At 38.3% G+C, this 242,001-nt stretch overlaps 3 protein-coding genes, 1 long non-coding RNA gene and 1 other non-coding gene across 9 annotated transcripts; 2 read left to right on the top strand and 3 right to left on the bottom strand.

Moving 5' to 3' along the window:
* Positions 1-27,675: 27,675 nt before the first annotated feature.
* On the bottom strand, positions 27,676-56,569 carry GFI1 (growth factor independent 1 transcriptional repressor). The gene is made up of 8 exons (XM_058176829.1): positions 56,497-56,569; positions 53,338-53,469; positions 48,548-48,833; positions 47,886-48,077; positions 41,845-42,239; positions 40,891-41,028; positions 35,153-35,318; positions 27,676-30,424 (listed from the first exon to the last, which is right to left on the bottom strand). Exons 3-8 carry the CDS (start codon positions 48,660-48,662, stop codon positions 30,246-30,248), a joined length of 1,185 nt encoding a protein of 394 aa, XP_058032812.1. The 5' UTR covers positions 48,663-48,833; positions 53,338-53,469; positions 56,497-56,569; the 3' UTR covers positions 27,676-30,245.
* Positions 56,570-91,839: 35,270 nt separating this feature from the next.
* On the bottom strand, positions 91,840-224,335 carry LOC131196055 (divergent protein kinase domain 1A). 4 transcript variants are annotated; one of them, XM_058178474.1, is made up of 21 exons: positions 224,020-224,312; positions 209,438-209,572; positions 162,609-162,826; positions 148,739-148,928; positions 148,192-148,416; positions 145,539-145,613; positions 144,490-144,615; positions 143,927-144,070; positions 143,621-143,710; positions 143,428-143,525; positions 143,000-143,060; positions 142,045-142,098; positions 137,739-137,771; positions 137,067-137,213; positions 131,153-131,287; positions 129,472-129,612; positions 128,875-129,033; positions 118,639-118,785; positions 116,714-116,809; positions 110,246-110,341; positions 91,840-93,101 (listed from the first exon to the last, which is right to left on the bottom strand). In XM_058178474.1, the coding sequence occupies exons 1-21, from the start codon at positions 224,071-224,073 to the stop codon at positions 92,799-92,801; spliced, it is 2,727 nt and encodes a 908-aa protein (XP_058034457.1). In that variant the 5' UTR covers positions 224,074-224,312; the 3' UTR covers positions 91,840-92,798. The 4 variants fall into 4 exon arrangements, with proteins under 4 accessions (XP_058034457.1, XP_058034455.1, XP_058034454.1 ...); XM_058178471.1 differs by lacking the exons at positions 209,438-209,572; positions 224,020-224,312 and adding an exon at positions 175,631-175,936 and having other exon boundaries at positions 91,841-93,101; XM_058178472.1 differs by lacking the exons at positions 137,067-137,213; positions 137,739-137,771; positions 209,438-209,572; positions 224,020-224,312 and adding an exon at positions 175,631-175,937.
* On the top strand, positions 185,113-195,931 carry RPL5 (ribosomal protein L5). Of its 2 annotated transcripts, XM_058178475.1 has the most exons (8): positions 185,124-185,247; positions 186,865-186,934; positions 187,032-187,147; positions 188,319-188,453; positions 189,506-189,708; positions 190,770-190,947; positions 191,632-191,720; positions 194,419-194,577. In XM_058178475.1, exons 1-8 carry the CDS (start codon positions 185,245-185,247, stop codon positions 194,516-194,518), a joined length of 894 nt encoding a protein of 297 aa, XP_058034458.1. In that variant the 5' UTR covers positions 185,124-185,244; the 3' UTR covers positions 194,519-194,577. The 2 variants fall into 2 exon arrangements, with proteins under 2 accessions (XP_058034459.1, XP_058034458.1); XM_058178476.1 differs by lacking the exon at positions 190,770-190,947 and having other exon boundaries at positions 185,113-185,247; positions 194,419-195,931.
* Positions 190,553-190,648, top strand: LOC131196459 (small nucleolar RNA SNORD21). Its single transcript, XR_009154740.1, has one exon. It is a non-coding gene; the product is annotated as a small nucleolar RNA SNORD21 (small nucleolar RNA).
* A 1,830-nt stretch (positions 224,336-226,165) lies between the features above and the next one.
* On the bottom strand, positions 226,166-234,220 carry LOC131195120 (uncharacterized). Its single transcript, XR_009154369.1, has 3 exons — positions 234,099-234,220; positions 233,236-233,356; positions 226,166-228,013 (listed from the first exon to the last, which is right to left on the bottom strand). It is a non-coding gene; the product is annotated as an uncharacterized LOC131195120 (long non-coding RNA).
* Positions 234,221-242,001: the final 7,781 nt, after the last annotated feature.

The raw sequence follows: 242,001 nt of genomic DNA, 5'->3' as shown, positions 1-242,001 counted from the left end.
GAAGCACTAGCCATTGTGTCAGGGGTCAAAAAATTCCACGAGTATGTCTTTGGGCGGAATTTTGAAATCGTGACTGACCACAGACCGCTACTAGGGATACTGGCTGGCGACCGCCCAACGCCTGTGGCACTTTCGCCACGCTTGACCCGATGGACTATATTCTTAGCCGCTTATTCGTACAAGCTGCAGCATCGACCAGGAAAAGAAGTGGGGCATGCAGACGCGTTAAGCCGATGCCCACTACCAGGGGCGACCGAAGACCCCACTCCGGGGACGCCCATCCTACTTATTGACTCGTTGGACTCTGGCCCAGTCACATCAAAGGAAGTGGCTCGGGCATCATACCGGGACATTGTGTTAAGGACTGTACTCGGTTGGGTACAGAGGGTGGCCCGCTGCGCCGGGCGAGCAGTTCAAGAATTTGTTAAAAAGCGAGATGAGCTCTCGGCTCAAGGGGTGCCTGTTATGGGGTGATCGTGTAATAATTCCTGTTAAGTTAAGGGAAAGGTATTGGACCTCCTCCACGAGGTCACCCAGGCATCGTAAGGATGAAGGGGTTAGCTAGAAGCTATGTATGGTGGCCACTCATGGACGCAGAGATTGCTGAGAGGGTAGGGAAATGCCAAGCTTGCCAAGAGTCCAGACCTCTACCCCCAACGGCCCCAGTCAGAGAATGGGAAAAGCCCCAAGGGCCTTGGTCAAGAATCCACATTGACTTTGCTGGCCCTTTTCACGGCCAAACATTCCTAGTGGTTGTGGATGCATTTTCTAAATGGTTGGAGATCATAATCATGAAATCCACTACGGCCGAAGCAGTAATCGCAACTCTCGCCACCTATTCGCAACTCACGGGTTGCGGACACTCTGGTGTCCGACAATGAGCCCAATTCACGGCAGCCCAGTTTGAAGAATACCTGGCAGAGGAAGGCATCCGACATGCCTCTCTGCGCCTTTCCACCCTGCGTCGAATGGCCTTGCAGGCGTTCCGTCCGGGCGCTAAGGAGGCGTGTCAGGCTCAAGCCAGGTGACTGGCAAACAAAATAGACTTTCCTAGCCGTCAGCACAGAACCCCAAGCACGGCCACGGAAAAGCCCAGCGAATTGCTAATGGGGCGGAAACTCCGGTGCCCACTTGACCGTTTGAACCCCATTACACACCGAGGGTTACAAGGGGAACTAGAAAAGACAAGGAAATGAGCATAGGCGACCGGGTGTGGGCCGAAACTATGGGGCGGCCCTAGTTGGTTCGCAGGACAAATAATAAAGATAACCGGCCCAAAATCGTGCGTGGTAGAGCTACCCGACAACCGAGTGTGGGCGCCACATAGATCAGTTAAGGAAGCGAATAACTGACCAAACCGAACCAAATGAAACAGATCATGACCAATACCAATTTGAATCCACAGCTGACAATGACCGGGGGCGCAAGACTTAGCTGAGGTCCCAGAGTTCCAGCGGCGCCATCAGGTTCCCGAGGAAGCAGCAGGAAAGTTCAAAATTAATCCAAGGCGGATGGCCAAGAAAAAGTCGGCCAATAATCCGGGCCCGTTGGCCCAGAGAAAGAGCTGGGAGGAAAACAGCCCCTCCGACCAGCTCAAAACACCACCAGAACTGAACCGCGCAGGTCAGAAAGAACTAGGAGACGCCCAGGTTATTTGCGTGACTACGTCGAAAAATAACATGTAAATAATATGTAAATAGTGGCAAAGTGTTTTCTGGGAGGGGAGGAGTGTTATGTATTCATGTTTGTACCTTTAAATATTTGAGCGGGAAATCAGCACGTTGCTGATTGGTGAAACCTCAGCAGAACTGTATAAAAGGAGAGGTTTTTCCTCCAGCCTGTCGCTGGGTTCACCCTATATTAAAGAGCTGTTGTCACTACCCTGGTCTCCAGCCTCGTTACTTCCAGAACTTAACAGCGAACTTGGCCAGATTTTTGCCAGTGGTTCTTAAGAACTGGTCAGAAGCGGTAGCAACCCACCACTGTGCATAGAACATGTATGATAGTAGCATTGGACATACTGCAAGTTTAATAGCCTGGAAGGTTCACAACCACTCCTAATCTCAAGGAACAAAGGGTTCACTCAATCTAAAAATCTTGTGTTAGAATAGCTGAAGCTCATGAAGCATTCCTGGAATGTTGAAAACCATTTTAATGGCATGAATCTGGAAGGTACTATAGCAAGAGTTTATATACCTGTACCAGCCCCCCCCCAAGGCTGTGTGGTCTCCCCACTTCTCTCTGTATACCAAGGATTGCATCTCTAATGTTCCATCTGTTAAACTACTGAAGTTCACAGATAACACAACAGTGATTGGTCTCATTCGAGACAATGATGAATCAGCATACAGATGGGAGATTGAACAACTAGCCTCGTGGTGCGACCAGAACAATCTGGAACTGAACACACTCAAAACCGTAGAAATGGTGGTAGACTTTAGGAGAAACCCTCCCATACTACCACCTCTTACAATACTAGACAACACAGTATCAACAGTAGAGACCTTCAAATTTCTAGGTTCTACCATATCACAAGATCTAAAATGGACAGCTAACATCAAAAACGTCATTAAAAAAGCACAACAAAGAATGTTCTTTCTGCATCAACTCAGAAACCTCAAACTGCCCAAGAAGCTGCTGATCCAGTTCTACAGAGGAATTATTGAGTCTGTCATTTGCACTTCTATAATTGTCTGGTTTGGTTCTGCAACCCAACAAGACAGACACAGACTTCAGAGGATAATTAGAACTGCAGAAAAAACAAGGAAATGAGCATAGGCGACCGGGTGTGGGCCGAAACTATGGGGACGGCCCTAGTTGGTTCGCAGGACAAATAATAAAGATAACGGCCCAAAATCGTCGTGGTAGAGCTACCCGACAACCGAGTGTGGGCGCCACATAGATCAGTTAAGAAGCGAATAACTGACCAAACCGAACCAAATGAAACAGATCATGACCAATACCAATTTGAATCCACAGCTGACAATGACCGGGAGGCGCAAGACTTAGCTGAGGTCCCAGAGTTCCAGCGACGCCATCAGGTCCCGAGGAAGCAGCAGGAAAGTTCAAAATTAATCAAGGCGGATGGCCAAGAAAAAGTCGGCCAATAATCCGAGCCCGTTGGCCCAGAGAAAGAGCTGGGAGGAAAACAGCCCCTCCGACCAGCTCAAAACCTCACCAGAACTGAACCGCAGGTCAGAAAGAACTAGGAGGCGCCCAGGTTATTTGCGTGACTACGTCGAAAAATAACATGTAAATAAATATGTAAATAGAGGCAAAGTGTTTTCTGGGAGGGAGGTGTTATGTATTCATGTTGTACCTTTAAATATTTGAGCGGAAATCAGCACGTTGCTGATTGGTGAAACCTCAACAGAACTGTATAAAGGAGGTTTTCCCCAGCCTGTTGCTGGGTTCACCCTATATTAAGAGCTGTTGTCACTACCCTGGTCTCCAGCCTCGTTACTTCCAGAACTTAACACTCTTATTTAAATTTATTTATTTATTTATTTATTTATTTATTTATTTATTTATTTATTTATTTATTTATTTATTTATTTATTTATTTATTTATTTATTTATTTATTTATTTATTTATTTATTTATTTATTTATTTATTTATTTATTTATTTATTTGCCTCGTGGTGCAACCAAAACAATCTGGAACTGAACACACTCAAAACCGTAGAAATGGTGGTAGACTTTAGGAGAAACCCTCCCATACTACCACCTCTTACAATACTAGACAACACAGTATCAACAGTAGAGACCTTCAAATTTCTAGGTTCTACCATATCACAAGATCTAAAATGGACAGCTAACATCAAAAACGTCATTAAAAAAGCACAACAAAGAATGTTCTTTCTGCATCAACTCAGAAACCTCAAACTGCCCAAGGAGCTGCTGATCCAGTTCTACAGAGGAATTATTGAGTCTGTCATTTGCACTTCTATAATTGTCTGGTTTGGTTCTGCAACCCAACAAGACAGACACAGACTTCAGAGGATAATTAGAACTGCAGAAAAAAAAAAAAAAAAAAAAAAAAAAAGAAAAAAAAAAAAAAAAGAAAGAAAAAAAAAAAAAAAAAAAAAAAAAAAAAAAAAAAAAAAAAAAAAAAAAAAAAAAAAAAAAAAAAAAAAAAAAAAAAAAAAAAAAAAAAAAAAAAAAAAAAAAAAAAAAAAAAAAAAAAAAAAAAAAAAAAAAAAAAAAAAAAAAAAAAAAAAAAAAAAAAAAAAAAAAAAAAAAAAAAAAAAAAAAAAAAAAAAAAAAAAAAAAAAAAAAAAAAAAAAAAAAAAAAAAAAAAAAAAAAAAAAAAAAAAAAAAAAAAAAAAAAAAAAAAAAAAAAAAAAAAAAAAAAAAAAAAAAAAAAAAAAAAAAAAAAAAAAAAAAAAAAAAAAAAAAAAAAAAAAAAAAAAAAAAAAAAAAAAAAAAAAAAAAAAAAAAAAAAAAAAAAAAAAAAAAAAAAAAAAAAAAAAAAAAAAAAAAAAAAAAAAAAAAAAAAAAAAAAAAAAAAAAAAAAAAAAAAAAAAAAAAAAAAAAAAAAAAAAAAAAAAAAAAAAAAAAAAAAAAAAAAAAAAAAAAAAAAAAAAAAAAAAAAAAAAAAAAAAAAAAAAAAAAAAAAAAAAAAAAAAAAAAAAAAAAAAAAAAAAAAAAAAAAAAAAAAAAAAAAAAAAAAAAAAAAAAAAAAAAAAAAAAAAAAAAAAAAAAAAAAAAAAAAAAAAAAAAAAAAAAAAAAAAAAAAAAAAAAAAAAAAAAAAAAAAAAAAAAAAAAAAAAAAAAAAAAAAAAAAAAAAAAAAAAAAAAAAAAAAAAAAAAAAAAAAAAAAAAAAAAAAAAAAAAAAAAAAAAAAAAAAAAAAAAAAAAAAAAAAAAAAAAAAAAAAAAAAAAAAAAAAAAAAAAAAAAAAAAAAAAAAAAAAAAAAAAAAAAAAAAAAAAAAAAAAAAAAAAAAAAAAAAAAAAAAAAAAAAAAAAAAAAAAAAAAAAAAAAAAAAAAAAAAAAAAAAAAAAAAAAAAAAAAAAAACTACAGGGATTAGGAGTTGCCAGGAATCAAAAGCTGACCCACGAGCCGGGGGGAGGGAAGTATTATTAACTTTTTGCTGGGTTTCCTTCAGATTTTTGTACCTTTAAGATTGTGATGCAGTTGCTATGATCAACAGATACAATCTGTAATAAATAAATAAATAAATAAATAAATAAATAAATAAATAAATAAATAAATAAATAAATAAATAAATAAATAAATAAATAAATAAATAAATAAATAAATAAATAAATAAATAAATAAATAAATAAATAAATAAATAAATAAATAAATAAATAAATAAATAAATAAATAAATAAATAAATAAATAAATAAATAAATAAATAAATAAATAAATAAATAAATAAATAAATAAATAAATAAATAAATAAATAAATAAATAAATAAATAAATAAATAAATAAATAAATAAATAAATAAATAAATAAATAAATAAATAAATAAATAAATAAATAAATAAATAAATAAATAAATAAATAAATAAATAAATAAATAAATAAATAAATAAATAAATAAATAAATAAATAAATAAATAAATAAATAAATAAATAAATAAATAAATAAATAAATAAATAAATAAATAAATAAATAAATAAATAAATAAATAAATAAATAAATAAATAAATAAATAAATAAATAAATAAATAAATAAATAAATAAATAAATAAATAAATAAATAAATAAATAAATAAATAAATAAATAAATAAATAAATAAATAAATAAATAAATAAATAAATAAATAAATAAATAAATAAATAAATAAATAAATAAATAAATAAATAAATAAATAAATAAATAAATAAATAAATAAATAAATAAATAAATAAATAAATAAATAAATAAATAAATAAATAAATAAATAAATAAATAAATAAATAAATAAATAAATAAATAAATAAATAAATAAATAAATAAATAAATAAATAAATAAATAAATAAATAAATAAATAAATAAATAAATAAATAAATAAATAAATAAATAAATAAATAAATAAATAAATAAATAAATAAATAAATAAATAAATAAATAAATAAATAAATAAATAAATAAATAAATAAATAAATAAATAAATAAATAAATAAATAAATAAATAAATAAATAAATAAATAAATAAATAAATAAATAAATAAATAAATAAATAAATAAATAAATAAATAAATAAATAAATAAATAAATAAATAAATAAATAAATAAATAAATAAATAAATAAATAAATAAATAAATAAATAAATAAATAAATAAATAAATAAATAAATAAATAAATAAATAAATAAATAAATAAATAAATAAATAAATAAATAAATAAATAAATAAATAAATAAATAAATAAATAAATAAATAAATAAATAAATAAATAAATAAATAAATAAATAAATAAATAAATAAATAAATAAATAAATAAATAAATAAATAAATAAATAAATAAATAAATAAATAAATAAATAAATAAATAAATAAATAAATAAATAAATAAATAAATAAATAAATAAATAAATAAATAAATAAATAAATAAATAAATAAATAAATAAATAAATAAATAAATAAATAAATAAATAAATAAATAAATAAATAAATAAATAAATAAATAAATAAATAAATAAATAAATAAATAAATAAATAAATAAATAAATAAATAAATAAATAAATAAATAAATAAATAAATAAATAAATAAATAAATAAATAAATAAATAAATAAATAAATAAATAAATAAATAAATAAATAAATAAATAAATAAATAAATAAATAAATAAATAAATAAATAAATAAATAAATAAATAAATAAATAAATAAATAAATAAATAAATAAATAAATAAATAAATAAATAAATAAATAAATAAATAAATAAATAAATAAATAAATAAATAAATAAATAAATAAATAAATAAATAAATAAATAAATAAATAAATAAATAAATAAATAAATAAATAAATAAATAAATAAATAAATAAATAAATAAATAAATAAATAAATAAATAAATAAATAAATAAATAAATAAATAAATAAATAAATAAATAAATAAATAAATAAATAAATAAATAAATAAATAAATAAATAAATAAATAAATAAATAAATAAATAAATAAATAAATAAATAAATAAATAAATAGTCCATGGTGGGATTCAGCCGGTTCTCTCTGAATCGCGCAAACCTGTAGCAGCGACTATGGGAGGCTCTGCCCACCCGCCCAGACATAATGCGTGACTACTGCGCATACGCAGAAGGCTGTGCGCATGCACAGACATGCTGTGTGCGCTCACATTTGCGAACCGGTAGGGAAGGTAAGTAAATCCCACTCTGATACAGGTGAAAAGAAATGCAGCTTCTATTGTGCAGCCAACCAGCCATCTTGACTTATTATTTATTTATTTATTTATTTATTTATTTATTTATTTATTTATTTATTTATTTATTTATTTATTTATTTATTTATTTATTTATTTATTTATTTATTTATTTATTTATTTATTTATTTATTTATTTATTTATTTATTTATTTATTTATTTATTTATTTATTTATTTATTTATTTATTTATTTATTTATTTATTTATTTATTTATTTATTTATTTATTTATTTATTTATTTATTTATTTATTTATTTATTTATTTATTTATTTATTTATTTATTTATTTATTTATTTATTTATTTATTTATTTATTTATTTATTTATTTATTTATTTATTTATTTATTTATTTATTTATTTATTTATTTATTTATTTATTTATTTATTTATTTATTTATTTATTTATTTATTTATTTATTTATTTATTTATTTATTTATTTATTTATTTATTTATTTATTTATTTATTTATTTATTTATTTATTTATTTATTTATTTATTTATTTATTTATTTATTTATTTATTTATTTATTTATTTATTTATTTATTTATTTATTTATTTATTTATTTATTTATTTATTTATTTATTTATTTATTTATTTATTTATTTATTTATTTATTTATTTATTTATTTATTTATTTATTTATTTATTTATTTATTTATTTATTTATTTATTTATTTATTTATTTATTTATTTATTTATTTATTTATTTATTTATTTATTTATTTATTTATTTATTTATTTATTTATTTATTTATTTATTTATTTATTTATTTATTTATTTATTTATTTATTTATTTATTTATTTATTTATTTATTTATTTATTTATTTATTTATTTATTTATTTATTTATTTATTTATTTATTTATTTATTTATTTATTTATTTATTTATTTATTTATTTATTTATTTATTTATTTATTTATTTATTTATTTATTTATTTATTTATTTATTTATTTATTTATTTATTTATTTATTTATTTATTTATTTATTTATTTATTTATTTATTTATTTATTTATTTATTTATTTATTTATTTATTTATTTATTTATTTATTTATTTATTTATTTATTTATTTATTTATTTATTTATTTATTTATTTATTTATTTATTTATTTATTTATTTATTTATTTATTTATTTATTTATTTATTTATTTATTTATTTATTTATTTATTTATTTATTTATTTATTTATTTATTTATTTATTTATTTATTTATTTATTTATTTATTTATTTATTTATTTATTTATTTATTTATTTATTTATTTATTTATTTATTTATTTATTTATTTATTTATTTATTTATTTATTTATTTATTTATTTATTTATTTATTTATTTATTTATTTATTTATTTATTTATTTATTTATTTATTTATTTATTTATTTATTTATTTATTTATTTATTTATTTATTTATTTATTTATTTATTTATTTATTTATTTATTTATTTATTTATTTATTTATTTATTTATTTATTTATTTATTTATTTATTTATTTATTTATTTATTTATTTATTTATTTATTTATTTATTTATTTATTTATTTATTTATTTATTTATTTATTTATTTATTTATTTATTTATTTATTTATTTATTTATTTATTTATTTATTTATTTATTTATTTATTTATTTATTTATTTATTTATTTATTTATTTATTTATTTATTTATTTATTTATTTATTTATTTATTTATTTATTTATTTATTTATTTATTTATTTATTTATTTATTTATTTATTTATTTATTTATTTATTTATTTATTTATTTATTTATTTATTTATTTATTTATTTATTTATTTATTTATTTATTTATTTATTTATTTATTTATTTATTTATTTATTTATTTATTTATTTATTTATTTATTTATTTATTTATTTATTTATTTATTTATTTATTTATTTATTTATTTATTTATTTATTTATTTATTTATTTATTTATTTATTTATTTATTTATAAATAAATAAATAAATAAATAAATAAATAAATAAATAAATAAATAAATAAATAAATAAATAAATAAATAAATAAATAAATAAATAAATAAATAAATAAATAAATAAATAAATAAATAAATAAATAAATAAATAAATAAATAAATAAATAAATAAATAAATAAATAAATAAATAAATAAATAAATAAATAAATAAATAAATAAATAAATAAATAAATAAATAAATAAATAAATAAATAAATAAATAAATAAATAAATAAATAAATAAATAAATAAATAAATAAATAAATAAATAAATAAATAAATAAATAAATAAATAAATAAATAAATAAATAAATAAATAAATAAATAAATAAATAAATAAATAAATAAATAAATAAATAAATAAATAAATAAATAAATAAATAAATAAATAAATAAATAAATAAATAAATAAATAAATAAATAAATAAATAAATAAATAAATAAATAAATAAATAAATAAATAAATAAATAAATAAATAAATAAATAAATAAATAAATAAATAAATAAATAAATAAATAAATAAATAAATAAATAAATAAATAAATAAATAAATAAATAAATAAATAAATAAATAAATAAATAAATAAATAAATAAATAAATAAATAAATAAATAAATAAATAAATAAATAAATAAATAAATAAATAAATAAATAAATAAATAAATAAATAAATAAATAAATAAATAAATAAATAAATAAATAAATAAATAAATAAATAAATAAATAAATAAATAAATAAATAAATAAATAAATAAATAAATAAATAAATAAATAAATAAATAAATAAATAAATAAATAAATAAATAAATAAATAAATAAATAAATAAATAAATAAATAAATAAATAAATAAATAAATAAATAAATAAATAAATAAATAAATAAATAAATAAATAAATAAATAAATAAATAAATAAATAAATAAATAAATAAATAAATAAATAAATAAATAAATAAATAAATAAATAAATAAATAAATAAATAAATAAATAAATAAATAAATAAATAAATAAATAAATAAATAAATAAATAAATAAATAAATAAATAAATAAATAAATAAATAAATAAATAAATAAATAAATAAATAAATAAATAAATAAATAAATAAATAAATAAATAAATAAATAAATAAATAAATAAATAAATAAATAAATAAATAAATAAATAAATAAATAAATAAATAAATAAATAAATAAATAAATAAATAAATAAATAAATAAATAAATAAATAAATAAATAAATAAATAAATAAATAAATAAATAAATAAATAAATAAATAAATAAATAAATAAATAAATAAATAAATAAATAAATAAATAAATAAATAAATAAATAAATAAATAAATAAATAAATAAATAAATAAATAAATAAATAAATAAATAAATAAATAAATAAATAAATAAATAAATAAATAAATAAATAAATAAATAAATAAATAAATAAATAAATAAATAAATAAATAAATAAATAAATAAATAAATAAATAAATAAATAAATAAATAAATAAATAAATAAATAAATAAATAAATAAATAAATAAATAAATAAATAAATAAATAAATAAATAAATAAATAAATAAATAAATAAATAAATAAATAAATAAATAAATAAATAAATAAATAAATAAATAAATAAATAAATAAATAAATAAATAAATAAATAAATAAATAAATAAATAAATAAATAAATAAATAAATAAATAAATAAATAAATAAATAAATAAATAAATAAATAAATAAATAAATAAATAAATAAATAAATAAATAAATAAATAAATAAATAAATAAATAAATAAATAAATAAATAAATAAATAAATAAATAAATAAATAAATAAATAAATAAATAAATAAATAAATAAATAAATAAATAAATAAATAAATAAATAAATAAATAAATAAATAAATAAATAAATAAATAAATAAATAAATAAATAAATAAATAAATAAATAAATAAATAAATAAATAAATAAATAAATAAATAAATAAATAAATAAATAAATAAATAAATAAATAAATAAATAAATAAATAAATAAATAAATAAATAAATAAATAAATAAATAAATAAATAAATAAATAAATAAATAAATAAATAAATAAATAAATAAATAAATAAATAAATAAATAAATAAATAAATAAATAAATAAATAAATAAATAAATAAATAAATAAATAAATAAATAAATAAATAAATAAATAAATAAATAAATAAATAAATGTGATTAAGTGAGTTTTTGCCCCATTTTACCACTTTTTATGCCACAGCCAGAGGTGGGTTTCAGCAGGTTCTGACCAGTTCTGGAAAACCGGTAGCAGAAATTTTGAGTAGTTCTGAAAATCGGTAAATACCACCTCTGACTGGCCCCGTCCCCATCTATTCTCTGCCTTCTGAGTCTCAGCTGATCAGGAGGAAATGGGGATTTTGCAGTAATCTGTTCCCTTCCCATTTTCCGTTCCCTTCCCCTGGAGTGGGGAGGGAATGGAAATTTTACAGTATCCTTTCCCTGCCACCCCACCAAGCCAAGCTAAGCCACGCCCACCAAGCCACACCCACAGAACCAGTAGTAAAATATTTTGAAACCCACCACTGGCCACAGCTGTTAAGTGAATCATGCTTCCTCATTGTCTTTGCTTGTCAGAAGGTCATAAAAGGGGATCACATGACCCTGGGGCACTACAACCTTCATAAATATGAGTCAGCACCTGAATTTTGATCACATGACCATGGGGATGCTGCAATGGGTGTAAGTGTGGAAAAGGTCACGTTTTTAGTCACTGAACAAACTGTTGAATGTCGAGGACTACCTATGTTACTAAATCCAGATAACATCCTTTTGAGAGGGGAAACTTAGCTTCAAAAAGTTTGGAAACGCTGACTTCAGAACGGGGGTCTCCAACCTTGGCAACTTTAAGCCTAGCGGACTTCAACTCCCAAAATTTCCCAGCCAGCAAAGCAAAACTGGCTGGGCAACTCTGGGAGTTGAAATCAACCAGGCTTAAAGTTGCCAAGGTTGGAGACCCCTGTTTTAGAATACATGTATGTTCCGTATTGTCTCTGTCCAAGTCACTCTTTTGCATTTTTCAAGTGGTTAGACCTAATGAAGCATTCATACGGATGGTTTGGAAATGTTCCATTATCTGCTAAATAAAAGCAGAGATGCAAGAACTCTCTGATCAGATATGAACACCACAAAGCCAGAATTTCCCCGGCTGCCTGCAAAATCTGCTTCAGTCAGAAGTTGCCTTTTCAGGACTGCAGGAAGCAGCTTCCCTTCCACCCACTGGTCAGATCACCAGCTATGATATCCTTCAGAAACAACCAGCCCCAACACTCTCAGGCTGTCTGGCACAATTTTCATAACATAAATAACAAAAACGCCATCTTGTCATTCCAGACCAGATTCCGGCTTCTACCTGTCTAAAACAGAGGTCTCCAACCTTGGCAACTGTAAGCCTGGTGGACTTAGCTGAAGTCCTCCAGGCTTACAGTTGCCAAGGTTGGAGACACCTGGTCTAAAGGTAGGTATGGAAAAATGTTCTTCATTCCCCTCGCCACAGAAACCTGAAAACCATTCTCCTTGCTTTGGTGCAGTGCAGAATAGGGTTATCACATCCGGGTTTGCAAACATCTGGAAGGACACTAAAACTAAGCAAAGCATTAATGGGTTTTGTAACTCCATACCATCATCTAGCGATCACCATATTTCTGCAGCCCATCTCCAGTTGACCTAGGGCAGAAATCTAGCCAAAGGATTGCGGAGAAGATAGAAGGTAGAATATTTCTAAATACCTATTTATTTTTCATTTGCAATGCTCAGTGTGCCTGTGCTTTGTCCAGAATGGTCTGTTATTGTGGATGTTTCCTGCATTTTCCTCCTGCTGTTTCTCATCCTCTTCTTTCTCATGTTCTCTACTTTAAAAAAAAAAAAAAAATTCCATAATTTAAGGCCCAATTTTTAAAATTTCACTGCCCTTCGGAGTCACTGGAAAGCCTTGTTAAACCTAAGGACAACATTCAAAATAGCGTTTAGACCAGGGGTCTCCAACCTTAGTAACTTTAAGCCGGGAGGACTTCAACTCCCAGAATGCCCCAGCTAGCTTTGCTGGCTGGGGCTTTCTGGGAGTTGAAGTCCGCCAGGCTTAAAGTTGCCAAGGTTGAAGACCCCTGGTTTAGACTGTTTTGCTTACAATTCACCATTAACAGGAATAATGTTATTTGATCATTTGATCTTCTCTTTATTTTGTCACAATTAGGAGTTGCATGGATTCTTTTCCTTTTCTTTTCCTTGACCATGAGCCTTCCTTCCTTGTTTAATATAGAGAAAGAGGTGCTTTTTAAAAAAAAAGTATCTTGTGTGATTTTCCATCCTATGCAACTTCTCTCTGTTGTGAGCCAATTTGTGGTAGCAAAACAGTTTGGCTTCTTCATTGTCAGGTGCCTCTAGAAAGGGCCTGTATTAACACACCATTTCCTAGAAGTTTAGCAATCTCTAGATTGATTTTGTGGCCAGTTAAGATAACGTGATTGCTTTGTTGTCCGTTTGCCACCTCTTCTTTGATTCCAGTGAACCGGTGATATGTTCTAACATGTATTTCCTTCACCGTTTCTTCCCCAATCTAGGTTGCATCAGAGTGGATGGAAAGACACGGCCGTTTTTGTCTTTCCGTTTGCTTCCCTTTTACCCCTTTTATTCACATAAATTGTGAATTTCTGCACATAATCTTCACCGCTAATTTCTTTTCTAGCTATAGTCCATTTTAATGCACCAGCAAATATTTCAGTTGTGAACCGTACCTTGTACGTTCATTCGTTTTTGGGTGGGTTTTTTTTTCTTTTGTCTTTATGAATGTCTGTTAAAAAAAAAAGAAAGAAACAGGTTTGAGAGATTGGTTTGTGGAAGGGATATTTGAAATAGCAAGTGAAAAGATAGATACAAAAACTATGCTTATTATTATTCCATCTGCAACCCAAAAGTATGCAAAGAAAATTTGATATATATATAATAGAAGCTTATATTCAGCATACCAAGTCCTGTCCAGGTGAAAAAGAACAGTCCTAGGAATCCAAGTTAAGTTAGAAAATGTCTAGAGGGAGACAGAAAAAAGTGAATGCAAAGTTCCCATCTTGCACAGAACTAGAAGAACTGAGTAATCTCTCGTTGATCACAGGAGGCATATCTCACTGGATCCAGGAGATCTTTCTTTACCTGTTTTCCATGGTGGCTGTTGCATTTCCTTGCCTCTTCCAATTCAAGTGAAAGTTTCGTCATGTGGAGATGCCAATTCCTCAGACTGGGGATTTGTTCTTTGAGGGTGCCAATTTACCACAAATCATTTTGTCAACACTTTCGGTATCATCCACAAATCACATAATCTAGTATGTTAAAAATCCTGCTTGTTTCTATATAAAGTGAAAGGGCTAATACGGGTCAAGTGTTATCATCTTGAAGTTCCTGGAATATGACTTCCTTGAATGAAGAACCCAAGTCAACACGTCTTTATGACTAATCCGAGTTAGTTCTTGATAGCAATTATCACACCTACTAAATTAGGTTTTTTTTAATACATTGCAAAATCATTCTAATCCAATCAGTTAGTTCATGCTCCCCCCCCCATTTAGATTAGGGGGAGCTTTTCTCCATTTTCCATCTTTCATCTCCATCTTCCATTTTAGCTAATTCACCCATTTGGTTTCAATGAATCTTGATCATGCTTAGTTAAATTGGAGTTGACATGCCCTATCAAATAATAGTTCAAGTTGCACAAAATTTTCACAAACATTAATATTTCCAATGATTTAGGAAACACGATGTGCTATCAGTAGTTGCACATCAACGAATTAGATGAAAGAAAAATAGTTCTCTAGGTAAGAAAAAGAATGTGGCTCATGGGCTGCAAATAAAATCAAAGTCCTTTGTATTCATCAATGCGTAAAACTAAAATTTTCCAATGTGATCCATAGATCCGAACTGCAACTTCCAAAATCAAATTCCCAAACTAGTTGCGAATTCTGGGGGTGATTGACAATTTACAGATGCCAAGTTGCAGAAGGCTGAAATAAATCAGAATAATTAATCAGTGGAACAACTTGCCTCCAGAGATTGTGAATGCTCCAACACTGGAAGTTTTTTTTAATGTTTTATTTATTTTATTTATATAACCTATAAATTCAATTTCCATCAAACAATGTGTTGTCTGGGTACAATTGTTTTTAGGCAGTCATAGTCCAAATGTTTACAATAGTATTCATCACAATAATATTAATAATATAATAACAATAATGTTTAACATTATCTACTATAGCGAGTCTCCATTTTAACATTTCCTCTTTTTATGTCATCCCCTTTCTAATTTCTGTTTCTATTGCCTAACCATTGATAAATAGGTCCCATATCAAAAAATATTCAGTTTCTTCTTTGTTCTTAATAGTAAGCGTTAGCTTATCCATTTCTGCACATTCTAATATTTTCTTCATTACGCTGTCATCTGTCGGGATCGCATCGTTCTTCCATTGTTGTGTAAATACAATTCTAGCTGCAGTTAGTACATGTAAAACCAAATATATAGTCATTTTATCATATTTTTCCAGTAAAATGCCCAATAAAAATATCTCTGGTTTCAAGTCTATGACCTGCTTTATCATTGTCCAAGTTAAAAAATATTGGACAAAAATACCAGGGATGGGTTTCACTTACCTTTGCTACCGGTTTGCTTGTGCGCGCGCCACATCTGCGCATGCATAGAAGCTTCTGCGCATGCGCAGAGCATATTTGATGACCTCCAGGCGGGTGGCCGGAACTTTCCACCATCGCCTCTATCGGTTTGCCTGAACCAGGGCGAACCAGTAGCAATCCACCACTGAAAAATACATGGCTGGAAAACACTGGAAGTTTTGAAGAAGAGATTGAACAACCATTTGTCTCAAATGGTATAGGCCTGAGCGTGTTGGGCAGGGGGGTTGGACTAGAAGACCTCCAAGCTCCCTTCCAACTCCGTTATTCTGTTATGTGCTGAAAGGAATAACAGATACCCACTCTGTTGAGATTCAGCCCATTGATGTTTCATTGCGTTCAGCTTTGATGGCCACAGGCAAGCAGGCTGCGAAGTTAGAATAGAATAGAACAGAATTTTTTATTGGCCAAGTGTGATTGGACACACAAGGAATTTGTCTTGGTGCACATGCTCTCAGTGTACATAAAAGAAAAGATACCTTCATACAAGGTACAACATTTACAACACAAATGATGGTCAATATATCAATATAAATCACAAGGATTGCCAGCAACAAAGTTATAGTCATACAGTTATAAGTGGAAAGAGATTGGTGATGGGAACCATGAGAAGATTAATAGTAGTGCAGATTTAGTAAATAGTTTGACAGTGTTGAGGGAAATATTTGTTTAGCAGACTGATGGCCTTCGGGGAAAAACTGTTCTTGTGTCTAGTTGTTCTGGTGTGCAGTGCTCTATAGCATCGTTTTGAGGGTAGGAGTTGAAACAAACAATTTTGTCCTGGATGCGAGGGATCTGTAAATATTTTCACGGCCCTCTTCTTGATTCGTGCAGTATACAGGTCCTCAATGGAAGGCAGGTTGGTAGCAATTATTTTTTCTGCAGTTACCTCCAGGCTCATACCATTTCCAGGCAAACGAGAGTTCAACAAGTGTATGCACTGAGGGGGCGGTGGGGGGGTCACGCTTCCCTTCTACCCAACTAATACCCAGCTCTTGATATTTTCCTGGAACTGCAAAAACAAGACTGTCAAAGCTGGGTACCGAGTGAGTCATAAATGGTACAGACATGCATTGGAAGGTTAAGAAGTGTCAAACCAGCACGCTGTCACTTCTATTTAGAGAGGGGGGAAAAGAAGCCAGAACAAAAGACAAGGCTGTCCAATTTGTTTTTGTGCATTGCAAGTATCGTGCAATAGAAAGCTGCGCCTCCAAACTTTAGAACCATTCAGTATGACCCAGCCAGCCTGCTGGTCCTTTCTCTGCAAACAAAGAGACCAGATGACAGGTTGTATTATTTAAGAAGAGGGTTATCAACGTGCCATATGCACAACTGAACAGGTAAACATCGAATGCACTAGGATAGGAAGGAGGAGATGCCTTACCTAGAAGCACCTCCAGATCCTTCATTGGAAGGAATTAGCTCAAGTTGCAATCTTATTTCTGTTTATTTGGAACCAAGTAGCCTCATAAAATTCTGGAGTATGCCAGAAAAAAAAGCTGATGATTCATAGGCTAATGTAAAAGCTACCAATCCCTTTTCAGTGTTGACTTTATTAGATTCAAAAGAAGACATAGATAAGGTTAATATAGATGGGCTGCAAAAATCCAAAGCATGGGATGGCAGCAAAGTTCTACGGAAAGCTCTAAATCACTGCTGCCCTCTAGTGGACATGGGGGGTTTGGCAGCTCAGATATGGCAACTTCGGTATTGTATAATACAGGTGGTCTTAGACTTACGACCATAACTGAGCTCAAAATTTCTGTTGTTAAGTGAAATATTGGTGAGTTTCGCCCTATTTTCCGACCTTTCTTGCCACAGTTGTTAAGTGAATCACTGCAGTTGATAAGTTATTAACCCAGTTGTTAAACGAACTTGGCTTCCCCATTGACTTTGCTTGCCAGAAGGTCACAAAAGGTGATCACATGACCCTGGGATACTACTATGGTCGCAAATATGAACCAGTTGCCAAGCATCCGGATTTTGATCACATGACTGTGGGCATGCTGCAAAGGTCGTAACTCTGAAAAATGGTCATAAGTCACTTTTTTCAGCGCTGTTGTAACTTTGAATGGTCACTAAATGAACTTTTGTATGGCAAGCACTACCTGTAATCCCAAATGAGGTTTGGGAAGAGCAAAGGGTTCCTAATTTTGGGAAAAACTGAGTATACATCACGTCCACAGGTTTTTCACGTTGTCAGGGTAGGAGTCTTTGCTCAAGAGGGAAGTTAGTGTAAATTCTGAATCTGTGTTGGTCCCTTGCTGGAAAAATGGGCCAGATATGCCCCAAATCACAATTCTGACTCACAATTATTCCATTCTTTCAGGAAGCCCCCAATGTGACTCCAGCTTTTACATTAGTTCTCCTGTTTTATATTTGTGATTTCTGAGAGCAGAACCACCAGTTACATTTTTATTAAATGACTTTTATTACAGGTACATTATTAATACCATCAGAATCATCTCACCTTGCACACTTCAGTTTAGAAGAGCGATGAGGCTCATTTTACATTCGTATTGATGAACATTGAAGTTTCTTCCACTGTCGATAAACTGACCCCTGATGCCAGTACATTCAAGGCATGCATTTCTCCATTTCAAAAGCACTTTTCTTCATCTTCTCTGCCATTGCTGTCCTTGCCCTCATTCTCCTCTGCTGCTTCTACTCAAAATTGTGTGGTCATGCCAGATAATGGGACCAAGCTGCAATGAATTGTGAGAAACTTAACTAAAAGTGGGGGTGAAGAAGCCCTGATTAGAGCAGTCCATCCCAGCCCAATTCATGTCACAGGTATATTGTGGTGGGGAAAACAGAAGGCCAGAACATTGGGAATGTATTCTGCTTTGAGTTGACAAAAAACATAGGTAGGATAAAAAATGAATGAATGAATGAATGAATGAATGAATGAATGAATGAATGAATGAATGAATGAATGAATGAATGAAATAACACTTTTGCTTTGCTTAGGCTCAAGTTAAGTTCCTTTCTTCCCATCCATGTCTTTACAGATTCCAGGCACCAGGACAAAACTTCAACCACATTGTTAGTGTGATCTGGGATGATTATGTAGAATTAGGTATCATCCGTGTATTGAAAATACTGCACCTGAGTCAATAAATGCCTTCTCCCATTTATTCCATGTAGATCAGTGTTCTTCAATTTTGGCAGCCTTATCAACCTTAAGATGTATGGACTTTAATTCCCAGAATTCTCCAGCCAGCATGGGAATTCTAGGAATTGAAGTCCATACCTCATAAAGTTGCTGAGTAGACAGTAAAAAATAGACGGGAGAAAATTGAAGAAGAGATCAGCCTTGTAGCCAGTGTATGCCACAGGTCACTGGCTACAAGGCTGATCTCTTCTTCTTCACAGTAACCAAGAGGTACCATCCATCAAAGAAGGTGGAACAATGCATTCTAAGAAAATGTCCTCAATCCCCGTAGGCAGTCCAGGAGGACACCATACTCATGAATGGTGAGGAAAGGTTTTCTGCATTTGACTAGGTAAAAAAAGATGACTCTTATATGGAAAGAAAAAAGGTCAAATGCCACGAATTATTGAATACTTTAATACAGGTATATCCAAGCTTGACAACTTTAAGACCTGTGGACTTCAACTTCTAAAATTCCCCAGCCAGCCATGCTGGGGAATTCTGGAGTTGAAATCCACAAGTCTTCAAGTTGCCAAGGTTGAAGACCCCTGCTTTAATGTCTTTAATGATATTCTTTTTTTTCACAGGGAAGAAGAAACTAAAAATCAGGATATTAGAGCAACCACCTCTCCTTCTGACTTTTTCTGAATGATTTTATGACCTGTATTGATTTAATCTTTGTTAGGGCAGTAAATATTCCCACAGGAGGTGTGCCAGACATGTTTATAGCTACAGGCGCTTTCCTCCAGCCTGGTATCTGCTCTGCTTATATTTTATGCTTTCCTAAGGAGCAGCTGGGATGAAGAATTCAGAGAAGCTGCCTGAGATCCTGAGGAGTACAAGGAGATTCCTGAGGCCATTAAACAAAATGTGACACTCGTGGCTCTTCCGTCTTTCCTGGCTAGGGAAGTGGGTTTGAAGAAGTCTTTAAGAGGCTTAAAGGGAGCCTCTTAATGGGAGAGGTCAACACTCAACTCATTCCCCTCACTAATAATTTTCACTCCAGTCAGTTGACCAGCCCGACAAGTATAACTGTTGGGAGACTGAGCACCTGTCTCCAGGTGTCTCTTCCAGTTTCACCCTGAGATTTATCCGTTATTAACGACATCTCTCACATTACAATCTCATTTTATCAAAATAGCATTCTCTTTTATTATGGAGGAACTGGTGGCCTAGGAGTGTGGGAAGCAGAGCAGGTGAGGGTGGGGACAAGACCATCACCTGGATGCAAAGCAAAGGTGAGCAAACCGTTGGAGCAGAGGACAGCAGTGAGTTTTTTAATACCAGGCCACATTCCAAAACTCTAGAACAAAATATAGATTTAGACTTCATTTCCACTTAATTAAAATCAAATATTGTTCACATGTTTACTCTCTAGGCGTGTATTTCAGAAATTCCTTCCGTCTATCACATTTAAAAATTACACGCATACCCACAGTAGTGTGGAATAAGAGTTAAGGTACTGGACTACAAGAAGGAAGTCCCAGGTTCTAGTCCTACCTTAGATCCAGAATTTTTGACTGGGTGACTTTGGGTGACTGGAAACGTGAACATCTTTCTACTAACCTTCAGAAAAGCAGTAAAATACCAGGCGTAACCTTAATTGAAAATCTTTCTCCTACAATGAATTGATCTGCACTGATTAATATGTCTCAGTGTGAATGTGTATATGGAGTGGGCTGACTGTGTGTGTGTGTGTGTGTGTGTGTGTGTGTGTGTGTGTGCGCGCGCGCATATGTTTGTATTCCATTATGTCATTCATTTTGGGCATCAGGCCAGAAATGGGAAACTGGTGAGTTCTAGTCCTACCTTAAAGATGAAAGCCAGCTGGGTGTCTTTGGGCCAGTCATTCTTTCTCAGCCCAAACCACATCAGAAGGTTGTTGTTGGGGGGAAAATAGGAGAAAGTAGGAGCATTAGTTATGTTCACCACCTTGAGTTGTTTATAAAAATAATAAAGGTGGGATAGAAATAAATGAATAAAATAAAATAAGCAGTATAAAGTGATGTGCCCAGAAAGACTAAGAAAGAAGCCAAAGAAATAGAAAACACGAGCCAAAAGAACCCTAAAAAGGAAATATAGCTAAACTAATCGCAGCATTCATCATACCACTTCATTCCATGCTTGTAAACCTACCTTCCTTCCACCTCAACATACAGGACTTCGTACAGTCCCTATTGTTCTTTAAACTACTGTTTTTGAGAATGTTGTTTCTTCTCTTTTCTTCCAACCCATCCACTCTTCTCTTAGTTCACTTTGTAATTAGATCCTCCTTTACCCACTCTATAGCGGGGGTCTCCAACCTTGGCAACTTTAAGCCTGGCGGACTTCAACTCCCAGAATTCCCCAGCCAGTTTTGGCTGGCGGAGTTGAAGTCCGCCAGGCTTAAAGCTGCCAAAGTTGGAGACCCCTGCTCTATAGGATCCGATCACTTCAATATCCTTTTTTCATATTGTTCACTCGCTTTTGTATTTAATCCTCTACCCAAGTTTACCCTGTGAATAAATCCAATGTGCTGTAGGTGAAAGCAGATTCTAATATACAACCAGTTTCACTTCTTTCAACAGTATTCCTCACATCTATTACCCAGTGCTTTTCTACAGGTATTTGCACATCTTAAATATTTTTCATTCAGCTTCCCATCTTCAGCAAACATTCTCACAAAATGCACAAATCCATCTATTTGCACTAACTTCTCTCTATTTACATATAGTCCAAATATTTCCATATAAATCTTGAAAATATCCTTTCAGGCACTTCCCCACTTCACTTTCACCCCATATTATTTCATCACGTTTATTTTATTTTTAACGTAATTGGTTTTTTGGAATTCCCTGGCTTACCTTTCTTTCCCTGCTTCCAAAACAAGTTTTTTTTAAAAAAAATCCATCAATCTCATTCTATTCCATTCCTTCTCTCCATCTCTCTCTCTCCCCCACCCCCCCAACACACACACACACACACACACACACACACACACACACACACACAAAATCTTTTTCTCATTTCCCATTTTGCAGCACTTGTCTTTTGTATGGTTTTTCAACTCATTTGTAACTCCTTTTGCTTCAATTTTTCATCCCGTATCCTTTTGGATATCTCCAGCTGGAAAACTCCACATGCTTTTGTGGCACAAAATTGTTTTCATTATGTTCCAAACAACTACCTTTCCTCTGTTCTCTTTATGCCTACTTTCCATGAATTCAGTTGAGAGATTAATGTTTTTAATACTTTTTCATACAATGTTTAAAGCGCTCCATAGCATAGGACCGGGTTATTTACAGGACCGCCTGCTGCCAACAATAGCCTCCCATCGACCTGTGTGCTCCCATAGGGAGGGCCTCCTCAGGGTGCCGTCAGTCAAACAATGTTGACTGGCGATCCCCAGGGGGAGGGCCTTCTCTGTGGGGGCACCTGCCCTCTGGAATGAGCTGCCTCCAGGGATACTACAACTCCCTGACCTCCGGACCTTCCGCGCGAGTTGAAGACTTTTTTGTTTTACCACGCAGGGCTGGCTTAAAGTAATAGTAATTTTAACAGGGGTTTATTATAGCTTTATTATTGATTTTAAGTTTTTATTTCGGCCTAATTTGAATCAGATTTTTAAAAGGTTTTTAAGTTTTGTGCTATGTGTATAATTGTGTTTTTATCTGGCTGTAAACCGCCCTGAGTCCTTTGGGAGAAGGGCGGTACAGAAATTAAATAAATAAATAAATAAATAAATAAATAAATAAATAAATAAATAAATAAATAAATAAATAAATAAATAAATAAATAAATGTTTTCCCATAAAATTTGTAATTCTGCAAAATCCTGGATTCCTCTGAGAATGTGTGCTCTTTGAGAATGTGCTGTTTTACTTGGATCAGCTGAAGTATGAATTTATTCTCAAGCAATACACTTTAATGAACTAGTTACCTTACCTGGCCTGCAAAAATCCATATGGGCACTAGATGGCAGTGAAGAGACCCAGATAATTCACTTTGCTAATTTTTGAGTTGGCCTGAATATCTGCCTTCTTTAAAAGTTTATTCTCAGTATATTTCTGAGGGGTTCTTCTAAAAGTGCTCTTCAGTGATTTTTCTAGAGAAAAATCAACTGATACATTATTGTCACCTTTCCTTTGGGTTTAAAAATAATGAATAGGAGGTAATTTTTAAATACCATTGAAGTATAATTGCCCAGCATAACAATGGCGCTTCTAGATAAAGAGTGCTACTAAGAAAGCAAGGCCACCTTTGTAGTGATCTTTAGAAAATAATTTCATTTAGATCCTAATCTGGTTTCTTCATTAATCTCAAATCTCACAGTTAAAATAAATAGTAATAATAAATATTAATGCCATTCTTGGATTTGTACATTTTGTGAGAATGTTGACAGAAAATGGGAAACTGAAAAACAGTTAAGATATGCAAATATCCGTAGAAAAGGACTGGGTAATAGGGTGTCTGGCTCAGAACACTCAAAGAAATTACAATAAAAAGTTAAAATTGAAACATTCCAAAGTCAGTGAAGTGAAGGGTCTCCTTCTCCCTCACCAAAGGCCTGGGTGAGGAGCTGGGGCCTCACAGATCTTTTAAACAGCAGCAGAGAAGAGACCGAACTCAAGAGATAACAGTCAACAAGAGGGAAATAGAGAATAGCTACCAAAGGAGTCTCCTTTTTTTGTCAAAACACACTGAATCGCAAGCCAGTCATCCAGATGTGTTGTGTGTTGTGTTGTGTGTTGTGATATTAGAAATGTGGTTCAGTTAATCTGAGCTAGCATACAGGCAGTTCCCAGGTTTAAGAGTGTATTTTTTTATTTTTTATTTTTTTTTTGTTTACATTTATACCCCGCCCTTCTCCGAAGACTCAGGGCGGCTTACAATGTATAGGGCAATAGTCTCCTTCTATTTATATATATTTACAAAGTCAACTTATTGCCCCCCCAACAATCTGGGTCCTCATTTTACCTACCTTATAAAGGATGGAAGGCTGAGTCAACCTTGGGCCGGGCTCGAACCTGCAGTAATTGCAGGCTTTGTGTTCTTAATAACAGGCCTTACCAGGCAGAGCTAAACCGGCCCTTACTTACAAACGGGCTGCCCCTTCCTAAAAATGGCAGATTTATTTATTTTATTTTATTTATTTATTTTCATCAAGCATGCATTTTATGACAGATACAAGTGTAAACATAATTATAAACACATGTAAAGGGTATGAATAAAAGAAAACATTAGGACAGGGGCGGTAGGCACGCTGGTGCACTTATGCGCGCCCCTTACAAATCTCTTAGGAATGGGGTGAGGTCAACAGTAGACAGTCTAAGGTAAAAGTTTTGGAGATTTGGGGAAGAAACCACAGAGATGGCACATTTGTTCCTGGAACCATCAGACTGCTGAACCATTGAAGCTGCATGTTTGTTTGTTTTTAATGTACTGCCTGTTTTTAATGTTTTTCAGTGGTTCATGAAAAAACATTGTGCAACTTCAGAGATTTGTCAGCCAAGCAAAAGCCCAGCCACGGTTTTTAGGAAAAAGGAGCCTGTTCGGAAGTATGACTTCTGACTTACATAAAAATTTGAGTGAAGAGAAAGAGTCAGATATAGAACGCATTCTTAACATGGTGACTGCCTATTCTGTGTGATCAAACACCCTAATTATGTCTTGCTTTTTGGTTTCCTACAGATAAACTCGACTATAACACCCGTCGTGCTCATCCACTTAGTTGCAAAGGGCCATGTTTTCTTATTTATATTTTCTGGGTTCTGATGTGATATGCATACCGTAAAATTCACACTCTTAAGAACAGCAGTCTTGTGATTTTGATTAAAGAAGAGCTGGCACTTTCCATGGCTCAGACTGGATTTGAACTGGGTCCCTCTAGTCCTATCTAACACTTCAAGCATTGTACCTCATCAGCTCTTAACACATTTGGAAAGCACTGAGTTGAGAGCAATGCTAATCTTTTAAAGTAAACGCAGGCTATATATGTTCTGCTGCAGGCAATCATTGAAACACACTCAGAGACCTTGGATTTCTTACTTAAAGCAATTAATTTAACGCAAATTACCTTGCTGCGTTTTATGAGAGTGGAATAGGGTAGGGAGTGGGATATGTTTATCATCCCTGTACAACTTGGAAGAAACTTTGGGGGGGGGGGGAGAAAGATTTTGATCCTTGTAAAATCTTAAAACGAAGCCATTTTTCTGCTAAGAATAATATTAGCAAAGAAGAGCATACTTTTTTAAAACTGTGGTGAGTTTTCTTCTTGTTGTTTTTTTTTTCTCATTTCAGTCCCTCACCCCCTCAAATTTTAAGATGAAATTCAGCTTGTTTTTCAGAGCTGTGAATCATGATAGCTGGGCACACTTGATAGGTAATTTAATCAAGACTGGATGAAGGCAAGGCTCAAATGAGAACCACAAAGGGTTAGTCTTTCTAGATAGCTCTGTCCTTTCACTCTTCGGCAGACACCGAGCTTCACCAACTGGCTCGCTGGAGGTGTTATTAAAAATTCAGCAAGAGAAACAAAGGTGTATGTGCCAGATCTCCTCTTACTCTTTCCTTCAGATACTTTGACAGACAAAAGGTAGGAAACCTGCTTCATGAATAATGAGTCACATAATATACACCATGCATTTTTAATGCAACTAAGCAATAACATTAGGGAAGCTATTTGCAGTCTTCAAATGTTGTACTGTAACAGACTCAATAATCTGTTGTGATTGTTAAACTCTTTCCCTCTTATTTTACTGGGGTAAATTTATTCTGCAGCTTCATTTTTTAACTCAAATAAAGGTTCTTGGAAACCTGAAGCTGAATCTGAAGGCCAGTCTTCTCTAAAGAGCTTCGTTCTAAATATGATGGATTATTTTCTAAAAATTCCAGGCTTGGCTAGAGTTATGAGAATTATATTCTAACACATCTAAAGAGCAGCAGGTTGGGAAGGCTTCCGTAGATTCTGGTGATACAGTAAGCTGAGTCATCACCCAAAGAGTTTTGAAAAGGAACTTCCTATGTTGATCTTCAGGGATCAAAAGTAAAACATAATTTGAAGTACAGAAATAAACTGAGATGGAAACATGGTGGTGATGTGAATAGAATTTTGAAACAGTGTTTTTTCTATCGATTACAAATTCTATTGTCCTATGCAGTAGTGGGATTCAAATAATTTAGCAACCGGTTCTCTGCCCTAATGATTTCTTCCAACAACCAGTTCACCAAACTGCTCAGAAAGTTAACAACCGGTTCTCCTGAAGTGGGGCGAACTGGCTGAATCCCACCACTGGTCCTATGGCTATGGATGGACAGCTATAAAAGCACTAGGTTTGCTAAATAAAACATTCCAAGGCTTGTGGCAAAACCTGAAATACAATCTACATCTTCAGAGCAATCATAAACTATAGTCTTCATGGAACTGTACAACAGCGGAAAGCGTGACTTAGCACTTCCACGCCCTTGACAGTTCAATTGCCATCACCAATTTAAGGCTATAGGATATGTCAGGCTATAACTCTTACAATTTACAATAGCTCCAAACTGCAGGAGTGTTCTAGGTTAGTGAAAAAGATTGCACCAGTATTTTGTGGAAGAAGATTAGTTATGTTGCTAAGTGGCATATAGCAAGAGCATTCAAATATTCCGTTTTTATTGGGGAACTCAGTGCCCTACCCAAATGTAAGTTCTACTGAATTCCATAGTTTATTTTCCTTCCTCAATGGGCATAGGATTGCAGATTATGTGTGAAATCTCCTGAATATATACAACACAGAGCATTTCAAATACTTGAACATGAATTAAGGCTCATTTTCTTACAATATTTGTAGTGGACTCTCACAAACATTATGCGAATATCTGCAAATTTGTCTCAAAAACTTTCTTGTTTTTTCTTTTGAAGACATTTCGCTTCCAGTCAGAGCTGAAGCAGCTTCTTGGATGAGAAGTGAAATGACTTCAAAAGAAAAAACAAGAAAGTCCAGTTGCCTCCTGAAAAAAAAGCACCTTTGGGACATGACCTGGATGACTGAGAATCTCTACCGACATCTCCAAATTTGGTTCAGAATCTTATACTCCCACTTGCAGTCTACAGAGCACACTTTGATTCTATGTGTAAAGCAATATATTCTATGTGCACTTATTATATTGTCTTACCAAAAGAAAAGAAAAAAACCATTAGAAATGTACATACCATAGTAAAACTAATACATTGTTCTTCCTGTGTTCTTGGATGTTACTCCATTGGAAGTCCATTTAAGATGCAGAACACTTGGTTAACTCTTTGTGTTGAAATAAATACAACTCTTGAGAATCCTCAGAACTTTATTAACTTAAGTTTTACTTGAATAAATATGAATTGATGAACATAAGACACATTGTAGAATCTACACACACCAAAAAAAACCCCTTTACATTCCTATCTATAAAGTAAAACGATTTCCCCTCCCCCCACTTTCTTCCCTTCTCATAGTGAGGTATGGTCAGGATTAGTTAAGGCAACTCATTTTTTTTTTGACCCAGAACTACTTCAAGACAAACTGTCCCATACATAGGTAAGGAAGGCTGGGGGCAAATGAGGAATTGTGTACATGCATTTTGATGTTGTGACACAAACGCCGCCCTTTGTTTCTTCTGTGCGATGTCACAGCATGATGGAAGCAAGGCAGAACTCGCACCATGCTGTCACGAGATACGTCTTGTCCTTCTGGTGTCGTCATGATTAGGGATGGTCAGCTATGAACTATCTAGCTACGCAGATCTGATTTGGAGGCTGTTTCTTGCCTACGTGATACTTAACTGCAAAGTTCCAGTGCTGTTTTAGGAAGGGAAATTTGTCACTCTCCCTACCTGTTCCTTTCCCCTTGAGGACAAATCTCTAAAACATCTAGCATTAAGACCCTGATTGCTTTATGTTTAAGTTCTCTCTTTGCAGTTCCTCATAAACGGTGTTCTTTCCAATGCCCGAAAAACATAGACTATTTTCATGCACATATGTGTACAGAGTGTACGCAGCATGTGTATAGAGAATGACTGTCAGTCTTCATTGGGTAGATTCAAACTTTTGAAGGACACCACTGAGACATCATGTTCCCTCAAATTCCCGCCTTGATAGTCATTACTGAAGAGTCAATGCATGGCATAGGGATAAATAAATAAATAGAACTCATCCGAGATAAGATTGTGGGACAGAGCATTAGGGTAGTACTGCAGGCTAGCAGCACCCCTATTTTACATTGGTGCCCAGCTGAGGACCAAAGGATATATGATCTTGCCTGCTTTGAGTGCCTATTTCTTTCCACATAATTTAAGGCATTCAGTATCTTAATCTGTAAAGGGTGTCATGGGTCTTTCAACTTTGATTCCAGGGCAACCCCATTGAAAAACCAAACAGGAGACTCACTTACAATGGACAGTGCAAAAAAAAAAAAAGACCAGTTGTTTCAAGAGATCTTCTTGTAGGTGCAAATTGGAAGTACCAGAAAACTGCAGCAGAAAATAAGAGATTATAGGTTACTAATCCCAGGCTCCTATACCAGCAAGTGATTGTGAGGGGGGGAAAATGCATTTTCTAATAAAGACCCATGGTGTAAATCACACATATCGTGACATCATCATATAAATGTCACAAATTACATAATTGCCTCATGAGGCACCCAATATTAATTTCCCCCTTGCAGACACCATAAAACTGAGGCTGAAGTGGTGGGGAAACTCTATCTTCTTCCAGGGGAAAAAAACATTGCCTCAGGCCCTCACTAGTGTTCAATAGTCTAACAAAATGGCCAGGAACAACCCACAGAAATGGCCTAATAGGATCTTCCATTGTAATTTTGAGGAGGCGGACAGTACAAAGGTATTAACACTTTACTTGTGGTTGGTTGGTGAGCTATGTAGAAAAACATATAAACTTTTTCCTCTCACTCCCACTGATGTTTTTGAACTTCCTTTACTCACTTCAATAGGCCCACTGTATTACTTTAATAATGAGTGATAAAAGAAACATTCACGGAGTTCTTCTCTTTTTTTAAAAAAACACATATTTGAATATTTATGTGGCTGGGATGGAACTGACTCAATGGCTACAACATTGATGGCGCAAGGCTTCACATCAGTGGTGGGTTGCCCCCGGTTCGGACCAGTTCACAAGAACGGGTAGTAAAACCGGCGGGAGGCTCCACCCACTGACCCGGATGTCATCATAGGTGATCTGCGCATGCGCAGAAGCTTCTGCACATGTGCAGAAGAGCATGTGGAGGCACGAGTGAAGCAAGCAATTGCACTTGGGTGCAATGCAAACCAGTAGTAAAGGTAAGTAGAACCCACCCCTGCTTCACATCTCTCATCACTGTAGCACTGGACAGGACCTTCTTTTCAATTATGGGTTTTACCATCCCTTGAGGTACTTTCTGCCTGACAGAGTGGGAAATACAGTTCCCCCCTCCACTTAAAATTCCCAGGCAAAATAATAATAATAATTTAATGAAAACATAAAGTTTTAACTCTTAAGCGGTACAAAACAAAAATCACACTCTCCTTTATTGTTCCCCTTTGTGGGATTATATACCATGTGAAGTTTGAGCAACCCAGAAAATTAACTTCCAGGAAACCAACGCGGTATGTGTGATTCTATGGGAAAAATAATTTCCTGGTTCACGGATGCCAGTAGCTTATCCAAATAGGGCCTTCTGTGCCACAAGGTGTGAGTGAAAGGGGAACAGATACTGTACATATGTTATTCGTCCAAGATTTAATTCTGAAAAGGTGCTTCTTCCCACCTCTTTAGGCTTGGCATTTCATATTCATTCCAAGGCCTTTTGAGTTAATTTCTGTAAACCTCTCACCAAGTTCCTCCCAACTTCCTATTTAGTGAGAAAAGGGCAGGAAGTGAACTCAAGGATCAGACCAGAGAGACAAAGGCAGGACGCAGGCAGCCCACAAGGAGAAAAGGGAAGTTCGCAGACATAGTGTTTGTGCTGTTATTCCAGAGTCCACCAGGTTCTCATTTCAGGCCGTGCTGTGTCTCTCGGTGTCGCCGCAAATCCACCTTCCTCTGAAAACCTTTGCCGCACAGATCACAGCCAAAGGGCTTGAAGCCAGTGTGTTTCCGACTATGAGTGATCAGGTTTGAGCTCTGGCTGAAAGCTTTGCCGCACACCTGGCACTTGTGGGGTTTCTCACCTGAAAAGGATGAGAAGATGGACCCAAGGTTAAAAATAAAAATAACAGCAGCCCTATCAAACTACCATATTTTTCGGAGTATAAGACGCACCTTAATTTTTGGGGAGGAAAATACGAAAAAAACTGATTGGCAGGTGAATTGGCCTCCCGGAATACCCCCAATCAGCTGTTCCCAGAGGTGAATTTTAGCAACAGGTTGGCTGTTAGCTCTGTGCCTTGCTTTTTTTTTTTTGCTTTTTTTTCTGCCTCTGAAACTTCTGAAACTCTGTTTCAGAAAAAACTTTTTTTCCTGCCTCTGCAAGCCTCTGAAACAGAGCTTCAGAAAAAAAGCCTCTGAAGCTCTGTTTGGGGGCTTCTTTTCTGAAGCTTCGTTTCTGATGCTTTTTTCAGTCTCTGAAACCTCCGTTTGAGAAGCTGGGCAGGGCTACATTCGGAGTATAAAACGCACCCAGATTTTCACCCTCTTTTTTGGGGAAAGAAGGTGCGTTTTATACTCTGAAAAATACAGTAATTTAAAAAGGAAATGCAGATATTCTACAGTCCTGTGTTCTGGGTGTTCATCCTAGATATTCTGGCCAGAAATACGACGGATAAATTTCTTCTAGAAAGGAAGATATTGTTAATGGAATCAATTAAATCAGGAATCCCCAACCCTCGGTCCGTGAACCGGCACTGGGCCGCGGCATGCCAAAAACTGGGTCGTGCAAACAAACAAAGCCCCATCTGTGGGATGCGGGCAGTATGCGAAACCACGCCCCCTCCAGTCCGTGGAAAAACTTCTCTCCACAGAACTTAAATTTTTTGCTGCCATTTCATGGACATCTGGATGTTTGAAGTCCAGATCTGATAACTCCAACACTGATCTTTCCAATAACTATGGCTGAAGTGTCATAGACAAAAAGAATAGAATTCCTCAACAGTTTGTTCATCAAGACTTTCAACCCTCCTCAAAAAATGTATGTCTTCATGAGATTTTATATAAGCCTGCTCAAATAATCTCATGATTTAGTGATTTCATGCAATTTCAGTCCAAATAAATGTTTCTTTTTTTTAATGATGCCATTTTAGGGAGCAGCAGGTGCTATGTGGCTCAAATAATACTGACAACCTATTTGGTAATCTTTTCCTGAAAGTGTCTTAACGACTATAGATACTCTAGCTATATCTATAGGCATTCACAGGGACAAGCCAGAGTGTGCAAGTAGCAAAATATATGTTGTGACATCACAATGCAAACCCTATGACTTCCAAACTTGTGTCCAACCTCAGTGCCTGAGAACAAAAACGTGGAGGCTATGTTGTGACATAATTGCGTGTCATTTTTTTCATCATCAAGGTTATCTGCACAGACCCATGGCAAGGACTCCCAAATATAAAAAAGATCAGGTTGTACTTATAGCGGCTATAAGTGCTGATTAAATTAGCCAGAAAGAAATACCTGTGAAAAACATTCATTTAAATCTCAATATCTTTTTTATTTTTCATCTGTCTACATTATTCATTGCCTTAGCTTCTGTGTTTATCAAAAGTGAAAATGTTTTTTTTTTTTAGTTTATGTTGCTTTGTCCATCATCACACACAGTTCTAAAGTTATTTCATTGGGGGAGGGAAACTAAATAAATAACTTCAGAACAAACAATGAGACAGAAAAAAGCCAGTTTGATGTAGTGGTTACAGCATTAGGCTAGAAACTGGGAGACTGTGAGTTCTAGTTCCTTCTTGGATAGTCAGCTGGGTAACCTTGGGCCAGCCACACTTTCTCAGTCCTAGGAAGAAGGTAATGGCAAACCACTTCTGAAAAACCTTACCAAGAAAATTACACACATACACACACACACACACACACACACACACACACACACACACACACTGAAAGTTACAACCTGCTCATATTTCACCTAGTAGAAGAGGTTACTCTTGTGGTTGTTGACTACTGCTACGTGTTTTAGAACCTTAGAGGGGCAGCCAAGGTGTTATTATTACCCTCACAAGCCACATATCAGCATCACCTTTTTTCAAATTAACACCACTGATATATAAGTATGCCCCAAACAGTCACGCAAAGCTGTTTTCAATAAACACAGGATGATTGGATTTTAAAGCTTTTAGTTATTAAACAGATGTGGTTTCATGATCATTTCTTAAGAGATTTATATCTGTGATGCCTATTATTATTATTATTACTATTACTATTATTATCATTGTTTTATTTTATTGATTTATATGTGATTTTCTTTAATCTGAGGTTAATCAATTATTAAAATAAAGTCATTTCATTTCACATAGATGCTGCCTGTGCAGCTAAATTTGGATCTAGCTCTTTTAGTGCCAGATAGCACAATGTAACAGAACCCATCTAAACAGACAATGGTTTGCCTGGTATTTGGAGCAGGAAAACCTCCCATTTTACAAAGTCTCAAAGAGACTGGTATTATTAGCAGCTTACATAACAAGAAATATTTCTAAGGAAGATAAATCTAATACTTCTAATCATCATTCTTAGCATTTTCTGAAAGTAACATTTTTCACTCTAGGAAAATGATATCCTCAATAATTTTTATACCCTTTTCATAGAAATAGGATGTGTCCCCTTTTCCCCCCAGACTAAGAATATGGAAGAAATGACTCATTTGTTTATTTGGTTGGTTGGTTGGTTTTATAATTTAATTATGAATTAGCCTTTATGATGATACAAACTTATAATACTGAATATGTATATGGCCCAGTCTAGAGAATGACATGACGATATTCATGATTACTGGAGCCATGAAAAGCAATATTAAATGGTAGTATAGAATAGTTGCTATTATCATATGAAGATGCATTTATGTGGAATAGCTCATCATACAAAGAACAAATGCAAATGTTCTTCATGCCTGAAAAATGCATGAGAACAAATCTTCATGCTAACACAAGAAAAAATGTCTCCAGTTTTATAAGGGCTCCTATGGATATACTGTGGCTTCAATATATTCCATTTATCGGTCTATAGCAGGGGTGTCAAACTCATGGCCTGCGGTCTGGATGCGTCAGGTGCTGGCCATCCCCACCCCCATTTTAGCGAAGGGGAGAAAAGTTGCAATACGTCAGGTGAAGACAAGGTGATACGGCAAGTTTGACACCCCTGGTTTCTGGCATACCTTATTTTTTACATTATTGAAATGGCTTCCTTTGCTTTTTTGGTAGCCCTTATCTCCTGCTATTTTAGGACAATGGACAGTGGTATCCAGAACTGAAGGTAGATGCCTCACTTTTCACAGCAGAACAAAGGGTGATTGTCTGAGACATGAAGGCTAGATAGACAAAGCTGAAGCGGGGACTTCTCCAAGGTCACCTGGTGAATTTTATATCTGATCAGGAATTATTTCCTTAATTATGGAGCCTACACTTTTGCAAGAATTTTGGCGTGCAAAAATCGATTACTTTTCATTGAATAGAAATATAGGAGATGCAGTGATACATTTCTCCTGCATTTAAAATGTAGCCCTTCTCTCTAGCTACTGAAAACCATAACTTCCTAAAATTAAGGTGAAGAGAGGATCAATTAGCAGATATTTTATATTCCATTAACTTCTCCCATATTTTGATTAGTGCTAAGAACAATGGAAAAGTTATGATGATTAACATAGTGCCTAAAAACAACACACACCAAATTGCTTTGTTCTGACAAAGAACAAATTATACCTATTTTACAGGGGTGAAATGCTCCTGGTTCGGACCGGATTAGCCGATCTGGTAGCGATGGTGGCAGGTGGTTCAAAGAACCGGTAGCAAAAATCCCTGCCCCCCACCCCCCACCCATGCCCAGCTGAGCCACGCAATCGTCAGAGCCTTTTTTTTTTACTTTTAAAAGCATTCCTTTACAACCTATTCGGCCGAATAGGTTGTAAAAATTGCTTTTAAAAGGTAAAAAAAAGAGTCTTACAATCACAGCTGAGCCACGCGATCATCCGAACCCTTTTTTTTACTTTTAAAAGCATTTTTTCTACAACCTCTTTGGCTGAAGAGGTTGTAAAAAAAATGCTTTTAAAAGGCTCTGACGATCCCAGCTGAGCCGCATGATCAGAGGCTTTTTTTTTTACTTTTAAAAGCATTTTTTACAACCTATTTGGCCGAATGCTTTTAAAAGTAAAAAAAAAATTGTGCATCACAGCTGATCACCCTCCCATGCACCTTTCTACTTAACGCATGCCTCCTTTTGCCGTGCACTGCACGCACACACATCGCATTTGGTGCGTGGTGCACACTGTGTATGCGCACTGTGCGCATATGCGCAGCCAGTGAACCAGTAGTAAACTGGTTCAGATTTCACCGCTGCTATTTTATATATTTTCATGTGCATGGCTAAAGTCTTATCAACCTCTAGTATAAGATTTCTTCCATTTCAATCAACAACAACCCTATTCATCACTCTGAAATGAATTAATACTAGCAGATATACTGGTTCTAAAATTTTCTCCATCCTGATTTACTAAGAAAATTGTTACAATGGAGGGAGGGAGGGAAAGAGAGATGAGATAGATTAATGATAGATGGAGAGAGGGGGAGGGAGGGAGGGAGGGAGGGAGGGCAGGAGAGAGAAATGATGATCATGAAGAGAAAGAGACAAAAACCCTAAAAGGAACTAGTGGGGTACATCAGTGACCATATATTTATCCTGCCACTAAGAAAAAACTTTATCCCACCACTAAGAAAATCTATGAAGCTAGATGAAAATGCAGACTTCACCTGTATGGATGAAAGTGTGTTTCTTCATGTCAGATTTCTGGTGGAATCTCTTTCCACAGTATTGACATGGGTAAGGCCGGGTATCTGAGTGGATGAGAAGGTGTGTGGACAAAGTGGAAGATCTCTTGAAGCTTTTCCCACAGATCTTACAGTCAAAGCTGCGTTCCTGCAAAATGAAAACAGACTTTACTGAACTATACAGACACAGCAATATAGCTAAAATATTAACTGTCTTACTCTCGTTAATTGATTCATAAGATAACAAAAGTGGATGAAAAAGTCTATTTTGTAAAACAAATTCCTACAGTTTATAGTTTTAAAGAACTAGGGAAGAAGAATCTTAGTGGAAGAAGGAATTAAGAAATATTATTAATGATTCGGCATACTTTTGGAAAAAAGAGAATTAAACTAGATGATAATTAATCTCTCTCTTTATCTCACTATAACTCTCTCTCTGATCCAGATACAAATACATTTATAAATTATCTACAAATAATTAAACTTTGGAAAAATAAATTAAACTAAGCAGAGCTAGTACAATGTTCCTCAAACCTGGCAATTTTAAGATATATATACTTTAATTTCCAAAATCAGCTTAGCTACCAACTAATGGAACACAATCTGAACCTGGATATATTTCAGAATATTCAGGAAATTCTCCCACCAGGAGACTTCTGTAGGAGAAATCCTACAGAAAGCAATGAATACCAACAAACTTCTAAAATAAACTACATAAACCGGAAGCCTTTTTATAAAATTAATTGCCATAAGACATTTTTATTTCACAGAACGATCCCCTGTGTGCAGGGAAACCCCTGCTTTGGCCTACACCTCACTGCCTGAAATTTAGCTGGGGTTGCATTGGGAAAAGAAAAAATAAATCCAATAAATAGCAGAAATGTGATTTTTAAAACTTAAAATGCTTCTGCTTTGGAAGAAATGTGCCTTTGCACAGATGTCTCACTCTTCTGAGTTGCCGTTTGGAAAGTTTGACTTGCAGCCCAAGGAAACTGCCTTCGTGTGAACAGCATGAAGGAACAATGCGATGAGTTTGGGGTTTTTTGGTGGGAATAACTGACTCACCCAACAAATGGAGGTATATTGAGGCTCAGACTCTTTTTATACATAAAATTCTCCAAACAGATCAGAATTACCAAATGATTGTTTGACGGGTTACTTATTAATTCTAGAAATTCATAGATCATACTTTCATCCCAAAGAAATCTTAGGACAGGCTACCCAGACATAAAAACTAAATATCTCTGTGCATTAAGAGCTACAAAGACAATTTCCCACAAGTGCAGCTTGCGTGGAAAGCCAAGAAGGAAGGTGAGACTGCTGTAACCAGATGTTAAAAGAAACAAAACACTTATGAAAGATGTAAGGGAAATATATTACTTTCCAGTATGACTTATGCTGTACATCCCTTTTACAAAATCTGATATTAATCACAGGATTGGCTTGACCAGTGCAAGACTTTCTTTCATAAATGAACAGTGCACCCCACCTATAATGTCCTAATCTAGGTCAAGCTACCCAAATCTGTAATTTGAAAGGCCTACAAGCCCCCATTGAAGCAAATGGGTAGTAACAGGCATGAAAACTCAATTCAGATTGCTTTAAGGCAAACCATACCTTCCACCCACAGCCTATCTTCAAGTCTAAATTGGATGTTCATTGAGAAAGCAAGATTCAGTTACAATACTTGTGATTAGGCCTATGTCTACCAGTCCCTAATGGAAATCAATCTAATCTAGATCTTCCTCTCCAAGAGCAGTCATCTAGATCACAACCAGGCTCCAGCCATTCTCATGGGCTACAACTCTCAATTTCCAGTTAGTATCGTGAAAATAGTAGATCCAACACCAAAGGCAACTAATTGTGGAAAACTGTTTATCACCTTGGAGCAAATTTGAAGAAGCTGAACCACAAGGATGTATCAAATTAAACTAGAAGGTCTATTATTACACTGGTGATGAAAAGCACCTTTAAGTCTCCTCCATGTGACTTAGGCCTTATGCAAATATCTGAACAGAATCCAGAATGTAGGAAAAACCAAGTTTATATTAAATATGCTGGTCAGCAGTGATGGGTTTCAAAAATGTTTTCTACCGGTTCTGTGGGTGTGGCATGGCTTGGTGGGCGTGCTTGGTGGGCGTGGCAGGGGAAGGATACTGCAAAAATCCCCATTTCCTCCCAATCAGCTGGATCTTGGGAGGCAGAGAATAGATGGGGGTGGGGCCAGTCAGAATTTTTTCTACCGGTTCTCCGAACTACTCAAAATTTCCGCTACCGATTCTCCAGAACAGGTCAGAACCTGTTGAAACCCACCTCTGCTGCTCAGGCAATATAAATGCAGAGTATAAAAAAATGAAACTGTATGAGTTTACAAGGCTGACTGTCCAGCCTTGTAATGCAGTTAAAAATCATCTATAAACTATTAAATAAACTAAATAAAAATGCAGTTTTCCCTGAAATGGATTTCCTTTCTTCATACTTTCTTAAATACCCTTATAAAGAAGAATTGAACCTCTCAAAGGTCCTTATGGAAATGATGGGAAACAGTAGTGATAAAATCAAGGAAGAAACAAGGAAATACCATTTTCCACATTTAGATGGAAATTTCTTCCATTCCCCTTCAGCCGTGAAACTTCACTTTTCACTTTCAGGTTCCGTGATATTTTAAGAAGGCACCCTGGGGCTCAGATGCCACTAAGATAGTCCTTAACTTACAGCTGTTTGTTTAGGGATAGTTCAAAGTCACAAAGGCATTGAAAAAAGTGAAATGTCCAATTTTCACACTTATGACCATTGCAGCATCCCCATGGTCACGTGGTCAAAATTCAAATGCATGACAACTGACTCATATAGAATATAGAATAGAAGAATAGAATAGAATTTTATTGGCCAAGTGTGATTGGACACACAAGGAATTTGTCTTGGTGCATATGCTCTCAGTGTACATAAAAGAAAAGACACGTTCATCAAGGTACAACATTTACAACACAATTGATGATCAATATATCAATATAAATCATAAGGATTGCCAGCAACAAGTTATAGTCATACAGTCATAAGTGGAAAGAGATTGGTGATGGGAACTATGAAACGATTAATAGTGGTGCAGATTCAGTAAATAGTCTGACAGTGTTGAGGGAATTATTTGTTTAGCAGAGTGATGGCCTTCGGGAAAAAACTGTTCTTGTGTCTAGTTGTTCTGGTGTGCAGTGCTCTATAGCGTTGTTTTGAGGGTAGGAGTTGAAACAGTTTCTGTCCAGGATGGGAAGGATCTGCAAATATTTTCACGGCCCTCTTCTTGATTCGTGCAGTATACAGGTCCTCAATGGAAGGCAGGTTGGTAGCAATTATTTTTTCTGCAGTTCTAATTATCCTCTGAAGTCTGTGTTTTTCTTGTTGGGTTGCAGAACCGAACCAGACAGTTATAGAGGTGCAAATGACAGACTCAATAATTCCTCTGTAGAATTGGATCAGCAGCTCCTTGGGCAGTTTGAGCTTACTGAGTTGGCGCAGAAAGAACATTCTTTGTTGTCCTTTTTTAATGATGTTTTTGATGTTAGCTGTCCATTTGAGATCTTGCGATATGATAGAACCCAGAAATTTGAAGGTTTCTACTGTTGATACTGTGTTGTCAAGTATTGTGAGAGGTGGAAGTATGGAAGGGTTTTTCCTAAAGTCTACCACCATTTCTACGGTTTTGAGTGTGTTCAGTTCTAGATTGTTTTGGTTGCACTACAAGGCTAGTCGTTCGACCTCTCGTCTATATGCGGACAAGCAAAGTCAATGGGGAAGCCAGGTTCATTTAACAACCGTTGTCACTAACTTAACAACTGCGCTGATTCATTTAACAACTCTGGCAAGAAAGGTCATAAAATGGGGCAAAATTAACTGAACAGATATCTCACTTAGCAACAGAAATTTCGGGCTCAGTTGGGCTAATAAATCAAGGACTACCTCTTTAATTCCTTTGATCTTCTCCCCTTACTGGCCTGCATCATCATGTATAGCTGTTTTCCCTTAATTATTGAAGTAGCTAAGTTTAAAAAAAAGCTGTATGTTGTTCTTCCTCCAAAAAAAAAAAAAAAAAAAAGAATCCTATTTAATGTATTAAATAATTGCAACCAAATTTGAATTTGGGTTAATTGATCATTTATCTTTAATCACCATCCTGATCCTAAAAAGTTTTTTTCCCCAACAACTCCGATTTTCGTACAATAGATTGCAACGGGGTCTGATGGATGGCAGTTGTTGCACTCAGACCAGCTCCATGTGGCAGCCCAAACTATCATATTAGCCCATCTAAAAGCTTTTCACATCTTCTTTCTATATACAAGCAACAGTGTGTGTATATTGATATATTGACCATCAATTGTGTTGTAAATGTTGTACCTTGATGAACGTATCTTTTCTTTTATGTACGCTGAGAGCATATGCACCAAGACAAATTCCTTGTGTGTCCAATCACACTTGGCCAATAAAAATTCTATTCTATTCTATTCTACATACAGAACTCATCCACATCACTTCCCAGCCCCATACCTCGCTTAACTTTTGCAAAGAACAAGTTCTCACAAAGGGCCACCATTCAATAGCTTGCCCATTGCTGATGCAGACTGAAGCCTTTCTAAGTGTTGGAAAGTATAGTAACGTGGGTTGGGTTTTGGGGAAAAAGAAGGAAACCTTCCGTGTAAGAATCATCATTCTCTTTTCCACTACGAGCTCTGGCTTCTGCTATAGTAAATTCTGCTGTGCCTCTTAGAGCAGGGGTTTCAAACTCAAGGCCTTTGTGCCAGAAGTGGGTTTCAGCAGGTTCTGACCAGTTCTGGAGAACCAGTAGCGGAAATTTTGAGTAGTTCGGAGAACCGGTAGTAAAAATTCTGACTGGCCTCGCCCCCATCTATTCTCTGCCTCCCAAGTCCCAGCTGATTGGGAGGAAATGGGGATTTTTGCAATAACCTTCCCCTGGAGTGGGGTGGGAATGGAGATTTTACAATATCCTTCCCCTGCCACGCCCACCAAGCCATACCACACCCACCAAACGACACCCACAGAACTGGTAGTAAAAGAACTGGTAGCAAAGCTGGCTGAGGAACTCTGGGAGTTGACGTCCACAAGTCTTAAAGTTGCCAAGGTTGGAGACCCCTGTCTTAGAGAACGAACATGTAGGAAAGATCTCTTAAAAAGGTAAAAGTTCCCCTCGCACATACATGCTAGTCGTTGCCGACTCTAGGGGGCGGTGCTCATCTCCGTTTCAAAGCCGAAGAGCCAGCGCTGTCCGAAGACGTCTCCGTGGTCATGTGGCCGGCATGACTCAACGCCAAAGGCGCACGGAACACTGTTACCTTCCCACCAAAGGTGGTCCCTATTTTTTCTACTTGCATTTTTACATGCTTTTGAAACTGTTAGGTTGGCAGAAGCTGGGACAAGTAACAGGAGCTCACCCCGTTACCCGGCAGCACTAGGGATTCGAACCGCTGAGCTGCCGACCTTTCAATCGACAAGCTCAACGTCCTAGCCCCTGAGCCACCGCGTCCCCCCCCCCAAAAAAGATCTCTTATATGACTCTTTAATAGATCTTTTTCCGGATGAGCTACAACTGGAACACAACTGGAGGAATCATTCAAAATGAATGCCCATCTGACCACCCCATACTCTCTGATATCTGGAGACCCCATCATCTCCCCCTCCCCCCCCGGAGTCGTCTCCTCCTGCACACTCACCTGGGAGTGCACAGCTTTATGCTGCTCCAAGCTAACGGCATGTCCAAATGTCTTGCCACACATTTCGCAAGCGAAGGGCCTGGTGCCACTGTGTGAGCGACGAACATGCACCTCTAGGCCATGCGGAGTAGAGAAGTCCTGAGAAACAAAGAATGAAGGAAAACATCAGTGTTCAGGGCTAAAGCTCACAGCAGATTCTGACTCTAGGCCCTTGAAGTTGTCCAACCAAGGGTTTCCCTTGGTGACACCACTGAGCAATAACCAAAGGACAACATGACTGTAGAAAGGATTCTTAAAAAGTGGGTTGCTGTTGACAAATTAATGCTGTTCTCCCAGGAATTGTATTATAGCAGATTTCTAAGGCTGGTTTCATTCAAGGATTTCCAGTTTAAGCTATTCTATATATCCAAGTGGCAGGTTGTTGTTTTTTTATATTACCTGTGATTCATAACACAAGTCAATCAACTCATTAGTTCAGCTGAAAACTGGATTGCTTTATGTAAAGGATACTAGACCTTTTGTGATACATAGTATGTGATGAACACATTTATGAAGAATCCATTCAGATAAGGAAAATATAAGTCATTAATGGTGACTTAGCTATAGCTATATATACTATCCCACAATCAGAATCACAGTACTAGTTTTTGGAGGGTTTTCTTTAATAGATATTGGAGAATGTGAGTTGGATTTCATGTCCTGCTGTGGGTTTCTCATAGGCATCTGACCAATCACTGAGCAAAAAGAAATAAAAGAATAAACGTTGGAGCTGATAACATCAGACCAGTTTGAATCATGTGATCAATAAAAGGTCGGGGGGGAGTCATGTGACCCTCTGACCCCACCACTCCCATCACGTCTTCAGATCATTGCTCTACCTCTCTTTTGACCACCCTTGCCTTTTGGTTTGCCCATCCTTGGCCCGGCCCCTCCAAATTAGAATTTAATTCCTACCTTGCTGCATTTGACGCATTTGTAGGAGCCACTGCTGAGCAACAGAGGGCGGCAAAGGAGTTCCGATTCCAGTTTGATGCTATTTGCACTCTTCTCGGGTTGCAGCCCAGGTGGGGTCTCCACAAAGATCCCAGGGGCTGCCGCTGGCCGCTCAAAGAGTCCAGGAGAGCCAAAGTCACCATAGAGTCCAAGGGCTGAGTTACGCTCTGAGGCATAGAGAGCAGGCTCAGATCCTCGCTCACAGAAGAGACCACGTTCCAGAGTTGAGCAAGGCCTGCAGTTCTGTACCAAATGTCTCAGTTCGGTGTTTCCAAGGCTGCTCCATGTGTAGGGTTTCAGGGGCAGGGAGAAGTGGGAAGGTTCATCTAAGGATGGACAGATGGACCGCTCAGAAGCTGGTAAGATACAAATAGAGTAGAGACAATTACTAGGAAGCTCATGCACTCCCAAGCCGAAGGGAAGGGGAGGGGAGGCGAGAGGAGATGAAGGGAGGGAGGGAAGGAGAGGAAAGGGGAGGCAAGGGGAGAGAAGAGGAGGTGAGGAAAGGGGAGAGGAGGGAAGGGGAGGAGAGGGAGGAGGATGGAAGTGGAGGAAGGAAGGAAGGGAGGAAAGGAAGGGAGGCGAGGGAGGGAGGAGGGAAGGAGGCGAGGAGAGGGAGGGAGGAAGGAAGGAAGGAAGGAGATGAGGGAAGGGAAGGGAGGGAAGGGAGGGAAGGAAGGAAGGGAAGGGAAGGAGAGGCAAGGGAAGGAAGAGGAGGTGAGGAAAGGGGAGACGAGGGAGGGAAGGGAGGAGGGAGGGAAGGGAGGGAGGGAGGCGAGGCAAGGAGAGGCAAGGAGAGGAGGAGAGGGAAGGAGGGAAGGAAGGAAGGAAGGGAGGGAGGAGGGAGGGAGGGAGGGAGGGAGGAGGAACGGAAAGAGAGGGGAGGGGAGGGGAAGGGAAGAGAAATTTACTTTACCAATGTTACCTTGCAATTTCATTTCATTTTACTCTCATTTATCTAGGGTTTCAAATAAACACAAAACATTCTATCAGAAAGAACATGCAGTGAAGAAATTAAACACTCCTGTAGGCAATGAATAATAATTCTGAACAATCTCTCCTCACATATTTAAATGAGCTTCATAATAACAACTCATCTACAGATGAATTCAATGTTTTTCATGACCTGAGTGTGGTTTCTGTTTGAAATAATGTTATAGTTTCCATATGTATTTTGTTCTAAGTCAGAAAAAAAAGGCTGCTTTCGAAAGTGTAAACTCTGTCCTGCTTTTTTCTGTAGAATCTTGAGATGAAAGGGAAATTAATTCTCCACTTCTTTTTTTCCTGGCACAAAACCACTGAGATTAATTCTATCATTCTTGATAGAACGAATCTCTCAATCAGAAATGATTGCCTGCGTGAGCCTTCTTGAGCAATGCATTTTGCCCGTCTTCTAGATAGATGAGCCATATAAATATGATGTTTTGAAGAGATGAGAGCAAAAGCACGTCTCATTTTGGGATTGGACTAGAAGCAGCCTGAGAATGTAACCAATTGCAGTTGTCTTGAGCATCATCAGAAACTTTAGGGATTTGAAATTTCCGGGAGGAAGTGGAATAGGGCTTTCCAAAGCAACGCTCCACAAACAACTGACAATATTAATAATATTGAAAACATTAACACACAATCTTCAAGTGAGAACGTTTAGAAGCAAATCCAAACAACCCACAATCGAGGTTGCCTTTGTAATAAACAAACAATCTGTCCACAGCAAAATAAAAAGACGTGGGCCATAAAGATTCTAAGCCAGGGGTCCTCAAACTTGACAGCTTTAAGACTTGTGGACTTCAACTCCCAGAATTCTCCAGCTATGCTGGCTGGAGAATTCTGGGAGTTGAAGTCCACAAGTCTTAAAGCTGTCAAGTTTGAGGACCTCTGTTCTAGGCTGTAACTTTTTTTATTTGGGTTTTTTGTTTTGTTTTTCTGCACATAGAAATAAAGGATGGTTGCTGATATTTGCTTCGATGGTTCCTCTGAAAACAATCAACTTTTGCAAACCCAAACCAAGGATATTTGACTATCCACACTGCTGGTTTTGTAAATTCAGATGTTTGCCCCTTTTTTGTGTCTAAATTGACACTTCCAATATATGAGTCAAACTTAATTTGTGGATAAATCATGGGGATGTCTGTGTAATTTTTTTGGCAACAGTACAGAGGGGAGCTGCCATTATTTTGCTCCAGTATTTCTAACTGGTGTGGGTTTAATTCTGTTTTGTTTTCACTTATAGGTTTAATGTACAGAATTCCCTGAGAATTCTTCTGGCCCCCCATCCACATATTAATCTGGTCCGACCCTGCTTAGCTTTTTCAGGTCAGGCTGTATTGACTTTAGAAATATTGGATACATTATTATATTTCCACCTGAAAACTGCAAGGAGTGTCTTTACATTGAATTAGGCATTTTAAATGCAATTATTAATTAACTGAATCAATTAAACTGCTTTGTGGTGGGGCTTTTAAAAATCTTCACATTGTATATGTTTTTTTTTTAAATTTGAGAATTGTTATTTAAAAAGTATAGGTTCAGTTAAATTTCGGTTAAAAGGAAACAAAAAATGAAAACAAGTATCAAGACTTGAGAGGGCAAATCTATCTGCTCACAAGTCTTCCTTCCTTCCTGCCTTTCTTTCTTCAGTCAATTAAATGATGCAAAACCAAAGGACCAATATCTAGTATGATTTGTATTTCCCACAATAAGGTATTATCAGAAAATAAAGATGCAGGTGGATGGACTGGCGGAGTCCGGAGCTTCATCTTTCGATCTGTATGCTTTGAGATTGTTCACATCCATCCTGACAACTATTTTAATGGTCATTAACCTCACACACAGTCACACACCCAAGGTTAAGGACCTCTGAAACAGACATCCCAAATGAAAAGAAATGCAGCAAATATTCACACCCCCTTCTTTAATTTTAAATAAGTATTATTATTGTACTAGCTAACCAATGAAGATGCAACTAAAGACTATTCCCTCTCATAATGTACCAATAAAGCATCTTTTGCAAGTGTGGGGAGGAGATAAAAGAAGTTTATAAAGAAATTAAAGGATGCACTGTATTTCAGCAAAGGAATAAAAAATACCGTAGGCGTGGGAGACAAGGGAATTTAATTGCCCTTTAAGTCATTTGTATTGTCTTCTGACAATTATGCCACTTTTCAATGATGGGCTTTCATTCATACCACAGGCAAAGAAATAATAACTTCTGTAGGCTCATTAGATATTCCCAAATTATTCTGTTCCCCTTCTGATAATTTCAGTTGGTAAAAGGCTGGTGACTAACTGAACCCACCAGAAAGTCTTTGAGACTTTCTGGCAGATCTTCCACAAAATACATACTTATAAAATCCAAGGGCAGTCCTAACGAACGCCTAAGTACTGTAAATCTGAAGCTGTCTAAATCAGCTTCAGCTTTGGATTTCAGGATTTAATTGTTGTCAATGATTTCATTACTTGTTACTAGATGGCTGAACCTTTGGTAGCTGTCTTATACTTTATACTGTCTTTGAAATAATGTAACCAAAGTGTGGACACGCTGGTAAAATAGCAAGAGGGCAGGAGTTTGCTCATTCCCCAAAATTACTCCCATGAGTCACATCATCAATTTCAAGCCAAGGTTTTGCTAGAATGCTACCTGCTCCTCCCACTAACCAGCCTACAAGCCCTTCAGGGTGTTTTCTGCTATTCCTGCTAGCTGCTTACTTTGGGTTTGTTTTTTTTCTAAACAGGTTTGGGAGTTTTTTTTGGTGTTTTTTTTAGTGAAATATGTTTTTTACGTCACCAAAGGGTGAAAAAGACTGGTCAGGAAAAATTCAACAGGAAAAATTTAGCCCCAATGATATTTACTTCCAGTTGACACAACCTGGAGGAACTGCCTCGCAAAACAACTACAACTACACCTTGGGGCGGTTTTGAATAAATTCTTCCCTATATGCGCACCGGCTCCGTTTCTCATTTTATTGGCCACTTTTACAACATCCAGTTCGGTCAAAGTTTTGATCGAACTGGGTTGGAGGGGAGGAAAAAGCAGCCGTTTGCACTTTTCCTCATGCTACATCTTCATAATTAATGGAAATTATCTCTTAATGAAACTAAACGGAGGGCTTTCTCTCCTATTAAGATAGAGCCGTTTTCAGAATTTTGAAATAGAGTTTTTATTATGATGACAGTATACACAGCAAACGAGATAACTATGCTGGATTTCTATCAAAGATCACTTCCCAAGTGTTTAGGACTGCTAAATAATAATAATAATAATAATAATAATAATAATAATAATAATAATAATAATAATAATAATAATTATTATTATTATTATTATTATTGTGTGTGTGTGTGTGTGTGTCTTCCCATTTTCAGTTGCTAGAGAGCTTCTTTTTTTTTTTTTACGCTTTTCTTATTCCCGCCGTAAAACTTCTCAACCGGCTCTTGAAAAAGAGGAAGTTTGTTTTTTGTAGTTAAACCAAGAAAAAGGAGGGGAGGGGAAAACAGAAGGAAAACGGCTGCTACGAGATCGGCCTCGCCAAGCGGCGTGCCGCGCGGCTTCCACCCGCGTCTCGCCACATCAAAGGCCGAAGGAGCCACCCGAGGTGGCGCTTCTCTGGAACGGTCGCCAGAAAGAGCCGCGGTCGCCGTCGATGCGAAAGGAAGGGCGCCTGTCAATCAGAGGCGCCTTTTTCTGTCTCCCCTCCCGTCACTTTCCCCCCCAAAGGAAAGTTGGGCTGTTCAGCGCCTTCCTGGTAGGGAACGCCAGCCCGTCGCCTAACACACACACACCCTACACGCGTCCACCACCACCACCCTTCCGCGGCTCTGCTTCTCTCCCCCAACCGAAAATTTCGCCAGGAGAGTCCGGTCCGATTTAATGTGGCGCAGTGGATTCCAAGCCAGGACTAGCACTTAGACTTATAACCTCTTCATAGTGCTTTTTACAGCCCTCTCTAAGCGGTTTAGAGAGTCAGCATATCTCCACCCCACACCCCACCCCCACAATCTGGGTCCTTTATCGACCTGGGAAGGGTGGAAGGCTGAGTCAACCTTGTGCCGGTCAGGCTCGAACTGCTGGCAGTGAGCAGAGTCAGCTTGCAATACTGTATGCAGGTGCTTCCCTCATTTTTCGCCCCAATGTGCCTCGTCCTCTTTCACTATCCCCACCCTATTCTTTTCTTCGAGGGGACGGGTTCACACCTTACATCAAAACTTACACCATAAGTTGACTTTGTATATAAATATACAAATAGAATGAGACTATTGCCTTACACAATGTAAGCCGCCCTGAGTCTTCGGAGAAGGGCGGGATATAAATGTAAATTAAAAAAAAAAACTTAAGCAAACAGGTTGAGGGTTCTTTGAAGAAAGCAACGCTCTTGGGAACCGTTTGGGGAACAACAAGGGAAAGCCTCGTTCCCTTCCTCGCGGAATCCAGGCACCTGAGATTCAATCCCCAACTCCTGGCAGGCTTCTCTGGCAAGGTAGCCTCGCTGAACTCAAAACGACTTGCTCCTCTCGGCAGGAAACCCAAGACCACCCTTTAACGTAGACCTTTAAGGGGTTTTGGCCCTTAAGACGGAAGCACCGCTCATTCCGTATTTCAAACGATGAAATGAATCGACGCTGAAGCGATCAAACTTAACCCGCTTAACGGCGCCCGCAAGACTTGAGTTACTGACTTCCACCAATTCAAGAACAACAGAGAAAAGGACTACCTTGCCATAGGACACAGCGAAAAGTCGAGATAAACTCTGAAAAGCTCCCTCTCTCCTTCTCCCCCCCCACCCTTTAAAAAGACCAATCTATTATTATTTTCTCAAAACAGCCCTCCTCATGGCTTTGTTATTATTACGATAGGATGGCCAGCTTTAATCACGGTTTTCTGAATTAACTCAATCGCCTCAGGTACGCGGATCACAAGCGACTGGCTACTCCGGGGTTCATCCACCGGGAACGCGCCCTCGTTCAAAGCGCCCGTCTCCCCCTCCGCCGCCTCTTTTCATCCCTACCTGGGGAAGCCGAGGGGGAGGGCGGTCTCCAAAAATCCTCCATCTCGGCGGCCGGATCACAAACGCTGCTGCTTTCGCAGCTGGGGGCCGAATCGGAGCTCCTGTCCGCCCCATCGGGCACCTGAGAATCCGGGGAGAGGCGATCTGGGGGGAGATTCCGTTCGGGGAGAGCCAGGTGCGAAACCGTACTATCTGTCCAGGAACGAGAAAAGAAGAAACGACAGTTGCTGTTGTTGTTTTTTCCGAGGATGCTGTTGAGCCCTGATTTTGGATTTTGGATTGGGCGGGGGGGGGGCTGAATCAAAGAAGGGAATCGAGGCAGTTGAACTCGGGTTCTCACGACCACTTGTAACGCCACGAGTCTACTACGCTAATCCTTAAAGAGATCGGGTCGGCAGGACGCGAGTGATTAAAACATGACCGGCCGGTTTGTGGGTCAGCGCGTCTTGGCAATTCAGCCAGCACAAGTGGATCGGGGTGTGTGTGTGTGGGGGGGAGAGAGGTAGGTTCGCGGCTCTTCCGTCAGCCGCACCTGTCAAAACCCGGACCTTCTCCGGGATGTCAGCCTGCGGGAAGCAGATGCCCAGAGGTGATCGCCTTGCGCCTTCCCAGGCAGGCGGGCCGGAGGGAAGAATCGTCCCCGGAGGGCTTTTGGCTCTTACCTGCGCAGATCTGAGCCAAGACGCTCTCCAGGGTGCCGCCGTAGTCGCCATCGGGGGCTCGGGGCTGGTGGTAGCTATGAGCCTTCTTGCTCTTCACCAGGAACGACCGAGGCATGGCGAGGGGCCTGAGGCTGGCCGCTCCCTCTCTCTCTCCTCTCCCCCCGGCTGGCTCTTTTCACGCCTTCGGACCTCTTCAACTGAATAGTCGCAGCGGCCGCCGCGATCGTCCCTCTGCGCGCCGCTAGCAGCAAAGCTCTCCAACGCCCCCGGTCACGCTGCCAGGGACCTAGGCGGAGGGGGAAGGAGCCATTGGTCACCGATCTCGGGGGAAGGCAGAAGGGAGGAGCGCCGGCCCGGGAAGCCGCCTTACCATCCACCAGGTGGCATTCACACAGGTGGCCCCAGCCGCAGGGGAGCGCGGCTGCAACCGCCTCGCTCTTTCTCAACCTCTCCCCCCTACCACCACCACCCGTTTCGCTGGCGCGCCCTTTCGGCCGGTGGGCGGGGTGGGGGTGGGAGTAATTCAAGCCTAACAGAGGAATAGACGGTTCTTTTAAAAAGGAAAAAAAACATGGCCCTCCCTCCAGAAAACTCGCCTCTCCCGCATCTCCCGCCCGGAGTATTTTTTTTAAGCAGCCTAGCAGTGGGGACCGCATCCGGTCTTCTGATCCGCTTGTCGTATTCCGTCCAATGCTGGACTCACTCTCTCTCTCTCTTTGTGTGTGTGTGTGTGTGTGTGTGAGAGAGAGAGAGAGAGAGAGAGATTTCTAATGTCAAGGACTTTTTGCAGGTGAGCGAGATTTTCGACCACGTCCAACGTCTGTCCATCCGTCTGTCTCTCTCCCCTCCCCTCCCTTGTCTCCCCCTCATACATAAAAAACGCACACCTATAACGCAAGGAAAACTGGTGCAGAATAACTTGCGCTTTTGCATTTAGCAGTGCGTCGCGCCCATTCTTGGACAGCGGGGATACTCCTCGAAGTAGCCTCCGTCCGCAGCCCTAGCCGTTTACCTGAGAGGTGCAGGTATACTGAGTATACGGGGCTTGGATTCCCTCGGCCACCTCTCATCAGCTAAAAACCAGCTTCAGTTCCTGGACTTTGGCAGGCGAGTTGGAACTGACTGCCAGTCTCTGGCAGCCTTCTCAAGCCCTCGCCGCTTCCGCCCTTCTCTCTCGGTTAAGCAAAGGGATTTCTCTACCATTGATGGATATTTCTAGGAAAACGCGGACCGGGCGAGCTTCTAAACACCGCGCAGGGCTCGCTGTTCCCTTAAGAATCGTGGGCTCTTTTACATCACCGAACTGGAAAGAGAAGGACACGTAGCTTCTAGACAGCTTGCTTGAGGCTTTATTTCGGGGATATCCAAAAATGCCGCGTCTTTCAAACCCTCATCCTTCTAAAGTGGTTTAAATCCTTACAATCCGAGGCGGGGATGTAAAGAAATTTAAGACTAGAGGGAAGGCGATTTAAGTCGGCCAAACGCCATCCTTGGCGACAGGATTCGCTCTACCCCTTTTTTTTTAAGGGAGAAGGTTAAACTACGAGTCAATCTGAACAGCTGTGGGTAATTCCAATATTTTCACTTCCTGATCTTAAAACCAGTTTCACTAATCACGGCCTTCGCAGGACAAATAGGGTTTTAACTGTAAGCAATAGCAACAGTGATTAAGGGAATCCGGAGAAGGCGAAGATGGAAAACGTCTAATGTCCTGTTTCACCTCAAAGACCATCAAACGATCGCACCACCCGCCCGAGTTTATCCATGTTTAACTAAAACATGGTTTACGCAATTCACCCGATCTTCTGACTTTACAGGGAACTTCTAAACCAGTTTGTTTCAAAAAACGGCTGCATTTCTTTAACATTGTTAAGTCTTTAATCACGGCTACTATCGTTTGTGATTTAGAGGTTTGGAGTAATTTATGGTGCGATGTATTGTGCCAAGACAGAAATGGGTTAATACCGTAACCAGGTTAGCTGTGTTTTGCTAAGGCATCCCTAGAAGCATAAATAAAGCACAAGAATTGAACAGGTTAGTTTAAAGTTTGATTTGTGGTTTAATATGTCCTTTAAATGCACCAATTTGTCATGATGAATTGATAGGAATGATAGCAACCCTAACAAGGGGTGGGTGGGTAGAATTGATGATCAAAATAATGACATGCTAGATCAATTAATTATATGTGTATGCAACTAAAATTAATTTCACCACTGACCTGGAAGGAAGTCCATCCGGTCCTTTGGGGTATACATAAAGGAGAATATTTATAGCTCAGGATTGAAATGAATCCTTAGTGCTCTCTGAGCTTGGTGGTTTTCTTGCAGACGTTTTATTACCAAACTAGGTAACATCATCAGTTTACTTAGTTTGGTAACCCTAAGCCTAACCATAGCTCAGAGAACACCAAGGACCCACATACCCAAGTACACATAGATAGAGTTGCAGTCCTAGTATTGAATGATATTTCACACAACCTATTAGTTTATCCTGTGGATATTAGTGAGATGAACTTCTCAAAAAAAAAAAATCAATTCAGGGCTGAGAGATGGATTGTTAAACTGATTTAGGGACCAGCCAATCTTTAGCTCCTTTGCATACGCCTCTTCTCTCCTGTGTAGGAAATGGTGGTCGGTGCTTTGGGCAACCAGAATTCTCCAGGGAGAAAAGAAAAACGGATAATTTAAAATGGCATATTTATTCAGTGGGGAGTGGGATGGGGCCAAAAAAACAAGAGCCTCATAGAACTCTTGTGGTCTCCTCGCTGTCTTTAGGGTTGCTGGATTTTAGACACCAATCTATGCCACAAAGCGTTGGTGTTTATTCAACTTTGGTTTCTGACATTTTAGTGAAAATTGTCCTTCATTGGAGGGAGGGATAAAAACTTGCACTCTAATAATTAATACACCGCAGTAGCATTTTATCCTAATAGAGGAGAATCGAAGGAAACGTTCACCTTCGCTTCTGAAAGCAGCTATTAGTCATGCTTGCGCCCACGTTTTACCTGTCTTTTTTTCTCCTCACAAGAAGCAAAATTCAGGAGCATTTCGAACAGGCTGTTTTTTGGGTTTTTTTTCCTTTTGGAGTACTGCATAGGGTGTGAGAGGGGTGGAATATTCATCCAGGACCGACCGGGTTTAAACTTGGAAAGTCGCTGCAAAGGATCAGATGCTATCTAAGCTTGAGAAAGTTGCTGTGAATTCGGAAGGGTGGGGCTACTCAGAGAAAAGAATGAATCATTACCTCTCTTTTTCCTGTACTGCCCAGTCCTCTGCCAAAAACTCTCCAATTCTAGAGGTAGAAAATATTTTGGAAAAGCTCCACATCCCGCCACATCACCCCCCCCAAAAAAACTAGGGTGGAATGATTCGGGTCCGTCTTGGCTTTGCAACAGCCCAAAGTGTGTTGAAAGCACTTAAGAACACCTAGGATTTGCAAGCTAAGAGGTCGAGGTATTGATATTTACTTAGCTATCATTCCAACAGTATTCAGAGGGTTAGATTCAGATTTGAGTCCAATCGTTTTCAGGCAGTTTTTGTTTGGTTAGCCTTCAGATCAATACGGAATATCGTTTCTTTCTGGTCCCTCCCCCCAATTTTCTCCTTGCCCATCCAGAGTACATGAAGAGCGATTAAAATGCCCTTTGAAGATAGTAAAGGACAACTCGCATGCGTTCACCCAACAAAGTCAACCCACTTGCTGAATTATGGGTTCACACACATTACATCAACAACGAACTAAATGGGCTGAGCATTTTCCCACAACCTGAGCCATCTGTCTATGGAGATTCTCAGTCATCCAGGTCAAGTTTGTCTGGACTTTCAACTGGACTTTCTGGTTTTTTTTTGAAGACATTTCGCTTCTCATCTAAGAAGCTTCTTCTGACCTTTGGGACTGAGCCATCAAGGTTAAAACCAATGAAGTGATAAGCACATATCTACTAAGACTCACCTGATGGAGCGGGTTGTATGGGGACCACCACGGCAAGTGAAAGGAATATGTTACATAAATGTTCCGGGTGTGATTTAAAGGGAGGGGCTAAAATGTTGTTGGATGAAGTCACTTAACCAGAACTGAAAGGTCTTGAGAATTACACCTATAGAATTCCATTTTGAAATGTGTTTTTGACTGTGTGCGTGTTTCCGGCTGGTGAGTTGAATTTTACATCGCTGAACTCTTAAGCCAACAACAGCTTTTATCCATTAATGAAATAAATATGTGTTTGAGACCGATGTATAAGCAGAAAGAAGACTATTTCCTATTCCATTTACAACAAGAACTGAAATTATTGTGGAGAAAATGCCTACAAAAATACCAATCAGTTGCACACCCAGCATACTACACACCTATATATCCTCTGCACTTGCTTTCAACACATACACACACACTGTAAAGTGACTGAGTAAGTACCTCTATAATTTAAGTACTCGTTGAATGATTTGTGGTGTCTACCCTCCCCCCCATCTTATTTCTTTATTTTATACCCTGCTCTTGGTTCAAAAGTTCAAGGCAGTACCTATAGTGCTGGCTCCCCCTATTTTCCACACAGCACCTCTGCAACATAAGGTGGACAGTGAAAGAGTTTCAGGCCCGAGAGCGCTTTCAGGACTGAAGGTGGGCTCTTCGTGGGTTTCTACAGAAATGAAATACACCAAGTGACTTCTATTTCTGAAATTAAAAGGAGAAAAGAAGCTGGCGGTTTGACTAGATTTTATAGCTTACTACTTGGGAATTAGCCTTTCTTCTATAGAACTAGAGATGGGAATCAAGATTCACTTAGTAAAATTTACATTTGGAGAATTCCAACATTTTTCGGCGGGACATTCGCCTGTCCAGACCTCAAGAACTAAGGAAGGCGTTGCCTGAGACGAATCTTGACAGTCGGGGTGTCCAACCGTCTGGTTTTCCGTAAATCTTTAAAACTGATAAGGAGAATGGCAAAGAGACAAGGGCGATTGATTAGGATACCAGTGCGTTGGGATCTTTCCATATTTTCACTCTGCGCGCTTTTATTCCACGCCCCCACCCTTTTTTAAAAAAGAGATTAGCACCGCAGAGATGATTGGCAGATATAAGAGGAACAGGACAGAAAGAGTGATACCCATAGCATTACCATTAAGAACACAGAAGCTAATAACACCCTATTCACCGACCGGTGACTGCTCTCGTAAGTCTAAGGGGGAAACGCGAGGGGGCCGCCATACAACAACAATCCGCGGAAGGAAAAAGCGGAGCCATCGCGTCCCACTTCAGGCTGCTTAAAGCGAAAGTCCCCCGGGATGGTTCTTGGAGGAGGCCTAGGTTTAATCAAAAGTCCCAAGAGACGTGACACAAGAGAGAAAGAGTGCAGAATGCCTACGAGTGATCTGCGGATCTGGAATGCTCTGGCTTGGCCCCAGCGTGGAAATCGGCCGCGTTCGCCACCGCTTTGGATGGCGGTGGGAGAAAACCGCCCGCCCCCCACCTGCCGTCTCTTTCATCCTTGAGAAGGAGACGGCGTGGCGGAAAATGGGGAAGGGAAATCAAAGCGCCTTGATAGATTGGCTGCCTTATCTGGGCCAGCCACCCAGTCTCTCTCTCTCTCTCTCTCTCTCTCTCACACACACACACACACACACAGCGGAGGAAGAAACGCGGAGGCGGGCGGGGCATTCCAGAGGAGCGCCCAGCTCCGCCTCTTCTCTACCGCCCCCCCTCCTGCCTGATTTTCCCCAGATGTCTCCGGGACTGTGTTGCAGGCCCCCCCGCCCCCACGCTCGCCCAAGGTTCAAAAAGTGAGAGGCCCGTAGGCAGCCTAATAAGAGATGCTTCTCTACTGACGCTGGCCCAGTTCACAGTTGGAAAGCGAGTCTCTTTTTGGGGTTGCTTCTACTTCCCTTTTGCGATTGTGCCGGTTCGTCACGGAGAAGCTCGGGCTGAAAAAGTCTCAGGTGGTTCCTTAGGCTGATTCCGATCTCTGTTTCAGCTCGGAGCTTTGGTGACTATTTGTCTATATTTCTCCATTACTAAACAGAAATCGTGTACGATATACTTTCAACCAAGAGCTCGATTTGAGATAAGGGAGATGTGTATCTGCTGGAGAGACATTCACACGCGATTCTTAAAAACCCACATTCGCGCACAAAATAAGCCTCGCTGAAAAAAACAAAAACCCTAAAAGCTACAAGACCTAACGGGCAAAGTGCAAACGTTAGTCTTAACTGCTCCTCCCTCCCCTCCTCCCCCTGTGTACCAAATCTGTCCCATCGACTTCAGGCTAGCCTAAAAATATTGGGGGGGGAGGAAGGAAGTGAATTTATATTGCCTAAATTAAAACTTAAACATTTGGATTAGGATAGAAATATAGAAAATTGGGTATTTTAGGAGGCGCCCACCGCCCCGTTGCCCTCTTCTTGTTGAAGGCGTCTAAGGATGAATTCACACAACCTCTGGGTGACAACTATCTTCCGAAATCAGGCAGCTTCCTGGCTAAAGCTGTTTACGGCTGAGGACGTCGAGATCTTTTCCAACAGCTGTATTTAGGGTGAAGGAAAGAGACCCTCACATCACATTTTCCCCAGCCAATAAGAAAGGAACCGAGTGGGGTGGGGGGGGAAACCCCGCGGTTGCCTTTCGGGATTAATCACAATAACACTCTGCCGGGGCCCGGCCTTGGCTCGCCCGCCCTGAAACGCGGGCGAAACCAAGGCTTTGATTTGGAGAGAGAGAGAGAGAGAGAGTTAGAAGAGTCGTCCGGACGCGCGCTTGAGGGAAAAACGGCGGGCTTATCCAGCAGGCGCCGCAGTTCCACACGCGCTCGCGCGCGCGAATCCCAAGGACGGCTTTAACAGGGATTTTGTGGGGAGGGGAAAAAAAAAACCCCGCCTCCTCTTTTCTCGTTTCATTCCGTAAATCCGACCGTCTAACCCCGCGGGGGAGGCGAGTTCCTGGCAAAGGCCGACGAGGTCTGAAAACGCCCGGGAGTTATTCAACTTCCACTAGATTAACAGGGGTCGCCAATCTCGGCAACTTTAAGCCCGGTGGACTTCAACTCCCAGAATTCCCCAGCCAGTTTTGCTTTGCTGGCTGGGGAACTTGCTGGCTGGGGAATTCTGGGAGTTGAAGTCCGCCGGGATTAAAGTTGCCGAGAAGTTTCCTACCCAAACTTTCCTCAGCTCCACAAGGTTTCTCCGTAGAGAATGCCGCCTTTCTTACTCACGACGGCGTTCCCCAAAAGAATCCTGCCTGTAAGGGCTGCTCGGATCTCGGGAGGTGCCCTACTGGCGTCCCAGATCGCCCGGAGACCCGGCTTCCCGAACTTCTCTGAACTTTGGGAAGCCGCTCGGAAGCGCGGGAAACGAGCACGGGGAGAATGGTGGGGGCGGGAGGCGGCACACCCAGAGCCCTTTTTTGCCTGCTGTCAATCTGATCCGTTTCCAGGGGGGGGGGAAGCTCGTCCCGGTCCGCCAGTTTCACGGCGCTCGTTGGTTCTCTCTTATTTGCCCCAATTGAGAGATTTAGAAAGGCGAGGGGTGGGGGGTGGGGGGAAAGAAGCCGGCGGAGGGAAACCGGTGGCAGCACGACGGCGCTTCTACCTCCGCGCCACCTTCCTGTAATCTAAGAGGGGTGTGTGTATGTGGCGGTGAAGTCTCCCGGAAAACGCGATTGCCCTGCTGCAAGTGTAAGCTCGTATCCCAGCTAGTTTAATCAATGAGGAGGGGGAGGGGCGTGTCCGTGGGATGCGGGGGGAGGGGAAGGGCTCTGGACGACATCAGGGACGCGGTGTGGGAAGAGGGTCCCAAGTGCGTCACGGACATCTCAAAGGGCCGGAGTGGAGTCCCGCTGCCCTCGAGGCAGGACGTCTTGGGTGTAAAAAAAGACCAATTTTTGCTCACCGAGTCAGACAAACAAGCCCGAGACAGCATCGGAGGGGAGGGGGGGGAAAAAAGAGAGAAGGTGGTTTCATTTACCGTGGGGAAGGACGGTGGAAGGACGACGGTTTTCTCCCACGGGGACTTAACTACATAAAGCGCTCTCTCCGTTTCCTCCGCCGACTCCTCCAGACTGAAGAATGGCAGTATCTGGGCTAGCCTCTTTTTAGTTCTTTCTCTTTCTTTCTACACACAACTTTCTGAGCTCAGTCCCTCAAACCACAAACCTCATTTCCTGAGCGTTAAGGGTGCTTTTGTGCTGAAACACCAGTGACATTTGCTTTAGCTTCCCCTCCCCCTAAAAAAAAAAATAGCCTGGCGTTCTTCTTCAGTTTTATTCTATCCTTAGCCTAAGGATTTTTTTTTTAAAGGTATAAAGTTAACTGAGACTTAGGGACAAGGTACTGCAATGGCACAGGGAAACCCATTTCTAAATCTCTCTGGCTGAAGTCTAGCAGAAAGGGCTAAAAAATGGAAAATATGTGCACATTCAAAAGCATCTCAACACATATTTCAAATATTAAGACAACAGGTTGATGTTTATTTCTTAATTTAGGCCAATTTCCCTTACTTTGGATTTCTACTGCCATCCTCTCCAATTCAAAAATCTGGAGAGTTTTGAAAGCCAGCTGAATTAAGAATTGGTCAGGGAGAATTTATATTTAGATCCAGTGCCAGTATTGAGTATTATCCAGCATACTTCTGATGACAAATATAGCAGCAGGTATGAAATGCTTTCCTTCCCTTTCAGAGTTGCTCCAAAACTGCCTCCTCAGAAGACTAATTTTGCTTATCCAGATAAGGTTGTGCATTTTTATTATAGATTTCTAAATAGGTTGGTGTTGTTAAGAAGTATTCCTTTTATAACTCGCTTCTGTGTATGTTTTATTCCATCTAGTCCCATGAATGTAAAGTCCAGATGCAACCATGGTTTGGGAGAGTAGGCATGCTCTTGATTGGAACCCAAAGATGTAACCCGGTGAACATAAGAAAAAAATTAGGTAGAATCATGTTTTGAAGCTGTCTAGATTTTATAAAATTTGGTAGAGTTAATCAGAAGCAGATGAAAAGATAAATGACATTTTGGACCAAGAATTGGTACCTTCTAAAGAAAATTTTGTTCCCCATAAATTAGAATTGTGTGATTCTTCTCAGTGGATACCACTTCTCTGTCCCTAACATTCTTTATGGATAAGGAAAAGTTAGATAGTGGGAGAGATATGGATGGAATGTGCACAAATAAATTGTTGTGAAAGTTTTAAAAAATCTTGCATCCTTGAATATACAAGTCTTCAGAGTATAAAGCATTTTTCCAATACACACTCTTCTGAACTAGTTTGCCTAGTGAACACACTCTTCTGAACTAGTTTGCCTAGTGAAGAATAGAATGTAATTCTGAAGATAATCTCTCTAAATGGATTTCAGTCTTCCAGTCCTATAAGAACCCTGTTTCGGAAAATGAAGCATTTGCAGTAAAGCCTTCCAAAATTACAGTATATTTGTTCAAAATATTAGATTGCTTGACCCAGTATATGAAAAAGCCTATTTTGGGTTACATTAAAATGACAGTAATTTGTAATGGATAATGAATTATTTTCAGTTACAATAGTTTAACTTGGAGGGATGGAACTGTACTCCTGAAGCATACTATTTTGAGGATGCAACCAAACAGATGACCACCAGATGGTAGCAAAGAGTTTTCTATGTCTCTTCGCTATAATCTAGTGGTCCTATGAATTTTTGCAGCCCAGATATGTCTATTCAAATGGAATCACCCAAAATTGTATTACTATAATGTTTTTTACTATTTAGAATAGTAAAAAGTTATTGTTAATTGTTTAAACTTTAAATAACAGAATTGCTTGGAAATTCTTTTTCAAGACTAATAAGCATAAGCATGAAATATATTTTTTCCTGTGGAGGTGACACTAAAAAGTGTTACAGTCACAGATTGATCTATGTCCATTAATGTTATCACTTTTGTACTTGTACTTTTAAAAGATGACAAGCAACAGGGAGAAAGCAGATCTACTTAACTCATATTTTGCATCTGTCTTTACACAAAAGGAAAAAACAATCCAACCTATCAAAAACAGCACTACAAAAAACAGATTAGAAACACAAGTTAAAATAGGGAAGAAAATGGTAAGTGAACACCTGTTTATCCTAGATGAGTTCAAATCACCAGGACTGGATGGATTACACCCCAAGTTTCTGAAGGAACTGGCAGACGTGATTTCAGAACCACTGAACTATATCTTTCAAAGATCCTGGAGCACAGGGGAGCTGCCAGAGGACCGGAAAAGAGCTGATGTAGTTCCCATCTTCAAAAAAGAAAAAAAAACAGATCCAGGAAACTACAGACCTATCAGCCTGACCTCAATACCGGGGAAGATTCTGGAAAAGATAATCAAGCAACGAATCAGTGAACACCTAGAAGCAAACAAAGTAATAACCAAAAGCCAACATGGGTTTGTCAAAAACAGATCATGCCAGACTAATCTTATCGCATTCTTTGACAAAATGACAAAATTAGTAGACCAGAGGAATGCTGTCGATATAATTTACTTGGACTTCAGTAAAGCATTTGATAAAGTAGACCATAACCTACTACTAGATAAAGTAGAAAAATGTGGGTTAGACAGCACCACCACCAGATGGATTCGTAACTGGCTGACCAACCGCACTCAACGTGTAGTCCTCAACGGAACTACATCCACATGGAGGGAAGTATGCAGTGGAGTACCCCAAGGCTCTGTTTTAGGCCCAGTACTCTTCAACATCTTCATCAATGACTTGGACAAGGGGATAGATGGGGAACTCATCAAATTTGCAGATGACACCAAGCTGGCAGGAATAGCCAACACTCCAGAAGATAGGCTCAAGTTACAGAAAGATCTTGACAGACTTGAACATTGGGCGCTATCTAACAAAATGAAATTCAACAGTGAAAAATGTAAGGTTCTACATTTAGGCAAAAAAAACAAAATGCACCAGTACTGTATATGTGGCACCTTGCTCAATAGTAGTATCTGTGAGAGGGATCTTGGAGTCCTAGTGGACAACCATTTAGATATGAGCCAGCAGTGTGCAGCAGCTGCTAAAAAAGCCAACACAGTTCTGGGCTGCATAAACGGAGGGATAGAATCAAGATCACGTGAAGTGTTAGTGCCACTTTATAATGCCTTGGTAAGGCCACACTTGGAATATTGCATCCAGTTTTGGTTGCCACAATGTAAAAAAGATGTTGAGACTCTAGAAAGAGTGCAGAGAAGAGCAACAAAGATGATTAGGGGACTGGAGGCTAAAACATATGAAGAACGGTTGCAGGAACTGGGTATGTCTAGTTTAATAAAAAGAAGGACTAGGGGAGACATGATAGCAGTGTTCCAATATCTCAGGGGTTGCCACAAAGAAGAGGGAGTCGGGCTGTTCTCCAAAGCACCTGAGGGTAGAACAAGAAGCAATGGGTGGAAACTGATCAAAGAAAGAAGCAACTTAGAACTAAGGAGAAATTTCCTGACAGTTAGAACAATTAATAAGTGGAACGACTTGCCTGCAGAAGTTGTGAATGCTCCAACACTGGAAATTTTTAAGAAAATGTTGGATAACCATCTGACTGAGATGGTGTAGGGTTTCCTGCCTGGGCAGGGGGTTGGACTAGAAGGCCTCCAAGGTCCCTTCCAACTCTGTTATTATGTTATGTTCTGTTAATAATTCTATTCAAACACTCCATCTCTACATGATTCACAGCAAAGGTGCACAGAGATCGTGATAGCTATAGCAATAGCACTTATACTTATATACCACTTCACAGTACAGCCCGCTCTAAGCAGTTTAGAGTCAACATATTGATCCCAAGAATCTGACTCCTCATTTTACCCACCTCGGAAGGATGGAAGGCTGAGTCAACCTTGAGCCTGGTGAGATTCGATCTGCCCAATTGCAGGCAGCCGGCAGGCAGCAGAAGTAGCCTGCAGTACTGCATTCTAACCACTGCGCCACCTCGGCTCTTATGATAATAGTAGTAGCAATATCAGTTGCTAGTAGAACTTGATAGCTGCCACTTTATACATGTCACAAATAACTACCTCCACACAAAAGTATTCATATGCATGAAGGCAAGGCTTCAGCTCTCCAGGGAAAGGTAGGTGTGTCAGAAAATGCTATTAAAATTCTAAATAATAGTACTATGCCTCCCTTGCCCAAGAAAGATAAATCACTTTATTGATCACTAGTAAAATGTTCCTAATTGTGTGCTAGACAGCAAACAATCCTAGCAAATTGTGGTTAAAAGCACAAATGACTGAAACTCATCTTGTCAATGCAGCAGGAGTTATAAGCAGAGAGAATGGAATGGGACCCCTAATTTATATGGTGTTTTTTTTTGAAATTGACAGGCAGGGTCAGGCCTGCAGCCTTTCTGAAATAATAGATGCTGCCCTGGAAATCTTTCCTTCATGAAAGTGGCTGCTCAGTGATGCACTTTGGGCACCCTAAATTTCCCATTTTATTCCTTCAAATATGTCAGTACACCAAACACAAATTGTGTTTTGAGACCAAGCCTTTGTGAGTCTTGCTTTAAATCAAGCCTTGTCTAGTATTTCCATAACTGACTGATATGTCCTAGAACCCTTGCCCAAGCTTGCTACATGCAGATAATGCCATATTTGGTTCTGTCCCCAAAAAGAGCAGTGAGGGATAAAATAGGGAACAAACTGCCTTAAAAATGTCTCTGGGCCTGCGCGTTAGGAAGCTTGCAGGCAGCAATGCTGGACACAACCTTGAAGATAACTTCCCTTCTGCTGCTAAATATAGGTTGTCCTTAATTTATGACCACAATTGAGCCCAAAATTTATGTTACTGAGAAATTTGTCAAGTGAGTTTTGTTCCATTTTACAACTTTTCTTGCCACATTTGTTAAGGGAATCATTGCAGTTGTTAAATTATTAACATGGTTGTTAAGTGAATCTGGTTTTCCCATTGACTTTGCTTGTCAGAAGGTCGCAAAAACCCTGGGACAGTTCAGCTGTCATAAATATGTTGTCAAGCATCCAAATTTTATTCACGTGATCGTAGGGATGCTGCAACAGTCATAAGTGTGAAAAATGATCATAAATAACTTTTTTCAGTGCCGTTATAACTGCAAGTGGTCATTAAACAAATTGTTTAAGTTGAGGACTAACCTGTACAGACAAGGAATCAGCCAGGTTATCATGTCTCTTCTCTTAAAAGCTCTGCTTTACATCTCGCAGATCCCATTCAATATTTGCGACTAATTATTTTTTTTAACAGTAACAGAGTTGGAAGGGACCTTGAAAGTCATCTAGTCCAACCCCCTGCTCACACAGGAGACCTGTATTAGGGATTCGAACCACCGAACTACCGACTTTTCTGATCGACGAGCTCAGTGTCTTAGCCACTGAGCCACCTAGTCAGGCTAATTATTATATAAAAATTATCATTTTTAACATTTCAGAAGGGGGAAATTAATCATTTAACTACATGAGCAATATTTAATCCTAGTTATTTTTATTATATTTAAATTAAATGAAACCAATGATTATTATTTCCCCCCACCCCATCTGATCTCTCATGGAAAGGCCATGTTTGCACCCTCAACCAAAACAAATTGCACATTCTTATTTTACAGGCCAAGGCTTTCGATACTGACCCAAATTAAGATCAGCCTGTGATATTTTACAATTAGGCACAAAGGCCAAGATGGCTGTTATCTCCATTTGATATACAGAAACCAACTCTGAAACAACCTTATTCATCATTGGCAACCAGTTAGCATCCTCTTCCATCTATTTGTACAGCAAGATGACATACAACAGGGCTATCCAACCTTTTAGCAATAGCAATAGCACTTAGACTTATATACCACTTCATAGTGATTTTTACAGCCCTCTCTAAGTAGTTTACAAAGTCAGCATATCGCCTCCAACAATCTGGGTCCTCATTTTACCGACCTTGGAAAGATGGAAGGCTGAGTCAACCTTGAGCCTGGTGAGATTCGAACTGCCAAACTGATGGCAACTGGTGAACAGGAGAAGTAGCCTGCAAGTACTGCACTCTAACCACTGCGCCACCATGGCTCTTCTTTTTGGGGCCAAACTTACGATTTTGGGGGCATGCTGCAAGGGAATACCTCAAAGGAGTTAAATTGCCAGATTGATTTATTATACCGTAGTTTATTTGGGTTTCCTCCTATGGAGGCAGGCAGGTTTTTGTTTGGAAACAGTGTCGCAAAGCCCCTGTTAAGGCTTAAGCTATTTCAATACAGTAGTTCCAACCTCAGGATGGAAAAAAACTGATTTTCAACAATTTTGACTGACGGAGGGTGCAAGGGGCCTCTAAAAGAGAGAGAGAGAGAGAGAGAGAGAAGACCGGATTCAGCTAAAATGTGATGTTGCCAACCCATGCTTTAGAAAGTCAAAGCTAATATTGTAGCATTTTCTTTCAAGATGGGAGGGGGGAATCTTCCACCTGTAGGGTGGAAAGTTGAATTAACCAAGAAGCAAAGTGAAGTCACTCAGCTGAGATCATCTCTGTGCTATTTTATTAAGTTAAGACAACTATGGAAAACTTCCATTTGGATCCTCTACCTCAAGCAAGCCATCCTATCCACATTTCCCATCTTAGGTCCTCTGTCTACCTCAAGCACTAAACTTGTGACTTTTCAGACCCACTGACATTTAGAAAATCTTTCATCTCCTTGTCATTATTGCCCATTACAAATGGGCTTCTGTAATCCAAGAAAGATGTGTTGGGGGGGGGGCGGGCTGGTGAGAGGGAAGGGGTGGGGAGAGAGAGACTTGTTTCTTGAGGAGAGCCTCTATCCCCGGGGTCTCCATCTTGGCAACTTTAAGACTTGTGGACTTCAAGTCCCAGAATTCCTCAGCCAGCAAAGCTTAAAGTTGCCAAGGTTGGAGACCCCTGCTCTGTCCCTCTATGGTATAGCCCCATGAAGTTCTTTTTAAAGTAGCTTTTGAGGAGATAGGAGCCAAAAAATAATGATTCTAACAACTTATTTCATTCCTGCAATATTTCACCTTATTTGGTGCACTGTCACCATAATTTTCTATGTCTGAACTCTTGATACTGTATGTATAAAATATATGGGGTGGGGGGGAATTAAAGGAGAAAGGGAGTGAAAAGGTTGATTAGGATTCAAATGAAATCAAAAAAGATAAGATCCACCATGTGATAAAAAAGGTAAACAGATCTCCTTCTGTCATCTTACTTGCTTCAAGCTTGACGTGGTTCCTCAGTGAGGATTCAAAACAAAACAAAAATGAACACCTGTCTTAGAGACCTATGTAGGCTTCCTATCATACCCAAATCTAGAAAAGAATAGAATAACTTTGTCACTTTGAATGTACACTAATCGGCATACATTAAAATGAAATTTCGTGGCATACAGCTCTCAAAAGGTCACCACCACTATCTTAGCTAGTTTGTGTGAACCCTCCAATAAAAATGGCTAACAGCCGAGTGTGTTGGATTCATTTAACAAACCATGGTTAAGTTACTAACCAACTAACTTGATTGCAACTTTTGATATCACTCCCTCCAGCTTTCAAACATGGCTTATACTCTAAGCACAGGTTCTGTACCTTCCCCTGTAGCACAGCAGACAGGAGTTCTAGAGAGGAACAGCTCAACTCAGGGGCTCAATGGTGTGGAAAAATTTCATCAGTTGATTTTCTTATATGAGCCATGGCAGCCCAGTGGTTAGACTGCAGCGCTGCAGGCTACTTCTGCTGATTGCCGCTTGCCTGCAATCGGGCAGTTCGATTCTCACCAGGTTCAAGGTTGACTCAACCTTCCATGGTCAATAAAATGAGAACCCAGATCGTTGGGAGCAATATGCTGACTCTGTAAACCATTTAGTGCAGGGGTCTCCAACCTTGGCAACTTTAAGCCTGGTGGACTTCAACTCCCAGAATCCCCCAGCCAGCCAAGCTGCGTGGGCTAGGAAACCGGGGAACTGGGGAATTCTGGGAGTTGAAGTCCTCCAGGCTTAAAATTGCCAAGGTTGGAGACCCCTGACTTAGTGGTTGTAAAGCACTGTGAAGCGGTATGTAAGTCTCAGTGCTATAGCTATTGCTGTAAAGGGATTCTTTTTCTGGGCAGCCTTATTGCAGGAGACCAAGCAGGGCAGTGATGGGTTTCAATTTTTTTTACTACCGGTTCTTTGGGTGCAGCTCTTGGTGGGCGTGGCAGGGGAAGGATACTGTAAAATCTCCATTCCCTCCCCACTCCAGGGGAAGGATATTGCAACATCTCCATTATCTCCCAATCACCTGAGAATTGGGAGGCAGAGAATAGATGGGGGCGGGGCCAGTCAGAATTTTTACTACTGGTTCTCCGAACTACTCAAAATTTCCATTACCGCTTCTTCAGAACTGGTCAGAACCTGCTGAAACCCACGTCTGAAGCTGGGCGAAGCCAAGGGAGCGACAGAGAGAGGGGCTTTGGAAGACCCGGATGTTCGTGTGCAGGAGGGGACTTTACCCGCGGGCCTATTCTGGTGTGGGAAAGTTTGTTCGAGCCACGCCCACCACAGAACTCTGGCACAGTGATTGACGCGGAGTGGTTCCCCCCCCCCACCCCAGCCATCGCAGCTTTAAAACAATAAGCAAATAAAATCCTCCAGGGCTGGAATTAACCGGAGGATGACCATGACCTCTCCCGATCTCCTAATAGCCTGTTGTGGAAAACTCTTCTGGGGATAAACACGTCCACCGGCGCGGCTGAAAATACCTTGAGCCCCCCTCCCTCCCTCCTTCCCCTCCCCGCCGGTCTCCCAGCTTGCTCATTTCCCTCGGGAACTTAGGTCAGGATTAAATTTGGAAGAAGTGGGAGGCTTTCTCCGCCGGCCTTCCTCGGAGATCGATGCCTCCAGGGAGGGATTTTTTTTTTTTTGGTCTGCTAAGAAAATAAAGGGTGCTGGGAGGAGGAGGGGGGGGGAGACCCACCAACCCCCACTATAGGAGAAACCACGGCCTATAAAAACCCGGGTCTCCTTTTTGTTTTTTTCTCCCCCTTCGCCTTTCCGGGGCTTGCAAAGGACACGCTCTCCAAAAGGTGCCTGCGGTTTTTGCAAGCCGGCCAAAATCAGCAAGGCACTGGAGACAGAAGTGTGTGTGTGTGTGTGTGTAGCGTTGTGACTGCCTCCCCACACACACACACACACACACCTGCCTTTAGCCCAGCTTTGGTTAAAAACTCTGCATGAAATCACACCGCCTGTAAAATTAGCAGAAGGCTCAAAACCGCAGAGTTCACAAGAAGGAAAAAAAAATACACAAGATTTCCCCCCCCCCCATTAGCAGCAGTCGGTTGCTTTCCCCCACCCCTTTAGCCAAGCTGAACGAAGGATGGAGGGATGGGAAACCTGGCCTCTCCCCCTCCCAGCACCTCCTCTCTCTCCCCCCCTCCAATTATAAGAGCCCTCCAGGCACCTTTCAGCAGCAACCGGTCCTCACTAGTGATTTATTTATTTCCTTGCTGCGGTTTCCTAGCTCATGCAGCCATAGAGAAGCTAAAACTAAGCATGCCCTCATTCTGTGGCAGGCAGGAAGCCAACAGGTAAAGCCTGTGCCTCCCTGCATCTCCTGAGCCAATGTGATCAAAGGATTGGCTAATCCTTGGTGTTTAATCCTGGCTTAACTACACAACCCATCCGGCCACTTTGAGGCAATCGCTGTCTCTTACCCCAATCCATTTTACAGGGGACCTTGGAGGCTTCTATATTAAGCATGATGTCTACCTTGAGCACTCGGGCAAAGGGTGGATTAGAGTGCAATGGAACTGGTCCACAGCGCTTGGAAATTCTTGGCTGGGAGCAATTCAGGGATGAAATCCAGCAGGTTCTGACAGGTTCTGGAGAACCGGTAGCAGAAATTTTGAGTAGTTCAGAGAACCGGTAATGCCACCTCTGGCTGGCCCCAGAGTGGAGTGGGAATGGAGATTTTGTGATATCCTTCACCTGGAGTGGGCAGGGAATGGAGATTTTGCAGTATCCTTCCCCTGGTGTGGGGTGGGAATGGAAAATTTGCAATATCCTTCCCCTGGAGTGGGGTAGGAATGGAGATTTTGCAATTTCTTTCCCCCAGGAGTGGGGTAGGAATGGAGAATTTGCCATATCCTTCCCCCAGGAGTGAGGTGGGAATGGAGATTTTGCAGTATCCTTCCTCTGCCACGCCCACCAAGCCACGCCCACCAAGCCACACCATGCCCACCAAGCCACGCCCACAGAACCGGTAGTAAAAAAAATTGGATTTCACCACTGAAGCAGTTGTCCTGATCCAAGCAATGATATTGGTAGATAAATAACAAGATTCAGGTTTAATCTACATGTGAACGTAGCAGAGAACTTTTGATCTTTTGTCACTAGATCTACCTGAAAATTTCAGGATTTAAACAGGACAGGCTCTATGTGCCAAATATATGCCATGCTACAAGTTATTCCTCATGGGCTTTTATTCCGCACTGCTTGTGCTAGTCACCATCCATTCCATCCTTGAGTCAGTGTAAAACTACCGTTTCCCCGAAAATAAGCCCTCCCCTTAAATTATTTAAACACATACGTGGCCGGTCCCGACCATTTCCTTGGTTAGGGTTAGGGAGAAAGAGCTGGAAATCAGGTAAGATGGCAAAAGGATCTCCGTCTTGCTCCACGCGCCCCAAAATAATAAGACCTCCCCGAAAATAAGGCCAAGCGCTTATTTCGGGGTTTAAAAAAATATAAGACGGGGTCTTATTTTCAGGGAAACACGGTACCCTCAGTGTGACATTTCCATTCTCCATGACCAATCCTATCCTTAATTCTTGAAGTCATCTCTCAAATAACGTGACTTAATAGTATCACACTTCATTTTATAAATGTATCATGGGTGATGCTGATCATGATATACATATCATTTTGAAGAGACTGTGGCTTGTCATGGACTCTGATGTTCTGTTCCCAGGCCTTCTGATTTCCCTGTAAAGCAGGGATGTCCAGCCTTGAGAACTTTAAGACCTGAGGACTTCAATCCCCAGAATTCCCCAGCCGGCTGTGCTGGTTGGAGAATTCTGGGAGTTGTAGTACACAAGTTACCAAGGTTGGATACCCCTGCTCTAAAGGAACCTTAACAAATTTGACTCAGCTTCAGTTCACCCTCATATGCTGTCAGCATAAGTGAGAAAATACAGGTAGTCCTTGACTTACAACAGTTGATTTGGTGACTGTTCAACGTTACAATGGTCCTGAAAAAAGTGACTTTTTCACACTTTTAAGAACAGTGGCAGCATCCCCATGGTCATATGATCAAAATTCAGATGCTTGGCAAGTGGTTCACATTTATGATGCTAGGAGTGTCCTGGGGTCACGTGATCGGCTTTTGCAGCCTTCCGACAGGCAAAGTCAATGGGGAATCCAGATTCACTTAACAACCACGTTATTAACTTAACAAATGCAATGATTCACTTAACAACTGTGGCAAGAAAAGTCATAAAATAGGGCAAACTCACTTTAAAAATTTCTCACTTAGCAATATACGTTTTGGGCTCAAGTGGTCATAACTCAAGGACTACCTATATTAATTTGTCAATACAGAAACATGGCGCCTGTCTCACCTGGGTTGGGGGTGCAATGAAGGGAACATTGTAGGAAAAGGAGGGTGTAAGGACATGTTTGTGCCATAAATATGTTGAGGACAGTAAAAAAAAAAAAGTTGGCTGTGCCACAAAACATTGATTTGCAGGATTTATAATAAACACTGTAGATGTTAAAAGCATTAGAGCTCTGCCCCCAGAAGGTGGCAGAGCCTAAGCAAATTTTTCACACAATATTTTGCTACCTCTAAATTTATTCACAGGGAGGGGGGAGTTATAGGGAGTGAAAATAGAAAAGACTTGCCCAGCAGGTCCCTTTCAGATGTTTCAGAGGCTACAACTCTCATTACCCCCTAATCATGCTGATGGGATGACCATAACAATCAAGGGCTGACAGGAATTTTAATGTGCCACATCTGGAGGGCACCAGATGCAAATGATGATGTAGTAAATATTTTTCCTCAGGAATTTCATGTCAGAGCTCCCCCCATGAAGCAGGAGTGCATGCATCTTCCTGTGGATTGTTGGCTGAGAATTAAGAATACTTGTTTCTTTCCAAAGAGAGAGAGAGAGAGAGAGAGAGAGAGAGACTTTAGGGACAGAATTCTGAAATAGGATAGAAAATATTCTGGTGAGTACCAGCGTATTTATAGAGCCTTCCTCTGGTGCTCCTTGAACTATCTTTTTTTTTTAAGAAAACAAAACCTTTAAAATTAAATGAAAAGTAGAGTTGGGGGGGATGGTGAGTCGCCTCAGGCTATTGTTTTGATTGGAAGTGTTGTCTCTTGTGCATAAATGAAAGACACGAAAATAAACCTGGGTTTGAGATAACTTCCTGGAGGACAAGTTCAAGTCTTAAGAAGTCATAGCCAATCTCCCCAGTGGCAGCTATTTTCATTTTAAGTTCTACGTGTAATTGCTTACCTTTTTTTCCTCCAAAAGTTGATAGAAAAATTACTTTGTCTGAATGACCTTTAAGAAAAAAAATAAGACACGTATGATTCCATATACTAAAAAATCAGAAAGTCAAGGAGCAGCTTATACTTTAGCAAATTGTGAACATATTTTATACTCAAGAACAAACAAACAAACAACAACAACAACAAAACAAGACTCCTGAGGTTCTCTATATATCCTGCTAACCATTGCTTGGAGATGTTTCACATTTTAGATGACAATGACTACTTCAGCTTCAACCACAACAATACATGAGCACACAATAGATACAAATTTAAGGTAAACCACTCCAAACTCAGTTTGCAGAAAATACGACTTCAGCAACAGAGTGGTCAATGCCTGGAATGCTCTACCTGACTCTGTAGTTTCTTCCCCAAACCCCCAAAACTTTAACCTTAGACTGTCTACCGTTGACCTCACCCCATTCCTAAGAGGTCTGTAAGGGGCGTGCATAAAAGCACCAGTGTGCCTATTGTCCCTATCCTACCGTTCCTTTTTGTTCCTATCCATTTCATGTATTCATAATCATGTTTATACTTTTATCTGTAATCTTATATATGCTTGACAAAAATAAATAAATAAAAATAAATAAAATAAAAAATAAATAAAATCTTTTGTCTCATTCCCCAGTTCACTGTAGTGACACCTGAAGTTCATTTAGTTTTAAAATTGTGTGTTTTGTTTTCTCCTGACACAAATCTTGATGTACGAATTACCTGGGGCACCTAATTCACAATCTTGGTGGTTACAAAGTTGGAGATGGCAACTGATGAGCTTCTGTTGGATCGGTAGAGGCTGCTTCAGATATGCCTTTTTTGCTAGACACTAATCACTGTCCCCATGGCCTGCTTTTCACAGAGGCATCTGCCTACAGGTAGTCCTCGACTTATGACCACAATTGAGCCCAACATTTCCATTGCTAAGCCAGACAGTTGTTAAGTGAGTTTTGCCCCATTTTACGACCTTTCTTGCCACCCTTGTTAAGTGAATCAGTGCAGCTTGTTCAGTTACTAACATGGCTGTTAAGTCAATCTGTCTCCCCCATTGACTTTGCTCGCCAGAAGGTCACAAAAGCGGATCACATGATCCCAGATACTGCAACCATCATAAATACGTGCTGGTTGCCAAGTGTCCGAATTTTGATCACGTGACCACAGGGAAGCTGCAATGGTCGTAAGTGTGAGAAATGGTCATAAGTCACTTTTTTCAGTGCTGTTGAAACAGTCACTAAATAAATTGTTGTAAATCTGTACAGGTAGTCCTCAACTTATGACCACAACTGAGCCCCAAATTTATGTTGCTAAATGAGAAATTTGTTAAGTGAGTTTTCCCCCATTTTACGACTTTTCTTGCCACATTTGTCAACTTGCCGCTGCAGTTTTTAAATGAATAACACTGTTGTTAAGTGAATCTAGCTTCCACATTTACTTTGCTTGCCAAAAGGTCATAAACCGTCATAAATATGAACCAGTTGACAAGCATCTGAATGTAAATATCATGAACATGGGGATGCTGCAGCGGTCATGAGTGTGAAAAATGGTCATAAGTCACTTTTTTCAGTGCCGTTATAACTTCAGACAGTCACTAAATGAACTGTTGTAAGTCGAGGACTACCTGTATAGAAAATATAAAGCTCTGTGCTTTACAAAATACCATTCAGAGATTATGTGGGCTCTTTATACACAATTCAAATGCATTTATATACTTATACAAAATTTCTTGCTTAGTAACATAGCTAAAAGATATTACAAGCTAAAAATACATAATACATAGAATAGAATTCTTTATTGGCCAAGGGTGATTGGACACACAAGGAATTTGTCCTTGGTGCATATGCTCTCAGTGTACATAAAAAGACAAGATACGTTCTTCAAGAATCATAAGGTACAACACTTGATGATAGTCATAGGGTACATATAAGCAATCTGGAAATAATATAAATCATAAGGATACAAGCAAGAAAGTTACAGTCATGCCGTCATAAGAGGAAGGAGATGGGTGATAGGAACGGTGAGAAGACTAATAGTAATGCAGCCTTCGTGAATAGTTTGACAGTTTGAGAGAATTATTTGTTTAGCATAGTTAAATGATAGTAAGTACTCCTCGACTTATGACCATTTAGCAACTGTTCAAAGTTAACGACGGAGCTGCAAAAAAGCAACTTATGACCAGTCCTTTCACTTACAATCATTGTAGCATTTCCACAGTCGCAGGCTCACCATTTGCAACCTTCCCAGATAGCTTCTGGACAAACAAAGCCAATGGAGGAAGTTGTACTTGCTTAATGATGATATGATTCACATAACAACCATGACCATTTGTTTAAGAACCATGGCACAATAGGTCATAAAATTGGGCATGATTCATTTAATGACTGGTTCAGTTAGAAATAGACGTTTTGGTCCCAACTGTAGTCATAAGTTGAGGGCTACTCAACTATCTAGAGGCAGCTTGGAGATGTTTGGACTAAACTTTCCAGAATTCCCCAGCCAGAATGCAAGGGAATACTAAACTAGGATCAACTCTTGGCAGCTTCCTATGTCCACTTCGCATTTTATACCATGGTCAAATTTTGGTCTATACATTATAACTGGGGTTGACAAGATACAGAAAAAGGCAATTATAAATAAAATTATGAAACTACAGCTTTTGAAGTTTGTTCTGGACAAAAAGGCATGTGAGGGTGGTATACAGGTAGTCCTCGACTTATAACAGTTCATTTAGTGATCATTCAAAGTTACAAGGCCACTAAAAAAAGTGACGACCTTTTTTCACACTTATGACTGATGCAGTATCCCCCTGATCAAAATTCAGATGCTTGGCAACTGGTTCATATTTATGACTGTGGTGTTTTGGGGTCATGTGATCACATTTTGGGACCTTCTGATAAGCCAGATTCATTTAACAACTATGTTACTAACTTAACAAATGCAATGATTCACTTAACCATGGCAAGAAAAGTCGTAAAATGGGGAAAACTCACTTAGCAACCTAAATTTTGGACTCAATTGTGGTAATAACTTGAGGACTACCTGTATAAAATTGTATGTGACCTGTATAAAATGAATGAGATTTTTTTTCTTTTTCTCCTGTAACACTGGAAGTCTAGTGTGGGGAAACTGAATAATAGGAACTCAAGACAAAAGAAATTTCTTTCCTGAAAGTGTGTACAATGCAGAATATTCTGTGGCAAAAGTTTGAAATGGCTATCAATTTAGGTAACTTAAATGGAGAATTAGCCAAATGATGAGCTTATTGGTTGGTATTGACCATAATGGTTATATATTAGGGCGTGCATTATTTTAGCTCAATGTCTCTCCACCTGGCAACTTTTAAGATGTGTGGATTTATTTTCCAATAATTCCCCAGCCACCATCATCATCAGTCAACAATTCAGTGTTTTAAATATTGTACCTTGCCAGAATCTCAAATCCGTGCGCTTTTGCTGAGACAAATCTGGGATTTCTGCTTGTGGAGTTACAGTAGTTTGTTGAAGACAGAACAAGGCCATAATCTAGAGTTCTAAGAATAGACAGAAACCCATAGGTTTATTGTGACAATGCTAGAAATAAGAGTGTTTGTGGATACAAAGAATTCTAGAATAATTAGATGTCAGAGAGATCAGACTAAATGCTATTAGGATTTAGAATAGCAGCTACACATCATGTCTTTGGATAATATTTGTAGCCAATTACAAACCTAGTAGCATTCATCTGCATCTCCACTTTCTTGGCACTACAATATTCAGCAGGCCCAGCCATTTGCAACTAATAATGAAGACTGGTAGAAGTTGTCCAACAACGTTTGAACAAACGTAGATGTCCCATCTCTGGACCACATTATTAATGTTTCTAGATTCTGTGGACAGATTCTGTAGACTGATTCTGTGGAAAAGAAGGAGACAACAGAGCAGCTGTCTCCTTCTTTAATTAGCAAACTATCATTAAAAAAAATATTCAAAACAAGACCAAGCCAACTATGCCAGAAACACTCAAGAGGAGATTTTAGGCCTATGGCTTTTGAACTCTGCAAAATGATGGCTAGAATTTTGTAGAATGGATCACCTATCTTAACTGAAGTCATGTGCTTGTTCAGTACACATTTCTTGCGAATAGGGCCCTAATTATGGAAGGACTTTTCAAAGATTTTTCAGAGATTTTCAGAGATTCACTGTTATAGCAGAACCCCTAAGCATAATCTTTGAAAAATCTTTCAGCACCAGCTCCCTTCCCAAACTATGGTCACTAGCCACGGCCATCCCTGTCTTCAAAAAAGGAGACCCCAGCCTAGTTGAAAATTACAGACCAATTTCTTTATGTGCGTCATCTGCAAAGTAATGGAATCAATCATCAACCAATCCATCACCCTCCACCTTGAAACAAACAACCTACTCTCTAATAAACAATTTGGTTTCAGAAAAAAATTATCCTGTAATTTACAACTTCTTCACTGCAAAAACATATGGACTATTCTTGATCAGGGCAAAGCAATAGATGCAATTTACATAGACTTCTGTAAAGCTTTTAACTCAGTGGTACATGACAAACTTCTTCTAAAACTAAAATCCTACGGCATCTCCGGACCCCTTCATAATTGGATAACTGCATTCCTGTCAAACAGGCAAGAAGTGGTCAAAATAGGCAGTGCCCTATCAAATCCTGCTCCCATCAATAGCGGTGTCCCTCAAGGCAGCGTTCTAGGACCAACACTCTTCATATTATACATTAAAGACCTCTGTGACCATATTATGTGTTCTCTTCACCGATGATGTTAAACTATTTAACACTACCAACAATGAGGCTACCCTTCAAAAAGACCTTGACTTTGTGTCAGAATGGTCAAAAATTTGGCAACTCCAAATCTCAACCAACAAATGCTCTGTCTTACACATTGGAAAAAAAAATCAGAACACTAAATACAAGCTTGATGGACATTACCTTGTAGATGAACCTCATTCCGTCAGACCTTGGAGTTTTCATATCAAACGATCTAAGTGCCAAAGCCCACTGCAACTACATCGCCAAAAAGGCTTTAAGAGTTGTAAACCTAACCTTGCGTAGCTTCTTCTCCAGAAAGATTACACTACTAACCAGAGTATACAAAACAATTGCTAGACCAATTCTCAATTACAGCTCGCCTGTCTGGAATCCACACCTTATTTCGGACATTAATACAATTGAGCGAGTCCAGAAATATTTTACAAGAAGAGTTCTCCATTCCTCTGATCACAACAAAATACCTTATGCCACCAGACTTGAAATCCTGGATTTAGAAAATTTAGAACTCCGCCGCCAGTGGCATGACCTGAGTATAACTCATAAAATCATCTGCTACAATGTCCTTCCTGTCGAAGACTATTTCAGCTTCAACCACAACAATACACGAGCACACAGTAGATTTAAACTTAAAGTGAACCGCTCCAATCTTGATTGTAGAAAATATGACTTCAGTAACAGAGTTGTTAATGCTTGGAATGCACTACCTGACTCCATGGTCTCTTCCCAAAATCCCCAAAGCTTTAACCAAAGACTGTCTACTGTTGATCTCAGCCCATTCCTAATAGGTCTGTCAGGGGTGTGCATAAGAGCACCAGCGTACCTACCATTCCTGTCCTAATGTTCCCTTTGGTTGTATCCAATTCAAATGGTTATTTCATGCTTATATTTATATATATATTGCTGTGTTTGATAAATAAATAAATAAATAAATAAAAAATAAAAAAAGATTAACCTGGCCCACAGTTTGGAGTTATGCAAACTAACACTAAATTTTTCTGTAATGTGTTCGTTGTTAGTTTTTTTTCATAGTTTATTTGAAGAAACATTCAGAGTATTGTTATGGATTATCTAAAACAGGGGTGTCCAAACTACGGCCCGCGGGCCAACTGCGGCCCGCGGGTCAGTTTTTATTGGCCCGCAGCAAATTCTGAAAGTATAATTTAATATGGCCCTTTTCGCGCTGCGAGGCTCGCGGCTCCTCCCCATGGGCGGGGAATAATGAAGGGAGGGGGCGGAGGAGGCGGTGAGCGGGAAAGAGGCTGCTGGCCGTGCCTGACCCCAGCAGTTCTACCCTCGCCTTCCTCGGGCCGCCTGGCGAGGCTCCTCGCGCCTCCCCATGTCGGACACGCGTGGCGGCAGTGACAGCCATCGAGAAACAGGTGAGGCGGCGGCAAGCGGGAAAGTGGCTGCTGGCCGTGCCCGACCCCAGCAGTTCTATCCTCGCCTTCCTCGGGCCGCCTGGTGAGGCTCCTCGCGCCTCCACCCCTTGGGCATGGAATAACGAAGGGGGGGGTAGAGGAGGCGGCGGCAAGCGAGAAAGTGGCTGCTGGCCGTGCCCGACCCCAGCAGTTCTATCCTCGCCTTCCTTGGGCCGCCTGGTGAGGCTCCTCGCGCCTCCACCCCTTGGGCATGGAATAACGGCGAGGGGGGGAGGAGGCGGCGGCAAGCGGGAAAGTGGCTGCTGGCCGTGCCCGACCCCAGCAGTTCTATCCTCGCCTTCCTCGGGCCGCCTGGTGAGGCTCCTCGCGCCTCCACCCCTTGGGCATGGAATAACGAAGGGAGGGGGCGGAGGAGGCGGCGGCAAGCGGGAAAGAGGCTGCTGGCCGTGCCCGACCCCAGCAGTTCTATCCTCGCCTTCCTCGGGCCGCCTGGTGAGGCTCCTCGCGCCTCCACCCCTTGGGCATGGAATAACGAAGGAGGGGCGGAGGAGGCGGCAAGCGGGAAAGTGGCTGCTGGCCGTGCCCGACCCCAGCAGTTCTAGCCTCGCCTTCCTCGGGCCGCCTGGTGAGGCTCCTCGCGCCTCCACCCCTTGGGCATGGAATAACGAAGGGAGGGGGCGGAGGAGGCGGCGGCAAGCGGGAAAGTGGCTGCTGGCCGTGCCCGACCCCAGCAGTTCTATCCTCGCCTTCCTCGGGCCGCCTGGTGAGGCTCCTCGCGCCTCCACCCCTTGGGCATGGAATAACGGCGAGGGGCGGAGGAGGCGGCGGCGGGAAAGTGGCTGCTGGCCGTGCCCGACCCCAGCAGTTCTATCTCGCCTTCCTGGGGCCGCCTGGTGAGGCTCCTCGCGCCCCCACCCCTTGGGCATGGAATAACCAAGGGAGGGGGCGGAGGAGGCGGCGACAAGCGGGAAAGTGGCTGCTGGCCGTGCCCGACCCCAGCAGTTCTATCCTCGCCTTCCTCGGGCCGCCTGGTGAGGCTCCTCGTGCCTCCACCCCTTGGGCATGGAATAACGAGGGAGGCGGAGGAGGCGGCGGCGGGAAAGTGGCTGCTGGCCGTGCCCGACCCCAGCAGTTCTATCTCGCCTTCCTCGGGCCGCCTGGTGAGGCTCCTCGCGCCTCCACCCCTTGGGCAGGGAATAACGAGGGGCGGAGGAGGCGGCGGCAAGCGGAAAGTGGCTGCTGGCCGTGCCCGACCCCAGCAGTTCTATCCTCGCCTTCCTCGGGCCGCCTGGTGAGGCTCCTCGCGCCCACCCCTTGGGCATGGAATAACGAAGGAGGGGCGGAGGCGGCGGCAAGCGGGAAAGAGGCTGCTGGCCGTGCCCGACCCCAGCAGTTCTAATGTTCCCTTTGGTTGTATCCAATTCGTATGGTTATTTCATGCTTATATTTATATATATTGTTGTGTTTGACAAATAAATAAATAAATCAATAAAAAATAAAAAAAGATTAACCTGGCCCACAGTTTGGAGTTATGCAAACTAACACTAAACTTTTCTGTAATGTGTTAGTTGTTAATTTTTTTTTCATAGTTTATTTGAAGAAACATTCAGAGCATTGTTATGGACTATCTAAAACAGGGTGTCCAAACTTGGTCTCTTTAAGACTTGTGGACTTCAATTCCCAGAGTTCCTCAGCCAGCTTTGACCACAAGTCTTAAGGGACCAAGTTTGGACACCCCTGGCCAAGATGAATGAATATGAAACATATTCATAAACTGTGCATAGGGACTACCCAGACGGCTGAAAAAAGTGATTTCTGACAGGTTCTCACACTTTGACTGGTCCTCACACCTACAACTATCTTTACATTTTGCACCCTATCTTGTAACCGTGGTGAAGAGAAGCAGTTGTGAAATGAGTGATATGGTTGTTAAAAATGCTGCAATGGGCATAAATGTGAGGATGGTCATAAGTGTGAGGACTGGTCAAAAATTACTTTTTTTAGCCCTCTGAGTAGTTTCTATGCCCATAGCCACATCCACTCAGTCACATGAGCAGTTAGCCACGCCCACCAGTCACATGAGCAGTTAGCCACGCCCACCAGTCACATGAGCAGTTAGCCACGCCCACCAGTCACATGAGCAGTTAGCCACGCCCACCAGTCACATGAGCAGTTAGCCACGCCCACCAGTCACATGAGCAGTTAGCCACGCCCACCAGTCACATGAGCAGTTAGCCACGCCCACCAGTCACATGAGCAGTTAGCCACGCCCACCAGTCACATGAGCAGTTAGCCACGCCCAAATAAGCCACGCCCACCAGTCACATGAGCAGTTAGCCACGCCCACCAGTCACATGAGCAGTTAGCCACGCCCACCAGTCACATGAGCAGTTAGCCACGCCCACCAGTCACATGAGCAGTTAGCCACGCCCACCAGTCACATGAGCAGTTAGCCACGCCCACCAGTCACATGAGCAGTTAGCCACGCCCACCAGTCACATGAGCAGTTAGCCACGCCCACCAGTCACATGAGCAGTTAGCCACGCCCACCAGTCACATGAGCAGTTAGCCACGCCCACCAGTCACATGAGCAGTTAGCCACGCCCACCAGTCACATGAGCAGTTAGCCACGCCCACCAGTCACATGAGCAGTTAGCCACGCCCAAATAAGCCACGCCCACCAGTCACATGAGCAGTTAGCCACGCCCACCAGTCACATGAGCAGTTAGCCACGCCCAAATAAGCCACGCCCACCAGTCACATGAGCAGTTAGCCACGCCCACCAGTCACATGAGCAGTTAGCCACGCCCACCAGTCACATGAGCAGTTAGCCACGCCCACCAGTCACATGAGCAGTTAGCCACGCCCACCAGTCACATGAGCAGTTAGCCACGCCCACCAGTCACATGAGCAGTTAGCCACGCCCAAATAAGCCACGCCCACCAGTCACATGAGCAGTTAGCCACGCCCACCAGTCACATGAGCAGTTAGCCACGCCCAAATAAGCCACGCCCACCAGTCACATGAGCAGTTAGCCACGCCCACCAGTCACATGAGCAGTTAGCCACGCCCACCAGTCACATGAGCAGTTAGCCACGCCCACCAGTCACATGAGCAGTTAGCCACGCCCACCAGTCACATGAGCAGTTAGCCACGCCCACCAGTCACATGAGCAGTTAGCCACGCCCACCAGTCACATGAGCAGTTAGCCACGCCCACCAGTCACATGAGCAGTTAGCCACGCCCACCAGTCACATGAGCAGTTAGCCACGCCCACCAGTCACATGAGCAGTTAGCCACGCCCACCAGTCACATGAGCAGTTAGCCACGCCCACCAGTCACATGAGCAGTTAGCCACGCCCACCAGTCACATGAGCAGTTAGCCACGCCCACCAGTCACATGAGCAGTTAGCCACGCCCACCAGTCACATGAGCAGTTAGCCACGCCCACCAGTCACATGAGCAGTTAGCCACGCCCACCAGTCACATGAGCAGTTAGCCACGCCCACCAGTCACATGAGCAGTTAGCCACGCCCAAATAAGCCACGCCCACCAGTCACATGAGCAGTTAGCCACGCCCACCAGTCACATGAGCAGTTAGCCACGCCCACCAGTCACATGAGCAGTTAGCCACGCCCACCAGTCACATGAGCAGTTAGCCACGCCCACCAGTCACATGAGCAGTTAGCCACGCCCACCAGTCACATGAGCAGTTAGCCACGCCCACCAGTCACATGAGCAGTTAGCCACGCCCACCAGTCACATGAGCAGTTAGCCACGCCCACCAGTCACATGAGCAGTTAGCCACGCCCACCAGTCACATGAGCAGTTAGCCACGCCCAAATAAGCCACGCCCACCAGTCACATGAGCAGTTAGCCACGCCCACCAGTCACATGAGCAGTTAGCCACGCCCACCAGTCACATGAGCAGTTAGCCACGCCCACCAGTCACATGAGCAGTTAGCCACGCCCACCAGTCACATGAGCAGTTAGCCACGCCCACCAGTCACATGAGCAGTTAGCCACGCCCACCAGTCACATGAGCAGTTAGCCACGCCCACCAGTCACATGACCACCAAGCCACACGCCCAAATAAGCCACGCCCACCAGTCACATGAGCAGTTAGCCACGCCCACCAGTCACATGAGCAGTTAGCCACGCCCACCAGTCACATGAGCAGTTAGCCACGCCCACCAGTCACATGAGCAGTTAGCCACGCCCACCAGTCACATGACCACCAAGCCACACGCCCAAATAAGCCACGCCCACCAGTCACATGAGCAGTTAGCCACGCCCACCAGTCACATGACCACCAAGCCACACGCCCAAATAAGCCACGCCCACCAGTCACATGACCACCAAGCCACACGCCCAAATAAGCCACGCCCACCAGTCACATGAGCAGTTAGCCACGCCCACCAGTCACATGAGCAGTTAGCCACGCCCACCAGTCACATGAGCAGTTAGCCACGCCCACCAGTCACATGAGCAGTTAGCCACGCCCACCAGTCACATGAGCAGTTAGCCACGCCCACCAGTCACATGAGCAGTTAGCCACGCCCACCAGTCACATGAGCAGTTAGCCACGCCCACCAGTCACATGAGCAGTTAGCCACGCCCACCAGTCACATGAGCAGTTAGCCACGCCCACCAGTCACATGAGCAGTTAGCCACGCCCACCAGTCACATGAGCAGTTAGCCACGCCCAAATAAGCCACGCCCACCAGTCACATGAGCAGCTAGCCACGCCCACCAGTCACATGACCACCAAGCCACACGCCCAAATAAGCCACGCCCAAAGAATCCCCCCCCCCCCCCGTGGCCCGGGCCTTTGCTTATTTTTCTGTATTTGGCCCTCACTCAAAAAACTTTGGACACCCCTGATCTAAAATGTTACTACGAAACATGCACTGTTTCCTTCAGCAAAAACTCACAAGCAGGGATGATAGACCTGTAGGTTCCATCTGGTCCCACAGATAGAAAGATTTTAGAACTGTAGGTCTTCATCTAAATATTATCCTTAAGACTAATGTATAGATTATGTATCCATGTGATATCTACTGTAGGCGAACAAAAAGTTTAGGAATATTATTTGACAGCATGTGTCAGTGTTGACTCTTGGAGATGGCATGGATATATCCCTGTAGTTTTCTTATTTATTTATTTATTTATTTTATTTATTTATTGTTTATATTTATATACCGCCCTATCTCCCAAAGGACTCAGGGCGGTTTACAGGCATTTAAAAGCAGATAAATATAATCTAAAAACAATTAAAAAACTTATTCAAGAAGCCTAACAATTAAAAATATAAAAAATAAAAACCCACGTTAAAACCCATAAATTAAAATCTAGCTCAGTCCTGCGCAATTAAATAAGTATGTTTTAAGCTCGCGGCGGAAGGTCCGAAGGTCCGGAAGCTGACGAAGTCCTGGGGGCAGTTCATTCCAGAGGGTGGGAGCCCCCACAGAGAAGGCCCTTCCCCTGGGCGTCGCCAGACGACATTGCCTCGCTGACGGCACCCTGAGGAGTCCCTCTCTATGAGAGCACACGGGTCGGTGAGAGGTATTCGGTAGCAGTAGCAGTAGGTGGTCCCGTAGATAACCCGGCCCTATGCCATGGAGCGCTTTAAAGGTGGCAAGATGTCTTGGCAAGATGTCAAAGGGGATTGTCATTGTCCGCTTTCTAGGGCTGAAAAAGAGTGAGTGGCCCAGGATCAACTAGCTGACTTCATTCCGAAGGCAGAACCAGAACGCACAGTCTCCTAGTTTCTACGCTGAAGCCCTTCATCATCCTTGGATTCAGTATTGTCAGAAAGTCGTAAAAGGTGATCACATGACCCTGGGAGACTGCAATCATCAAAAATACATGCCAGTTGCCGGCTTCTGAATCTTGATCACATGGCCACAGTGATGCTACAATGGTTGCAAGTGTGAAAAATGGTCAGTGCCATTGTAACTTCAGTCATCACTAAATGAATGGTTGTAAGTCAAGCACTCCCTGTACTCAACGTAATTGTTCCTGTCCTGATATTCTTTTATTTCCGCAAAGATGTAACCCATGAGGCTCAGTCATAAGAATGCCATCCCTCCTTCCCCAACTTGTTAATTTTTTTACCAAATGCGATTGTGGGAAAATACAATTTAGAGTAGAAAAGTTCAAGGTGAGCAAGTTTTATATTCCTGTTTTCTGCTAGTGGTACCTTTTGGTGAACAGAAACTAATATACAATCTTTCCTCTGGTGGATGAAAAGTAGTGGGGGAGAGTGAAGAAGAAGGAAGAGCAGGAAGGGAAGATTGGAGAAAATGGTTCAAAGGCAATGTCATGCTGTTTCTCACACTTTGGTTTATTTCTGCTCCAGATTGCAGTTTAAAACCGAAATCAGATAGGATCATATAGTAGTGTGACCCTGACTGGTTCTTGCAGCGAAAACAACTTCAGCTTCCTATTCATAGCACCTGGGCCATATGTCGGTTGCTGCAAGATCATTACACTTCACTGTTCAATGTGTTTTATGGCCAACTTCCAACTGAATTTCTCATGCCAGGGACTGAAGAGCTTTGCTTGTGCAAAAACCTGCACCTGGTACCACCAACGACAGATACAGTATACAGATCCTTTCTTGAGAAGCTCAGCTGCCCAAACCCAGGTGCCGAGAGTCACAGCTGCTTATAGTTGGATTCCCACCGGGGGGGAAATAAAACAGATGCAATCTACAAAGAAAAGTGAGCGACAGGGTGTGTTATGTGTGTAAATATACGTGCACATGGCCCTGGTTTTACAAACTGCATTTTACTTTTGAAGACCAAGTGCAATGTTCATCCCGCAGTCCAGGGAAATATCTTTTGTTAGAGAAATGAAACTTAGATTTCTGGAGGCTGCTAAAAATAGTGTGCCCAGGAAAAACTGAAAGTTAGAGAAGCTCAAAAGGCTGTTTAAGAATTTCCTGGAGACCATCTATTTATGTGGACAAATCTATTTCTTCTCCTGCAATTTTCAGCTAACAAGGTTTCATTGTTTAGTGTACTAAAATACTGTTGTGGCTTTTTAAACTTGAAGCAATCAAAGATGCAGTTTAAAAGTTGAATTCGCACGCAGCACAAAGCTCTGCTTTTTAACTTATAGCTCACTGAATTTATTGCAAAGAATTGTATGATGTTAGATATTTACTAAGATATTTTTAAAATGATATAACTCTTAAGATGCAGGCTACTTGAAACCTCTGTACAGCTTCCATTTCTATTATAATTTTCCAGAATGTGTGGAACTAATATTATTGGACTCTGGTTGGTTGTTTCTAAGGATAAACCGGGTGATTTAAGAAATTCAGTGTGTAAAATAGTATTTGACTTTAAAACTTGCAGACACTTGTTTAAGAAGCTGAAAAACTCATTCTGGTGATGTCATATTACTGGCTGTGCCATTTGTGACCATCAAGCACAGCGTAAAGAATCCTGGACTGAAAAAAGTATTTATTTACATATTGGAGATAATTCTGGTCAAAAAGGTGACCAGAGCTCCATATCATATATCCTATCAAATCTTTATTATGGTCATAGACCAGCATAAGGATAGTGTGCATAAATCATACATAAAAATAAGCACATGAAAAACTAGAAAACAGTACAGATATATAAATTAAAAACTAAACCTATATATAAAAAGAATAATCTAAAAGAAGGGGTAGGTAAGAACATTAGATGAGTGTAAGGGAACATTAAAAGATTAGTATATGGAAGCCTATATATGAAGATACAAAGTATTGCAATACAGCAAACTAGGTGCTCATGAAATCTAGTTTATAGTAAAGTTATTGCCCAATGGATTCTGTGCACTGCTGCATAGCTCCATAAAATTCGTTCAGATTTCACCTTGCCATAGTCCTATATTGCTTAGTTTAAGGGACAGAACATTGGGGTGGGGGGGTTTATGGCTTGAAAATACTGGAACGTGGGTAGGGCTGTCACAAGTGAGGAAACTACCTGCATAGCTATGGATATGGCTAGTTACAGAGCAGAGATAGTTTGGTGCAGTGGTTAAGGCATCAAGGTAGAAACTTGGAAACTGTGGGTTCTAATAATGCCTTGGGCATGAAACCATATGGATAACCATGAGCCAGTCGCACTCTCTCGGCCCTAGAAAGGAGGCAATGGCAAACCACTTCTGAAAAATCATGCTAAGAAAACGGCAAGGATTTGCCCAGGCAGTCTCCAAAAATCAGACATGGCTGAATGGAAGAAATAAAAAAAAAAATATAGAGCATCATTTACTATCAAGCAGAGCTGATGTTGCTTTCAAATGCCTTCTGTAGTACGCCAGGATGTTCTCTACTACCCCTTAAATTATAGTTAATTAGTTTTCTTGCCAGACTTAACTTAGATTCTGAGGAAAGCTGTAGTTATATGATTACGTGCAAATGGGGCAGAAACCTTGAGATGAATGAGAAGTGAGATCCATATGGGTGCATATTTTTTCCACTGGCTTAATAACTAACAGTTCAGTGTTTCCAGAATCAGGATAAGTTATTCCACTGCATGACAATAATACAAACTAAAAAGTCTCACCACTGTAGACCATCCTCAAGCATTTGCACGAATCTGCAGAAGATGTTGTGTAAAAGTACGGTTTCTTTTTTCTTTTTGGTGCTAATTCAGCTGGAAAAGATTGTTCAGTGAGGCTTGTTCCCAGGTCAGCCTGCAGAATTGCCATCTTAATTTTAGAACCCATACCGCAGAACCCAAGTATATAATTATAGACACAGTCTGAATTCCCCTGATGAATTGGTCTGTCAGCTTATGCAGGAAAGATCATTTTTGAAAGGTGAAACAAAAAAGAGAAGAAGCTAATAAAATAGCAACTGCGACATTTGCAACTGTTCCTCTTGGAATCAGCCTTTTAAATCTATTTTGTAATCCTGGAGGGAGCAGCCTTTCTCAACCTGTTTGAAACCATATAACCTGATCAAGAGACCTAGAGTGCTCTAAGATGTGACAAATCACTCAGTGACTTTAGCCATTTACCGACAAGTGATTTAGTGTCTTCATATAATCATCCAGCCATTGTTCAAATGATACAAACCTGGGGTCCATTACTGTTATTTTGGCATAGCCATACTGAATGACTGACAGGCTGTGATTTGCTAGTAGGCCATATGACTGTGTTAACTAGTTCTTCTATGGTCTTGCAATTCAGTTTCTCTCAAATCTTTATTATGGTCATAGACCAGAATAAGGATAGTGTGCATAAATCATACATAAAAATAAGCACATGAAAAACTAGAAAACAGTACAGATATATAAATTAAAAATTAAACCTATATATAAAAAGAATAATCTAAAAGAAGGGGTAGGCAGGAACATTAGATGAGTGTAAGGGAACATTAAAAGATTAGTATATGGAAGGCTATATATGAAGATACAAAATATTGCAATACAGCAAACTAGGTGCTCATGAAATCTAGTTTATAGTAAAGTTATTGCCCAATGGATTCTGTGCATTGCTGCATAGCTCCATAAAATTCGTTCAGATTTCACCTTGCCATAGTCCTATATTGCTTAGTTTAAGGGACAGAACATTGGGGTGGGGGGGTTTATGGCTTGAAAATACTGGAACGTGGGTAGGGCTGTCACAAGTGAGGAAACTACCTGCATAGCTATGGATATGGCTAGTTACAGAGCAGAGATAGTTTGGTGCAGTGGTTAAGGCATCAAGGTAGAAACTTGGAAACTGTGGGTTCTAATAATGCCTTGGGCATGAAACCATATGGATAACCATGAGCCAGTCGCACTCTCTCGGCCCTAGAAAGGAGGCAATGGCAAACCACTTCTGAAAAATCATGCTAAGAAAACGGCAAGGATTTGCCCAGGCAGTCTCCAAAAATCAGACATGGCTGAATGGAAGAAATAAAAAAAAAAATATAGAGCATCATTTACTATCAAGCAGAGCTGATGTTGCTTTCAAATGCCTTCTGTAGTACGCCAGGATGTTCTCTACTACCCCTTAAATTATAGTTAATTAGTTTTCTTGCCAGACTTAACTTAGATTCTGAGGAAAGCTGTAGTTATATGATTACGTGCAAATGGGGCAGAAACCTTGAGATGAATGAGAAGTGAGATCCATATGGGTGCATATTTTTTCCACTGGCTTAATAACTAACAGTTCAGTGTTTCCAGAATCAGGATAAGTTATTCCACTGCATGACAATAATACAAACTAAAAAGTCTCACCACTGTAGACCATCCTCAAGCATTTGCACGAATCTGCAGAAGATGTTGTGTAAAAGTACGGTTTCTTTTTTCTTTTTGGTGCTAATTCAGCTGGAAAAGATTGTTCAGTGAGGCTTGTTCCCAGGTCAGCCTGCAGAATTGCCATCTTAATTTTAGAACCCATACCGCAGAACCCAAGTATATAATTATAGACACAGTCTGAATTCCCCTGATGAATTGGTCTGTCAGCTTATGCAGGAAAGATCATTTTTGAAAGGTGAAACAAAAAAGAGAAGAAGCTAATAAAATAGCAACTGCGACATTTGCAACTGTTCCTCTTGGAATCAGCCTTTTAAATCTATTTTGTAATCCTGGAGGGAGCAGCCTTTCTCAACCTGTTTCGGAAACCATATAACCTGATCAAGAGACCTAGAGTGCTCTAAGATGTGACAAATCACTCAGTGACTTTAGCCATTTACCGACAAGTGATTTAGTGTCTTCATATAATCATCCAGCCATTGTTCAAATGATACAAACCTGGGGTCCATTACTGTTATTTTGGCATAGCCATACTGAATGACTGACAGGCTGTGATTTGCTAGTAGGCCATATGACTGTGTTAACTAGTTCTTCTATGGTCTTGCAATTCAGTTTCTCTCAAATCTCTATTTTTCCTGAGATTTTCTTTTTGTTATGTGATCTTCATGCCTTGCCACACTGTTGTTCTAAAGCTAATTATATCTTTCTTCTCTTTATATCCTGCAGTAGTCTTGCATTAAGAGTTTGGCTTTCCTCCAGGAGTTCAAGGTGTATATCGTAATTTTCCTTTCTAGTTTGTGAGGCAGGTCAGGTCTTTCAGATCAAAGTCTTTCAGTGAAATTTATAGGGCTGGATCTGAATCTGGGTTTGGCAATCCTAAATACAATCAACGCTAATAGTTTATAATATAATCCAGATCTGTAGTGGTGATAGAAAAGTAATAATGGCTAAGTGATATATCAGTTCTATACAGGCAGTGGTGGGATTCAGCTGCTTCAGGCTGGTTCGGGAAAATCCGTAGTTAAATTGCTGGCTGGCCCCTCCCTTCCCCACCCTGCCCCTTCCAGGAGTCCCCAGGCGCCCCATTTTGGCTCCCAGGTAAATGTAGAGAGGCCTATTAGGCTCCCCCTGCGGCCCGTTTTTTCACTCAATGGGGTGCAGGAGGCCAAGTGCTGCCTGTCATACCCCCTAGCCACACCCACCATGGCCACACCCACCCAGTCATTAGGGCAGAGAACCGGTTGTTAAATTATTTGAATCCCATCACTGTATACAGGTAGTCCTGTATGACTTACAACCAGCATTTAATGATGGTGCAGAGTTATGATGGCCTTGGAAAAAGTGGCTTATTGTGAACCCTGTACCATCCCTGAGGTTAAATGATTGCAATTTGGGCGCCTGGCAACAGGTTGCAGCATCCTGGGGTCACGGGATCACGATTTGTGACCTTTTTTGTCGATTCCTGGGGGAAAAAAATTCCCCTGGGGGAAGCTGGGTTTGCTTAACGACCCCAATGATGTTTACTAACTGCATGATTTGCTTAATGAACATGGTGATTTGCTGAACAAACTCCATAAAAATTTGTCATAAACTTTTAACAGAATGAAAAAGTGTCACATTTTTACAAGCCTTTTACAGCAATACTACTTGAACAGATCCTTAACAATTGATATATATTAAATATTAATTGTTTAGAGTTCTCTTGCTTTTTCAAGTAATGCTTTCAATCATATAATTATTTTAGAGTATTTTTTTTACTGGCTCAGCAGTCTCCCCTTTTTTCTTTCTGTTTTCAGGGTTATTATTATAGTCTTCCTCTTTCTTCTTTAGCAAATCATTTGCATATATACTGAAATGTTTTCAGTTTCATTCCTTGAATGAGTGAGCTATTTGGTGAAAATTATTTCATTAAAGCAGAATTTTTCTCCCATCTATAATATAACATTTTCATTCTTTTTACCCAACTTTTTTTTATATCTGTATACAAGCAATATCTGAAGTAAACAAATTGAGAATCTTATTAATTCACCAAAATTTCTTCATTCTATTGTTTTCTGCAGTTTTATCACTTTCCTTATTAATAATGAGTCCTCAAAACTTGTCTCTGAGTGTTTTTGCTATTTGCTTTTTTCAGTCATATAATTCCTTTGTATTTCTGTCAGCTTCCTCATTTATACTCTTCACTGATAGTTTTCTATATTTATTCAAGTGCCCCAATTCTCTTGTTTCTCTTTTTTTATTTATGTGCTTCCTCCTGTTGACTTTCTCTTGTACAACTTGCTCAGCATCCTTATGCCTTTTCTCTACTCTTTTTAAATCACTGAATCAAACTTACAACACATATCTGATTTTCTTCTGCCAGTGGCTGATCACGGCTGGTTTTATATTTTAAATTTTGCTCATATTACAAACATGACTGAGTTCATATTTGACGGCTAGCATATCTTATATCAAGGAAAGATACAAATATTTTAATTGGGGAACGGAGAAAAAACATCTGCTCATAATTCAAGGACTTTTCTGAATGATTTACAGGAGGCATTTATTGCAATCCACTCTAAACATAAAGGTAAAGGTAAAGGTTCCCCTCGCACATACGTGCTAGTGGTTCCTGACTCTAGGGGGCGGTGCTCATCTCCGTTTCAAAGCCGAAGAGCCAGCGCTGTCCGAAGATGTCTCCGTGGTCATGTGGCCGGCATGACTCAACGCCAAAGGCGCACGGAACGCTGTTACCTTCCCACCAAAGGTGATCCCTATTTTTTCTACTTGCATTTTTTACCTGCTTTCGAACTGCTATGTTGGCAGAAGCTGGGACAAGTAACAGGAGCTCACCCCGTTACACGGCAGCACTAGGGATTCGAACCGCTAATCTGCTGACCTTTTGATTGATAAGCTCAGCTTCCTAGCCCCTGAGCCACTGCGTCCGTCTTACAATCCACCCTACCTTATCTGAGTATTTTTTAAGCAGATGTATCTAGAAATTATTAGCATTTATTTGTTTGTTCGTTTATATGAAATCAACATATAGCCACCCATCTCAAAAACAAGCAACACTGGTGGCATTCCACAGAGCTAAATAACATTAAAAACATAAAAACTAAACTAAAACAAACAACAGACAAAGGATGTTAAACCATTGTAGTCCCAGTTCTTGGTTTATCACTCTTTGGCCTTGTACCAGTGGTGGGTTTCAAATTTTTTTACTACCTGCTCTGTGGGTGTGGCTTGGTGGGAGTGGCATGGCTTGGTGGGCGTGCCTTGGCATGGCAGGGGAAGGATACTGTAAAATCTCCATTCCCACCCCAATCCAGGGGAAGATTACTGCGAAATCCCCATTTCCTCCCAATCAGCTGGGACTTGGAAAGTAGAGAATAGATGGGGGCGAAGCCAGTCAGAATTTTTACTACCAGTTCTTCAAACTACTCAAAATTTCCACTACCAGTTCTCGAGAACTGGTCAGAACCTGCTGAAACCCACCTCTGCCTTTTCTACTTAACATAGAGAAGCAATTAAAGAAAAGAAGAAGAGCAGGCAGAGTCTTGGCCATGCCCAATTTAGCAAAGGGGAAAAAAGTCCTTATACATCACATGATACCGCTGTGACAACATGAATTTGATACCCTTGGTCTAAAGCAGTGGGGGGCGCGAGGCTCCGTAAAGGGGGGCACGTTTGACCTCGGCAAACAGTCATAACAAGCTAAGCCCCGTGTTTATGTCTCTGTATCCAATCAGAGAACAACGGGAGCATCTGATTGGCTGTCCAAAACCCTTGTGACACGAGCCTGTCGGAGCCATCTTTAGTGTGGGACGTCCGTCCACACTTCCTTTGTTGCCCGACGGATGTGCGCCCAATTGATGCAGGTTAAAGTTTTTTTTAATAATGATACTATTTACAGTCGCGCGGGGGGCGCGAAAAATGTTTTCTTCTTCCTAGGGGGGCATGACAGAAAATAATTGAGAAGCACTGGTCTAAAGTCATTGCATTGTTACAAACTATCCAGGTTGCATCCCCCTTGAATTCCTTCGACTCTTATCTAGGGCCAATTTAGTGCTGATCATCAGTTGACTGTTTCTTGGGTGTAGGCACGAGCAATAAATCATCTTAAGTAACAATGTGTGGTCCTGATTGTTCACAAATGGTCAACGCTTTGAACATTTTATCTAGGGTCCTGGGCAGGGATTTCAAATGATCCAATTACAAGGAGATGAGATAGGTAGGGCAAATTTGCATTTGAAGGAATCAAATATATTAATTAAACTCATTATTTATAATACCTTCTCTTAATTATATTGATGCTAACCAAGTTCAAAGCTTAGTATTGATATGTAGATTTTGACTAGAAAATAAGTTTCTAATGATGCTTTACATTATTTTTGTCAGATTTCTTGCTAATCCACCCTATTCTGGTAACTCTGCCTGATTTTTTTGTGTGTTACTTGTTTTTTTTCAAAAAACAAAGAAATGGGGGAAAGGGCTCAAGGTATAATGAGAAGCAGGAAAAAATGGATTACCAACCAACCTGAGAAATTGTAACACTGCCCTATCTGCTTATTATTGTGTGTTAATACATACAGTGCATTCAGAAAATATTCAGACTTCTTCACTTTTGTCGATTTTGTTATGCTGCAGCCTGATTCTACAGTTATTGAAAGTCATTTTTTCCTCATTAATCTACACCCATAATGACAAAATGAAAATGGAATTTTAGAAATGTCTGTAAATTTATTTAAAAGAAAAAACTGAAATATCACATTGGCATAAGTATTCAGACCCTTTGCAACAGCACTTGAAGTTTAGCTCTGGTGCCTCCTATTTCTCTTGATCGTTGCTGATGTGTTTCTACACCATGATTGGAGTCCACCTGTGGTAAATTAAAATGATTAGATATTATTTGCAAAGGCAGACACGTCCCTATAGAAAGTCTTACAACTGACAATGTATACTGTAGCACAGGGGTGTCAAACTCGTTTCACGATGGTGTCACGTGATGTATTGGGACTTTTTCCCCCTTCCCTAAACCAGGCATGGGCATGGCCAGCGCGTGATGCATCTGGCCCACGGGCCGTGAGTTTGACAGCCCTGCTGTAGCAGAACAAAAGCCAGGAGGCCAAAGGAACTGCCTGAAGAGCTCAGAGACAGGATTATTGCAAGGTTGAAGAATGCTACAATAAAATTTCTGCTGTGTTGAAAGTTCCCGATAGCACAGTGGCCTCCATAATTGTCAAATGGAAAATGTTTGGCACAACTAGGACTCTTCCAAGAGCTAGTCACCCAGTCAAACTGAGCAAGGGGGACAAGGGCCTTAGTAAGAGAGGTGATGAAGAACCTGATGGTTATTCTGAGCTCCAGAGATCCTGTGTGGAGATGGGACAGAATTCCAAAAGGACAACCATCACTGCAGCCCTCCACCGATCTGGGCTTTAGAGCAGAGTACATAATACATGAAAGGCTGCTATAAATTTGCAAAAAAGCACCTGAAGGACTCTCAGACTGTGAGGAACGAGATCCTCTGATCTGATGAAATCAAGATTGAATTGTTTGGCCTCAATTCTAAGCATTATGTCTGGAGGAAACCAGGCACTGCTCATCACCTGCCTAATACCATCCCAACACAAAAGCATGGTAGTGGCAGCATCATACGGTGGGAGTGTTTTTCAGCAGCAGGGACTAGGAGACTGGTCAGGGTTGAGGGAAAGCTGAATACAGGGAAAATACAGGGAAACCCTTAATGAAAACCTGTTCAACAGCGCTCAGGACCTCAGACTGGGCCAAAGGTTCACTTTCAAGCATGACAATGGCCTAAGCACATAGCCAAGACAACACAGGCTGAGAGACAACTCTGTGAATGTCCTAGAGTGGCCCAGCCAGAGCCATGACGAACTCTATTGGAACATCTCTGGAGGAACCTGAAAATGGCTGTCCACTGATGGTGCCATCCAACCTGATTGAGCTTGAGAAGATTTGCAAGGAAGAATGGCAGAAAATCCCCAATCCAGATGTGCAAAGCTTGTTGCGTCATAACCAAAAAGACTTGAGGCTGTAATTGCTGTCAAAGGTGCTTCAACAAAGTACTGAGTTAAGGGTCTGAAAACTTATGCCAATGTGATATTTCAGTATTTTTAAAATAAATTTACAGGCATTTCTAAAATTCTGTTTTCACTTTGTCATTATGGGGTATTGAGTGTAGATTAATGAGAAAAAAAAAAGGAATTTCAACAACTGTAGAATCAGGCTGCAGCATTGTAAAATCAACAAAAGTGAAGGGAGTCTGAATATTTTCTGAATGCTATATTATCTTCGCATGATAGGCATATCACTGGCTGTATTTTTTATATTTTTTATTTACTATAAAAAGTTATTTACCACACTTGAGCAAGCTTATGATCAACACTTTTGAGGAAGAGTTAAACTTAACTGTTTAGCATTTGTTAAATCATGAAAAAGGTTTTATTATATAGTTACATATACACAAAGTTAAAATTTCAGTGAATAGCATCATTTCAAACATAATTAAATGGGACATCAACTGTAGATCATCTGATACACAGAAGTCTCAGAATGAGAATTAGTGTTTTTCTTATTTTTTCCCATACATCGCTCCCAATTTTACTTGCTTACACATAATTTCATTTTTCTTTTAAAATGCTATGACATTTTAAACATATAACATTTACACATCTCATACAAAATTCAATATACATTTTAGGTAGGAGTAGTTATACAAATATATACAAAATAGATATTATTTGTAGTTAACGTATTTGATCAAATTCATTAGCAACATGTCAAAAACAAATGCACATAAATGTTGACAAAAGTTTTCAATCCTTTAGAATGAAGTATGACCATTAATTATATAAAATAGCACAAATAGAGGCTTTAGATTGGAAACTCGTTAGTCTCCAGTAGTTGAAGTTAATTAAAAATAAGACACTCAAAATAATCAGATATTCCATATCTGATATTTCTAACGTGCACACATCCATCTTGATTGCAAATTGCTTATGGAACATAGTTGTTCACAGAGCGTTAAACTATTGCACGAGATAGTTCCTTCTGAAGAGTAATGATTTTCCATATTTATGAACAGCAGCTATGGTTCTTGAGAAGGCAACAATTATGAATGCACATCTTCTAGCATGAGGAACGTACAAGGAATAGTAATTAATACTGTTAGAGTTGTCAACCACCCTATATCTTCTCAGTCTACTGTATGGCAATAATGTCAAAGAGAAAGATTTGGCAAACACAGATGGAGATAGGCTGTGGCATCAGATAAGATGCGAGGACCAAGTCAACTTGAGTGCTCAATGCTAATTTTCTTAATTATGGAAGAAGCTCTTTGAGAATGAAAGCCATTTTTTTCACAGTGATCACACCATAGTAGAATAAGACTCCATTCTTTTTTTATTGTTTTCCTTCTCAGTATTTGTGCTCAGTGATTCAGTGTTTTCAGTATCACTGTCACTACTGTCTGCCACTGTTGGATTCCGCTCCATGTGACCAGTTCTGCTGTGCAAATGAAAATGGATCCCGTGTTCCTGAATGTGATTGGATATAAAATCTTCATCTGAAGAATGCAGTGATTCATCATCTCCTATCAAATGGTTCACGATATGAATCCCATCAAAAGTGTTTGTGCCTGGAAAAGTTTTCTTACTTTTTAAGCATGTGATCTGTTAAAAGAAAAAAAAAAAAGAATTAGAGAACAGGTCTTTTGTCCTCTTTGTTTCTAGCTGTGGACCAATCGCTGTTGGACTATGGGCTGCAATTAACAAGAGTAGATTTTCATTATATGCAAGTCATTGCTCACTCTGTTTTAGAAGAATTTGAAAGAGGTGAAAATATTATATGACTGTAAACTGGTCCTGAATAGCTTTACATAATGACAGCTTTGAAGAAAACATTCCAGTGATAAACATGATTAATTAGATATTTGGGCATTGAACTTTCTGAAATTGTTCATTACTGAGATGAGTTTCAATCTCATCATTCAAGTTACACGTGAATCATTTATAGTACTGGAAAACATGAACATCAACAGACTTGAGCTATACAGAAAAATTACAGAAAAGAGCACAAAATTTTGTGGATGTAGGGTTGCGTTTTGGCTTTGGTGCATCATAGCCTAATTCTCAAAAGCATCTGGGAGATTCAGGGCAAAAACCAGTTGTAATTTCATTTACGTTTAAATTGAGTTAAAAATGAATTTAGTTACATTAAGGATTATCATTTGACAATAATTTTGGTGACCTCTGAGGACGTCAGGCTGTGTATTTTATACAACTGTTTTGTTATGTTTTATTTATTTATTTATTTATTTATTTATTTATTTATTTATTTATTTATTTATTTATTTATTTATTTATTTATTTTTTCAATTTCTATACCGCCCTTCTCCCGAAGGACTCAGGGCGGTTTACAGCCAACTAAGAACAACAAATATAAAAATTAAAAACAAATTTAAAAGATTAATTTAAATAGGCTGAAAATTCTAAAAACTATTAAAAACCGCCATTAAAAAACTATTAGGCCAGTCCTGCACGATGAAATAAAAGAGTCTTCAACTCACGCCGGAAGGCCCGGAGGTCAGGGAGTTGTCGTATCCCTGGGGGTAGCTCGTTCCTGCAAATATTTCCTCCTCACACCTTTATAAAACCTATTATTTTTATTTCATTCTTATGCTTGATCATCTGAGACCATGACAGTACATACATAATATTGATGTTAGAATATTGTAAGGAATTCTGTTGACATTATTTAGAATAAAAAAGTACTTTGTCCTTTCCACTATGCAAAATTAAACTCTGCACTTGAAAAACACTATTAAAAATCCAGACATGTCAATTAATATAACATTAATATTATTAATTAATGAGTAGGTTTAAAATATTTACAGCTTGTAGGTGATAGAGCTAATATTCCAAATGAAATGCCTGTTGAGGAAGAGAATAAGTTGTGTTCTAGAAATTTTTAAAGCCCATTTTGGTAGCTTGATTCTAACAAGTATTTCAGTGCAAGTGCCTTTAGGAAACAAACTATGCCAACTGCTTATTAGATCTAAAATGAAAAGTGTACACATTCAATACTTCATGCACAGGGTCTTAAATAAGATGTTGAACCATAAATGGTGAGGAAACACTGAAAACATGCTTCAGATGTTAAAATCATAGCATGAAATTACAACAGACTTTGTATGTAAAAGCCCAAAATTACACAATGCTCAGAATAAAATATTAGCAAGATGTCCCATTTTAAGACTCTTTGTCTCAGTAAGACGCCCCATTATAGTGAGAAATAATTTTTGGAAAACACCAGGAGCCTTGCCAAATTAGATATTCCACAAACAAGATTGCAGCATTTTCAAATTCAAATTAGAATTTGGTAGACTATGCCAGAGTTTAGGAACTTCACACTATGGGACTGAAATTTTAACAGCTCCAAAGCCAATAGGAAATTGCAATTTAGTAAGATCTGAAAAGTCATCTGTTGTCCACCTCTACTTTAAGCACTATCAAATTGACTTGGACCAGTGGTGGGTTGCTACCGGTTCTCCCCGGATCGGGAGAGCTGGTAGCGGAAATGTTGATGTGAGAGCGAACCGGTTCACTCCGACAGTCAGCTGGGCCCTCCCGCCTGGCCCTGTGCTATACCTACCTTTATTCCTTCATTTTTAGCCCAGCCGAAAAGCGCGGCAGAGCAGATTGCCATGCCTCAGTTGATCAGCAATTCAATACGCTTGCACAACATGCAAGTTTGGCATGCAAGTGAAGCCAACACCTGGATGCCAATTGTGCACAAAGCGCATGTGTGAAGCAACAGGTGGTAACCTGTTAGAACCCACCATTGACTTGGACACTAATATCCATTAAACTTTGTGAAGTTTTTTCCCCTAAACATTAAAATGGAAACACCCACCCGCATGCAAATTATCCTTAAGTAACTACCGCTGTGTCATGTAATATTGAAAAGAAATTGAAAATAATTTCAGAAAGGCTTTAGACTTTTTCTCCTGCTGATATTCTTCTTAAATCCAAATTAAATTATCAAATTTTGGCAGAATTAAATACTGATCTTTCTGCATTCAAGGTACAGTACAGCGGAGAAGCTGAAACGAACAGCAATATCAGCCAAATCCCTGTTACTGAACCCCTGGTTTCAGTTACTGCACTGCAGACTGGAAATTATCCTGAAACAAGAAATAAAGCAGGAAGTGTGAGACACATTCTTAAGCTGATGGGATTCTAAGTATTAAGATGTTCTTTAAAAACATGTCCTATTGGCTTTGGGTTTTTAAAATGTTAACTGTGCCTCAACAGTTGGACATGGAAGTCGTCCTTTCCAGGGCAGTACAGTACACAAGGAGATAACCTTAAAGTAACGGTAGGCAGGAAAACTTATCCCATTCCGGAGAAAGCAGGCCAAAAGAATGGAAATGTTTTCTGCACCAACAGCTGAAGAAATACATAGTATATAGAAAAGTAAAGAGAACCAGAATTGGAAGAAGGCCATGCTTTTAAAAAATTCTTTGGGAGAAATGTGGGCTGTGGAATAAGTTAGGACGATTATTTGGAAATTTAAAAAATCTATTGGAGAGAACTCTTGTTCTTTGCAGTTCTAGCATAAATCTGAGTTTCACATCTAAAGTGACGGGCAGATAGATTACAAGTATGACAGAACATGTGCTTTTGTACGTTTGGAATAAAAGGGATGATCTAGATGGTGTGGATAAAGAAATAGAAAGATTAACCAGTCAAATTAACCAGTCTCTTTCTTATCAAGCTTAATTCCGGATGAACTTCATAAATATGTCCATGTAGTTTTCCTCACAATATATGCAACTGGTTTGCCACTGTTTCTTTCCAGATTTTTTTTTAAGCTTCCCAATTTAGCCTCCAGCACTGGGATTCCATGGTGGTCTCCGACCTACGTAGTAACTAAGTCTGATCCCACAATACTTTTTAAGATCAGCTAAAGTTAACTAGATGCTGCCACTTAGCTGGATTGAGTGCCTTAACTTAAGCATCAGAAAGGTTGCTGGCCAAAACCACAGGCTACTATTATTACCCCAACTACCTGTAACTTAAATAATGTTAGCAGTAATGACAACTGATTTCCCTACCAATGTCTCCAGTCACTTTGGAAAATGCAGAATTAAGAAGTGAACCAAGGGACCAACAAACCCGCATCTACCACACTGAATCAGGTTATCTTCTTGAGAACACAACATAGCCATGCTCCAAAAAGGCAGAAATTCATACTGCTTGAACTTTTTCACAACATGCTCTGCTTACCTGTAGTTGACTGTTACACCCAAACATAAGCAAGAAGAAAAAGATAGCAGAGAAAAAAAAATTAGAAGTATTAAATCATTTTAATCTAAATTTTAAATGCAACAAACCAAGCCAGCCATTAAGAGTCAACTGCTCTAAAAAATATTATCAATGGTCAATGTGTTACTTTGGGGGGTGGGGGATACAGTATAATTACAAAAATTCCTTAGTTCAAAGTTTTATTTCACTTAAACAACAACAGAAAGAATATATTGCCATAAAGAAATTTCCAAGAATATACACTGAAGAACTGTTACCCCTATTATAATTGGAACTGCACCTTAGTGATGGTGCTAAGAATTATCAAAAATATGTGATTTTATAGGTTTAGAATTTAACCCACTGTCTGAAATATTTCCACCAACTTCTCTTACCTCCAAAAATAGAAAATATGCACTCAGGAATTATTTACAGTTTCTGTTGCTCTGATGCACACTGGTTACTCCAAAATTAAAATGTAGGCAATGCAAATCCCTCTTAGAGATCCATTGCATCATATATCTTTTGGTTCTCTATTTCTGAAACATTGATATTTCTCTTCCACAGTTTGAAAGTTTTGAGCACAGATGATATAACTCAAAATATACTTTTATTATTGCCGAGAGATAAAAAAGCAGCCCTACCTCAGCCAGCATCAGTAAAAAAAGAAAATACCTGATTAAATCAGAAGGAGCCTGTTAGCACCTTTTAGATTGACAAACTTTATTAAAAGGTAATCTGTGTTTGTGAACTGTGATTCACCTCAACAGGTGCTCATGTCTTTTAATAAGTTGTTAATTTCAAATAATCAAACTTTTATTAGGGGCAAATAATCTGAAATTGTGAATCTGAAAAGGTTGCTAGTTGACTCTTCTGTTAGCTGTTGGCTACCATAATTAGCCTAACACAGTCTCCTCCTACAATATCTACTCTGATTATCTCAATAATCCTTGTCCAGGTGTGTATCAAAAGAACCAAAATGCTGAATTGGGCCTTTGGTGGAAGTTGCACCAAATAGTAAAATAGTCATAAGTGTAATATCTTGTGGTGAGCCTTCTTGCTGTTGGTCTATACTAGGAGTCCCCAACCCCTGGACCATGGTTCACAACTGGATGGTGGGAGAGATGGGTGCGCGCATGAAGATCCACTCACACAAGGGGTGGTAAGCGTGCATGCATGAAGCTCCACTCGCGCAAGTGAGTTGTAACTTCAAAAAGTCACTAAATGAATTGTAAGTCGAGGACTACCTGTATAGGTAATGTGACTGGATAACTGGATTGTGTAATAGTCAGTTTAATTTCCTTTAGCCCATGCCATATCTCAAAAGGAAAACTATTATACCCCATGATCTAAGAAGAGGTAACAAATATGTTTAGTAATGATTAATTCTCACGGCATATGTCATAGAAATGAGATCCAGAATCAATTCACACATATTATTTCAGGCAAAAGCTACTATTAATGTGAGCCATTCATAATTACTGCATTTATCTGAAATAAAGAACATTTTTCTTCCTAAATAATTCACCTTTGAAAGGGAATTCAGTAGTCAACTTAGATTTCCTGACAATACGACAATATATATATATAAGATGTGGGTAAGGATGGGGTGAGAGGGAGGATTCTATTAATTTTTGGGGTGGTGGAAAATGCTTGCCTTTCAGGTAAGTGCTATAAACATAAACCTGAATATTTGTAAATGGTTCAAATGTCCACATATTATGATGATGCAGTTTTGAGCATGAGCTCAAGCATGTTATGACACTTCACTTTTACAGACGTACCAAAAGTATAATTAGACTGAAAATTAAAGTTATGCATATCTTAATTCGGAGTGTATATTTATGTTCTAAACATCTGGATGATGTTTTTTTTAAAGTCATGGGAGTAGGTTTTTGCAGCTTTATCACTTATCTAAAGCTAAACAGCAAACCGGAAAAAAAGATTTTTAACACTAAGATATTGTAGTGCTAGCTTGACAAAGATTAAAACTTGTGATACATTGAGAGCAAAAGATTTCAAGTAAGTCAGAACAGGAAACCAATAACTTGATCAGGCAGGGTCATGACTTTTTGATCACTGTGCTAATACCATATAATCAAAAGTTTTGAAATCTTAATAGAAAGTATGTGATTGAAACGATAGTGTGCAATCAGAAGAACATTTTTCAAACTCAATTCTATAAGCAACTTTGCTTATTGCAAAACAGATCCTAGCGCCGTATTATTTAGCAGAGAGTCTCCAACCCCTGGGCCACGACCTACTACTGAGGCTGTGGCTTATTTGCAACTGGGCTGCATGAGCAGCAGGCTGGGTGCATGTGCACAGCTTAATTTGCACATTAAGTTGAGCTGCGTATGCAGTTCATCATGCCACTCACACAGCCCGGTTCCCCTCTCCCCCCGCCTCAGCCAGACCACCAAACTGCAAAGATTGGGGACCACTGATTTAGTAGGTTTGAAAGATTTATGCTGCTAGTAGCAAGTATAGGATTCAACATAGAATGATAATCCTCAGCAGCCATCATAAATTTTAAAGAAAATAAAGACATAGTGATAAATAACCTAATAAAGAGTTGTAACATGAAAGATTGCTTAAGATGATCAATTATGGTCTCATTAAGTCAGACTGAAAAAGGAAATTTTGTTTCTTATACAATCGAGCTGAATTATAAAATCCCCATTCACCTATGATTCTTATCCGCATTATTTTTTCTATTAAATTTTTCTATGAAAATGTATATTTATTTATTTATTTTATTTATTTATTTTATTTGATTTTTATACCGCCCTTCTCCCGAAGGACTCAGGGCGGTGTACAGGCATAATAAAACCGACAATACAATATACAAGTTTAAAATACGATTTAAAAAACTTATTTTAAATTAGCCCAATGATTAAAATTTACCATACTAAGAAAACCCCGTTTAAAATTAATAAATTTAAACATTAAAATCCCAATTTAAGCCAGCCCTCTTGTGGATAAAAGATGAGTCTTGAGTTCGCGACGAAATGTCCGAAGGTCGGGTATTTGGCGTAAACCAACATATATTGATGTATATGTTTCACAAGCTCATTCCTCTGTTCCTTGTCTCAGTTTCCAAGAAATATAGCCCTCTGCATTTCACATTGTGTAACAACATTAACAACAACAGCAAAAGAGATATGTTTGTTTATTTAAATTCAATTTATATGATCTCCCCCTGTACACCATGGAACTGGGGTGGATAATAATCAGTAAAACTACCCTAAAATTACAAACAAAATGAAAACACACCATACTGGAAACAGCTTCCATTAGACCAGGGGTGTCCAAACTTGGTCTCTTTAAGACTTGTGGACTTCAACTCCCAGAGTCCCTCAGCCAGCAAAGCTGGCTGAGGAACTCTGGGAATTGAAGTCCACAAGTCTTAAAGAGACCAAGTTTGGACACCCCTGCATTAGACTAATCAACCAGGCAGTTTAACTATAGGAAAGCAATGAAAATACAGGTAGTCCCTGGTCACATGACATCTTACTTGATGACCACTTTGCTCAACAACTGAAGATCCCAGGCCCAATTGTGGTCCTAAGTTGAGGACTACCTGTAGCCTGAAGTTTCTACTGTGATGGTGTCAGCGGGTGGGAAAGGGAAAGGAACTATCCAGCTGGATATGAATTACATTAAACGTTTTGCCAATTATCTTAAACAGAGAGAGCAACATGTAAATATTAAATGTGTAGGTTACACCTTCTTTCAGACAATTCTGGGGTAAATTAGAAAGCAACATGGTTTTTGGATTCAATTTGGAAGGAGTGCTTCAAAATGCACAATACCACAAACTCAGTTCCTGTCTGTGATTTATTAAAGGAGCTACATCTGTTTCCAGTTTCATCCTGTTACAATGGAAGTCTCTCTTTGTAGCAATCATGCAATCCTAGAAAAAAAAGGATGTGGCTGTTACAAGTCGCAAATCGGATTCTGTGTTCTCATTCCCTTCTCTCCTGAAATGCGTCTTTTGAACGGAACCTGAGCTCCTAAAAATGGCTCAAGAAGGGAGACTCTCTCTCTCTCTCTCACACACACACACACAAAATGCTATTAAGGCCCTCAACTTTAATAGCTATCTAGCATGAACAGCAGCTCTGTTTTTCAAAAATACACACCCCCTTCAACATATCAGAGTGAATAAAGTTACTTTAAAACCGAGGGTCCATAAAGCTGCTATGTTAGATGAAAGATTGCTTAAGATGATCAATTATGGTCTCATTAAGTCAGACTGAAAAAGGAAATTTTGTTTCTTATACAATCGAGCTGAATTATAAAATCCCCATTCACCTATGATTCTTATCCGCATTATTTTTTCTATTAAATTTTTCTATGAAAATGTATATTTATTTATTTATTTTATTTATTTATTTTATTTGATTTTTATACCGCCCTTCTCCCGAAGGACTCAGGGCGGTGTACAGGCATAATAAAACCGACAATACAATATACAAGTTTAAAATACGATTTAAAAAACTTATTTTAAATTAGCCCAATGATTAAAATTTACCATACTAAGAAAACCCCGTTTAAAATTAATAAATTTAAACATTAAAATCCCAATTTAAGCCAGCCCTGCGCGGATAAAAAGATGAGTCTTGAGTTCGCGACGAAATGTCCGAAGGTCGGGTATTTGGCGTAAACCAACATATATTGATGTATATGTTTCACAAGCTCATTCCTCTGTTCCTTGTCTCAGTTTCCAAGAAATATAGCCCTCTGCATTTCACATTGTGTAACAACATTAACAACAACAGCAAAAGAGATATGTTTGTTTATTTAAATTCAATTTATATGATCTCCCCCTGTACACCATGGAACTGGGGTGGATAATAATCAGTAAAAACTACCCTAAAATTACAAACAAAAATGAAAAGACACCATACTGGAAACAGCTTCCATTAGACCAGGGGTGTCCAAACTTGGTCTCTTTAAGACTTGTGGACTTCAACTCCCAGAGTCCCTCAGCCAGCAAAGCTGGCTGAGGAACTCTGGGAATTGAAGTCCACAAGTCTTAAAGAGACCAAGTTTGGACACCCCTGCATTAGACTAATCAACCAGGCAGTTTAACTATAGGAAAGCAATGAAAATACAGGTAGTCCCTGGTCACATGACATCTTACTTGATGACCACTTTGCTCAACAACTGAAGATCCCAGGCCCAATTGTGGTCCTAAGTTGAGGACTACCTGTAGCCTGAAGTTTCTACTGTGATGGTGTCAGCGGGTGGGAAAGGGAAAGGAACTATCCAGCTGGATATGAATTACATTAAACGTTTTGCCAATTATCTTAAACAGAGAGAGCAACATGTAAATATTAAATGTGTAGGTTACACCTTCTTTCAGACAATTCTGGGGTAAATTAGAAAGCAACATGGTTTTGGATTCAATTTGGAAGGAGTGCTACTAAATGCACAATACCACAAACTCAGTTCCTGTCTGTGATTTATTAAAGGAGCTACATCTGTTTCCAGTTTCATCCTGTTACAATGGAAGTCTCTCTTTGTAGCAATCATGCAATCCTAGAAAAAAAAGGATGTGGCTGTTACAAGTCGCAAATCGGATTCTGTGTTCTCATTCCCTTCTCTCCTGAAATGCGTCTTTTGAACGGAACCTGAGCTCCTAAAAATGGCTCAAGAAGGGAGACTCTCTCTCTCTCTCTCACACACACACACACAAAATGCTATTAAGGCCCTCAACTTTAATAGCTATCTAGCATGAACAGCAGCTCTGTTTTTCAAAAATACACACCCCCTTCAACATATCAGAGTGAATAAAGTTACTTTAAAACCGAGGGTCCATAAAGCTGCTATGTTAGATTGGGTATTTGCTAACCACATGACCTCACAAATGCTATCTTATCGCATCACAGTTTCCTCAGACTGACCACAATCACTGAAAATCTAGACTCCACCAGCATAGATGCTCAGAATCTGACACGTAATAACAAAAACAGCAACTTTTAGTTGTCCAATAACTTTGCTGTTGTGGGAGGACAAATCTGGTGGTGTGGTCTTGTCTTACTGCATCTGCAAGATACCGTACAAGGAAAGCACATGATTTATTGTTCTGAAAGTTTTCGCCACAAGTTGGAACACTCACATTTTAAATCTGAAAACATTTTTTCTCTCTTTTTGATGTCAGAAGATCATGGAGCAGAAGAAGTTTACGTAGTATTATGTGTTATCATCATTACAACCGTACGCATAAATGTCAAAAGTTTGTATGATTTATTTAGGCTTATATGATCGTCTATCTCAATTTCACAACTTTGGGCGATGAACAGCAGCTAAAAACTTAAAATTAACTTAAAATAAATCCATCCAAGCCATCAACACAATCATCCCAAGGGCTCTGTCACATCTCCAATGGCATAACGAGGTCTTCAATGATGGTTGAAGGCCACCAGGTTGGGGCTAATCTAATCTTTCATATGGTGATACTCCAAAGAATAGGCGCCTCAGAGGAAATGGGTCCTGTCAGATAGCAATTTTTAACAGAGGGGATCCATGATGTGACTCTTGCAGGATCTGATGTGGAGAAATTCTTAGAAAACAGCAGGCTCAGATACCAAATTATATTAACAACCAGGTTCTAAACCATTTCTTCAAAGATTACCCACATTACTTTGTACTGAGACTAAGTAAAGGATGAAAGCTAACGGTGCACTTGGTGTAATAATTGAGTCAATCTCCTATTAACAACTTGGTTATTTTATTTCTGGATCAACAATTGGTTTTTGGATCTTTTCCTAGGAAGTCATACTATGTTATTCAGTTGTTATGGAACTAAAACATATATAAAAACAACTGGGTTTTGTAGTTTTAAGGAAGTAAATTTCATATATTCCTATACGCTGGCCACTCTCACCCGTTTAGCAAAGGAGGAGAAAGTCATGATACATCACGTGACAATGTGACACCCCGAATTTGACACCCCTGATTTAGCACTACCTGAGAATCCCTTTTTTTCTAGGTCTGAATAATTTATCAAAGTAATTATTTAGTATTTACAATTGTCTAAAAGTAGAACATTTCATCTGTATTGAGCCCATTTTGTTTCAATAGAAACATGATCTGAACAAGAGATAACAGATCTATCAGAATCTTTTACTAACTACATTAGGAAAGAAACATCAGAAGAGTGATAGTACAAGGTTCACTGGGGATAGGAAGAAAGAATGTTTAGCTTTCAAGTTTAAGAAAGGAAGTGAGATAGTTTCAGAAAAGAGATCCCCTATCTAAATAATCTCTGCAGGTATTTATCTGAAATGATTAAAAGCCTTCCATTAAAGAGATTCTAGATATCAATCAAATGTTTTTCATTTAAACATTTCCTTATCAGAAGGATAACCTGTATCTGAGCAATTCTGGCTCTAGATTTTGTTTACTTGCAGATCCACAATCAAAAGAATAGTTAAAGTTATAATAAGCTATTTTTTTAAAAAAAATATTGTTTGCAGAGGTGAAATATAAAAAGGTCATAGAAGATTAATATCCTTCAACTACTTTTCACAACAATTAAGTGTAACATATTTAGAGATATGAATTTACTTTAAAAATAGGGTATCACTCGGTAGTTCTCAACTTATAGCTGGTTGTTTAGTGACTATTCAAAGTTCCAACAGACACTCCAAAAGGTACTTATGACCCAGTTCTGAAGTATGCCACTTCCCATAGTCACATGACAGCATTCTGGATGTCCGCCAACTAGCCTGCATTTATAGCTACTTGCAGTATTCTGTGGTTATGTGACCGTGGCTTTACTATCTTTTTGCTGGAAAACATTTATTTTTGTTTTCAGCAAAAATAACAAGTGTGGAGTTTGCTTAACAACCAAGGATTCAATTAACAAATATGGTGAATCATTTAACGACTGTTGCAAAAAAAGGTCATAAAATCAGGTCAGACACATGGTAACCTACTTTATGACTGTCACGACTTACAACCGTAATAGGAAGTCTCCGTTATGGTCTTAAGTGGAAAACTACCTGTATATCAATTTCGTATTTTTATAGAAAATAGTTCTTTTAAAAAGAGGCTACCAATACTTCAAATCGAGGAACATGTAAAACAGAAGACATAAATAAGTTACACAAAACAAAACCTTGGAACAAAAATGTCAGTTCTAATAGAGGAGATGATCGGCATTACAAATCAGATATGGTATTGCTACTGGATTTACTGCATAGAAGCCAGCTGCTTTTATTATACAGAGAAATTACTGTCTAAGAATAAAAAAAAAAAAAGAGAGGATCTAAAAACACTTCACAATGCAACAGCCACAACCTGCAAATCCAGGATTTTTCTTCATTCTATAACTAGAAACCACTATTCCTTCCTTCTACTTCCCAAGAAACTTTGTGGTTTGCCAATGTAGCCTGTGGGCAATCTTATCAATTCTAATCTTATGTACCACTCCTCTAATCTATACAACACATTTGTTCCTTGGAGTATCCAACAGGAAGCCAAAACAACTGTTCAGGAATGCAGAACATATGTAAGTAACTCCAATTAAGGCAGTTGATAAAATTGAGAAATAGTACAAATGAAAGAATAATAATACACCTATTTTTAATTTGGACTCAATCTTTTCAAGAGCCAATTGAATCAATATATCTCCCTGAAGAGGCCTGTTTTTGTATCTGGCTCATGTTAACATTTATGATAGTTAGCAGCACACAAAAAGGTAAAGGTTCCCCTCGCATATATCTGCTAGTCGTTCCCGACTCTAGAGGGCGGTGCTCAAACCAGTGCTGTCCAAAGACGTCTCTGTGGTCATGTGGCCGGCATGACTAAACGCCAAAGGCACACGGAACGCTTTTACCTTCCCATCAAAGGTAGTCCCTATTTTTCTACTTGCGTTTTTTACATGCTTTCGAACTGCTAGGTTGGCAGAAGCTGGGACAAGTAACAGGCGTTCACTCCATTATGCGACATTAGGGATTCAAACTGCTGACCTTTCGATCTACAAGCTCAGTGTTTTAGCCACTGAGCCACCGAGTCCCCATAGCAGCATATACTTACAGTCAAAAAATGACAGTCCAGATATGGATGCAGGTCACTAAACTGATCCTTTCTGAAAGCTGCTTTGCAAAGGTTCCCAACCAATGAAATGCAGGCACTGTGGTTTATGTTATAGTACGCTACATAGTTTTGGTGTATTGTGGCATTTACTGAATGCTGGAAAAGCAAGCAAGGTTTGTTTCGATAGTTTCATGTCCATAGATATTTCAGTTATTTTATACATCCCTGCTGCCTCCATGCCTCAGCAGGTGATAACACTTTGCAGGCCTTGGCTGGATTCAACATACCAGTAAGATGAGGCCTGGCAGTACTTATAGATGGGAGATGAGTGATAGTTGTTTTAATTCTGGCTACTATTGTCTTGTAATGCAGTCCTAAAATATTCCTCCTTCAGGGATACTGATTTGAAAAGATGCAATTTTCTGAAATGGATAATATACTGTTTAAGCATTTGCTTGTTTCTTCCCAGAATTTTGGCAAACTTTATTGCTACCTAACATTATTCTGTACCTGTTCACACCCAATTTGCTATATTAGTTCATATAACAACGACTTTTAATATGAATAATATGTTTCCACTCCCTTTCTCGAGGAAAAACATTTGAGGTGCACACATACCGACACACTAGAGGAGCTCATATTTATTTCCCATATGATTACATAATCATATATGAATACCAACCTGGTTCCTATATCTACAAAAAACTGTACCCATTTTTATGTATCTTAAAAGAAGATGATCTTAAATTAGTTATCCATGAACATTTTGAAAAACATGGCCAAGTTGGGGAAAGGAAGGAAATAATTGTTTCCTTTTTACTGTACAGTGGTACCTCAGTAGTCATTGTTAATTGGTTCTGGGAGATGTGATGAGTACTAAAAACAATGAGTACCAAGCAAACCATGTGACTTATGTGACCCTGTGTTTTGTCTGGGAAGAACTTTCTGTCTGTCCCTTTTCCTATATCAGCGACCTTCCCAGCATGGCTGACTTCCTGTTCACCCTCTGCAGTTGTTCCTCACTCCTTTTGCAGCAACCTTCCCAGAATGGCTGACTTTCTGTCCATTCTCCCCCTCTTCCTACTGCCGCACGTCGAGTACCAAACAAATGACAAGTACTGGGACAACATTTTCATTTCAAAATGTACTGAGTACCAAATTCGGCAAGTTTTGAAGCAGTCAAGTGCTGAGGCACAACAATATTTATTACTCAGAAATTTATATGCCTCATTCTACCAATAAGACCTCTGTATTGATAAAATCCTGTATTTACTTAAGTTAAGTCTATTAAATCTGGTTTTTACTGAACTAAAATTTTGTGAAGATTTATGATTAGAGGAATTAAATCCAGATGAAAGAAAATGTTGTGTCAAACTGCAAGATTTCCTCATAGTACATCTCATCAAGCTCAAGGTTGACTCAGCCTTCCATCCTTGCGAGGTCGGTAAAACAAAGACCCAGATTGTTGGGGGGGAAATGGTGACTCTGTAAACCACTTAGAGAGGGCTGTAAAGCACTGTGAAGCAGTATATAAGTCTAAGTGCTATTGCTATTATAATTCTTCTGTAATTTCCAAAGACAATCTATACATGTCTATCTCTTCAGAAAAGGTAGGGTTGCTACACAAACAATATGCTAGATTAATAATATGCTTTATGCAATAAACTTTTCAAACTTCTTTTTAAAGAGGGGGAAATGATTTCAAGGTCAAATTTTTAGACTATGCTATCATCCTTCCAAGTACTTAAAGAAGGAAAACTCAATTGGTAAAAACAATACTTTTTGCCCAAATATAACTTTCACAAATTATCCCATAGGATAGCATCTCATTATTACTGTGTGTCACAGAAGCAGAACTTTAATGACACAAACAGATAATCACTGCTAAAATGCAGGCATACATGCCAAACAGTGAAACCCACTAAACAATGGAATTATGTCCAAGAACAAAGACACAAAACTAGTTAATTATACAATTATTTCCAAGCATAAATAACCAAAACAGACTGATATTAAAACAAGAAACAAAAAAAGACTACCCCCAGCCCCTTTTTTATTTTGTAGCTTTCTCCCAAAGAATATTAATAAAAGGTTCTAATTAATATTGATAAAAATCACTTTTCTAACCACAAGCTGACATACTATTTTGCCTGGATACATGTTGCAATGCATATTCTGCTCAATGTAAGAACATGTAAAGAGACTGCAGATGTAGAACGATGAAACTTCTTTTCAGACACGCATCTGAATCTACACCATGACCACTGTTTCCAGTCTGACCAATTATACATATACTTGTAAGCCAAGATATTAGTTATGGGAGTTCCTGTATGGGAGAATATGCATGGTGTCTGATCCGAGATTTGGGGGTGGTGGTTTCTCAACTTGACTGGGAAGGGGGGAATTTTATGGATTATGGTTTTATTCTATTTGCTGTCCAAAATTTCATTGTACACAGGGGGCTGTCACATAATTTTGATTAATAAATAGTAAAAAAAAATGTTTGTAGCTGGGCTACTGATTATTTATTTATTTATTTATTTATTATTCAAATTTGTATACCGCTCTATCTCCCGAAGGACTCAGGGCGGTTCACAGGCACATAAAACATTATATATACAATTAAAATAACTATTAAAAAACTTATTCTAATGCCAAATGTTAAAAATATAAATACAAATCTTAAAACCAATTTAAACCCCTATAAATTTAAAATCTAAGCCAGTCCTGCACAGATGAATAAATGTGTCTTAAGCTCGCGACGGAAGGTTCGGAGGTCCGGAAGTTGACGGAGTCCTGGGGGGAGTTCGTTCCAGAGGGTGGGAGCCCCCACAGAGAAGGCCCTTCCCCTGGGCGTCGCCAGACGACACTGCCTAGCTGACGGCACCCTGAGGAGTCCCTCTCTGTGAGAGCGCACGGGTCGGTGAGAGGTATTTGGTAGCAGTAGGCGGTCCCGTAGATAACCCGGCCCTATGCCATGGAGCGCTTTAAAGGTGGTTACCAACACCTTGAAGCGCACCCGGAAGGCCACAGGTAGCCAGTGCAGTCTGCGCAGGATAGGTGTCATACGGGAGCCACGAGGGGCTCCCTCTATAACCCGCGCAGCCGCATTCTGAACTAACTGTAGCCTCCGGATGCCCTTCAAGGGGAGCCCCATGTAGAGAGCATTGCAGTAATCCAGGCGAGACGTCACGAGGGCGTGAGTGACCGTGCATAGGGCATCCCGGTCTAGAAAGGGGTGCAACTGGCGCACCAGGCGAACCTGGTAAAAAGCTCTCCTGGAGACGGCCGTCAAATGATCTTCAAAAGACAGCCGTTCATCCAGGAGGACGCCCAAGTTGCACACCCCTTCCATCGGGGCCAATGACTCGCCCCCAACAGTCAGCCGAGGACTCAGCTGACTGTACCGGGATGCCGGCATCCACAGCCACTCTGTCTTGGAGGGATTGAGCTTGAGCCTGTTTCTCCCCATCCAGACCCGTACGGCCTCCAAGCACCGGGACAACACTTCGATAGCTTCGTTGGGGTGGCCCGGTGTGGAAAAGTACAGCTGGGTGTCATCAGCGTATAGCTGGTACCTCACACCGAAGCCACTGATGATCTCGCCCAGCGGCTTCATATAGATGTTGAACAAAAGGGGCGAGAGGATCGACCCCTGCGGCACCCCACAAGTGAGGCGCCTCGGAGCCGACCTCTGCCCCCCTGTCAACACCGTCTGCGACCGATCGGAGAGATAGGAGGAGAACCACCGATAAACGGTGCCTCCCACTCCCAATCCCCCCAACCGGCGCAGCAGGATACCATGGTCGATGGTATCGAAAGCCGCTGAGAGGTCTAATAGGACCAGGGCAGAGGAACATCCCCTATCCCTGGCCCTCCAGAGATTAATATAAGATGGTTCCATACCAATTTCTCCCGAATGAATTTAGCGATCATAAAAAGTAGTAAAATGATTATGTGTCATATTATGGCTAAAGTCAAAATAAGCTTTCTACTACTGGGCAACTTATAAAATGTCTAGGTATTTTATATTCTTAGCTGCATTAGTTAAATATTTCCAATTGACTAAAATGATCCTATCAATTAAGCTCAAAGTAGCACTTATTATAAGGGCCCATACTTCTACAAATTTTGCTCTCAAAAAGAGGACAAGTTTTAAAAACAAGTTTTAAAAGTCAGCTGCCACAGTGTTGATGAAAAAAATATCAAAAGTCTAAAGAGGCTGTACAGAAATTTTACAAATAAGTGCAAGCATAATCAAGTTAGGTTTTATCAAAAAGACATTTCCTCATCTGTTACAGAGCAAAATTATCCATGTTTAATATTTTCTTCTGACTAAATTAAAAATGTAAAAATTCTGAAAAAAAAAAACAAGTTACATGGAATCAGCAAATAGAAGAAAAACCAAAGTACAAGTTACAGAAAAGGAATTTAAGCGAGCAAAAATGATAGCTTACCTCATGATTCAACTCTGCTATCTGATCTTTCAATTCTCTAATATACTGAGTAGAATCGGAATTATTAAGTTGCCCTTGAATTTTCCCTTCTTCTTTCTGTTCAGGAAAAGGAAATAAGTATATCACATCAGATCCAAAACTTTTACTGGCAAGTTTGATTTAATACAATATTTTCCAAAATGGATTCAGAGCTTTCCACAGATACATTACAGAGATTTGTTACAGTTCTAATGATTAATTCCTTAATTCATAGTGCATTTCAGTAGCTGATAAAATGTCAAATGGAATTGACTGTAAGGAATGAACAGTTTTAATTCTTATATGTGAAGATCTACTGTAACAAGGCACACATATTCCCTAAATGGGACAGCTGTCAGCCAGCTATATATATATATATAACAAATGGTTAAATATTAAAACACTCTTGCAATTTAGTTTTCCTAGCAACTGTTGCCATTTCATTAAATCCATATGAAAGTACCCTAAAGAGACAAAATAAAAGAACTGCCAATCTGTTTTCAAGTTACCCATTCCACTGAGACAAACAAAAACTATGAGCTACGTATAACTCACAAAATATGCCTTTTCTTATGGATTTGATTCCTATGCAGTAAGTATTTGCATTCCAAACTATATCTGATCAGATTTGCTACAAATAATATAAAATGAAGTCAGAATAAGCCAGTCAGGATAGTAAAATCCAACTGAATTAAGAAGAAAACTATGAATAAGTGTTACGTTTACAAAGAAGTACATTGTCAACAGGAAACATAGTACTAAAATTACAGTATTATTAAAGATAACTCGAAGATAAGAATACTTCAGAATTCATCAATTTATGGAAGCCACAAACTAAAAACTAAAGTAAGCGTTATCTTATGTAAGTAACAGAGATTGAAACCAATTACCCTTAAGTAATGTATGTAATGTTACTGACATTAGGCTAAAAATAAAATGACAGATTAAGAATATTCTAAGGGGTTAGCAAATACTTTCTATCACTAATGGAGAATCCTAGCTTTTTCTAAAAAGTCCGGGGTGCCTAGCAAATCCAAACATATATAATTAAATTATTGTCACGTTCATTATTGCAAAATGGTAGCAGATTAATATTTGAATTCTAATTCTCTTTCCTCCATTTTTATTGGGTTTTATCCTTGGCTTAACTTTTTAAAAATTTTTTAATGTGGATGGATGGATGGATGGATGGATGGATGGAGTCTCCTCAGTTCAATATCAGAGAGACCTCAATTACTCCTGGAGCATAACATACTCTTCTTATGTTGCATTGTATTTTATACTTCTGTTATGTTTCAGGTATGAAAAAAATTATTTGGGGAGGGGAGGGGAGGGGAACATATTCTGGATGTTTGAAATAGGAATGCCCTAACCCACACTGCCTCAACTTTTACTACAGAGTAATGACATTTTGTACTGAAAAACTAATTAACTTTATTCATCAGCGCAGTTGTGGGAGATTTGTGGCCTTTTTGTGACTATGATGATTCATTCTGTACTTTCAAAAAAAACACATGCTGCTAGAGAATGTTAAAAGTTTCCTGTAATAGTGAAAATGGAAATTCTGTTTTTAGTCGTACAGGTCATTTGAAATGTTTTTGTGGGACTTATAATATTAAATAAAGATGTTCCCTCAGCATCTCTGGAGGGAGCACTAGGAGCAAATGCCACGGATGTCAGATATGATAAATAATATCATACGTATAAATGCAAAATTTGAATGATGATGTCACTACACACATGCTGCCATGATTACATCATCATGGTTTGCTGCTTTTACTAAGGAAGATTCCATGAATTTTAAAGACAGATTTATTTTGTAAAGTAACATTTATTCTTGGCAAAAATAACTTTGCAACTAAATGGATTTTTTTTTGAACTTATTAATGTTCCATAACATACTCAACCTTCATCCAAAAGAAAATAGATTTCTCAGTTAAATATTAATGTTTTCTAATGTCAAGGGCAGAAATATCATATGGTCAAATATGGGGAAAGAAGGCACTAATCATCAGCATTAACCATTAACATATAATCCACATTCTGATAAAAATATTTATTCATGCAAAAAGACTAGACTGAGATCCTAATACAGGTTTAAATGCTCTCGGATGGGCTGAAGATCTATAAAGCAGAAGAACCAATTTGGTCTAGTGGTTAAGGCACCAGCCTAGAAACTGGGTGACTTTGAGTTCTAGTCCCACCTTAGATATGAAATCACGCTAGGTGAGCTTGGCCAAATCACTCTCTCTCAGCCCAACTCACCTCACAGTATTGTTGTTGTGGAGAAAATAAGAGAAATAAGAGAAATGTGTGTTTGATAGATTTACTGCCTTATTTGTAAAAATAATAAAAGCAGGATACAAACAAACAAACAAACAAACATAAAAAAGAATGTAGAGAATTCTGGTGGAATTCATCAAAATAAATGAAAGGAATTCAAATGACTTAGATCAGGGGTCCCCAACCTTTCGGTCCTCAGGGACCACTAAATTCATAATTTTAAATCCCGCGGACCACTAATATGATCTGCTTAATGACCAGCTGGGTGGGTGTGGCTAGGTAGTCATGTGACTGGGTGGCCATGACCAACTTGATGTCAGTCACAGCCTCTACTCACCCCTCCCCTCCTACCTACTCCTCCCCTGCCTGCCCGGGCTCCTTAGGGCCCCAACAGGAAGCTGTTGTTGGAGCTAAGCAGCCACCATGAGAAAGAGTTGGCAAAACAGCTGGCTCAGTTCAAATTGGATCTGACCGAGAAGGAGGCTCAGCAGAAGCACCTCACTGAGGACTAGGAGCATAGAATTTCCAAGCAGAGGGAAAACCTGTAGCAGTGCAAGGCCAGGTACCAGCGCCTGGAGGCTCAGTGGGCTGAGATGGTCAGCCAGTTCCAGGCCATGATGCAGTCCCACTAGAACAAGGCCCTCTGGCTCTTCACCACAGCAGCACTTCCCTCCAGCCTTCGCCCAACGCCCCACACCAGGAGGCTGAAGCAGAACCCAACCCACACAAAAAGATCCTGAATTGGGGAGATTCTCTGCAGCAACACAAGTGTTCATTGCATGTATCCAGTCCAGGCGCCATAGTTTGAGGACCCCTGATTTAGTGCAATATAAAAAATGCAAATAATTTTTCTGGGGACCACCAAAATTTTCTCGCGGACCACCAGTTGGTGACCGCTGACTTAGATGAATGTGTCAATCAAAGATTAGAACATGTGTTATTTTGGAAAGGTGCTTTTATTTCCTTGACAGTGGCCCCAAACTAATTTTATCTAGGAACTGGCATGTCAACTAATTTCAGTTATAATGTGGGTGTAGTAATAAGCAGACAAACTGTACATGTTTAATGCCAAATGAATCTTACACCGTACTGAGGCATTTCACAGAAAACTGTGAAATAGCTTACTATTGTGGCCTGACTTGAAAGGGAAATTCCTAAATTCTTAAATAATTAAGAGTTATCCTGAAACAGAAAAGCACATCCTGATTTATAACTGATTCATTAATATAATAATTAGCCTTAAGAGATGGACCTATGTAAAATGTATTATGGTTAACTTTGAACAAAGGCATACTTTAAACACAATTCTTGATTACTGTAAAATATAAGATTTAAACTACCTTCACAGAAAGTTCATTTTTCTGGTGTTGTTTACTGCTATATTATTATTGTATCACTATCTTGTAATCAAATGCTTTATCTGAGAGTTAGTTTCGTAATTTCTTTGAGCAGCATAGCCACAGTTCAGCAAATCAAGTCCATTTAGTATGAACTGTCTGTTTATAAATATTTTAAACTGGACAGTTAGGCTTCCTAACCCAGGAAACTGTTGCAATGCACAGTTGTGCTTATCTCAGTGCCACAGGCTTGCACAAAAGCTGAGCAAATATATATTCCCATCTTGCACTATAAAAGTCAACTAATGACTAAATCCAAAAATAGATTTAATTTTAAAAAGAAATCCTGAGGCCACAAAAATTTTTCTATCAGTGGCCCCAAAACATACACATACAATTTTTTTTATTATTGTATTGTATTGATCACATTTGTATACCGCCCTATCTCCCGAGGGACTCAGGGCGGTTAACAGGCATATAAAAAGGACATATAAATACAGATTAAAACACTAATAAAAAACTTATTCTAACCAGCCTGATTACCAAAACCAATTAAAATCAATATAAAATTTAAAATTTCAAAAATTTAAAAATCTAAAAAACCTAGTCCAGTCCTGCGCACCTAAATAAGTGTGTTTTAAGCTCACGACGGAAGGTTCTAAGGTCCGAGAGTTGGCGAAGTCCTGGGGGGAGCTCGTTCCAGAGGGCGGGAGCCCCCACAGAGAAGGCCCTTCCCCTGGGCGCCGCCAGACGGCACTGCCTAGCTGACGGCACCCTGAGGAGTCCCTCTCTGTGAGAGCGCACGGGTCGGTGAGAGGTATTCGGTAGCAGAAGGCGGTCCCGTAAATAGCCCGGCCCTATGCCATGGAGCGCTTTAAAGGTGGTCACCAACACCTTGAAGCGCACCCGGAAGGCCACAGGTAGCCAGTGCAGTCTGCGCAGGATAGGGGTCACCCGGGAGCCACGAGGGCTCCTTCTATCACCAGCGCAGCCGCATTCTGGACTAACTGCAGTCTCGGATGCCCTTCAAGGGAGCCCCATGTAGAGAGCATTGCAGTAATCCAGGCGAGGCGTCACGAGGCGTGGTGACCGTGCATAGGGCATCCCGGTCCAGAAAGGGGCGCAACTGGCGTACCAGGCGAACCTGGTAAAAAGCTCTCCTGGAGACGGCCGCCAAATGATCTTCAAAGGACAGCCGTTCGTCCAGGAGGACGCCCAAGTTACGCACCCTCTCCGTCGGGGCCAATGACTCGCCCCCAACAGTCAGCTGCGGTTGCAGCTGACTGTACCGGGATGCCGGCATCCACAGCCACTCTGTCTTGGAGGGATTGAGCTTGAGCCTGTTTCTCCCCATCCAGACCCGTACGGCTTCCAGACACCGGGACAGCACTTCAATAGCTTCATTGGGGTGGCCCGGTGTGGAAAAGTACAGCTGGGTGTCATCAGCGTACAGCTGGTACCTCACACCGAAGCCACTGATGATCTCACCCAGCGGCTTCATATAGATGTTGAACAAAAGGGGCGAGAGAATCGCCCCCTGCGGCACCCCACAAGTGAGGCGCCTCGGAGCCGACCTCTGCCCCCCCGTCAACACCGTCTGCGACCGATCGGAGAGATAGGAGGAGAACCACCGATAAACGGTGCCTCCCACTCCCAATCCCTCCAACCGCAGAAGGTTACCAGGGTCGATGGTATCAAAAGCCGCTGAGAGGTCTAATAGGACCAGGGCAGAGGAACACCCCCTATCCCTGGCCCTCCAGAGATCATCCACCAACGCGACCAAAGCCGTCTCCGTGCTGTAACCGGGCCGGAAACCGGACTGGAACGGGTCTAGATAGACAGTTTCATCCAGGTGTAAGGGAAACTGATATGCCACCATACTCTCTACAACCTTCGCCGCGAAGCGAAGGTTGGAGACCGGACGATAATTACCTAAAACAGCTGGGTCCAAGGCAGGCTTCTTGAGGAGGGGTCTCACCACCGCCTCTTTCAAGGCGGCCGGGAAGACTCCCTCCACCAAGGAAGCGCTCGTAATTGCCTGGAGCCAGCCTCGTGTCACCTCCTGGGTGGCCAGCACCAGCCAGGAGGGGCACGGGTCCAGTAAACATGTGGTGGCATTCAACCTACCCAACAACCTGTCCATGTCCTCGGGAGCCACAGGGTCAAACTCATCCCATAAAATATCACCAAGACCACCCTCGGACGCCTCCCCTGGGCCACTGCAATTTTGGTCCAAACCGTCCCGAAGCTGAACGATTTTATCGTATAGATAACCGTTAAACTCCTCAGCACGTCCCTGCAACGGGTCATCCCGCTCCCCCTGATGAAGGAGGGAACGAGTCACCCGAAACAGGTGACTCTGTTTTAAAAAACAGAGTTCTGAGATAGAAGCAAGGTGCAATCACTACAAACCACAAATATTATGGGTGAAGCACAGTAATGATTTTCGCGCATGATGGGAAAACTAAGGTTAATGTATCTGAACTGAGAAGGTGTGCGGAAGAGCCAGATGGCAGAAGAGACATAACGGTACATACTGTAACTATCCAACTCTCTGCTCCCACCTAGTGATTATCCAGCAATTTACAGTCCTAAGGAACAACTTCAGTGACTAATTCTATACATGGGTAGGCTATTTTCCAATCAAAACTGTATGGCTGGATAGTTACTAGTCAGGAACACTGTTGCTGTTTCTACAGAAGTTCAGTAGATGGTTTGCAAAAAAAAAAAAAATTCTAAATTTATTAGTTCTATAAACTAATGTCTATGTTGAGCATTTTAACTTAAAACTGGAGGGAAGTTATAAAAGAGGAATTGTTTTCATTCTTACCTGGATTTCTAGTTCTGCAATATGCTGCTGGAGTTCTGCCACAGCTGCTATGCTGTCAGCCTCTCGAAGTCTTACAGCCATCACTTCTTCTTTATTCTAGGAAAAAGAAGTGATAAGTGACAAGCACAGGAAAATTGTTGTAGAAAACAAATGGATGGCTATTTATATTTAAATCTTTTTACAGTTAGTATAAGCAGCTGGACTCTTATCAACATGCACTCTATAAAAACGATCAGCTTACAGGTTGTCCTTGATTTAAGACCACAACTGTGTCCAGAATTTTCCATTACTAAGCAAGGCAATTGTTAAATGAATCATGCCTGATTTTGTGATCTTTTTAGTTACAATTGCAAAGCAAATTACTACAGTGAATCATGTGGTCTTTAAGCGAATCTGGCTTCTCCCATTGACTATGCAATGTTGCAAATGGTGATCACATGTCCACAGTTTTCTGCAAATGTTGTAAATACATACTGGTTGCAAGTGCCCAAATTTTGATCACATGACCGTGGAGATGCTCCAATGGTTGTAAGTGTGAGGACAATTGTAAGTCATTTTTTTCAGTGCCTTTGTAACTTTGAACGGTTCCTAAACAAATGGTTGATTGTAAGTTGAGGACTACCTGCATATTAATTTTTCTCAGGATTATATTTTCTCAAATACGGAATAGATTCTTAATGATAAGAAAACAGACTCTGCCCACTTCAGTGACACCACTGGGTTGTCCATTCTAGCTCTTCATCATGTCACCAATTTAAAAAACTTCCAGTCTTTGGCTACTCCAGAGCTGATTGGCTTTGTTATAAACCATAATCAGCACAAGAATACTGAAATAAATGACTGTACCTTCCTTCTCACAATCTGTGCCCTCCTTCCCCCTAAGCCCAACTAGATAAACATCTGTTGCATATCTGACCACCAAGCTTTCTTCCCTCAGAAAATAATAAACAGGAAGAGATTCTGATGGGGATCAAAGCAGGAATAAGCGGTTAACACACAGAAAACACTACCTTAATTATATCAGGCTCATCAAGGTTGATTATTTATGGGAAAAACCCAGATGCACATATACTTCTGTTCTGACCCAGATATTGTTCTACATAAGGTTGTCCACAATTTGAAAACAATATCTATTGTAAAATTCCTACAAGTTATTGAACTTACACACACACAGTATGCTTATTTAAGAAAAGAAATTGCCAAGCAAGGAAACAACTTCTATCCAGCCCCTCCATTTCTGAAATGTATTTCTATCAACAAGAGTTTTATCTCCTCTCTTTTTTGTTGTTGTTAGTTGCGAAGTTTTTTGTTGTTGTTAGTTGCGAAGTTGTGTCCGACCCAACAAAACCCAAACCCAAATAAGTGACACAATCAGAAATTTGGTTTAGCATTTGCTCAGATCTAACAACACAGCAATGGATCACCTACAGGTAAGCAAATATATGGGATACACATACTAACAATAAATATTGCAATACATTCTATTTAATCAAAACATGATTGTATGTATGGTGCAGAAAAGCTGCAAAGTTTTCCCCAAGCCATGAGAAGGAAAATGTCTGATCCTTTTTATGAAATAAACCCAGTACTTTTAAGTTAATACTTTAATCATTGAAAAATAGGAGATTGTATAGAGCATCTCAGTACACTTCCTAGAAAGCTATATAATGCATGTATAAAATAAATGTATAAAAGCTTAAGATACATGATTTGCTAAAATTAAAATCTTCATCTAATGTACAAATGATATATTATTTGACAACTTAATAAATGCTACCCCAATATTAATGATAATTAGGCATTAAATCCAACATTCTTCCTGAAAAAGATATCCTGGTACACTAATGCAATTAACATAGATTTTTTTTTTCAGTTTACAGATACAATATGCAATGCAATACAATTCATTTATCCATTGTCCATACCTTGCATTCAATCTCTGCTTGCTTTCGTTTTGATTCAGTTAACTGTGCCAACAGCCCTTTGTTTTGTGCAGACAAATACTGGACCTTTCCTTGAAGGTTTGTGATCTCTTGCTCAGCCCTCCGTAAATGGTTGCTATTGATCTGGTTCTGATGAAGAATGAGGCAGATGAATATTAGTTGCCATCCAGCCAATATAATGCTTTGAAATGGAGCATAAATCAATACAGATGACACATCCTGGAGATAACAGTGATCAAGGCTAAAAAATAATGCTTTCAAGTTCTACATGCAATTCTGAATTACCTTAAAAACATCTTCAGTGAGCCCCCCCTTCCAAACACAGTTCAAAATTGCCTGCCTACAAGCAGGATATATTTCCAAAACTAACATTCTAGAACATGGGTGTCAAACTTGCCACATCATGTTGCCATCACATGATATTTTTTCCCTTCGTGGAGCTGGGGTGGGTGTGGTCTGCGTGTGATGCCTCCGGCCCATGGGCTGCAAGTTTGACACCCCTGTTCTAGAAGGTTCTAAACACCTGGGGGCACAAAACTCAGCCTGTTATTTTTCCACATGAAACTCCTAATACGATAGCAGCCGATCAAACAGCCAAATCTTAATACCTGGAATATTGCATTGTGATGGTATGGATTTGAATACTTGGTCAAAAAAGCTGCAGAAAGCCAAACTAATCAACTCTGCAGTAAAACCAAGTTTTACATGGTTGAAAATGGTATAATTTCTCTTAGGTTTGCACTGGCATCACCACAAAGGAAAAATTAGAGTTCTTATTATCAACTTATTATCTTATTATAAATATTGTCATGTTCTAAGATGTTGTCTTCTAATGTCTATGGAGAGTCTCAGTCATCCAGGTCATGGTTGTCCCAAAAATGCTTTTTCAAGAGGCAACTGGACTTTCTAGTTTTTCTTTAAAGATGTTTAACTTCTCATCCAAGAAGCAGCCAGATGAGAAGCAAAATGCCTTCAAAGAAAAACCAGAAAGCCAGTTGCCTCTTGAAAAAAAGCACCTTTGGGTTGTCTTATAATATTGTTTTAATATGGAAATTTTTGTCTCTTGTTTAAGCAAAGGACCAGTTTTTTTATAAACAATGAAAACTTTATAATTGTAATAATATAACAACAAATAACATGGGATTAGATGCTGCAAGGAGATAACATGGGATGTACAGTATATTGTTTCATGTCAGTTTATAGACTCATAATTTACTTTCTTGCAAGGACAACCTTTCAATATATATTGTCTCTTTCCCCCCTATAGATATTGGGTCCCAAGAACAACTCACGTGGAATTACAGGTAGTCCTCGATTTATGACTGCAACCGAGTCCAAAATTTCTGCTGCTAAGCAAAACAGTTAAGTGAATTTTACCCCATTTAACAACCGTTCTTGACACAGTTGTTAAGTTAACCACTGCAGTTAAGTTAGTGACTCGGTTGTTAAGGGAACCTAGCTTCCCTATTAGTTTTGCTTATCAGAAGGTTACAAAACGGGATCACATGAGCCCGGGACACTGCAACCATCATAAATATATGCCAACTGCCAAACAACCAAATTTTGATTACGTGATCTTGGGGATGTTGCAATGGTCGTATGAAAAACGGTCATGAGTCACTTTTTTTAGCGCTTTTTCACTTTTTTAACCCTTTTCCTGCTAACCAATCTGCTGCCTCTTTGCCCTCTGAAAAGCAGCCCTTTGTCCTGGGACTCCAGACTACATTCCACCACAATAAACCACCTTTATCTACTCTCTCTATTTTCACAATTTTATGCCTACTTTCTTATTTATTTATTTATTTTATTAAATTTTTATACCGCCCTTCTCCCGAAGGACTCAGGGCAGTGTACAGCCAAGATAAAACACGAAATATATACAAGTTAAAACATATTAAAACCTATCAAATTACAAAAAGGCTGAATATTAAAATTTAGTTTTAAAATTTTAAAAATATTAATAAAACCCCAAATTAAAATTTGACATTATTATGCCAGTCCCGCTTGAATAAATAGGTGTGTTTTGAGCTCACGACGGAAGGTCCGAAGATCAGGCACTTGACGTAAGCCAGGGGGAAGTTCGTTCCAGAGCGTCGGTGCCCCCACAGAGAAGGCCCTGCTCCTGGGGGCCGCCAGCCGACACTGTTTGGCGGACGGCACCCTGAGGAGACCCTCTCTGTGAGAGCGTACGGGTCGGTGGGAGGCATAAGGTAACAGCAGGCGGTCTTGTAAGTACCTGGGTCCTAAGCCATGGAGTGCTTTAAAGGTGGTAACCAAAATCTTGAAGCGCACCCGGAAAACCACAGGAAGCCAGTGCAGGCTATGGAGTAGTGGTGTTACGTGGGAGCCACGAGCGGCTCCCATTACCACTCGCGCAGCCGCATTCTGGACTAACTGTAGCCTCCGGGTGCACCTCAAGGGCAGCCCCATGTAGAGAGCATTGCAGTAATCCAACCTAGACGTAACCAGAGCGTGAGTGACCGTGCATAAGGCATCCCGGTCAAGGAAGGGACGCAACTGGCGGACCAAGCGAACTTGGTAAAAAGCCCTCCTGGAGACGGCCGCCAGATGTTCATCAAAGGACAGCCGTCCATCCAGGAGGACGCCCAAGTTGCGAACCACCTCCTTTGGGGCCACTAACTCGCCCCCAACAGTCAGCCGCGGATGCAGCTGACTGTACCGGGGTGCCGGCATCCACAGCCACTCCATCTTGGAGGGATTGAGCTTGAGTCTGTTTCTCCCCATCCAGACCCGTACAGCTTCCAGGCACCGGGACAGCACTTCAACCGCTTTGTTGGGGTGGTCCGGGGTGGAAAGGTACAGCTGAGTATCATCAGCGTACAGATGATAACTCACCCCGAAACCACTGATGACCTCACCCAGCGGCTTCATATAGATGTTTACTGGGTACTTTCTTATAAGTAAGTACCCAGTAAACCCCCTTTATCTATTTTACTATAGTATAACACAAACTTTATTACAAGGCATAAGCTTTCATGAGCACAGCTCACTTGATCAGTCGATGACATTTTACACCTTTTAATAAAATGTGTCGATTGGGATAACTACTATAAGATTCCTTCTGATTTGTTTGACACACTTTTCTAACATGTTCCTTCTCCCACAATTTTTAGCAGAATCAGTCATTTATCATTCATCACATATGCTCCTTTTCTCCCTCAAGCTCAACTCTGATAAACTTCTAAGACATTGTGTGTTAAGTAAAAGACATTTTTCTGCCCTAAAATATTAAATACATACTATATACATAGTATTTCCTGTTTGATGAAGCATTAGCCATTGCATTTTTGTTTTATCTTTTTACTTTCACAGCTGCTGCTTTTTGCTTTTTCTTTCTTTCTTTTTTGCTTTGCCATCTCTATTTCTGTCAAGTGCTACACTTACTATCAATTGCTGATTCTAGTTTAGCATTTGTCTTTCTGTTGAATGTTTATGGTTTATTCTGTTTTTCCTAAAAAGATGGGGAAACCTATAGTTTCACAGACACTATTTAACTGCAACTGCTGAAGTTATAATATTTGCAGGGTGGTTTTTTTGTTTTTTGTTTGTAAAAGCTTAAAGACCCTTTAGCTTTTTCTTCATGTGATTATGGAACTGACGATAATGATTCTATATTGACCTTAAGAGGACTTTCCATTGTTCCTTATTTTTCTGATTCATCATTTCTTCCTTTGCAATATTTTTCACTTTCTTGAGAATTTTGCCTTGACTGTTCTGCTTTGCCTGGCATTCTGCTTTCTTAGTAGTAGCAATCACTATCTATTTTTTAGCTATTGTTTCAACCTGACATTTTTACTAATGCCTCTATTACTAATTTTTCTATTTTGTAGGATAGCAATGCAAATAACAAACTCTTCTGTTTTATTTTTATCTTTTCTAGGCTCATCCTTTTTAGCATTCTTGCTTCTTCTACAACAACTCCTTTGGCCTTTCCACCTGCTTTTAGTCTTCTTTTTATTAACCAATTTCGTTGTATACATGATGTACAATAACAATATAGGCTATACTACTATTAGCTTCCCCAGTTGGCCTATCTATAATCAATTCTTTAACAACAATGTTCAATTTTATCATTTTTTAAAATTCAGCTGTCTTGTTTCCAGAATATTCTGTACATTCCTTGCTTTTGAGTAAGCCATACAGATATAATGCTTTTTTCTCTTCTACACTCTACTGGAAATCTTGTTACTGTTAATGTAAAAAGCTGACCACTGGAACTTCAGAACCAGATCATCAGTACTCCTAGGAAGGTCCATCGTGTCTTTGAACGGCCACTAAGCAAACTGGTTGTAAGTTCAGGAGTATAGGTACTTTGCTCCATCTTGCAATCAAGACTGATTATAGTTTTTCCTTGTGTTTAAATTTAGGATTTTTTTTCTCTCATTACACTCTTGCATCACCTCCTCTTGAATGAGATGTAATCTTATCTCTTGAAATTTAGCAGCTCTCTTAAAAGTTGACAAAAATGTGTGGAGATCTTTTGCAGCCACATAAAAGATAAAGTGTTCCATATGAATCTTAAACTGCAGTATTTCCTTTTTATGATATTGTACATTTTTTAATCAATCAATTCTGTCAGAAATGTACCTTTCTTTCATCTCTAATTCCCTAAGGCTATGTTGTTTTCTTAATATATCTAAATATTTGAGACCTGACTGATCTGACAGAGTTGACACCTATGGGTACTTTTGGTTTTATATGCCTTTCGTATGTGTTTAAAATGAAATTGGTACAGTAATCAGGAATAGTCTCGTATCTTCCCAGTAGAGGCTTATAAGGCTTGAATAAATAGGTTATTTATTGTTTATGCTTCTGAGAAAAACAGAAATCTTATTTGAAAATATATGGGAAATATATTTAAATAATGTTTATCGGTTGCTCTATGGCAGGGGTGTCAAACTCAAGGCCCATGGGCCAGATTCGGAATCTGCTTAAATCTGGCCTGTGGGGCCAGCCTGGAAATATCAAAGGACTGGCCCTCAATGCCGGCCAAAACAGGGCACAGGGGAAGGGGGGGCGGCGGCAATGCAGCCCCCGTGAGGCCTGTTATTGGCCTCCCCAGCCTCCAGCAGCACTCTGCCAGTCAAAAACAGGCCACGAAAGGCCCTCCATGCAGCCCATTTTGGCCAGCAGAGTGCTGTAGGAAGACTTGCTTGGACTGTATTACAATTATGTGGCCTCAAGTAAGTGTCTGATCTGGAAAGAAAACAAGCAACATCCTATATTAATACTACAGTTTAATGCCAGATTTTACCTACTGTAGGTTCATTTAATCTACAATCAGCAATCTATAATTGACAGCAGTTTCTATTTACTATTCAGTAAATTTGCCTCTACTATTAGATCTTGTATTATCATGTTATTTATGCTATTGTATTTTTATTATTAGTTGAATAATAAAAATACAATGGTATAAATAGCTTTTCTGCCTGGAACAGCAATTTACTATTAAACAATAGGGTATAAATTTAGAAATAAAAAGTTTAGTGGAGTATGAAGAATAAGTAATAAATGTTTGCCAGTAATATTTGGTAGAAAAAATAAGAAAATGGTTATAGTAAAGAACTGTGGAAAGAAAGAAAAGAAAGGGAAAAAATGCATCTTGAGCCTGTGTCAAATGCCCGCATGGCCACACGCACCCTGGCCATGCCTCCTTGCCCTCCGAGCTCAAACACAACCCTGATGCGCCCCTCAATGAAATCGAGTTTGGCACCCCTGCTCTATGGATATATTGGAAACACTTTTGAAATTAAAAGGTAGCTTGGAGTTCATTCAATTGATGAAAAATGGGAAAACTCTTAATCCAGGTAAATTTCTAATGGTATACATTTCTTATAGATTTATTGGCTCAATATTGTTTAAAATGAATGATTTAAATCTGGTAAATTATTGATACCTTCTTTTGGTGCTTATAGAACACTGACTTTAAAATCAGGTTATTAAATTTTGTACAAGCTATAGACCCTGCTTTTTAATTAATGTAAATATTAACTATTTTGTTGGCTCAGTGATTGTAGCCTTACCATCATTCACCCACTTCAATCTGGATTTATCAAAGACAGACAACTATTAGACAATTTATTTTTATCACTCACTATGTGTTTTGTATACAGCTCTAGATAAATTGGATTTTGTTGAGTTAATATATTAGGATGCTAGAAAACTGTTGACATGATTCAGATTAATTTTGCCTAGCAAATTATCTCCAAGTATAGTTTTTTGTCTTCTTTTATTAAGTAGATTGTAATGTATTAGTTGCAACCTATTGTTTTTTACTTCTTGATCAGCTTTTTTTTTTACTTCTTGATTTCCCCCACCTTTTTTTTTTTTTTACTTCTTGATTCATTTTACTTCTTGATCATCTGAAGAATTACAGTGTGATACCCATTAGATTGCCTTCCTTTTCCACTACTATTTGACAGTTCTTAAACCATTAGCAATCATTCTTAGGTAGTTTTATAGTATCACTGACAGATATTCTAGCAATGGCAGATTCAGAGTGAAAATTATTTTTATATGCTGATGATATTCTGGCAATTCTGGATATATATTTTTTGACATCTTTGCCTAATTAGATACAGGTGGTTCAACAATCCAGAAAATATTCAGACTAAATCATCAACTGGAGAAAATCTACCGTAATTTCCTTCATTAGGATCTGATATATCAATAGTTCCATGTACAAAGACAGTCCACCAAGGACTACCTCTTGAAAAAAGGAGGTTATAATTTATCAGAATTCTAGAACTAGATAATTGAAAAACATACTTAAAGTTAAAATTACTGATATGATTTATGGAATAGAGTCAGAATAGCCAATAATGGAACTTCAATGGATCCAAATTAAAAAAAATGTTTGCTTCTTTGGACATTAAATTAATGTTGAAATTAATTCAATGTACAATATGGCTCCACTGATTTTGCAGTGGACTATTTAATGAATCTATCAGAAAAGATAGGACTAGATTTTCTTTCTTGGAAGTTTAAGGAATTAGACTGTCAAACGCACTAACTGATTTGATTTGGTCATGCACAGTTTTGTTTTCTTTTTGGAAGAATATATTAATATATAAATAGAAGACTGGATAAATGTTTTCAAGGTAAAAGATGTTAACTATTTTGAACTACAGATAGTCCTTGATTTACGACCACAATCGAGCCAAAAATTTGTTGTTAAGGGAGACATTTGTTAAGTGAGTTTTATCTCATTTTACGATCTTCCTTGTTAAGTGAATCACTGTAGCCGATAAGTTACTAACTCAGTTATTAAGTGAATCGGGCTTCCCCATTGACTTTGCTTGTCAGAAGGTCACAAAAGGGGATCACGTGATCCCGGGTACAGCAATGGAAATAAGAATGAACCACTTGTCAATCATCTGGATTTTGATCACATGATCATTGGGTGCTACAAAGGCTGTAACTGCGAAAAAGATCATGTCACTTTTCTCAGTGCCACTGTAACTTTGAATGGTCACAAAATGAATTGTAACTTGAGGACTACCTGTACATTCCAAAATTGTAGAAATTGACTATAAAGTAGGCTTTACATAATTAAAAAAGATACCAACCCCACAAAAAACTGGAAAAACTGGAAAAGCCCATCCCCACCCACCTATGGTATGGCCACATCTAATCTGCATAACTAACCTGATCAGTATGGCCATAAGTCTAGCCATACTAGACTTTATCAGGATAAAAAGTTCACCTGTTTGAATAAACTATTATTTCTCATAAACAAGACACAAATTAAAATGAAACAGTAAATTAATTGAAATTAGGTAAAGGTAAGGGTTCCCCTCGCACATACTGTATGTGCTAGTTGTTCCCGACTCTAGGGGGCAGTGGTCATCTTTGTTTCAAAGCCGAAGAGCCAACGCTGTCCGAAGATGTCTCCGTGGTCATGTGGCCAGCATGACTAAACACCAAAGGCGTACGGAACGCTATTACCTTCCCACCAAAGGTGGTCCCTATTTTTCTACTTGCATTTTTTACGTGCTTTCGAACTGCTACGTTGGCAGAAGCTGGGACAAGTAACGGGAGCTCACCCCATTACGCAGCACTAGGGATTCGAACCGCTGAACTGCTGACCTTTCGATCGATAAGTTCAGAGTCTTAGCCACTGAGCCACTGCATCCCTTTAATTGAAATTGGGTATATTATATTCATTAGGTTTTGCTGTTTTGGATTATATGTGACAAGTCCTAATATCTTCAGCCAGCATATCCAGCGGGAATGACTCCAGGAATTATTTTTCATGACTTTCTGAAAAACTACAGTATCTCCACAAATTGCCTACGCAGTGTACATAAAAACTTCATCCTGTATGTGTGTGTGTGTGTGTGTGTGTGTGTGTGTGTGTGTGTGTGTGTGCACTGCTTATATATGATCACACAGAACAACTATACCCCCTACTGGCTGAAAAGATTAGAAAAACTGCTGTTTAAACTAGGAAACATGATAAAAGTCATAAATGTATTTAAATTCGTACTGCTTTTTAACAGACAGCACTGTTATATCATAAAGTTGCTCAGTTTTGTTCTTTTTTTTAGATCCTGCATCTTCAATAATTGTTTTTTACTGTTATAGCATACTAGGCCCTATTGGACCAAAAGCAAAGCAATCTATACTTTAACAAAAAGCTAAATGTTTTAATTTAGAATAGGGGTCTCCAACCTTGGTCCCTTTAAGACTTGTGGACTTCAACTCCCAGAGTCCCTCAGCCAGCAAAGCTGGCTGAGGAACTCTGGAAGTTGAAGTCCACAAGTCTTAAATGGACCAAGGTTGGAGACCCCTGATTTAGAACATACTTCTCAGTGTGCTTTTTCTGGATCTAAATATTCATATAGATAAAACATAGCATTTGAAGATCTACTAATAAATATCCAACAGTAAACGTTTGAAACCCCCAAAATGCACTGCCTGCATGGGCCCCCCCCACGCGCCCTGCTTCCGCATGTATACGTGCCCCCCCGCACGTGCCCTGCCTTCCGCGCATGTGCACACAGCGCCCCGCACATGTGCAGCAGAGACCTAACGACCAGCTGGCTGGTGGGAGGCGTGCACGCATGTGTGGCAGAACTGAACTGGGCCGACGGCTCATGTGCCCACAGAGAGCACGCTACGTGCCACCTGTGGCACATATGCAATAGGTTCGCCATCACAACTCTAGCCAATACCTATATGGGTGTTATCACAACTCAGGCTTTGTAAGGTAGTGTGTAAATGTTTGAGTTTTCAAAAACTCTTCATAAAGCAAGATAAAATAAATACAATCTACTTTTAAGTTGTATCTGCCCTTAGAATTTGAGGCAGATTACAGAGAAGAAAAATGGATTTTATTAAGGTTCTAGAGCAGGGATTTCAAAACTGTTCACATCGTGGGCCATATAATGACATATCACAATGTTTTTTGCCTTTGCGGAGCATGGGGTAGGCATGGCCTGTGCGGGCTGTATCCAGCCTGCAGGCTGCCAGTTTGACAGGCCTGTTCTTGAGCGTACCAAGAACTCTTCAAAAGAAAAAACAAGCAAAGATTTGCTGATACATCATTTGATAGGTCCAGAAATGGAGGACCAACCATTACAGATAGTCCTCAACTTATAACAATTTGTTTAGTGACCATTTGAAGTTATAACAGCACTGAAAAAAGTTATTTATGACCATTTTTCACACGACCGTTGCAGCAACCCCATGGTAACATGATCAAAATTCAGATGCTTGACAACTGATTTATATTTATGACGGTTGGAGTGTCCTGGGATCACCTTTTGCGACCTTCTGACAAGCCAAGTTAATAGGGAAGCCAGGTTCAATTAACAACCGAGTTACTAACTTAACAATGCAATGATTCACTTAACAACGGTGGCAAGAAAGGTCTTAAGATGGGGCAAAACTCACTTAACAAATGTCTCATTCACCAACAGAAATTTTGGGCTTAATTGTGGTTGTAAATCAAGGACTACCAGAATTTTTTTTTGTCCTCCCATTAAACCTTAAAAAATTTTATGCGGGGGAAAAAAGGGGAACATAACCCAGAATCACCCAATGAGCATCACAGATGGAGGGTACCATAAATTATAGGATTATGATCTCTCCTGTCCCAAAAAAACCACTAGTAATTTCATCTGTGCTTTTCAAATATTGCATTTTCATGGATATACCATGCAACACCAAATATTCAATAATTTTTTTTCTTACCTGGGTTTCCATTTCCATCATCCTTTGTTTTATTTCTTTTAACTCTGCTTGAGTTTCTGCTTCTCGGAGTCTGACTGTCATTAGCTCATCTTGAAGTTCGTTTACAGTATTTTTTTTAGGTGGGTCTTTCCATCTTCCAGAAGTGCGAATGAGATGACGCTAAAAAAACATGGCTATATCTTAATATACTTACATAGATTTTTTTATTTATTCCGCAGTGCAATATTTAATTTCTCCATATCTGCTGCTGTGCTCAAGAGCTATTTTTCAATTTTTACATTTCAGCGATAGAATAATATAAGCTAATATAAGACTTTAATTTCATTCACAGTTGTTCCCCCCCAACTATAGTCAACAGCAGTTCCTTCTGAGAAAACATGTTTTGGAATAGGCTGCCTTCCACCCAGGTTTAAAACAATATCAGCTTTAAGAAACAAAAATATATAAACTCTTGTTTGCTAAAAGCAAGAGCTCAAAATGAACGCTGGGCTCTCCCAAACATAACATAGGGTTCATTTACTAACTCATTTCCTCCTTCCATACACAATTGATTGCCAAATTGATTTAGGGTCTTAGTGCTTTTCTGCACAGAATTACCTGCCAGTGTTCTTCCAAATCTTTAACTTGCTGCCGAAGTTCTTTTAAACCCGTAAGAGCTTCTGCTTCTCTTAGTTTCACTGCAATCAATTCTTCTTGAAGTCTAGCAATATTATTCTCATCAGGCAAAGAGCTGTTCCTCTGCAGAAAAGGCACAATATTGGCACAACATCTACCACCTGCAGCTACGGGATAATTCACTAGCATTCATTATGCTCTGAACAATTCAGAATATAAAAACCATCCCTCCTCCTCAAATAGGGAAACCTTTCTTTTTTGGAAGGAGCATGTTATTTATTTCTTCACGATAGTGATTAAAGAACTGTAATGAGGACAACACGAAAGTTCTAAAGAAGATAGTATCTCTTTGGCTGACCTTATCTGGGCTCAGAAGTATTGAGTGGGAGAACTCCATGGATATAGGCTTAGGCTGGCTGGGAAGTTGAAAAGACAACCCAGAAGAAAGTAACACCAAGCCATTCCCACATTGTAGCAAGGTGGTCACAGTGTTGAATCAGGAGACCTAGATCCTAGAGGAGACCTAGATGAGTCCACCCTCAGCCCCAAAAGCTGTCTGAGTGGCTTGAGCCAGCCATCTTCTCATCTCAGCACGATGTATTTTACAGACTTGCTGTTCTGGAGGAAAATAGGAGACAGCAGTATATACAATGCTATGAGCTCCTGAATGAAAGATGGAACATGAATCAAATAAATCAAGCAGGCAGGCAAGCTGCCAAGAAAACTACGTGGATCTTTCCATGAAAGTAATGAAGGGTTGACTTCCAATTTGAAGATGACTTTTCTTTTTTTTACTGTACAATCTTTCAACTATTATCTTCGTGCATAGACAACAATTATGTCTGAACTGTAGGGAAATGGTAGTTAACCAACACTCAAACAACATCATCAGATCCAGTTCAGGATGCAATTTAAAAAAAATATAAATTACAATACATTTTAGGTATTCAGAGTTAGCTTGACAGTTTTTATATATTTAGAAAAGAATAAAAAGAGACAAATCCTCGGCCTGCATTAATAATTTATAGCAAGGGTCGAAATTCTACACAAAGGATTCTCCATATCTTGGGTGCTCAATAGAAGTCTCATGTCATCTCCCCACAGTGGTATTGAAAATAACTGAATACACAGTAATGTGCCTGATGCTAAATATAATGCACAGATGGAAATATATGGATGAGATGGTCCTTCAATATCTTCAATTAAATCTAATTATGGACATCCAATCATTTCATGAACAAACATTTTATTTTAAAGTAATTAAAACTGATCCATATTTATCATGTACCTTAAATTCTATTCAATTTTCTATTCAATGGAAAATAAATTTTCCAAAGCACCGAAAGGCAAGAGAAGAAACAACGGCTGGAAATTAATCAAGGAGAGAAGCAATCTAGAACTAAGGAGAAATTTCCTAATGGTGAGAGCAATCAACCAACGGAATAGCTTGCCTTCAGAAGTTACTAGTGCTCCATCACTGAAGACTTTCATAAAGAGACTGGGCAACCATTTGTTTGAAATGACAGGGTCTCCTGCTCGAGTAGGGGGTTGGACTAGAAGACCTCCAAGGTCCCTTCCAATTCTATTATTCTGTTATGCAAAGTATGTAATGGTCAAAGGATTTGGAAAACTGATTCTACAGAGCGTTCATAGTTTGACTTACTTTTTCCATCTCAATAACCTTATCTTGCATTTCCTTCAGGGCACTGTGTGATTCGGCTTCACTTAGTTTTGCTTCGATCAACTCTCTCTGCAACTGCAGCACAAAGTCTTCACTGTGGTGGGAACTGCTCTTATGCTACAGAGCAAGTAAATCCAACATCGGTGTTAACAGAAGGAAAGGAGATATCTTAAAATGCAAAATCATGCACATAATAAAGCAGACAAAAAGACTTTTTAAAAAGCTGTAATATTAGAAACAGTAAAGCTTCTTTCTCTAAAATATTTCTCACAAGACCTACAGCATCACAACAAAGACAATGCTACTCCTTTCAAAAGTTCGATATTATGTACACCTTCGTTTTCTTTCTACTATGATTTTTCCCTAACCCAAACATGTAATTAAAATTGTTTCTAAAAGTTGAAGGAATACTGATCTAGTTTTCTTAAGGTCTAATTAAAAATACTCAATTAATCAAAATTATTAACATTTTGAGGTAGTGCTAAAGTTTTGTTCCACTTAACTAACAAACCACCCAGTTCAGAAGATATGGTAGAAATATTTTAAGACTAAAAGGTATGTTTACTTCTCCACTTAGCCACTAAGCCAGTGTTTTTCCAATTATAGGCAATCTGAGTCAGCCAGTCTGCAGCAATGACTAACAGAGAACTCAATCTTTCATTTTCACACTGTTTATTATGAACAAAGCAGCTAGAGCCATTCCTTTCATTGCTGAAAATAAGGTAGAGATCTACCCACAGCGATCAAGAGCTGGTTAACAGATTTGTATCTCTGCCATTATCAAATGTCATTGAGAGTCTATCAAGGAAATATGTGGCCATTGCCAAACAGCGCTATGAGCCCCATTACCACCACCGCATTAAGGATTTCACCTCTGAATGCAATTGCAGCCAACAAATAACAGCAGCATCAAATATACTCTCACATCCTATTTGTCTTTATTTAAATGTCAACAGTATTTAATACATTGGCTTAACTGGCTACAACTATGCAACTGCATAATGGATAATTGACCCTCTTTTCGACAAGATTTTGTCACTGTAATTTACTGCAAATATCATTCCTATCCTCTGGGCATCTTTACATCTTATAACAGCGTTCCCCCAAAGTTTCCGGACTGGTGGACCAGCGGCGGTGAGGGTGGAGGGGATGGTTTCATGTGCACACCGCTTTCACAAATGCAGATGTGCATGCACATGCACTAAATGCGCGTTCGCTCACCACTTCTGCCACCCGGTTCCAAACAGGCTGCAGCCCGGCACCGGGCCACGGACTGGGGGTTGGGGACCCGGTCTTATAAAACATAATACATGTCATTAAATTACAAAGAGTTTTAAATACTGGTCAAGTGTATGATGACAATTTCCTAATAGGCAAAAATCTGTGATTCATCGACCGGGAAAGAAGATATACATTATGGCATACACTTAAACCTGGAAAACTGAGACTCCCTTCTCTAAAAAAATTAAACTTTCTAAATGAAATAAGGAAGGGAAGAGATGATTTCCCGAAGCCTTTAAAATGGTGCATTGACTTTCTGAAACGTTTTATGCACATAGAGAGCAAAGATTCTTAACTTATGAACTATGGATTCCATAAGACTTTATAGGAGTCTCTGAACCACCACAATTTCAATTTCTTATTCAAACCAAAAAGGAATGAGCACTACCTCAATGAAATTTACTTTGGGGCACCATTAAAGGTTTTATTTGTGCAACCTAAATTTGTTTTAAGGAACTGGCCATTGATTTTTGCATGAAAAATGAGAGGGTATATTTGTAATGATTATATTTATATTCTGCCTAGGGAAAGAAAATCCACTTCCGGTGCTATAAAATTAACCATATTAGCTATTTTGTGTACTTATGCACACTTTTCTGCAGCAGAAGTTCCCAGCTTTTAAAACACTCTCAAAGATTAGGAACCATTTGTAACAAATACATGTTTTCAAAATACTGTTACAAACATTAGGTTTAAACAAGGCCCAAGTATTGTTTTTGAGAGTAACTCATTTAAATTCAATTTAATTATCTGAACTTTATTCCTAGTTATCCTCAACTGAATAATATTTATTTGGAACACAATCAAAAATGTTAATTTTTTTTAAAGCAGGGGTGTCAAACTTACGTCGTCGTCGTCACATGATGTATCGGGATTTTTTCCCCTTCTCTAACGGGGGGTGGGCGTGGCCAGCATGTGACAAATCTGGCCAGGGGGCCATGAGTTTGACACCCCTGATTTAAAGCAACCAATGTTTAAAAGGGACTTTAAAAAAGCCATTCAGTATGGAATATTTTTTTTTTAAAATCCAATCAATTGTAGCATACAAAATACTTCCAGAACATCCAACATTATTTTTTATATTACCTTAGCCTTTTTAGGCAGCAATAGAGCACATAACATTTAAATACACTTAGTTAGAATGCTACTGATACAAAATTCTAAATGAGGCCAGAAAGAAAGGAACCAATCTAAAATATAAGACACTCAGAAAAACAACCTTGCTTTTAAACAATACACAATGATGGAATGACAGTGGACCGGCTCTGGATATTATTCATTATAAAGTTTTCACTGAAAGGAAATTTTAGGTCACGGTACTTGAACTGAATATGTGCAGGCAGCATCTGATTTAAAAATAGGGACTGCTTTATATAGCATTCAGTTCCTTCCTGTGGCATCTATCCATTACTTCTTACCACATTCTTCATGGCTCCCAAGTCAATGCTAAAATCTTTCTGTATATTTTTTAATTACCTCAGCTGAAATGAATTTGTAATCCACTTATCTATCCAAACGTTCTAAGAATCTATATTCTTGTCCAAGGCTATCGAATTCAATGATTTATGTCTGATGGCTGTCTCAGACGATTCCTAAAATCTATATACATACCAAGCAATTTGGAATTCTTTTAAGGTAATACAAATCAATTGGAACTAGAATGTAGCACAAAGCACAGATGCTGTACCAGGATCTGGAAAATATCACAACTACCAAAATGCAAATTCAAAAGAAAAAATTGTTTTGCATATCTTAGACACTTCAAAGAAGTGGAATGCTATTTCATATGATATGAATTTGGTCTTTTATTGCTACAATTTGGGCTGAATCACCAGGATTGTTCATATGAGATTGGACTAATCCTGTTGTATAAGCATATGCTCTCCTTGGTTATATTTCCAGAATTTAGAATTTATCAATGCATTAAGTGAGAACTTTCAGCTGAGGAAAGAGAAACTGTGATGATAAATCTACACCTCATTAAAATAATGGACGGTTAACATATAGTATTCAACACTAAAATAAGCATTTTTCCATTAAAGGGACAAAAACAAATTAAAAGTATTCAGAAAATTGCCATATGAAGAAATTAAGCTTAAATAAAGTTTTATCAGAAGAACAATTATATTGAAAACTTTAGGCATTTATGTTTTAACATTATTTGTTTTACACTATTCCAGTAGCCATTCCTTTTCAACTGAATTTATAACAAGTCAGAAAGTTATATAATGAAGATTAAAAATTAACCTAAATTACCGTGACCCAAAAAAATGCTTGCATGTGCATACTAAGAACTTTTTAAAAAAAGTTTCTAATGCTATTTATATTATTGATCAGAATGTAATTCTTATTTTAAAAATAAAGCACTTTTGTTAAACCATAAAATGAATTGATTTTGCAATGCAAGAATCACAGTAGCAGGATTAATCATTAATGTAAGAGAGTCTACTACCATCTAAGAATTCTGAAAGTGCTTACAAACAAAACTTTATTATTGGAAATAACTTCTGAAAAGCCATCTTCTATACTTACAAAGCTATAATTATCTCCATAAAGCTGTATTTTCTTTGTGAGTCCTATCCCATTACAACCCGCTACGTTTCTAAGTTGTCACCAATAAATCGTAACAATAGCTTGAATGTTATATTCCATCCACACCTGCTACAATTTGCAATCATAAGTTGGAAGACAAGAAGCATGGCAGAGAGCTAGTCTCCATAATCTTTTTTCACACATGAACTAATCAAGAACAAGAATCTCTTTCTTTCACACATGAGCTAATCATCCATCTGTTCCACAGAATCCTTAAGATTCCAATCAAGTCTTGTACTTCTGCTTTCTTTGTTATTAGTTCTGCTAGAACCTAACTATAGGAAAGGTATTGTTGTGTTGTAGAAATGTTATTTTTCCTTCTGCTTCCATAACCCCATTCAGTGGTGAAATTCAAATTTTTTTACTACTGGTTCTGTGGATGTGGTTTGGTGGGCGTAGTGTGACTTGGTGGGCACGGCAGGGGAAGGACATTGCAAAATCTCCATTCCCACCCCACTCTGGGGCCAGCCAGAGGTGTTATTTGCCAGTTCTCCGAACGACTCAAAATTTCCGCTATCAGTTCTCCAGAACCTGTCAGAACCTGCTGGGTTTCACCCCTGCCCACACTATTATCATTACCTAACCCAACCTTATCAATAGAAGTAACAGGCTGTAGGGTATTTCTTAGTTATCAATTATTTGCTAATGAACAAATAAACAGGTTTAGTAACATTTCAAAGTTATTTTCTAAAGCTGAAACTAATTCTAGTTTGGAAAAATCATCTTCCAATGTTTTTCAAATAGTACAGACCAAATAAAAAAGTTTTCTATATATGGGTAGCCCTCTACTAATGGCCATAAGTGAGCCCCAGAATCTATGTTGCCAAATGAGAAGCTTGTTAAGTGAGTTTTGTCCCATTTTATGACTTTTCTTGCCATATTTGTTAAGCGAATCACTGCAGTTGTTAAATTAGTAACATGGTTGTTAAATGGATCTGACTTTCCCATTGACTTTGCTTGTCTTGCAAAAGGTGATCATCTGACCCTGGGATACTGCAACATCGTAAATGTGAATCAGTTGCCAAGTAGCCAAATGTGAATCATGTGACCATGGGGATGCTGTAATGGTCATGTGTCAAAAATGGTCATAACTCACTTTCTGCAGTGCAGTTGTAACTTCAGATGGTCATTAACCAAACTGTTGTAAGTTGAGGACTACTTGTATTCAGATACAAAACAACATTTTTGTTTTGGTGAAACTTATTTGATCCAAATTTGCATATGGAATATAACTAATACATTTAAAAAAAACTTCTACAATTGAGGTTCTAACTTTATCCAAATAAGTGCCCTCCAAATGGGTCAGACTCCCAAAATTGCAAGCTGGAAAACTGGAAATTGCAGTCTATCATATTTGGAGGGCATTAAGTTTATAACAGCTAATAGCTTTTAATGGTAATTCTGGCACATTACACTGACAACTTAATGTGGCATACTAAAATGCTTTTATCATCCCCTTCTAAGTGCTTTTTAAATTTCATAAAAATTTGTCAAAATTATATATCTAGCCACGTAACACTGTGTGAGTAGAGAGAAATGTAGGCATCCTGTAATTCAGAGGCCCCCAACCTTTTGGGTACCAGGGAGCAGTTTTGTGGAGAGAGGTTTTTCCGCAGATTGGAAGGTGTGTGGTTTTGCATCCTGCCTGCATCCCGCAGATGGGGCTTCACTTGTTTTGCGCGGCCAGGTTTCTGGCATGCCACAGCCTGTTTCCAGTCCACCAATCGGAGGTTGGGAACCCCCGCTGTAATTACACTTTATAGTCATTTGCTTGTGTATGCCAGATATGATCATAAGGAAATATATTAGGAAGTTGGCTTATTTAAAATCAATAGGTTTTGCTTTGGAGTAAATTAGATTCATACGGGATTCTTCACTCATTTTCAGTTTCCTTTTATCAATGAAGATTCAACCATATTCAGTGTATTTGGAAGAACAGGACAGAACAGAAACAAGCCATGATGAATACAAATAAGCACAAGTAAAGGAGGAAGACCAGAGATCAAGGTGCTATCAGCCTTACCCATTGTTGCTGTTGCTGGAGCTCTCTGATGGTATTCTCAGCTTGTTCTAGTTTAGTAATGGCCTCATCACTCTGTTGTTTGATGGTGGCCAACTCCCGTTTTGTAAGATAGTTTTCCTCAGCTTCCTGGGCCCTCGTCACTTGTCCCTTAGGACATAATTTTCTTTTTTAAAGCAATTGGAAGATCGATCCGGGGAAGACCGAGAGTTTTACATATTTATTCTGCCATACGGTTAAGATCTTGCAAATCGTCATGTAAGTGTTAACAGCCAATACATCAATTTAGTAAAATAAAGCAGTTTAGTAACTGCACCACCTTAAAATGTTTAGTATCCTTAAGCAAGGTCAGCTGTGTACCTGCATTCAGTTGAACTCTGTTCATGCATTTATTACTTCATTTGTGCATGCACACGTCTGTTACCAGTTCATAATAATCTACGGAATTAGTGGCAAAAGATGAGAGCCCACCAATGATTAAGAATCCTGGATGTTATTAGAAGTAACATGCAGGCATGTGCTTAAATATTATCTGGTATGGCACAATTGCTCAATTAATTACAGCAAACATTTCATATGAAAATGCATGTAGTTATCCATGCACTAAAAATAGAAAGCTAAGGGCTTGTTTGGTAGCAGAAAAAATAATTAGTGTGAAATACTAAAGTAGTATACCTGTATCAATCTATCTGCCAAGGAAGCACTTTCCTACAAAAAGGGAAAAAAATTCAGACAGAAGTAAGAGAAAGGAGAAACAAAGCAACAGAGTAAAAACAAAGAATTATGCTCAAATTTTACCTACTTTCCCAGTACAATAAAGTTAAAGCACGCATTGTCCCAATAGTTAAATCTTTCAGTAGCATAGGCTATATCGGTAATTGATTTTGAAAAATAATATTTCATATTTTTACATTTTTCTTCAAAGTTCAAGAGTTCCTTGCTTAGAGAATTCTCTAGTTACGTGTAGAATATATTTGATCAAAGTGTTATAAACTGAAAGGAGGCATAATCTGAGCATATTTTAAAAGTTTGGCTACCCAAGAAAGGCGGAATTACTTGTGCTAAACAGGATTTAAGGAATAAGAGTTCAGTAATGAAAAAGTCAAGTATGAAGATCTGAAGTATACAAATAAAACATGGCTAATTTTAGCCAAACCTGGCTAATTTACCATTTATAATGATAAATTGATATCATTTACAATGATAAATTGAAGAGAACTTTCAGAATAATTCAAATATTCTGTCATTCTTTAATCCAGAAACATCCACCTTAACCACAAATGTATCAGACATTTCCACCTATAAATACAGCAACTAGGAACAAAATAAATCAGCAGATCCACATGCAAAATTTGCTTTAAGGAGCAAAATACACAACTAAATGAAAATGTGTTTGTACTAGCAGATTACATTAAGTAAACTTCTTGATACGTACAGATTAGGAAAAATTTATACTGTAGACAATATATTCAAGATGATTTGAGATTTGAATCCTTTTCTAAAGTGATTTAGGAAGGCAATTTCCATCCTACTTCGTGAGATCCAAGACAGAAACTTTTAGTAATAAGTAATATTTCCTCAGAACATATTAAGGACGGCTCTTGCTATGGGGAATAGCATATCATACGGAAGAAGAACAAAGTTTTGGGATCAAGAACTTTTATGGCTCTTTTATTTTTTGAAAAAAAAATTTTTTTTTAAAGCTGTGATTAAGTATCGGAAAAAAGGAATCCTATCTATTCCCACTGAATATCTATCAGAGAAGGAAGGATAGGTTCTATTTCATGCTATAGTGGCAACAAGCTTTCTATAGCTGAAGAGGGATGATGTCATATTGATAGACACCAAAATACATTAAAATATTTGAAGAAAGGTACTAGCTAATCGTTCAAGAACGCTTCATGAATCATAGCTCTTCCCAGGGATATTGACTTACCTAGATTTAAAAGCTATGATCTATCCTAGAAGATGGGCACCCACTTACTAGGCTCTTGTTACTTTTCAAGCTTTCCTAAAATGGAGACGGGTCTCTAAAAAGCTTATAAGAATATAGCATGATATAATTTATACATATGATGGAAAAAAGGGAATATTAGCTCCAGTGGTGGGATTCAAGTAATTTAACAACCGGTTCTCTACCCTAATGATTTCTTCCAACAACCAGTTTGCCAGACTGCTCAGAAAGTTAACAACCGGTTCTCCCGAAGTGGTGCGAACTGGCTGAATCCCACCACTGATTAGCTCTTAGATCCTTTGGGTGAAACTTTGTAAGAGCCAGGGAGGGGATTCTACCGGTTTGGACCGGTTTAGGTGAACCGGTAGCTCCGACAATCAGCTGCGAGTAAACCAGTTCATTCTGATGATCAGCTGGGCCTGCCCGCCTCTGCGCTTTACTTAACTATATCTTCGCAGCTGATTAGCATGGAACAGTGGATTGCCACGCCTCAGCTGTTTTAATTCCCTAGCACTAATGTAGAAGGTGATTTTTCGTTCAATTGCGCACCGAACTGGATGTTAAACCGGCGGGATCCCACCACTGGTAAGAGCCATCAGATTTTCCAAATCTGAGACCATTTAGAAACATGCCAACTAAAAGAAGTCCAAGAACATTTCAAGATGAATGGCAGAGCCTCTGATTATTCTATAAATTTTACCTACTGCAAGGTTTTTTGGAATATATTTTAGGACCTAGGAACAAGTTTTGATTACACTGAATTAGATATTTCCATCACATATTCAATTTGATAACTACATTTTTTTATATATATTACAGAAAACTTGAAGAACAGATGTGTGAAAACCACTTCATGCTACTTTAAAGTCAAAGTGAGCAATATCTTCATCTTATTTGGGCTAAAGGAGACAAAAATAATAAACATTCACTGCTAGTAGGAAACTGGATTCCCACTGTTCAGGCATAGAGCAGAAAATTCAGATAGATTCTCTAATTCAGGGTTAGTCAACTTTTTTATACCTACCGCCCACTTTTGTATCTCTGTTAGTAGTAATTTAACTGCCCACCGGTTCCACAGTAATGCGCCGTGTATCGTCATCTGCGCATGCCCCGCGCACTTCGTGTATTGGGTTTGGGAGGGGGGGCACTGGCAACCAGCTCTGCTTGTCTGTTACAGCTGGGTGGTGTGGGGGGAGATACACGAGCTATTCTGGGATGAGGCTCTTTTGTTTGCGGTTGCACTATAGCGCCATTTAGTTTCACTTACGTAACCTGAATTAAACTTATGCACGGGCGATACAAATAGTATATTTTCAGAAATTTAAATTGTCACGGGGAATTTTATGAAAACCTAATGAAAATGTTTTAAAATAATGCTATGAATTTTTTTTAAAAAGTCAATTAAATTTAAAAAAAGGGAAAGTGCTTCAGTATCGGATAAAACCCCTACCATGAAAGCTGGAACGCCCACTATTGGGCGGTAGGGACCAGGTTGACTACCACTGCTCTAATTCGTGCAGTTATTGCTGCCTCTACTAACAAGAACAAAATAAAATTCTGCCCCAAAAGTAAACATTTCAAAAGTGATGATAGCATTATAAAAGCAGCAACACTGAAGAAACAGGATATTTTTGACAATTTCCTTATGCTTCAGATTTTCTGCTGTTCTTGATATAAGTACCAGGCCAATATGAGCCATTAATCATAGCTGTCACCCCTGGGAAAAATTCAATCTATTTCCACAATCCCAAAGAAAGTAGGGTTTTTCAGGTTGCCCTCTCATTGGTAAATATTTCACACTACAAGTATATTTGCAGTACCTTCTGCAGGTTCAAATTAGGGGATTGAAATGGAAGAAATATCTGGCATGTCACAACCCAAGTATGTTAATCCATATTTTCTAACAATGCTGCATCAAGAATTTAAATGATACATACAACACTTCATTTTTAAAAATAAACTGTTATCGTTGCTATCCTTCACCTCACTGAGTGTTACATAATTATGCTAGGTCCAGTTATTTCTGTTCAATACATTTTCATCTTCACCATGCAACTGCCTGACAGTTTTTTTCCTTCATTAAGAACTTGATTCTGACACTATTACTTGCATACATCTCTCTCCCTCTCCTCTTCTGAAAATTAATGAAACAGGCTGATTTTGGAACATACTTGATCCTCTAACTGTCAAGGGGGAAAAAAAAACATGGCTTATATAAAAGGATCCAATTTTCTAAAACGATTACATGTCATTCTTTGTATGTCTACAGTACATCTAGGAATTAAAGGATGAGGCAAAATGGGAGACAGTTACTTGATCTTTATTAGAAATTACTGATATTTAGACAGAGACAAAATTAATTTGGAATTTGACAGAAACTCCATTCTTCACAGCTCTTCAAAGGAAAAGGATAAAAATAGCTATTCTGTTCTTAAAAACCTGGAAGTGAGTATATTTGCAGCAGTATGAGGGGGAAATTAAGCTCTTCATTTGATCTAACCATAAACTCAAGCAAAGATTTATTGAACAATTGACAAACGATGTAATTCACCTGTTTTATTTTCTGTGATAAGCAAAAACAAAATTTCTAAAAGTAATTCAAGTTTGAAAAAAATGGACAGCAGCTAGACAGGTTATCATATTTTCTCAGTTATTTTTAAGTACCAAAGAAATGGAAAATTTAGTTGAAAGAACTATTACACAAATGCAAAGAATTCTTTTCTTAATGCACAGTAGAAAACGACTTGGCTTCCTGAAGGCTACCTGAAGATGCCAACTTTCGATTGTCGTCCATTGTAAATATACTGTGATTCCCCTCTCTCAGTGAATTCCATGATACCCACACTTACGTTTTCATACAAAATGGCAACTACATGTATACTTTAAAAAATCAAATCTTATTATGAAAGCCCATCAATACAAAGAACAGGAATAATACCACATTATTAATCTTCATGCAGCTACTCTGTTATTAATAAAAACATTTAGAACTAACATAATTCAGGCTTCAGTTTGTTGGACACTTACTTTTTCCAGCGTTTCAATTCTCTGTTTTAAGAGTCTGTTTTCTGTTCTCAATCTCTGAAAATCAAGCAAAACTGTAAAGAACATTATCTGAAATATTTATCAAATAATTTCTGTCTTCCAGAACTGAAAACGGTTAATTTTTTAAAAAAAGTATATGGGTTAACAGCTGTCAAAGGGGAAAACCGACTCCTGATATATCACATACCTCGCTCCTTTCTAATGGTGCAAAGTTATAACATTTTGTAAGCCTCCCAGAGCCGCTTCAAACAACAAGATGGGTAGCATATAAATTTAATAAATAAATAAATATGCAAGCTGATATGTCAGTGATCATCAGGGAAGTTATAACTTAATTCAGAAGTGCTCACAGCTAGATTTTAAATATGGTACTCAAAACCAACACTATGGATGCTGCTTGCTTTCTCATTAAAATATATTCAGATGTGCATGTATTAAATCTAAATGTTAAACTTTCCAGTACATTAAACTCAGGCATATAATAGAAAGATATTTTGCTTTTGCTAGGGTCCTTGTTTATTCATTTATGGCAACAGCATTCACCTTTATTCCAAAGGTCTTAAAACAATGGATTCTTGATTTTTCCTTTTACATCACATCTCACATATTAAGTCTCAGGGCTCTTCTGGCAGAAGAGAATTTTGAACTAATTCAAAATGAAACCCAATATTCCAACCATTTATAAAACACTGATTCTCAAAGCTGCTTCTGAATTAGCATAATTCTATTAACTTCTGTATTTCCTGTTATAATAATCAAAAAATAAAAAAACCCTACAACAGGATCTTAAACGTGGGTATATAAAAATAAAAATAAATGAAATAAACCCCACAAACACATACTTCATATGTTTTGTAATAATAATCCTGTCCAATCTGATTTTTTTTATTACACAAGTGAAATTCCTATTACCTTGCTCAGATAATTAATTACTTACCTTAATTTCAACTTGCTCTTCCATTTCCTTTGTTTTTATAGTAGTATATTCTTTTTCTAGCCTAAAGAATATTGAAAGACATGATAATCTCTTGTTAATAATATGTAACTGTACTTACTAGTACTTATTATTGTTCATATGCATTTGTATGGGACATTAGTGGCTATGCGAAGGCAGGGGTGAGAAAGAAAAGAAGGTAAGATAATGGGTAGGCCAGAGGGCCTATAGAGGAAATGGAGATGCCTACATTTTCTATCTAGGGATGAGAATAAACTCTTGGTTATACGACTGGCAAATAATTTGATTTTCTAGAAACACCTATATAATAAAATTCACATACTTATGTAGAAAGTGAATGTCATAATTCAATGATTCACCTCTTTGTAATAATAGCACAGAGGCATTTTTTAAAGAAAAGAAATACTTACTTTTTCATCTTTTTTGCATTATATTTGACTTGGTAAGCCATTTGGATTAACTTGTCTGGTCCACCATCAAATTGATGCGGAACAATCTTTTGAAAGTGCTAGAAAGAAAATGGAAGCATAGAGTCAGTAGTGAGAAATATGGATTTATACCCCGTGTGTCAAGTAATACAATACAATGGCGCATTTAGCTTACCTGTAACATCCCTTCCATGTCAAGTTGCACTAATTCTGCTTGATTCATTTGAAGCAGTGCCACGCCAACCCGAAACACAATCTCTAAACCCTGTGAATAATATCATTATTTTCTTCCAAATACATATTTGTAATGCTTATTATTTAAGAATTTTTAAAATAGCTTTACATTGATATATTTATTGGGAAATGACACTGGACTTAATTAACAACCCATTATAAATGGGGCTTTGAATTCAGCTTCCCCAGAAACACAAAATGTTAATCAAACAGCCATCCATCTAATTTGATAGTCATGATAGCTTACCTCAGACATAAATATATCAAATATCCTTGTTGCAATTGGTAGTGGGAAAGATGTAAGAAAAATAGTTAAGAACCATGAGGATGCATACATAGAAGTATGGAAACTCTGGGCCTGGAAATGCATAAAAAGCTCTGGAAGTTGCTCCTGAAAGAAGAAACAAATCGAACAGTTGTGTTCAATAACTGAAATATGTATTTTAAAATATTTTACATAGTTAGACATTGGAATTTGAAGTCCAATCTGGAAGACTTCATGTCATTAGAGATTATTATTAGAGATTTTTAGAGATAAAATCATTAGAGATTATTTAAAAGAACATTTAAAAGAAGCACTGTTATCTCATTAAAACATTTTACATAGAGAACATGTTCAAAATACAAAGGACAATGTCTTAAAAATCATAGATGACAGTACCATTGCTTTCTACATTCCATGCTTTGGCATTTTTCTGCAACTATTGAATCCTTTTTGCAATCGATTAATGCTTATGTACTCAGCTTTTAAATCTACTGCTTAAAAACACCATAGATATGAGCAAGAGATAACAGATTTTTTTAATGTACCTGTATCATGGATTCAAACTGATACATACAAAGGCCCAGCTCAGCCATACTTGGTTTGAAGAGTTCTCGTAGTCGATAATCTTGCATTAATTTAAAAAATACACAGAAGGCTTCTTCCTCTGGCATCTATTTTGAAGGAGATTACAATCACAGCTTAACTTTCTTAGTTATAAGCACTTCAAAAGTTCATAAGACATTTTCAACACCACTTAATTGCAGGTGTAATTCAACAGATATATCTGGAAAAAATTACACTTGACAAGCCTTTAACAAGATGTGTTAAACTGCAGCACTATATATTTATTGCAGCATCTAAAGAAGTGAAGAAATAATACTGTTGGTATTCTCAGATCCTTACAACCTCCCTATGTATGGTAAGCAAATGGCACCACAGATGTTAACAAGTTTCCTCTTTCTTTTCTCAATTTGAGTAAATATGTTCTGCGATTAATCGCAGCTCCTGGGTCTTTCTACACTAGATTTCTAACACTAATAATTTCTTGGCAATAAACATTCTAACCAATTTTTCTACTATTATCTAATACAGTGCTCACATAAAGCACCATTGGAATGGGTGTTATCCATGACCTCATGTTGGAAAAAAAAATCCCTTTGATTTATAATCAAACTACATACAGTTATGATTTGGTATCTTTGTGAATGAGATTATATATGTCTTGCTGGAAGATGTTACAATTCTCTAGACATCTTCTCCCATTGAAGTCCTATTTCTATATTCTAGAACAACCCCTTAAAGAAGAAAAAAAAGTCAGATGTAATGGGATTTTCTCCCTTTTAGTAAGCAAGGGAATAATATATAGTTGCCTGCAGAAGGTAAATGAACAAGATCTTCAAACCTTGACTCAACCCCAACAACTTAAGAGTGCGACTTGAAAAATATATACATCTGTGATAAATTATGACAACTCCCAATATGAGGGAGTTCTAATTTGTAAATATTGCCCCTCCTTTTACTATTACTATCTTACTTTAAATGAAGTAGTAGAATTTCAAGATAATTTTTGTAATAGGAGACTCTTTCTTCCTACCTGCATAAGGAGCAGACCAACAATAAAAGCACTTCCTTGGCAATAACCAACTTCACGATCCACTAAAGAATATGCCTAGAAAACATTAATAAGAGGGTAACATTTAGAAAGAATAATGAATATCCACATTGACTTTCCCGAATAACCTTAATGCTTTGTATCTTCAGAGGTGAAGGTGCGAATGCCACTAAGATAGAGAAAATGTCTGTAGATTATACCAGAATTCCCAAACATTTCCTGGTTGGCGTCCCAGAGCAGGAGGAGGGGGGAAAGAGGAGATGATTTTGTGGGAGGGGCAGGTGCATATGTGTGAGTGTGTGCAAGTGTGAGCGCCCATGACATTTGAGACGACACTCATGCGACGAGGATAACACTAGTGGGACTGCATGTGCCTGTGAGACGACACTTGCGTGAGTGGAGCGGGGACTGCCTGTGATCTCGTACGCAGGGGCTGAACCACCTGCGACGTTTGCGGTGACGCTCGTGAGTGGGGCCGCTCCATGCTGCCCGTTAGCAATTAGACCACGGCCCAGTAGGACCCAGTTTCTAATTTAATATGAAAGGAATAACTAATTACAGTTTTATACAGATAATATAATATAATAGCAAATAACATATTTATATTTTGAAGGAGGATTTTAAATAAAATTTGTTTTAATAACTTTCAAAATTTATTCAATAAAATGCAGAAAATTTTCCATGTTCCATGACAAGCACCATAACTAATTAGGATTCCAAGCACCATTATTCCTTATATGTCAGAAAAGACACAACAGTATAGAACAAGGCTTGCTCCATGCCACTATCATTCAATGCATGTTTAATATTAGCCAGTTCTATCAATAGATTATATGACAGCTTCCTACATTCTAGTCATTATGTTTCAGAGTTATAATTCAATTTATTTTCTTAAAACAAATTAATTTCTCCTTTTGTTAGTTTTACATTAGCCAGCAGATGTAATATAAAGAAAGGAAAGTGTTTTCAATTATAACAAAACATCCAATTTGTTACATAAGACTAGCTACTATCCTGCTGATATATTATTCAAAAGGAAACAGCAGTCAGAAATATTTCAATGTACAATATAGAATAAAGTCAAGGACAGTTTACAAGTTTATTGTCTTGGTTGTCTTAGGGATCTACAGCAGATGTGCTAACCTTTCAACTATAGTTAATGCTGTCTCTAATATCAGAGGTTTTAATTGAAAGGTTTTCAATTAAATCCTCTGATCACATTTTTATTCCAACATTTCATTTTTAAGGTCACATTTTTATTCCAACATTTCACTTATATAATTTACACTGAAAATGTCTTTCTCACATAGCTATATACAAAGCAGGTTAAAAGTTCATGGACTCTGAAGCATTTTCAGATCACAAGACAAATACGGTTAAAATACAACAAGTCAAGAGAGTGCTATCTGGGGTAAGTTTACCAAAGTAGGAGAGTACAACCTTCATAACTTTGAGGATTGTACCCATAAGAGTTTCAAGGACCTATTTTTAAGAGGGACTCAGAGACATTAAGTGGTGAAAAGATTGCATTAAGCATCTAAAATCTTAAGACTATGTAAGATTATGAATGTATTAAAACTATAGCTATGGCTATCTGGATCTGGATATTCTCTATCTTTAATCCTAAATGGGGTTACATTGTCCACATTTGGACTGGCATCACATTTGGGATTCTTCCTGGACCACAATTCCTACTCAAGCAGCAGGTGGCAACCATGCCTAGAAAAGTTTTAGCGGAGAATTAGTTTAGTTTGCCATTTGAGCCCATATCTGAATTGGAAGATCCTTAGTCCCTCATGCTTTGGTGATCTCACATTTCAACCATTACAACGTACTTTAGATAAGGCTGCCCTTGAAGACCATTGGAAGCTGTGGCTAGTCCAGAATGCAGTTGCATGTGCAAGTTCCATTGAGGACCTATATACTGCACAAATCAAGAAGAGGGCTGTGAAAATATTTACAGATCTTTCACATCCTGGACATAAACTGTTTCAACTCCTACCCTCAAAACGACGCTATAGAGCACTGCACACCAGAACAACTAGACACAAGAACAGTTTTTTCCCAAACACCATCACTCTGCTAAACAAATAATTCCCTCAACACTGTCAAACTATTTACTAAATCTGCACTACTATTAATCTTCTCATCATTCCCATCACCCATCTCCTTCCACTTATGACTGTATGTCTGTAACTTTGTTGCTTGTTTCCTTACAATTTATACTGATATTGTTTCCTGATTACTTGATTGTAGCCTATGATTGTCATTAAGTGTTGTATCACTAAGTGTTAAATTTGTACCCTATGACTATCATTAAGCGTTATACCTTGATGAAGGTATCTTTTCTTTTATGTACACTGAGAGCATATGCACCAAGACAAATTCCTTGTGTGTCCAATCGCACTTGGCCAATAAAAAATTCTATTCTATTCTATTCTATTATTGGGTGTCTCAATATGTTTATGTAACACCTCTGTTCTAGGACACACATTGATTATTACTAATCTAAGTGCATGGCCTTTTCCTCATCTCCAGTATCTAATATTCAGAAGTAAATGAGCATAACAATACTATTTACATGTAGGAAGTAAACCTTTTTATTATCCATTAAGACATTAAGTTTCTAACTTACCTTCATGACATTAAATAAAACTTCCTGCCCAAAGCTATCTTTTTCTTTAAAAAAGTCGTGTTCAGGATATGTTCTAGCAATGTCTCTTCTTATGAGCTTTTCACAAGGTGAAGTCATTTTCAAGAGTTCTGAATATTGATCCTTAATTGTCATATTTTGAGCTGTGCACAAAAGCTGCCAAACTATTGCTCGGAAGTGATGTGGTATCCCTTTTCGAACAAGTTCCTAAACCAGCAAAATATAGATGTATTTAAAATCCTGATGCACTTTAGTTATGGACAAAGTTCGCAGCTTTCTACAAAATGTTGTGAAAATTGAAATCCACCCAATAATCTAGAATTTAAAAAAATCACCAGCCAAATGCAAACCAGATGACTTAATATAGCTAAAATTCTTACATTATTGTTGCCTTATTTTATTTTTATTTGCATCCCGCCATTATTATTCTTACAAATTATTGAAGGCAGCAAACGTATCCAACCTACTTTCCTCCTACAATTTTTCCCGTATCAACAACCCTAATACTGAATAACAACATTTAACAAACCTTAATCTGTTTCTCTTTCTTTTTGCGTACATCATCCCATTCATTTACTATTCTCCCCCAGAGGATCCAGGAATCTTCTTCAAGATGGCTAAGATTGCTAGAAGCCGATGAGCTAGACACAAGTGAGGAGCCACTGTTTCTTCTTGATCCATTTACCGATCTCAATGATTTGCTGTCAGTCTCCAGCAATCTGGAGGAAAAACACAAAATGGGTTCTCGGCTGTCAAAATATTCAACACATTGCTTTTTTCATTCGTAGAACATATTACTGTAAGTCAAATTCTATTTTTTTGCATATATCTCATTTGTTGTATTTTGACTGTATAACAGAATTTGACTATGTACAAGACATTTCTCAAACTATAACCATATTTAACTTTTTTTAAAAAAATGAACTTTTATGCCTTTGATTAAACAGAACAAAAAAGAAAAGAAAAACTTTTTATGCATGTATTTAAAGGTAAAGGTAAGGGTTCCCCTCACACATATGTGCTAGTTGTTCCCGACTCTAGGGGGCGGTGCTCATCTCCGTTTCAAAGCTGAAGAGCCAAATCTGTCCAAAGACGTCTCTGTGGTCTGGCATGATTAAATGCCAAAGGCGCACGGAACACTGTTACCTTCCTACCAAAGGTGGTCCCTATTTTTCTACTTGCATTTTTTTATGTGCTTTTGAACTGCTAGGTTGGCAGAAGATGCATGTATTTATAAACTACTAAAACTGTTGTCTGTCTGTAACCTTCAATTAGGTCAAACAATGCATCATAGGGCAAACAGTTCTGAATCAAAGTACTGCAAATCTGCTAAGTTAAACAATTCGTACAAAACATTCACGTTACTCCAGTGTAATGGAAATTTTAAGGCTCTTCAAACCAGTTGTATTCACAAAGTTGTGATGGTTGCAGATTTCAGTCACATGATCATGATGTCTGGTATTCCCTGCCAGTTTCTCACAAGCAACGTCAATGGGGAAGTTAATGTTGTTCCCATTCCCACTGCTTTTTTGCCTGCCATGGTCATTCTGTTTCTTGATATAGGTAAGGAAATATCTCTGAAAGAATGACGTAATGGCTCACAGGTTGTCTAATTATATATGCACGCATGGGAAGCATATACTATACATATTATAATATGCATTATAAATTTTACACAGAAATTTCAATGAAATATGACTTAATTGTAATCATCATCTAGATCTAATTTAGGTAAACAAGATAGCAAGATAGGTGGCATATACATTTAATAAATAAGTAAACAAAAAAAAAACTTGTTCAGAAATCGCAAACAACTTCAGCTCTTTAATCTGAGTAATCAGTATCAGAAAGAACAAGCATATGATGAATTCTCTAGCAATAAGAATAACATAGGAGAATCAATTTGCACTGACCAATTATCAATTTCCATATAATAGGTAAATAGTTCAAAAGATCATGATCATGCAAGTCAATTTAACGTATTTTTTCTTCCCAGAAATATATTAACACATTCATAGCATCTAATAATTTTATGGCATTGCAAAAATATATGTTTTAATGAGCTGTCCAGAATTGTTGCGAGTCAGGTGGCATTCAAATCTGATCAATCAATAAATAAAGCATGATACCCACTGCATTTCCAACAATAGTGATTTATCTTTTCATACAAGCATACATAATAATTCAAAAATCCAAAATATCATTTATGTAAAAAAAAGAAGAAGCTATAGTCGAAGAACTTCTGACATTTTTGATACCAATGTTAAAGTGCTTTCCCACCTTTAGGCAAATTTACTTTTTAAAATCCCTGCATTAAATTTATCGATAACAAGTATTTCTAAAGACTAATTGTGGGGTTTTCTTTACCAGAAAGGATTTGGCGACCACTTCTAGTAATTTAGCTGTATCTGGAATTGATGGTGCTGCTGGTCTAAACATCAACAGACGTTGTAATAGGCAGAAAAATTGCATAGAAAATGTTTAAAAGAAACCCATCACCCAACGATTGATCTAATGTAAAGATCACAGCTTCTATTCAATTCTTCCACCTCACCCTTGAGAGCCAACATAGGGAAAGAATGTTGTGAACAGGAAGAGGGTTTGGGATTTTACAGGGGGCTGAAGTCCTGGATGGGACGGGTTGTCTCAGGCAAGGCTGTAAGATAGAATCGTGTTGGAGAGAACAGTTATTTTATTTTATCTCTTTTTATATTACATGCTGACTATGTAGAACCTTATCCCCTTTTGTCACTTTTTAATAAAGTTGATTTTTTTGGGGAAAAAATCCTAGAATTGCCTGATTGCTTCCTAGACCCACTTCTGTTTAGCTAAACTGTATAGCAGTGATGGCTAACTTTTTACTTTCAAGTGCCAAAAGTGGGGGGAGCGTGGTGTGTGTGTACACGCGTGCCCACACCCATAATTCAATGCTGCCCGCCCCCCGCGCACACGATCCCCCTGCACTCCCCCCGCTTTTGCACACGATGGCACGGTGGGACAGAAAGGCCCATTTTTTGCCCTCCCCAGGCTCCAGAGACTTTCTAGGAGCCTGGGGAGGGTGAAAACAGCCTTACCCACCCCTCCGGAGGCCCTCCAGAGGGCAGAAACAGCCTGTTTCCCAACTTCCTGTGGGCCCAGAAGGGCCGAAAATCAGCTGGCCGTTGCGCACATTCACACTGGAGCTGAGCTAGGGCAATGTTCACGTGCCCACCAATATGGCTCATGTGCCATAGGTTCGCCATCACAGCTGTATAGACTCCCAAAAGTTCTGTTTGGTTTCCCTTCTTGTAGCTGAGCCAGAACTAATGTGGACAATGATTTCCTCTTCAATGGTCAGCTGGTTTCTCCAGAACGCTGGAATTGAGGAACTGGATTATGACGTGAGGGGTGGTGGCAGGAAGGAAACCTACTTTTTTAGTCTTTGTTCATCCCCACAGGTAGATTACCTCTAAACCCTTATGTAGAGATGGGTTGGCTTGATCCTTGTGTACTTTATTACAATACAGGCAGTCCTTGATTGGCAATCATTTTTCAGTGATTGTTTGAAGTTACAACAGCACTGAAAAAAGTGACTTATGACTGTTTTTCACACTTACAACCACTGCAGTATCCCCATGGTCACGTGATCAAAATTTGGATACTTGGCAACTGGCATGTATTAATGATGGTTGCAGTGCCCCGAGGTCATGTGATCACCTTTTGCGACCTTCTGACAAGCAAAGTCAATGGGGGAGCCAAATTCATTTATCAACCATGTTACTAACTTAACAATTGTAGTGATTCACTTAACAACTGTGGCAAGAAAGGCTGTAAAATAGGGCAAAAACTCACTTAACTACCTACTTTCTCACTTAGCAAGGGAAATTTTGGGCTCGATTGTCGTCATAAGCCGAGGACTACCTGTATACATTTTTACTTTTTGCTCTGTTTAGTTGAAGGATCTGCTAGCCTGCTCCAAGTTCATTTGGTGAAGCTATCGGTGCATGATGGGACAAAATATTTCTTTTTCAGACAGCTTCTCACAGAGCCTAATACTGTTTTAGAAAGTGTAAGAGTAAGAAGTCCAAGGTACTCAGACTGCTTTTCGAACCTCAGGGAAGATCCTTTTGAAAGTATTTTAGGATTGAAGAACCCCATAAAAATGTAAGGAAACAAATACTGATTTTTTAAAAAATGCTTTCCAGATATGCATTTGTATATTCTACAAAAACTATATAGTTAGTGCCCTGGTGATGACATAATATTACAGTTTGTTTTTAAAAGATCCTATCTCTTCAGGGGAACTATAATTCCCAGTAAGAAATTTTACTTTGAGAGCCCGGGAAGAGTACAAAAGGAGCATAGGCACATCATACATTTCAATACCTCTCTCAAGAGATTACGATTGCTGATAATGGCAATTAGACTTTTATCTTGGAATGTTAATGGATTAAACTCACCACAAAAGAGAAGAAAGATATTTCATTATTTGAAGCAATTTAAAAATGACATTGTATGTTTACAAGAAACACATATTAGAACATTAGACCAGAAATATTTGATAAATTCAAAATTGGGAATACATTTTGTTGCATCTGCTACAGAAAAGAAGAATGGACTAGTTGTTTATATAAAGAGTAATTTATCTGCAACATTAATTGAGGCGGATAATCAAGGAAGATATATTGCTATTGAACTTTTATTGGAGGGGAGAAAAATACTTTTAATAGGAGTTTATGCACCAAATCAACAACAAGAAAAATTTTATAAGTTTTTACATAAAAGAATAACATCTTGGGATTATAAAACTTATATATTAATGGGTGATTGGAATGGAGTGATGGATATCCAGAAAGATAAAAGAAGTCTTAGAAATATTTCCAATCGTGTAAAACTGCCAAAGGCCTTCTTTGATTTGATGGAAGATTTAGAATTGAGAGATGTATGGCGAGAACGCAATGAAAAAGAGATTTTACATTTTTTTCTGATAGACATCAATCTTTTTCTAGGATCGATTTTATTTTAATTACTAATGATTTGTTTTTCAGAGTGAAGAAGACAAAAATTTGTTCTAGAACTTTGTCTGATCATAGCCCGGTTTGGATTGAGCTAGATCGGGAAAAGGAGGCCAGGATGTCGTGGAGGATGAATGAGAACTTGTTTAGATACGAACAAAATGTAAATGAATGTAAAATTCTAATGAAGGAATTTTTTCTTTGAATATGGATAAGGGGACACCTATAGAGATAGTTTGGGACACCAGCAAAGCTTATATGAGGGGAATTTTATTAGATATGAATAATAAATATAGAAATAGATTGCAGAAAAGGCGAAAAGAATTAGAAGAAGAAATTAAAAGGAAGGAGCAGTTATTGGTATGTAATCCAGGAGATAGTGAAATAAAAGAGTCAATAAATATATTAAGAGGTCAATTTAATATGTTAATGGCAGATCAGGTGGTAACTAATTTACAATATGCAAAACATAATTTGTTTAATAATTCTAATAAACCTGGAAGGTGGTTAGCATATTTATTAAGAATGAAACTGAAACGACGTATAATTGATAAAATAGAATATAGAGGTAAGGAAGTATATCAGCAAAATTTGATTTAAAAAGCTTTTTTAGAATATTATACTAAGTTATATTATAGAGATGTGATTAATGATAAAGATATAGATAGATATTTACAGGACCACGGTATCTTAGAAATTACAGTAGATCAAATGGAAGAGTTGAATCGATTAATTTCTTCAGAGGAAATAGTGTTTGCAATTAAGCAGCTTAAAGCGAATAAAGCACCAGGTACAGATGGTTTGACAACTACTTATTATAAAAATTTACAAAATGAGATGATTGTACCACTTAAGGAGTTATTTAACAGAATACAAAGGGGAGGAGAAGCTCCTCCCTCATGGAGGACAGCTTTTATTTCATTAATACCTAAAGAAAATCGAGATGGTGTTAAACCAGAGAATTATAGGCCAATATCGCTTTTAAATACTGATTATAAGATATTTGCTAAGATATTAGCGAATAGATTGATGCCACTGATGACTCAATTAATTCATAATGATCAAACAGGATTTATTAAGGGGAGACAGATGAGATATAATATGAGACAAATTGTAAATTTACTTGAATATTTGGAAAGAAACAGCCAGGTCTCAGCAGCCTTCTTCTTTTGGATGCGAAAAAGCTTTTGATAGATTGGATTGGCAGTTTTGTTTAAAGTAATAGAAAAAAGTGGAATTTGGGGATTATTTTATTCAAGCAATTAAGGCTATATATCAAAAGCAAACAGCTCAAATAATAGTAAATGGTGGATTAACAGAATCTTTCAAGATTGAGAAAGGGACTAGACAAGGATGTCCCTTGTCACCATTATTATTCATTCTAACTTTGGAAATATTATTGAGTAATATCGTGGTTTAGATCGAATAAAAGGAATTAGAATTAAAAATCAAGATTATAAATTAAGAGCGTTTGCAGATGATCTGGTTGTTTCTTTATCTCAACCAATACATTCAGCTGTATATCTAAAGGAGACAATTGATCAGTATAGTAAGGTATCTGGGTTTAAAGTGAATCAACAGAAGACAAAATGATAATTAAAAATATGAATACACATCAGAGGAAGAACTAGAAAGAATAACTGGATATGAAGTAGTTAAAAAGGTTAAATACCTAGGAGTATATATTACAGCATCGAATGTAAAGTTATATAAAAATAATTATGAGGTATTGTGGGGAAAAGTAATTAAAGAAATGGAGAATTGGAAGAAGTTACAATTATCATTGTTGGGAAGAGTGGCAGCTATAAAAATGAATGTTTTGCCTAGATTTTTATTTTTGTTTCAAATGATTCCAATATTGAAGAAAGATGCAAATTTACAAGAATGGCAAAAAGGGATTGGTAATTTTGTATGGAAGGGTAAAAAACTGAGAATAAAGTTAAAAATAATGCAAGACGTTAGGGAAAGAGGGGGTTTAAAAATGCCCAACTTGAAATTGTACTATGATGCAGTTGCTTTAGCTTTAATTTCTGATTGGATTAATTTAACAGAGGAAAGGATTTTGAATATAGAAGGTTATGGTTTGTTATATGGATGGCATGCATATGTAATATATGACAAGAAAATTGATAAGATATTTAAGAATAATATGGTCAGAAGTGCTTTGTTGAGGGTTTGGAAAAAATATCAATATAAGTTAGATGGAAAGATACCAATATGGACTATCCCCAGACATATGATAGAGAATATAAATATATTACAAAAAATGGAGGTTATCACTTACAAAGAGCTTTTGACTATGGAAAAAGGGGAATTACAGTTAAAATCTAGGGAGAAATTGAGGGATGAAGGGAGAAATTATACATGGTTCCAGTATGGACAATTGCAATCTAGATGGAAAATAGATCAGAAAATTGGTATAAGGCAAAGTGATGATAATTTGGTAAAACAAATAAAAGATCAAGGTCAACAGCATATAAAGAGATTATATAATGTATTGGTTGAAATTGATTCAGAAATGGAGTTGGTTAAAGATTGTATGGTAAAATGGGCACAAAATTTTCAACAACCTATAATGTTAGAAACATGGGAAAAAATTTGGGTGAGGAATGTTAAATTTATGCAAGCACAAAATTTAAGAAAATTTTTTTATAAAATGTTTTATAGATGGCATTTAGATCCGAAAAAACTGTCATGTATGTATCCAAATGTGAAAGCAAAATATTGGAGATGTGATTGTGAGGATGCTACTTATTATCATATATGGTGGACTTGCAAAAAAGTTAAAGCTTTTTGGATTAAAATATGGTGGATTATGCAGAACATTTTGAAAAAGAAGATCAAGTTTGTTCCACAGTTCTTTTTATTAGGAATAATTCCAGATTGCACTGTTATAGAGACAAAACTGATTTTGAATTTAATAACTGCTGCAAGACTATTGATTGCACAATATTGGAAGAAAGAAAACCTACCTACAATTGGAGAATGGATTAGTAAAGTATCAAATTTAGCAGAAATGCAAAAATTTCTGCCTACTTGAAAGACTGTAAACAAGAAAAATATATTTTGGAATGGAGAAAGTGGATTGATTATATTCAAAATAAGTATCAGATTAAAAAATATCAATTAGTTTTTGAGTGAAGTTAGGAATTGCTATGTATTAGAGTTTAAGAAAGAAGGGAATTGATAGTGTGATGGTGTGAAATGGAATATGTTTTATGTTATATTTTAGATTATGTTTGTTAGTTACAATACCCTGTATTCTGTTCTGGGAAGTCTTGGGGGGGAGGGGGGAAATGGGGGGGGGAGGGGAAGATTATAAATTGATTGATTGCCATTATACAGGAATAATGGTAGAATTAAACAAGTTGGAATGGTGTAAAGTCGGGACTGCTCGGTAACCACTCCCGAAGGGAAAGGGTAAGGAAAGAGGAGTAAAGAAGGAAGAAAGTAGGTAGGCAGGTAGGTAGGTAGGAAAGAAGGGAGGGAGAAGAAAGGATAGGAGGAGGAGAAGGATGAGAAGATAGAAGGTTAGAAAGGATGGTAGTGAGAAGTGGGAAAGAGGAGGGGAAATAGGAAAGCGAGGAGAAGGATGGTGGGGAAAGTAGAAGAAGGATGAGAAGGGTAGAAAGGATTAAGGGAGGGAATGGTGGTTGAGCAGGCCTGATTGAGCATAATTTGCGTATAGGATCGATTGTTGGACTAAGTGATTGTATTGTACACTGGTCAAATTGTGGGAATTATTATGGAAAATAAAAAATTTTGCCCGGAAAAAAAAAAGATCCTATCTCTTCAGGAGAACTATAATTCCCAGTAAGAAATTTTACTTTGAGAGCCTGGGAAGAGTACAAAAGGAGCATAGGCACATCATACATTTCAATACCTTTCTCAAGAGATTACATGGATTATGGCTTGAAAAATTTAGCCTTTCTCCCCAGGCACTGGGGAGGCACCATCTGTCAGGAAAACTGATCAGGAATAGAAAAAATTAAACATCTCCCCTAACATTTATTCCATCATTTTATTGTGTCTCCACCCTGATTTTGACTTCCACGTCCATTTTAAGAAAATAAGTTCATGAAATGAAGAATTGTTGACTGAGACGGGTGGCCACAGAAACAGAATAAATACATAAATAAATAATCATATCTGCACTTCTACAAGATTCATGAAAGAGCTTCTGCGTATTCTTTCTCTCAGTTTTCAAATGGCTTAATAAATACTATGCTACTTCTTTGATTCTAATAACATAGGTGTGAAATTGTGATGAATTCACCCATTCAACTTAGCAAAATTGCAAGGCTCTATTCCAAGAAGCTCTATTCTTTACAAGCTTCACAACAAACAAGTCCAAATTCCAGACTAAGCTTAGAAAATGCAGGATATATTCTGAAAGCAAAAAATAATAATACTTTTAGCTCTATTGCTATAAAATCGCAATGTAGAAAATACCTATACTGCAAAATATTGATCATTATTCTATTATGAAAATCTTACCTGAATATGTTCATAGCTTTTTAATTGACAAGATTGAGTTTAATGCCATAAACACAAAGTACTGTAAGCCATTTCCTTTCCATTAATGATTTACCTTTTACAAATAAGATTAGTTGTTCACTGAGACTGAACCAAACCAACTTTGGTTGTGGGGGAGGGAACTTAACCCATTCTTTAACCTGATATTTGTATAAAAAATATTTCCAGAGAAAATATCAGTGTTTCTTCTTTTTCACTGACATATTGCTATAAAATCTTCTACATCTGCTCAGATCCAAAGATTTCCCCACCCAACATACTAAGTAATCAGACATTTATTAAATCTAGGTGGGTAGTTCCTGAAGTTTGCAAGGAAAGGCATTTACATTTATAAGTGATGACAGCAGCCAATTCATCCAACTTGTTAAGAATATTCCTTTCGTCCCTATACTAAACAAAAGACGGTTATGTTTTTTTAAAAAAATAATCTAATCAATTTATAAAGCGTGGACCACAATCTCAGAAATTTTCCAAAAAAACAATTTATCCAAGTGTGAAAGTGGGTAAAACTCAAAACTTGCTGGTTGGGGAAAAAGTAGGCTGAATGTGTTAGACAGGCTCATTTCTGAAAAAGAGACGGTGAAACTAACCAGCTGACAATGGTCTAAACAACAAAAGTATTTTAACACAGGAAATGAGGACAACCTATAAAAAAACTAAGTGAAGCATAAACAAGGATAGGAAACTGCCTACGTTGCCTTTGCTGTCATTTATCATTAACTTATGAGCTAGATCAGATCTGGATATATAGACAGACAAGAAATAAGTCCCTTCTCAGGTATTTAACCACAGTAACAATTCTTAATTATATGTTGGACCAAAGGAAGTTCGGATCACCACGTAGAGATTTGTATAGGTGTGATGTAACTAGGTTAATGGTCAAAACAGTATCATTTCTTCAAAAATTATTTTGGAAATAAAGTACTTTAAAATATTGCTACCAACACCCTGTTAAGATACTTAAAGAGTTATTATACTGAGATGATTTGCTGTCTTAAGAACTTTTTCCCTAGTAGCTTAGCCAGGGGCAGCAGGGAGTTGTTATATTCTCTCACGATTCAGAGGATCTGGAGTATATAAAGAATTAAAACTCTATTTAATTATAACATTGGAGGAATAGGTATTATAAATATATATTGTTTTTGTTCAGAGGTACAGAACCAGGGTTCATTTTTTTCAGAAAACCTACCAATGTTTCTTTTCTTTTCTTTTCTTTTCACATAAACTGTCTCCTTTTCTTTTATGTCTGTTTTTCCTTTAACTGTCCACTACATTTTTGCATGACTTTGGACCAGTCATTCTCTCAGACCAGCCTATCTCAGAAGTTGTTATTATGGAGAAAATGGAATGACAAAGAGCTGTTTATGATACCTTGAGCTCCTGTAGAAAAAAATGTGATCTAAATCTAATAAATAAATAATATAAATCATGCTTCTGGTTTTGAATTATTAGAGCCCTTCATAAAAATTAATGAAAATATTTAAGTGACCAAACTATTTTATATAATCAATGTTTTTCAAAGGATATCGATGAGATTATTCTTTCAAGAACAGAATCTCCAAAAACTTGGCCTCTACATACAGGCAAACAATAAATGATGCTACATATAAAATAATCAAACTCAACAAGAGATTCCTTCCCACGTAGGAATAGATCCTTTGAAGCAGGGGTGAAATGTAAAATTTGTTACTACTGGTTCTGTAGTAACAACGTGGCTTGTGGGGGGTAATGTGACTGGTGGGTGTGGCCAACTTTTTTTTTTTAACTTTTAAAAGCATTTTTTCTACAACTTCTTCAGCCAAAGAGGTTGTAAAAAAATGTTTTTAAAGGGTTCTGACAATCCCAGCTAAGCCACGCGATTATCAGAGGCTTTTTTTAAACTTTTAAAAGCATTTTTTCGGCCGAAGAAAAAATGCTTTTAAAAGTAAAAAAAACCTCTGATGATGGCGTGGCTCAACTGGGCGTGCGGGGGAAGGGGGGGGCAGGGATTTTTGCTACCAGTTCTCCAAACCACCCGCCGCCATTGCTATCAGATCGGGCGATCCAGTCCGAACCGGGAGCATTTCACTCCTGCTTCGAAGAATAACTGGTTAGCTGAAGAGAGATTTTGGTTCACTGTATTCATACTGTGAAGGATTTCATAGGCATGTAAGTAGTACTTAAAAGAAGCTTCTCATGTAATTTTTTCACAACAAAGAATACTTATTTCAAGATTAAAGAAACTACCCTCTTGTAATACCGTAATTATAATAATCCAATGCATTATTGTAATGGTTGGAAGCACCGCTAGGTGGTACCATATAGCAAAGCTTATCTGGGCTGAAAAAGCTAAGCAGGGAAAGACTTGACTCAGATGGGAGACTTCGAGGAAACCTCATGGTTTAGTCTATGCTAAAAAGACAAACATGCTGATATAAGGAAAGGTAAACCTATTTCTATGTTGATGCCAAGAAAATTCCATGAAGTGTTCCTGAAGCCACTAGGAAAGGAAGTTTATCTACCTTATCTGTAAGACATAAGATGATCTTCTCCATTCGTTAAAGAAACATATATTTAAGAGATTATTTAAATCAATGTTTATCAAACCTGGCAACTTTAAGATGTATGGACTTCAACTTCCAGAATTGTCCAAGAATACTGCGCAAACTAATTATAAACAACAACACAGCACAGTCACTGAAATGATCCATCGGAATGAATTACCATGTGCCAGTTGTGAAAAATTAGTGGGAACATACATACCGTTGAAAAAATAGTTGAAAACGAGCCGGTATAAAATATTGTGGAATTTCAGAATACAGACTGATAACTCTTGGCTCGAAAAAGTGCACCAGATATTAACTGTGGTTGAAAAGAAAAAGTGTGCATAACTGATGTGGCAATTCCACGAGGTAGTAAAATAGAAGACAAAGAACTGGAGAAGATCACAAAGTATCAAGATCTGAAAATCAAAGTTAAGAGATTGTGGCATAAACTGGGTTATCCACACACTTGGGATCACACCAAAAAATCTTGGGACAGCATTTAGAAAATCTATGGGTTAAGAAAATTTCCATCTATCAATTACAAAAGGCCACACTTTAGTATATGTGCACTAGATTTGTACTTATACTATGCCAATACATTACAACATCCTAGGTTCTTGGGAAGAACCGGATGCATATGAAGGCCAACATCAGCTAAAGAACTGGCACCCGTGACTTCACATTGTTGTGTATGTAGTAACAATAATAACTTAACACCTTCAAACAACATCTTCCTATCCCAGGACTTTGGGAAGGACTCAATAGGTGAATAAAAATGCCAAATCCAGTGTAGACATCTGGCTGACCATGCACCGGGGTGAAATCTACTTACCTTCCCTACCGGTTCGGAAGTGTGAGCGCCATGCGCGCTTGCTCTGCTTGCATGTGCGCCATCATCAGGTCCAATTTTTGATCCTTTGCACATGTGCAGAAGGTCAAAAATGGGTTACTTCCTGGTTAAAACCAGGAAATAATGATATCCGGGCAGGTGGGCAATGCCTCACGCGGCCGCCGCTACCAGTTCACCGAACCATGTGCCGCTGCCGCCATCAGTTCGCATGAGCTGGACAAAACCGGTAGGATTTCACTACTACTGTGCATCTAATCATAATAATTTAAAGTTGTACATCGCCTGACTCTCTCAACAATTCTGAGAAATAGAAGTAAAATGACCAAAGACCACCAGCAACAAAATAGATGGGCTCAATTATAGCAGTGGCTATAATACTGAAAGAACCGAAGAAAGAAGTTAGGAACAAATGTCCTGTAGAAGATCTATCTAGATGGTCAATAAAGTCAATACTGGCTTGATCGAACATACTCCAAAAGCATTACAAAGATTTTTAAATAAAGTAGAAATGACTTAATAGAAGAACACCTTAGATTTTATGATCTTGAATACATACACAATACAACAACTCAGATTTCAATAAAGCATAAAGATTTTCTTTTAAAAAAAGCAACTAAAATAATATACTGGTCATATACTTGCAGAAACATACATGTCACATATAATTTAAATTAACTAATTTGTAAACACGTGTATATTGTTGTTAGTAATTCTGAGCCAGACCACTACAGATCTTGATTAAATAAATGAATAAATAGCTTCAAAATTGAATAACGATGGTGGAACAAAGCAAATGAAACTTCTCTCTGACACGATGAACCCAGTTAATTTATTTTATATCTTCGGAACATGCTGAAGCATTTCCTATAAATATCTAAAAGAAGCTTTATTTTAAAGCATACCAAATTATCTTGTGATGCCTTTCCATTAGAGCAGGGGTGTCCAAACTTGGTCCCTTTAAGACTTGTGGACTTCAACTCCCAGAGTCCCTCAGCCAGCAAAGCTGGCTGAGGAACTCTGGGAGTTGAAGTCCACAAGTCTTAAAGGGACCAAGTTTGGACACCCCTGCATTAGAGTGTAGGTAGTCCTCAGTTTACGACCACAACTGAGCCCAAAATTTATGTTGCTAAGTGAGAATTTTGTGAAGTGAGTTTTGTCCCATTTTACAACTTTTCCTGCCACAGTTGTTAAGTGAATCATTGCAGTTGTTAAGTTAGTAACCCGGTTGTTAAGTAAATATGGTTTCCTCATTGACTTTGCTTGTCAGAAGGTTGCAAAGGGCGATCACATGACTCTGGGGCTCTGCGGCTGTCTTAAATGTGAGTCAGTTGCCAAGCATCCGAATGTAAATCACGTGACCGTGAGGATACTGAAACGATCATAAATGTGAAAAATGAACATAATTCACTTTTTTCAGTGCCGTTACAACTTCAAACAGTGAACTGTTGTAAATCGAGGACTACCTGTATAAATGTCAAAGTGATGATCGCCTACCTGTTTTGTTCTTCTAATTTAGCCAGTAACTCTATGTCATCAGGACTCAGTTCTGCTGGCGATGACGGAGACACTGCTGGTGTGGAATGTGTGGTAGAGGAGGATGTAGTGTGTAATGAAACAGATGGACTTGCCACCTGGCTGGCCATTTGACTGACAGTGTTCTTCACCCATGAGAGAGTAGAACTGAATTTCCCTGCAACCTTGTCTGTCGCCACCTGAAGGAGGGGAGAAAAAACATTTTCTTTAATACTCCTGCAAAAAGTCACTTAAGTATAAGTTGTCCCAAAGGTGCTTTTTCAAGAGGCAACTGGACTTTCTAGTTTTTCTTTGAAGACATTTTGCTTCTCATCTAAGCAGCTTCTTCAGCTCTGGCTGGATCTTCCCAAGTGAATTGGGTATATCTGTCCAGAGTTGATATGTTCGGTGAACACTTCCAATTCCTGTGTTTTCAGCCAGGGCTTCCAGCCAGATCTGAAGAAGCTGCTTGGATGAGAAGTGAAACATCTTCAAAGAAAAATCAGAAAGTCCAGTTGCCTCTTGAAAAAACACCTTTGGGACAACTGTGACCTGGATGACTGAGAATCTCCACAGATATAAGTGCAAGTTTTAATAAAAAATTAATAAAAAAAGAGAGCAGATCTCTTAACTTACATATTACCCCCACAAATGTCAAAGTATTCCCTTAGATTTTATGATGCTATTATATGTGTCAAACTAATAAAAGCACAAAAAGCTTTATAGAAAAGTCTGAAAGCTATGGAAAGCATCAGATATGGTAACACATCATGGAGAAAAATTATCTATGTGAGCTAATTATCTGCACTGCCTGCTCACGTACTCCAACTATACCTTTGCAGGCAACTAGTCCTACCTCAGATTCAGAGTAACTTCTCCTTACACTCTCCTGGAGGTATGTTACCTGACAGAACCAGCTTGTATCTATTTTCACAACTGAAACTTGACAAACAATAGTAACATGTTCTACTGCACCTGGTATGGCTGAGCAAAGGAGTCATTAAGACATAGCAAAGTAATGGATGGGAGATGGGCCCTCAACTTATGCCCACAATTGAGCCTAAAATTTCTGCTGCTGAGACAGTTGTTAAGTGAATGTTACCCCATTTATTTATTAACATTTATTGCCACAGTTGTTAAATGAAATCACTGCAGTTGTTAAGTCAGTAACATGGCTGTTAAGTGAATCTGGCTCCCCATGGACTTTGCTTGCCAGAAGGTCGCAAAAGTGATCACATGATCCGAGGACCATCATAGATATGAACCTGTTGCGAAATATCTGGATTTTGATCACATTTTATTTATTTATTTATTTTATTAGATTTCTAGACCGCCCTTCTCCCGAAGGACTCAGGGCGGTGTACAGCCATAATAAAAATAAACAATGTACAATTAAAAATAAATTAAAAAACTTATTATACAGTTTGGCCAAGAAATTTAAAATATATAAAATCTAAAAAACCCCAATTTAAAACTTTAAAAATTTAAATTTAAAATCTGGACGATTTAAGAGAGCCCCGCGCGAACAAACAAATATGTTTTCAGTTCGCGGCGAAAGGTCCAAAGGTCCGATATTTGGCGTAAACCAGGGGGAAGTTCATTCCAAAGAGTAGGAGCCCCCACAGAGAAGGATCTTCCCCTGGGGGCCGCCAGCCGACATTGTTTGGTGGACGGCACCCTGAGAAGTCCCTCTCTGTGTGAGCGTACGGGTCGGTGGGAGGCATGAGGTAGCAGCAGGCGGTCCCGTAAGTACCCAGGTCCCATGGACATGATCACATGGGGATGGTCTAACAATTGTAAATGTGAAAAACGTCCATAAATCACTTTTTTCAGTGCCATTGTAACTTTAAGCAGTCATTAAACAGTCACTAAGTTGAGGTCTACCTATGTAAGAGGCTACTAGTATGATGTAAACCCAGGATAGGAAAAAGATATGCCCAGTTTGTTGACACACTGAACATTTGCATTCCATATTGCCATAATTTACTTACTTGAGAGTTGACTTCTCTAAATGTAAACAGGGCAGCAACTAGCTGATTCTGATGGATCTGAAAACCCTAAGTGAGGTGCCTGCTTGAAAAGGAAACAGCAGGGAATAGCATGGCTGCAGGTTCGACTGGAAAAATCAGGAAAATATCCCAGAAGGACACAATGGCAAATCACTTTCACATTCCTGCCCAAACGCTGACATGGATGTCTCCAATATTACATCAATGGTCAAGCTCAACTCCCAGACCTTTTTGTGTCTCACCAAGACTAAAAATAATTTTAAAAATTGCCTGTACAAGAAAACTATTTCACATAAAAGTCAGCTTCCAACGACAAGTTACTTTTTTCAGAGCTCACGAAGGCAAGAAAAAGTACAGATAGTGCTGGATTAATGACTTGTTTAATGATAGCACTGAGCAAGGAGACTGACAACTGGTCCTCAGAGTTGCCACCATCACTTGTGGGATCGCAATTCAGGGACTTGGCAACCAGCTTGCAATTACAATGGTTGTAGCATCCCATAGTTGAATGGTCACCATTTACATGTTTATTGTTTTTACATTTTTTGCTGTACACTGCCTGGAGTCACTTCTCGTGAGATGGACAGCTATATAAATTCAGTAAATGAATGAAACTGTGGCCTTCCCTGCTGACTTCTGACAAGCAGTGTCAACGGGGAAGCTGGCAAGAGATCATAAGTGACAATCACATGATGTCACACTTAAGAACATAGTCACCTTAGAGCAGTAAGAATTCTGGGAGTTGCAGTCCACAAGTCTTAAAGTTGCCAAGGTTGGAGACCCCTGCCTTAGAGGGCAGATGGGTAGCATAACATTTTAATAAACAGACAAACAAACTGTGTGGGGTATGCTTAATGACTGGAATGGTTGAAACTGCTGTCATAAGTCACTGCGATCATGTAGTAACATGACATCATGCTCTATGATTGGGTTGCTTAGAGAGGAAATTCCCAGTCCCAATTGCCTGAGGACTTATCTGCATGGATTGTAATCCTTTCAGTCTCATTTGTGATCTTAACCAAGTAATCCATAGCATAGATAGGGTAAAGGCAAAATAAAAATCGGAAATAAAAGGTGAAGGAAAGCTCCCCCCAGTAATCTGTCGTATACCACCTCCATCTCTAAGTTACGTAATAAAAGCAAGAAATATGCAAGCAAGCAATTAAAAGAGAAGCAAAAGAGAGAATACAGACAATTGTGATCCATTTCTCACATTCAGAAAGAGAACAATATCAGCTCCAGAGCAATGAAGAGCAAAACAGACATTGGTTATGACTAAGTGCAAATAAGTAGTTAGAATCTTTGCTTTTTATAAGAGAGAAATTTAACACTACCATTAATTTCACAGCCATTACCCTAATCTGAATGAAGTAAATATTTGTAATTTTAGTGTAACAAAACTTAATAGCTGAAGCCTTTTACAGAAATAGGGAAGCTGGTATCCTATCTTCTTAGCAAGTTTCCAGAGAACTTGAAAAACTTAAATACATTTGAATATTTGCAGAATAGTAAGCACTTAGAAAGATCAGCTATGGTCAGCACTTCTTATTACATCCCTACATTTAGTCAGAGTAAGAAACTGCATTGTCGAGGAAAATCTGGCCTTTTTACCTTGCCTCAACTGCTGAGCACCAATATATCAAAATTTAAAGCCATAACACTATAGCAATTTCTTTTATTATCTATGTAAACTTAATGTAAGGACTTAACTAGACAGATTTAGGAGCAACCACAGTGATTATTTATAAAACTGTTCAACACCATAAAACATGATAATGTTTTCAAAAAAGAGACAGACAGATCTAGGACTTTAATTACATTACAATAACTCCCATCTACTGTCAGTTTGCACTGGAAGTATAGCCTGCCTGCCTGCCTGCCTGCCTCCCTCCCTCCCTCTCTCTCTCTCTCTCTCTCTCTCTCAAAATAATGCCATTAAGATGTAAAAAAATATTTACTGAACTTATTATCCACAAACTAGTCATTTACCTTTAAATCATCTTAGTTGCTGCCATTTTAGGGCAGCCATGCATTTAAACCATATACTGGACCTCTCAGAAATAAAATCCATAGCAGTAACCTAAAATAATATCAATGTATTTTCAAAAGCTGGATCATATTAAAAGATCTTCATCTAATCTCTGGGCAAAAAAACACAGAAAGTGATTCCAGCGAGCATCTCAAGAAAAGATATTCCAGAGACTCTTCCAATACATGGTGGGGGGCAGAAATTCTTTTTTTTTTTCATGCCCAGGAACCATTTTTAACTCGTTGGTTAGCATGTTTGGAGAGTAAATCATACAATAAACAGCTAAGAGAACTAGGTATGTTTAGCCAATTAAAGAGAAGAGTCAGGAGAGACATAACAGTTTTCCAGTCTTCTATTACAGGGGTGAAATGCTACGGTTTGCATCAGTCGGGCGAACTAGTAGCGGCAGCAGCATGAGGCTCTGCCCACCTGCCCAGACGCCCGGTTAAAACCGGGAAGTAACCTGTTTTTTACCCTCTATGCATCCGCAGAAGGCTTTGTGCAGAAGGCTTTGTGCAGAAGGTTTTGCGCATGCGCAGAAGGTCCAAAATTGCACATGACACGCGCACACTTCTGAACCAGTATGGAATGTAAGTTGATTTCATTCCTGTTCTATTACTCTAAAGCACATAAGGGCAGGTCAAGAAGTAACAGATGGAATATCATTAAAGAGAGGTCCAACTAAGAATTAAGGAGAAACTTCCTGATAGTGAGAACAATTAATCAGTGGAAGGACTTCCTTCCAGAAGTTGTAGGTGCTCCATCACTGAAGGTTTTCAAGAAAAAATTGGATAGTCATTTGTCCAGGGCGATACAAGAACTCTTGCCTTAGGCAGTGGGTTGGGCTAGAAGACCTCCATGGTCCCTTCTAAATGATATGATTCGATGATTCTATGACTTCTGTTGCCCTAAGAACATAAGCATCCTTTTCCTTAATCTTGATCATTCTTAACTTCTGAGTTAACTGATTTTACTGCTTTCTGCAATAGAATCTACTGAAACTCAATATACTTGTTACAACTAATTTTCGTTGCCCCAGCATGTCCTTATGATTGTATCACCAGAATTCAAATGACAATGCTGCAAGTTAATTTAATTATATCACAATAACTCCTATCTACTGTCAGTTTGCACTCAAGAGGTATAGTGTGTGTGGCGTACAGGTAGTCCTCGACTTACAACCATTTGTTTAGCGAACGTTCAAAGTTACAACAGCAGTGAAATAAACGATTTATGACTGTCACAGATTCCCTAGCAAATTTGGAAACTTGGCAACCAGCATGTATTTATGACAGCCAGAGTATCCTAGGGCAGTGTTGGTGAACCTATGGCATACGTACCGGCAGCGAACTTCCTGAACTTTCAGATTGATATCTTGCGCATGCACGATGGACCGCCGCACTTCCGGGGTTGCCAGCACCATGCGCGTGTTTGGCCAGCTGATCGGTGCGCGTTTGAGTACAGGAATGCAAAGAGGAGGCGGCGAGGCCGGGTATTCGTTGTGGGATGGTTTTGTGTGCCACTTCCGGCACACAGGCCGGCACGCGAGAACACCAAAGGTTCGCCAACACTGTCCTAAGGTCACATGATCCCATTTGTGACCTTCCCAGGTAGCTTCCAACAAGCAAAATCAAATGTGGGGGAGCCTTATTTAATTAACAATTGCATGATTCACTTAACAACTGCAATGATTTGCTTAAACATTATGGCAAAAAAAGTCATAAAATCAGGTGCGATTCACTTGCTTAGCAACAGAAATCTGAGCCTCAATTGCAGTCATAAGTTGGGGATTACATGAAACACTCAAAGGATTTCACACACTAAATGAGATTTTACAGAAGACTTAGACCAAAAGGTTAAGACATCAGATCTTACAGGAGGCAGTTTAATTGAATGAACAAAGGGTGGAAAAAGGATGTCTTGCAGAACAGGCACACAATCCCAGTAAAGGAAAGCAACAAAATAATATTAAATATTAACATTAATCTTGTACTTCAAAGATTAGTATGAAAATGCTTTCTGCAGATTCCTTTCAGAGCATTTAGAAAGCCTTTCACAAGTCAGCAAAATATGCCTCCGTGTTGCTTGATGCCATTCTAAATATAATACAATCACAGAATGTAAGGGTGGGGGGGGGGAGGAAGAGAATTTTGGAGATCATTTAATCCAACTCCCTGCCTAGTGCAGGAATCTGCTATTGCAGCATCTGTGGCAGATGGTCATCTATACAGTAATCTTTATTTAAACACCTTCAAAGAAAGAATCCATCAACTCCCAGAGTAGTTTCTACTATATTGAACAACTTTTACTTTAGGTGTCCAATAAAATTCTAGTTCTTTATAATTTATAAACTGAGTAAATCTATCCTGCATTTACATAGTCAATAAGTCTACATGACAGTTGCCTTTTGGATATTTGAAGATTGCTATCGTATGTCATGCAGAGCTGTACCCCAGTACTAAAACTAACGAAGATTTGAAAATAACAAACAAACACAGACATATCTACAGCTTTTGATAAGAGGAGACTTAATACAGCATCTTAATAAAGCATCCTATGGAATGTATTTTTGCATAAAGCTAATCCCACTGTTTTTATTCCTTGTGCATAATTAATATTTGATATGCAATATCAAACTATCTGTAAAAACCTGAAGACTCATTACTGAATAGGGAAAAACATATCCTCAAACAGAAACAGTATAATCTATATTTAGTTAAGGATTATACATCCTATAAAACTTATTAATAGTAACTTTACTGCACTTTAATTTTTAAAAGATATGTTTGCACCAAGATACTTTTATTCTGAAAGTTTGAGTTCATATATTAGTTAGAATGTCCAGAAATAAGCAGATCTCAAAAGAACAAACTTTTCTTTCCTTCCTAGCATTTTCTTCAAGAGCAGAGTCTGCTTTTTTTCAGAGAAATCAAGTGCTGATCCATTTGGTTGTGACAAAAATTGACCAACCACCTTGTCACCTGAACCTGACATTGTTAGCTAACAGTGATTGGTCCAAAGTTACCTAACCAGCTAAGGAAAATGATACTGAAGTCATAATTTTAAAAATAAGCTAAAAATTTCAGAGTTTAATATTGGAAGTTACATGGATACAAGGTATTTTAAACAACTCAGTTAATCTGTAAAAGAAAGTATGTAATTCATGTGTCCTAAAGCAGGGGTGTCAAACTCAAGGCCTGTGGGCCGGATCCAGTCCGCAGGGTGCTTAGATCTGGAAGCAGCAAGGACCAGCCTGTGGTGCTGTTCCGTTTTCGGCCAAGATGGCCTCTTGCAGTCCTCTGCCAGTGAAAACGGGGCTCCGTTTTCGCTGGCAGAGGGCTGCAGGAGGCTGTTGCAGCTGAAAACAGGGCCCCGGCGGGGGGCGCACACAGCCCACCCGCGGGCTCCAAACTAACTAAAAGCAAAGCAAACCAAAACAAAAGGAGAAATGTCTTTCCTTTTGCATTTGAGCATTCAAGAAGGGTCAGGAAAGGAGAAAGGGAAAGAGGAAAGACAAAGAAAAAGAAAGGAAGATGGGAAGAAAGCAAGGAAGGAAAAATAAGGAAAGAAGGGAAGGAAGAAGGAAGGAGAATGAAGAAGGAAGGAAAAAGGAAGGAAGGAAGGATTATAATGAGAGGGAGGTTCTGAGGGAAGTCCTGCCTTAGCACTTGGCCACCAAAGATGCCCCCAACGTGAGTGGCCACACCCACCCTGGCCACACCCAGTCTGGCCATGCCCACCCCTCCACACACCTCTGGTCAAACACAACCCTGATGTGGCCCTCAATGAAATCGAGTTTAACACCCCTGTCCTAAAGGGATTACAGTAGCGTATCTCCTTTAAATTTGCCACATCTAGGTATATGCCTCAGGAAACACCAGCATGCATTCTTGAGCATCTAAGCAATATACACAAATTTCACATGCATTTATATGATTTAACATTTTCCACATGGTATCTACATGCATGTCATGTAAAGGAAAAAGTCTTTAAAACATTAGAAAGTGTAAACACATCTAGCCAAACCTATTAGGAAATAGATTTATTATGAGTTTTTTTTTCTACTTAAATTCTTAAAAATACAGGTAGTCCTGAACTTACGACCACAATTCTCATTCTCTCTCTCTCTCTCTCTCTCTCTCTCTCTCTCTCTCTCTCTCTCTCACACACACACACACACACACACACACACAGAATTTATGTTGCTAGGTGAGAAATTTTGCTAGGTGAGTTTTGTCCTATTTTATGACTTTTCTTGCCACATTTGTTAAGTAAATCTCTGCAGTTGTTGAATTAGTAACATGGTTGTTAAATGAATCTGACTTCCCCATTGAATTTGCTTGTCAGAAGGTCACAAAAGATGATTTATTTATTTATTTATTTATTTAAATTTTTTTTAAAAAAATTTTTTTTTAATTTTCACATGATCACGGGTCATTGCAACCATCATAAATATGAACTGGTTGTCAAACACCGGAATGTAAATCATCTGACCATGGGGATGCTACAACCGTCCTAAGTGTGAAAAATGGTCGTAAGTCTCTTTTTTCAGTGCCACTGTAACTTTGAACAATCACTAAACAATCTGTTGTAACTTGAGGAGCTTTCTGTAATGAAGATTCCCTCAAGCTAAGCTAAATCTTTAATGACTTCATGGATGCCGTATGCAATTTTCCTTGTAACAGCATAGAAATGATTTTAATTAATTTCTGAGTTGTTTTTTTAATGCCAATCTATTACCAGCCTTCGAATTTCCTAGTAATGTCCCACCTACTACAATCCCAGTCCAATGATGTTTACTTTTTGTGATTAACCATTATCAGCTAGGTACTGCAATCTACCTAGTTCTTAAATTTTATTTTTCTGCTCTTGAGAATTAATCCCTTCACTTTCAAGAGAAATACTGAGGGTTAAATGCTAATTCAAATACTCCACTTTGTTAAAATTAAGCACTATTCTTGTCCTAATATCAGTCTTTAAAAAGTTTCTGACATTTTCATTTCATTCTATAAAAAAACTTATGATTTGTACAGGACTGCCTAAAACATATGGCAAACATATATAAAAGTCAAAACATATGGCAATCTACTTATATTACTTTCTTCCAAACAGAAAAAGATTTTAAAATAATTTTAAAATATTAAAAAAAAATCTATATAACTATTTGCACTAATTTATATCCCATGTTTCTACTAATCTATGATTCAGTGAGGTCTATTCTTCTATGTTCCTTCTAATGTCATTTGAAGCAAAATTAATTCCTAATTGTAAAAACTTAATATAAGCCTATTAAATATGTGCAGAAGATGCAACAATTCAGTCTATAGGTATATAATGTACTATACTATGTTTTATTTCATTTCTAGGCCCTTCTCTGCCCTGGCTTAAACTCCAGAAATCAGAAGGTATATAAAAGCAAAGACAAAATTAAATAAGCTCTTAATTAAAATGACTCTCTTAAAAAAACCTTTTTTTCCTGCTCTGGTAAGGAAATAAACATTAATGCAGTAAAGCTAGGTCTTATTCAGAGAAACCCATGTTTCCATCTTATAATGTTTGTGTTTGTCTGCATTTAGTTTTAGAAGATTTATCTTTGAACATTTGTTTACAGGCTTCTATATCAAATCCATCACAATTGCTTCACAATGACAAATGGGAATACAAGGGAGAAATAAGCCTTCTCTTAATCAAATTAACTTCTCTCCTTTCAACTTTACACTATTACATTAAAATTGAAAAAGTGGATTAGTTACAAATCTCCTAATGCTATTAAGTCTGTCTACCCTAGATCTAGGGATCTGGCCTTATTCAAGGTCAACTTTTCTTCCTCAGCATTTCTTCACGACAGGCCTAAACAAAATAAAGCCACACCCTCTTCTTGTTGGTATTTTGGGGATAGTGGTATTCCAAGTACCCACAGTTTGCAGTTCTTTGCCACATCCTTTAGGAACAACTAATTTTAACAAAAAACCAATCCATTCTCCTTAAGAGAGTAATGTGGTGAGAAAATGCCCACATCACTACTCATTTTGCTTTTTCCCCCAGGGATACAGAAGTACCAAGTGGATACCATAGTTGGAATTCAACTATAACTTAGCATGAAATCTGAATCAGTTTTCAGCTAAATTGATGAGGAATATTAAAAATGGGCAGAGCAGAGATTGAACAAGGCATAAGAATAAAATCAAAACAATTTCAAGCAGAAAAAAGGAACCAAAATTGAATTTCTAGAGTAGAAAGGAATGTTGATTTTAAGAATGGCATGAAGTATAATAGAAAAAAAAGGGGGGGGAACTAATAGGGATTGAGGATAAAACAACTACTTTCATGAAAAGCTTTAAATATTAAAGAAGTTCATTAATATTTTGTTAACACTGTGCAATTAATATAATTAAGTCAGAATAATTTGAGCTGCATCTCTGCTTTTTCAGTTTTATTTTGACATGCTACCTATGTTTTTTCCAAAGGAAATTTTCAGGAAGAATTTAGACCTTCCACAAGCAAATTAAACTTCCTGGAAAGCTGTCCTTGGATAACTTACATCATGCCAAGGATAACAGCTGACTTAACTATTTTTTCTTGCAGAGAATGTGTTTTGCAGAAAGGAAGCGTAATCACTAACTCATCCTCTTTCTTATGAAACTTCAGTAACCCTTGTGATAAATTAAAAAAATCATTTTTTTCCAAACAGAATACTAGCAGATACAAGTTTGACATTTAAAACTATTTTTATAGAAAAAAATACCTGTCTAAAACTAGAGCCGTATAGATTAAAATCAGTACTCAACTATAAAAATTCACTAAATGACTTTGGGGCGGCGATTGTCCGTGAGCCTAACCTTCAAAGGTTATTAAGAGAATAAAGGTGAATAGGGAAATAATGTTTACACTGCCTTGAGCTTTTGGGGATAATGTCAAGGGACAAATATACTTAATATTAATGATTGTAATGGCTTAGATTGGGGAGGAGGATCTTTTCCTTAAAACTGTCTCAATAAAATATTCAGAAAACTTATGGACCACCATAGCAAACACGAAATTTCATTCTGCATAAGTAATTTGCATTTCAATTCAATAGACATCATAGCCCAATGAAAGCAACAATTTTAAGCCAGTACAAATATAAATTGGTTAAATAATTCTTTGAAGCAAGATTTGAACGTATTAACAGGCTGTTTTTAGCTATTCAGTTTACAGGCAGTTGGGTTGGTAACCTTCAGTATTGTGGATTTTTTTTAAATTATAAAACCCAATAATTTACCAAGTTGCAGACTTAGAATTTTTGCCTTTCCCTTGTTAAAGGACTGGGATTCCAGTATCTTTTATTGTTATAATCATTCAGAGACACAGGAAAGTACAGTATGTCAGATGATGGGTAGAAAGTCTAGCCCAAATTACTTGCTCCCAATCTCACAATGTATGGATTAAACAAAGAAAAGTCAAAAGACCAGCATTTTTTTTAACACAACAGCAGCTCACTCTTCTTCAACTCCTGATCAGACCAGTAACCATCCCTTATCCAGGCATCCTCCTCCTATCTTAACTATCTTATTCTAACGGAGAGAATTGAGAAATTATCTTATATACATAAGATCTACAGTATCAAGGATGCTGTATTAAATATCCTCCAACAGAAACCTTAGAAGTATGCACAGAAAGCACACGGGGACTATCTGGGGGAGCAAAACCAACAAACAAACGGAAAAAAAATGGATGGGCCCACTAAAGAAATAATCATCTGTAGAAACATTAAGTTTAATACAAACCATTCAGGGAGATGGGGATAGGGGCAGTGGTGAAATCCAATTTTTTTTACCGCCAGCCAGTTCTGTGAGCGTGGCTTGGTGGGCATGGCAGGGGAAGGATACTGCAAAATCTCCATTCCCACCCCACTCCTGGGGGAGGATACTGCAAAATCCCCATTCCCACCCCACTCTGGGGCCAGCCAGAGATGGTATTTGCCAGTTCTCCGAACTGCTCAAAATTTCCGCTACCGGTTCTCCAGAACCTGTCAGAACCTGCTAGATTTCTCCCCTGGATAGGGGCCATCAAACCCTAGTTTAAAGCAGAGGTCTCCAACCTTGGCAACTTGAAGCCTGGCGGACTTCAACTCCCAGAATTCTGGGAGTTGAATTCTGGGAGGGAATTCTGAGAGTTGAAGTCCGCCAGGCTTCAAGTTGCCAAGGTTGGAGGCCTCTGCTTTAAAGAGTCCCTTCTAGTAAACCTGAGAGCGCCTGCAGACAGCAAAAATAAAATGGACTCGGCGCAATCTCAGAGGCACTCTTGCCATAGAAGTCATGATCTCCCAGGAAAAACTGGGCGGGCGGGGGATGGGGAGGGAAAAAAAACTTTTTTTTTGACACTCAAGACTTCTCCACTTCCTGAGAGTTTGGCCCAAAGCTTTTTTTTTTTTATCCGCGCTCCCCGCGGGAACAAAGGGACGCGGTCCCAAAAAGTGTGGAAAAACCCCACCACAGCCCCGAAGGCATCCCCCGGTGCCTCCACCACCCCACAGAGAGGAAATCCGGTGGGTCGTGGGCGAGAGAGGCAGAGGAGGAGGAAATCCCTTGGAGCGTGACGACAGCCTCGCCTAAACCTATGGGGCAAGAAACTACACAGGCAGAACAACTCTTCTCCAAGATTGAACGTGCCAACCCTTCGCGCTCGGCCGACAGGACACCCAGGCAAAGAGACTTTTTCCCCCCCAAGGCCAGAAACAGGCCCAAGAACGTGGCAGGCGGTCCGGAGAGAAGCTGAGGACGGCCGGGGAAGGGAGCGGTCCTTCTTTAGGAGAGGGTTCCCCCCGACCCACGACCACCGCGGTGGGACGCAGGCGGGCAATGCCGGGGAGGTCTCCCCCACCGCCCCACCGCTCCCTTCCTCTCTCTCTCTCTCTCTCTCTCTCCCCCTGCTTGCTTCGCTCCCTTGGAGTGGAAGGCAAGGAGAGGCGACTCCTCCGCGCTCACCTTGGAAGCCTTTGCCGGGGAGGCGAGGCGTTGCGTGCATCGGGTTCCCCTGCAGCCCGGCCCGGAGCCGCCGCGGCTTGCAGCTGCCCTTCTTCTTGGTCAGACAGAGCTCTCGCTCTCTCTCTCTCTCTCTCTCTGCGCCCGGACGCCGTCCAGCCTTTCGACTCCTTCTCTCCTTCCTTCCCCGCCCCCCCCACCTCCCTTCCCTAGACCCCGCGAGCCGCTCCGCTCTCAAGAAACGGGGCCATGTCCCTTGGCGGGGAAGATATGTGTGTGTTTGCGTGTGTCTATGTGTGTGTCCGTCCGTGTGTGTGTGTCACTCGCGCGCGCAGGCGCAATCCCGGTGCGCAAGGCCAGCGTCTGCCGTCGGGAGGACAACCCAACACACACACACACCTCAAATCTGCACCGGAGACCGCTGACAAAATAAAGCCCGATGATGAAGGGGGGACGCAGGGAAAGTGGGGGGGGGCGGCGCAGAGACAGAGGGAGACGCGGAGCCGCAGATCCAGGCCTAAAGGAGAGGCTGCAAAGCTGGAGCGCGCCGTGCTTGAATTGCACGTGTGTAACTTTGGCGGAATTGCGCGCAGACAGTCCTTAAGGAAACAACAGCCCCGTCTGACACGGCGAGGTCCCCTTCCTTAGAAACCCGCGGAGTTGCCGCCTGGCTCCTTGGCTGCCTTTAAAAGAATCCGGCGCCAGCTACAAAAGATCGGGTCAAAATAAGGAAAGGAGTCCCACTTTTTTCCTCTTTTTTTTTTTTAAAACTGAGGAGCTAATCCAAAGGCGTCGGGTTTAACGGAGGTTTAGAGTTGTTGTGTGAACCCAAGGATTGTGATTTCTATCTTAACATTTGGATGAGAACTAACTCTGGGATTGCCTTTCTAGCTAAACGTTAAATCAGCAAGAATTTAGCTGTTCCCGTTGTTATTAAATTATTTTTTTTATTTTGAAAAGAGTATTAAAAATTGAATAAATAATTAAAAATAGAAATAATTTATTAATTTTTATTATTTATTTTTATATTTATATTATTAATTTTATTAAATTATTAAATATTAAATTATTTTTTTATTAAAATTAGTTTTATTATTATTATTATCAGTCTCTCAATAGCATCTGCTATATCCTAGTTTGTAGGAAGAGATGGATAGCCACATTTCTCATGTGGAGAAAACTGCCCATGACTTCCCTCTACTGTTAAAAGCCAGCAGGGAGGAAAAAAAGTCTTGTCAGTCACATCACTGCTATGACTGGTAATGATGGTTAGATCTCTGGTTTAACCTGTAATGTCAGAATTGCCTCCTTTTGGGCTGGATTTTAGCTGTGGGGCTGGCAGATGGGGTAGGGGAAAGAGGGAAGCCAGATGATTAGGATCAACTCAAGAGCCTGGGGGTGGGCTGTTGTACAAACCTACTCTTAATAGCAATAGCACTTAGACTTATATACCGCTTTACAGTGCTCTACAGCCCTCTCTAAGCGGTTTACAGAGTCAGCATATTGCCCCCAACAATTTGGGTCCTCATTTTACCGACCTCAGAAGGATGGAAGGCTGAGTCAACCTTGAGCCTGGTGAGATTTGAACTGCCAAATTGCAGTCAGCCGGCAGTCAGCAGAAATAGCCTGCAATACTGCACTCTAACCACTGCGCCATCACAGCTCATTAACCTCTTCAGAACAGCACTACTATAAAACGTTATTCGAGGACAGTCCCAAAGATACCTGAAAGGCATGCAGAAGATTGCACAGGCCAGCTTTCCTGCACTCTATTGTGCAACCGTCCCCCCTTATCAACTGCTGACCTCGATGCTTTTGAGATATAAGGCTTTTCTGGAACAGCCTACATTCTAAAGCAGCTTCAAGTGTTGCCAGATACAGCGGGAGGGCCTGCGAGAAAAGAGGAAACTCTTTCACTTGTCTGAAAATGTGTAGGATCTCCTGCTTGAGCAGGGGGTTGGACTAGAAGATCTCTGAGGTCCCTTCCAAATCTGTTCTATTCTGTACTGCTTTAAGGCTCAGTTCTTGCCCGCTATTGCTGCCGACCAGCTGCTATTTGGGCTATCCAAATCCCCAAGCTGGGGAACAGCTTTGAGAACTGGTAAAATACATGTAAGTCCTTGACTTACGACCAGAGTTGAGCCCAACATTTCTGTTAAGTGAGACATTTAAGTGAGTTTTGCCCCATTTTACGACCATTCCTGTCTCAGTTGTTAAGTGAATCACTGCAGTTGTTAAATTAGTAAAGTGGTTGTTGAGTGAGGGCTTCCCCATTTGTTTTGCTTGTCAGAAGTTCACACAAAGGGATCACATGACTTTGGGACACAGCCACGGTCATAAATACGAATCAGTTGCCAAGCAGCTGAACTTGGATCATATTGCCATAGGGATGCTGCATTGGTTATAATTGAAAAACGGTCATAAGTCACTTTTTTCAGTACTGTTGTAACTTTGAACGTTCACTAAATGAACTGTTGTAAATTGAGGAGTATGTGTACTAGGGAAGGATCTGGTTTGAAAGAAACAGACCAGTGCGTTTCTGAAAGCAGTATTGCTCTAAAAACGGGCGGGTTTCAAAACCCGTCGCTACTGGTTCGCTTGTGAGTGCGCATGCACAGAAGCGTCCGGGTGGGTGGGCAGAGCTATACACACACACATATCTCCCACCTATCGATATGTCCTTTTGGCCCCCTGCGTCTCAGGATCCCTGATACCTTAGTTGACCTTCACTCTTTGTTCACCTGGGTCTACCAAACCTGCCCAGCCTGGCTATTCACAGCTCAGCTGCTAGCTACAGGAGGCTTTCTTCCAGGGGTGAAATCCAGCAGGTTCTGACAGGTTCTGGAGAACCAGTAGCGGAAATTTTGAGTAGTTTGGAGAACCGGCAAATACCACCTCTGGCTTGCCCCAGTATTTTTATCATGCTGGGGTGGGGGAACATTAATAGAGTTTTATTTCATGGGAAATGTGCACCTATATACAGTACAGTAAACATATATACTTTTGCACCTATGAATAAGATTAGGATAGGATAGGATAGGATAGGATAGGATAGGATAGGATAGGATAGGATAGGATAGGATACAAGGGTGGGCTCCTGGGGTTCAGCAGGGTTCGGGCGATCCTCTAGACAAGGATCGCCGGGGTTCAGCAAACCCCCAAATGCCATCCCTGGCTGGCCACGCCCACCCTGCCCCTCCCAGGAGTCCCCACGCGGCCCATTCATCATTCCAGGTAAGTGCAGGGGCCGTGTGGAAGGTCTGGGAGGGCAAAAAACGGGCCTACTGGAGGTTCTGGAAGTCCGGAAACGGGCCTGTTTCCGGCGTCTGGAGGGCCTCCGGAGCCGGTGGAAAGCTGTTTTCACCCTCCTGGAGGCTTGAAGAAAGCCTCCAGATCCTGGGGAGTATGAACCCACCCACCCCCACTGTGGTGCAGGTGGTCAACTAGGCCACGCCCACCATGGTCACGTCCATCCAGCAACGGGGCAACGAATCCATTTCTAAAAGATCTGAAGACCACCCCTGATAGGATAGGATAGGATAGGATAGGATAGGATAGGATAGGATAGGGGAAGGGAAGGGAAGGGAAGGGAAGGGAAGGGAGCAGAGCAGAGCAGAGCAGAGCAGAATTTCTAAAGCTCCCTACCAACTTCTCACAAGAAAACACAAAGGGAAAGCTGGCAGGAGGTCTGAAGTTGCTCCTGCTTCTTCTACTCTTTTGCCCACCTGTGGTCATTCTGTTTCTCAGTCAAACATTTCTGAAACGATGACCCAATGAGTAACAGATTGTCTAATAGTCTCATTATTAATCTGAGGATATATCTGAGCATCCCTCATTTGAGAGATCAGTAACTGGTAATGTCTTAGATGCTAAAGGGATCATGGCTAAATTACCCCTAGGTAAGAATTAAAGCTAGCTTACCTGATTGTTTAGTTTATCTACCCAGGAATTAAGTTGCTTGTCTGCAGAAAATAATGTCTGTGGCCCCAGAATTTGTCAGTAAGCATTTTTTCTGGGAGTGAAATTTAACTTCGCCAGATATCCACTTCCTTCTCGGAGTTAGGCATCTAGCAAAATTATTTGCTGACCATGGCACTAGATACAAAGGCAGACACACTTGCAGCATAATAAAGAGGAAATAAGATCTCAAAAGAGGCAACTGGATAAACAAATATTAGAAACAGTATAAATTTGCCTGCTTTAACTGGGATTATAGAACTCAGTTTTCAAACGATGCTGGAATAGATCCCATTCTGACAGCTTTGCTGTCTTTCTGCACTTTCTGACGTATTTTACTATATACATTTCTTACCTACCGCATTTCGCCCTAACAGATGTGCTTTGCAGCTGGATCAGTGGTGGGATTCAATTTTTTTTACTACCGGTTCTGTGGGCGTGTCTTGGTGGGCATGGCATGGCATGGCTTGGTGGGCGTGGCTTGGTGGATGTGGCAGGGGAAGGATACTGTAAAATCTCCATTCCCTCCCCACTCCAGGGGAAGGTTACTGCAAAATCTCCATTTCCTCCCTATCCGCTGGGACTCGGGAAGCAGAGAATAGATGGGGGCAGGGCCAGTCAGAATTGTTACTACCAGTTCTCTGAACTACTCAAAATTTCCGTTACCGGTTCTCCAGAACTGATCAGAACCTGCTGAATACCACCTCTGAGCTGGATCTGTTGTATCAACTCATATAATGTCTTTATATAATGATCTCCAGATATACTACAACGCAGTGTGGTTTATTTGGTTTTGATGTGGCAACTTTGGTTTGTAAAGTGTGGCACATGGTTTACAATGCTATAAAAATATAAACATACTTTAGTTTTAATCTTAGACTACCCTCTCATGCATAATTTAAATCAAGATTTGAACAGACCATAATGGCCTGATTTGTAAGTACAGGTAATCTTCGACTTACAACCATTTGTTTAGTGGCTGTTCAGAGTTATAACAGCACTGAAAAAAAATTGACTTATGACCAGCTTTCACATTTACAATTGTTGCATCATCCCTATGGTCACGTAATCAAAATTGACAACTGACAATTGGCAACTGACATGTATTTATAATTGTTGAACTGTTCTGGGGTCATGTGATCACCATTTGTGGCTCTGGTGGCTCAGACTGCTAAGACAGTCTGTTATTAACACAGCTGCTTGCAATTACTGCAGGTTCAAGTCCCACCAGGCCCAAGGTTGACTCAGCCTTCCATCCTTTATAAGGTAGGTAAAATGAGGAACCAGATTGTTGGGGGCAATAAAAGTTGACTTTGTATATAATATACAAATGGATGAAGACTATTGCTTAACACAGTGTAAGCCGCCCTGAGTCTTCGGAGAAGGGCGGGATATAAATGTAAGTAAAAATAAATAAATAAATAAATAAAAATTGTAACTTTTCCAGCTGGCTTCCAACAAGCAAACTCAATGAGGAAAGCCAGATTTGCTTAATGACCACATGATTCACTTTACAACTGCAATGATTTGCTTAACAGCTCTGACATAAAAAAGTCACAAAATGAGGCAAAACTCACTTAACAGCTGCTTTGCTTAGGAACAGAAAAATTGGGCTCAATTGTGGTCATAAGTTGAGGATTACCTGTATGACTAAACAACATTATTGCTTAATAATAATAATAATAATAATAATAATAATAATAATAATAATAATAATAATAATTTAATTTTTATACCGCCCTTCTCCCGAAGGACTCAGGGCAGTGAACAGGCAAATAAAATAATACAATATATTACAATAAAATATTGTAGGATAATCTATAAACTGATTATTTTCTTTAAAGACAAATTAGTAACCTAGAAGCATGCCTGATGTCATTAGCAGCCATACTATAATTATGGTGCATATTTGCTGTTTTGCAAATTTGTTTTAATCAGTTTTATGTATTACTATTTAACCTGAATATCAAGAAAAATTCAGATTGAAATACAGAGCTGTGTAACAAATTAAAAAAGACACATAAGACATAAGACATCATACATAAGACATACATAAGACACAAAGCAACAGTATATTTGTACACTTATTTCCCTTATTATAATTCCATTGAAGCCAAAATTGTTTCTATTAGTTAAAAAAGCTCTAATAATACTATTTTATCACCAGGCAACCAGCTGATCTACAGTATGAATGATTTAGAGCCAGCTTGAGTCAGAAACAGCAAGGAGGAGGAGGAAGATACAAATGTTTTTATTATCTGTAAAGCAATACATAGCTTGATAACAAAGCTATCATCTATTTGTATAGCTTCCTATTATTTCTTTTATTAACAGATATTTACCAGGCAACATTAGGAGAAATGAACATTTCTGGGCTGCAAAAATCCAGATGATGATTAGGTGGCAGCAAAGAGTTTCCTGTACGTCTTAGTTTCCATTCAACGATCATCTAAATCAGGGCTGTCAAGCTCCTGGCCTGTGGGCCAGATGTGTCATAGGCTGGTCACGCCCACACCTGGTTTAGCGAAGGGGGGGGAAGTCCTGATACATCATGTGACACTGCTGTCAGAATGCCAGTTTGACACCCCTGATCTAGATCATTGCAGTCTAAATATAACAGACCTAATTTATAGTATTTGGGAAACAGCCAATTCTGGGTAAGTGTTACCAAATCATACCTAATAAGCTAGATGTGTTGTGTAAACTAAATCCTGGCCATGTGCATGGAACATAATTAGATTTAATTAGCTGAGCATTGAAAAGATGTATTGCTTTTGTGCATAACATGATTGTTTCTTAATTGAACAAAGCTCTATATTTTAGAGTTTTGCCTGTTAAAATTCTTTTTTAAATCATTATTTTTGCACTTATTAAAGTTTTATGGGCTCTCTTCTCTTTTGACTCTGCTATCCCAATTTTTGTGATATTCAGTATTAATGCCAGGCAACTTTTGCTTCTTATCACTATATTTTTTTCATTTATTTGGAGGTCATCCAACTGCTAAAAAGACTCTGGGTAGCTTACAAAGTTTAAAATTATATATCATTTAAAAGGAACATGACTGCTTCTTGTCTTGTAATTGGCATTGCAGGTAGTGCTCAACTTACTGCAGGAATTGAGCCTGGAATTACAATCATAACTTGTGCCAGTCATTAGGCAGATCCCCATACAAGTGCACCTGATTTGATTACCTTTTTGGTGGTGATTGTTAAGTGGACCTATTAATGAGTGGGTTTTTTTTTGCCATAAACTGAAAATGGGATGGCTGTCGTAACTTCAAAATTGGTCATAAGTAGCTCTGAGGAAGACTGCTGTGCAACGGGTCATAAGTTCAGGACTACTCTTATATAGATTAATAGATTACAATGTACATTCACTATGCACACCTGCATGAAAGTAAGCATTGTAGCTGATGGAAATACAGTTTCAGCGAAACAAAATGAGGTATGGTATTATTATAATATTGTGACTGATTGACACATATGCTGTATGCATTTTATAGTGAATAAGATTGATTCTAAGCATAAGATCCTGTTTAGCTTAGGCTGGATCAGTATCACTGTGGCTACACCAGGAGTGATCTTATTGGAATCATCTCCTCAAGCGTCATAATTCTGGTGAAAGTACAAAATGAGCCATAGATTTTTGAGTACAAAACATGTTGACTCATGTCATATTCATCTTTTGCTTAAACTTGCTTAAACTATGTTGTTTCTACACCAGGGGAAGTGTTACTCATTCTCTACTCAATTTAGCTCCTAATAGAGAGTTAAGTTCTCATAACTCCCAGGCAGCATGCCCATTTGGAAACTGGAATTGAAACTTAATATATGACAAAATGTATAGCATCTAAACTTATTTCTAAGCTTACTAAGTTGTGGATTTGAAAAACACAAGAGTTGGTAGCCAAGAAATAGAACAAATAAAATAAAAAGAAGTCTCATCTGAGGTACAAATGATCAAGCTCCAATTATAGTACCATATTTTGGAAACATCATGTGAAGACCAAGCTATCTTAAGAAGTTTTTAATGCTGACAAAGAAGGAAGGAAAGACAAAGACCAGCAAGCAAAATGGATGGACTCATTTACAGTGGTGATTGGGGCACCATTGGAAGACCTGAAGAGAGAGGGACTGAGCATCCAAAAGAAAATATATTTAGGTAGCAATTAGTGGTCAATGTTAACTTAATGATACATAAGAAATCAATTAACTGCCTGTCAACATGTTAAGTCTATTCAAATGCCACGTAAATTTATCACAAGTGAAAAATCTGCAAGAGCATTTTCCACCATCCATATCCAGGTATGTTGGTTAAATTCTGCATTATTCAGCAATAATTAGCGGGTGAATGCTGAGAAGTAGGCTTAGTATTTGCATGGGCGACTCAGGAAATCCCCAAGCTGCCAACTATAAGGAGAAGTTGAAAAAGCAATGGCAAATTACAACCATGGATGCGTCTCATTGAGGGAGCCTTACTCCTGATTCTGTGTGTGTTGACTATTTCCGATTTGACAGTATGAGATGGTCCAGCACAGTTTCTGAGCGTCGGTTGTGGAAGACTGCTCTAAATCAGCGTTTCTCACAATGTGGCAACTTTAAGATGTGTGGACTTCGATTCCCAAGCCACTGCGAAAAGTTGCAGCCCGCACGTCCTACAATAGAATAGAATAGAATTTTTATTGGCCAAGTGTGATTGGACACACAAGGAATTTGTCTTGGTGCATATGCTCTCAGTGTACATAAAAAAAAAAGATAGTTCATCAAGGTACAACATTTACAACACAATTGATGGTCAATATATCAACATAAATCATAAGGATTGCCAGCAACAAGTTACAGTCATACAGTCATAAGTGGAAAGAGACCGGTGATGGGAACCATGAGAAGATCAACAGCAGTGCAGATTCAGTAAATAGTTTGACAGTGTTGATGGAATTATTTGTTTAGCAGAGTGATGGCCTTCGGGAAAAAACTGTTCTTGTGTCTAGTTGTTCTGGTGTGCAGTGCTCTATAGCGTCGTTTTGAGGGTAGGAGTTGAACCAGTTTATGTCCAGGATGCGAGTGATCTGCAAATATTTTCATGGCCCTCTTCTTGATTCGTGCAGTATACAGGTCCTCAATGGAAGGCAGGTTGGTAGCAATTATTTTTTCTGCAGTTCTAATTATCCTCTGAAGTTTGTGTTTTTCTTGTTGGGTTGCAGAACCGAACCAGACAGTTATAGAGGTGCAAATGACAGACTCAATAATTCCTCTCTAGTCGCCAAACTTGAAGAACTCTGCTCTAAACGTTCGCTGCACGAACCCAGGCTGAACCCAAACTGAAACGCCATTAGTTGTCAGCGGAAGTTTTGCTACAGTGACGTCATAACAGCAGCTATGGCTAATGTGTACTCCTTACTCCGAAGGAGCTGAAACGACGTAAGCGCCAGCGGCGCAGGGATGAGAAAAAGGAGAAGCGGAGCAAGCACCTCTCCTCCAAGCCTCCAGAGGGCGGCATTCTCTCCTCGGACGGTCCCTCTTGTCGCGAGCTGCCTTGTCAGCCCGGGTCACGTGCCGCGCCTGCGTCCTACGCTCGGCCTTTTCCCACAGCGTTACGGGTTGCAGACGTTTCGTTAGGCGGCCGTCGGCCTACGACGAAACGGGGTACAACCGGCAATCATGGTCAGTACCGGGCCCAATCGAGCCCGTGGTGCGGGAGGGCGGGACCGGCTTTGGATTCCCGCGCTCGGCTGGCTCCTTGCTGGTCTCCTGCTGCCTGGATGGATTCCGATTCGGAAGTGGTGGGCCCAGCCGCGGAAGCGAGTTCCAGCGTGGCCTAATGGCTGCTCTCGCTGTCTTTAAAGTTGCTGCGGCCTCAGGCCTCCTGAGCTTCATTCAAAGGGTCTCCCCGAGTCTGCCTTTCTCACCGTCTCCTAGTTTTGCTTCTGCTGTTTCCCTTCCGAGAGTTTCTTCCTCAGGGCCCCAAGCAGCCTTCCTTCGTTAGCTTTCTCTCTCTCTCTCTGGGAAATTATGGAGGATAGTTAGTTGAACCTTCTATAGACTGAAGCTCTGGAAAGCATGAAAGGTTTCCCAGGTTATGTACAGACGTGGAACTGGGCTTGGCTGAAGGAGAGAGCTGCCATCCCTGCAGGATCTAGGAATGAATGAATGAGAAATAACAGGGGAGTCGACTTGGAGTCGTTTGGTGGTTTTGCAGAGGAGCCCTAATGACGAGCCCTTCTCTTAGATACGTTTACCCCCGCACACCCCCTGAACGTGTCTTACGTTCCCTTGAAGTTTTGCTGTGTCTGGATATATCTGTGTTTGCTTGCTTTGCAACAGCACATGGTTAAAAACCGGTTCAGGGCTGCTTCAGTGCATTATGCTTTTTCTCAGTGGATGGGGCTGCAGGTTTATTTTAAAAACAAACAAACCAAAAACACGACTTTAAATCATTGTAGAGAGCAAGGATCGATCTGGCAGTCTGTCAAGCTCAATAAAGCTTGTGAGTTTTTGCTGTTGCTTTGACCTTGCTTGGTTTTTGTGTGGAAGATAGATAGGTAATTGTGTTCTGGTGTTATATCCAGGAATAATTTCAGGAGTGGCATTCCCCCCCCCCAAATAAAAAGGGGGTCCCAGTTGATCCTAGCAGACCAGGATATGATGATTACAGGCTTACATTACTTTGGAAAGGGAGAAGGCTGAATCCATTTCATCAGCCAAAAGAAGTTTAATAGAAGGTGATTTTCTGTTTCATCAGCCAAAAGAAGTTTAATAGAAGGTGATTTTCTTTGAGGTAGTCAGAATAGGTAAGCCTGCTGGCTTTTTAGAATTCAGTTCACTGTTGCATCCACAGGTCTTTTCAGGAGACATGGGTAGACTGACGGTATGTAATTGGGGAGGGGATTAAATCTTATAAAACAAATGCAAATGCAGACCACCTTCATAAATGCGTAAATTGTTGAAGATAAATGGGTAGCAATAAAATTTTTGAATGCTTACTTTCCTATATACATTGTCAGCGCTTCTGATGATTTCCAATGTTTTCACAGTATTTAAGATAGAATTCTGTAAGCATCTACTGACAGAATGAGTTTGCCAGTCTAGTTTTCCATTTTGCACTTTATTCTGTATTTTCAGCTTCTTGGTTCTCAGTCAGACCTTTTCTCTGTCATAGACCAGCATAAAACAATCGTGAAAAATTACATCTGTTTCAGCTTCTAAGCTACCCCCCCCCCTTCATTTGATAGATTGTCATACAGATGTTCTAACTTTTTTTTTTTGGTCCATTTATTCAAGGGTTTCGTTAAAGTTGTCAAGAACAAAGCCTACTTTAAGAGGTACCAAGTCAAGTTCCGAAGAAGGAGAGGTCAGCTTTGCTTCTTTACAGAGATTTAGTACATTGAATGGATCATGGCATAAAGACATCATTTCTAAATATATTTGATTTTTTTTTTCTTATTCAGAGGGAAAGACTGATTACTATGCTCGTAAGCGCTTGGTGATTCAAGATAAAAACAAGTACAACACTCCTAAATACAGGATGATTGTACGTGTCACCAACAGAGATATCATTTGCCAGGTAAGGCCATCTTTTGATTTTGGCTATTGTGAAGAACCAATTCGCATATGTCTCCTATAGCAGTGATTTTGTGTAGATATTTTATAACACACATAGCATCCTTAAATTAGGAGCACTTTTAACCCCGCTTTTTCTCCAACATTTGATTTTCTTTTAGACCGAAATTATATTAGAATTATATTAGAATTAATTAGAATAGTCCATGCTGTTAATAATACTTGTCCTTTAGAAGAAAGTTATATCTCTACTATTCGGAACTTTATTTGATGTTTTACTCTTGTAGACACACACAGTATACATTGCCAATTACATTATGTTAAATCAACATTAATTGCATTGCTTTATAAAACAATGAATTGCACTTCCCCTTTCAAAATCAGTGTGCAACTTTGGGATTCTATTGGACTTGTAACTCCTAAACTCGGTCCCACTGATTAAACAGTGACAACTCTTGTGACCTGGGAAGAATGCCTTCTCAGTCGCATGGCTTGCCTTCTAAGAATGAGAATCCTTCAGACATTTGTGTGGTTTTCGCTCTGATGATAATTCTGAAAGGTCTTGAAATCCTGGCAGTGGATAGGTTGGATATGGCTCCCTTTTTTTAATTTCTATATATATATAGGATGGATAGAGAGAGAGAGGGAGAGAACTTATTAGACACATACTGTCTGGTTTATTTATATTGTATTATATAATTTTTATAGTATTTTAAGTTGTGAGCCGCCAAGAGTTTTGGAATTGGGCAGCAGCTAAATCTAATAAAATATATAGTACTTTTAACATTTCACCAGTAATGATGTTCAAAGAAAGAATAGACAACAGGTAACCTTTGTCCTAAATTCAGTCTTCTTGCAGTTGGGCATGGAAGAAGTGGGTGAATATGGAAAAGGACTGTCAAAAAGAGAAACAGATTTATAAGATAGTTATACAGTACAATGCTAGAGGTGAAAACAGTATAAAGGAATATGCCATCCCTGGATTCCTGTTGTAAAAGTACTAAAAACGTACTTTCTGTAAACCTAGGAAACTACATTTGGATATATTCATGTGACTTTCAGATACTGAATCATGGATCTATTTCCTGGATTAAAGAGACCCGGTTTGGGAGTATTTGTTGCATAGGCCAATTGCAATAAATGGATTTGAGATCATTCAGTTTTCCCCTTTTTAGATTGCTTATGCCAGAATTGAAGGTGACATGATTGTCTGTGCTGCATACGCTCATGAGCTGCCGAAGTATGGTGTGAAAGTAGGCTTGACCAACTATGCTGCTGCCTATTGTACGGGCTTGCTGATGGCCCGCAGGGTATGTATCTCTTGAAGATTACTATTCGTGCCTCTATACTCACTTGGAAGATCTATAGTCATCGATATTACCAATACAGGGAATGAATTACAAATCAATATGCACACAGTCTTTCTATGTTAGTCCCTCAAGTTCATTGAAAATTCTTACCAGTGAGATAAAAGGCATTCATTTATAGACAAAGCTAATGTTAAATAGATACGGAGATTTAGGCCTTGGTGTTAAAAGAGAACCATTTCTCTCTCTCTTGTAGTACCATATAGATTTTTCCAGTTTGACTCAATGCTTTACAGGGAGTCTGTTATTGCACCCCATAGTGTATAATAGTGGGGGGAGCTTGTAGGATGTCTGGACTCTCTTGGCCTTTCCCAAGTCAATTGGAACACTGTTCAGCTGAGCTTTTGAACTAATATTGGGCTGCCATTTTCTGTTGGGAATTTTATCTTATTGATAAAATAGAGATTTAATGTGTATGCTTTTGTGTTCTAATTTTTATGACATTTTATTATATTTTACTATGTCTTACATTTTGAACTTCCTAGAATGTTGACAGAGATGTAATATATAAATGTAATCAATTAAAAATATGAAAAATGAGCAAAAATGACTTGTTATGGCTTAATGAGATAACTCAAGGACACAGTTATAGAGAAACCTTGTTTTAAATGACTATTTGGAGGGAAGTACGGTAGTATAATAGTATTCTTAACTGTTGATTATGACAGTACATCATCCTGGCAATGTTGGTTATCTGTGATAAGTGGTGTCATGATGATGCCATTTTACAGATGGCAAGATTATGTTACTCAAATGAAGTAAATTGCTGAGGAAATGTGATCTAGGGGTTTTGAAGTCTGCTGTAGCGGAATCCAGTAAATTGTCATAAATCAAGTTTTCATTGTTCTTTAAAAAAACGTATCTAATGTTTTCCCAGCTTTATAGGGTATGTTGATTTCATTCCTGTATGGTGGCAAGCATTGCACATCACTGTATAAATAGAGTGTGAACTTTTTTGCCAAGGAAAACTTAACATATGCTTGCGTTGTTTGCAGCTTCTGAATAAATTTGGTCTGGATAAGATCTATGAAGGCCAAGTTGAAGTGACTGGTGATGAATACAATGTGGAAAGTGTGGATGGACAGCCTGGTGCCTTTACTTGTTATCTGGATGCTGGCCTTGCTCGGACGACTACTGGAAACAAAGTCTTCGGTGCTCTGAAAGGAGCTGTGGATGGTGGTCTTTCCATTCCACACAGGTAATTTCTTCCCTTCTGAATTCAATTCACATTCAGGCAACCATTTCGTTATATGGTTCCCCCCTCCCTCTTTTTATACATTTTTGAATATATTCTTTTTATTGAGGTTATAACTGTCTAAAGTCACTTATATTCTGTTGTGGGGTTTTGTAGATTTTTTAATCAAAAAAATTATCCATTTTTTAAATCCACCTTTATTATCTATATAAATAACACAGGGTGGTGAACATCTTCTTTTTTTCCCATCACAACAACCTTGTGAGGTGAGGTGAGCCAAGAAAGATACTGGCCCGAAATCACTTAGCTGGCTTTTATCCTTAAAGTGGACTAGAATTCATAAGTCTCCCAATTTCTAATCTGGTGACTTCGCCACAACACCAAACTGATGCTCTGTTGCCATCGACAACACTAAGCTATTCTCTGTAGTAGATCCAGTACTTGAGCCATGGTGGCACGGGTGCAGTACTGCAGGCTACTTCTGACTGCTGGCTGCCTGCAATTTGGCAGTTCAAATCTCACAAGGCTCAAGGTTGACTCAGCCTTCCATCCTACTGAGGTGGGTTAAATGAGGACACAAATTGTTGGGGGCAATATGCTGACTCTGTAAAACCGCTTAGATAGGGCTGTAAAGCACAGTGGAGTGGTATATAAGTCTAAGTGCTATTGTTATTGCTACTTATTTGCCATCTACAATTCATCGCTAAGATCTTACACGAACTGAATGCACAAAAATCTGCTCTTTTCACTTTGATTTTAGTAGGTTTTCTGAGTTAAAAAAATAGTAAAATAGGATGATTGTAGCGTTGTATAATAATCCTATCTTTTGTTTTGCTATTAACTGGCTACTGTGTGATGATATCCCACTGACTGAACACTCTGTAGTTGGTCCTTGGCGTGTGTATGATTGATCTTGGTGTTTCAAGACGGGACTGATGGTGGCTGAAACGCTTGAATCGCCCCCCCCCCCAAAAAAAAACACAACCCAACAACTTTGGAATCTTAACAATGTTATGTTCCACTTTGCTCCCAGAGTGTATAATGCTTAGCTCTTTGTTTCATAGTACCAAGCGTTTCCCTGGTTATGACTCAGAGAGCAAAGAATTCAATGCAGAAGTCCACCGCAAGCATATCATGGGCCAAAACGTTGCAGATTACATGCGATACTTGATGGAAGAAGATGAAGATGCTTATAAAAAACAGTTCTCTCAATATATCAAGAACAATGTAACATCTGACATGGTAACACATCTGTTTATATAAGTCCTTCAATTACTGCTTAGCAACCATTTCATTGTAGTTAAAGAATTGCTAAAGCAAATTTGTAACTCACCAAAACTTAGACCTAATGTCATTGCTTCGTGGTTACATGTACTCTTGAGCATGGCTTATTCAATAAGTATCCAGTTCATATATAACATTGACAGATGCACCTCAGCAGAGTGACTGCTTACCTGCTTGCTTATTTGCAATATGTGCATGATTTTTGGCACATCTTCTCTTCTGGCTTGCTTTCTGCTGTTTGTAAGTTTCCCTCCATCTTTCCCTGAGGTACTCCAGTAGCTTTTGGCTTTTTCTTAACTCTTATTCCCTCTTCCCTTGAAATATACTTTGCTGTCTAGAAAAACCACAGTTTGGTTTTTATTAGACATAAAACAACTCCTTTTTTGGTCCCTGCCTGAATAAAACACGAATGTTTCAGTTTGGATACGAGCTGCTTGAAAGCAGTTTGTTACGTGCATGAACCATGTTGCAGATCCTTCTTCAGTGTGTTATTTGTGTATAATGGATTTTGGGGTTGTAGATACGGAAGTAATACATTTGACTTTATTGTAACACTCCTTTCTCCTGTTTGCTTTTGTTTTCAAGACAAATGTATCAAATATGTAGTAAGTATGAATTAATCTCTACATTATGTTGCCACAGATGGAAGAAATGTATAGAAAAGCTCATGCTGCAATACGTGAAAAACCTGCCCATGAAAAGAAACCTAAGAGAGAAGTTAAAAAGAAGAGGTAAGATGATTTTTTTTTCCTAAGAGGGGTTCCCTAATAACATGTATATTAATGAAGGAATATATTAACATTGAAATATACACAGACAAACCCACACACTATATATATGGAAATACAGGGAATATAGGTAGATTCTATCAATGTCTGGAACGGGCTGGACTAAAGGACAGCACTGATCCTGATCATAGCAAAACAGGATCTCGGCACCATATTATAGAAGCGGGGGTCTACCACACTAGACAGGACCCAAGGTACAGACTGTGCAGAGAGACCACAGAGACAGTTCAACACACAATGGCAGGGTGTAAGATGCAGGCAGGAACAGCATACATTGAACAGCACAACCAAGTAGCTGACGTGTACAGGAAGATATGTGTAGACTATGAGCTAGACCCTCCTATGTTTAGATGGGAGATCTCTCGAGCTTGAATAGAGCAAGAAAGTTAAGATCCTGTGGGACTTCCAGATCCAGACAGGCAGACAGGTATTGAGCAATCAACTGGACATTGTGGTGATAATCAATAACCAGAAGACAGCGGTGCCGATAGACATAGCATTGACAAGTGACGGCAACATCAGGAAGGGTTATGAGAAACTGGAGAAGTACCAGGAACTGAAGAGGATGTGGAAAGTAAATGTCAGAGTTGTCTCAGTGGTAATAAGAGAAATGAGGGCTGTGACCTCTAAGCTGGGAGAATGACTCCAATAGAACTCAGGAACAACATTGGAGGTCTCTGTCCAGATGGGTGCAGTGCTAGGAAGAGCTAAGATCTTGCACACAACCCTCAAACTCCCAGATCTCTGATAGAGCATCTGAGATTGAGGAAGATGCATATCACCCATAAGGGTGAGAAGGATATTTATTCATTCATTTGGGGGATGCTAAAAAGGAATAATTTTTATTTTGTGTTAAGAGTTAAGTTTTTTCCTAGCAAAACACCATTTAATATAAAGCTTAAAACCATGTCCCTGGGTTTTAAAATTGAAGAAAATAACTCCAGCTTGCTCGCTCGCTTGCTTATTTAGCATAGTTCAGGAGCATGCCAGGTCTCCTGTTTTGCTTTTGTTGCATACCTTTCTGCGTTGGTGAAAGTTCATTAACGGATTTGGAGAAATAATTAGAGGTGTGCACAGAACAACATGTTCAGTTTCAAACTGAAAAAAAAAAACCCGTATTGGGAGTTTTGTGATGTGTTTTGGCTGAGCAATGATTCTTCAGAACCAAAACCAGGAATATCCAGAGGGATCTTATAGGAGTGAGTGGGAGAAGATAAGTCTACCGCTTTTCTTTTCATGGCATGTATACAGGTAGTTCTCAAAATACAGTTGGTAACTTAGCAACTGCTAAGTACCTAGGGGGTACTTACGACCTGGATTCAAATTCTAATGCGCACACAGTCAGATGACCACATTTTGGCCTCTTGGCAATGGGTCACATTTACAGCTGTTTGTGGTGTCCTGCAACTGCATTATAAAGTGGTTTTGCAAAATAGCATTTCCAGTTTTCCTTCAAAACCACATCCAATGGTTCACTTAATTACTGTGGTGTTCACTTACCTGCAGTGATTCATTTACCAATCACTGCAAAAGTTGGAAAAAGGTCTGTCACGTACCAATCCGCTTCCCAATTGTCTCAAGTTAGGCTCCATTACAGTTGTAACTTGAAGCCTACCTCTACTGGCCTGCCCACCAAGTTTCTTCCAGTATCTGCTTTTTGCTATTTTTCCTTGTGCTATGTTGAAAATCGAGGAAATTAGTGGTAGCAATCTAGCTGTCCTATCCGTTTTTAATCTTTCTAGCCTTTTCATTTTCCTACCTCCACTTATCCATCAACTCCACCACATCCTTGGCTTTTTTTATTGGACATGGACCACTAGAACATTTTGCACATTCCTATCATACAATTAAATTTATAAGCTATGTGCAGCCTGCTTGCCTTGAATTTTCTGCTTTTGCTTGTAATATAAGAACAGACACTAATGAGCAGTAGTCTAAATAAAACAAAATTTCCCCAGCTACCATAAAGCACAACATGAGGTAGTGTGATTGCATTATCCTTACCATTTTCAGAAGGAAAATAATTGGTTTCATTACATAGGCATCACTATTCCATTGTCAAACTTCAGAATGAAGCTAATTTGTATTAATTATCAGTTCTTTTGATGTAACATTGTACAATTTTCCATTCTAATTTGAAATGCATTATCTCATAGAAAAGTGGTATTGTTTTCTGTTGAAACTAATAGCTTTCAGGTTTTCTGGAATGTGCTTATTGGGATTCATTCTTATTCATTCTAAGATCATTTACAAGTCCAGGACATTAATCTGTTTAACCAACCGGAATAGATAGAGAAATTCGCAGAGGTGGAGGAGTCCTTAAGCACAACTCCTGCTCAGTGAACTATTAGATGATGGAATATGGCTCTTTATGAGAATGTTAAAAGGATGTAATGGGCAGAGACTATCAGATATGGGTGGGCAAAGGTACAGGTCATTGTTAACTGGAAGAGCTGGTTTTGGATGCCTTTGTGCAATTCTATGAGTAATTATTTTCTGGTGGTCTAGTATTTGACCATTAATGCTAAGGATGATTATGGTGTTGGTTCTTTTTTCTTTTCTTTTGAAGACTCATTTAAGGTGGATAGGTTCTCTACATATGCAAGAATAACCAAACCAAAAAAAAAAATTCTTTTTGCAGGTGGAATCGCCCCAAATTGTCCCTTGCTCAGAAGAAAGATCGTGTGGCTCAAAAGAAAGCTAGCTTCCTTCGGGCTCAGGAACGTGTGGCTGATAGTTAAGATGCCTTCCATAATTTTCTATGAAGATTTTGGAATACAGAATAAACTTATTGAATCAATGTTGGAAGTGTTGACTTACTGAGATTGAATTCTATCTGCATTTGAATTAATTGATCACCCGGTTTCTTGGGTCTCCCTCTTTATGCTTACAGAAGAAGCTACAAATGTGAAGTTCAATCTAGCTTCACTGTAGCAAATCCCTCTATTTATATTCCACTTTTCCTTTGGGGGCTGAAGGCATAGCAGTCCCTTCAGTGTTTTCCTCTCAAAAGCAGTCTTATGAGATAGGTTGGGCTTAAAGAATATGATTGGCCCCAAGTCACCCAAGAAGCTTTCATGGCTGAAGATGGTCTTGCAGCTGGGTCTTATTAATCCAACATCTCAACTATTATGCTTCACTGATATTCAATGTTGACATGCTGCTAAATCTTCAAACTATTAAATAAAATCCATCAGGTAAGTGATAAACATCAGGGTGTATGGTCTCCTTAGCAGGGACATCCAAAAGCAGACTCTTAATTGTACTCTCTAGATTTGCTACATCTAGAGCTTTCTGAATTCCCAGGCACTATATAGTCAGTGACTAGCAATGAATGAAGCTCATGAAATGAAATCCCAGAAATACTTTTGTTTCCTTCTGGGAATACATTGATCTCACCTTTGGAATCTCATCTGGAAATTTTCCAAAAATCCATTTTCGGGAACAAGAATGGATTCTGGTATTTTGGATGTTGTCTGCCCTCCTAGGACTACTGCAAGCTACTTTTTGTTCTAGCTCACCATATTAGTACCTTTTTAGTCAGGTCATAGTAATGTGAGCCATCTTAATCTTAGGCTAAAATTAGACAAATTCTGTAGATGTACCTGCCAGATTTGCATGACAAAAAAAGTGTCAGCAGTTCTCAAGTCTGTTTTGTTTTAATCCGCTTCTCTTGCTTTCCATTGCTTGGCTTTAAAAAGCCCTTAAATCTTGATTTTGTTGACTTTGCAATTTAGACAGCACTCTTAAAGTCTTTCCCCACTAACAAAAATGAAATTCGTCCTTTCTTAGAAAAGAACAGAAGCTGTAATCAAGGGGAAATATGCAGTAAAGAAGATCCAGGGTTAGATCCAGATTGCTTTTCAGGCTGTATTTGTGTTGCTGTGTATCAAGATAATTCTTTAATAAACAGTCTATTTTTAAAAAGTGAATATTGGAGAACAGCATAACCACAAATATTCAGGAAAGATGCAGTATAACTTTTCTCCAAGAACTGTTCAAGATGTACTAAACTGCTTAGGTTAACTGATTTCTGCCTTAGTTGAGTTCTGGATCACAGAACAATATACATAAATATAATTTCCCTTCAGATCTCAGGCTTATATGTGTGTTGAGTAGAGATTGTCTTCCACCTTGAGCTTTTCCCATGTTCAGATAAAATGGGACCTGCATGCTAGTGTCTGTTCAGACTGGCTGTCTATTCTTGACCTACACCTTTTATTTAATAGAACTGATGATAAAGCCAGTACTGGGTGGGTCTAAATTTGGATTTATCAAAAAAAAATCTGACTGAATTTTTCACTTGAAATCGTGAACTTAAGGATAACTTATTTTTTCCCAAGGCACTAATTATCTTCAGGAATTTTTTTTGATAAGAATAAGGTTTGGGAGATAAGACTTCTTTGTTCTTTCAGTTACATTTCAGAACAGATTACATGCTTCCTTTTGGCATTCCTTGGTTTTCAAGTACTTTCTCAACCTCCTGAATCGCTTTAACTTGTCCTGTCCAAGAGCTTACTTTCCCTGGTGTGTTGTGGTGGTCAAACTCTCCTTCAATAAGGACATAATTGGGGGGGGGGACTTCTAATCCCTTTATATGTACTAAAGGTACATCTAATTTTCCAATACGATCTCTAATAAACCAAAATTATAGCTTCAAAAGAGTCAAACAAATCTATAATCATGGGTTTAATAGATGGGAGAATTGTAGAGCTAAAATACAATATCCAATCATCTTCCTGATAGAAAAAGTGATTTCATGTAGCATCTTTTATAGGTAGCCATTAATCTCTCCCACTCAAGCAGCATCACGAAGCTGGCCTTGGTTATTGGTCTTGAAAAGCTAAAAAATCTTGTATTGAGTAAATTTGAGACCACCAGAATGCTAATTGGGCAATTTTAAAAAAACATCTGAAAGTCAAGGAGAAAGCCTACTTCTTCATTATTGAATATGTCCATGAAGATATCTGGAGTCACACTTGGAAGCTTTAGATATTATACCTACAATAGCATTGCCATTGAGGATATGTTGTTTTGCTTTTTGCTATCTTATTTTAAATATAGGATTCAGAGATTCCTAATATCTATCCTGTGAGAAAAACTGCAGACTCGGAATCAATATTTTCTTGAGGGAGCGATGCATAGAGAGAAACCCCTCAACCCTTCTTGCTCCTAGAAATAAGTAATACGTTTCTTTTAAAACAGGGCAAACGTTGCAGGATAGAGGGTGGGAAGTGAGGTACATCATCTCCCCAAACAGCTTTTGCTCAATAGCTGGAAACAGAAATCTGTGGGGACACCCAGGTGTATTGAAGATAGTTTAAAGAATCTGATTTTTGTAGAAATAGGCAATGAGCCTAACAAGAAATTTTTATTACATTAAATTTCTGTTGTGATAAATCCTGAGTTTTATTTTTGTAGAAATTAGGGATCTGGTTTTTTAAAATAGCCTTGATCATGCTTCAGGCTTGTTCCAGACTCTTGGTTTTTCTTTTAACATCTTGTAAATGAAAAAGTTCCAATCTGTTGGGATTTTGGGCGAAAGAAACCTCATTTGTAGCAGTTGTAGTCACGTATTTTCTTTTTTTTAAATGAGCAGCTTGTCTTCTGTAACAGCTTTGCATTTCCTTTTTTAATCACTATTTCCATGCTAATATTTAAACTAATACTGATTTTTCTTTTAATAAACTTTGCTTTTATATTATTCTTGTGAAATAAGACAATGTCTCAAGGGATTGAATGTGGGAGGGGAGGGCTGATACACTCTTGCTATACAGTTTAACACAAGATGATCAGGCAGGCACGATTGTAGAGTAAGGAAATGATCTTGATGGAAATATGACAAGCCGTTACCTAGGGGAAAGGGACTAAAATGTTAAATCCAGGTAACATTCAAAGGTGCATCAGGCAGACCCATCCTAATTCATTAAAGTATAAGAAGGGAGATTGGATGTGGCAGGGGTGGGCCTGAGCCATGATGGCATAGAATGCACTATTGCAGGTTACTTCTGCTGACTGCCAGCTGCCAGCAGTTCAATTCTCACCGCCTCAAGGTTGACTCAGCCTTCCATCCTTCTGAGGTCAGTAAAATGAGGACCCAGATTGTTGGGGAGGCAATATGCTGACACTAAACTGCTTAGAGCAGCGGTTCTCAACCTGTGGGTCGGGACCACGTTGGGGGTCGAATGACAATTTGCCAGGGGTTGCCTAAGACCATCGGAAATATGGGAAGTATACTTGCGAGTCGAAAAATTGTGCTTCAATGGTTGACTTCACAAGCCAGCTGCAGGCTCTTCAAATCGCTAGCCGAATTCAGCTTCAGGTGCGATCAATTAAAAAAGAGAGAAATCTTTGCTCTGATGTCTCTCTCTCAAGCCAGCTGCAATCGCTCCCAATCGCTAGCCTAATCTGGCTTCAGGCCTCCGTCCTCAAGGCAATCGCAAGCAGTTCAGATCACTAGCCAATAGGGCTTCAGGCGCGATAAATTCAAAACAAAAATAATTTTACGGTTGGGGGTTGCCACATCGTGGGGAATTGTATTAAAGGGGTCGCAGCACTATAAAGGTTGAAAACCACTGGCTTAGAGGGTTGTAAAGCACTGTGAAGCGGTGTATCAGACTTTCAAGATCAATACCAGTCCCCCTAAATAGGCCAGACCATGAAATCATCTCTACATGAAGGATAAAACTTATTTTCATCAAGATTGGCTATAGTAGATCCCTGGTTCTGTAGACCAGGGGTTCTCAACATAGGCCATATGGCTTCCTGGGGACGGGGGCACCCAAACTTAACTGCCAAGCATTTGCCCAATTAATGAAATACACAATCTCATTCTCTATTTTAGCAGCATGCTTACTAAAAATTAGTTTACAACAAATATACTAATGAAAACAACAGTGTAATAAATGCAGTTCTATATTACAGCTGACAGCAATTGCAGTACTATTTAAAATTTGTGAAATCTTTTCATATATCTGCATAAAGATGACCTAATTTGTCATCTGCTCTCCACACTAGTCCTAAAGCCAAAGAACCCATTTAAAACAACTAAGCCTATAAAACGTGTGTTCATTTATTCATTGAGGAAAATGATCCAGATTTATGTACATGTATGGTTTATGTGAAAGTCTGGAATTATCAGTTCCTTTGAAGGAGAAATGAGGTGTTTTCAAGAATAGGGTGATAATCGGGTGTGAGTATAGGAAGTCCTGCCTTATTTAAATGACAGAATTCTGGGTATTCACCATCGGTATGAGGAAATACATAATCGTTTGAAAAAAGATTTCTGACATCTAAAAATAGTTGTTAATTCTCACCATGCTGGAAGAATTAAGAAAAGAACACCACCAGTACACTGTCGGGCAGATCATGTACAAATGGAAGCCATTCAATACCACTGTTCCCAGGAGTGATTGATCAACTAAGATCACACCAAGAGCAATGCTTGTACTTTTGGAGGTCTCAAGGAACTTCAAGATAACATCTAAAGAACTAAAGGTCTTTCTTGCATTGCTAGATGTCAATGTTCATAAAACCACCATCAGAGGAGCACTGAACAACAGTGGTGTGCATGGCAGGAATGCAAGGAGAAAGTTACTCTCCAAAAAGAACATTGCTGCCCATGTACATAAACCATATGGAAAAGCCAAATGATTATTGGAAAAATGTTCTGTGGGCAGATGAGAACCAAATAGAACTTTTTTTTTACCGTTTCCCCAAAAATAAGACATCCCCTGTTAATAAGCCCAGTTGGGCTTTTGAGTGCATGCGCTTTAATAAGCCTCCCCCTGAAAATATTTAAACGCAGAGCTGGAAATCAGGTAAGACAGCAAGAGGAGCCCCATCTTGCTCCATGCACCCCAAAATAATAAGACCTCCCCGAAAATAAGGCCAAGCACTTATTTCGGGGTCCAAAAAACATAAGACAGGGTCTTATTTTCAGGAAAACACTGTACTTGAATGAGAAGTATATTTGGGAAAGGCAAACTTGGGGTAAGAACCTTATACCATCTGTGATGGCAGCAGTGTAACGGACCAGGATGGTTTGCCCAGGGCCATCTTAACAGCATTATGGGCCCTGGGCAAAGCAGTGTACTGGAGTCTCTACGACAACTACTCACAGGAATAAAAATGTAAATGGTCGATAAAATTAAACATATTTATTTTATTGGCACTTCCAACAAAATCGGTGTTAAAACATTAAAAACATGCGGGCTCATGTCATCATCTATGGAAAAAAAATCAGTGTTAATTTCTATTAATGCATGTTAGTATTAATAAAAAAATGCAGTAAAATGTAATAAATATGTTGCTGTGTTTATATGATACAAGGTGCATTGAAGGATTAACATACACAGATTAGTATGAGGCCCCTATGCTCGTAGGACCCACGGGCAAGTGCCCATCAGGCCCATGTGTTAAGACAGCCCTGGGTTTGCCATTGATAAACCATTCACTGATAGAATTATGAATTCTGAATTGTAGTAGGAAATTTTACAAAAATATCAGGATATCTGTCAGTGAACTTGGGCTCCAGTGAAAGTGGGGTATACAGCATGACAACAATCCATGTTGTATAATCGAAGAATGGTTAAAGCAGAAAAAAGTTAATGTTTTGGAATGGGCTGTCAAAGTCCTCATCTTAATTCTATAGAAATCTTGTAGGAAGCAGGGAATTCATGCAACGAAGCCCACAAACAACTCTGAATTGAATCTATTCCATAAAAGGAATTGGTTAAAATTCATCCAAGCTGATGTTCAGGACTGACCAAGTTCTCAGAGACATTTAGTTGCAGTTATATGAGGACACACCAGTTACTGAAAGCGAAGGTTCACATACTTCTGCCACACAAAAGTATAGATTTAGAAATGTACTATAGATTCTCAAATGTACTATAAAGTTTTTGACGCAATTGTTTAATTGGCTTCTCTTCACCTAGTTTTTGGGCTTGTGTGGAGAACAGATCACATTTTAGGTCATATTAATGCAGAAATATGTAAGTTTATCCTGGGCTCTTATGGGAATCCCTAAATTGAAACTAAATAGAAATGGCCAATTATATAATAGTGAAGCACCTTCTCTGATCTCTTTCATCACTACATGAACTTTCCAATCTCAAGAGGAAAGCAGAAGCACCCTATTTAGGGCGTGTTAAGTTTTTCAACATTCAATTTCCAAACATTAGGGGGTGCTCAAAAGTTGTGACATGCCTTGGGGATTAGAAAGATATTTTGGTTACTTTAATATAATTTAGATGTGCTTGGTAACTAATTACATAAAATAACTTTAACATTTTGTTTCATATATCCCACTTCATTAATCTTTTATTGCACTCCATTGACTTTTATATTAAAAAATTATTAAATGCAACTGTACCCCAACCTATTTCACTAGGGGACAGTAAAGGGCTATCTGCTAAAACAGAATCAAGGAAACCTGTCATCTCAACAGGCTTAATCTAGGTTCGGGTTTTCTATTCCTCAATCATTTCTGCTTTGCAGCAATCAGCCTTTGACAAAATGAATCAAATTCAATCATCATAAGTATCTAGAAGAATATGAAAACTACAAGCAGAAACCAGTGTTTTGGACTTATTTCTGTCCACTAAAATTGACATATTAATTTGTTTCTTGTATTTGGAGAGGACAAGGCACACATTATACAGACTCAACTATCTAATCAAATTAAACCTTGTTCAAATTTACCCAGAACCAATGAGCTCTTGCTATCTTCAGTTTTTTATGCTAATAGTTACCAAAAATACAGTGTTTCTACCCAACATGTATCACTACCAGAAAGGGGAAATAGTTCCAGTTTATTGTAAACAGTTCATATTTAAAATAAAAACCTGAAAGTGGTATAACAGCAATCAAAATAAAATACAGTACAAACTGCATTGCTAACGAGTCCCATTATTCCAAACTTTCAAATATTTTTTTTCCACTGAGCAATGACTGTTAAATATTGACATTCAGACTTACTCACCATGGATTTGCTTATTAAGATTTAAGAATGTTTACTGGTACCACTAATAAATGCTGTCTCTGTCAATTTAAAAACAAAACAGTGGACATTGTGCAAGAAAATTGTTAGTAAAAATATTTATACAAGGCAAAAATGTACAAGACCCTAAAGCAAATAATGTCACACATTATACAGGGAACAATAGTTCTTTTGTCTTTATAAGTGCATGTTTGAGAGGTTAAAAAAGGATATTTTGTTGATTTCAAAAAGTGAAATTATCAATAATTTTTGTCATTTTTTTGTCTTATAAAACAAAACTGAATCAAGTCAAGAGCTAAAGGTGAATTAGTGTCAAGAGGAACATGCATAAGTGTTTCAGAAGAAGTGTGCTAAACAACTATGTTGATTAATGTAGTTTATTAACTAGCTAGGTGCTAAATAAGATTCCAAAGATTATCCATGTATGATCCAAGTTGCCATTTCTTTCTAGAACTGGGGACTATGGCCTGTAGTCCTGAGAAAAACACGTAACAGAAATGAAACTACATAACTAAAAAAAAAAAAAAACAAGTCCAAGAAGGATAGTGGTGAACACATGTATCTTATCACTGCTGTATTTCATTTTGTTGGATTTTTTTGTAAGCAATGCCAGAACCAATATTCATTTGCTTAAGACAAATGGCACTTTAGAAATTAGTTCATCACATAGTATGAAAACAAATCTATACATTCTTACAAAATCAGCTTGAATGTAATATTCTAGTTTCCAAAGTGCATATGGTGAAATCAAGCAGTTTGATGGTTGAAGGAACAAATATGATTACCTCCCAATAGGAATCTTCCACCTTACAATTACAATACTGAAATTACTTCAGGACAGTCATACATAGAATTTTACTGTTAGATAGGCTTTCTTTTGGTGAGATTGTCCATTATGATTTAAATACTTTGCTGATAAAAAACAAGGACTCAATCATTTCATTGCATTAAAACTATTATTTGTACAAACTGAAGCTTAGGGATCTCTTTGACTTCTTACTTTCAAATGTATAATGCTTAATACTTTTTAATAAATCTGTTCATATAATCCAACTGATTACTGTAGTTTATTGAATCTTATATTTCATATTGCTGCTAGTGTGTGTGTGTGCATGATTATGTGTGCAACTTATAAATCCTTAAATGCTAGAATGGTACAACAGCTATTTTTAACTAGGAGATTTAGCAAACTTACTAACATTCAATGTATGTATGAGGTAAATGTGTATACAAATGTAAAAAACTAACAAAAAGTTCTGGTTCGAAAAACTTCCATTTTAAAACATTTTCAATTATCACATTAATTTTCTCTAAAAATTACTAATGTGCAAATTCTGCCATGCTAAAATTAATAGACAATCCCCAAAATATTATTTTAAAATAATAATCTAATAGTGATATATTCTTCAGATTGATGATTGTAAAGAAACTTCAGAATTTTAAAAATCACTCTTCAGATCTTTTTAAAAGCACCACAATACATTTTTGTAGCTTTTTGAGGGGAAGCAAGAACACAAATATAGTATATATTTGTATATATAATATACAATACTATATACTATATAATATATATAGTTGATATAGTAAGTCAAAAGAACATAAGGAAACTTCTCATGCCTGCAAGGTGGTAGCTTTGAAACAAAAGTAGGTCTCTAGATGCAACTCATCTATCTGGACTAAATGATATCACAGTTTAGGGACAAAGCTCTTCCCCTTACACACATTTTGTTCAAATGAGAAGCCTGTTTGAGTCACCAGGAATTCTTTCACAAAGTAAACAGCATTTACAAAAATGGCCGCTAAGAGTGCTTAAACTGATAACCCACACAGCCAACTTCGCCCATCCTGTTCCATTCCTTCTAACTTTTCCCTTTGCTAAAGATACAGGGCAAACAAAGCACAGGAACAGTACTTTCCCGGGGAGCAGTTTGATACTTGGGATGTTGTCAAGAGGAGGTATTAATACATTTATTCAAAGGAAGGGTGGAGGGTCTGCTGAATCTGAGTGGGAGGGTCTTCCATTGCCAGATGAAGCAGCTTGGCTAACTGGAGCTGCTTCATGATGCAAAGGTCCTTGGGTAGCTTTCTTTAGCTATTATTTAGAAATGGAAGTGTGAATGGTGTTTTTATACTGTCCTACTTCAAGAATTCTTAGTTTTTAACAACTAATATGTCAGGCAAAAGGGTAGGCTAGACTTCAAATGCTAGATTTTTTTTTCATTTAGGAAATTGTTCAGTTGAATACATGTGAGTTTATAAATTCTATAGAACGGATTTCCTGGGATTATACCAAATGCTCTCTCCATATGTATAAATTTGTCTTTTAGTAAGTTTCTAAAGAAACAGAATGAATACTAACAACAGAAGGCTCTTATGAAATCTCTTAAGCCAGTGAAGGGTAAAAGGGTAACAGGGAATTAGTATTCTTTCCAGCCAGGAGTGTTGTAGCCATATGGCTTCAGTAGTCTGACAGGCATACATTTTAAGTACTCATATAACTCTTCAATTGGAGAAAAATATGTCTGAAAGAGAACTGATAAAAGATGAGGATAACGAATGTTTCAAAAACTATAGAGTATGTTTCACAAAAAGTGGTCAGTTCCTACAGCAGCAACTGTATCTTCTTCTGAGACAAAGCACCTAAGAATCATCCGTATGAGATATTTTCTTCCACAATAGAGTTTTCAAGTTATTGAGTATTAAGGAATGTTCCATTTCCATCTGATTGGCTGAAACTTTCAGGGCAATGCAAGAGTACAATTGTTTCTCTAATTCTTCATGTATTTCTAAAGGAGCCCCGAGAAGCAGATAGTCTTTAAGCAAATGGCACACCTTTGCTAAATTTGGCTGAATTATTTCTGTAGTACATTTCATTTTACTTTGGTCACATACAGTTCTACAGTCTGAGCCATATACACAATCCAGGTCAGACTCACAGTGACGATCTTTAATAAGTTCTTTTAAATTCATTTCTGGCACTATTTTTCTCATATCCAACATTTTTAAGTCATATTTATCATTATAACCCAGATTTTTGGCACTCATATCACACATGAGAAAATTTCCATACGGTCCATGGAAAATGTCTTCCACAAATTCTAGAAGCCCTATAGCTATTTTTGCCTTTCTTGGCCACGACGGAGTAAACCATTGATCCATGCTCCTTCTGAAACCAAAAGGAATGAAAAGTTCTAAGATCCACGGAAGGCTTATTCCAAAAAGAGAGGTATATTCAACTTTTTCCATCACATAAAGATCTCCACAAAACCCCAACAATTTGGGAGTGTGTTCTTTATCCTGGAGAATTACCATGAGCAGGAATTCATTTAACTGGAGAAGTGCCCATGCTGACTTTGCTTCTGGCAAGGAAACACGACCATCTTTATTCCCATCAGCCACCGTCAAGATGAGATTAACCAATTCAGGAAGATTTCCTTGCTCTCCCAGTTTTGCCTAGAAAGAAGTCACATATATATGTTGAAATATCAGGTGCATTCAGTTCTTATTTTTAATTAAATGTTGCTTACAGTCAGATGACTTTTCAAAAAATTTAACAAAATAAGTATCGCAGCAGTGAGATAACCTTAAATTATGCAGCAGGCTCACATTTACTAATATCAAAATTTACTATAAGTAAGTGTGTTTAAAGGTAGCTGCTTTACAAAATACCTATTATGTAACTATTGAACAAAGCAAGAGTGAGTGTCTCCATTCTAAAGGTAAGAAGACACAGTGACTGAAAAATTCCATTCAGCACCCAGCATTCACCTCTTATCCTCTGCACTTTCTCTCCTTATAATCAAGTTAGGTATAACAAATTATAATCACATCACCAGATTTCCTGGAGACCCACATGATTTTGTCTAATCTGTTTGTGGGCATCTTTGACCTGTTTGGTCTCTATCCTTGGTAATTTTGGTGGTGTTTTTTGGTTCAAAAGACCTATAGGAGCAAAGGTTGCTATCCATCAACATTAGCACAGTTTCATTCGGCATTAGTTCAGATTAATTTCTTAAAATGATAAAATATTCTCATAATTTGAGAATATTATTTGCAGCTGGGCTTCTTTTATTTTATTACAGATATATTTGTGTGACTGTTTTCTAATAAGCTATTTAAAAGGGAACTAGATTAAAATGCAATGGCAATGCTACCTAATTTAGTAATGAAACATCTGCAAGAAAATAACCAAGGTCAGAGAGCACCAAGGACCTCACAGATTAAAAATCAATTACCAATGCAATTTTTCATACCTGTACTTAATTCAAGATCTAGCTATATTTTAATAGTTATCATAAGAGCTTTTAAACACTACAGATGGAGCCTTTAAAAGAATAAGAACAGTAACAGAAAGACTGTCAACTGAATTGCAATGGCAGTTTCTTATTTGAAATAGCCAATTTATAGCAGGCTCACAATGGGGAGGGAGAATTTAAAAAGTTCATTTCATGCAATCCTTATAAAACTTCCCAACACAAAGTCTTAATTTTAATCTAATGAACTTGCCACAAATATGAAGTAATGAAATAATCTTGTCTAGTATCATTACTTTCAGCTCAGCCATCATCCCTCCAGGCAATGGAGAAATAATATACTTACTTTAAAAAGCCCATAGACCATCTCTTTGAATTTTTGAACAGTGGTTCCTCTAGTTGGTTTATCAAACAGAATTGTTTCCTTCCTTGGTTCTAGTTCAGTTCTGAGATCAATATGAACAGTTTCTTCCATCTGGCATTTTATAACTCCTTGCAAATTACCCCATTCTCCTAAATACATCTGTACAAAATGGAATAAACTATGATTATAGGTGGAAATTTATCTTTAACACAAATGCTCTCTGTAATTGGTACTCAGTATTTCACTGACTAAATTGTTGGCTTAAATGATTATTTTCAATAAGATGACCTGATCTTCTGGATAACAAATCTTAAAATGTATATGCTATTTATACAAATATAGTATTTATAAAAGGACTGTAGCTGACAAGTGCTAACCTAGAAACAGCATTTCCACTTCTGCTAAACTAGTACTTATATGCTGTATTTATATAAAAATGCCACATGCTGTCTTTAAAAGTACTAAATTTAAGTAAAATTTCAAAATATCAGATGAGCAGTTGTCCTTGACTTCTTCATTCTTCTTTCCCGAAAATAAGACATAGAAATAAGACAACCTGAAGACAATGATATATATAGATGAAATGGGAGTTTTAAGTTTATAGCATTATTTAAATTATTTTATACAGAAATATTTAAATGCATTTCATTACAATGAGACTAGCTTCTTCACTCAGCTTTTACAGAGATGGAAATAAAAGACTATTAGTCAAATATAATCTCTATCCAAGATAGTTGCATAGTGATATTTGTACTTTTTTGCACGGTATGTAACATGGAAAAGCAAAACGCATTTGGTAAAAGATATTCTGTAGTTTTTAGTAAATCCCAGCTGATAAGCATTTAAAATTCATACATTATTGTACATTTTGACATGTACTTTAAATCACTACTAAATATACATTTCATACCCATTTGATTTATGGCACTAATTAATAACCACAACATTAGACATTTCTTGAATGCAGTATTATTAACAAAACACTGTTATAAATTATTTTATAGTAACAGGTTTTAAATGAAAATCTAGATGATGCTGTTCCAGCTTAAAATCGGATGTGACTAAACAGTAAGACTCATTTAAAAAATCCACAACTACTGTAGCTGAATTGGGTCCTTACATTCCTTCCTATTTGGCAATTTTCCCTAAAGAGTGCTTTTATCAAGTCCCTTTGCAGATGATTTTGCAAGCCTCAAAATACTATGACGGTTGCAAACTTTAATATAGTATGGTAAGCTTTATAGATTGGGGAGCTACATGTTACATTAAGTCTTGTGTGTAGGAGACACGAGCAAGATTAATTTGTCATAACATCACTAGATAGGACTGATCTTTTCAACCTTTTAAAAATAATCGGGTAGTGGGATTTCAAGGATAAAATGAGTGACTTAACCCTCAGCATGCTTAAGATATGCTCTTAACTCTTCCTTATAACTTCCCCAAAGCCAAACTTTCAGTCGTTGGATAGAAGGCACTCTTGTTCTGTGCGGTTGCTAGCCGTGAATACAGATAGTTCTCGACTTCAGTCCATTAATTGACACCTGAATTACAGTTGTTAATTGTGCCAGTTAAGCAACCATGGCCAAATTTATAACCCTTTTTGCAGCAGTCATTAAGTGAATCACTGCAGTCATTAAGTGAATGCTGCAATTATTAAATGAATCCATTATCTGCAATGGGTGGGGTTTTTGTGCTGAAAACCAGAAGTAAACACCAGTTTTTAACAAAAAACGCACTGTAAATCTTGGTCATGTGACTCTGCGATGCTGCAAAAGGGCATAAGTGCCAGCTGGTTACCAAGACCCCAAAATGTAATCAGGTGATCATGGAAGGAGAGGGCAGTCCTACTTCAAATCTGGGTTGTACCTTGTAAATAGCCCTGGGGAGATCTGCCGCAACATTATATGGTCGCTAACCAACTGGTTGTAAGTTGAGGACTATCTTAGGTATTACTGGATGTTCTGGCATTTCTTTTTGTCATAGTCCAAAACCGTTCTATGTCTTGCAGTGTGAAGGGGAAAAGAGATTGGGGAAAAGAAAATCTGGGGAAATATGAAAAGGGGAAACAATAGCATGGTAGTATATTCTTAAACATAATGCCTAAAATTCTCCCCATATTACAAAATAATTGATTAAGTCAATTCTTTATCATAAAACACTATCAGCAATATTGCATGGATTCTGTAAATAAGCAAATTCAATGTTGGCTTTGGTTTTTTAAACAGTTCTGTTTTCTATGACATTTACAAACTAGTATATGTTAGAATAACTAGAATGTCTGTGCTTGCAGCAATCACTATATTTAGATGGATCCAATTTTAGGGGCCAAATGAACCAATTGAAGTCCTTATTAGGAGACATTAATCACTGCTCTCTGTAGTTTTTTTTATCTTTAATATATAAAGTCCATTTTCATTTATTTTCAACTGAAGCATTATTTAAGATAAAGTTACAGAGTATTATTTATCATTTCATATTTTTTTCTGAAATAAAAAAATAAATCAGAGTACTCATACCTGATTGTTGGGTTGGGTTGACAAACATTTTCTGAAATAAAGTGTTTGTCTTGTACACAGGCTACTACATGCTGATCCATCAATAACCCCACTCTTGTATTTATCACACTAGAAAAATAAAAAAATTATATGTGAGAATTGCTATAATTTTCACTAGCAGCAAACTCAAAAAATGTTATCATATAGCTCCTTAAATATAGATCTCTCAGTCTATATTCCCTGATTCACTATTGTATTCCTTCACATAATTCCTACACAATACATAGCTATTTTGTGAACTGGGATTTGATAACTTTAATAAGTAAGATACATCAGGTATTTTTTTCTAATGCTATTTTTCATGACAACAAATCAAAAACCAAGAACATAAACTACTGCTACACATTATTAGACAAGTACAACAGCAAAAGTTAGTTAATGCTTTCATAACATTTCTCTCATATTTAATTTATAAGAAAATACTAAAGGTTGAAGAGCCAGTCAGGAATACCAACAAACCTGATTTTTTAAAAAAATATACTTACTATTATTTTCTTGCAGTCATGCCCTCGGCAAAGTTCTGTGTAAGATGAGTACTGAACATAAATAATCCAGCTGCCAATAAATACTCCTAGCCAAGAGAAGAAGAGATATTTCATCCGCATATAAGAGAAGCGAACCTTGAAACAGAGAAAGACAAGTGGAAAGGGAAAAGTTCCAGTCATATTTATGATATTTAAGAAAATCTTAGTTCCCCTGTGCTAGAAATGAAGCATATAACAATAAAAAAGATTTGTTTTTCTCTCTCTCCTTTAGAATTTTAAAGAGGCAGGAAAAAAATCTACGGAATTAGACATCTTCTTCCATTCTAGGATTGGCACACAAGCTCGCTATCATTCATCCCACCTGAAATCAATCAACATACATGCACATGTATGAATTACGTATCTGACTCTGAGCTTTATTCTCATTCTGGTACTAAGCCAACAAGCCTATCTACCCTACAATACACCGGTGATCCCACAGCAAACTCATTCTTGCCCAGATCTAGCTTATATGCATGTCTTGACTCTCCTTTTTGCAATTCCAGGTTACTCACAGAATACCATCATAGATTTCATCTCCTGTTTCTGTCATTCATTCTCCCACTCAGCTGACCCCCAGAGCATTTTTTCCTCCCTCGATTAATCCTTATTGTCATTTGCCTGACCTCTTCTTTCTACAACAATAAGACTAAAAATGTGAAATGGAAAAAAGGACTAAGTTCAACACAAAATTCCTCTTCTGCAGTCATGAGTAATGTTCAGTTTGACAGACTGCTTCTCCCACTTTCTCCTAATTTGGGAATGACCAAACTTCTTCATAATATTGCTCTTTTCTACAAAATAATTTGGACTTTATTAGTGAGTGTGTGTGTGTGTTTTCGTAGGTTTTCACGGGTATAGGTATGTAGGTCTTGGATTTTCGGGTCTTTTCCTGTGTAAGGTTGAGAGTATCTTGGTGACGTTTCGACGACGTCTCACTCATCATCTTCAGGCTGGTGTCTTCGGCTTCGTGCTTCTCAAGCTCGAAAACATATATTTATATGTTTTCGTACGTTTACACAGGTATAGGTATCCACTGTAACCTTCCTGGAGCCTTCCATCACTGCTTATACAAGTTTTTCTTTCCCAGAGAAGACACCGCCTTTGAAATGATGCAGACTACCTGGAAGTATGAGATATGTTTGCACAATACAATCTTTTGCTTCATAAAGTTAGAATTTTCTGCAGGATGCTGCATAATTCCTGTAGTATATGAGGACTACTTTCCTTTCAGCAAGTAAAAAAAATAGTATTGATCTGATTAATTGAAAAAAAGGAAGATTTGCTTAAAAATAGAAGAAATTAAAATTTAAATGAGCTAGCCTGTGGCTCTTTTATTTTGAAATCTACCAGGAAGGAATTCTTGCAGAAAACTTCATGCTGTTTTCTGATTCATTCTTTTGGAATCAGCCTTTCAGGATAAAAAAACATCCAACTAAACAAGACAATGGCGATTCAGTACAAAACTTGCTTATTCATCATTAAAAAATAATTCCTAAAATAATCTTCCTATCTATCCATAGCTCTCAAAGTATAACATATTTATTGGCAAATCATGCAGTTACAATATCTGTTTTGATTAGAAGGAAAAAATACCAGAAATTAAATCAAGGGGAAAAAACAGTGGTTTTATTCACTGCCTGGCAACTACCTAACATTAGATCTTACCTTACATCAGAATAAACTTTCAACTGTCTCACCAAAAAAACAACAGTAAAATTGTTGGCAGGTCCAAATTTTGGGGCAGAAGCAACATTAAAAATAACAAACTAATTAAATTTACTTAAAAAAAGACTACTTTTCAGTCAGGAGCTGTTAAAAAAGTTTGAAAGGGCAGGCAAAAGCTAGGAGTTTATTAATTGATCTAAATATTGATTGCCCAATAAAATACAATGTTATTGTTTGAACAATTTGGCTGATGGGCAATTTGAATTGCCCATACAGAGAAAAAATGATTTATCATTATATAAAAATGAATTCCTTTTAATAATAAACTACAAAAAGTGATACTGGTTCCATAAAATAGTAAATGTTCTATTTAAAGAAAACAAAAGAGGAAAAATAAAATAAAGTAAAAAGCCCAGGAACAATACACACAAAGCCAAAAATATCATAATACATTATGAAGCAATTTAGTTTTTGAAAAACAAATCTATCTTTGCCCTAGCAGAATTATATTGATCAATCACTGCACTGATAAAAAGCCAAAGCCTGAAAGGAAGCACGTATTCTTCAATCCAGTATTTTCAGTAAGGAGCAGCTCTTTCCAGCAAAGGAAAACATATTTTCTTGACTATGCTACAAGTTGCATAAATCCAATGATCATTAATTAATACATTTCAAATTGTCAGCATATAATTTGTATTAACATATGTGAAATTACTTTTTTGAACAATATGAACATTAGTTTGAGTATCAGCCCAAAACAAAAGTATTAGAATTAACTCAGATTGTACAGATGAAATCCTCTCAAATATATTATATCTCCAACATTTGCCAAGAAGTCTGATAAAAGATGCAAAATCATCTTTTGATGAATTAATATAAACTTAAGATTGTAAGAGACATGTTTAACATTTTGGAAAACACAAGGCCAAAGCTGTATTAAGCTAGGACAGTGATGGCTAACCTTTTTGCAGTCAAGTGCCAAAAGCAGGGGAAACGCTGGGGTGTCGCGCACATATGTGCCCATGCCTATAATTCAATGCCCCCCTAAACCCTTGTGCATGCACGCACAGCCCCCCCCCACGTTCCCCATGTTTTTGGCACGCGATGGCACAGTGGGCCCAGTAGGCCCATTTTTCGCCCTCCCCAGGTTCCAGATGTTTTTCGCCTGGGGAGGGCAACGCTCGTGTGCCCACAGATATGGCTCCGCGTGCTACCTGTGGCACCCGTGCCATAGGTTTGCCATCACGGAGCTAGGATATTCCTATACTTTATTCTAAAGTTCTTGCAACTTTTCAATATCTATTTTGGAAATACTTTTTAGCTTATAAAAGCATTGCAAGCTTAAATTCTTCCAAACCATATCCCAATACATTTGTTTTTGTTGTTTTTAACCATTCGGTTGTGTCTAACTCTTGGCAACTTTATAGGAAAGTGCAGCTTCTTTCAGTTGTTCAATGTTCATCTTTATATCCATTTTGATGTTATTCACATTATCAAACCAGCATTTTCTTTGCTTGCCCCTTCTTCTTGTATTTTTAAATTCTAAAAATGTATTATACATTTTTTATTTTAAAAACCCCAATAATTTTGACCAACTAATTAATCACAAATCTAGGGTTTATTGTAATAAATAATGGGCCACACTGAGTCAGCTATGGTGTAGTGGTTAAGGCATCAGGTTAGAAACCAGGAGAGTTCTGGTTCCATCTTAGCCTTGGTCAGCTGGGTGATCTTGGGACAATAATTTTCTCTCAACCTGAAGAAGCAGGCAATGACAATCACTTCTGAAAAATTTGCCGAAAAAACTGCAAGGACCAGTCCAGGCAGTTGCCAATGTTTTTAAAAAATGACTTTAAGAAACAACAACAAAACAGAAATAAGTTAACCGAAATAAATATACATAAATATAGCAGTTTGGAGGATGGAGGATAAAATTTAGGATATTTATCTGTTCTCAAAAGCACATGGTGAAATGAATAGGAGGAAAGACTGATTTGTGAAGGATTGCTTAGTATCAGCTTCATGGTCATGTTGGAAATTTGAACTCATACGTTCCCCAATTAATTTTTACCCCAACTTAATGGAGATGATCATATCAATATAATAAATATAACACAGTCCTTTTTAATTAGACATACTTCTTAGTTTAACTAGTTTTGGGGGCTTACAAGTAACTCAATGGATTAGATTTATTGTATCACAAAGCCAAAATACCTAAACTATTCTCTATCTTGAAATCAATAGAAAATTTTCTGTAAAATTGTTTAATACGGTAGATAACATGAAATATTATTTTCTACACACAATTTTCTATGCATTACTTTCAAAACAAAAGAATAACAAACTTGCAGAGTAAATCAAAATAGTTTTTATAAGAGAATAATAAAGAACACAGGTTATTGCTGAATGAATTCAATTATTTAGAGAAGAAATGAAAATACTAGTAAGCCAATTCCATTTCCCCTTCCCCCCTCCAAAAAACCCCCCAGTGCTGGTAACTCACATTCTGCTCACTTCACATTCTTCTTTTACCTTTTGCCTAGATATAACGATAAATACAGACTAACTATATCCAATAAATAATGTCATTAGCAAGTTTATTTCTCATTTCATCAGCAGGTAATATTACAAATGAGATTACACTAAATGTACATTGTTTTTTTAAGGAAAAGAGAGATATTGAAGACATCATCAATTTGAGGTTACTCCTGGTGAATTATATGACTAAAACTATGCAGTTTTCTTCTCAAGAGCACAAAGTGGTTGGTTGTTGTTTCCTTCTCCATTCCAATCCAACTTGTAAACCTGGAATGTTTGAGCTGTCTTCCACCCAAATACTAATCAGGGTTGACCGTGCTTACTTAACCAACTACTAGTCAGGCAATGTTTGGCAAGTGCAGCCATCTATAAATATTATTAGGAGTGTAATTCAAGGAGACACAACATTTAAGTACCTAGAGGAAAAACCTGTTTGCCTCTTACTCTTGAGATATGCTAGCTAGATCAAAAGCAAGCACAAGTAAAGAGTTCTATGGAGTTCTAAGTAAACAGTTTGTGTCTCTAACCTGCCCATGATCTGTGAAGGGAAAATTTCATTTCATTTTTAAAAAGATTTGTCCCTTCAAGTCCGTTTTTGATTCCTGGCAACCGCCTGAACTAATCCCTGCAGTTTTCATGGCAAACTTTTTCAGAAGTGGTTTGCCACTGCCTCCTTCCTAGGGCTGACTGAAAGTGACTAGTCCAAGATCACCCATCCAGCGAAAGTTACACTACATCAAACTGGCTTTCTTGACAAATTTATAAAATATATTGCTCACGTAGCAAGGAATGTTGCTTTAACAACATTATCCATATTCTGATAAATTAACTGGAGTGTTTACATCTCACAGATCAGGAAGAGTTCACAATCTGGTATACGTCAAAGTATTTATCATTTACTTCCTCTTGCAGTGAGAGAGTGAACCAACCGCATTATTTTCTATTAAAAAAGTAAGAAAGAAAATGAGCACTCTTGGGCCACAGATTAAGTGTTCTATTTCCCTGTCTATGCAATTACTATGATTTATAGTTTCATCTATATGCATACCCACATTGCAACTCCCTTTTGGCTGTTTATTAGTATGCATTGCCTATACGTTTTTGACAGATCTGCAAGAAGAGAAACATCTCTTCTTGTATTCTAAAAATACTGGATTAAATAAGAGACAAAATTATTTCTAATACTTGAAAGATTATGGCTGAATTAAAAAGTATGTTCAGATCCTTACAGTAATTCCTCCCTTTTCATCGAGCAATTAGAAAAAACAAAAAATTATTTATTGATTTTTATTCAGTTTTTTTTAATAATAACTCAAAGTGGCAAAAATATATAATACATTATTGCTTCCTTTTCTTATTTTCCACACAACAACCACCCTGTGAGGTGAGTTGGGCTGAGTCCATAACTCCAGAACACCTATTATTATTTCTCTACTTATATCATTAAAGTTACTTTTTTCTTCTAGCCTGTGGGATTATCATAGATTTGCCCTTTCTGAAGGGAAAAGTACCTTGGAATAACAGTGAGACTAGCGGCACAGTTTTCAATGCAACCTTTTCCTTTATTAATTTTCAACTGACACTTCATAGAACCTCAAAATATAGCACAGCTCATACACAAACAATATCTCCAACCAACTGGGTTGGCAGTTTGGGGGTTCAAATATCTTCTCCATCAGTTCCTGCTTGTATTTTTAAAGATCAGTTAGTCAGTTGTTGTGGCATATAAACTGAAAGCTGACTTCTATAGTCTGTTGTAGATAATTGTTTCCAATGGTCCAAAATCTACCCTTCCGTATAAAGATCTAAGAAATATGGCAATGTAACAGACAAACAATTATCTTGCCTACATTTTCCTTGTCTCAGTCTCTTCTATATTCTTCTTCCTTGAGATTTGCTAGTCTGACCATTTCCCCCAAATCCTCTCTTTGCTTTGATTTGTTTCTCCTTTTTTCAAGGATCAATTTTTCCTGTGGATTTCACAGCAAATCTCAATTTTAAAATCTGCTTTTTCCTCTATTCTTTTTCCTCTGCTGTCTTCCTTAATGGTCTTTGGGTATTTATGCAACAAATAAGTGGCAAATGTGAGCTCTGAAATTAACCAACTTTTTATTTTGATTTTTTTTTTCAAAGACAAATCAAGGTTGGACTTGGCTAATACACAGAATGGAGATCCCCTGGGAGCATCATGGCTGTAGGTTAGGTGGAAAAAATTGAAAGAAACATCCTAGAAATCAGCAATGGCAACCCATTTCACTGTCATTGCCAAAAAAAAGTACCATGAAGTATCCATGAAGTCAGAGCTTGATTTGATAAAGATTTTACCTTTAGAACAGTTAAGTCTTTCATCAGTCACCACCTGGGTCCAATCAGCACTTTCCTTGCAATAACTCAAGGGTATAGCTTAATGGCCCTTAGAGGCATTTTTATAAAGTTTAATTAGGCAAGAAAAGAAGTAAACACCTGACAGTATAAATTCCATTTTAGAGTACCATTTTTCAAAGAAATATTATACAGAAAGGAAATGAGAAACTATAAATAAACTAAACAGCAATGATGCAATCTGATCACAATACAATTTGTTTATAATATTGCCTTTCAATGGGGCTTATTTTGTTGTATGTAGCAGAGGTGGGTTTTAGCAGGTTCTGACCAGTTCTGGAGAACTGGTAGCGGAAATTTTGAGTAGTTCGGAGAACCAGTAGTAAAAATTCTGACTGGCCCCGCCCCAATCTATTCTCTACCTCCTGAGTCCCAGATGATCGGGAGGAAATGGGGATTTTGCAGTAACCTTCCCCTGGAGTGGGGTGGGAATGGAGATTTTACAGTATCCTTCCCCTGGAGTGGGGTGGGAATGGAGATTTTACAGTATCCTTCCCCTGGAGTGGGGTGGGAATGGAGATTTTACAGTATCCTTCCCCTGCCACGCCCATCAAGCCACTCCCACCAAGCCATGCCACACCCACCAAGCCACACCCACAGAACCGGTAGTAAAAAAATTTGAAACCCACCACTGGTATGTAGAGAAAATATGCAACATTAAAAAAAAAACTTTGCAGGAATTTGATGAAACTATTTTCTCCAACGTGAAACATTTAAGTACAGACGTTCATTGCAATTTCTATACCTTATTTATAACTGGAGCTACAATACATACTTATTCATCATATTATCTTGAGTTAAGAAACATTGTGCAAAGAGCATGAATAAACAAAATAAAATGTAATCCTAAAATAACAGAATAAGAATCTAGTTTTCAATACCTCATTCATTATACCACTCTATACTTTTCTAATCTTGCAAGCCATCCATGTTTCCGTCATGTCCTAGCATTGATTTATGCAATGACATTTATTCTTTGAACTTGTATTTCCTAAGGATTTCTTCAAATCATCCAACTGCAAGTTTGCTTTTCTCTGCTTCTTAGCCCATTCACTCTTATGTATTTGAGTTGTGATTAAGACCTCATTCTCTCTATATGATACATATCTTCACACAATTCTTCCATACTGTACTTCCATAGCATTCAATCTACATTTATGTATCATCCATTTATTCATTTATTCTTTAACCTGTTACATTCTTCTTAAATAATCCATTCCCACGACTAGTGTCTCCTGAAATACAGGAGACACTAATATATAGTCATTTTGCTTTTTTCAAGACACATTCATTCCTTACAACACATCACAAACTGCCCACTACATGGATATTCATGTTTCTGATCTATATACCTCTAATGTCACAAGTATTTATATATTTATCAATTATGAAGTTTAAATTATTGATATAAAAATGAGTGCTGGTTTTGGAACGGGCCAATTTTTTCATTATTATTGAGCTGCCTAACATAAGGAAAGCTGTCATCTTTACATCTTGTCCATGAGATTTAACTGGCATATTATTCAATCAAACAAGTTATATTTAAATTGATATGAGTTCTGTTGGGAATGGAATATTTAAATACTGTGTTCACTTCATAACCAAAATCAGTAATCTGAAACACTCAATATTTTCTCTTCCCTACCCCTCATCCTGTGAACAGTTCTAAAAATAGTTTGGTTTCAGACCTAACTACCATCTATAGAATGCTGAATGAGCAAAATAATTGCTGAGTAATTCCAAGTCTAAAAGTACGTCAGCCTACAATTTAAGCATATGTATTTCTCAGCATTAGAAAGTTAGTGAAACTTCTCAAGACAGCTTTTAACATAAGATATGCAATTAGTTTAATTATAGTTCGAATCATAATTGTGATAGCTACTGTAAATTTGCTGAAAGTCTAGTCAGAATCTAGTTTTACTATTAAGAATGCAGAATATTTCGTGGTTGCCATTGTCATAGGCTAGGGGTGTCAAACTCGATTTCAGAGTGGGCATGGCCAGCTCGATGCCACTCATGTCGGAGGCTCCTGTGGTGGCCCGAGCACTCTGCCAGAGAAAACAGGCTCCCAAGCTCCGTTTTCTCTGGCAGAAGTACTGCGGTTTCCAAGGCAGCCCCCAGGCCTTGAGTTTATGAAGGAAACTACAGTCTCCTTCACTGTTTCCAGGGTAGCCCCATGGGCCAGATCTAAGTACCCTGCGGGGCAGATCAGGTCCCCAGGCCTTGAGTTTGACACACCTGTCATAGGCCATTTATATTCCACTTTTCACTATTTACTTTTGAGACTCACAAACACAAAACCTACAATTTCATAATACAAAAAAAAATGAAACTTAGCTTTACATATGCCACATGATGATTTTGGTGTCTTTGAGTCACTCGTAACTCCAGGTTAGTGTCTGGACTGGTCTGTCCAATTTTTTTGGCAACGTTGATTGGGAGTGATTTGCCATGATTTTTCTAGGGCGGAGAAAGTGCCCAGCCCAAAGTCACCCAGTTGGATTTGTACCTAAGATGGAACTACAACTCTCAGCCTCTACTCTGGCACCTTAACCACTACCCCAATTATCCTCAAATGATTATTACTCAGTATTATTCATTAGAACAATTTATAAATAAAACATACTATTTATCTGACATCAGGAAAAGGTAGACTTGAGCAGAAAGACAATTATCTGGGAAGAATTTATGATAGTCTACACTTTTTTGTAGATAATTAGATCATACAGAGTTGATGATTAAAAGAATCATCTTTGTTCTAAAAACTGATAGCTAGTACATTTTTTTCAGGACATTGGTAATATTTTCTCCATAGCTACTAACATGTCATCCATTTGTCCACAGTATACCGGTTTAGAAACATTTATTTCAAAATGGATAATCAGGAGGTTTAACAGGAAATGATTGATAAAATTGCTTCCACTAATATGGCCTTAAATAAATTTCTTTATTTTTAGCACTGATGAGCTTTTATATGCTTAATGCAGTATAACTTATTTCATTGCAAAATAGTTTTAATACACAAACTGTTTTATTAGCTCTTTTGAATGTTTTAAGCAGTTATGACATGGCAAACTATTTTAAAGAACAAGTATTTTGTGATATCTGTCACATTAAAATAAAATTGCTTCAGACCCTCTCTTCTCTTTCCTGCTAATCCTTTTGGAAATGATCCAGAAAATACTGAAAGAAAAAGCATATGACGACACCTGACAAGGAGTTTACAGAGTCAATATTCTGCTAAATAATATGTACTGCATGGCAATGAGTTATTCATCATGCCAAATGCATTTCAAGTAGCATTTCTGGAAAAAGTTACATCTCAATAGTTTCATAGAATATTGATATTAATATCATATTGAGACAGAATGAGACAAATTGTTGCACATGGATTGAGGTAGTGTATTTCGGTATTCTTGAATTAAACGAAAGTTTAAAGCAATCCAATAAATGAAGAGAGGTCTCTTGTTGCATACCACTTGTTTTGATTACTTTTTTCACTCTGTCCTCCTATTATATAAATCTTCTCTTGCTGTTGGGCAACAAAGGAAAAAAGGCAATCAGAATCTCATGATTTTGTTGCACTAAACCACCAGTAAAAAAATCCCAAAAGTAAACACAATTGACATTTGGATACTAGAACCTTTAGTATTATATCAGAAAGGAAAGACAGAAGTTCCAAGACAAGAATTCCATGGTAATTGCCAGGATTAGAGGTAGCAAGTACACATTGGGGAATTCTTGTGTGTGTGTGTGTGTGTGTGTGTGTGTGTGTGTGTGTGTATGGAGAGGGAGAGAGAGAGGGAGAGAGAGAACAAACTATAATTCTAAAATTAATATTCAGGTTAATATTCCATGAATTAGTATTGATAAATAGAAATACAATACTGAACTTGGTGGATTTTTACATTTTTAGAATTACATTTAAAACCTAGATTATCTGAGAATGGTAACCAGCATTAAGCAATTACGTTCAGAGAAATGTGTCTCCTAATTACATTTAAAATAAGGAATTTGATTCCAAAGAGTATTAGTGCCTATTCCCATATTTCAAATTCTTAGTCATAGTTTATTGGGATTCAATGATATATCTTCATCAACCTCCTATAAAAGCTGTTTTTTAACTTGCAATATAAATGTTAAAGTACATAACTAACAATCATTTTAAATCAATCTACTATTTGGAGAAATATTTACTGGCATACAAACAGTTAACAACTTCTGTTGCTAGGAAGAAAGATACAGATACAGACATAACAGATACAGATACAGATACAGATACAGACATAAATATAGAAATACACATTTGTTCATAATCAACAGTTGAAATCACTTTGAAAAGGAAACACATCAGATGTCAGTCCCAAATTAACAGTATTTTTATAACTTCAAGTTCATAAAAAAGTTAAAATAATGTTTTTACTATCTCTATTTACTAAGCAAATGCAAACAACCATTTGACCACTTGCTTTATTCACATTAAGTCAGTTATGTTCACCATAGGAATAAATATATCACAATGGCTGGGTTCAGAGAATAAATACAGTGAGCCACAAGCTACTAAATCAACGTAATAGCTATGTAATAGAGAACTCAAAACTCTCTTCCACCCAGCTGTCACCTTCATAAATCCCTCCCCTTTCTGCTGTAAGCATCAATTTAATGCTGTTGCACTTCAAATTTTGAAGTGTCCTGACTTTCTGCCACCTTAAGTTAGTCAGCTCCACTTCCAGTAAGGCATTGGGGAACTGCTAAAATGGGCAGCTAGCAGCCATTATTTTCATGGGAATGGAAAGTGCAAATGAGAAAGACCAGGAGATGGTGGCAAGGCAAGAAGTCAAGGCAATGAAAAAGCACCAAGCTTTCAGTTACAGAAGAACTGCTGCAAATTACTGAGAGAGAAATACAGGTTGTGGTGCCCATCTCAATTCATATAGAACAGGTCTTAAGCAATGACTGGATGTATGAATATTCTACTATAGAAAATAGTCAGTTTAATCCTAAATGAAATTGTCAAATTTAAAATCAAAGTATTTTAATATGGAAATACAAACAACTACAAGTTTGAGCCCAAATGTAAATGATTGCAAATGATTCCTGTGATGCTTCATAGAATTAATGGACTTTTAAAAGTATTTGTGGAGGAGAAGTAAAGCTTGAAATTATGCCAAGGACACAAAGATTTGAGAACAAACTAGGAGAGGGGAATGATGAAGACATTCAGATATGGTACATAGCCAAACTAAAGAAAGGCTGTGAAAATAAAGGATGCATTTTATACTCTGAAAAGCCATGATACAAAGAAACAAAAGCCATAATAATTAGCTACTTTATTATGTCTCGTCAAAACAAGTTTGTTCCTTTTTTAAAAAAGTGGCTGTTATTCCTGTGTAAATGATAGAAAAATATACGCACATAGCTTTTTTATAATTGCATAGACATTCCCTCTTGTCTAAACATACACACCCATTATGCAACTCTCTTTCATGCTAAGCAACTTTATGCAAAGTGTAGAAAAAGTGTAAACATATGTTTAAACCATGTGCAAATGTATGCGAACTGAATCTGATTAGGAAGCATCTAACATAGAAACAAGATTCAGCTCTTGCTCAGAGCACAATATAGATTTGTTAATGCTCTTTATTTTTAGAACATACAAAAGCAGTATTAAAGTTATTCTGCTACTATACTAAGAAGGACGTTTGATTGCCCTTGCATATAATCACACCATCCTCTTAAGGGATGTGTTGTACAAACCTCTTCTGAATCCATTCTATTAAAAAGGAGTTGCTCATTTAAATTTCCCTGATTTTTGTTTAAATAAAGATAACTTTTAAAATAAGAGTAAACAAGAATGAATTTTCCACCTTTATTTTTAGAATGGAATGAGAAGACTATCACTTCTCTTCATCCAATGCTGCAACTTTAATCTCATTTGAATATTTTTTGAAAGAAGCACTTTTTACAAGGTCTTTTACATTTTTCCTACCCATCCTCACTTCCTATTTGAAATAACTGCAAAAGCTTTTTACATAATTTTTACACATCCCCATTTATTTCTTCTCTCCATGTCTAAATATAGACTTTCTATATAAGTACAGCCAAAGTATCTTTTAACTTGTATACAAAATCCTATAGAGCAGGGTTGTTAAACTGGTGGCCGGCGGGCTAGATGGGTCATGTGCAGACCACGCCCACCCCAGCTCCGTGAAGGGAAAAAACATTGTGATATGACAGCAACGTGATGCGGTGAGTTTGACACCCGTGTTATAGAGGGAATTACACCAGAAAATTAAACTATATGAAAATTCCATAAAATAACAAGAATCAGCCTAAAAATCAGGAGATTGTGACATCACGTCTCACATTAATCATGAAAGTCAGGTGGGTGGCTTTGTGCCAGTCACATTATCTGAGCCCAACCCATCTAACAATACTGTTGTTTTTATGGGAAAAGAGTTGGAGGAAAGTGTGTTGGATACGTCTGCCCCCCTAAGTAATTTGCAAAAAATAAGAAAGGCAAGAGACAGATAAAATTAAAAAAAATAAAATAACGTCAACTTGCTTTTCTGTATCACACTTTTTAAAAACCAACAAAATACAACCAAATAGGTACGGTCACTGATTTATTTTTTTTATGTAGCAAAGAAGTGCGTACAAATTAATTATGTTCATGCTGCAACAATTTTTGTCTGGGGTGATTTTGTAAACTGTCTGACTATACTTTAATAGATTTTGGGAATTGCTTATTTTATGCTTCCAGGAAAGGCCTACAGAGAATTTTGACAAGTGTGCGTGTCTAAACTCATCACAGAATTTTTGTAGATGGTTAGGCTCTTTTCAACAATAACGTTCTGTAAATCTGATAAAAGTAGCTCAAGAATATATTCTTGCTCTCTAACAATTGTAACGCTTTAATGCGGAATAACAGGTAGTGAAGTAACAGTAATGAAGCACAATGAGCAGAAAATATATTGCCTTCAAGATTAAATCTTTATTTAATATAGGAAGAAATAAACAGGAACACAACCAGCCCCCCCCCCCCCGCTGCCTCTTTCCCCGCTTACATTTTCTAAAAGGTTAGCACTTTACAAAGGACATTTCAGGCTTTTCTGTGCGCACGCGGCGCTGCTTTTTAGCCTTTTACAGTATTCTACCACTGACCTCCAGACGCAACCCCGTCAAAACAACAGATCTTCAAATCATAAGGATGCCCAGCGAGTCTTGGGGAATTTTTTTTTTTTAATCTGGGAATCGGTAACAAATCCTTTGCTAAATCACAGGGAAAGCTTTTTAGCCTGGAATCACAAGAGATAATCATAGTTGGAAAGACTTTTTTTTTATTTTTAAAGCAGGAGGCACCATCGCCACCAGTTCACAAACCTCCCAACCTAGCCAGAGAGCCAGGAAGGAGAGGGAGAAGAAGTAGGACTGCTGGGGTTGAGAAGTGTAAGGGGGTGGGCGAGAAAAGCCTTTAAAAAAACCAAGGCTTGGGGCCGGGCCTAGTTAAGGATACGGTGAGGATTCGGTTACCTGCTTCTTCCCGTACTTGCTGACTCCCTCCCCCCCCACCCAAAAAGAAGAAGAAGAAGAGAGAGGAAGGCTCGGGAAGTCCTGAGAAAACTGATGGCGCGGATTCCTAACCGCCGGGCGGCATTCTTTTCGCTCGGGCTGCTTTCGCCGAGCAACGCGTAGCCAAGGATCTCCTTCGCAATTCCTCCCCACCCCCAATGTACACACATCCTTCCCTCCCGCGAGCGCCTATCCTCTCTCCCGCCTCCCCGCCCCCCCACACGCACTCCCTTCCCCATTCACGGCCAGCCTGGCCCACGCCTGGCTGCTCCCAACCGCAGTGCCTGCCCCAGTGTGCACCGCCGCAAACCCCGCTCGCTGTCCGGCTGACTCGCCTCAGCAGCCCGTGTCCCGCCTGGACACGCTTTGCCTGCCTTGCTTACCTGCCCGTAGTAGGGCTTCCTGAGCCAGGCCCCCGCAGAGACCCTCCTCGCCATGGCAATGGCACATCCCCGCAGCGGGCTGCAGCGGTCGGAGGGTTGCTTGTGTGTGTGTGTGTGTGTGTGTGTGTGTCGCCCGCTCGGCCAGATGGCCGGCCGGACGGCCTGAAGCAAAAGCGGATGAGCGACGGGCCGACCGGCGGGGCTGCGGTTCGGGCTCAGCTCGCCCTGCCAAGAAAGCAGCAAAACGTGCCCGAGCGGGGCGGGCGGCTCCTCTCGCGTCTCTCCGCCCCGCCCCTTTCTCTCCCCCCCCCCCAGCCGCCTTTTCCAACTGTCACAAAGCGCGGCTTTCTCGTGGCCTGAGCCTCAGAGGGGAGGGGCAGCCGAGGAGCAACTCCTCAACCTGAGGTGGGGGTGGGGGTGGGGAATAGAGGCATCTCGGCTGCTTCGGCCGGCGCGCCAAAACCCGCCTGCGCTCGCCTTTCAGCTTCCCCCTCATTCTCCTCGGATTATAAAAAAAAAAAAAAAGGGGGGGGGAGGCTTCCGGTTCTGGAGGTGGCGCACCGCCGAGAGTTTATCCGGCTGCCTCGCGCCTGCCTCGGCAGCGTCTTGAGCCCCTCTAGGAGAGGGTTGTGTTTGGGGGGGGCGGGCGGAGGGGAGGCTCCCTTCAGTCTGGGAGCGCTGCCGCTCTGCAATGGGAGGGATCGTGCCCACCCGAGGGAAAAGAGTCACGAAGCGCGTGGAGTGGGGCGGGAGGGTCAGGTCCTGGGGCTCGAACCCGCACGCTACTCGAGCTGGAGTTCTGTTAAGATCGGGAGTTATCCGGATGACGAGCAAGGCAGTGCCACGTGCTGGGGATGGTGAAAGAGAGAGAGGGGGTCGGGGTCCATGCGTGGAGTGGCTTGGGCTTGCTGGAGGTTGCCGAGATGCTCTCTCTAGGACTCCCTTCTTAATTATTTTTCTTCAAAAAAAAAAAAAAGACGGTGTGCGTAGCCAAATCGGGACATGCTGTAGACTATTTACTGAATCTGCACTACTATTAATCGTTTCATAGTTCCCATCACCAATCTCTTCCCACTTATGACTGTATGACTTTAACTTGTTGCTGGCAATCCTTATGATTTATATTGATATATTGATCATCAATTGTGTTGTAAATGTTGTACCTTGATGAACGTATCTTTTATGTACACTGAGAGCATATGCACCAAGACAAATTCCTTGTGTGTCCAATCACACTTGGCCAATAAAATTCTATTCTATTCTATTCTATTCTATTCTATTCTAGTGTAACGTGTATATCGTATAGATAACTCGTAATAGTTGAACTTGCCAAGCAAGTGGTGCTTAATTTCAAATAATGTATTTAGTGTCTCGGTGACAAGTAAATACCACTTTGAGATGCTGTGTGCAAACTTTCACGCATCCATTACAGACTGTGTAGTACTTGCTGTTGTAAATATGTAATTTATACAACTTAATTGTACTGATATGACTTAGGGTAGTTAATGACTGGACTTTAATCTATCCAGCAAGAGACAGGGCAGATAATAACATTCGTTAATATTTAAGAAATTCAGAGAAAGTGACAATTTGCTTATGGTGAACACACTGTGAACTAGCCTCTTTTTAAACATTAAAACAACATCTTGGTTTCCCATTACAGCCTATCTATCCCTCCACCCCAAAACTTATCAAATATTTCTTAAGACTACTGTAAATCTGATTTATTTTTGGAGGGTTAAAAACTCATGCCATCCACTTTTAAAATAATATTCTGGCCCTAGTACATTGAAAGGGTGTTTGTGTGTGTGCATGTGTGTGTAATTCTTTCACTATTACTGAAATACTTTCATCATTAGTGAAACGGGTAGATTAAATCCAGTATTCTAGAATAAAACAACTCCAATGATTCAGTGTATCTGCCTCCTTTTGAATATACTGAATGAATCTGCTGGATATCTGTCATTTGTGCTTTCAAAATACCTGATGGAAATCCTGAATAACTGCTTTCTTCTGAAAACAAATGTAGGCTTCTGTTTCATTCCAACAATTTGCCATTAATAATAGACATTAGGATGATTAATCACAATGTACAAAGAAGAAAAACAATGAGAGGTTTATTGATGAGTGAATAAAACTACACTTGTTTCCTTATATGTTCACAGCCCAAGCTTTTTACATCATTAATAAATACAATCGACACTGGCAGTTCTCATAGGCTTTATGTTCATTAGCAAGGCACAGTATAGTCTCAGTTTTCATGTCTAAGTTCTCTCTGAAATGCAACATGAAATATTTCTTGCTTTTAATAAAGTTACATCAAAGGAAAGAAAGGTATTCATGTTCATTTAAGTGGCAAATGTGAAGTTCAAGTAAATATAATCTTACCTATACTTATAATCTAAGAAGAAATATGCTCAATGAGAGTTTCCTTAGAATAAAGTTTGACTCCTGGTTTCATGAAGAGGTCAGGTTCTTTTCTGACAACAGGGTGGAAGTGGTTTGCTGTTACCTTCCGGAATGTTTTCTTGACTTCCGAGGCTTTGGGATTTTCTTGATGGTATGTATTAACCAGGTCAATCTTTTCTTTGCTTTTCCAGAATCACCAAGGTCCGCTAAATACCAGTACCTACTGAACTCCCTTATTACTAAATAAATGTAGATTTAGGTCAAATTCCATCAAGGTTAATGTAATTCACGATATAGTTTCAGCACTATATCATAGGGCAAATGCATCAAACCAATGAGAAATTAAGGAGGTGGCATATAAACAGAGGTGGGTTTCAGTAGGTTCTGACCAGTTCTGGAGAACTGGTAGCGGAAATTTTGAGTAGTTCGGAGAACAGGTAGTAAAAATTCTGACTGGTCCCGCCCCCATCTATTCTCTGCCTCCCAAGTCCCAGCTGATCAGGAAGAAATGGGGATTTTGCAGGAACCTTCCCCTGGATTGGGGAGGGAATGGAGATTTTATAGTATCCTTCCTCTGCCATGCCCACCAAGCCACACCCACAGAACCGGTAGTAAAAAAATTTGAAACACACCACTGCACATAAAGTATCTTCCAGAACAATTCCATTTTAAAAAAATTCATTCAAAATCAGCAAAAACATATGTGAAGAACAGAATATTTTATTGTTCACCTGAGCAGCGGTTGCCTGGAACAAACCCAAATAATTTAGCTACAAAGGCAGCTTAATTTTACTTTAAGGATTAGCAGCTTGATTTTAATTTAACATTGATGAAGAAACTGCAGAAACTTAGGTAACCCAGGAAATATGGCATGGCTTCATAGAGGGATAGTATTAGTATTAATTCTGATGTATTGTGACCAGGAAATTGGAAAGGGAAACACAGCATTAATATACAGAAATGCACACCAAATGTATATGTGAAACTGTAAATCAAATTTTCACACATCTTTAGTGATGAACATGATCTTCCTTAAATATTTATTATCATGTGCTAAAAGTATTTAGAATGTGTGTAACATAATCACATAGTCAAGTCATATAAATAGTGTCACTAGGAAAATCCATAAAATCAATTCATAAGTAAGACTAAAGGTACTTTATTGTTGGGCAGGTCTTTGAATCAACGTCAATAAAGGGCAAAGGTTAGTCTTTGCAGTGGAACTTTGTTGATTATGATGCAAATGTAGTAACTCGGGGTTCTAAAAAATTCAATGCTATAATTTGCAGAAGAAAAAGATCTTACTGGTGTATTTTTGTGCTTATGTTAAATTATGAGTTAATAATTTATATCCATCCCGGGCTTTCTGTGCAGTCCTTAAGAGTCCCTTAGTTGCTGCCAACTTTTCAGTAAATTGAAATTAAATTTTTAATTCAGTTTTATACTGGATAAAGTGGGAGAGGAGCAGCAGTGGAAAATCCATTAGGAAATTCTATATTCCATAATGTTGTCCTGTGAAGATCATCATTTGCGGAGGGGAGGGCAGGCAGGGAGACAATGCAGAATGAGCATCTTCTTTATAACCCTGCATAAAGCAGTCAAATAAAGCATAAGAGTTACGGAACGGACTAGAGCAGTTTCTACAATTTATGCCTTGCAGCCATCAGCCCTGATTTTGGGAAGCCATGAATTGTATGGAGCAAAAAAAACTATGTCAGGACATTAGATTTTGCTTTTTTTTAGACTTTTTACACTTCCTGAACACAGCTTTTATTCAGTCAGCCTTTATTATGAGCATAACCCAGCATATGGTCGGGTACTATAGTTGAAAAGAAGCATAAAAATCTAAAAAGAGTGAACTTCTAAAAAGAATTACAGAAGCGTAAAAATAAGATAAAATTATAAAAGGTATATAAATTAAAAACTAAAAGGTATAAAAGCAAAAATCTAAAATCTCCTATACCCTTAGATGGGCATAGGAGAACACAGCCATAACCAGAGAGCCAGTCACTCACTCTCTCAGCCCAACTCACCTCGCAGCGTTGTTGTTGGGAAAATAGGAGGAGGAAGGTATGTTGGATATATTGGCTGCCTTGAGTTATTTATAAAAATAAAAAGACGGGTTACAAATAATAAATAACAAGATGTGGAAGAATATACCTATTCATTACAAAGCACCTTAATATGACAAACTTGGTTCACACTGAGCCTAGTTTACAATGTTGAGCCCTAAGCACAAGACAGAAATCATTCTGAACTCAATTTAGCAACATCTTACTTGATGTTGTAGCAGATTAACATCTGAAAGCCACAAGCATATAAAATTTTCTATGTGCCCTGGTCTTTATGTAGTATAGTAAAATGAGATTAGTGTGAATATTTTGCAGACATGCTCAAATGTTTCTTTTCTGTATTTTTCTGTATGCATCTCCTGCCTTTATTATTTTTACAAATAACTCAAGGCTGCAAACACATGCAATACTCCTTCTTCCTCATATTTTCCCTACAACACCCATCCTGTGAGGTGGATTGGGTTGAGGGAGAATATTGCTACAGAGTCATCCAACTGCCTTTCATGGCTAAAATGGGACTTTAGCTATAGTCTCCCACCTTCTAGCCTGGTGCCTTAACCACTACACCAAACTGGTTTCTAATATTTATTTCTAATATGTTTTGTATCTAAACCTCAATTTATTTCATGTACGTTAACTTCTTACCTTGTCTCATTATGGATCTTTGTCATAGCAATTTTTGAAAGTTACTATGTTGTTTGTAATTTTATCTGGGCTAAATATCAATCATTTGTAATTGTTATGGGTATTTTGAGTTTTTAAAATACAAAAGCAGTTTTCCTTTTCAATTTTTTTTAATGAATTGGATTTTAAAACACTGTATAGAATTGTGTTTTTGTTTCATTCTTCTTTTAAAAGATGTTGAACCTATTTTCTGTAGCCACGTACCTCAATGCTATACAGGCCAGGAGTTGATATTATAAAGTTAATTTTCCATCCTCAAAATCACTAGTTAATTAAGTTCAAGGTTTGAGATCTTTTTTTGTCTCATAAGGTAGAAGGAAAACAGATCAAGATATTCTTTTGCCTTAGGAAAGTGGGTGGTGCCAGCCTTAAATTACCACTAAGCTGCAGTAAGGCATGTAAGCAGACCAGAATGTATAAAACTCAGTGGAATTCTAGGATAAGGGTTAAAACATTCCACCATTCACATTAGGCACTCAGTCGTCTCTCTTGCTACACTTTCTAATTGGCAGAACAAAACAATTATTTTCTTGTGTGGGGAAAGATAATGCAAGTCAAAAGAGAGGAAGGGCAGTACATGGTTACTTAAAGGTAAATTGAATCTTAAGTGCAATGCTCTTCTGCATAATTGTATGTAAGAATGTAGTTGTAAATAAGCCTATTAAACTTAATAGTTTTATTTTGCGACCAGACAACCCGTGACCAATTGGGTCATCGTTTCAGAGATGTTTCCTTATCTAAACAGAGAAGTAGACTGAACATGGGCAGGCAAAAATCAGGGGGAGGGGTGGGCTCTTTGGTGATCTCTGAGCTTGGTTGTTTTCTTGCAGAACTTTCATTACTCAGAAACTTATCATTAGTGCTAGTAAAGAGCAAGGTTTGCTCTCAGTTTATATTCTAATGGCTTTCAATCATGTAAACAACATCCCAGTCAAGGAGCTGCCAAACAAGCCAACAGTAAACAGCCCAACCAAAGAACCTCTAAGACCACTCCAGGACAATTCATTAGAAAAGTGATGGTGAACCTTTTCGGTACCGAGTGCCCAAAAGGGAGTGCACGCATGTCTGGGCCGCAACCCGGAAGAGAAGCTGCCCAGGGCACATACATGCCCCCAAAAATGAACTTCCGGTTTCAGCCAGCTACTCTTCTGGGTTTCTGGCGTGCATGCTCAAGAGATGATCAGCTGGCTGGCACACATGCTCACGCAGGAAAACTGAAGACCAGCTAGAAGATCATCTAGTTTCCGGCACTGCCGCATGCAAAAAGGCCAACTGATCGTCGTGTGCACATGCGCGCTAAAAACCCGGAAGAGGAATGGGCGACGCCACGCATGCCAGGCGACATGGCTCCGCATGCCACTTTGGGCACGTGTGCCATATGTTCGCCATCGTGGCACTAGAATATAAACTGAGAGCAAACCCTACTCCTTACTAGGTGTTACCTAGCTTGGGTAATGAAACATTGCATGAAAACCCAAAGACCCCTCATTTCAACACTGAGCTACAAATATTCTCCTTTATTAAAGATCAGTGGAACCAGGAGAGACTTTCAACTTCTTGCTGGCTTCCCCATTGAGTTTCCTTGTAAGAAGCTGGAAGCGTTGGAAAGAATGATCACATGACTGCCTCCACTATGGAGCAGCACCACTTTGCCAAATTTCAATCCCATGGAAGTCATGGAGCCTGGATTTTGAACGTATTTTTTAAGTTAGCCCATTTGCGGTACGTTGATTCAAAAATCGTTGCCCTATATGGTGCGTTGTTTTGCCCAATCACAATCAAACTGATACAAGAGTTTTCCTGGTATATCTAGATAAGCATGCATGGGACTTGACTGTACATTGTAGTCCTATAGATATATTTTGCAGTCTGATGCATTTTAATTGAGATGAAACACCTTAAATATGTGCCATCTTTTAATATCACTGAAGAGATTCCAGCACTAGTATCTCATTACACTTAAGATTCTTTAATAAATAAGTCATTACACGTAAGTTCCTCTCAGATATTCTTGCTACTACTATGTCTCCAAGCAGGGTTACATTCACCCTTGTTCTTAATATATCTAAGTGTTATAAGTTGAGTTAAAAATAAGTCATGCTGAGACCTTAGAGAGAGAGACATTATGGAACCATATCTAGGATTCATAAAACTTCAGAATATGACTTATTCATAACTGAAAAGCAAAGTTTACAGATTTAAAACAAAGATCAAAATATAAAAAAATATTAAAATTCAATTTTCTACAATATTATGTACTTATTTAACCTGCCTTTATTATTGTTATAAATAACTCAAGGTGGTGAACATTCCTAATATTCCTTCCTTCTATTTTCCCCACAACAACAGCCCTGTGAAATGAGTTGGGCTAAGAGAGAGGGATGTAAGTGACGTTACCCAAGTAACTGAACCATAACTTTAAGACTACGACAACTCCCCAACCTCCGGACCTTCAGACGTGAACTGAAGACTCTATTATTTCAGCGTGTGGGACTAGCCTAAGAATAAAATGTTTTAGTTAAATTTTAATGGGGGTTTTACCGGTTTTTACTGTTTTAGTGATCAGGCCATGATAATATTTAGTTTTAACTGGGTTTTAATGCTTATTTATTATATTGTTTTTAATATGCCTGTGAACCGCCCTGAGTCCTACGGGACATGGTGCGGTATATACCGTATATACTCGAATATAAGCCGATCCGAGTATAAGCCGAGGTCCCCAATTTTACCCCAAAAACTGGGGTAAACTGGGGACTCGAGTATAAGCCGAGGGTGGGAAATGAGGCACCTACCGGTTGGGGAAAGCCTCCCTCCCTCAGCTGAGAAGGCTGGCGGCTCCCCGCCCGCCTCTCACTGCACCGGCAGGGCTTCCGTCCGCAAAATGTGAAAAAGAAAAGAAAAAACTCGAGTATAAGCCGTATATACTGAGTATAAGCCGAGGCTTAAAAAAAAACTCGAGTATAAGCCGTATAGACCCGAGTATAAGCCGAGGGGACGTTTTTCAGCACAAAAAACGTGCTGAAAAACTCGGCTTATACTCGAGTATATACGGTAAGTATGATTAATAAAAATATTATTAAGTAAAATATTAATATTTACTTAAATATTAAGTAAAAATATTATTTCCATGTCATAATTCTCAAATAGCAGTTCTAGCTGTTATTATCAAGTCAATCTTTATTAGGATTATCTTGCAGAGATTCCAAGATCATGATTCCTTGATATAATTTTAAAAGATTTTTTGTTAATAAACTGGATGACTTAGAATTTAGACATTCAAATTTAAGTATATGGTAAAAAGCAATGTTTATTGACTTGTAGACTTATAGCAACAGACTTGTTTATTTTTCCATTATGGACTATGTAAATATTGCTAAGGCATAATCTTATTCCAGAGAATCCCAATAGCAATCCAGAGCAATTTTGAGAATGAGTTCTTTATATGTTTGAGACATTGTTGCATCAAATAAAGTAACTGGCAGAATCGGAAGCATCCGTGGAGGCCACTATATTTTCTTGGAACAGACCACTAAATCCATATATACTATAAAGAAACAAAGAAATGTGGTACAAAATTTCCGTCCCCATAGATCAGAACAAACAATAATAGAAATCTAATTCCAAGATTTCAGATAAATTCAAACTTCTATTCCTATTCAAATAGTACTCTCCACTAGTTCAATGGGCATAGGCTAAAGTATTGCCTGTAAAAGTTTGTCTACATTAATTATCTTTTTCTATATCTTGAATTGTTTAGAAAAATGAGAAGATGAGAACTTATCCAATACAGTGTTTCAATAAGACATCCAGTTTTGCAAATGGTTGCTTAGCAAAGCTGTGCAAGTCATACATAAAGAGTAAAATTGTAAATGCCCACTATATGGACTGTGCTGCAGTCTCTTCTTATTTGTACCTAGCTATTCAATGGTGCCCATTTTCCATTATTATTCGCACTTACTATCTTAGACAGATCTCCTTTCAGTGCCCTGATAAATTTAATGGAAAAGTTTTCTTCTCACTTATATTCTTGCATAACTCAAATTCCTGGTACCTTTAGATGTCTTCAGCAGGCAGTTAGTTATTCCAGATGTTACCAATATCCTGAGGCTGTACATCTCGGCTCATAAAAATAAAATATACCCAATTTGTTTTGGCCACAGAACGATTTAAACCTGAATATAGATAAAAATTGAAGAAATATACTAGTCAAATGCAGGCAAATTGGTTGATCATTTATACTTTCTGGGTTCATCCTATAAGGCTGTTTTGAGAAAGGGGGAAAAATTACAATGAATCATCATGAGAAGAAGTCGAACAACCAGTTCTTGAAGGGAAAAAAGCATATTTTAGAATTTCCTTTCTTAGAGTTTAATGGAAGACTTTTAAAGAATTCACCAATCATAGCAATAAATGACAGAGAATGAGGTGGCTGGATGGAGTCACTGAAGCAGCAGGCATGAGTTTAAATGGACTCCAGAGGATGGTAGAGGACAGGAAGGCCTGGAGGAATGTTGTCCATGGGATCGCAATAGGTCAGACACGACTTTGCAACTAACAACAAAACAATAACCATTTAAGTAAAACCTTGGAAACCAGAAGCTATAGAAAACTCTTAATCAGTTTCATTGGCCTTACGGCCATAATTTATGAATTTAAGAGACTTTCTTCCTGAGTTTTTTCTCTGTTTGATTTGAGTGTGGAAGTCTGTGTGCCTATATAGATGACATGGTTTAACCCTCGCACCCCACCCACCCCACCTTAAAAACCTCTTTCCAGCCAATTAACACTGCAGAGGAAAAATTGTATCTTAGTTAACCCAAAGTTAGGGTTTTTTAGGAAGATCTAAATCTATTTGATTCACACAGAATAAGCTTGTTGATCAGTGCCATAAATATATAAATATATATTTTCTACCTTTGCAAAGCAGTGGCTCAAATTCGGTACGGTGCAGAAGTGTGCAGCTGCAGTGATCCGTCTGTTAACGTTACTATTCACCATCTCTGTGCGGTGATTCAGACTGAAATCAGTCTCTCTATATTAGTCAGAGTGCGTTTTGCCCCCTCACTCTCCCTGATTTTACAGTAAAGCAAGAGGAACCTCCCTCCTGCCATAGAAGCTCCACAGGCCAGCTGTCCAAATTGCTCCTCTTAGATCATTTTGTTACAGCCCCACTGAACATAGTCAGACTTAATTCGTCGTCTCGGTGCTTATGCTTTTTCCACTGGAGGCAAATGTATTATTTTAATAAATAGGTTGGAATTGCCATTATGTGCCTGATTTTCATTATGAGATACGCTGTTAGGAAAAAAAAAACCAGCCAATTCCAGAGTGAATAGATAATGCTTATATAGCAAAAATGCTTTCCTCAGCAGTTCTCTAGAGTTTGAGTACTGTTGAAAAAGCTGCACAATCCAAAGATTCTGCAGAATACACACTGCCTGGCATTGATTAGAAACCCTGCGTGAAGGCTGGGAGCCGACTGTCACTGCTGGAATTCCTCAAAAACAACGTCAGTCAATGCAGCTTTATGAATAAAAGCTGGCACCCGGCAAAATTATTCTGCTTTTGGCAAGCCCTGGTGGATTTATTTTCAGTTATCCTTCTTAACTCCTCTGATTCCTTGCATTTTGTAGAAAGGCGGGGATCAGCAGAAGAACAAAGTAGCAGGATATGCATTCACAATGTCTTTCTGTAAGTGGTGAACCTTCATACCAGGTGACCTTAAAGCTGGGCAAATAGAAATCTTTTCTAAAGCATCAGATATGCTGTAGCACAATGTTTGAATCAAAGCTCCAGCTTCTTTCTAATTTCAGTTCGATAGCCTTGATCTGTTAATTGAACAGCCATAATATTGTATAAAGCAGGGGTCTCCAACCTTGGCAACTTCAAACCTGGTGGACTTCAACTCCCAGAATTCCCCAGCCAGCTTTTTGGAGTTGAAGTCCGCCAGGCTTGAAGTTGCCAAGGTTGGAGACCCCTGGTATAAAGAGTTGCTGGAAGGCAGGCAGATAGGCATGAAGGAACCTGGAAATATGCATGTATTTAGTTCAATGGTGTGACACAGCCTATTACAAGTGTATCGTCCAGCTGAGAGCTAGCCGAAAGAGCAGAAAAAGCCATTCGTGACTGAATTCACACACTGCGCTAAGTAATAATGTGTTTAATTTTTGCAGAGTTTGTGTTGATTGAGTAAAACAAGCCCTGGCTTGTAAATTATGGTTGATTATGAACCCAGCCAGTTTTCCCAGCCTATTGGGATATTTATATGGACTGGGCTTCAAATCCCAACTTTTCTAGCTAGAATTTAGACCCTAATCTCTATCAGGAGATCTACCTGAAGAAAAAGGGGTTGACACCAGAGTTTACTTCACAATTAAGGGGCAGCCTTTTTATATCAGGTCAAACTATTTGTCCATTGTTCTTTGCTGAAGTTAGAGCAGGGATATCAAACTCGCAGCCCGCAGCCCGGATGCATCACTCACTGGCCACACTCACACCCGGTTTAGCGGAGGGGAAAAAAGTCGCGATACACCACGTGACGACTCTGTGATAACGCGAGTTTGATACCCTTGAGTTAGAGCATTCAATTTGCCCAGCCAGTTTAGCTATATTGGTTGGGGATTATGAGATTATGAGATCTGTAGCAGTGGTGAAATGTAAAATTTGTTACTACCGATTCTGTGGGCGTGGCTTGGTGGCGGGGGTTAATGTGATTGGGTGGGCATGGCCAACTTTTTTTTTTTACTTTTAAAACCATTTATTCTACAACCTCTTTGGCCAAAGAGGTTGTAGAAAAAATGCTTTTAAAAGGTTCTGACCATCTCAGCTGAGTTGCCTGATCGTCAGAGGCTTTTGTTTTCTTTTAAAAGGTTTTTTTTTTTTGCCTTTAAAAGAAAAAAACCCTCTGATGATCAGGCAACTCAGCTGGGATCGTCAGAACCTTTTAGAAGCATTTTTAAACAACCTCTTTGGCCGAAGAGGTTGTAGAAAAAAGGCTTTTAAAAGGCTCTAACGATCCCAGCTGAGCCGTGCGATCATCAGAGGCTTTTTTTTTACTTTTAAAAGCATTTTTTTGGCTGAAGAAAAAAATTCTTTAAAAAAAAACACCTTCTGATGATCGCGCGGCTCAGCTGGGCATGGGCAGGGTGGGGCAGAGATTTTCACTACCGGTTCTCCAAACCACCCACCGCCATCGCTATTGGATCGGGCAATCAGGTCCGAACCGGGAGCATTTCACCCCTGATCTGTAGTCCTTGCTCAGGCCCCATTTCAAGAATGGGAAAGGATGGGGTAGTAGGACTAACAGTGGTTCTCACACACGAGATATTTCAAATCACTGTTACATGATGTTTAAACCGTTGCTAGGAATGGAACTGGGAGTTTTCTTCATATAAAGCACATTGAGCTATTTTTGTTCCTCTTGTACAAAGATGCAAAACACTTGGTTCTCAAAATCCTTTTATGGAGAGTTTTCAAATTCTCAGAATCCTTTATGGAAGCATCTTGACGTAGTGAGTGGCTGAAACTACTTCTATTTCCTGCCTTTCAATCATGCTTCCCTCCTGAAGTATGCCAGATATTGCTGGGAATTTAAAAAAAAAACTTATTTGGGGAAATTAAGTTGTATGATGTAATTGCATAATTTCTCACAGGCTTTGATTTACACATCTGCCTCAAAGTGCTAACTGGGAACTCTGCCATCCATCTTGTTGTTTTCAAACAGATTGTGTTGTTGTTTTTTTTTAAAAAAAACTTGGCTTAACATTTGTAACATGAGTAAGTTTTGATCTGATGGTAAGTTAATGTTTGGTTGTTCTTGAATTACCCAATATATACAGAAAAAAAAATCTTGGACTTGGTGAAGAAACTAATATAAAATATAGGACCACCCTAATGCAATTTAGGATCGCAAAGTTGATGTAACTCTGCACATCGATATTCCTGTTCAGGGTTCATTAGAGGAAGAAATGAGAGGGAGAAAAGAGTTTGTCTTCATGACCTGTGATCATAAAACTGAAATTTTAGAGAGGGTCAAATGTAAGCACAGCACTAATCCCAGCTTCTATTGTGATCAGTGTTCAATGTTCTATGTAATAAAAACGTTTTCATTCAATGCAAGATACAGATCACAGGTTTTGGCAAATTGGAAATACTGAATTGTTCCATGCTAAAGACTTAAGAAGAGGAATATGCTGAATTGTTCCATTTTTTAGTGTGGGACTTTAAGGAATTTGGATACCAACTTTTTATTAAAGCAAGCCACTTATAAGAGTGAAAGTTTATAATATTACGGTAGCAATAGCCATATAACTTTAAACAGGCATGTTTAGAATAACTATTAGGAGTTCCAGTAGAAATTTTTAGAACCCAAATACTGAAACAAACTTGCTTCCACAAAACAATTGAAAATGAATAAAAAGAAAACAGGATTATAAACTCATGTAGTATATACTGCTAAGGATTTATCAGTTTATGGGTTTTTTCCTTTACATAATAAAACATTTCTAATGTTTACTCAGCAGTGAAGTCTTGCAAAGTTAACACATCTGTCTATTTGGGGTTATAATGTTGCTTTTCTGAGAATAAGGTAAAGGTTCCCCTCGCACATATACTGTATATTAGTTGTTCCCAACTCTAGGGGGCGGTGCTCAACTCCGTTTCAAAGCTGAAGAGCCAGCACTGTCCGAAGATGTCTCCGTGGTCATGTGGCCAGCATGACTAAATGCCAAAGGCGCACGGAACGCTGTTACCTTCCCACCAAAGGTGGTCCCTATTTTTCTGCTTGCATTTTTTACATGCTTTCGAACTGCTAGGTTGGCAGATGCTGGGACAAATAACGGGAGCTCACCCCATTATGCGGCACTTAGGGATTCAAACTGCTGAACTGCTGACTTTTCGATCGACAAGCTCAGCATCTTAGCCACTGAGCCACCGCATCCCTCTTCTGAGAATAAGTGTATATTACATATTTAGAATGGCCAATAATTTGGGAATAAAATAAAATAACATGAAAAAAACCTTCAACTTGTCACTTCCAGGTTTAATAAGCAAACACAGCTTCTTAAGAAAATGGCAAAGCTGTGGCCAAAATGATTAGTGTAACTATGATCTCAAAATTAATCTGACAGCATTTTGCACACGATGTCCTCGATGCTTTTGCCATTGTCATTCTTAGTAGCACAGATTATCCCAGTTTAAGAGACAACACAAAAATGTGTTTGCCAGAAGCTAAAGCGAAATGGATGCATACGGGACAGAGAATAAAACTATGCAGAACAAACATTCCTGGGGAGACAGATGGTGCACTTTTAGCTGAACAATATATCAGCATTTCTCCCGTCAAACAAACTCCTTTACAGATGCTATGAAGCAGGGTTGAAACGTTACTGGATCTGGTAACCTGGGTGTCATTACTTCCTGGTTTTAACCAGGAAGTAATGTGTTTTTTACCTTCTGTGCATGCACAGAAGGTTTTGCACATGTGCAGGTTTTGCGCATGCACAGAAGGTCTGAATGCGCATTTGATGTGTGCGCACACGCGAGTGAAGCAAGCACACGCATGAGGCACGTGCATTCCCGAGCCAGTAAGGAAGGTAAATAGATTTCATCCCTGCTATGAAGACATTTCTTTCCCCACAACTCAAATGGAAGAAGGATGTGTGGACATCCAAGGTCCATGGCAAACAGGTATGGATGTATTGTTTGTGGGTGTGTCCCATTTCTTGAAAGCTTACTGGTAATTCTCAACTTACAACCATGTTTAATGACTGTTCAAAGTTACAAAGGCACTGAAAAAAAAATGACAACTGGTCTTCGCAGTTATGACCATTGCAACATCCCTATGGTCGTGTGATTTAAATTTGGGCATTGCCAACCAGCATGTATTTACAGTGACTGCAGCATCCTGGGGTCATGTGATCATCATTTGATACTTTCCCAGCCAGCTTCCAACAAGCAAAGTCAATGGAGGAAACCAGATTCACTTAATGACTGCCTAATTCACTTAACAACTGCAGTCATTCCCTTAAACATTGTGGGGTTAAGTTGTAAAATCAGGTGTGACTCACTTAACAACTGCCTTGCTTAGCAATGGAAATTCTGGTCCCAGTTGTGGTACCTGTCCTTGCTTGCTATCACTGCCACAGAAAAAGAATGGAGTTCTCTCTTTCCCCCCTTTTTGTCCCCTCACATGCCTGTCTGCAAATACCTGCTATCTATAAGAACATTGGGAAAATTTACCTCAGGAGAACATTTGGCTTTCCAGTGGAAAGAGTTCTACATCCATCAGTTGGTAAGACACTGATTCCATGCAGGTGTTTGAGCTTCATAAGGAATCATTCCCTAAATGCAAATTGTACAGGGCTTTGTGGCTTATTTTTTTCAAGCCACCTTCAGTTCTGAACTGTTTCCAGCCTTTGACAACTTTTACTCAACCCCACAAACTTCATGCTTTCTTTTATCTCAGAGCCAAATTACACATGGTATTAAATGTGCAGCAGCAGCTGCTGCTAAAACCAGCAACTGATCCCTAATTTCCTCTGTTGTGTCTAAGAGAAATTATCCTTGCCCTAAGTCATAAGCTTTTATACGTCTGGGTCCACTAGAAATGTGAAGCATAGAGAGAAATATAACAAACAACATGGTGACAGCAGGTAATAGGCTAGTCATAGTCAGGGTACCTCTTCAACAGGACTGTCCTGTATTTGAAGACAAAGGTGTTTGAAAATTTGTCCATCCCAAATCTATTTTATCAATCATACAAATGGAAACCAGTAGCCTTGGTGTAGTTATAAGTTGTAACTAGGCAATAAATTAGGCAGGGAGAGAGATAAATCACTTGGTTACTTTATGAGTGTTCTCTTCTATTTTAATTATTGTTAGGGGAACTATTTCTGTATTTGTACCCTAATACATGCAAAATGTTGATATCAGAGGTGGGTTTCAGCAGGTTCTGACCAATTCTGGAGAACCGGTAGTGGAAATTTTGAGTAGTTCAGAGAACTGGTAGTAAAAATTCTGATTGGCCCTGCCCCCATCTATTCTCTGCCTCCCAAGTCCCAGCTGATGGGGAGGAAATGGGGATTTTGCAGTATCCTTTCCCTGCCATGCCCACCAAACCACGCCCACCAAGCCATGCCATGCCATGCCCACCAAGCCACACCCACAGAACCGGTAGTAAAAATTTTTGAAACCCACCACTGGTTGACATGTATCAACATTGACACAGATTAGTATTGCACCAATGCTTGTCCTTGGAGGAGATGTTTCCACTTTTGGAATAATAAACAAGTTCCAAGATTTTTGGGTGTAGTCAGTGTTAAGGAACCACTGGGATCCAGAGACATTGCAGGTCCTTTCAGCTGCTGTAATGTGCTTCATTGTTAACTTTTGGGAGATTTTGGTAATTGGTAATTTAACCAGTTCAATCAATAATAAATGTGCTGCAGTCTAATTTGGCTGCAGAGCACAATGACATTGGTTCTTGACTAAGAAAGCTAGAGTATGGTATGACAAATGTATTTGCCTTTATCACCTGTCAGATTTTCGTTTCAGCTGGGTGCTCTTAAAGACTTGAAAAGGCAATGGTGAGTGATAGGCAGAGGGTGCCAGCAATAGACTATATTTTCAGTAGCATCGATCTGATCCAAAAGATTTTATAGAGAGAAAGCATTATATTTTCTATGCGTATCAAATGGAGAAAATTAATGTTGTAATAAAGCAGATATCCAGTTGGTTTGAAAAAGAGAAGGTAATTAAAGTGAATGTTCCAATTAGTTTCAAACAGTTTTGGTTTGCAAAAAAAATAGTTTTGTATAGAGTATTAACTATTTAGTGGACATCTGGATTGTTGAAATCTAGATGTGTTAGCCTTTCTTTCAATACAATCCAGGCATATGAAAGCAAGGGTGACTTCCATTGGAGGCCTCAAAGCAATAAGAGATTATGATACATTAAGCAAAAGAAGCCTTTGACCACAACAAATATACAATCTTGTCGAATAGTTTTAAATGAAACCATTTAAGTCTCAGGCCAATTTTGAATTTAAGATCAAATAGACAAGTAGGCAGATATGCTTCGGTGGGAGTAGGCTGACTGCTCAGGCTTGGAAACTAAATAGGGTTGGCCTTGGTTGGTAGGTGGATGGGAGACCTATTGGGAATATGTGGTCTGTAAGATAGTTTCCATTAAATTCTCCATCCATTAAACTTTTAACAACTGCTTGTCATAAGAAGAAGAGATTCAGGAAGTTGTGGTTTGAGTTCAGAGTAACAGCAGAGAAGCAAAGATTAATTTATTCTTTACTTACTGTGCATTGACTCCAAAGCATAGATGCATGTAGACAATTGTCTTCCCCTGGAAGCTGGAGAAAGAAAACAACTCCAGAGTGATCTGGAGTAGCAATCTAGTGGAAAGGAGAAGCTGTGGTGTACCTTTTCCTCAGCTTTCCTATCTGCTTAGTTCTGACATCATCCTTATTTATTTTTAAAGTTCTTTCCCCCATATTAAGTTGTCCATTTAAAACACTTGACCAGCTAAGTTCCATTTAGCATTGCAATAATGGAAGAAAAATGGGGCGTCTGCCATGACCCAGACCCCAGCTTAGCTTACTCTCTCCTGAAATGTCTTTAGAATGAAACCGTTAATTTTTTTTAAAAAAAAATATTGATTAGACGATTCAGACTGTCAATAATATCCCCACCCAGACTCTTTTTCAAGTCAGAATCTGCCTGCCTTTAATGTCTGTACAGGAGGAGCTGATTTTTTTACACCACTGAGATGATAGTGAACCAACTACAATTCTTGGAAATCATCTCAA

This window comes from Ahaetulla prasina, chromosome 3, assembly GCF_028640845.1.
Source record: "Ahaetulla prasina isolate Xishuangbanna chromosome 3, ASM2864084v1, whole genome shotgun sequence".
In the NCBI taxonomy this organism is placed as follows: Eukaryota; Metazoa; Chordata; class Lepidosauria; order Squamata; family Colubridae; genus Ahaetulla; species Ahaetulla prasina.
The sequence above is the reverse complement of the archived record's forward strand: the minus strand, read 5'-3'. Positions and strand labels throughout refer to the sequence as shown.

Coding starts and splice junctions, on each gene's coding strand:
- GFI1 (XM_058176829.1), bottom strand. CDS start 48,662: ATGCCTCGGTCGTTCCTGGTGAAGAGCAAGAAGGCTCATAGCTACCAC. Junction 41,029..41,844: donor AATGCGTCAAATGCAGCAAG/GTAGGAATTAAA, acceptor TTTGTTTCTCAG/GACTTCTCTACTCCGCATGG. Junction 35,319..40,890: donor ATAAAGCTGTGCACTCCCAG/GTGAGTGTGCAG, acceptor TTCATTTTGCAG/GAACGCAGCTTTGACTGTAA.
- RPL5 (XM_058178475.1), top strand. Junction 189,709..190,769: donor GGTCTTTCCATTCCACACAG/GTAATTTCTTCC, acceptor TTTGTTTCATAG/TACCAAGCGTTTCCCTGGTT. Junction 191,721..194,418: donor AGAGAAGTTAAAAAGAAGAG/GTAAGATGATTT, acceptor TTCTTTTTGCAG/GTGGAATCGCCCCAAATTGT.
- LOC131196055 (XM_058178474.1), bottom strand. CDS start 224,073: ATGGCGAGGAGGGTCTCTGCGGGGGCCTGGCTCAGGAAGCCCTACTAC. Junction 144,616..145,538: donor TTGGTCTGCTCCTTATGCAG/GTAGGAAGAAAG, acceptor CCTTCAAAATAG/ATGCCAGAGGAAGAAGCCTT. Junction 93,102..110,245: donor TAGCAGAGTTGAATCATGAG/GTAAGCTATCAT, acceptor TTCTTTTAACAG/ATCACATGCTTAAAAAGTAA.